This window comes from Pezoporus flaviventris, unplaced genomic scaffold (assembly GCF_033815535.1).
Source record: "Pezoporus flaviventris isolate CSIRO_AGI_PZ_B2104156 unplaced genomic scaffold, CSIRO_AGI_Pfla_v1 ptg000063l, whole genome shotgun sequence".
Lineage (NCBI taxonomy): Eukaryota > Metazoa > Chordata > Aves > Psittaciformes > Psittacidae > Pezoporus > Pezoporus flaviventris.
In genome coordinates this window covers 7,514,129-7,751,699 of record NW_026892611.1, presented here as the reverse complement: position 1 = coordinate 7,751,699, position 237,571 = coordinate 7,514,129, and the positions used below count along the sequence as shown (strand labels likewise).

Here is a 237,571-nt window from a genome sequence, read left to right as displayed (position 1 = left end):
CTTTCTCCCTCTTCTCTCCTCTGCTTTGTTCCACAAACTCCTTACCTGCCAGCCACCTGTCTTCACACTGCAAGCTCCTTGCCAGTGCCTTCCTGCACCAAGTCTGCCTGTGTTGGACGCTACCACACGGGCGGCAGGACCTTCTGTTTCCTCTTTACTGCAGGTGTTTCCCAGAGCCTGCTCCAATATGGCTTTCGCTATCTCTGTGTGTAACTGGTAAAGAGTCAGCCACAGCCCAACTGTCATACCCATATTTTCCTTACAGTTCTATATACACCTTATTCTGCTCTAAAGCACCTTGCATCTAGATGCACAGGAGCTCACCGATAACTGACATTACATATTTCTTGAAGCATTCACGTGAGCCTCTCCCTTCACAGTCTTCATTCTTTGCCCAAGATCCTATTTTTCAAATTAAGTCTCCTTGTTTTTACAGACTTTGTCTGTTTCAAAGTGAATAACCCCCTTCATTTCTTTAAAATCATTTAAAATCACAGCAAGATCTCTTTTTAAACAAGATAATAACCAAAGCTCTTAAGTCTTGCTTTATAACTCAGTGCTGAAAGGTGCAGTATTATTCTTATGTTCTCTGCTTTATCCCCTTAATCATATCCTTCTTAGGTAGAGTGAGAGTACTGAAAAGAGCACTCTGAACAAGAACTCACCAATGTTCCATATAATAACAGTAACACCTTTTGATATATGCTCTGCTCTTACCATAATGCAACCTAACATCCTGCTCAATTCCTGGGGTCTTTTTTCTACAGCTGTGTGTTAGGCTGAGAACTCAGGGAATTATTTAAAGAAAATATTCTCCAGATTTATCAGTTCCCCTTTCTGAACATTTTGCTCAGTTCATTCTAAGGGGAGCAATCACTTAAGTAAACCGCAGCACTGTTCAGTGGCACTGTCTAGCCCTTTAGCTGGCTCTCTATCTAATCTCTCTTGAATCTTCAAGATTCCTCCGTGGAAGCAATAGGAAGGCAGCTAAGGTGCTAAGTATGAAAGAATCATTGCAGGCATTAAAGGCTAAAGTCACTGCAAAGTAACTGGATCCAAGTACTTCTTGGCTATGCACACCTACACTAATGCTAGTTTAGGTGCTCACAGTATACTCTGTTGTCACCAATGGATACCCTATCATTAGGTATGGTATCCAAATGGCCTGGTATCCAAAATCTATCCCTCTTCCATGGCCTCTGGGAGGTTTTGTCAGGCAAGTCTAGTCTGAGCACCTTATTGAACTGGTTGCATGCAGGTTTCCCTCCTTGCTTCTATTTCTGATGACCCAAACTGGAACTACGAAATTGTACTTTGCAAATATCCACCTCCTTGCATAGAACACAGATCTCTCCTTCACCACAAGACATGCTCTTAATTTTCCCCCATTTTCTGTTCTGCTTAAGGGAGATCAGCATCTCTACAAATGCAAACCCAACCCCTAAATAATCCTCTGAGATTACAGGGGCTCACAACCCCTCATGCCACTGGGTCACAGGCAGGAAGGATACATGAACTGTCAGTCTACACCCAGAAAGAATCTGGTTGAACCCCCTGAATTACCAGAGCCACCAGGAAATCTCTCAGTGCCTCCCTTTACAACAGAGGGTTTAGTGCTTTGTTATATATATCATGGTTATTGTAAGGAGAATAGAAATGGAATAAAAATAATATGGTATAAACAGTAAAAATGGAAGAAGAAAAAATTAAAGCAGCAAGATCAGACATGATCTAAAGAGAGAGGTAAGTTGTTCTTTCTTGGCAGAAAACAAACAAGAAAGTCTGCAAGATAGCATGAAATGTTTAAACTGACTGTTGCCCCAAAAAAGAAGGAAAAGCTCTTGACCAGACTAAGCAGATTTTTGGTATTTTATGGAATGGTAGGACAAGACTATTGGCCTCACTGTGTGCCTCGAAAGAAGTGGCTCACAGGAAAACATTTTTTGGCTCAGTTCACATCTTGAGTATTTCACTCTGAGGTTGTTGTGGAAAGCCCAGTACAGTGGCCCAGTACAATGCCCCAGCTGCAGGGTAATGCTCCATTCTGCATTGAAAGCAGGTGGTAAGCTGCTGCCTTTCCACTGGAGCACAGTAGATCTGTCCTAGATTTTCTGTGATGATCTTTAAGTGATACTTGCCTTTTTTCAGCTGTTTCAAGAAAATGAGATAATTCTTTTCCGTGTTCTGAGCCTTCCCTGAACTGACTGACAATAGATTTCCAGAGCTACAGGTCGGGCAGATGGGGAGTCTGGCCAACTTACAGAGGAGGTGAGTGGACTTTGGAAAAGGCAGTGCTGCAATTCTGGAGCATCTGTGAGAACAACCATATGCCCCGGCACACTGCAGTTTGGGTTAGTGACCTCCTGAGGTGCAGTCTCTGGCTGGGAAGAGGACAGCAAACACTCCTGATAACCCAATGCATTCATTTCCTTAGTTTTGAAGCTGGGTTAGGTAAAGAACTGCATTAACTGAAACTCTCTACTGTGTTTATTCATTTTAAATGGCTTTGAGATACAGTTTCTTTGAAAGCCCCTATATAATCCATCTCCATTGTTCTGTATATATTTGCAGAAGATAACAGCTTCATTAAAATATGGTGTGCTATTAACAGCAGTAAATAGATAGCCTTAAACCTTAAAATGTAATGCAATTAAATAAGAAATATGATCCTAAGGAGGTTAAGCACAATCAACCACTGACATTTACATTTGATTTGAATTAAAAAACACACACACAGAGGGAAATAAAGGGCCTCCGTACATACTTGGATAACAGGAAATCCCCTGGATGTAAAAATAGGGAATTTAAGAATGGAGAATATAAAGGTCTAGTTCAAATTAAAGATTTTATGACTGAGGACTCCATTAAATCTTTGAACACTTTCAGTAAAGAGTCTGGAATGATTCCAGTCCAATTGTTTATGTTCTCACAAGTGACAGATTATACTTCAAAACTTCTATGGCAAAAGAAAGAAGGAATGGTTGCATTAATCCATCTCAATCTGGAGCTTGCTAATGAAATGAAAACTGTAACAGTCTGTGCTTAGGTGAAGCACAGTATTTTTATAACCCAGCTCAAGACAACATTACCAACCAAGCCAAAAGTAGAAGATTTAAGTTTCTACATTATTAAAGAACAATAAAATAACGACCCACTTAATACTACATGATCAACAATCTATACTAAATATGAACTCTTTTAGAGTACTCAGTCTACTCTGCTTTTTAGATTTCCAAGACATTCCTCATGGTGTTTAAAGTAGATAGGACAGCACACTGCTTCTACAGCTAGCCCTGCCTGCAGAAACACAAGGATCTTCACTCACAACAAGTCTGCAGTTGCAGGTCACATCCAGTCAAAGTGCCAATCTCACATACAGAATCATAGAAACAACTAGATTGGAAAAGACCTTTAAGATCATGAAGTCCAACCACTCCCCAGCACCACAAAGGCCACCACTAACCCATGGCACTGAAAGCCTTGTCACACACAGGGTGTGAACACTTCCAGGGACGGTGACTCTAGCACTGCCCTGGGCAGCCTGTTCCAATGTCTGACCACCCTCTGGGGAAAGAATTGTTCCTAAACCTCCCCTGGCACAGTTTGTGGACATTTCCTCTTGTCCTATCACTTGTTACTTGGAAGAAGAGACCAGCCTCCTCCTCACTACATCCTCCTTTCAGGTAGTTGTAGAGAGATGTGTTCAACAAAGTACTTGCCTAAGTGCCAGCCTGGGTTGTGGTCAGTTTTCCTTTGTTTCTAGGAGTCAAGAGACACCAACTGTGGATAGAACATTTTTTAAATGGAGAATCATTGTCAGACAAAAGCAAGGGCAGAAGCTGGTGCAAAGTGTCAACTAAAGTCCAATTTATTTAGGTGAAAGTGGTTCTCTTTTATATTACACATCCATTTCATGTTGAGCTTCTCTGAACTATTACTGAACTAACACTGTGTTATGATGGATAAGATGTAATGTCTCCAGAAGTTTTGTTTAAGGGTGTTGATTTTAAAAATGGCTACAGCCTTCTCTGACATCCTGTCCTGCAGACTCAGCCTGGAAAGCAAGAATTATTTCAGCTCCTTTTTTCCTACTGTCAACACATATTTGTAGCCATAAGATATTAAGGAGGCAAGTCAAGCATTGGAAGCTATGTACTACTTTTCCCAGGTTTCAAAGGGAATAGAGTCAAAATTATCAAGACTATAGATTTTTAAGTTGAAGGCATAGAGTTAAACGTTCATTACTGTATCCAGGTGCCTAAGCAAAGGAGCAAGGATTTAAGATCTTGTTCCAGACACCTCAAAACATACCAATTATGTTCTATACTAATTTATGGTATAAATCTGTTGTCTCTAATGGCATCCTGCCAAGAGGTAATTGAGCCTTAAATGAAAATGAATGTGAGACATCTGAAAAGACAGCTGATTTGGTCCAGGATGTGAGCAGAAACATAATGCCTGGAAGGACCACAGGGTTAGAGGAACTCCTGGGTTTGGCCATAAACTCCAAAGTAATACGTAAGTCAAATCAGAGGATGAAAATGAGAGAAAACAAAATCTTCCTGTCAGCAGGATCTCCTCTCCTATAGAACCACATGGCAGTCCCTCTAAAGACAGTACATGCTTTTTTGCCTGCCTCCTATGAAGTCATTGAGGGTCTGGCCTTGAGTGAATAAATAGATCAGAGAGTGTTAATAAATGCAGGCTCCTTGCAGCCCAAGAGGGGCAACAGGCACCACAGCTGCCAGTGAGAACCAAAACTTACTTTGAAATCCTATATTCAAAACAAAGAGCATACGGCTCTAATGCAAAAGGTTCCATGAGCCCTGTGACTCAGAAATAACAATTATCCTTTGATTGTCTCATTTCAGCACCCTCTAGTCTACCACCTATGAAACCATTTCACCGAATGTAAAGAAAGGTTTTTCACCCAGCCCAACAAGGCTGCCATGCTCTTTTCCAAATACAAAGAGTGCCCAGCACATCCCAGCACAGTATTTCTCATGTCTCTTTGTCTGCTCTCACAAACAGGTATTGAGAATATCATATTTAAGAGGTCTGACTAATGATTTAACTACCTACATGCCTTAATTCAATGTACACCTGCACAGCAGCCAAAAGAAGTGGTCCCATTCTTGACCCACTTAGCCATGTCCTCACTGGTCCTCATCACCTTCTTTCTGCCACACGAGGTTTTTGTGCAGTTTTGCAGTGAACAGGCTCAGAAAACTAATTTCAGTTTAATGTGTTCCATCTAAACAGGTCATTGGTAGGAAGCTAGATGGAGAGCTGAGGACATGAATGGAGGCAATACTACTCCTTTGAGTAGGTGGTGGTACAAGTTTATGTCATATATAAAAGACCATGCATCCACAGGATAAATTAAGAGTCCAGGCTCTGTTAACAGGCAGTGAAGGTTCTCCTAAATAGATGCTTCCAGGGGGTAATTCAAATACCTAAACCAGAAGCCTAAAATTAGACAGCAGGAGTATGGCAAGACCATAATGTCTCAGTGCTATAATTCCCACAAAGAGCTGAGGCTCTATTTACAAATGCAAATAGTCTTGGCTTTAGCAGAAATACTTTTGCTTAATGTCTTTTTCCATGGAAAAATTGAAACTTTTCCCCGTGAGGGGGAAAGAAGACCCTCTGAAGGGCTCTCCTGCTAACACAATAAACATCTGTGGGTTCTTTCCTCTCAAATGCTATTTTTTCTAGGGGGTACCTCTCTGATGAATTAACAGTCCCAGCAGATCATGGCAAACAATCCCACATACCACATCTTAAGAAATGGTACTTCTTGGAACAGATCAGATTGGTCTGCCTTAACACAGGCAAGTTAACACCACATTATCAAATGCACTGAGGTCACCAACCTCCATCAGATGATCTGTTTGATCCTTTTCAGAAACAAAAGGAAAAAAAAACCAACAAAAAAAAAAAACAAAAACAAGAAAAAAGCTTGGATTCCTGACAGAAATCTGAGTGCTCCAGGCTGAAAGCAGTAGGCTTGGCCACTCACAGCCCACCCACCTACAGATCAAGATGGACTGGAACAACCTCCTCCATGAGCCAGAAAAGGGAAGGGGGTTGTGAGGTGGGAGGAAGAGCCTCATATTTCATCTACCACTTTTAATAGAAAACAGAACGTGGTGGGGGTTGAAAGAAAAATGGCAAATCCCTAGAGATGTAAGTGTTGACCTTACAAGTCAGAACTGTCAATCACACCATGTCCCTTCCAACTCATGTTTGTTGAAGAGAAGAAAGAAGGCAATGGACTGGCACGTTTAGCCACTAGGTGTTACTGTTGCTCCACAGAATGTAATCAGAGCAACCACTTCTGAATAAGCAAAACATCTATAGAGACATCATCTGCAGATGTATCTTAAGATTTAAATCGTAGAAATTAAATCCTACTTTTGGGTTCCTGTAGTGTGATCAAAAATCAGAGCACTTTGCTGTGTTCTCTTGTGGATGGGGGTCATGGAGACAGACTGCTGCTCCTTGTGTTTTGTTTATACATCATTGCATAAATGGAGCAAGTCAAATTCATCCCCTGGGAACTTCCTCTGACTTTGATGGAGGGGGAATTGAGCCCCTTAAGGTGTCACTGAGTTCATGTCCGCTGGTCAGGAAAACACATTGGCTGCTGAGTTGTCTGCTTCCTCTGTGACTGCCCACAGCCTGCAATGACACTTAGAGGCATTTTAATTCATCTTAGATATGCTGTCTGCCAGGTGGCTTCCTGAGACAAGACATTTCACCTTTCTCTGCTTGTGTTTCTATACCACGGAAATAAAGATCCCCATCTCCTCTGGGAAGGACTTGGAGACCACAGATAAATCGAAGAGCTGTAGTCCTTGACAATCTGCTGGCATGAACCAAGCACAAGGTTTTGTGTGAGCTTTTCCTATTGATTCCAGCATAGGTTTTCTGAGAGAGGAAGACTGAACTGAATGTTTACCCCTCCCTAATAGCCACTTTTAAGGGAAACTCATGCTAAAGAGTGGCACTGCACCCATGTCAATGCACTGTAACGTCCTATTTCTGTTTGGTCTTTTTTCATAGCTTCACCAAAATTTTCTCCAGAGGACAGCTACATTTCATGTAAATCTTCATCATTTACTTGATCAATTAGGCTTTGAACCTCAGAGACATATCCCTTCCCTGAGCTTCTGAAGCAACAAGCTTTTAGTTTATTAATGTTTAGTAACAGGATTCAGTGCACAGAAAGAGGCATTTCTTCCTTTCAATTCTTGTATTCTATGCCTTGCCCCCAAATGAACCAGTGAAAATAAACAGAGGATGCCAGTCAGGTTTCTGCCTGTGCCCACTAGAAAGCTGTTTCTGCACACACACAATAAATGACATGCAAAGCACAACAAGCAGGCAGAGAAGTCACTCTCATGGTTAGGCTTTACCATGTGGTGCTACTTCTAACCAAGGCATTATTTTCACACACAAGTTGAGTGCTCTAGGGTATGCTTTCCCAAGTTTGGAAACATTGCCACAATATATAAAGTACCAGTGCTGAGCCACAAAAGCCTATGAAAGATTCTTTTTGTGTTGTTTTCATAGGAAAAAAATTATATGCCACATTAAAAGAAATATAATGAAAACTTAAACTGCTGTTCTCCAAAAGACTGAATGATTTGCAAGTGCTAAAGTATTATCTGAAAGGTGATTGGCACTACATTGTGCTGCTGCTTCCAGTAAAACCTGTGGGCCTCTAACTTGGAGGCAGAGTCTCTTATCTGTAATTCAGGCAACAACAATCACCTGCCTTGGTACAGCAACCAATGTGTCTCACAGGTTGAGTTCTCACAGATCTTTCTAGAGTGAAAAAGTTTTATTGAAGTATTACTGATAGCCTGCAATTGCTTTTGGCTTTTTAAGGAAGAAGGAGGATCTATCCATGGAGAATCATCTGGAGATGATCATTTGCGCTTGCTACCAACATATTATGGTGGAAAAACAGCGATCTAATAAATGCAAGACTTACAGACCATTACCAGTATTGTCTGGAAGTAGTTCACTTACTGCTGGAGTTTTCTCTCTGCTGCAGTCTAACAGAGGTTTAAATAAGTGAAACAAAATGGCCTTACTGATTTGTACATGTGTACTGTCAGCAAACAATACATCAGCAACTAATCTAATTTCACCCATATGCCTAAGGCAGATGCTGATAACATCAAATGTACTTGACTTAGATGCCTTTGAAAATGTCGCAATAAGTGGCTTGGAAGCTTAATTCCCACTTTTTAAAGTGACTTCGAACCCTAAATCACGTGGATAAATCCAAAAATTACAGCCTTAATTCAGCTGTGCTCTCCTTACTCTTCAGTGGCTAACATAAACACACAAACCCCCTATCTGACACCTCATCTAAAAATTAATCCTAATTGCTTTCTGGGCAGCTGCACAAACAGCCAGTTTTGCCCAGTTTCAGTTACCTCTTACTCTTTTTTTCCCCCCTCTTTCTGTACTGCTGCCCACAATAGGACCCTTTATAACACATTCCTCTTCATGTGCTAGTGGCACCTAATAACATTTGCCAGCAAGTAAGAGAGGCTATTCTAATTTCTTCTCTCTGGGTCACCTTTTGCATTTTTTCTTTGGAAGTTAGGTCTGAAATATAGAAAACATAGCTGCGGGAAGGATTAACTATGAGTTGCCCCTGTTCTGTGTGGATTTTGTCCTGAATCACATGCAGATCTTCACAGACAATACACATCCAGTCTGCTAAAGCAGAATCTAGGTGCAGCTCTTGTATTTTCATTGCCTTTGTCCCACCAACCTGAAAACAAAGGGTTTTCCTGCAGTTTAAACTACCCTCTGCATAAGGAGTGGTACAGTAAGTACGTCTACAGTGTCATAAAAACACTTTTTACCCCCTCAGCGAGAGCAGAGCAATTCTGGTTCACATTTATTAGTAGTCCTAGTAATAAATATTTACATTATGGTAGCGCCTTAGAGGCTCTATTTGAAAGCTTGCCTAAAACTGCTATTGTACCTGGGCACTAAACAGCTCTGAAGCAGCACATCTGTCTGCCAGATGGGTTGGTTTTTTTTTCTTAGAAGTTGTGATTTTAAAAAGCCTTTTGCTTCCCCTAACAAGCCTTAATAAGAAACTTCAAGAGCTTGCTTCATCGTCCATTCAAGGGGAATCTGCAGTTAAAATCGCAATGACACTTCAGGCAAGGACAGCGCTGCTCAAGCTGCGAGTGACACCACGAACACTGTGCGGTATTTAAGTGTTGCTTAGTACCTGTGGACGCAACTCGTGCTTTCCAGAGGGCAGAAAGGCCGAGGGCAACAGAGCGGACCTGCTCTCAGTCCCGCCCGGTGGACACAAAACCTGAGGGGTTCCCCTCAGGACACACTGGTCAGGGCTCAGCGCTTCACACCTCACCGCGGGCAGCCTGCGGGAGCCCACAGGGCCCCGGCGCGCCGCTGCCACACCGCCAGCTCCGTCAGGAGGGGCCCGGAGGCAAAGCCACCGCCGGGGTACCTGAGAGGCCGCATCCATCTCCCGCTACCGTCTGTGAGGGGACAAGCGGCGGCAGCGCGGGCGGAGCCCATGGGATCGGGCGAGCGGAGCGCCCCGAGCACTCACCCAGCCGGACGCCACCTCAGGGCGGCCGCGCGCGCACCGCCTCCCCGGGCACGTGATTGCGACAAAGCCAATCGCAACGCGCCGTCCCCCCCTGTTGCCTTCCCGCCTCCCGCGGCCGCGTTGCTAAGGCAACGCGAGGGTCGGAGGGGCCGCCGCCGCCGCCGCCATGCTGAAGGCCAAGGTGCTGCTGGTGGGGCCCCGCGAGGTGAGCGCCTTCAACCGGCCCCTCGACCGGACCCCTGAGGGTCGCTGTTCCTAGGCGGGGGCCGCTGAGGTGGCCACAGGGACTGAGGGGTCCCTGGAGGCGGGAGGAGGGCGGGGGGTAGGGCTGAATGCACTGGGGGCCGAGAATGGAGAGAGATCAGGGGGCTTGGGTAAAACACTGTGCGCTGCTCTTTGGTGTGGTCTTGGCACGTTAACTTCCCACGGGACCTTCACTTTCTGCCAGTCTGGAAAGTCGGTGTTGGCAAACTTCATTTCGGAGAACACAGAAGGGATCGGCAGCTACAGCCCGACGCAGGCTCTGAGGTGAGCGAAACCCAGAGCACGCTGACTGAGCCAGCCCCTCGGAAAGTCCTGCTCTCTGGCTGTGGTGCCGTGTGGTGTTGGTGATGTTGTATATCCACCCATTTCACAGGATCCTGGAGTACGAGACGCCAAACTTGAACACTAACACCAAGGGAGCTGGGTGTCGGTTTGAGTTGTGGGATTGCAGTGGTGATCAAAAGTAAGCCAGCATTGCTGTTACTTCCTCTAGGGTACTTTTAATAATTCTGTTTACACAAAATATTCATACTTAAGGCCTAAAGCAGATGATCTTTTTGAGATGAGGAATATTCCCAACTCTTTACCTGATTATATTTTATACAGCTTCCTGTTATAAAGCACCTGATACTAGGTGCCCTCTGCCCAACTGACTTGGTTTTGGATAAGGACCAAGTACAACATAAAGTCCATAGCTCCTAGAATGAAGTTAATAGGTACAGGAGACAGAGGCCCACTCTGTAACTGTCTTTATCTCCTTGAAGTTATGTGAGTGGACTTCAAACAATGTACCTGTGATGTAGGCTTTCATTTCCAAAAGATACAATTGAGAACTGGGCAGATCCACTTTTAGGGAAAAAAGTTTAAATAAGCATTTGACCAAATAGTGCACTGTCAGTAAATCACAGGACCGACAACTATAATAGGTAAATTAAAACATTTGGAATATGATCGATCACTCATGTTACAATAAAGTACTGAAATGTGTTCTTGAAGAGGGAAGAATAAAACTTGAGGAAGATTGAGTGCGTGTTTCTGTTATCATTCTCTTGTTTTTCAAGGTTTGAAACATGCTGGCCAGCTCTGATGAAGGACTCTCATGGGGTAATAATAATCTTCAACCCTGAGCTGCCCAGTCACCTGAAAGAAATTGAAATGTGGTACTCCTGTTTCGTGCAGCAGCAGTCACTGCTTGACAGTCAGTGTCTCCTAGTTGCACATCACAAGCCAGGCAGTGGGGGTGACACAGAAGATCTGTCCTTGGGTAAGAAGAGGAAAACTCAACCTGTAACTCTGTTTTTCATTGATCTATCTTTACAATTGTCCATACCCTTTTCATTTACATCTGCTGGACTGTTTTGCAAAACCAGAAATAAGGAATTTCAAAGGTCATCTAGAAGGTGAGCAATAAGCCTATTTCACAAAAGGGAAAGTAAAGACAAGAAAAGTTGAGTGACTGCTTTAAGGTCACACAGTGAGTATGCAGCTGACCCAGGAATTGGAACTCCTGCCATACTGTGCCATCACTAGGAGTTTGGTTTTGATGTTAAATTTTATCTTTTATTAACTGACACTCCTGGGGCCACGTGAGCCTGCATTTTATCCATCAAAAGAACAGGAGCCCTCTGAAATAAAAGGCTAATGATCTTCCTCTTAAAACTAGTAATAGGTACCTTATGTACTCCAAATGTATTTGTGGCTGTTCATACAAATGAGAACACATACTTCCTCTGGGCAATCTGTTCCAGTGTTAAATACTATTCCAGTATTAAATAATTACAAGTATTACTCAATTAATACATATTTAATATAACAATATTGTTCCATTATTTTGATATAATCAAAGAATGTCCTATCACTTTGTCATGGTTTACCTAAAACCAGGACACACTTCAGTAGTAAAACTGCAGTTCAATGTTAAATTGTTTGATTCTGCCTAACTGCATGTGAGACCAAACCCAGGACTTGAAGCTTTAATAATAATGTTTGAAGAATTTAACCTAGCAACAAGTTGTACTTGCTTATAGTGCTAAAAAGCTATGATGCATTTCTTCTTCATGTGTTGTGTGTTATCTGGGGTATCAAACATTGGATACTGCTGAAGCCCAATTGACTTCAGCATGAGCTGTCCCATGACCTTGACTGTATTTCTTTTATAAAAGGAATATATCTAATTGTTTTTTACTTACCTTCAAAGCTTACCCACTGAACAGGCTAAAACTGATACACTCCAACTTGGAAGAAGATCCTGAAGATGTTCGGATGGAATTTATGAAATACTTCAAAAGCATTATCACCTTGATAAATGAGAGCAGAGAGAGGGAAGAAATGTCAATTATCTCGTAACATTAAAAGAAATACTGAACAAGGAAGAAAAAGGATTATTTTGTCTTTGTAAGGTACACTAGCCTGGGAACAGGTCCTCACAAAGGGAATTTGCCAGCCTATAAACACTTCAACCCATACACAAGTGCTGACATCAGATGAACTGTTGTGCCAGAGATGACTGCACATCCAGGAGTCTGGGTAACTATCTGCACTTTGGTTTCATCTGGCAACAGGTACAGGAAGGTGTTGTTTAATATGTTAGTGTGGACCAAAAGATAAATGTATGGGTTATCTCTTCACTTCAGAATCCCTTTTTGTAGAGGTGCTAAGAGAACAAAACCTGACAGAACAGAAGATCGGTGGAGTTCTGTTGAAGCACCTGAGTAAAGTGCTCATGTTAGCTGTGTTCCTGGAGAAGGCATGCTTTTGAAAGTCAGTACAAACTGACTGGAATAGAGATCTGAGAAGTAGTCATGGTATGGAATCCACAGTTTTATGTTCCAAGTTCTCCTTATCTTTCTGTCTAGCATCTGCAGAGAGAACGTTGCATAGTTATTGCCTTGGGAAGGCAGAGTGGGTTTCAGTCTTTCTGAGGACTAGGTTTTTCTTCTATTCCAACAAAATGTGTGATTGGGGGCAATGTTTAGGTGTCTCTGGGAGGAAAAGAATTGCAATTTCAGTGTAGTGCAATGCTTTGACCTATGTCAGGAGCTCCAATAGAGAAAAAGTTCTACATTCTCAGAGAAGGAAAAGCTGTCCCTGTTGCACTGAAGTAAGTGGTTTCATAGCTAATTTACTTTCTGCTGTGTTTGGTTTGCACTCATCCCTGTTCTTGGTATGTTTTGCTGTAGAAGACATTTTTTCTTGTAACATGGTATCAAGGCAATAAAAACATTTAAAAAATGCTTAAGTTTTAGTAAGGAAAACAGGGCTAAATTTGTAGTACATTAATGAGCTCCAACAAGAGATATTTACCAAAACTTGTCACTGCTCTGGCTGGTGTTAGCTAAAATTGCCCAGAGAAGCTTCTTTTCATCATCTGCTGGCTCCTGTTCTGCCATTAAAGCTAAAAGCCCCTCTTGGTTCTGGGTGGTGGTACTGAAAGAGAGCATCAATGAGAGAAAGGACATCAGGAAAGAAAAAAGCAACATGAGCAGTAAGAGATGAAAAGAAAAGGTTGTAGGCAAATAGTGGGAGGTTGGCGTTTCAACATCTACATTTGATTTATATGACTAGAGAAAGTCAGGCTTTCTATGTTTGCAACCAGTGTTATAGGGTGGTCTACTGGAGGCAGTTATTGGAAAATTCACAGTCTTACTAGACAGCAAGTTTTTCACATGCTGCCTTAGATTATTTTTTCCTTGTTGCCAGCTGTGTGGTGCTGGAGCCAAGTTCTCAAAAATACTGCCTTAATAAATCCAGGTTTTCCCAACAGCAACACTGGGATATGCACTGGTAAAAACTGGTGTGAAACCCACCAACTATTTTGTTTGGAATGTAACCCCATGTTTGGGTGATTCCAGAGCTGAGAAGTCAGTGAACTCTTCTATTCACCACCCTCCTTCATAGAAAACATTAACCATGATCTTACTTTAAACTCAAAACCAGGATGTAAATTACAGGTATCTATATACTGCAATTCATTAGAGAAGAAAAAGTTAGACAGAAACAAAGACAGATCCCTGGAATTGCCTTTATATCATCCAGAAAGATCATAATATGTAATAAATGTTCAACATAATTCATAAAATCTGGCCAAGAGATCACTTTCTGTCACTGCTGAAGAACAGAGTAAATGCATAGACCCATGCAAAATTAATCCTTAGTGTTGGAGAAGATACAGAGAAAGTATTTATTCAGAAGTATCACTTATTAATGATTTATGAAACAGGTCAACAGTATCACCCAGTTAGAAGAGGGTGTTATTCAAGAATGCCAGAGAATATGCATTACATCTTTGTCTCTGCTTTCACAGCCCACCCATCCTGTGCTATCTTTAAGGCAGCAGAGCTTCAACCAACACCACGCCATGGCATTACTCAGACTGGGGGTGCACAGTCCCATTTGTTTGCTTGAAGCGATGTGGTTAGTATTTCATGTCTCTATTTCTGCTCGTGAGAGCAAAAGTTGCCCAGACAAGTGTAAAGGAGAACCTGAGGTAATCAGCCACAAGTTACCCAGAAGTCAGTTGTCAAGCCACAGGTTTAGCAGGAGTAGCAACAATTTAGGAGCAGAAGATAACAGCAAAAGCATTCTATTCTACTCATTCACACTGAGGACCTTACCACCATACTGGGACACTTGAAAGGCTTTTTGGATGACCTTTTCAAGGGAAGGCAGGGAACCAGTGAAGTCTGTCAGGTCCTCCAAACAAACAGGTTCTCCAGGTGTCCTCAGCCCCTTAGAGTGAACAGCTCATGTCCCCTTCTCATTCTGCCAGCAGCCATGTACCCCCAAAACCCTGCTTTGTATGTGCACAGGTTAAAAGTCTGTCTTTTTCCGTGGTCCCTTGTCCATACTGTGCACCAACTGTGCAGTGAGGAAACAACAAAGTTATTCAGGTGCAACATTATTTTGTCATTTGGCATTGAGTACTGATAATACTGACAGATACATCACTATATTTATGATGTACAGAATTTAATTTCCAAGTTTTATTGCTGTGTAGCTACAAAAAGGGTTACAGCTGTAGGTGAACTCACGTTCACATTCATCTCTCATGAAAGCACTTGGTCCAGCATTGCTTTGGACAGTTGACCTATCTAGACAAAGAGTCAGCATGGACGTTTGAGAGGGAGCAGTCAGAATCAGAACTCTGCAGGACTAGAAATGCAGACTTTAAAGACTTCAGGGTCATACAGAGAAAGTTATGGCTGTGGCCACCTTGCTGCCATAAATTTAAGACATTTAAGCTCTTCAATTATAAAATAGAGTTTGCTCAGGTTACCTCTTACAAGCTGCTTTCTGCACACACAGAACCTTATAAAGCAAGTAACTACTTGTGATGATGAAAACAGTTACAGGCACTGCAATCCAGATGTGTGGCTTCCAGGGTAAAAATCATACTTGTTTACAACCAAACTTTGGGAGTAGCAGCAAAGCTGAATGAAATACATTTGGACCTTACCAAAAAAATGCAGCTTTCCTTTCAAGTCATATATTTTGAAGGCCAGGCTTTTGGTCTTAGTTGCTCTCAGGAGTATTGTTCTAATGGACACAATAGACATAAGAAATCCTGTGTTCCTACTTCTATTATTGCACTGCCAAGTGGCTACAAGGAAGTCACGTAGGCCACCACATTTAAGAGTGCCCATCCGTGCTGTGTTTTTGCATGCTCAGTTTAAAATATGTAGGGTCCTGGTGTGCAGACACTTTAGGAAACAACTTCTAGAAGGTATCCAGGACCTCTTAAAATCAGATCTTAAACAACTTAACTTTTCAACAGGAGTATTTTGTTCTGGAGGTCACTTGTATTTGCTCTTACCACTTCTCCAGACAACTTCTCTGGTGGAATACTTCAGTGGTGGCAGCAAAGATTCCACAAAAGATCTACTTACCTTGTTGAGAAGCTGCCTTTCCTGAGATGCTAGAAACACTCCAACAGTAACTCACAGTGCTCTTCATGCATATGCAAACACTACTGCACCTGGGAATAAAGGACACCAAATGCTACTACTTCAAGCAATTCAGGGGGTTATTTAATGTGTAGGCAACAGGCCCATCGCCAGTTCAGGAGTGTATTTTATGTTATTTACTGAGGACAAGATTTCCCCTTGAGTGACTGAGGCTTACACAACTAGATCCTTCATAAAGGCACCTGCTTAGAATTTGCTGAGGATTCATCCTCAGAAAATCAATCAGTCCTCTTCTACTACTGTGCACTAGTATCTGGAAACCTCCTACCCCTCACTGTAATCACAATCTGATGGAACTGGCTTTGTGCAAATGGGGTGTAGGTTTGGTCACCACGCTCAGAAAGCTCCCCTGAATCATAAAAAGGCCACCCAAATGGCTGAAGAAGAAACCACTGTATGAGAACTGTTTGGTTTTTTCACTGTAGAACACAGGGAGAGAGGGCACGTGCCTGATTTCTGCAAATATGTCACAAAGGAAGAAAAGTGACTGTATTTACTTGGATGTAAGGTAACAGGAGCAATCAGTAGAGCAGGGATGCTGTTGCTAAAAGGCTGGAGCATTCTGACTAAATTACACAAACCTAAATACAAAGCACTCTCTTATCATCTCTTCCTTTTGCTTATTGAATTGTAGGAGGAAATAATTTGATCTAGAATACAAGGTGATCTTATCTTTTTTTTTTTTCCCCTGAAAGAGACAAAACCCAAAAGAACCCAAATATTTAGGCTCACATTCTATTTGTGTACAATTGAAACTTAAAGACACGTTCGGCATAATAATATATGTGAACAAACTAGTCGTTAGTAACTCTAGTCTGGAAATTGAAGAAGGTTTCTAACAGAGAGAGTGGGAAAAACCTGTTTTCAGAACGGTGCTTAATGAATAGTCTGTGATAGAGTATCACTGGACTTGATCCCTCTAGTCCTTGTCTTAGGAAAACAAGAGGCTTACTGCTTTTTTATTCATGCAGGTATTTTTTAGTTATGTAGCTGTTTTCTACAAATTATTTTCTACAAATTATTATTTGTATGTATTTGCAGAGGTGACAATGAACCAGAACATCAGCTCCAAACTTCCTTGAATGTGGATTGTGATTCATGCTCTCCAGCTGGAGATCATCTGGAGACATAGGTTGTAATTATACACAGGCAGAAGAAGTAAAGCAATTTTGTCAGCTCATAACAGAAAAGAGGTAACACAGATTTTCTCAGGTGAGGCTCACTTTAGAGAGTTCTGTCTGAGGATGGGCAGTGGTTTTGCTTACATAACCCTCAGACAGGAACAAAAACTTGCCATAAGTTTTGCTGAGTTCCATTGTCTCTTCCTCCCTTTGTAAAGAAATGAAAGCCTATTACTCTACTAGTTCCATGAAAACTATCTGAATCCTGGTAACATGTCTCTGAGAATTTGCTCAGAGGGAATAACAGACAAGGGTACACCCTCCATTGCTATGTTACTGTTCCATGAGTTCCAGACAAAAGCATTTATTGTGGTTTGGCAACAACCATCTACTCCTAAAACCCTGGGATTTTATTGTTCTTTACTTGTCAGAAGTTGATTTAGTACCTACAGGCATGGATTGCAGGGTTTGTCCTTTTAGGAAGGATCTTGAGGCCTTCTAGACTGCTGGGGTCACTTCTCACAGCCAGGAACACCACTTGGCAAGAGTCATACCAAAGCTCACTGTGAAGACCAGGCCCTTGAAGAAGCAAAAGCTCTGCCCTGCAATGAATATTCCAGGATCTTTATTCTGACCCAGGTTACATGGTAACACTCCAGAAACTGAGCAAACAACTGCCAGGCCCATAATAATAACTTTGAATCATTAAATAAAGATACATCTTAGGGAAAGTTATTGTTAAGGCCCCAAAATTGGGTTGCTGTGTTTGGAATTCTAATAATGGTGTAGGAGAGTTTGACTAGAATTCCTAATGATACAAAGATCTTGCAATCTTGCTTATCTGTAGCTAAGATAATAAGCCTGGGACCGAAACGAAGCTGAAGGAGGTCCTTCTTCTGCTCGGAATGGTGTATCTTTACTTTTATAGCAGATCATTAGAAGTCATATCTAATGAAAATTCCATCTGGTTCCCATTGAGCATACACTTGGCTTTTATTCTTTTTTATCACTAAGGTTGCAGGAAGCTTTGCAGCATACAGTGCTGACACCTGCACAATGTAATAGGACAAGCCAGCCTTCAATGAAGTTCCTTTGTCCAGAGAAGTTAAATATTGGGTATATCTGGATGCATTAACATGAAGCCGAACTTTTGGACCTTTAATTTCTTTCATATCCAGGATCTGGAGAGAGATGTATAAATATGGCAGTGGTGTAATAAATCTTAGGTCACACAGACCTGCGCAGGTCTGAGTCTGCAGACCACAAAGGCTATTTTACACAGTATTAGCAATAAAAGCTAAAACTTGCCTCTCCATGCTCTTCTCTCTTCTTCCTGTTAAGACACAGGGTCTATGACACAAAGCTGCAGTCCCTACAGACACTCCTACAGTTTTCTATAACATGAACGCACAGAAGCCAAACAGATAAACATGCAGTTTCCATTACTAAATAATTCATTTGCCAGTCCCAGGAAAAGCTGGTAGTGTTAGATAAACATGTTATGCTAAGTGCTTTTGAAGCCCAGTTTGCAACAGACTTAAGGATTTACCCAAGTGTAGATTTTCTGTCCTCTTAGAAGGGTATCCTCCCTTATTCTCTATACAGACCTGGCTACCTACAGTAATGAATTTTTTAGGATTTAATGACTTTGAGACTTTTTTCATTCTACAAGAGGTGGCTAAGAACAGTCAATGGCTTAAGAAGGGACACGTGAGATAAACAAGCTGACACATAGGTAGACAGTATATTCTTATAGCCAGGCTAACAATCAAATAACATGGCAAAGAGATCATTAACAGCACTTGTGTGGTGAGCAGGAATGTGTGTGTGCTTCTGTTCTGGTGATATGAGCATCTGCTGGGTGGCTGTGGATTGCTCTTTGTTGTATCATTTGTTAAAATTTAATATTAAAAAAACCCCAAAGTTAGGACATTCATTCCCAACCATCTGCAGTTCCTGTTAGACTCTTGGAGGCTCCATCTGATTTCCTTTTACTTTTACACCCAGACGCTACTGGCTGATTTCCATCATCCTGCCAGTTAACAAAGACTTGGAAAACTTTGGCATAAGTTCCAGGCTGCGTCTGGCTTCCTTTTGTCAGTCCTGAAAGGGGCCAGAAAACAGGAAAGATCCCTCCCAGTCTTGAATTGCCAGGCAGAGGGGAGATTCCTGGGTGATGGCTGCCTGCCACACACACCCTTGCAGACCCCTGGGACAGGGTGAGGCTCAGAGGAGGAAGGGAATCGGTGTGGAAGATGATGGGATTAGCCAGATTCCACTCCAGTTATCTTTGGCTGCTGGTATGTTTTCTTGAAGACCAGGATGAGCATTGTTCAGAGATCACTCGCATCTGAAGAGTCTGAAGCAGGCCTCTGCACCCAGCATCCAAGCATGGCTGGTTAGCACCAACATGGGGGTCACCGTAACACAGACACTGTTTCCAGCTGACATGGTCTCCTATAGGAAAAGCTCCACTGCAAGAACAACCACAGTCTTAAAATCTGGGTTTAAAATTTCCATTGCCATCTCTTGGGACCTTTCAGAGATCCAGCTCAGTTTAAAGGGCCATTATCAAACACAATGATGAAATCTGGCTACTTTGCAGTTGAAGATGTGTGAGTCCTGATCTCTAGCTCTTGCTCTGTTTCCACATGATTGTTCCTCTTTAACCGTAAACAGACGCCACCTCTTACCTGGCACAAGTGAAGCTGAATACATCAAATTGATGATCTACTTCGTACCTTCTTGTCTCATCTACTTTTTCTACCTCTTTAACTACTGCTCCACCTTCATGCTTTTCATTTTAAAATGAATTGTTCTTTTACATTAAACAAACTAAACTAACCTTGCAGAAGAATAAAAAAGACAGTGAGAGAGACTTCTAGAGTTGTCTTGTAGGACTGTTCTCAACAGGTATGCAGAAAATTGGATAGGTGCAACTTAAAGTGCAACTTAAAATGTATCAAAGAGGTTTGAAAGAACTGGTGGTGATTCTTTTAAAGCTTTATTCTTAAATCCTGCTGACATTTTGTAATAGCCATATAACCATTTCCTACTCCAGATAAAGCAAATGTTACCTTTCAATGTAAAAACTAAGTAGAGAGTTTGAAGGGCTAGTGTAGGGTTATTAATCACAGAGATGATAATAAGGTTACTCAGACGTGTTATAAAAGTAAAATGGTTAAAATCAAGATGGATTTGTATTCTTACTGAGACGGGTATGAAAGAAAAGTTAGCTTTGGTGAAGGTACAGAACTCTGACCCTGCACATGACACTCAAGGAAGCTTGCAATTTCCCAGGTCAGGCCCCATGAAACCCCTGTGAAACCACATGAAGTCTGACTGGATGTTACCAACACCTGAAAATCAACATAGAGGAAGGGGGAAAGACTACAGGCCTCTCACTTAGTACAAACAAGCTAAAATGGCTAGGATTTCCTCACATTTTTTCACTGTATCTTTAACTTTCATATAACCAGTTGAGACTGCTGCCAACCTTCCCACCACCCTTCTCACTTGACCAGTTCCTCAAATTATCTGTGATCCAAAGAACTTTGCTTATGTGACATATCATGAAAAATGCATGAAGAATTTGCTATAGACAGTGAAAGTATGAGGGAAATAAGTTAATGGAAGACTAACTCCTACCTGCTTTACTGGCCTCGGCACAGCAGATCACATGTACAGTCTCAGATTAGATACATGGTGTAGAAAAGAACTATGACCCCTCAGAGATGTTCCTAGAATAAAACCAAACATACATAAACTGACCATGGAAATCAGAAGGTTTCCTCCTACCAAGAGAAGGAAATTCTGGACCAAACACCCAAATAAAGTAGGAAAGTGGAAGGACAGGAGAGACAAGGAGGAAAGAGCGTATTGCTGAATAGCACAATCTCTTTATGAAAAAGATTGGGAATGTGGCTCACTGCAGAAGCAGAAGACTGTACTCAGCAACCTAAAGGTCATTTTCAATTCTAGGTTTCCTTTCTTCCTTTCCAAACCAGAACTGATGAGGAGTAATCCTAAAGGAAAAACAATCTGTTCTTTCTCTGCACTTGCCTGTGCAAACATATAAGTTAAAATGCATGTCACCTCTTTCCCATGATCCAGCAAGGACAAAAAAGGAAGAATGAAATCTCTTGTGTAGCCCATAGCAAGTATAAATTCATGAGGTTTTAATATGCAGTCAATGTAGCAAATCAATTCCCATATTTTATACAGCTTTACAAATAAAGCACATCTTCTAGGATTTATCACAAACCAGAACAGAATCAAGCAGGTAATACACAAGGACAAGATATTTTACAATTGATACTTACCTGTTGCTTTTGTAAGCAAATGAGAGTTGTGTTCATGTCTGTTTACATGAGTTGACCCCAAATCACTCTGGAACTGGTTCATAATTCCCACTCAAATTTGACATACTTGAGATAGTTAATTGTGAAAGTCAATAGACAAATAAAGAAGACACATTATTCATTTCTCATTAAAGAAACAGGCTAAAATGAACTCAATCTCCAACAAGCATCACAGAATCCATGGTGAAACACAATCCAAGATATAAATCCATAGGAAAAAAAGATTTCACTGTTTGCAGAACTACTTGTATTGAAGGAGATCAGAGAGAGATAACATCAGTATGACAGAATCTAATCACCACTCAACAAACATTTTGGAAACAAGTCAGCAACCACATCTGCTTCAACAGAACCAGAGCCTCATGTGACAGGAAGCTTATTAGAGACCCTGTCTCTCATTATTTTGCTTTTGCTTATAACTTCCCAGCATGAATATTCAATATTGCAAAACAAAGCAGTTTCCTTCACAGACTGTCCAGAATGGAGGAAGAAATTGTGCCAGACATTCCAGATTCTGAAGAAATTGGTGCCTGTGGAGCTATGGATTTCTACCAACGAAACATCTGGCACAAAATAACATGAAACATGCTTCTCTTTCCTCTTACCATTGGTGTGAGGCAAGAATAACTCCAGTGAAATTTGCTTGATGTATCAAGCCTAAAAACAAGACAAAAGAGAAGCAAATCAGTCCTTCAAATATTGCAAGACATCTTAAAGGAATATAACTCAAAATATCTCATTTCCTCAATAGCATAAGATGTTACATTGCGAGACATTTTTCTTGCTTACTGCATGTAAAACAGTTGCTTCACAATATTCTGAATGCAACTTAGGAATTCCCATTTGATGCTCCTTCATGGCTTTGGTCCCACCTCCAGGAATCAGAGCCTCTGCACAGGTAAATTCAGGTGATTTGCAACACCACTCATCTGAGAACCTGCCAAGGACCAGAGCCAAGTGTCCTCAGTCCCAAGAAGGGCAATGGGAGCTCTGTGTGCTTGGCCCTTCTTAGCTGAAATACTTCCTCAAGTGAAATGAATTAATCTCAAACACCTCTATATTAGGTGGTCCATGTGCATCAGACCTTTCTCCTCTGCTGTCTCAGTTACTGAAGAACACGTGAGCCTGCCCTTCCTCACTGTGCCCAGCAGTGATGTGTGTTTTGGAAGACTGGGGTTGTGGATCACTTAAGTATAAGCACTTCTATCCATTGTATGGCATCAGTCATACAACATGACAACAGTTCCCACTTCCCCTTCTCACGCTGCAACTCTGCAGGAGTTCTTCTTGCACATAAAGCAGGACTAGCATTGGGATCTGTCAGTGGTGAGCAGTGGGATACCATTCCCTTCCCCTGGCAGGGAGGTTTTGCATGGATGTATCCACATTAGGTCCCTACGGGGTGCAGAGACAGTTTACAGACAAAAACTCTCCAGCAGGGTTACACTCCGCAGACACAACAGACAATACCTTCCCTAGGTCTCTGGATAACCACTCTTTGCTCTTTCTCCATCACCTTGAGGACAGATAAAAAGCCTTTCAGGGAGATCTTAAGTCAGTGTTGCCATTCCAATCCCACAGATGCCAAAGTGATTTTTATACTCTTACTGCTAAACTAATTGCCAAGCCCCAACAAAGGGAGTTTAATGGGTTGCACCAGGCAATAAACCATCATCTACTGGCTCTAGAAACAAGGAAGGAAGAGAGGGAATGTAAAGCTGGAACAAAGCACAGACCCAGAGCAGGTCCAAATACTTGCAGAAACTGTTTAATCCAAAGATTTGATACCAGATGTTCTATTCAGACAACTTTAACAGAGCTCCACAGAACATTAAATGCTTCTCATGTTTTCAGTATTCAAACCGCTCTGTCTGGGCACTTCTGCCACAGGGTACAAACAAAACTCTGCTTAATATTAATCAAAGAAGTGGGTTCTGCTCCACAAGTTCAATACAAAAAAGAGTAAGAACACATGCTAAGTTGTTCCTGGGAATGCTGAAAACAACAGAGGAGCTGTCTTGGATTACCACATTTCTGAATTATGCCAGCCCAAAGTCTGACTTTAGGGAGGATATATTAGCGCTATGTTACTACACACATTGTGCTAAACTGGAGCACTCTGCATCTTTGATTAATAAATATCCTGTTGATAACGTACCAAACATCCCTGTTTTCTTGTTTACCTGGAGTTTCCACAGACTGCTGCACAACTACTGGTCCATGGAAAATTTTCATGTTTTTTCTTGGACATCTATTAGGGTGTCACTTCTTTGGAGATAATATTAATTTTTGTCTGTGCCCATTTTTAGCCTCATGGACTCCTTGTTCTCCTATTAGTTCCTTATCTCTAGCCCACCAAAACCTATAACCATACTTACTCAGAATTATGACTACTGCTTGCACACTTCTGTACAAGACCTTTTTCCAAATAATTTTCCCTCTTGAAGTCCAGGATTATCTGCATTTGTCAAACAATACAAGGCTGCTGAGACTGGGCAGTGGCAGCTGAAGCCACTGCTCCCTTAGTTTCTCAGCTACCAGTGTAACTTCTTAGCCTCTTTGTGCTGATTCCACTCTGCGAAGGGGAAGGATTACAGGACAAGGATTTGGCCTTATTTTCTCTCTCTGCTACAGGTCCTTCCCTTTAAGGATTTAATATGCATCCTTTTCTTCACCAGCTCCATCTACTGACACCTGCACTTCCTCCTGCTTTTGCCTTTTGCTCCCTCAGTCATCAGTAACTCCAACCCAGAAAACAGCTCTTCTTTAAAAGATGTGCTCTTCCAGGTTGTCACTTGGCTTCCTGAAAGTCTGAAAATTTTGCCAGCCTTCCCTTAGAATCTTCTTCTATAATTGACTGTAGTCTTTTTTTATGTAGGTCATCATGCATCCCACCAAGTGTAGCTTGACTATGAGACGTGCAGAGACGCTTTTGCCTCAATTGCATCGACTTTTTGTGTATTTACTCTGATTAGACACTGGATGGTGCTCTTTGTACTTCCATGCCAGCAAAAGCTCTTTCAAAGCAATCCCTCCTCTCATGAGAATTGCAAAAATTCCCCAGGGTCAGATACAGTTACATGCCTAAGCCTCTAACTCCTGTGGGAAGAGCATGTTTTGACTACAAAGAACGCAGCTGAAGCTGCAGTGGCAGCAGCTCAGCTAGGTAAGGACAAATGCCAAATCAAGTATCACTACCTATTACAAATCCACCAAGTAGCAGCTTTCACATTCCTCCTCAAATATTTTATTTGCTAACTGGCTCCTTATCAGTGTTCCCCATAGCAACAGGAGAGATGCAAGTGGAATAAAGTAGGATGAATGGCATTATATCTGCATGTAAATGTAATTCGGATTATGCATGGAGAAGATGATCTGAAGGAGGTTAACAACGTAATGTGAAACCTCCTGTGGCCTCAGAGAAGAAGGGATCTATAGTGCTGCATGAACAGTGAAAGAGTAAGGCAGGGAAGCATATCTCAGCAGCAAACATTTATGAGAGAATCAAACCGAGATTCCATAGAAAATGAGTTCATTTGATCTTTTTCACCTGTTAAGAAGCATTCATTTCACAACAGATGTTTGTCTTCAGCTGTTTTTCAAAGAAGGTCAGAAGCTTTTTGACACTTTTAAAGGTGTGATGAATAATCAAAGAAAATCTGCTTTATAGCAAAAAAGCTATAAGGAAATAAGAGATACATGCTCAATTTCCCCCCCACTATTGCTGACTTTTGTGTATCCTCAGGCTTGTAAATCCAAGATAATTTCTTCTCTTCCAGATCCACTAAAAGGCTCTTTTTCCACTGAAAAGTGTCATAGAAGTATAAAATATTTTGTGTGTCTCCATCTAAAGGATGCAGCTCTGGAAAAGGCACTCTAGTAAAATAAAGCAGCAAACAGAGAGACCACTTTAACACCTAAGAGAAATTGGGAAAAATAGGGAATAAAAGGATTCATAAGGATGGGATGATATTGAGGAAACAGCTGGAATAACTGGGGGTACTCACTGACTGAAGATGCAGGATTTAAACTTGTACTAACAAGTACCTGGCTTGGTCTGCCTCTGGGCACATAGGCACAAGCAGAGGCCTGGAAAAGGCTCTGGAATCACTGAAGAGTCCCACCTGAGGCCTCGAGCTATTCTTTTGGAGCTTCCAGCAATCCTACCTGGATGAAAGAGTTCAGAAGGGTGAGCTTGTTCAGCTGAAGGATTTGCAAAGATCTGGTGATCCTCTGAAATCCTCTGGAATCTCCTCAGTTGGTCCATGGTTTACACAAAGATTGCTGAGTCTTCTTGGGTATCATGTTCTTCTAAATATCGCCAGAGGCAGTTCTGAAACAGACATACTAAGAGTTAACAGAGGTTGGATTAATAAAACACCCCAAAATGCGCACTGCTGTTAAAGTCTTGACATGGAAGCCTTCTGATTACACCACTTAATATGACACACATGGGACAAGGAATTTCATAATACTTGCAATGCTCCATCCTTCTCTTGGCATTGCAATCATTAGAATTTATGAGATATCTGATCTGCTTGTGCCTAAGAGGAAGAAAATGGGATAAATGGCCCAAATCCTGCAGATCTGATATGGGTCATCTTATCGATGTTAATGAATTGCTCTTCTCAAGATTTGGAAGTTGAATGCATGAGATGCTACCGTTAACATGGTCTGTTCTTCTGAAGATTACTATTCCATGCAATACTTACATGCAAAACAGACCCAAAAAGCAGCTCCCCCATTGTTATTTTAGGTTTTTTTAAAAGAAAAATATTACCTCAGAGCAAAAACCAGGAGTTCTTTCTGGGTTCCACTACCTTCATTGTCTCTGCTGCTGGACCACGTTGGGCTTTGCTGGGCAATGTCTGATGAATGTGTGGGGACTGACATGGGCCCTGCTGATGCCTGCTCTCATCTATCATAAAATCCTGCTACAGTAACAGAGCTGGCAGGAGGGACTGTGCGTCCACACTTAGCTACTGCAATACAAAGTCCAGTATCTCTGCTTAAGTCACTGATGAAGGCAGTTTTGGACTAAGGCTAAACACTGCTCAGTCCGACACTCAATCTTAAGACAGTTTAAACCAGTATGGGAAGCTTTGCCAGCATATCTACTGAACCCCTTTTCTTCCTTCCCTGTGTGTCTGTAGACAACTTTGTTAATATGGGTATAGGGAGTCTAAATGGGTTATGGCATATTTTTAGATCTTGCAGTGAAGGGGTATGTAAGTACAAAGCAGTGTTGGTTTTGTGCCTCCCTGCAGTGACAATTCTAATGAAGCATTGCTGAGCAAGGTTACCCAAAGGACTATGCTCTTAATGTGTCCTTTGCTATGCACATTGAATAAGTTTCTGATTCCTTGCTTATTTTGCAGTAAGAAAAATTGTTTAGTTTCATGGTACATCACAATATTCAATGAGCTTGCCCCTTGGGAACCCAGAGGGCTTTCAAATCTTAATATAGACATCTTTCAAATGAGATCATTAATGCGCATATATCTGGATTTAGGGCCAATGCAAGCACTTTGTTTTTTGCCTGCCAGATTTTCATTTTTGGCTTCATTTGCTTCCCATATATTCAAAGAACTGGACCACATGGAATCCTTTAAACAATAGATGGGATAACATGATTTTTCAATAGCTCATGAAAAGGTTTTTAACCACATGAACTATTCCAGGGTTCGCTAAGAAGTTACCATTGCAAATAATGTAATTGTTCCAGACTGAATTCCTTGCATTCCAGAATAACTTTTGAAGCAAAGAGCATGACTGGTTTGGGATTTTTAACCAACCTCTTTATGGTAATACTTAGATGAATGTAAATTTTGTCCAAAAGGTTTGTATTAAAAGGAAAGGACCAAAACCTACAAACACTCATATCTGCAGAACTAATACTTAATTCTAATGCCCTATCAATCTCAACAAAAGGAAAATAAACTTCTAAACATTAGGGAAGTCTGAAGATTTTTTATTTTAAACAAATAAAAGAGTGAGGAAAACAGTAGACAAACTCTGGCAAACCTAGAAATATTTAAAGTGCAAGCAGTAAGTTCTGGTTTTCCTCTTCTCTTTTGCTAGAAGGACAAGTATTTGCCTTCTGAATGAACTCAAGACTTGCTATCATGAGCAGCTGAGTCCCTCTTTAAAGATAAATACAACTTCTGTTTCCCTGGGCTTCACCTGCACTCAATTTTGTCTGGACAGATGTTGACTCTCTACATTCAAACATTCCTGTTGCACTCATCTCAAGACAAAGTCATTTCATGGTTTGTTCAGGGAAGGAGTCTCTTACCAAAATCTTCACTGTGTAACACCTACAGGTAGAGTCATGTAGGATAGATGGTTATCGATAGTATGTGGGATAGTTGGTCTTGGAATTAGTTTTCCTACTTGCTCAGGCAGGGGATCCTCAGTTCTAGAGTTTTCTTCCTCTCTGAGTGCAGTGGAGTCTAGTCTAGCAATCCACAAAGCCTCTTCCCAAATCTGCCTTCTTACTCAGCTTTCTTGGATGAATTGAATTAAACAGTGGATGGTTTATGAGATGAACACCATGGGGAGCAGGGCCTGTAATTCACTGCATGCTCCTACCATACAGGGCACAATAGAACTGAACTTCTTTGTGGCCAGTAGGCCAGTAAAGCAGCGTAAATGGGAAACAGCACAATTCAGAGGGTCTTTTTGATCTCCATTTTGATTCTGTGTTACAGGCCAGCTTCTCATTTTCCACACATCAGCCTGTTTCTTCTGAATTCACACCAGATGTAGCCTTGGCCCTGCAAGTCCAGAACTTCAGTTTACCTTTTTAAAGACTCTGTTTTTTGTATAATCAGCTTCGCTGTTGTATAAAACAACGGTATCTTGTACCATTCAAAACTAAAGGAATTACTTCTGTATTTTATTAGTCTCACTTCCTACAAATACAAAGCTTTCATGATTATACTCTTCATCAGTCTATCAGAGGCCTTTGTCCTCTGATCATCCACACCAAGGGACTTGCTGGAGTGTGCAATGACTTCCCCCAAAGCTGTGTACTTTGTTGCAAGTTGTAGTTCAATGTATGTAATTGGGTCTTGTCCTGTTACGGAGTTGGGACACAGCCAGGGTAACTCTGGCCATGTCCCAAATAGGATCTGGGCCTAGGATCTGGGACTAGTTTCAGAGATAGTGACCGTGACCATTCTTTAAAGCCTAATGAAAAGAGATGCTTCAGTTGAGGTTAAAGTGCTCCAATTAAAGAAAAAGAAAAAAAACAAACAAAAGAAGAAAAAGAAAAACCACAGAAAGATTAAAAAACAGAAGTTTCACTTGGAACTTGAGCATACATGAACATCAAATCAATCACAAGACTGATCTATTAGGAAAACAGGTTTAATTAGCTCTTTTGCTACTTGTTTTACTTTCCTCAGGGAAAAAGAAAATACTTCTCTTCTAGATGTGTTGTGTAAATCACTTCACTACTCTCTTTGCAAACCAAACCACCACAGTCCCCCTCAATTTACTCCTGGTTTCCCCTGAGAGTACACACTCACTGCTTCTCACTGGATGTTACTGTCTAAACAAAAGCTGCAAACATTCTCCTTTCCAGTAAGGCTGTAAGATTACATTTGAGGCAGAGTGCAAGGTGCCAGCTACTCCTCCAGCTTGTGCTAGCACAGCACACGCTCCCCAGCAAGATGCATCTTCCATTACCTCGTGTCTGCAGTTTGTGGTACTGATGCTGAAAACAGCCATGTTCGACTTGCAAGCCAAAAGTATTTGATAAAAATGCATGGGATTCTAGAGGCTTTGTTATTCCTGGAGCAGCTTATTCCAGAAATAGTCTCTGCCCACCTGCAGCTCTCAGCTCTGATCCATGCCTCACTGATTCATTAATACTGTGCTTGTCCAACACTTACAGCAACAGAATTCAGGATTTTTGGTGTCTGCTGGTTCTGCCACTGCAACAGACCTGTTTCTATGAGTGCAAACCACTGTTAAAACCTCGCTTGCCTCTTCTAAGGCTTAGCTGAGTCATGTTGGAAAATCCTTTGAGACCAAGACTATGAGAACTACAAGTGATTAGAATTAAATGGGACATTTTGGGAGGCAAAGAGGAAATTACCCAGTTCTTCCAGGTTACAAGCCATTGTGACTAGATACTACATAAACCTTGGCCTCTTTCATGTTCAATTATTGTCTAGAAAAAGAAGTAAAGATTAAGTAAGAACCAAACCTACAAAGCTAGTACAGCTTTAGGCTGGAAAACAAGAAGGGGGGGAATACAAGCCCCGTAACAGTTTTTCTGTTCCTCAAACTACTGTATAAACCCCATTTAATATGTACCCCCAAGAGTTCTGATTAAGATTTTGAAACACTGCAATTCCAATAGTCAATATTTTGTCTATGGAAGTGATGCAAGAGATATGATATTTATCCCTTAATAAGCACTTGTAGGTACAACAGATATCAAGTTTGATATTATCTTACCTTCTGTTTGCAGCAGGGGTGATGCACGAGTCTGATCCAGGCCGAATCAAAACGTGTGGGAGTTTTGCCATGACATGAACAGGATGCAAACAGCTGCTGGTATGGGGAGGTTGGGGTACTCATACAAACACACACCAGGAGAGAGTTTGAAGCGCTCAGTTCCCTTCGTTAGGCCTAGATTTTCAACAGGATTCTCCCAATATCCACAAAAAGAAAGCCCGACACATCTCAAGTTGGGAACACTGAAGAGTTGTCTTCAGTTTAAGCCTGTACTTTACAACAGCAAAACCTGACAAGATTTACCTCAAAATAGGAAAAATGTAAAAGATTAGTTTTCGGAGGTTCTCCATTTCACGTTTGTATTTGGTTCAACTGAGCAAAAATGCAACATGAAACATAGAAACCCACACCTTGCCATACCATGTCTTTGATTGCAAGGCCTTAAAAACTGCAGGAACAAGTGAGATCCAGCTTAAAAATGACTTTTTGGGGATGCAAACCCTAAGGCCAGCTGTAACAGACCGGCCCATGACAAGACTTGGTATCAACTATTCACTCTTTCTATGGTTTTACATGCCCTCAACGGATGTAAATCTATTTATTGCTAAAAACATGGAGCTCAGACCCCATCTCCCAGTGCAGTGGAAGGATTAATGCCCTCCTCCATCAGTGCAGAAGAGATCCTGTGACCCGGCAAGCTCCATCCACCACCCCAGCCCCGGCCACGCCACCTTCACTATGCAGCACAGCACTGTTCTGGGGCCCTCACAGCCCCGGGGGTGTCCCGCTGCCGCTTGGCCAGGCCGAGGCGGGAGAACCGGCCGGGAGCAGGGGGCAGGCGGCGGCTCGACCGCGATCGAGCCTCAGGGTGGACTCGGGGCGACGGGAACCCCGCTGGGCGCCCTCAGCCGCGCCGGCTCCTCCATCGAGGCCGCCGCCGCCGCCCCGGCCCTGCCCGCCACGGGCGGAGGCCTCAGCCCCGGTCCCTCCGGAGCCGGCTCTGCCCCGCCTCTCGGCCACTGGGTGACAAAGCACCTCAGCAGGTGCCGGGCGGCGGCCGGACCGAGAGAAGCCACCGCGGCCGCAGCTCTCCCAGCTCCGGTGGCGGCAGCCGGTCCCGTGGTCTCACCGTGGGCGCCTGCGCGGCGCTCCTCCTCCTCCCGCCGGCGGCGGCCGCTGTCAGGATGAGGCGGAGGAGGAGGAGGTCTGGGCCGGCAGCTCTCGACTCTCGCCGGGGCCCCCTGGCGTAGCGGTTCCCGCTCCGACGCCGCGGCTGGAGGCGGAGGAGGCCGAGGCGGCGCCGCCCGCCCTCCGCAGCCATGGCCCAGCCCGGCCCGAGCCCTCCAACGGACGGTAAATGGGGATGCGGCCTCTCTTCGCGGAGCCGGGCGGTTGCGGCCTGCCCAGCCCTGGGCTCGCCTGCGGGTCCGCGCCGGCGGGGGGACGGGGGGCAGCGGCCTGGAGGAGGCGGCCTTGCGGGACCGCGAGGGTGGGTGGTGAGGGCAGCGAGGAGGTAGGATCGGCGGGGCAGGGTGCGTGGGGCACGGCCCGCGATGGGGAGGCCTGCGGGGCCCGGGGGGGAGCTGTGCCCGGCCGGAGGCGGGTGAGCTCCCATGGGGGGAGCTTGACCGGGAGAGGTGGGCCGGGAAGGCCTTGAGAGGGCGAAGGGGGCATCGCAAGGGGTTATTAGTTTGTAAATGTGTTTAATGTGGAGCAAGGGCGGCTCCCCAGCGCTGAGGAGGGAGGATAATGCTTCGGAGCATTATCGGGAGCGCTGCTGGCTCCTGCCGGGAAAGGGGCTCCCAGCCTGCGTGTGCGGTGGGATGAGGAAGGCCTCCCGCCCTGGGGAGGAGGGGGAAAGGGTGGTGATGCTTGTATCCAGGTAGACATTGATCGACTGGGTAGGACTGTGTCATTGATTTAGCCGCAGCAGGTGATGTTGGGCTGTATTCGATCTGTGCGTGCAGCAGAAAGGCTCTTCGGGAGGTTGAGGTCAGGACGCTTCGTGTGGACAGTTCATTCCTGTGCTGGAAAAGACAAAAGAAAATGACAGCTCTTCTCTCAAGATGGTATTTACCTGTGCAAGAGGCAGCTAAGCTTTCCCTGAAGGTTTTTGTTATGGAAAGGTTATTTATGTCTGATCTGGGAGGAGTTACAGACAAGAAAGTATTTTTTCCCCTTAGAATAGGTTTCAGAGCTGTGTGCACATCAGAAAAAGTGTAAGTAATGCTTGGCTGGACAGATGGGATTGAAGGGGCAGTGTTTAGTGTATGGGATATATGGGAGGGGGCAAGAGAGCAAGAAATGTTGGTTGAGGCTGGACAGGTTGTAGAAGTAGGACTAGAGAGATGTGCAGAATCCTGAAGGATAGGTGCTTACCCAGCCATGGGACTATGCCAGAGCTCTCCTTTTAGGGAGCAGCCGAGTTTCCCTGGGAAAGCACTATTAGAAAAGGGCAGTCATGGATTCGTAATTATGCATATCTAGGGAATTGTGTGGGCTTTTTCTTTTTTAGTGGAGTTGCACCAGAAAGTGCTTCTTAGGGATTTCACTAATTCAATCTACCTTTTTAAAGTGTTAAAGATGAAGGTGCTTAGCTTGTGGGGGTTTTCCCTACATTAAGGCCAATGATTGCACCCTTGTCCTTCTAGAGCACTAAAGGGAAGGTGAATTTGCTTGCTGTCATGCTTGTAAGATCAGTGTTGGTATGGGTTGCTCTTGTGTACTTTCTGATGAATAACCATTGTTTATTGTTCTTTAGCCTGTGCTTCTGAAAGCTACAGAGCAACTTCCAACATACTTTCTTCTTGGCTCTTGCAAACTTGTCTGACTGCAGGTGTGCAGCGGAGCTGTGCATTGTACAAATGTTCGCTGCCTCTTGACCAGGAAAGGTAGTTGTATGTTAGTAGTATATTTGAAGTTCCAAGTTGGGAAGATTTTATTTTGTTGATGATGTTCTTTAACATAAAAGAAGGCAAAAAGGTGCAAGTAAAATTTAGTAATTAGGTAGGTTGATGAAGTCTTTCTTGTAGGAGGTACCGATTGTTGTCTTTCTTATGCTTACTAGCTGTGGGAAGATGAGGATGCTGTAAATAAGACACATGGCAGAAGGGAACTGCCTGCACGTCGGATGGATTCTGAAAGTGGTTGCTGTGTTCTCACACTAAAGAATTGGAGCTCCTAAAATGGCTCCTCTCCCTCATCCTCCTTTGGTGGTAATAGGACCAGTTTGGGGAGGGGTTAATCCACTCAGATTACTATACTGTTGTTATCAAGTGTGTTGGTATTATTTTTAAATAACTTGCCAAAAGTGTGCCTTGAAACTTCTCCATTCTATTTTCATATAGAGAAAATATTGAAGAAAGGAATTCCTTAGTATTTTTAGTTGTCTGCACTGAATTTATTGCTTAAAGGAGTAGTATAACCTCTGATTTAAGATTATATGTGACGAAATAGAACTGGATTAGTATGTTCCCCTAAGGAAAAATAATGGCTTGTTATAACTACTTATATTGATTAGAAATGCCTTATGCATTCTTTATTTCTTCAAGACACATCAGCTATGATTTTCTTCTTGTTGCTGAAAGCAAGTATAAAAGAACTAGTATTTCTCTTGTAGTAATAACATATGGACCATCAGGAGAGGAATATCATACAGAATGTATATTCTATTCTAATGCCCATACTGAAATGAAAATGGGCCGAAGAAGAGGGGAAGGCATAGCACAAAATACAGGAAAAGAATGCAGTTCAGGTCCTACCCTACTTTTGTGCTTTGCCTTAGTGTGGATGTTAATAACCCTCTAATTCTTTTGTGTGTGGTAATAGAGTTTCCATACGATAGCAATCACAGAAAGGCTGAGTGCAGAGTCCTTTCACTGGTGTAGCTCTGTGCACTGTGCTGTGAACTCACAGCTAATGGTGTCAACCTGTGCTGCAAGTAGGTGTGTGCTGCTTATTGATCCTGGTCAAAGTGCTTTAATTCATGTGTGTTGTCTAGATTGTGTGAGTGGAACACAAATGCCTTATTTTTCCAAACATTTTTCTTTTTGAGGGTGGTGTGCTCTCAGCCTCCCTGGGTTTAATTCGGGTCTGGATGCTTGCCCGCTCTGAAAATAAGGTTACAAATAAAATATTTTGGCATCAGAATGCTCGGGCTTTAATATTATTCCCCATTTCATATCTGGAAAAAGCTTCAAGAAACTGCAGTTACATAAAACATTAATTCTTCAAGACTAAAATGAATTACAATAATATGCAAATTATTAAACTCTTCTTACTGCACTAGTAAACTTGAGCCATAGTACAGGCAGACTGGTAATTAGCATAACTGTTGGTATTATTCTGTACTAAAGGAAGCTGTTAATGGCACAGTCTATCAGATATCTTAATCAGAATTTGCCAGCAGAAAGCATTCATGCAGTATTGGAATAACTTGTTTCTACCCCTGTGCTTAGGCCAGTGAAAATGGTGTCTTTTTGTTGTGCTCGGAGATTCTGCCAGCTCTCAGGGGCAAGAGCGTTCATCTCTACATGGAAGGTTGGAGGAGGTTGGCATATTGATTTTAGTACCACTAGCAGTGCCATGAGCAGCGTTGTTTCCCTGTGGCAGTAGTATGGGATCCTGGCAAGAGCACAGACTGGCTGCTGCTGTGCTTCTTACATATTCCCACAGCTGAGCATTGCTAGTGGAGGGGTCTGGGACGTCGCATAGAAAATTAAGTAACAAAACTTAAACCTTAGATGCTTTTATGCTTCTAGTTATTTTCCTTGTCAGTATCACATTTAGATGAAATTGAAGTATCTGAAAATGTGACTACTCATCTCAAAAGCCGGGTGTGGTTGGCAGGGGACTGGTTTTGAGCACTGAAGTTCAGCTGTTGATGTAACTGTCAAATGTTAAACTCTCCTCTTGGGAGTAACTTCAGAATTGTTGGTACTTTCCAAGAGCCAAAAAATGTCTTTCCTCACTTTCATTTTGCTTTATCCTGGGTTTATTATTATTTAATATTACTAATATTATTAAATAAATATATTTTTCATAATAATACCCTACAAACATTCACAGGTTTGGGTTGTTTTTTTTTTAAGCGCTCTTTTTCTCTGTGTCAGTTCAATGCACTAATCTGGGATTTGGCTTCAAACGCAAAGCAGACACCTTGAATGTACATGTTTCCACTGTTAAGAATTTCTAAGGAAGTTCTGGTCCATTCAGCAGGTCTGTTTGCTCTGGAGTAGAAATATACCCATTGAGGGTGTCTGGTTTACTGCTGAAGCCAAGTCCCAAATCTCTCTCTTAATTTTGAAGGATACCCTGACCCTGTTCATTATAATTAGCTGTTGACTTGCCTGAAGGCACAACGAATCTATTTTAGCACATGGACTGACTCTCTTGTATTTCAAACACTGGAAAATAGAAATTCTTTGCCCATTTCTATTGCTGCTTGGCCACTTGATCATCCTCACAGAGAAGATAGCTTTAGCAACTGTTTTCTTCCCTTTCTGGCCTGCTGCCTCAAGATGCTTAGTTGCTTTCCCATAGCCCTTTGTGGGTGGAGCAGATTCCCACTGTGGAACTAGTTTCTGTGCACTTCCTTGAAAGTGACTGAAGAGGAATTTTGTTGTAAAACTTTGAAGAAGCTAAACCAAACAGTGTGTCTCAGTGTGGGAGCGGACCAAATCCCATAGGCTTCACCACGTGTGATGGCTGAATGGCAGGCTTCCTGGGTTGTCACTCCAGCACTTTATTAAAAATACCTTTCAGATGCGAAGTTTTCCATGTTACATTGGGGTATGTGATTATATTGGGTATTGTTAAAAAAATATGTAGTTGAAAAGCAAACCCAGGAGGTTATGGCTTTACTGTGATTGAAGTCTTCCAAGATAAGAACCGGGAACTCTGATAAGCAGCACTTACTAAGCAGACTCTGACAGTAAGGCTGGGGAGAAAAGAAAAGATAACCAGCTATAAATGCCATTGTGTGTGTGTGTGTGTGTATTTAAGAGGAGCATCCTTCACTCCAAAGGTCTAGTGCTTCTGAGTGGTTCATAGTCTTTACTCGCAGAATTGTTTCTAGTGACTGATTTAGTGGTGTTTGAATTAATGGTACTAGCCTCTGCAAGTTATTCTATAAATAGTGTAAGCATTGTGTAATTTTAGTCATGATATAGTCAGTTAAACATGATGATGAATTATCTCTGGAAAAATTGCAATCATTTGATATCTTCACATAAATTAACATAGGAGAAACAAGGGAGTAGCACACTTGTAGTTAATATTTCTGTCTTTCAGAAATAAGAGCATTGCTTTTTAGTTCTTCACTGAAATACACCTGGTGCTTGAGAAAACATCTGGGTTGTCCTGTTGCTTTATGGCAGTGCCAGTAGTACCTTAAGAATGCGGAACTGCAGCATGGCTGCTCGTGTAATGAGGAATTGCTATGTTTGATTGATTGATTTATTTCCATTCATGTCTGCTTCTGTCAACCACAACTGCTGTTGGCGTTCAGCTGACTTGTGGCGCTTCTTCTCTCCTTCCTGTTGCCATCCTATGCTTGTCTTCCCTGGCCCGACTCCTCCAAATACAACAAAGAGGGGAAAACAGAAGCTTTTGAATCACACTTCACATCTGTTTCCATCTCCCCTGGCAATTTCTGCTTCCACACAGTTAAGTGGAAGAAATGTGGTCTTACTTGACCTTTGGTCACAGATTTTTAACTCTCCAGTCAAACAACCAGTCATTTGACCTTGTCTTGGGCAACTCCTGCTCTTCAGCTAATCCTCCAGTTTCCTCAGTCCCAGCCATCATCTCCTTTAAACGTTGCTCTCCTTCTCACAGGCCTTTTGCAACCTCCAGTCCGTGGGTGATGGTGTACTTGGCCCTTGTTTTGGCTGCTCTCTGCTTGCTCTGCTTTGCAGTGAGCATACCTTTACTCTCCATTTACTCTATGCTTCCATTCTTCTGCAGAAAATTGCATGACCCTACAAACTTCCTCTGTGAAAAATGTCTTGCAAGCAGCATTGCTCCCTGGCTGTGTTGGATCTTGGTTTGTTCAATATCTTTCTTTCTTTAAGATCTTTCCATTTCTTTTACTAAGAAGGGAAGATCTTTTTGTGCTTTACTCTTGGTATAGAGCAAGAGCAAGTCAACTGCTTTTCAACCCTGCCTTACATGTGTTCAGGTTCTGAATGTTTTCTCAGAACAGGTTTTTTGCAAGCAGTGATCATTACTCACTCATCTATTTATCATATGGTTGGCTGACATCTAATTCTTTAATACCTTCCTTGGTATCTTTTAAAGCAAAGCAGTTAAGTGCCTCACAGATAGCAAAAATTAAGTGCTGGAAGTTAATTTCTGCCTCTTGAAAAGCTAGAAAAATGTCAAAGTTCTGTCTTTTGGATGTCAGAGCAGTTCTGAAAGGTGGTATCAGTAGAGAGCAGGGCAGGAAACACGCACTGTTGAGCTTTGCTGGGCTTGTTCTGTGAGCCCTGTCTGGTCTTGTGTGTCTGGCAGTGTTAAGAACTGAAAAATAAGATCTTAAAAACCAGCCTGATTTAGTTACTTTAGTAAGTGAAGAGCTGTGTCTTACTGTGATGAGTCACACCAAGAGCAGAGATTTCAATTCAGGTGTTTTTTTTTTTTTTTGTTGTTAATATTTATTTTCTAGTTATATTTTGTGGAAAATGCTTTTCAGTAAAACATTGGAGCAAAAATGCAATAACAGGTCCAAGTTATACATGGCAAAGAGAATCAGAACCAATAACTGAAAGATAACAAGCATTGACAGTGAGGTGCTCCGATGGGAATGGCCTGTAGGTAAGAGAAAAGGCTTAACTGAGGATCAAACCAAACCAACTTTGATTATAGCAGTGCTGCCCATGCCTTTAGGGAAGTGACCTGAATAGGCTATGTGGGTTATATTGCATCTTTTGTCAATACATGTTTTTAACTTACAGCTAATTGCTGCAGGATTTGAAATGCTTTTAAAATAGTAACAAAAGAGAGAAATCAGCAAAACCAAAGAAGAGCTCTCTTTCACCTTTTCTGTCTGAGTGTTTCTGTGTCGAACTGTTTACCCGCCACACCTATGCCTTGGTACAGTAACTTCTGGTATTTGCATGGGTGGTCACCATTGAAATACCAACAGAAATTATTTTTGTGTTCTATTTTCCTCTGTGCTCCGTCAGTGCTGTGCAAACTGATGAGACAAGCACCACGGTTGATTGCTTGGAAAAAAAATGTACGGTAACTTGCAAACAGTAACTTGGGTACAACCACAGAATATAAACCAATCCTTACATCTGTATTTTCAGTGTTATTGGCTTAATGTACATAGGGAGAAACACAGATGGGTGCTAGAAGTTATTGCTCAAGCAGTAATTATGTTAAACCATCCACTCTTAATTTTCATATCTGGTACCCTTTTTAAGAAAATGGCCTTTCCTAAGGCCTACTGAAATTCGTATTAGATTCCCATTGACTTCAGACACAGGAATTGGAGCATTCATCTTGCATTAACAGTAGTCTGTGCCAAAATCACTGTGATATAATTTAGCTGTGGTGTTCCTTGGTTTATTTTGGTGAAATATGAAGCATAAATTTGGCTCTATTAGTTCAAGCCATCTGACAATCTGGCATCTTTGTGACATCCACCACATATTTTAGATTTTCTTTTAAAGATTGGTTTCAAGTAAGGTTTTGTTAATTGACACTTCATGATGCCTGTTTATATCTTCATCTTTGTGCTCTATCTAGGGATGTGTGCTAAATTAATGAGAAAGCAATTAGCCAGCCTCGGGATTCTGTGCTTGACTGATGCTTCTAGCTGTGAACATATTATAGCTGTCTGTCAGGTCTTCAGCTTCTGTTTGAGTTTTAGATAAAACTGGAGATGAAAATACTAAATCTCTAAATGGTGTAGGAGCTCTTGATGCTACAAAGGTTATGTTCGTTTGAGGCACTGAGGGTTACGTTTAGCTGATGGTACAGCAGGAAGGGTTGTAATAGCACATTTTAGGTCTAATCTAACTGCATTGTTGTACTAGCATATTTGCTTTTAAGCAGAAGTAAATCAGAATCACAAAATCAAATGTAAGCCTAATCTTGTTCTGGAACACAAATGTTTTCGTATATATTTTTATCTACAGCTCTAGGTTTTGTACCAGTCCAAATCCATCTATACTGGAGTCACCCTTTCAAAAGCTGCATTTGTTCAAAACCCATGTGTGTACAAACACTGATGGGAAACTTGAGCTTTGGAATTTGCTTTCAGATACAGATTAAGTTTGTAAGCTTCCCCTGGAGAGCCTTGAATGGAAATCAGGATTTGAGGAAGGTCATTTATCACTTACAAATGACAGTCATCAAGTCTTAAAAACTAAATTCTGCTGCATGAGTACAGTGATCTGTTGCCACAAGAGAAAGTGCAGGACAGAAGGAAGGCCCGGCTATTTCTTTTGGCAAGCAGCATGCACTTAGGTTTAAACTGATTATCAAACTAGACCCATGGGCTGTGGTTTTATGTTGCAGCTGAGGCAGCCTAGAAGGTTGCTGCTGCTGAATGGAGTGATCCTGCTCTCTTCTTCCTGCTCCCACAATGGCATTCCCGTCATTTCTTCTGTGCCACCTCTGTGCATTGAACCCATTACTCAGCCAGTTCAACTCAGTCACCTGGGTGATAATTACTCACTGCTGGATTAATGAGTTTAATTTAGTGATAGACCTGATGAGCATAAAGGAAAGGGTGGAGACCTCATATTAGTAATATGAGTGTCCAAGGGTATCGTTCAGTCTCTGTTTATCACAGTTTAAATCAGTCTACATCCTCGCCATCATGTTTGTGCCAGTTCTGGATATTCTCAGCCAAGTGATAAGCCTGGGGACCTGTTTAGACTGAAAACTGGTTTGACTTACTCCCCTGCCATCCCCCAGCTTCTTGCTGTGTAACTTCTCTGATCCTGTCACTGTACAGCCTCAAAGGCAGCATGGTGGAGATAAAAGGCATGTGTGGTCAGGGTGAAGTGGGAGTGTTAAGTTACCTCTTCAGGTGACCATCAGTACTTAAGTTGATGTAAAATGTTCATACCTACAGGCTTAGTAAAGTCTTCATGTTCTATACTGCTTGTATCCCAGGCATATTTAATTAAATATTAATGCTGGAGGAGGATTTTCATCCTTTTAGCTGTTCAGAAATTCATTTGGTTGACTAGTGGTAGCAAAAAAACCCCTGTATATATAGAATGATGGCAGTGTTTTCTGGCAAGAAATAGATTATGGAGGCTTGGGGGAGTAGTATCCTGTTGTTCTCAGGGAAGCTATTAAATTTCTGTAGAAACCTTGCTCCAAATGACAGGAACCATATCCTGTTCCTTATCAAAGAAAGATGGTAATCATCATTTATTATCTGTCATCTGGCAAAATTATTTTCCAGGCCATTTAGTAAGATTTATATCCTTTAAGACGTTACTCTAAGCACTATGTTTTCAGGCCTGCAACCTGCTGTTCTGACAACTAACACCTGTAAATTACTCTGGAAGTAAGTCTTCACCTGTTACTTTTCTCAGCATCTTCTCTGCCTACCATTTTGAGTGGCCAAGAAGGGATAGGGAGCCACAGAGGAAAAGAAATCTGGAGTTAACTCCCTTTTGTAATGCCTGTTCACACTGATAACTCTCAGGTTATGCATGAATTACTGCTGTTTCTGAAGCTTTGCTGATACCTGTAGCGGTACAGTGGTGCTGTCTGGTAGCTGCACATGTGGAAGTGGGTTTGCATGCTATTATTGACTGTAGCAGCTTTTGAAAATGTCCCCAAAGATGCTGATTTCCTTGAAATGGAAGTCTCTTCATACCTGTAGTAATGGTAAACTACACAAGCTATTGCCTGTATAAATTTCACAGCAGTGATGACTTTTGGGGTTTTTCTGCATTATTTTCTTGGTCTAGCCATGTGCTTATGTCTCCAATTGCTCATTCATTTTTGTCACCTTCCTTTGAACTTTCAAGTGTGCTACCTCATCATAAATTTGTTCTTTCTGCTCAGAAACTGGGAAGCAGAGTATTCGGGATGGTCCAGTCTGGATGCTCCCAAAGCTACACCTCAGTTGTTGTCCCAGTGACAAATGTCAGGTGAGCATGAGATCTCAGACTAGGGGTCTGGGGGGAATTTTTGAGTTAATGGAATAGTTTTATTTTTGAAGAAGCAATTTAATATAGAAGAACAATGCAGCAGGGTTGGTTTGTTGTGCTTTCTTCCCTGAAAGCTGAGTCATACACTATTCACTTTTCCTCCCGAAAGAGGACCGCCTTTAATAAATCTGTAGGCGAAGGGATAAACGTAAGGAGTCAAAGGGAATTTTTTCCCCCTCCCATTTTCATTTGATACCCAAATGAATCAGCAAATAAATGATCTTGAAAGAAGATCAGTACTGAGTTTGTCTTGGCTTAGCAAATATTTACATTGTAAGAAAACATATTTGTGGTGTTCAGTGGCAGATTGTGAACGTGGCCTCCTATGTAGTGATGTGCGTGTCAGAATCTCTCCCTCAGTGGCTGTCAATCAGGAATGCTCCCTCATTTGATCAGAGGAGCAGATTTCTGATGGTTTTTTAAAACAGACAATATCCTCATTTTAAATTTTGTTTTTCTTGCAAGATACACTGAAACCCTCACTGTCAAGTGCAGTTGCTATGTGAAGCAGTTAAATCCTCTTCTGCGTTTTGAGGTTATATCATGCAAATGATGAGATGTGGTAGCATGGAAAACCTTGGCAGAAGCAGTTCTGTGTAAGTATGAAGACTCATTCATGTTTTCAGTGTTGCTTTGGTCAGGAGGTATTAAGTGACTTGACATTTTTGGGGGACTTGCTTTAAAATACTGTGGCATTGGAGTAGGTGGCTCTGCCTGAAGGAGGTGTTGCTACAAGCTGAAGGAGCCTCCTCTGTCTGCTTAACGCATCCATTGTGTTGGATGTTTAACATACCACTTAATGCGGTAGGACAGCCTGATGAAATAAAAGGAGTGGTGAAAGTGTGTGTGAAAGCTGACATGTTTGGTGCATTGTTTAAGCTTCTATGTATTAAATGCTCAAAAAGGTTTGCCAAAGGGATCAAGTCAGGCTGTGACTGCAGGGTATATAGATCTGTCCGGGCTTTGAGCTGATAGTGGTGTAATCACAGTAGCAATGACACTTAGTGCAAGCTGTTAAACCCCTGTAAAGAAATGTCGCCAGTACCTGGCTATATAACTTGCTGTGGGGGTTGACTCTGGCTGGACTCTGGGCGCCCACCAAAGCTGCTCTGTCATTCCCCTCCTCAGCTGGACAGGGAAGAGAAAATACAAGGAAAGGCTTGAGATGACAGGGAGAGATCACTCAACAGTTGCTGTTGTGGGCAAAGCAGACTCAGCTTGGGGAAATCGGTTTAATTTATTATCAATCAATCAAAGTAGTATAATGAGAAATGAAACCAAATCTTAAAACTCCTTCCCCCCCACCCCTCCCTTCTTCCTGGGCTCAGCTTCACTCCTGAATTCTCTGCCTCCTCCCTGCCAGTGGTGCAGGGGGACAGGGAATGTAGTGGTGTCAGTTCATCACACATTGTTGCTTCTTCCTCCTCAGGGGAGGAGGACTCATATTCTTGCCCTGCACCAGTTTAGGGTCCCTCCCATGGGAGACAGTTCTCCACCAACTTCTTCAACGTGAGTCCTTCCTATGGGCTGCAGTTCTTCATGAATTGCCCCAGCGTGGCCCCCCTTCCATGGGGTGTAGTCCTTCACGAACAGATGGCTCCAGTGTGAGACCCCTGTGGGTCACAGGTCCTGCCAGTAAACCTGTTCCAGCATGGGCTTCTCTCTTCATGGGGCCACAGGTCCTGACAGGAGCCTGCTCTGGTGCAGGATTCCCACAGGGTCACAGCCTCCTTTGGTCACCCCCCTGCTTTGGTGTGGGGCTCTCCCCAGGCTGCAAGTGGATATCTGCTCCACTGTGAGCTTCCATGGGCTGTGGGGGCCAGTTTCACCACCATGGTCTGCACCATGGGTTGCAGGAGAATCTCCTCTGCTCCCCTCACCTTAGTGACCTCTAGGTCTGCAGGACTGCTTCTCTGGCATATTCCCACTCCTCTCCAGCTGCAATTGAAGAGGTCTTTTTCTTAACTATGTTATCCCAGAGGTGTTACCAACATTGCTGATGGGTTTGACCTTGGCCAGTGGTGGGTGCGTCTTGGAGCTGGCTGCACTGGCTCTGTCAGAGGAAAGGTTTCCAGCAGCTTCTCTCAGAAGGCACCCCTTCAGCCACCTGCTATCAAAACCTTGCTAGGCAAACCCATTCCACCCCTAACCTCTCTCATTTACATATCTAAGAATTATCACTAAAATCCACATACAACACAGTCTTCACAAGCTTCACTCACATCAACAACAATGAAAAAGAATTCCCTATGCCAAAATCAAAAACATCATCGCATCACTGTATGAGAGTGATGAATTTACACGCAATGACACCCTTCATCCCTTCACCACAGTTACAAAATTCCCCATGACTTGGATACTTAACCTTCTGCTGAGTTTTGTGCAGCCATCCCTATGGTCTTGTTTGCTCAAGCAGTGCCTAGTTTGAGTAAATGTACACAGCTTGTAGAGTAAATAAACCCTTCATAAACCCCAGAAGTCATTGAGCTTCTTTCCTGCAGTCGTCTTTTAAAATTGATCCTCTTGTGAAGAGCGGTTATAAAAAATGAAATCTGTTAAAGCAAAGGGAATAAATGTGCCACTGAGAGAGCAGGGAGAATGCTGATGAGTGGGATGAGATTGGGAATTCAGTTCTCTCCATTTTGTGTCACTGGAGATGAATTCAAAATTCACCAGAGAGTAGCTTGCTGTGGATTTTTGAAATGCTCTGCTCTGTATTCAAGCTTACCAGTTCTGCCTGCCTGAGATTCGCTGATGGTAGCAGCAGGATGCAGCCAAAATGCTTCCTGTAGGATAACCATAGTGTTCGGGTGACTTTTCTGACACTGTGGTTCACTCACTGCTGCCCTGTTTAAGTTATCACTGAAATGATGACGCCCAAAATTAAAAGTGCTAACAAATAACATTTTCCTGAAATGTTATAAGGGGTTATTCTCCCCACCTGCATTCAGCAATGGAAGAAATGAAGTAAAAACTAATGATGCCAAAACCCCTCATGCATCAAGTTGAAACTTCCGTGGGGAAAACTGTGCGCACAAAACTGAGAGGGCTGATGGTAGTGCTAGTTAAATGGTGAAGGCAAGAACCAGCTGCTCTGTTAAGGGATGTAGGAAAAACCAGGCTTTAATGATGGAGGTAGGGCACTGTCCTTGGGAAGAAATGGTGCTTTTAGCAATGAAAGTAATTGCTGGAAGAAAATTCAAGCCCACTTCTGTCAACACAGACATATGCAATTAACTGCATTCCTGTGATACTTGATGTGAGTGAATGCTGTTCCACTGCAATCTAATATATATAATGTTTAACTAAGCATCAATGTAAAACTAGACTTAAGTTACCTGGGGCAGAATGACTAAATGGGTAGAAGAGGTGAGGAGCTTTACTCGTCACATGAAATGGGCTCATCAAAAGTGGGAAGAAGTCAGGAGTGGTTCCACTTTACTGAGTGCAAATGGAGTGTCAAGGGATGGAGAATTGGACCCCAGAACAGCAAGTGCCTGGGTTTGTGTCCAAGAAAGAAGAGGAGGGAGGCAGTAACAAAGCAAGGAAGTCCTTAACATGTGAACGCTGTGAAAAGGGAGAGAAAAAGCAGGAAGTGGAAAAAAAAAAAAAGAGGAAGCAGAAACAGCACGTTGGCTTTTTTCCCATGTAATGATGCTGTATAAACATACTTCGAGGAAGATATCAGTAAAAATGGTTGTACACCAAAGACCCAGGACAGCATGTTGTCTTACTAAGAAGCATTGAGTGACATTTTTGGTAACTGGTGTTTGACCTGAACCTGGAAATGCTCTCAGGTTTGTTTGCCTTCTGCATCAATGTAAAGCAGATGTAACTTTGGTGCTGATCTTGAGCAACACTTCACAGTGAACAGCAGCTGGTGGAAACGGCACCAAGATCTTCAGAGATGATGCCCCTGGGAAATGCAAGCAGCTCATGTCAAATGCCATGAAGATGGTCCTATAAACAGTGATGCAGGTTTGTACAGTATCATGGCAAACATTGCTTAGCAGTTATTGTGTATGGCTGTTCAACCGTGCAGGGGTAATTAAGCCATTTAAAGGACCCTTATTTTGTCTTCCCTTTATTCTTGTTCTCGTCTTGATTGTATTATAGAAGAGTATATTCCCATTTAGTCAAACACTTCAATTTCTTTAGATTTTAATTGTGGTGGCCTTTCTGTTTGTTTTTTTTCCTGAGATCCTTACTGTAGCATGTCATACAGTGTTTAACATAAAGGAAAATAGAGTAGGAATAGGCACTACTAGGGCTAAAAGTTACAGTGGAAAGGTGTGTTTCAGCCATTCAACTTGAATGAAAAATAAAATTACTTTCAAAGTTTGTGTATTGCAAACTTCCATTAATGTAATCATTATAACATGGTTAGATATTCATAACATGCAGTGCTCAGCTGAATATTTTTGATCCTGCAATTATTGATTCATTGGAATAAATAAAAAGATATTGTAACAGGTATGATGCAGCGAGGTTCAGTTCTGTATCGTAGGCGAGATCTGCATTTGTCAACAATACTAAGTTTTTACGTATATAGCATTAAATTTGCACTGGACTGTTTGCCTGTGGATGTTTAGTCAATAGAGAACACACTGTGGATATTAAATTGTTGGATGAATGCAATAATGTCTCTGAAAGCCAAAATGGGGAACTGCCTCAGAGTTACTTCTGCAGAACCACTCAGTGGTAACAGTGGCGAGCAGCAGCACGTCTTCCTCTGCAGAGCTGCTGGTTAGAGCCATTTCTTTTTCCTCTTCTGTAGCTTAAGTTACTTACCATCATTGCATGCAGTGAAGTACTCTGGAAGGAGAGGTGTGACAATCCAGAGGGATTTGTTGCCACCCTGAAAACAAGTGTCAAGTGAGAAGGCTGGTGTAATTCTGTGTCTTCAAATAAAACTAGGAAAGCGTATGCTGACCAGAAATGGATTTAACCATTTCTCCGTGTGAATAAAATACTTAATGCAAGTTTGGGAAAACCAAATAATTCTCTCCTTCCTTTTTTTCCCCCTTCAGTTTAGTCTGTCACTGCTGAATATCTCTGTGGAACAGTAAATTTTGTTCCTTGAAAATAAAGCAACTTCCATTTATGAGTCAGGAATTACTTCTGTTCAACGTATATATTAAAAGAACCATGATCTATTCGTTTGCTTCCGGGTGCCTGTCGCAAACGGGCTGTATCAGAGTGTATTTTAAGGATGTGGGAGCTTTTGGGGGGTTATTTATGTATTTATTAATCAAATCCTGTTTGAAGAAGACAAAGAAAAGCTTTTGCAGTCTAAACACACGTCCTGGTGGCAGACTCTTACATTAAAAATTTATATGCTAAGATAATTGTGGCTCCCGAATGATGTCATGGTAAATGAAAATGAGTACTCTTAGGAAATAGATATAAATATGCAGCCATATATGTTTATTTGTCCATACTTCTGTCTTGAGCAATCATGACAGGAAAAGAAGGAGGTAGGAAATGACAGAAGAATAACAGAAGTGAATGGTGGTTGTTGTTGTTATTAATGATAATAATTTCATTTTTGTCTCAAGGAAGTTTGTTGTATGTATAGGGTTTTTTTCCTGTTCTGTTTTTCAGATTTCAGCTATGTAGGACTGAACTCTTGATGTCATGTTTGACACTTTAAATATCAAGTAGAAAGCTTGGTATTAATTTTATAAGAGATTTAGTACTCAAAAATAGCCTTATTGATAATCAGCTTTGTCTGTCTTGCTTCTGGAATGGTCACTCTGTGTTTGTGTAACTGGAAGCTTTGTCATACATAAAATTTAATCCGTTTGGGAGCTGATCTGTGGAACAGCATTTCAGTAACTACTCGGTGACAAATGTGTGTTCCTTCCTGGGTTTTTGTTGAACTGAAACTTTGCTGTGTAGTGGGTTAAGAGAAAGTTGTCTCTTTTTCACTAGAGTTTCTCTTCGTGTAATCCTGTAGTTTCATGGTTCTCCCATCAGTTGATGACTCCACTCTGAATTAAGTTTCGCTGCCCTTCTTTTGGGTTCTTCTACCTGGTTAAGCCACAAAATAGCATACTCTACTTGGCTGTAATGTTAGTGTGAAACAGGGAGATGGTGATCCTGAAGTGTCTGCCAAAATCTGGGTTCCTTAGGAACAAATAAGTAATATTTGTGTCATCAGGAGCCTATTTGCCTTAATACATTGGGGGGGGGGGGGGGGGGAAGTGTTGTTTACAGCCAATAAATTGTTGGCCAAAGGGACTTCTTGTGTGCGTGTTTGTTTTTCAGTTTGGCACATCAGTTTTCATTTAACTTCTCAATGGTCAGGAGTTAAGGAATTTGGTCTGCTTTCAGGAGTTAAGAAAATGGGTCTTTAGGGGTTTTGTTTGTTTCTTGATGAGTTGGGGCTCTAATTACGGAATCAGGTCTTCTACTGCTTTTATGACTTCCAGCATGTTCTGTGCCTGTTTTGATCTCATGTGTGACACAAGATCCTCTTTCAGTCAGGTGTAGCTCCACCAGAACTGACCATCTGTCAGACTTTTGTTTACTATATACTTCACTGGTGTCATTAAACACTGATAGCTACATATCTGTGCGTGGAAATAGGTGCATAGGGACAGCGATCCTGGCAAGTTAATGAGTACTGTCACTGCAAAATGAATGGTTGGGATTGGGATTGATTTTAAATTGATAGCCTGTTGATGGTAAATAAAAAGTTTTCAGCTCTGTTACAGGCCTGGGGTGAGTTGGACCTAAAGGCTAATTGAAAAAAAGCTATGAATGAGTCCATTTCCTGCCATTGATTTCAGTACCTTTCCAGGCAGACTTTAATTGGTGGTGTGCAGACTACAGTTACCTGCATCTGGCAGCTTGGGTTCACACTTTCCTTTTGGAGTGTCTCCATACAAGTCACAGAAAGAAGAAAATGTTTTTGTGAGCTTAATCACACTCAACAGAAAGGAGGTAGTTGTCATGCTGTCTTAGAAAATAAACCTTATTTTGCTTTTACTTTCTATGCACATGAATTTCCAGGGGATGATGGGTTGCATAGATTACTGTCCTCCAGTTGGTGTGCCTTGGATCACTGCAGTGTGGATATGCTAAGGTCTGTCCTGAGCTATGTATGTAGCACAGGTGGTAAAACCACTTCAGACTTAGTACCTGAACAGAACACTGATGTTAATGCACAGTAGCAGTGGTGCCTGACCTGCAGGTGATACCTTAAATTGTTGGGGTTTTGAATGCCTGCTGCTGGTGCTGCAGAGCTCTGTTGTGGTGGAGGTTGATTATTTATTTATTGCTTTTTACACATAACTGCCAGGCTGCAGAGAGGGGGATAGTGTAAAAATGGAAATAGTTAGATTGCATTTCCCGCATGGTGACTCTGCCATTTCTTTCTGCTGGGGCAGGAGGGTTTGAAACAGTTGAGTCTGTTGTTTCCACAGCTTTAGCACACTTGAACTTTGTGCTTTTGTGGTGTCCTCTCGTCCTTCCGTCCTCTACAGAAGCAACTCTCACCTTGGGAAGAAATACAGCTTGTTTGCTTTGCGCAACAGCTCTGATGGGCGCAGTGGCACAGCTGCTGCTGTCTCTCTGTGGGAGATAGATGGAAAGAGAAACCAGTAAACAAGGAGGGCTTGAGTCTTCTTTGGGATGGGGGTTTGACTTCAGTTGGTTTGTTAACTGTCAGAATTAATGGTAGAGTTAAACTCCTCTTGGTATGGTCTTCAAGGCAGTGTTTGTAAGGTGAGTGGTGTCCACATTCCTCCATCCTGTGCTGCACCTGTCCTATGGAGACAGGCTAAGAGATTGGGCTTGTTCAGCCTGGAGAAGAGGAGGCTCGGGACAGACTTAATAACAGTCTTCCAATACCTAAAAGGGGCTACAGGAAACCTGGAGAGGGGCTTTGGACAAGGGCCTGTAGGGACAGGACAAGGGGAATGGCTTTAACCTGCCCGAGGGGAGACTGAGGTGAGCTCTTAGGCAGAAGCTCTTCCCTGTGAGGGTGCTGAGGCGCTGGCACAGGGTGCCCAGAGAAGCTGTGGCTGCCCCATCCCTGGCAGTGTTCAAGGCCAGGTTGGACACAGGGGCTTGGAGCAAGCTGCTCTAGTGGAAGGTGTCCCTGCCCGAGGCAGGGGTTGGAGCTGGATGAGCTTTAAGGTCCCTTCCAACACAAACCATTCTATGGTTCTATAAATGTGCATGTGGCTTCAGGCCTGCAGGCTGGCAGCTGCCTGGCTGGGCCTGCGCAGTTTAGCCCGCACCGCACCATACAGCTCACTCAGGCTGTAGTGCCTCTAATGGTTTCCTTTCAAGAGCTGAAACTGAGATCAAACCCACCTGCTCAGAGCCAAGCCTGGCTTTTCATTCCTCCGAGGTGTGAGGCACTGTGGCAGCAGGCTGAGGGGCCAGCCAGTGAGCTGCTCTTCCCTCCAGGCTGTGGAAGTGGCTTTGCTGGCATCATCCCCCATCACAAGTAGTGGGGAGTGGAGATATCAGCAAACCTTTTCCCTTTGCAAGACTTCAGCAGGAGATCAAAGGCAGCTCTCTAGCCTTGGGAAGCATTTTTGCTCTCTGGTCCTGGCTCCATGTGTGCTATTGCTTCCCTGGTTTTGATGTAGCCACCTTCCTAACTCACTTGAAGCTTTGCTCTCAGTGTGTCGTCTTTGCTGCAGGTTCCTTTATTTTATGGAGAATATTCCTCTGCAATTGGCTTTGCACTATCCAGGTAGGGTTGCTGGCAAGAAAAACTGATTTATTGATATTTAAGGTAATAAAAAATATATATACATTGGGATTTCAGTAGAAAAGCAACACTAAAATTTCTTTAGTCCTGGATCTACATATATCTTTTAGCTGACAGATATAACGCTGTATTTTGTAACACTGTATGCCCTCATAACCAGCAATTGGTACAACATACCTGTGCTTTTAAAAGGTGCTTTCGTTTGTGTCTGCTCTAAGTCACCAGGTACTAAAAATAAATATAACTCAGCCAATCCCAGTGGCATTGAACATCCACTGTTTTACCACTGTAAGCTCTAGACCTAATTCCAGCTGTTTGTAAGTAAATGTTTGATGCAGCCTTTGTACTATGTTGTCACTACTTGCTTTTGGCGAGAAGCGTGTTGGGTGTCATGTGTGAACACTTCTGATGGATCACTATTTTATGTATCTAGTCTGTGCTATACAGAGGCTGTAACTCAAAAGAAGAGATTCAGCTTTGCACAACAGATTTGGAACGTGTCCATAAAATGCTTTTGCAGAACAGATAGAGAATTGTGTAGAGGAGCAGCATTTGCTCAGTGCATTGCACCATGGAGATGGGTTTTGTTCTGGCTCATCTGTCTTTTGCTTCTGTTTCATGTTTGAATTTTGAATTCTGAGGTATGCAGTATAAAACTGATATCTAAACCAGATCTATACTTCTTGAGGTGCAAAGTAGTCAACATTGCACACAAAAATCAATATTACAGGGTCGGTGGTTGTGTGGGACCTCTATAGCACAATACAATGGTATTATATGTTTTCTTCAGTAATAACTGCATTGTAACAATCTTTAGGTGCTTTGTGGACTTCTTTCTCTTTTGTTGTACCACCAGATTTAAGGTGTTTAAAGGACTGTGACTGGTTGTCCTGAGGTATCGTGGGGGAACAGCTGAGTAAAGACGTTTTTAAAAGGATAAGCCCCAGACCTCAAGCTTGCAGAATGGGATGCCTGTTAGTGATGTACCTTATCTTCTGTTTCATTTCCAGTTGCTCTTCTACAACGGGTGGCTGAATTGGAAAAGGTCAATGCAGAATTTCTGCGCACAAAACAGCAGCTTGAACAAGAATTTAATCAAAAGAGAGCAAAATTTAAGGAGTTATACCTGGCTAAGGAGGGTAAGTTCTCAATTCTCTGAATTATTCTGAAGGTTATTAAACTTCACATACTTTCTGTATGAAGAATAATGTTTGTAAGGCCAACTACTACTTCCCATTTGCCTGTGCATGCCACACACTTTCTTTTTTTAAGGATAATTAGGATTTAAGGGGGGTTTCTACTAGGATATCCAGTGTGGTTAAATGGCATACGGTATTGTTTGATTTGCCAAAAATAGAAAACTAACAGTAATCTTTTACACAGCTATAATAAGAACATAAGAAACAAGCAGAGAGTGAAATTCAGTAGGTGGCTACTTAGCTTCCTAGAATGAATTTTTAGGATTCAGTTTGCCTGCATGGATAGGAATCAGCAGAGTAACTTGGTGTACACTGAAAAACACCACTGAATTTTAATACTCACTTCCTGAAGTCATGGTGTGCTCATTCTCTGTGAACAGCAGCTGATCTGGTAAGTGGAAAGAAGTGGTCTAGATGGTGTACTGTTTGTGCTTTGTGCCTAGCTTTTTAATGCAGTATTAATTTGTCTTCAGTTTCCATCTGAGGTAGAATATAAGCAGGCAAACATAAAAATTTTAATACCAGCCAAGGGCATCTATTTCAATAACACTCTTTAGAGGAAAATTTGAACCATATGAGTTCAAATATCTGATGCAGAATTGCAGAGCAGAGATAGCTGTTGTTCTGAGAGCCAAATTGATTTATTTCTAATCCTGATGATTTTCCTGTCTTTAACATATGAAAGCAGAGCCAAAAAAAAAATGCATTAAGACTGCAGCTGCTTGTATAAGCTTGTGAGAGCAGAAATACAACAGCCATAATGAAGATCAGACCATACAGAAAGCCTTTTTCTTTGCATTTCTAGCAGCTTGATAAAAGGAAATTTAAGCTACAAGACACTGCTGATGAGATCAGCAATAATTCTCCCTTTCCAGAACAGTAAAAACAAAAGAAAATAAAAATCAATTGTGATGGAAAAAACATCCAACTTTCACATGTACTTTCGCTCCGGTGAAAGGATACCAGAGGAGAAAGTACAAGCAATTACTTTTCTCTCCCCCTCCCAAGCTTTTTTCCCTTCCAGTTCTCAAGACCTTTTCCTAAATGTACATTGTGACTGTTGCAACCCATCCTTAATACTGTTTGAAAACTAAGTAATATGAATACTATATGATCCTGTTTTGTTTTGTTTTACATGAGAGTTAATGCCTTTTTGAGTACCCGATTAGCTCTGGGTTCCAGTCTGTCTCTCAAGAGGTAAGGTGTGAGGCATCAGGATTGATAAGCGTTCTGGTATTGAGGAAAAGCCATGGAGATAACTGGTGTCTGCTGTACACTGGCCAGATGTTTCTGCTAAAAGTGATTGCCATTGAAATAGGCGATGTGGGCATAAAACCATATTTTGTGTTAGTGCTTTTGGAGTCAGTTGTATAAAATACATCTTCTAGAGCTTTTTGCTTCAGATTAACTGAAAACTCAGGAAGATAATGTGAGGTTAGTTTAATTTCTATTTGTAGTTGCAACAGTTAGACAAGTAGTGGATGTTTCACTGAATGTATCCCTTTTTTAGTAGAAGCTCAGTTTTGGAAAAGCCATGATAAAGCGTATATTCTTCTGTGGGCTCCACGTAGTGGTCACAGAGTGTTTCTGTTCAAGAAATACGAAGTGTTCTATCCAAATTCAGGATCATTTTGGTGCCAAAAGTGAGGGAAGAACTGGTTTCCTGTCTGTTGTTCTTATATTTTCCAGATTAATTACCAGAGTGAGTTAAGTAATAATGAACTAATTAAAAGCACAGTTCACTTTCATCCAGTCTATTGATTTCGTGGGTTATATCTGCAGTGTCTGCTTTTTGGCTGCATCCATGAGAAGGTACTTGTTTAATGAAAGGCAAGGGCAAGTGACATCAAGAAATAGTGTTCCCTAAAGGTACCTGTTAATGTTTGTTTGGTTGTTATGGTTAGTTGCTTTAATATCAGTACTTCCTTCACCCCCTTGTTAGAGCGCTGTTCTTTGCCATAGCAGCTATGGATCCTCTTCAGATTGAATTTATTAATCAAGCTAAATGTAAATAAAGCTCATTGTAAATATTAGTCAAGCTAAATGCAAATAACACTTCTTTTCAGAGGACCTGAAAAGACAAAATGCAGTGCTGCAAGCAGCCCAAGATGATCTGGGACAACTGCGGACCCAGCTGATGGAGGCTCATGCTGAAATGGAGAACATCAAAGCTATCGCTACCGTGTCTGAGAATACAAAGCAGGAAGCTATCGATGAGGTGAAGAGACAGTGGCAAGAAGAAGTAGCTTCATTACAAGCTATTATGAAAGGTAAAAACCAGGGAAGCTGCTGCCATGAAGATCAAGCCCCTCTTCAGGAGGCGTTCAGTGCTATGTGCTGACTCTTGCACAGAACATGGATAGCTGCTTTTCATGGCTTGGCAAAACCTGGGTGCAGAAGTGATGGATGAAGCATAGTTCCTAAGTTTGTGAAAAAGAGCTTGTTGGTTCTTTTCTGTTAATATGAGGGTAGCATTTAGAAGGAATCATGGCAATGGGAACACCCACATATATGCAAAGCATTTTTGAGGGACTATGAGTGTGATGCTTCATCATTCCATGAAGATAAGTGTAATGAATGTAATTTGACAAGTCTGAAAACAGCTTTAGGCTGGCAGCATGATTCTCTTCTCTTGTTGTGTGTAAACACTGTTCTGCTGTCATACAGTTGTGTCCTTCCAGTACTATCACACAGACTTTTCCCCAGGCTAGTGACTGAACATGCTGCTCTGTATCAGTCATGGGTCTTTTTTTTTCCTTGATAGTTTTGAGCTATGCTTTGTTATGTTTGCATGTTGCACAGCTGTTGACGTTTCTGAGACAAACTGTGTGCAAGGAACAGAATGCAGGATGTAAACTGGGGACACTGTTGCCATAACTGGCTGCTCTTTAATGTTCACAAACAAGACCACAGTATCCTGAGCCTCCAACCTGTTGGCTGTAGGCAGTTTTTCTCATAACCTGATTGTGCTTTTCCCCAGAGAAGACAAACATTCATGTATATTGAGTACACAAGTTTCTGTTTATTTATGATCTACATAGGTACAGGCACCTAGATGAAGGTGCAGTTGTGCCAGCTGCTGTGTGTAAACAAAGACAGCTCCTTACCTGAAGGGATAGTATTAGGGAAATGAAAGCTGCATGAGATGTTCTAGTTTTTCTGCATTTTGGAGTAAGTAAGTAGGGGTTAGATTGCTTGGATGATGTGTTTGGAAGTACGAATGTGCTGGTAAATAGGATGTTAGAAATGTATGTTATTTTGAAATGAGGAGTTACACAGTTTTGGGGGCTTGTTGGTTTTCTGTTCTAGTGGTGGTACAAATCGAGATGCGATTCCTTTGGATCTTTTGCTTCTGTTAGTTGGGTTTTGGGGCAAGAATCAAAGGGAAGAGAGAGGAAGGGAGAGTTGTCCTGTTTTGATCAATTATGATAAATCATTGGCTGGTTGGAGGTAGAGTTCCTAAGGCTCTGTTTTTTTAACTTCCACTGAAAATAAGTTTTGAAACTGCTCTTTTATAGAGACTGTTCGTGACTATGAGCTCCAGTATCATCACAGGATGGAGCAGGAGCGAGCTCAGTGGAATCAGTATCGAGAAAATGTGGAACGGGAAATAGCAGAGTTAAGAAGGAGACTGTCTGAAGGTCAAGAGGAAGAAAACCTAGAAAATGAAATGAAAAAGGTACGTTGAAATCTAGGTTTTCAGTTTCAGTTTCAGTACAGACCTGTAGTGGTATGGATGAGTTCATTTCCACTGCCTGCTCATAGTTCGTCAGAAATATGCACAGCCTCATTCTGCCAACTTTCAGCTGTGTGTTCAAGAAAGTCACCATGACCTAATCCTGCATTTGAATCCATAAACATATTGTACATGATTCTGAGGATTGCATCTGAGAAGCTGGTTAAGGTTTGGCCTTGAGCTTGTAAAGGCAGGAGGCCTTGTAAAGCCTCTCATTGTAACGTCAGGTGAACTCAAGATTCTTCTGAATTGACTGTGAAATCATGGAATCTCTTTTACACTTGTGCATCTTTATTCTTTTTCTCAGATCATATAATCTTCTGAGGTTTTTAATGGGTGCTATATCTAAAATATCTTGTCTTTCTTTAAGGTGAGTCATGTTTGTGCAACACAATACTAGTAGCTTCCTAGGAAGTGCAGAACCTTGCTGTCACAAAACAGGCTCTGGATAATGAAAGATAATTGCCCTGCAGTTTGGAAACATTTTATTGTTGCTGTTGTTCAGAGATCTGTGACTTAGAAGAGTTCATGGAAGTAGATTGCTGTTAGTTTGGCAAAATGTTACAATGGAAGAAAAGAATTTTAAGGATCACACCTCTAGGAGAGTCTGAATAACACATTTTAATACAGGAAATGAGATGCTGTGGCATCTCTTGCATATGACAGTATCTTTATGTATCATTTTTCAACAAGATAGATAATATCATTCTATTAGAAGTTTGAGTGGAAACTTTAACCTCAATTTTGGAGTCTCGGTAATTACTTCACCGTCAAAAGCAGACCTAGTGACCAGCACTCATTTTGTTAGGAGATAGAGGCTATTCAAGGTGCTTAGCTCACTATCACACTGATGTTTAATTCACATCCTTACTCCCAGCCTTCCACACACCCCCCTTTTTGTGTTTTTAACGGACACATTTGCACTATGTTACAACCATGGTGTCAAACTTCAGCTGTGTTTACCAAGCACTAAAAGCTAGAGTAACTTCTGTCCTGGAATTTGATGCAGTTGTGCCTTTCCAGTTGGTTATGTTCAACAGTCTGATTCTGCTTTCAGAGACCTTTCTGACTGTTTCTCTGAACTGGTTGGTTCCAGCATGGATACATTTGTTGCTCTATATTCAGCATTGAACTGTGTGAAATCAGACTGGTGATGACATATTCTTTCAGTTATCATGAATAATGAGGAAAAAGCTTTTTTAACAGGCCTAAAAATGTTAGCCTGTCATTAGTTTATATGAGTCAGATATAGGTAGCATTAAATGAATAGAACAGATACAATAAATGAAATATAAAGCAACCTGAGAAGTTGAACTGCTCCCATCTGCTCTAAAAATGTGACTGCTGAGTTGCTGGCTGCGAGTGACAGGATATGTATGTACGTGTGACACTGTCACATGTCCCTGGTATTGAATTCACTGCATCATGTGATGTCCCTTGCTTTCCTCATGGATTTTATTTGCACTCCTTGGACAAGCAAACTAGCAGTGACAGAATGTAGCAGAAGTCAATGAAACATGAAGCAGTTTAATTTTGTTTAGTCTACAGAATTTTCTTTAAAGCTTTTCAGAGCCCAAGGTCTGGTAGCATGTGTATAATGGTATTGCAATATTGTTTTATTTTGCCTGTTAATTTTAGGTTTAGAAAAGTTGAGTGGTTAAAAATATTGTCTATTTTTCCTCCTGAAAGTCTTGCTCAGAATTGAGTTGTCAGTAAGCTTACCAGAAACTGAAAATCAAATGGGTAGCCTTTAAGATCTGCATTCTGTGAGGGTGGTGGGACACTGGCACAGATTGCCCAGAGAAGCTGTGGCTGCCCCATCCCTGGCAGTGTTCGAGGCCAGGTTGGACACAGGGGCTTGGAGCAAGCTGCTCTAGTGGAAGGTGTCCCTGCCCGTGGCAGGGGTTGGAACTGGATGAGCTTTAAGGTCCCTTCCAACCCAAACCAGTGTAGGGTTCTAGTTTAGATTTTAAACAAGACACGAACATTATCTTTTAGTGGCTGCCTTTGCTGATAGGTTAAGAAAGTGTCATTTTTTGATGCTTCAGCTTTGGGGTGCAATTCGCAGCCTTCCCTCCCCTGCAGTAGAAGAGAGAGAACAACTGAGCGCTCTGAACCTCCAACACATAAATCCACCCAAATTAGATTGCTTAAATTCCTCATGGCTTGAAGAATTTTACTGTGGTGAATATTTGAGTGTTCTGCTTGCTCTTGTGGAGTCTATGGGAGCTGTTACCTTCACTTGGAAAGATTTTAGTGCATCCATTTAGGAAATGGGGATGTCAGGATCGCCCATTGACACGAGTAATTCTGATTTTGAGCACTGAATGCGGTTTCTCATTTTAATTCTTGCTATATTTACCTGGCTGTTTCTCTTTTTTTCCCCTTATATCATTCTTCTCATTCTGCTGTCCAGCTTTGATATATTCAGAACTACTGTTTGAGAAAAATCATGGGTTTTTTGATCAATTGTGTATATATAGTATTGAAACAGTTAGTACAGTGACACCAAAACCTGATGCTACATCAGTAGTAATTTTAAGTTGAAGAATGGTCTTCTAAAGCAGAGCAAAGCTACACTATGCATTACTGTGCAGATCCTTTTTATCTTTGTAAGTAAATGAATGGCCAATAACTCATCCTGCAGTTCTGTGTTACTCTTTTATATCTGCTATGTGGTAGCACATTGCAGGACAATGAAGGCCTTTAATAACAAAAACGAACATATTTTGGAATGCCTGATCCATAAATTTTCTCCCAAGTATCAACAGTGATAGATTTACTAACGTTCTCTTTAAAAACGAATATTCATGACCTAATCCATACATGGATTTAAAATTTAGCTGCCTTCTGTGAATGGAGTAATACTGGCCTGTTGTCATAGAGATGACTGCTGAACTAAATAAATAGCAGTAAGACGAGTATTGAAAGTGGAAGTTCAGTCAGCTGTATTTGTTGGCATAGAGATTTTCTCCAAATGGCTCCCATAATGGAAACTGTTGTGGTGAAAACTATGATAATGTGTTATTCATAATTTATTGCCTTAACTTCAGGCCCAGGAAGATGCTGAGAAGCTGCGTTCAGTTGTGATGCCCATGGAGAAAGAGATTGCAGCGCTAAAGGAGAAATTGACAGGAGCTGAAGAAAAAATCAAAGAGTTAGAAGCATCAAAGGTGAGGTGGAGCTGCAGCTGTATCTGAATTTATATCTTGCATCATGCTGGTTTGATGTAGATAAGTCAAATTTTATAAGAGAGAAAAATATGGATTGTGAGAGTGTTCATGTGCAATACATCTTTTCTCCTGGACCTCAAATAACATATTTGGCTTAGATACGTTTTTCCATCTTCCTGTTTTGAGGGTTGTGTTATGTGTGTGTCATCTGTGCTAAGTTCAAATGCCATGGCTTCAGGTCTGCTAGTAATAAAAAAGAAAAAACTCTAGAAAAATAGCTGCTTTGCATCTCTCCAACAGCCTGGCCTTTAGGTTATTGTCAGGCTTGCAGCCACAGGAAGATTTGCATTTGGCAAAATTCTTGGGATCTGCTTCCATCCAGCATCTGCTATGTTTCGTTGTCTAACCCTGGGCTTAAAACTGAGGCAATATCACCAGGAATTTTGTATCTTAACCTCAGATTCATAGAGATACTGGTCATTGCTGCCAAGAAATCATGGTCAGTGATTTATTTAGCATTCCTGTGTTCTTCACGTACATCAGAACCCCTGTTGAATTTTCTCATCAGCTCTGAAGGGTAAATAATATCTACAGCACTGTAAGATAGTTGCATTTAATGGACTGTTTTATACAGAAATGAAGATGTCTGCTGTAACAAATACTTTAACTTGAAAGTCAGATATGCTGAAGTTGCAAAGTAACTTTACCATGGGGATGTTTTTGAGACACAGGAATAAATACCTTCCTTATAAATTCCTGAGATTTAGGAGTACAGTGTGAATTCATTTAACAGTCTAAAAATATTTTTGCTAGATTGACAGGCCATGCTTGAGTGTTTTCTTTCCTCCTAGATTCTTTGCTCTTTATAGGTCAGATTTTTTTCAGGTTGAAATGTGCCTAGGAATAACAGTTCTGCAAGTAGTTCTGCTTTTTCTCTTGATGCAAATAATACTTCCTTTTCATTGCGAGGATGAATGTGGGGAAGATGAGGAAATGTGAACTGTCTCTTGCTGGCTTGTTCTCAGAATGCTTTTTGGTTTTCTCCTTTTTTATCTTTTCTTCTTAAGAACAGTCTAGAACTTTCCTTCAAACTTTTCTGCTGAATTTGGTTATAAAAATCAAAGGTCATTCTTGTGGCAAGGCCTGAATAAAATTGATAGGGTTTCAGGACCAATTTATTTCAGAAATAAAATTGTGCTGGTGTCTCTGTCAGGCCTCTCAAATCTGACAGTATAGTAAAGTGTTAGTAAAACACAACCACACATCTCTTGGAAAAAAGTGGATAATCACTTCATACATGTTTCTAGTTTATTGGGAGGTTGGTTTTAAAGAAGTCTTGCTTTAGATGGTGATTCTTACCAAAGAAAATTACTTAGGCATTTAATTCTTACCTGTGGTCAATTTTTTATCGTTATTCCTTCTGTCTGAAGTTGCCAAAAGCCCTACTTCAGGTCGCCTTTTTAGCTTATTGGGAAAGAATTGCTGGTCTGTATGTAGCAAGGAGACATTTAAGCACAAACTTAGGAAGTTGTGTAAGTACTTTAATACATGGCAGTATAAAACTGCAAGATATTATTTACATGATGTATATTACTAGGTGGGTATGAGAATGATGTGCAGAATGAGCGGTGTGTTTGACTTTTCTGTTGGTTCATCTTCTGCCTGAGTCATGTCATTTTCTTTTTCAGTGTCAGGTATTTAGCTGGATTAATGAAACAATGTGTTTCTTTTCTCTCCTATCCCACATCCCCCTTCCTGTTCCTTCCTTCCCAAGGGCTGTTCCCTGGGGGTCAGATTTCTCCATTCCAAAGGCATTTAGTGGATAGAAGACTTGGTGTCCTAGGGGAGGAGAAGTTGTCTCCACCATCAGTGGCAAGTTAAAGCCGAAGGGTTGTCTTGAGTTCCGAGTTGGTGTCTGTGGCTTCTACACTTGCTGAGGAGGAAGATGAGCAGCAGCTCTGTGGAGCCAGTTAGGAATTGCCTGAAGGCTTTTGTTTCCTTTAAAATAAAAACTCTGATTGCTGACTCAGCAAACCATGAAACTGAGTAGTGCCAGAAAAGAAACCTTTCAACCCATTCCTTGCTCCAAGATGGGATCCATTTCTAAGAGCATCGTGTTTGACAGATGTTTATGTAACCCTCTCTTACAATCATTATATTTCTTCAGTATGTCATCATGTAATTGCTTTGCATTGACAGATTCTCCTGTCTTTTTGCAGCAGTCTTTCATGGGTTTGAAAACTGTTTTCTGTTTCTAATGAGTAATATATTCAGAAGTAAATTCAAGTACTGTTGGCACACATATATATTTGCACACTGGTGGTTGAATATTTGTGATTTCTAGAAATAAACTTGTCCTTCAGCACCTGCACATTACCCAAACAGGAGATGTAGAACTTCTAACAAAAAAGAAATGCCTGAGTGTGGTCATGCACTGAGATGGTAGATTTCCCTCTTTTTATCCAGGTTAAAGAACTGAACCATTATTTGGAAGCTGAGAAGTCATGTAGGACAGACTTGGAGATGTATGTGGCTGTTCTCAACACACAAAAATCAGTCCTGCAAGAAGATGCAGAGAAGTTGCGGAAAGAACTGCATGAAGGTATCTATCTAATAAGAATCTTTTGACTCTTTTACACTAAGGTTGCAAAACCCAACATAGCTATTAATTCTTTTTTGATTTCTTATTTGAATTGGATTTAAGGAAATTGTGGGGGGAGGAAGCAGTACTTTTAAATGTGAAAGCCCTTAAAATGTTTACAGAAGAGTTGAATGTGGAGTTCTTTTATGATGGAGAAAAACAACAGCCATTCACTCTCTTGAGGGATGCTATTGAATTTCTGCTTAGTTCTTAGAGTACTGCAAGTGTTTTTAGTGGTGTCCTTTATTTGTATAGTTATGAGCGTCATTTCCATAATGTGTTGATGTATCTCCCTAAGGTATGTCAGTTTGAATGCCTGGTGGTGGAATGGATGTGTCAGTGTACAACGCAGAATCGCTGTAGAGGAATGAAAACCAGAACCTTCTGGTGAAATAAATAGGGACATAGAAGACAGTGTTTTGAAACCAGCACTAGAAAAAAGTCAACTTAGAAGTCATGAATGAAGTTAAGGCGTTAGTCTCCTAATTGAGGAATCCTAAACTGTCAGTAGTCTGTCCCTACTCACAAGCCAAGTTTGGGAATTAAAATGTTCTATTTCATCCTGAATAGTTGTTGGGCAAAGCCTGACTGTTCTTGATTAGAACAATAATTACTTTTATTCATGAAAATGCTTCTCTTTGGAAAAGAGGGTAAAAATCTCAGTTTAGAATAACTCTCTGTTCTTGAATAGTCTGCCATCTCTTAGAGCAAGAGCGACAGCAGCACAACCAGTTGAAACACACATGGCAAAAAGCCAATGACCAGTTCTTGGAGTCTCAACGTTTGCTGATGAGGGACATGCAACGTATGGAAATTGTTCTGACCTCTGAGCAGCTCCGACAAGTAGAAGAACTGAAAAAAAAGGATCAGGTTACTTGCTGCTTTTGTCTTTTTTCTTGTTAATACTGTAGACTTAATGTGATAGAACAAGTATGGAAATCACGTATTGGAGACAAGTTATTAAATGTGTTACTAGCTCAGAAAATGATAGCTGACAGTTCTAATAGAAATTCTCCATTTGAGTGACAGCTGGTGGTTCTAACAGAAACTCTCCATTTGTGTGAATAATATTAATGTATATAGTAACTTTAAAAGTAATTTTGCCAATATCATTAAATGAAAATGTAAAAATATCCACAAGTTAATCTGGGAAGAAGAAAGAGTCATCTATGGCAAAGAACATTTGGACTAAGGATGTTAGGGTAGCAAGTTTCACTTCTTAGGTTTTTTCCGATACAGCACTTAGTTCTGGCATAAATCAAGGGCTTCATTGTAAATTAGCTTATGCATATGATTAGTGCTCTATACTGTGTCTTTTGATTCTTTTTTCATATGTTACATTCCACCTTTTCGCATTTTAACATTCAGGCTTGTATAATGACTGTTAATGGGGCCATTAGCGATGAAAACATGTTACTAGGTTCTATGCAGTAGCCAGTGTAACAGCTACTTTTGTTACTTATTTGGTAATCCTTATAGTAAGAATTTTGATCTAGGTAATATGTTCTCTGAATAAAATTACTGTAGAACATGAATTTGCCAGTAAACTTGACAAGTAAGTTTGGGTACCTTGTGAAATGAACAATAGATTTGTAACCAAAAGAACCCTTATGTGAGAAATACCAGGTTTTTAACCAAAATAGTCTTTCCTCAGTACTGCCTTTGTGGCTTAGTTTTATCATAGAAACTATAATGTCATGACTGCTACAGAAAAATTCTGTCTCATTTATATGTGTTCTGTATTGACCACTGATTTCTAGGAAGAAGATGATCAGCAAAGGCTTAGCAAGAGAAAGGAGCAGAAGCAAAAAGATTCAGATGATGAAACAAAAGCTTCATGTTCTCTCGCCCAGGAGGAAACACTCACCCAGCTCTCTAATGAAGAGGTAAAACAAGTGGATAGTCCAAAGTGACTTGGAACGCTCGTGCATTCCTCAGGGTGTTGATTACAAATACAAATGCCAAATTAATGCCCTTTATTCTCTGTAGCTTGTAATTCTTATTAAGCAATGAAAAATCTTTGCAGTTGCACCTGAATGGATAAATTTTAATAAAGAATGGAAGACAATACTTTATAATCCTGAGAGGTACTGTTAAAACCTGTAATTTACCTTCTGCATTCTGGATGTTAACTGCTGTTAAGTTCTCTTGGGATTTATACCCGTGTTCTAGCACATCTAAGTGTTCAGAATTAAACCAATTATATCTGAACAGTCAGCAAGTCTATTGTATCTGCTTTGCTGACCTACTTGTTGAATTCTGTGCTGACCTGGCACTGGTTAGACAAGTCAGATCACTGACTGGGGGGTTAGCCGCTTGCGTAGCATGTGCACACACCAGTATGATGTGTAAATCTGTATGTATTGAGATGTATCCAGCTGTGCCAGTTGAGGAGTTTGGCCACATCTGTTCAACAGCGAAAAATGAGCTTTTTTTATTTTTTTAGCCAAGCCAGTAGTTGGGGCTCTGCACCAAGCTGCTTGAGCTGTATTAGTAACCCATTCCAACAGCCAGAAAAAGGGATGCTGCTGCATGTCATGAGTTAGCAGCCATTTGGGTGTTGTAGAGTCATACACAGGGACAAGCTACAATTGTGTGTGATGTTTGCCTCAGTGAAACTTGGGAGGAAGCAAACCCTATGAGCACACAGGTTGGAACTTGGATGCAGTATCAAAATAGGCAGTTACTTATCCTTTTCCACTGCATTTTGCTTGCCTATCTAACAGGTTCCATTTTAGTTGTAAGTCAGAATAGGGACAAATTAATAAAATGGTCTTGTGCTATAGTCTTGCTTGGAGACAAGCCAGGAGACTTGAGAATTTGCAGTGTGAGCCAGTTTTTTGCCTTTTTTATTTCTTAATATAATATGTATTACTTATTATTTTATTTATTATTTTACTGTTGTATCCTAAAGGTGTTAATTTATTATTTAATATTATTTATTATCCTTTTTGAAGGGAAAAAAAGTTATATAGCTGTAGAGTCTGTCCTTTATTCCCATCAATTACTTATAACAGTTGAGAATGCAGAAGGATGTACGGAAGCCTGACAGTTAAGTGTGGCTGAGGTCTAGTTCTATGCTCTTATCGTACCATAAGGACACAACTTTCTATTGCAGATACAGTGTTGTATACTAACACTTCTGTCCAGCTATGCAAATGGGACATATTATGGCAAACAAAAGTTTTATCTTCTAATGTTTTCTTTAATCTCACTTCCTAGGATCCGCTATAGTTCCTTCATCACAACATTTATTTGATTCTAGGAATTACACATAATGGAAGTGGTTACATTTTGAGAAAGGATGTAGTTTCCAGAGTGGTTCGAATTTGTTTCTGGATTGGGATTTGTTGCTGTTTCTGATGGTTTTTAACTGTATGGAATGTGTTTTACAGGTGGTAGTGAATTATACTGTCAGTCATATCTTTCAACTTGTCATAATTTAATTTCTGAGCTCTTCTCTGTTGAACAGTTTGCAATAAACCAAATTATTCATTAACTGTATCACCAGTATGAAATTTTATGTAAGTCTGTATTCTTTTGGCTTTTTGTTATGAGCTTGAACTCATGTATATACATGTAAATATACATACTATGTCTAAAATTATTAAAACAGGCATTTACAACAGTCATAAACCCAGTAGCACATAATATTTAGTTCTAAGTTATAAACACCTATATGGAAGTACCAGCAGCCTGCTCATCTCTGCTGGGCCTATTTCAGAAATCACTGTTTTTCTCAAGAGGCTTGTTCTCACTGTTATTTTCTTTATATGTCTAATGGCAAAGTAGAAGTGCATAACATATTGGAAGGTATTTTGAAAGCAGTCTGATGCTTTTTAAATAAAGCATTACTGCTCTCTTTTCAGTGCTGCAAATACTAGAAATAGATCAAGAGACTTAATGTGCCTTGTGTACATCACAGCACAGTTAGTGTGGCTTTTGCTCTTGGCATTCCCCAGGATACCTTTCTGTTTAAGCCCAGGCTTTTCTTTTTCTTTTATGTACAAATAATCTTTTAAAGAAAAGTATTTATTTCTTTTACAATATTGTTTCAGACACTCCAAGTAGAAGAAAGAAATAGAAATATCCACTTGTCTGGATAGAACAGATTATAAGCGTATCATTCTCTGTTTATTTTTATGTTAAAGATTTTTGTTCTGTGAAAGAATTTTGAATTGCCTTGTGGCAGTGGAGTGTTTGCTTTCTGTTGTATAGATAGTAGGTCTAGAAGTGATATTGTAAGTATATCACTTCAGTGGAAGAAGGGCCTTGTTTCAGGTACTGGAAGATGTAAGGTGACCATGTCCTTGCCTGTCTGGCAGGAAGACAGATTCTTACGAAAGCACTCTGTTAACAGAAAACTCTGGCTTTTTGCTTGTTTCTTGTTTTCTAATTCAAGCTGCTGCATTTCAGTTCTCTATCCTTTTCTCTGCCATTGTAAGCTTAGGGATCAGATGTTCTTGGCAAAGCCAATTTAAAGTGGCCTTTACTGTGTCTGAGAATGAGCGTCCATCATTCCTCTTGTACCATGCTTCTAGAACGAAGTATATAATTTTTTCTTCCTTGTTTTTAATTCCAGGTGCAGGTAAATAGCACCCATGGCTCAGTCCATTCTTTGGATGCAGACTTGCTTCTTTCTTCTGGTGAATCTTTCAATAAATCAGATAATGATATGTTTAAAGATGGACTGCGGAGAGCACAGTCAACAGACAGTCTGGGGACATCTGGATCGTTACAGTCCAAAGCTTTAGGATACAACAACAAAGCAAAATCTGCTGGGAACCTGGATGAGTCGGATTTTGGACCACTTGTTGGAGCAGATTCAGTGTCTGAGAACTTTGATACAGCTTCCCTTGGATCTCTGCAAATGCCAAGTGGGTTTATGTTAACCAAAGATCAGGAAAAAGCAATCAAAGCAATGACACCAGAGCAAGAAGAGACTGCTTCACTGCTTTCCAGCGTTACACAAGGCGTAGAAAGTGCTTATGTATCTCCTAGTGGTTACCGCTTGGTTAGTGAGACGGAGTGGAATCTGCTGCAGAAGGAGGTGGGTACCCAGCACATGTGTCTGCTGTGACCACTGCCTGCACGTTGGGGACTGTCTGCTAGGTGCAAGCTCTTCCTCATTTGCTCTACATAGAGTCAGCTTTACTAAATACAGGCTCTTTTTGCCCTTAGGGGGGTCTGGCAGAGGTAGCTATTGATCACACAAATACGTGAGAGGATAAAAAAAAGATAGGAGAACTCAAAGAAAAGGAGAAAATGGGAAGCTGAGGAAAGGATGTTACAGTGCAATGGGGGATGACTAGGAAAGTGGAAAGATTAACAAAAGGAGAGAGCTGAGAGTGCTGTTCTGTATGCCAAGGAGTTTTACTGAGGATTGTGCTTGGAGTGCAGCTTAGAAATGAGCAGCCAAGATATGCATGACACACAAAGCAACCACAAAGAAAGCTTCAGAAAATTGTTGGGGACTTGCATCATCAAAAACCAATTTCTGAGACCAACAAGCAGCAGATTAAACTTAACACTGTGCCAGTTTCAGGATGGGTGACCAAGGAGATTGTTGATTCTGGGTGTTCTGCCTGTCAGTTTTTCAGCAGCTTTATATGATGCCAGTTCAAAGCTTGCATTTGATTTCCTGCTGAAAAGTATTGTGGGGCTCTTGTGGTTCTCGGAGCTGTGTTAAATCCTCTACTTTTGAGTATTTCCTTGCCCTCTTGAAATTTCAATGATGCTTTACTCCAACCCTTTCTTAGAATTCAGAAAAGAAATGCACTGCTTCCCATGTGTTTCTGGAGGCAGGAGCAGGGCAGGGTGTGTGAATGTCTCCATGTGGGTGGGACATGGAGCAGCAAATACAAATACAGTTCCAGCTCAAACCTGACTTGCAGCTGCAGCTTTGACAAAACTTCCATTTTCTCCCCGTGGCCAAAACCATTGCAGTTTCACACACACTGAATGATGAACTGTTGCACATCATGGCTTATTGCTTTTGTGCTAATAGAATCATAGAATAGTTAGGTTTGGAAAGGACCTTAAGGTCATCTAGTTCCAACCCCCTGCCATGGGACTCCTGCCAGGAAAGCTGATATCCTGCAGGTAATAAACGTTATCATTTATGTTTAGAACAACTGTCTTTTATCTGTAATATTTTGTGATCACACAGCACACCTGAGAGTATGTAGCACTCTGGCATTCCTTGAAGAACTTTATGGCAGGTGATAACTCTGTGTTCTCCAGGTGCAGAATGCAGGGAACAAGCTGGGTAGACGCTGTGATATGTGCTCCAATTATGAGAAGCAGTTGCAAGGTATCCAGATTCAGGAGGCTGAGACAAGAGACCAGGTGGGATTTCTCTTCCAGCTTTAGCAAGAACTTTGTAGTTATTTGAACTACTGAGGGTGCAACAATCTGCTGATTTATTCATTGGTTTTGATTCAATAACGTCAACATAGTTAAAATCTGGATAACTGCTAACATGTTATTGTCATAACCTGGTTTGCTGTTGGTATATGATCATGAACACCATGTGTATGTGTTTAAGGATTCACCACGGAGAACCTCTTTATTCGGTACTGTGAGACCATGCAGTAAAAGCACTGTTCTATAAAAAGTGTTGTGCTCATGCTGAAGTCAGTATCTTCCATAATTTATATTCTAAAATGCTTGTCATGCATTAAATTCAATATCTTTGGTAATGCAGGGACTGTTAACAGCAAAGGAAAAATTAGAGGACCTCATCCTAGAGACTTAAAATGACTGTGAAGTATTGGAGGATATTTGTTTCCTGACGTATACTGAGGAACATTTTTCAGATGGGTACAGAAGGCATGAGTCACATTCTGCTTTGAAATAAGTGATTGAAGCTGGTTCAGTGCAGTTTCATGTCCAGTGTTTGGTGTAATCAGGGATGTGTGGTGTTTCAGAAGAACAACAAAGGAACTTCTGCGTTGCATAGGGGTTTGAGGGGGTGTGATGGTGTAGGTTATATTGGTGTTTGGGAAATAAGTGCTCTCTAAAAGAATGGAAAACTATATGATTTTTTTGTATTAACACAGGTGAAAAAGCTGCAGGTGATGCTGAGGCAGGCCAATGACCAGCTGGAAAAGACAATGAAAGATAAACAGGAACTGGAGGATTACATGAAACAAAGTGCTGAAGACTCTTCTAACCAGGTACAGGCATTTTGTAATCAAGATGGTAGGAATCATGAAGTGGTATTCAAAAATACGTGCAAGAACTCATCTTCTGTTAGATGTGGATGGACTGCCTGTGGTAGAGGCAACAAAAGTGAGAGCTTCTAGGGTTAGTTATGCTGCACTTGAGTCTCCCACAGTTTCTAGGTAAGTCCGACATGTCTCTAATAGTATGATGTTACCCAATTTTCACCCTGAAATTTCAGCTCTAATCTTGAAATCCATTACAGAGGTGATAATTGGAATTTGAGTGGGTTTGAGTTCTGAAGTGAGTTCTGTGTGAAATCCCCCAGACATGCAAAAGTAGCCCTGTGTTCTTGGTCACTGTTCTTGTCAGTAGAAGAGTAGTACTATTTGTACCACTTGCTCTCATCAATACTTGGCACACAGTTAATGGTCTTGTGGTGAAGACACCCAGTTAATGAGCAGCTGAACAGGGAGTACCAGTAGTTGGTCCAAAGTATGCACTTAGACTTCTTTGAAATAATAGCCCATTTAGAAGATTTTTCAGTCTGAGCTGTGTACATAACTCCTGGAACAACAGAGCCAAATAAGATGTGTGGTAATCATAGCTTTAAGCAAAATGAATAGTCATCATCTTTGGCCTATTAATTAGGGAAATGCTGTATAGAAGACATTGTATTTACTTCACTTGAGCTGGAAGACTTTCTCTCTTCCATCCCACCCAGTATGTTTTTTCTTACTAAGGAAGCAGTCCTTAGCAAAGTCTCTCCCAGATGACAGGAACGTGTTTATACGTCCATTCTTTTGGACGTACCAGAGTGCTCTTAGTTAAGTAATTCTTCATGTTACTGTTAAGCCTGTGGTGCTGTAGAATAACTTAATTGTAAAGCTTTTGAAGATCTGTGCTTTCAGAGAAAGGTATGAAAAATTACCTTGAAGAAAATGCTGGACGCTGTGGTGGTAGCTCTGCAGACCCCATTGAGGGTCTCAGAACTGGCTTACATTAAAGTCTGGTTAGAATTAACTGTCTGTTTGTGGCTTAGAGTTTGGTAAAAGGAATATATTACTGGTATAGAAGGACAGTGTCTGTTCTTACCGACTTGAGCTGCATTAATGATTTCCTGCGTGAAGAGCTGACAAGATTAATGGATTAGTTTGAAATTCCCAATTACATATTAATAATGATAACAAGCAAGAGAACTTCACTGGTTATTTCTTCTTCAGAATCTGTTTCATGCTTTATATCTTTGTGTGGGTTTTCTTTTTTTTTAAGATCTCTTTGCTTATGGCTAAATGTCAGAAGTCAGAGAACCTCCTCAATGAGCTGCAGCAGGCATTTTCACAAGCGAAGAGAAGTGTCCAGGAGCAAATGGTAAGACAGCTTAAGCCCAGAGATCACTTGAACAGTGCTATTTGTCTAACCTTTGGAGCTCCATCTGTTTGTAAAAGACTTTGTCTTGCTGCCCAGCCAAGGTTGGCTAAAGAGAGCTGTGCATCTCAGTGTGGAAAGGTAACAGTCTCTGACAGCAAGTTCTGAACCTGTAGCGGTTTGCGGGTCAGTCTCACTTCTGTGTGTATGTGGATTGATTAATATGGAGATCACTAGTCAACTTCTTTTCCCCCTTATCCATTATGCACATTCCATGCCCATTTAATATCTTGCTTCACCTCAGATCTGAAGATGCAGTAGGTTTTTTCAGGACACTTTTATAGGATTCATCACAAAAACCATCACTATTGAATTTTTTCTTGAGTTGGAAATGAGTGCTCAGTGTTTTTACGGGTCAGACTTAAAATACCAGTCTTAACACCCAGGGAGAGATATGGGTGGGAACTTATTTAAGGACCTCATTTTCCAGGGCAGAACAAGTCTAACTTCTTTACAGCAGCTCATTCCCTTCTGTATTAGAATCATGTTTCTTCTTTTTTCCTCCTTTGCACAGCATTGTGGGGACTAAGAGCATTCCCATGAGTCCCAGTATTGCATTTCTGGGGTCTGGGGTGGTCTGTAGGACATCAGGACATTGCTTGCAGAAACATTCTGTTTGATGTTCTGCATCTGAAGCAATTATTCCTTTTGGAAAAGTTCAGTGGATTTTTTTTCATTTGTAATGCAAGCAGAACTATGTTCTCTTAATCCTTTTTCTTAACAAGGGATCAGTTGTTTTGATGTTTTCCTCCAAAGGCAGTGGGAGGCAGACACCTGCCATGGGAAGTTTCAGGATGAATGTTTAAGGTTAGAATAACCTGATGCTGCAGCTGAGCTGTTCAGTGATTTTAGTATACACCACTGACAGTTCCCACAACCACAAGTGATTTCCGCCCTACTCCTCTCCATGAGCACACCTAGCTCAGAAGGAAACTGGGAGGGTTGACCAGGCTGTGTTTATCACTTGCTTCCACCTGCCTGCCTGTACAGCTAATGTTGATCTTGCCTTTATTTCTAGTGCATAGGCCAAAAATATTGTTGTTCCACGCATTTTGTTTCCCTTCTTTCCAAAGAATATCCAATCAATTCACCAGACTTTTGAAAGCAATGATAGCAGATGGGGCATGAAGAGATCTGAGCATGACCCTAAGTGAGAATTTATGCTTTTCTTTGCATCAAAGGCTGTCCTGACACAGTCGAGGGAGCAGGTTGCAGAAGAGTTGGTGAGACTGCAGAAAGATAATGAAAGTCTTCAAGGAAAACATAGCTTGCATGTGTCCTTACAGCAAGCTGAAGATTTCATTCTACCAGAAGCGGCAGAGGTAAAACATTTTACAGTCATTAACAGAAATAATACCTGTGACTGGATCCTGCTGGAAGAATCTTCCTTATCAAAAAGCTGACTCAAATAGCACAATGAAAAGTAACCTGGATTTTAACCCTGTATGTCTGTGATGTGCAAACTGATCCCCCTGTGCCATGAGCATACTGCAGGGTGTGGATAGATAATAAATGAGTTAACTATGGCCTTATATCTGCTCTGTTGTCAGCAGAGTGTGTGTTTATTCCAGTTTAAGCTGCATTTTGCAACTTGGCACACAGGTGGTCAGACCCATGGCTCCGATGTAGATACTGATACAATAAATGAAGCTAAGTCAGTCACTGCAATATCTGTCCAGGCATTAGGACCAGTAATAATCCAGAGCCTTGAATAATGATAAGCCTTATCATACCGTTCATGGCCACTCCCTTAAACTCAAGTTTAGAAGACTGGTGGGGGTGAAGGCAGGGGGAGAGCATCATAAACCTGTTGGAGTTGCAGATCTTTACACATTCTTCATTTGGTAGGCCAAGCAAACAGTGATTTTGTTTTAACACGTTGCTGGATGCTCTCGTGTTGTGGGACAAACCTCAGGGTAGCATAACATGGTCTCTGGCTTGTATGGTGGTAAATACAGTACTGTGTGTAGCTGAAGATCATAACACAAATCTTTGCTAATCATTGATTCAGGAGCTCCGTGAGCTGATTTTAAAGTACCGTGAAGACATCATCAGTGTGCGGACAGCAGCAGATCACCTTGAGGAGAAGCTCAAGGCAGAGATTTTATTCTTAAAAGAACAGATTCAAGCTGAGCAGTATTTGAAAGAAAACATAGAAGAAACTCTGCAGCTGGAAATCGAGAATTGCAAAGAGGAAATAGGTCAGCAGGGGTAAAAGTCTCCACATAGGAATATTGGAAATCATTAAGATAAGTGAAGACTTGCTTTGGTGAGAAGCAGGCTTCCCTGAGTATTAAATACCACCCTTTTTTGACAGCAGATACATGAAAGCTGTACATCTGAAAACAAAAGTACAGTTCTTTGTTTACCTTTGATATAGCACATTCTTAATTCTCCCTTAAATGCTAGCAGAAGTATGTCCACTTTCCTGTGGTTTTCTTGCATTTAAGCTTTAACATTCTTGTTTTTCAGCTTCCATTTCCAGTTTAAAAGCTGAACTGGAAAGAATAAAAGTGGAAAAGGAGCAGGTAAGGAGCCCTTTCACAGAGGGATTTTTGTTGGGTTTTTTGTTACTTTGTGGGTGTTTCTTTTAAACAGAGAGGGTAGGATTCTTTTTTTCTGCTACTTCTGTCAGTGCCACTGTTGTTGTCTTTCACATCAACCTTTGCATACCAGAGAAAATGAATTTGTTTCCCATCTGCACCCTTGTAGCTTTTGTGCCTGTTTCAAAGGAAACACATGAGGTTGTGCCTGGAATGTTAAGGGACAAAACAGCTGAACTGATGCCCATGTAGGACTGGGACACATTCATTGTTCTGCTACTTAAGAGCTGTTGGTCTGTTTGTTAATCTGCAATTTCAATACTTTGTTAAATAATTCCTAACTCATATTAGGCTACCAAATAATAACCTGACTGTCAAGTTTGGCCATTGCTCTCCAACCCCAAAACCAAATAAATGGAGGAGAAGAGATGTGTTTTCTGTATCCTTTGGAGAGATTATTTAGGTGTATTTCTGAGTACCAGGAAGGACTGTGGGTCTGGGAAGGGGGGGTTTGTGAGAAATTAAAATGTTGGGAGGTTTAGTTAATACTTTCTTTATTATTATTATAATATAGTTGGAAAGTTCATCGCAGGAGAACATGCAGCAGCTGGAGAGCCTGAAGGAAGCAAAAACCACTCTAGAAGAACAGCTGAAGAAGGAGACAGCAGCAAAGGTAGCTGTGATGTCTGGCTGTGAGATGTATATGCATCTTTTGTGATGGTGAGGCTGTGGTCAGAGAATGTGTCACTATATAAGAATGAAGAAAGCAGCTTTTGAACGTTGCTAAGATTCTGGCACTGAAATAGTGTCCACAAGATGCAGTTTAAATCCTCATCCCAGGCACTTTGCACTTGGATTTGTAAGGTGGTGGATCTGAGTTGCTGCTAAGTTGAATCTCTTTGGGATTGGCTTCCCAAGTTAGGCTTCAGTAGCACTTCTGCATATAGAAAATATCCTGACAAAGCAAACCTGGGTTTGAAGCTTTGATGCTTTTGAATGAATGTCATTTTGTTGTTGCTGTAGGAAGGAGCCCTACTTTGGCAGCCAGTTACATTAATTGCGATCAGATTTCTTTCTATTGGTTTTGGTAGTGGGTTGTTTTTTACCCCATCCCAAAGAATTGTTTGACTAAAACTCAAGACAGCAAACTGGTTGTATGTTTATCAGCAGATTAGTGCCCTTCATCTCTGGTCATCTTTCATTAAAACTCTGTCATGGTTTAAGCCCAGCCAGTAACTCAGACCCATGCAGCTGCTCTCTCACTCACCGCCCCCTTCTTCCTCCCCCTGCTCCTGGAGGGATGGGGAGGAGAATTGAAAGAATGTAACTCCCACGGGTTGAGATAAGAACAGTCCAGTAACTAAGGTATAACACAAATCACTGCTGCTACCACCAATAACAATAATGATAAAGGAAATAACAAGGGAAGAGAACACAACCGCCCACCGACCGATACCCAGCCCGACCCGAGCAGCGATCTAGCCCTTCTGGGTAACTGCCCCCAGTTTCTATACTGGGCATGACGTGCTGGGGTATGGAATAACTCTTCAGCTAGTTTGGGTCAGGTGTCCTGTCTGCTTCCTCTCAACTTCTCCTTCTACCTGGCAGATCATGAGACTCAGAAAGTCTTTGATCAGAGTAAACCTTACTGAGCAACAACTAAACCAATTGGTGTTATCAGTGCTGTTCCCAGGCTGAAAGTCAGAACCACAGCACTGCACCAGCTACTAAGAAAGAGAAAAATGACTGCTACTGCTGAACCCAGGACAGACTCAGAAATCTGTTTTTTTACTTTGAGATCCTTGGACATAGTGCTGTTAAAAGACATGCAGCTTTTTCATGCTTTAACCAATCTAATGAGGATGTTTGATGGGTATTAGCCCCTGATTTTGCAGTTAGGAAAACAGGTGTAGAAAGAGCAAGCAGTTTCATTTCTTGCCAGGGCTCTGAGGATAACCACACTGCTTTGCTGTAGTATCATGCTTTAATCAGTTTATATGAGCTTCTCCTTTTTACTTCAGTTTAAAGACAACATAATCTTTTTCTCCTCAGGCAAACCTGGAACAGCTAGTATTTGAAGAGAAGAATAAAGCTCAGCGGTTGCAGACTGAATTAGATGTCAGTGAGCAAGTACAGAGAGATTTTGTAAAGCTTTCTCAGACGCTTCAGGTAAGGGAAGTGCAACCAATTTGTAAGGTGCTGCTTTTGTTTCTTTACTTCTCCACAGCTGTGTGAAACAAGAAGTAGCAGTTGTAAATTTTCTTACTTTAGTATTTATGAACTATTTTTAAAGGTATTGGTGTAATAAACTGATCAAGTATTCCTAGGACAATATTACTGTTAAAGCCTACTGGGGATTTTATTCTGATTACTTGATTCCAACCAATGCTCAGCATCAAAGATACACAATTACTGTACTAAAAGAAAGTGGAGAGAACCATGGGTGATGGTACCTTTAGATCTCAGCATTTCATTGTCCATCTCCTGATGTCTTCCAGGATGTCACTTTTCACAGTAAATCATTAAGGTACAAATATTTGAGGAAGAAGTGAGAAACTTGTGCTGTTTGATATGAATATATGTTATAGCTCTTTGTGTTGTATTTACTGATTTATTTGTGCTATCTAAAAGTCTATCCTTGCTGTTGTTGCTGTTCGCTATCCTTGTGTTTCCTCCAAAAAGTGGAGCCAGTGTTTGGTGGTGAGGTACCAAGAGGTGGCTGAAGGAAGGAATGAGCATCAAGGCTCATTCCAGTATGTCAGGCTGATTTCTCTGATAAGTGTGGAGAGCAGGAAGGAACCTGCAGTGTTGGTGTCTGTGGAGTGATTGACTGGCTCCTTGGGAGGCCAGGAGAGATGGGTCTCACCTTCAGGGTCTGTGAGCCCCCCTTACGTTGCCGCTTACCAGCATCCTTGTTCACAGCAGCAGTACTGAACTCCAGCACTGTCTGCTCTGAGTTCTTGGCCATTCTTCTAAGTGAAATTCAGCAGAAGTAAAAATACAACTTGTCTGAGTCAAGTATTCAGGTTTATTTGCAAAACTAAAGTAAGGAATATAGTGAGATTGCTTACTCAGCAGAGTTTAGCTGGACGGACACTAGGAACTGTCTTCTTTTGTTCTGGCTGTTTCTGGAGGAATAGGTAGGACAAAGGAGGCTATTGAGCTGTCCTGACCAGTGAAGCTCCTTCTTGTTTGTCATCACCCTCTCTTTTTTGTTGAGTACTGCTTGCACTGCATTACATAGTTCTTAACTAGGTTCACCACTGAAGTTGTGCGGTGCACTCTTCCAAACGTGCAGGCCTTCAGTGAGCTCAGCCCGTGTGCTGCAGCTCTGGGGTTTGTGCTCTCTGTCACCCCTCAGCAGTTATTACACACCAGCAGTGAGTGCTTTCAGTTTAAACCATGGTTTGTGCCATCACAAAATGTGCTGCAAGATCTGCTAACAGGAGAGATTACCATTGAATGAGGATTTTGATTTCTTGATAGCTCCACAGGGTTATTTCCTTCCTGTCCTCATCAGCAGAGCCTGGGTGAGTGTCACTTCTGTGAGATGTCCACTGGCCATATTAGGTGCCAGCAATGGAGAGGAGGGGCTGAACATCAGTTAACCACTACTTGGGAATTTACAGCTGAAAGCCCAGATCCTGATAGAAAGAATGTGAAAGTGTGAATGGAAAAAGTGAAATACTAAATAAGAAGTTGTGATCTCAGCATTCATTTCTACACAGTGCTGCTGGGCACTTTGTCAGCATGTAAGAAGGAGCTCAAGAGAGATTACCAGGAAAGCAAGTAGGAGTGAGTTTGGAAATAGGGTGTTTCCTCAAAGGGTGTTTTAGCTCTGACTTTGAGAGGCTTGAAGGCAGGTGTGAGGTAGCTCTGCACTTCCTTTATGTGCTCTTTGTGCAAGTTTATGTTGCTTTGCACATCTCCTCCTGTGTGCCTGGCCACTTTGGTTGGTGTCAGTGACTGATTCTTGGGCAAAACAGAGAGTGATGACAAAGGCCTGCTTGAGTCCCCCAGAAAGTGGCTTTTAATGGTAAAGCCAAAACTGCCTTCTGTCTTCCTTCCTCCTGTTCTTGGTTCTGCAGGAGGCTTGTGCTCCTTCATGCCTCGTGTTTCTCAGCTGATGATGCTTTGCTTTCAGTTCTGCCTATGTGGGTACCAGGGTTGCTAACACGGCGGTTGTTCAGCTCTGGCTCTGCAGCAGCCTGTTTCAGCAGCTCAGCCCTGTCTGTTGGTTCCCTGTAGGTGCAGCTGGAGCGGATCCGGCAGGCAGATTCCCTGGAGAGAATCCGTGCAATCCTGAACGACACAAAACTGACGGACATTAATCAGCTTCCTGAAACATGACACCCTGATGAGCGGGCTCCAAGGCTGCGTTTGGGGTTTTTAACTCATCTTTATAGCAACATTAATTATTATTTAACTCTAACCGAAAGAGCAGAAGACAACAGAGGGGAGCAATGACTTAAGTTTTGTTTCTAGAGGGGGAAAAAGGTTTTGTACTGGGCAGGAAGAGAGCACAAGGGTGACTTGCAGTGTAGGAAGGAGAACTTTCTAATGGAAACACTAATGCGTGTGGTGTTTCGCGTTCCACTGAGTGGGATCAGTCCTTACATTCTGAAAACCTTCTCCTCTTTCAGCCGACTCCGTAACCTAATGTAGAGTTTTGGAACATTTACCCCTTGTCTTTCCCTCTTTCCTTTCCCCCCACTACTGTGATCAAAGTAGCTGCTGGAAACCATATTGTCCCTCCAAAACATTGAAGAGCAAAGTGGTTGAAGTTTTTCTGTTTGACTAGTCGGTAACAGTATTCAGCTAGCGGAGAGAATGAGGTGTAGAGTATGCTGTATGAATATTTTATATTAAAATATGACTTTATTAGCAGGACACTGGATATTGATCTTATTTCATAACTCAGTACTATTCCCCCCCCCCCTTTTTTTTTTCCTTTTTAAACCATTGACCTTTGTGTTGAAGAACCTGAATGCTGCTGGGATGTGATGGACACGAGTGAGCTGTGTCTCCTAAACAGATCAATGCTAATCCAAAAAACAAATGATGACAAATGTACTGAGAATTTAGCTCCTTGACATTTTTTCTGTTGAATTCTGATACTTAAAAGAAAAGCACAAGAAATGCACTGTTTTGTAATCTCTTTTCACAACTGTAATTTAGAACGTGGAACTACAACTGGTTCTTTTTCCTCTCTTAAAGCTGAGCAGTACCTGTAATCGCTTTGCTATGTAACAAACAAAGCTAGTAGAGACCCTATGCATTGTCTGAGCTTTGGCATGGGGTCGCTGCAGGCTGGCTCTGCTCCCATGGGTGACACCAGATGTGAGGTTGGTGGCTTTCGCTGGGCAGCAGCAAGGTAAGGAGCTGAATGAGGCATCAGCCTGGCCTACCACCTCTCCTGGGTCAGCCTTGCATGCACTGAACGGTGACTGCACTCTCGGTCACAGAGCACAAGTGTGGAGGAGCTGCGTTACTCTGCTGGGTCAAGTTGGACAGGTACAGTGCATCTCTTACTTTAAAGTATGGCATTGCTCAGAGCTGACTGTCCCGTATTCTTATAACTGTGCATTTAAATTACAGCAAAGGCAAGAAGTTCTTGTGATCAAGCGGGTGGTAGGTTTGGATTTCTTGTTCTATAGATGCATGGTGGTGGCATGACCATTACTAACCTGACCATTCCTCCTCCCTTTCCTCCCCTTGTCACAGCAGGGCTGTGCCCACAGCTGGCAAGCAGCAGTTTCAGGTGTGACTACAGGTGTTGATAGTGCTGGTGGTGCTTAGGGAGTTCTTGAACTGGCCCCTACTTGCCACTCATTAAAGGAAAGGAGGCCAAAGGAGCAGGTTGGTGCTGTCCAACATTTGTATTGCAACTTTCCCCTTTTGCTTATTGTTCTTTCTTTACATGCTTGGCCATAGATCTGAAGGTGATGAAGAAAACGAGAAGTGACACAGAATGCCTCAGACTGTAATGTACATGACTGTATTTTAAGTGCTTAAATCCTATTTTTAGCAGTGTATATCTTGCTATTAACAGAACCAGTGTTTTTGCAGAGGAATGCCTTAAACCAGCCCAAAAGACACATACAAGCTCAATTGCTTGTCACTCATTGCAAGAATTAAAGCATTTTATTCACCCTGGCAACTAATTCCTTTCATAACCCTGACATCCAAGAGCTATTTTTCCTACCTTAGTAATGACAAGACTAATAGATGGCAAGGTTGTCATCTTCTTAAAATGACACTTAATGTCTGCATATGGCTCAGGTTCTTTATTAATTGGCTATTACCACGATTTCTTTACCCTTTCTCACTACTCGCGGAAAGGTGAGGTGACAGCAGCTGTGTCCTGATGCGTAGATCTGATACCAGATGTTTTGCATTCAGTTTTCTGATGGTTCCATTCTGTTGAGTAAACTTTGGAGAAAAATCCTCCAGGCCTTTATTAGGAGCTGCAGAAACAAAAGCTTTTTCTGTTCCCTTTCTTCCCAAAAACTAGCTCATAACCATTACTGGTACCTGTGCAGCAGTGTTTGTTTAAGGAAGCCTTAAGTGTTGTATAGCAAAACTATACCAAATCCTGTACAGCTCTTCAGCAAGCTGGATGCGAGGAGCTGCACCCGAAGACTTATGCAGAAAAAGAGGCTTTGGTTGGGTTTCTGGCCGTGCTCCTAGAGCAGGAGAGCAAGGGAAGTGGCTGGTCACAGTTTGTCATTTTGGGGAGACACAGTAACAAGTACAGTGGTTGCCCAGTGGTGTTCTGTATGTGTGTGTGTTGCTGTGCATGCTCCTGTGCTGGTCTCGGGGGCCAATGCTGGCCGGTTGGTCTGGTTAGAGGAGGCTGGAGGCAGTGGTAGGGCTGCAGTGCTGATAAGAGCAAGGACACTGGTAAACCAGGCACTGCATGAGTCTGTGAAGGAACTTCCTCTTGGTTTGGAGAGGAAGGGTGTACAAGAACTGTACGGTTGTTCCCTTTTACCCCCCATATTCCATCACACACCTGAACACCTTCCCTCCTGTTTAAGGCCTAGCTGTGACCGTGTTTCTGATTGGAAACCTGCCTGTTCACAGGGGCAGTAGGAGCCATGCTCACTGCAAAGCTGTCCTGCCCCAGAGGGGCTGTCCTTCCCCAGGAAAGAGAGCACAGCTTCAGAAGCAGCAACTCAAAGAGACTTAAAGGGGCCTTTAAAAACAAAATAGCATGTGCCAAACTTGCAAAGCGAAGTTAAAAGACTGTAAATTAAGTGTAGTGAAAGCTCGTGCTGTAGATACTCACTGGGTGGATTATGGTGTTACTGCTCATAAAACATCAGAACACAAATGCTTTTCCCTCCAGTTCTTGGTGTTCTGGAACATGATCTGAGTAGGGTGGTGGGTTCTCCACGGTTAGTAAGAGATTCTCAACAGGCACTGCTGACCAGGCAGGTCAGCCACGATACACAGGGCGAGTGGACTAGAAAACTGGATTCTGTTCTTGCAGACTGTAAAGGGATGAGATCAAGTTTTGAATGCATTCCTCTACTTGTATAGTCTTAATCTGTACAAAAACCCAAGTGTTCTTGCAGCATGCCTGGTACCCTCGTTACCCAGCAGGTACTAGCAGCCCCCTTCCTTCAGCTTTACTGGGGCACCTCTTGCTGTGCCACTTTTGTAGCAGTGCAGTACTACTTTTCAAAACTGAGCTTGACCATGTCACCTTTTCTAAGGGGTTGGGGTGAGGGGACAGCAATTATTTATTGTCCACTGACATTTGTCTACAGAAGATAAATAACTGACCTCTTAATGTCAATTAAGACTCTGGAGCCATCTTTTGCTAAAGGCAAACTGAGTGTTTGGAAGTTACTACTGCATTCCGGTGAGCCACACCATTGGTGTCCCGTGCAATCGTGGGTGTAGAGTTCTGCTGTCCTCAGGATTCGTGTGTAACCATTTGTTAACTGTATTGAAGGTGTGTCCTTTATGAAGAAAGTGTTCCAAATTAAAAAGAGCTGCTGAAGTGTGTGCGCTTCTCTCTGGTCTTTCTACTCTGCCTTCAGCCACAGAGCTCCCCTACCTCGGACCAAGGGGGGAGAAGTCTCCCAGAATAACCCCAGGGAGCAATTCCCACACTGTGGAGCTAGTTGTAAGTACTGCACCTTGGAACAGGCACAATGTAACGTGCCTCCTTCCCAGGAGAAAAGCAAAGAACACAGTATGTAAGGAATCTCATCAAAAGTATCTTATTTCACAGTCCAGCTTCACAAAACAATAAGTAAAAGGTGTATTGCTCAACGTACAAATGGTAAATATACAAGGGGAGATATCAGGGAACGTTAAAGCTCATCCAGTCTTTTGGTGCAGCTTCCTCAGCGAGGGCATGTCAGAAGTTCACATGGCTTCTGATGTCGTTGATCTGTTTGACCATTTCCCTTATGTGTTCTCCCCTTCAGGAAAAAGAAATCCAAGTCAGGAGGGTGCAAGTCATTTGCTCAGAACTTACCAGGAAGGGAAATACAGAGACTGGGAAGAGCTGCAAGTCATTTTGTTAATTATGGGCTGGACGGAGACTGCCGAAACATCCCTGGGCAAACAGCCAACTTAAAGCAGATTTAGTTTCATACTAGCACAAGATGGCCAGTGCTGCTGTCACACAGAGGCACAGCTTATACTTCAGCCCCTCTCACCAAGCTCCAGCTGGTGCATCAGTGATCCCCCTTCCTGCAGGACAGAGGTTAAACCATACCCCAGAAACTCGACTGGAATTGCTTTTGTAAGTGCCAGGGCTTGAATTCTACAGGAGGATCCAAGCTTTAACTTACTCTTCTTTCAGGACGGTTTGGATGCACTTGCTCTGGTAGGCACTGAGGCTAATGCTGGGTTTTCGGGGGCTGGAACCCCTCTCCATCTTTTTCTGCTGATATTCCTTTTTCATTTTAACCTGGAAGTTATGTACAAAAAGAACACCCCAGTCAGTGGTGGCATTGGCTGCCAAAGTGAAAGCTGCTTACAGTCACAAATTGGTGTAGCACAGCGTGTTTGGGTTAAAACCTGCTTGCTTTTGGACTTTACCTCCCCCAAAGAGGAGGATGTTACTGCTAGGACTATGGAGGGGGTGTGTAGGCTTTCTCAGGGTTTATACTGGGCTGCAGAAGGTCTCTCTGCGTGAATAACAAGGTCAGAAGTTATTTTAGTATGTTGCTGCTAATTTAATGTAAGCACAAAGCTGCTCCATTGGAAGGACCCTGTTCTACCAGCACTGTCCCAGGGTGTGAGTGAGGTGGGTCCAGTAACATATGCTCTCACCTGTCTGATGGCATTGCTCAGGTGCTGCAGCTGGTCATGTATTGTCTGCAGCTCTTTCCTCATGTCTTTTTCACTGTCTGACAGAACAGGAAGCTGAGAGTGGAAACTCCGAAGTACTTTCTTCATCCTTGGTGTACAAAGCAAGAAACGTCACTGAATGAACTTACTGCTAAGACACCACCAGCCTTGTGCTGCTGTTGCTCTTCTGAGTTTCAGGGGCTCAGGACTTGACTTTCCCCTTTCAGCTCCTCTCACATGGCATTTCTAAACCATGAGCTGGCTCAGCCTGGGCCTGAAGTTGTACTGAAAAATCACCACTGCGCCCCAGCAAAGAGAACTGCAGAAACCCTGGATTCTAACTGAGCACTTTCTGCCCACCCTGTTCTGTCAGACCCCTACTTAACAGCAAGCAATCGGTGATGAAACAGAGCAGAGCTTGCACTCACCTGTTCATAATATCTTCTTGCTTCTCTTTGGCTTCCTCGTACTTGTCAGCCAAGCGCTCGGCCATTTCCCGCAGGCTTTTCCTTTGTGCAAGTGAGAAACATCTATTTAGATTCACAGGAAAGGTGAGAGACAGGGCAGAGAGCCAGACATGCATTTACTTCTCACTCACTGCACACAGACCCCTGTATGAAGCACTTGCATTCCTGATGTCTGACTTGGTAAAGCAGACACATTAGCCTCACCTCTCCTCTCGACAGTAATTAATCTCTTCCAGTTGTTTCTTCTTCTGTCCCCACAGCAGCTTCACTCTTAAAATAAAAACATAAAATCAAATCACCTCCACCAGCAACCCAGTTCAGCTGGGGTTTATGCTACACAGACAATAGCACAGAAGTGATTATGAAGAACTAAAGACAATAAAGGATGGGCAGTGGTGGGAATAAACTCCTCCACTCTGCCCTAACTTTGTGACATAACTCTAATTTGAAGAAGCAGTCTTACCCGAGTACATTTTACTCATTTACAAGGGTTAGTGCAGCAGAGGTTTAGTGCTCAGTACTTAGTGCTGTTGTTTCACAAAGGCTGTGCAGCCCATAGTTATGAGGGGTTTGTATTACCTTTGCTGAATTTCCTCCTTTGCCAGGTCCTGTTTCAGTATGTATTCCTCTCTGAACACTTGGGTGGCTCTGCTAAGAAGCTGAAGGCATTCTTCAGGGGGAGGAGCAGCATCTTTATCAGCAGACCTGAATAATATAAGACATGGGCTTGCAATCTTACTCCAACCCGTCCCTTTGCAAGGATAAACAATTTGCAGTATTTATGGTGACAGCTCAGCAGGGCTGTTATGGAAGGCTACAGTTAAACCCCTTTGCTATACACACAGTATTCCTGAAAGCCTTCCCTGTTCAGGTCCCCTGGGAAAACATATTTGCTTACTTCAGAACCAAGGGATTGGCAGAACTGCGCTGCAGGATGCTTCGGATATGCTTCTCAAATGAATGCTGTGATGCAGCCAGGATACGGAGAGGGGAAACAGCAACTTCCTTGTCTTCCCTGGTACACAGCAGTGGAGGGGATGCAGGATGGACTGTACTTCTACCAGAGCATCAAATGGGAGAGTACAGGTTAAACCAGAAACATCCATACTGTGTCAAACAGTAGTTAAAGGAAGTCAGCCCTGTGGAATTAAGGTATTACAGCAGTAAGTCAGGAGTGTTCTAAGGACTATTCCAGGTGGTAAATCCAGGTCTATAGGAGGTCAGTGGCATCACACCCCCACTGCTTTCTGCTTGGCCACAGCTGAAACTAGCAATCATAAATACCCTTTTACTCAGGAAGAGAGCTCCATAACAAGGGGAGTGCCCCTTGAACAGGGGCATGACCTGCTTTCCAAAGCAGCCTGCTGCATCACTGCCCACCCGTGTTACTTCTGATAAATGGGGTCTAAAAGAGCGGATAGAAAAACCTATTTAAAAGCACTGCAGAAGTAGTTAAAAGAATAATGCAGGGTCTGTGAGAAGCTGACATTAACACCAGCTGAAGGTACCTGTCACACATTGAAGTGTTCTTAGCAGTAAACCCAAAACAGTGCCCTCCCCTCAGTACATTCACTTCATCATGCAAACCTACCACGTGAGTCTGGATTTTTCCCACCGCTCCCAAAGTGCAGTGGCTTTGGAAATGGCTACTAAAATCCCACTGCTTTAAGGCACTTTTAAGAGTCCATTTTTTTTCTCTTTACAGCAAACATCACCTTGGTGCTCATTCAGAATCTTTGGACTGGCTGTAAACAAGGTTTTGGTTCACAGATTCCTCATGATAACAATGAAGAAAAATCAACAATACCCTCAAGAACCTTTAGATGCAATTCTAGTCCTAATACTCACTAAAAGTGCTACAGGTTAATTATATCCCCTACAAACACCTTATCAGTAGCAAGTAACTACTATAATAACACTTAAGTGCTCAGCCAGGGAGTGTTCAGGAGGCAAACTGCCCTGTGTGTCATGGGAGATGCATATGGCTGGGGTGAAAATAATAGAGCAATGAAATAATATCCTCAGATCCTTTTCATGCAACAGCCACAGATTTCAAACCAATTCAGACCCACGTACAAGAGAGGCCTTGTAATACACTCATAGGTGTTTGTGATGCAGATCATTGTGGGTCCCAGGATGTCAGAAACAATCCAAAAGCCTCGAATAGGAGCAGGCTGCCTGCAGGGAAGAAAGCACAAAAATTATCCAGTCAAAAGAGTTTTGTTCCTGATGCACAAAGTGCTTAGTTGTGTTATTTGCGTTCTTTGGAGCTGACTGCAGTAATTTTAATGGAAAGAGTGCAGCAGAAGAGGGCAAATCATACATACTTTCCATAGCAACTCACTGGTTTGGAAGCAATAGAAAGAGTTTGATTTTTACCTGCACGGCAACGGTTTTGTACAAAGAATATGTTCAACAAAGCACTTCTGTTCTGCTCCCAACTCTTGTAAACTGTCTTTGTCTTCTTCATCTACAAAGAGATTTGTCAGAATGCTTCGGGTCTGCTTTGCACGGTAGGGGATTCTCAGTACTACCCCCATCTACCAACTTGCTGCTAGCAGAACACAGGTGTTCAGTAGCACTCTTCCCTCTGTGTGCCGTGGTCTCACCACTCACCTGAGCTAAGGAATTTGTGCAGTTTGTTGATCCATGTCAGCCCCACGCTATGGACACCAGCTTCGTGTGTGCAGTGGTAGCGAGAGGGACATTTTGGATCTGAAATTGAAACGGGAAATGTAAGAAAAGGCACTGAACTGAGAAAAACCCACCACTGGAACCTGCAGTGCTGAGCTGTGCATCAACTTAGTGTTCAGTCAGCACTAACATCTTACAAGTGCTAACTCATCCCCATCCAAAAACTGAGCTTGATGCTTCGGTCACGTTATTAGAGTTCTGCATAAAATATAATTACACCTGAAACACCTGATGAATTGTTTTGAACTATTCCTATCCCCCCACACCTCTACCTGTCCACTGGATTTTAAAGGGAAGATCAGTTAAAGCCAGCAGATGAGCATTCTGACAAGCTTCTTGTTTAGAAAGACCCAAACACTCTGTGCTACCCAACCTCCTGCCGCACATTTGTATCAGAGAGTCTAAGCAGCAGGCACCGATTCTTCCATCAGGATCACCATCCCCACAGCACTTGCTGACACACAGATGCAACAAATTCTACTTTATAATACACATTAAAAGAATACAGTAGTATGTGACCATCTGTAATCTGCCCTTCAGTGAACACTAAAGCACCTCCCAGGCTTGCTCCTTCTACAGCTTTACTGAAGACACCAAATTCTTATTTTAACACCCCTTTGTTTGACACAAATGATAATTTATAAGTACCTTGATCTTAAAAACATTAAATAAAGCCAGTAAAAGCCAATAACCTGAAAACCAGCCCTACCTTGGTGCAATTTGATTGGGCAAGAGAAGTCAGATTCTAAAGGCTCCTCTTCATCTCCTGATGCCAGTTTCAGTGCAAGTTCCAGCTCAACACATTCAAACACGTACAGGGAAGGAATAATATCAGATCTTGGGTCCCATGACTTTTCTGACTGTAAAGAGCAATGAGAATTCATTCTGTGCAACATCATTTAAACAGACATGCCAAGATAAACAACATCAACGGTCACACAGCACAGGCAAGAGTATTAACTGACAGAGAAGTAGTTCAAGTCCCTTTTATTTTTTCCCACTTAAAAAAAATCATCTCAGAAATAGAGTTTCTTCTTAGAAGATTCTCTTTAAAACAGTTCATAGTAAGTCTGATCAAAATCTGACCTACCATCAGGATACACAGATCTGACACTTAGAAGAAAAGCATCAGAGAATCCCAGGGACTGGCTGGAAGAGGAGGGAGACTCACTACCTCATGATAAAAGAATGCAGCTTTGGCATTTGGCATTCACTTGTGGGCATCCTGCCATCTTGGCAGCCAGGAAGTAAAGAAACAAAAATGTGTGTAGACAAAAAGAGCCCCAAGACCAGATACCGGATCATCATCCTCTTCTCCATCCAGTACCACACAGTGATAAAGCATTCCCGACTCGGTGGCAATCACCAGGATGTTTGGAACGCAGGGCAGGCAAAGGACAGCACAAGCATCGTAGCCATAGTTGTCTTCTGCTGCAGGGTGCATGGGCAGAGGGCCAAGCAGCTTGCCAAGATTCCCAGTGCTGGAATAAAGATGTGTTCACAAGATGAGGCGTGGAAGGAGAGCTCCCCATAGTTACCTGCGAGAGTTTGCTGCACAATAACTACAAGATAAGGAGGACCTAAAAATAATCCAAACCCCAAACAACCCGGTGGTTTTAGTTCTGATTTCTGTGAGCCAGCAGCAGCCCAGGCTTCTGCAGATTGAGCCTGAACAACAACTACTTGGTGGAGACGTCAGAGAAGAAACTGGAGGTCAGTAATGTTTTATGCTTTGAAAGCAACCAAGCTACGCTGCAAATAAATGAGAGATTTCATTACTAAAGGTGCATTACCTTTAACACCTAATTGGTTTCTTCCTTGTTAAAGCACTTTACAAGCAGCATTTTGCAGCACATCATTTCTCTTGGTAGAACTTTTGAAGAACTGAGCCCATTTCACTGCCTACAGACAGGATCTGCTCAGTGCTGCAGTATTTCTTGTGCAGAAGCAAACGGTGCTGCTTCAAACCAAAATACCCCACAGTTTAATATTCAGTTATACTAGATCCGACTTCAAGTTTTCCACCATCTTCTCAGTTTTCTGAAGTAACTTTTTTTTATATTGGGCTTATATTCCTGATTTACATTCTTACATGTCATCACGGAACATGCCTGCAAACCCTCTATGATCTTAAAATCTTTCTTTCCTAGGATGCCACTAAGCTAAGGATGCCTGCACTGTGAATTGGAGATCCTAAAATACCCTTAGCACCCTTAGACCTGCTGATCTTCTAACAGTCTGGTGTCTTCATTTTGGATTTCTGATGGCAAATAATGGACAGTGAATTCTCAGCAGTGGAAACTGCACGCTTAATATCTATATGAAAAAGGAGGACAAATATTCTTGGATTTCAGCCTATTAGCACTGACATAAAGAGATAAACCAGACTGCAATACAATAAACCTCGGCCCGGCATCCTTTACAGAGTCCCAGCCAAACCGAGAGATGGCTCTCCAGCCCTAACACTGTACAGACATAGAAGCACCCCTGATGATGAACATGATGAAACCTGATGAGGAACGTGATCCTACCTCTGCAGCAGGCTGATGTAGGTGAGGAACGTCTCTCCATTTTCATACAGAATGTAAAGTGGATAGGCCAGCACCTCGTCACTGCCTCGCTGTCCCAATGTGTTCTTTGGGACTGGCACCAGTGGGCCGAAGTCAAATGCCACCGCAGTCTCCCCCAGTGATGCTGTGTAGGCTCTCCTGGGCACAAGTGAGAACAAGACCTGAAGTTACCAACAATTCTAAGGACACAAGTGTTTAACTAGACCATGGGTACGTGCTGACAAATTACCACCAAACACCTGCCCATCAGTCCTTGGACATGTGCTGTTTTCAGCAGCAAAAGCATGTGAGTAACATCCTTCTCACAGTGCCTCATTTCTGCAACACACCCACCAGCCAGCCCCATTTCACAGGACAGAAGAGATGGGCATACTGGTATTTCCTGTGGCAGTCTGTGACTTGACTACTGAGACCCTCAAGTTCTTACTTTCTAAAGTAGGCCAAGAGGGGACTAAAAAAAAGGAGCTATTTTCTGCACTCCTCACTCAAAAAGCCCTTCATAGCCCCATCTGAAAGACAAGGTGTATTTTTCACACGACTACTCTGACAAACACTTGACTGCACGGTTTGTTACCGCTTTCAGGATGACAAAAAAAGGAAAAAGACAAAGCCAAGAAAAAGTGCAGTTGCTGCTGAAAATGTCCAGGAAAAAAAAACACATCACATCAGGTTTCCAGGCAGATTTATCACTTACTCATTAAAAACACAGCTGAGAACACAGAGCTTATTCTGTCAAAAGCATTTCAAAATACAAGCAGCCACACAAACCCTTTTTTGATGGTGAAAGTCTCCTCCTCAGTGTCTGAAAGAGCGATCACCTTGATGGGTGTGTGAGGTACCTTCAGGCTGTAAAACCTAGAGGAAAGAAATGCAGCAATGGTCATTCAGAGGGCAGTGTTACACAGTTGCTACCAGTCTAAAATCTATCCCATCCTACTTTTTATTGGTAATCCTGGTAGGAATGGCTGGACACAAATATCTAGCAAAGAATCAGACTGGCTATTGCAAAAAAAAACCAACCCTTTGATAATAAACTACAATCAGGTTTTACCGTATAGTGTTATCTGAAGTCAAGAGCACAATATGGGGCTCCAGTGTCTCGCAGGGATACCAGGCAGCATGCTTTAAAGTCAGAGATGTTGAGCTTGTGAAGAACCTTTCCGCAATAGGGACAGTGCTGAAATACACAGCAGAGATATGCACTGTTACAAAACACACACAAGTTACTTCGAAGGGGAAGGGGGGGCAAGAGGAGCTAGAAACCCAATTAAAAGGTTTCAAAGCCATTAGCTGTATTATTCTTAAAGCTGGAGTTACAGCTTTCACTTGGAGCCTGTGTTATTTCCATCTGGATGTATGGCTAAAAGACTCCAGAAAGAATAGAGAATACTACAGAGGAGCACTCAGCTCCTCAGCAACTGCACCCTATTAAGAAGGTAATTTATTTGGGTCACTTAACAATCAGCAAGTCCTTGAGGCAAGTTAACTTCATTTGTGATTGTCCCTACAACCCCAACACAACCAATGTCTTCCTTATCCACTGGTGCCCAAGGCAGGAGAGGCTGTAAGGGAACAGTGGCAGGACAAGGGTGTCGTTAACCACCTGAGGTCTCACCCACCTACAGTTCACCGTGGATTTCCCACCTTCAAACTCTGAATTCTTCCCCCAGCGTTTAGGCAGCTCCAGCACCATGAGCCCCTTCGTACCGATGAGCGCCACATGATGCTGCGTGGGGCTTAACAGCGTCTGATAAACCTCGAACAGGGGTGGGTTTATGCACATCAGGGTCTGAAAATACAAATACATCAGTTAAGCACAAGCCATCAAAAGCACTCACAGAAGCACGGCACATCTTTATCACAGTCATCCAGGTTGGATAAAACCTTTAAGCTCATGAAGTCCAACCCTTACCACAGCCCTGCCAAGGCCACCACTGACCCATGGCACTGAGGCCTCCTCTCCACGGGGTGTGAACACTTGCAGGGTCGGTGACTGCAGCCCTGCCCTGGGCAGCCTGTTCCAATGCCTGAGCACCCTCTGGGGCAGGAATTGTTCCTCAGCTCCATCTAAACCTGCCCTGGTGCAGCTTGAGGCCGTCTCCTCTTGTCCCCTCCCTTGTTCCTTGGGAGCAGAGCCCAGCCCCTCCTGGCTCCATCCTCCTGTCAGGCACTTGTAGGGACCTCTCTTCTCCAGACTGACCCCCCCCGGTCCCTCAGCCGTTCCCCATCACACTTGTGCTCCAGGCCCTGCACCAGCTCCGCTGCCCCTCTCTGGCCTTGCTCCAGCACCTCAATGTCTCTCTTGTGGTGAGGAGCCCAGAGCTGAACACAGGCTTCGAGGTGCGGCATCACCAGGGCTATATGGGGACGGTCACCGCCCGCTCCTGCTCTGGACAGTGATTTATACAACGGCCACACGGTCAAGAGCGGGGCAAAACCTGCCGAGCACACGGCCGGCGGGTTTCTGTGAGCAAAGACCCAGCGGCAGCGAGCCCGGCCCCGCTCAGCCCCGCTCCCCGTGACGGTCTCCTCCGGCCCTCACAACCCGCCCGCGGTCCCTCGGGCTCTCCCCACTTACCTGGTACCGGCTGAGCCCCGGGGCCTCGGGCCCGCCGAGGCGGCGCAGGCCGATGGTGTGGAGGGCGCTGTGCTCGCTGTCCCAGAGGAAGAGGTCGCCGTCGAGGCCGAAGAGGAGGTTGCGGATGATGGGCGGCCGGGCGGCGGCGCCGGGGGCTGCGGCCTCTCGCTCCCGGAGGCGGCTGAGCACCTCGTGCTGCGGCAGGGCCGTGCGCCACTGCTCCGCGGGGCCGCTCTCCGCCGCCATCGCCGCTCTCTCCGCGCCGGGACTACATTTCCCGGCGTGCCCAGCGGCACAGGCGCGCCGCGGCTCGCCCGGGCCATGGAGGCGCCGCCATGGCGGAGGCGAGCGCGGTACAAGGGCCGGGCCGCGCCGCCCTGGAAGGAGACCTACCGGCTAGTGAGTGGGGACGGGACGGGACGGGACCGGGCGGCCCCCTCCCTGCCTTCCTCCCTTCCCTGACGCGCCCCGTGTGTGTGTCGCTCCCAGCGCTGCATGGAGAGGCTGAGGAGCAGCCGGGCGAAGCTGCTGGAGCGGTACCGCCGGGCCGGGGAGAGCCCGAGCGGCCCGGCGCTGGTGCGGGAGGTGATGGAGCAGGAGTGGCGGGCGCTGCAGGCCCTCGGCGGGACGGAGGCGCTGCCGCAGGTCGGTGCCGGCTCCCTGCGGGGTGCGGGCGGGTCAGAGGCATCGCTGTGTGCATGGGGCTGCGGGTGTTCGGGGCTGGTTTGGGGTTCCCGCTCCACAGCTGTAACGTGGGGTGCGGTGCTGTGAGTGCCTTGGCTTCCTTCAGGAACTGCGCATCACGCAGGGGGTGGGCTCCCCATCGGTGGTTTTTAGAGCTGCTCTGTCGCTTCCCGCTGCCGGGAGCAGGAATAAACCATCGGTGTTTTGAAAAGCAGTGGAGGCTGTGTCCTGGCCGGCCCTGCACAGGTGGCTATCGGACAGGCTGCTTCCCGCAGCGCACGGTTTGGCAAATAGAGATTTACAGCCCAAAGAACGCACAGAGCGAATTGGGGTTGTGACGGCGCAGTCAGGCGTGGAGGTTGAGTGACAGAGTAGCCAGGACGGTTGGATCACTGGGATGTGTCTTTCCCAGATGCTGGAGGATCCCGATGAGCTGGCGGTGCTGGAGGAGATCCAGCAAGAACTGATCTTGCAAGGTAAAGTCACTACATGTTTTCTGACTCCTATCTGAGCTTTACTGCTCCCCTCTAGTAATCCAAACCAGCTGAGGCTGCACCGCTTGGTTCTTGGAGCCCACCTGCTATAGGGGAGGAGCCTTTGTGGCCTCTCTTAAGGCAGTGAATACCTTTTAGACAATTCAAATGGCATTGTAAGGTCTGTGAGAAGCTAGTAAGAGAGGAGAGCACAGAAACAGGGCTGAGGTGCTGGGGAGCTGTAGGAACCTGTATAAATCAATTCAGAATGTTTCTGAACTGCTGGTTGGAAAGTCACCAGAGATGGATTAAAGATTGAGCCATAGGGACAAAATGGGTTGATTTCATCACATAGAAACCTGATCCAAGGAAAGAAAAGTTCTTTGAAACCAGTGGCCACCCTAGCCCCTGCTTCTGCAGCAGCTCCACTTGTGCAGCTTTGCCTTGAGTTCATAGCAGGTGCCTGAGGGTGTTTTGTTGTGTTATTGCAGAGCAGCTGGTTATGGAAGAGTATGAGCAGAGCCTGCAGTTTGATGAGGAATGCCTCAACGCGATGCTGGATGGCTTGGATGCCAGTGACAAGATCATCTGCCCAGTGTGTAGAAAGTAAGAAAAGTCCTCAACACTGGAATGAGATTCTCTGCTCCCCTGCAGTAGTTTGGGCTTTACAAACAGATGAAAGCAATGGGCAAGGAGAGGCTGCTGCTAGTGTAAATTTCAAGTAAAAAACCCACACTGACCTCCTAAATCTAACAGGGTTTTTGCTAACATCTGCCTCTGTTCTGATGCTGCTCGTTGAATGCTCTTTCTAGGAATAACCTGACTGTGAGGAATCATGTGGTTTTCTGCCAGTGTGGGTTATACATCAGCACACAGGTGAGCTGCACTGTGACACGTCTGCTGCTGGGAAGAGGCATGTTTAAGCTATGGCCAGTTTAAGCCTTCTATTAACCCCCTTTTTCCTCAGGATATGACAGAAGGGAAGCTTAGGTCACTCCTAGAAAACACTGTAACAGAGCACAGCCACAGGTGCTTCCACAGCCCGGAGTTCACAGTCACCAGTGGGATGGAGGAAGAAGCTAGTCTCCTCATGAGCTGTGCGGTGAGTCAACTTCCTGGAAAGGATCTCTGCTTGGATCCCCTTCTCAATTACATGGGCAGAAACCACAAGTCCATTGACCCTTGGGGGGTTGTGCTGGAGTTCTTCCACAAACTTCCTTGGGAATGGTTTTAGTTTTGACCAGTTACTGTGAAAAGCAAAGCCAAAAGACACAACTTACCTTAACTGCTGGACTAGGGCATCTTCCAAGGACCTGTCCCATGTAGTGCCTTACCTGTCTCACGTGTTAGCCAATGGGTTCCTTGTCTTGTGTGGAACATCCATTCAGATAAGTGGTTCACAAGGGAAAGGTTTAAGGATTACTTCAGTTTAAGCCTCCTCAGAAGGTTCACCTGTACCTCCTGGAAAACACACCATCCCTTTGGCTCGGGCTGGAGCTCCTGTCTTTATAGCTTTGCTGCTGACTTAAAATCACCATGAGAATGGTGTTGGGAGCGGAGCATTTCAGACAAGTTTTGAACATTAATAATTCATTTTATACATTAGGATCCCCTTTCATCTTGCCTTTTGTTAAGGTCTGTGACTCCTGGACGATTCTCCTGTAAGTTCATTCAACTGCTGCTTTTGTACTGGAAGGACTTCAAGAGTAAAAATCGTCCCCAGAGCTGCTAGTATTTTCATGTACATACCTGTAGCTACTGTGTCAGATACCTGGAAAGGCAGCAGCGCTGCCCTGCCCTGCACTTTGAATGGCACAGGATACATTTTGCAATAAATATACTTTAGTTTATTTCAGACTTTGTGTCGTCTTTAACTCAGGGCTCACAGTGGAACTTCAGCTGCGGTTTCTGTTTAAACTTAATGTGACCTTCAGGTAACAACTGGCAATGGTCTGAGGAGACAGTGGGAGCTGCTGCCCCACTGCCTTCCACATCAGCACCCACAGCCTCTTGGTCCTTCTGCTGAAGCTGAAGTGCTCCAGCCTCCTGCAGCAACATTAATGTAATTGATTATAGCAGCACATTCCTTTTTAGAAACACTCCTTGAACGTGATGTTTAGGACCCTGAATTCTGTTTCCTGACATCCAGACAGCAAAGATCCCTAGAATGAGATTCATGTTCATAGTTAGCACTGCTTGGCCATTAGCACTCCTACAGACACAGCTCTGCCACACTGCATGGCTGGAGGTTCTTGAATAGCTCTCCCCAGAGAAAGTGCTGTATCAGCACACACAGAGCTCTGTGAGCAGCTGTACTAACACCAGCAGCAGTTTTGGGGCCACTCTCTGGGCAGCAAAGGCAGAGCAGGAAGAAGAGGAAGCACCATTTTTTTCAGTGATATGTTGAACCGATTTTATTCTTCACATTCATCCTTAATTGTACAAAACCCACCAAGCAGGGTGAGGCAATTCTGGACCGTTTATGTCAGAGAGAACTTGATCAGGGCTGCAACATAAATACAAATCCCTAAACACAAGTGAGAATCCTCCTTTTCCCAGCCTCCAAATTCAACATTACTTACTCTCCATGCCTGTTGTGAAGATATATTTGGGTATTGCTGGCTGGAGCAGTGCTGTGGAATACCCACACTCGAAGGCAAGTTTCCTAGTTTAACCTACTGACATTTCACAAAGCTTTTAAGGTCTTCAAGGAATTTGATGTACTCCTGGTGCTCCAGTGCAGTGCTGAGCTCTATTAACTCATCAGCAAACGTGTTGTCCACTCCTCGATCAGCCAGGAAATCCATTAAGTGATCATACAGAGCCTGGAAACAAGAACAGGAAACTCCTTAGCAGAGCCCACCTGGGTAGGAATTGCTCTTAAAAAATCCCATGGCAGCTGGCATTTATCCCAGGAAGATCAGGCCCACTTCCCACAGGAGACCAGGCAGCTCCCATCCCCTTTGGGGCAGGCCTGGCCTTGGGTGGAACACGTGCAGGGATGTGGCCATGAACAGGCCATCCAAATCCCGTGTGTAGACCCAAAGCCAACATGACAAATGAGCTGCACCCTGGAGATGAACCACTGACCCTACGAGTCAGCAGGTAGAGTCTGCCAAGATTACACACTCTGCTTGTCCCCTCTGTGTAGCACCGTGGCCTTGGGGGTGAATGGTCCTAAAAGCGTCTGTAAAGGGTGGTATCTGATGTAAATATGTGAAAGACAAAGTCTTTTACAATCATCAACTCCTTGTTTCTTTTTCTTTCTAATCCTACTTAACTGCTGCAGCTCCAGCACATTAATGCTTGTGGGTTCCCCCCTTGCTCCTCAGGAAAGCAGATTCATGCTGGCTGCTTAGTGCAGTAATAGTAAACAATACCTGTCCTGTGTTTCTTGGTCTGTTGTTGGTGGTGTGGGGCTTTTTTAAATAGACCAGTATTTGTGAGCAAGTGATTCATTTTGGACTTCTGCACTCTGAGAACATCCCAAATAATACACATCTGTAACTGATTTTCTGTCTCAAGTCAGAGAGGGGAAAACAAGCAGCGTGGGATGTTGTAGAGCACACTAACCCACTTTAACATGAGTGCTCCTCAAAGAGATACACACCAGGAGTAAAGTTTTAACCATACACAGCCTCCAACTATGATTTTAGCTTCTGAAAGCCTGGCACCGAGAACATAGGAACAGATGCCAGATTCTTGGGCACGTCAGTTTTTAGTGTCACACCTATAAAACCATACCTGGAAACCCCACAAAACAAAGGGGTGTGTGTGGCATCTGCTAAGCTTCGCTGTTAAACACACAGACCAAAATGTGTCTGAGCAAGTGTCAAAGCATCTCCGAAGTGTAATAGAGCTGCTGGGAAATCAATCTATGAAGCCTAGAGCAGAACAAGCTCCAACATGTGTGTCTGTCAGGAACGCCACCAGCGATGCAAGACTGCTGGGACCACCAAACAACCCTCAGTTTGCAGCAGAACCACATCATGAGGAGCTGGGGTAGAGTGGGGGACTCCCTGTCTCAGATATCCAGGACAGGCTTCATCCATAGCCCGGGAGCAAAAGGACAGCCGGGAGAGGCAAGTTCAAGCGCACTCCGCAGCCTGTGGCTGTTGGCAGCACTCACCCAGTCAAGGGAGTCCGTGTTGAGGGTGTAGTTGGTGTCCTTCCAGTCCGATTCTCCAGTGGGCTGAAAACTGACCTCCCGGATTGTGAAAATATCACTTTCTTCCTCTCCTTCATTTCCAATCTGAAACAGGGAATGAGACACAAGGTGTACAATTAGCTCTTATTACCCCCAGCTCATCCCAAAGCGAGGAATACTGCACTGCAGGACCAGCAGTAGAGCTGTGCTGCTCCCCTCTCAACGCACGCCTGTGAAGACAACCACAGACACCCAGGAGAACGCAGGGGATCACCTAAGAAGAGGTCAGGCCACCAGCTCAAGCTGCCAGCAACAAGCCTGTGTGTGATTCTAACCCGTCTCACACATCTGCCCACCCTTTATCCACTATGGCTGGCTGCATAAATGATCTGATATGGTTTACAAAGTAAACCACAAAGATCAGTGCAAGTCAAAGGCCCCGATTTTATCCTCTTCCCCCCTTTTTAATCCCTCCTTCTCTTTGTGACCCATCACAACAATAAGATTTGCAAGTTACTGACACACTGTATAAATATATCTTGGTTTGGCCATCCTTATTCACCCCTCTCAAGCTGCCATGCTCTTCAAGGTAAGCTGTGCCTCCCTTCTCTAATGTAATCAACAGGTTGACAAGCAGCCCAAACACCACGTTGTGATGCAAGTTAGGCAATGGAGAGTCTCCTCCCCAGAGAGTGGTTTCTGGCAAACACAAAGCTGGTTTTTGTGTTTAAAAAAGATACAAGGGGGGGGCTGCATTTTCTGCAGATCCAGAAAAGCAAGAGGCTGTCAAGAGCAGTTCGATTCAACAGAGCACAATGACACCACAGTCAAGCATGAAACGTGCAGCAAATCACAGCCCAGAGCTGGCTACAGGTGTGACACAACCAGTGTGATACCCACCTCGTCTTCAGGGTAATGGCAGTCAAGAACAAGGGTCTGTTTTGTATCATCTTTTATTACTTCCACAACAAAGTTTGGAGTTGATGTAAGATCAGGCTAAATAAGAGAACAGTTGCATCAGCACTGGAATCTGAACAGGAGCCAAAGCAGCAATCACAGTACAGCACAACACACAGCCCACCCTGCACACGTCGTTCCCACCCCTCAGCTGCTTCTGCAGTCTCTGACCTGCCCAGGACAACCCAAACTTCCCTCACAACCTCACCAACATCCCTTGCCTTGTTCAGCATCGGTGTCACTGCGGATGAAGCACCTGCCCAAGTTATATTGCTCCTTTACTGTTTTTACCAGTATTTTTACTAACAAGAGTTTTACTGAACAGGAGTGAGACACTTGTGACCAACAAAGCTCCGTAAGTGAAGTCGTGTGAATAGCTTTCTGTCTCCTTGATGCTGCCCGCCAGCACCAGGACTTGCACTAGCTAAGTGCAAACTGCACTATTTACTGTAAGGGGATCGCAAAGGCAAAAGATCCCAGACAGGTTTGGGTTGAAGGGACCTTAAAGCTCATCCAGCTCCAACCCCTGCCACAGGCAGGGACACCTTCCACTAGAGCAGCTTGCTCCAAGCCCCTGTGTCCAGCCTGGCCTTGAACACTGCCAGGGATGGGGCAGCCACAGCTTCTCTGGGCACCCTGTGCCAGCGCCTCAGCACCCTCACAGGGAAGGATTTCTTCCTAACCTCTCATCTCAGTCTCCCCTCGGGCAGGTTAAAGCCATTCCCCCTTGCTCCTTCCCTACATGCCCTTACAAAAAGCTCCTCTCCAACCTTCCTGTCAGCCCCTTTTGGTACTGGAAGGCTGCTCTAAGGTCTGAGTTCCTCTCATTTCCCCTTATAGAACCCTCTTGACCTGCTCTGCCTTTCTGCTGCCAGAGGACGATCACAACCAAGTGACAGATAACTCGGGAAAATCTTCATTTTGTGACTTAATGCTCCCAAATATCAATAGAATGGGGGGGGGAAGCTTTGGTGCTCAAGGCAAAGGTTCCACCTTCCCTCTGTGGACCCATCGCTGAAGTGCACATCAAGACCAAGTTACCTCCTGCTCATCCGCTTTCTGCCCTTCCTGTGGTTCGTCATCTGCTGAGGGTGGAATGCTGTTATTGATGTTGAATGTCACCGTTACCCTGCAGAAGAACCAGAAGCGGTGATTACTGAACACACTCAAAGGGCACCCATCAGAATCTCCTGTCTGAAGCTCCCGTTGCAGGGATGGTGTTCCTAGTGCTGAGTTCACACGCCGAGAGCACAGCCAGGTGCTGCAGTTTGCAGATGCTCAGCTGAATGCAGCTGCCTCTCACCCACTCTCACAACCGATTATCAAGTTTTACTGAACTGCTGCTTTTAACTGCAGGGAACTTTGTAAGGCACAGTAAAGAAGCAACTTTGTGTTAAACAAAAAGTGCCTTTGAGCCGAGGTGGTAGAACAAAGACCCTCTGCAACAGTCAGGACACAGTGATACAGACTCATCAAATGGTTTGGGTTGGAAGGGACCTTAAAGCTCACCCAGTTCCAACCCCTGCCATGGGCAGGGACACCTTCCACTAGAGCAGCTTGCTCCAAGCCCCTGTGTCCAACCTGGCCTTGAACACTGCCAGGGATGGGGCAGCCACAGCTTCTCTGGGCACCCTGTGCCAGCGCCTCAGCACCCTCACAGGGAAGAGCTTCTGCCTAAGAGCTCATCTCAGTCTCCCCTCTGGCAGGTTCAAGCCATTCCTCTTGTCCTGTCCCTACAGGCCCTTGTCCAAAGCCCCTCTCCCGGTTTCTTGTAGCCCCTTTAGGCACTGGAGCTGCTCTCAGGTCTCCCCTTCAGGAGCCTTCTCTTCTCCAGGCTGCCCCAGCCCAGCTCTCTCAGCCTGGCTCCAGAGCAGAGCTGCTCCAGCCCTCGCAGCACCTCCGTGGCCTCCTCTGGAGGGGAAGCGACACGAGCACAAGGGCAAATCTGGGCGCCGTCACCACTCCCCAGCCCTCACTCACTTCTCTCCGGGGACCTTCCGCACCAGCCTGGCCTCGGTGCCGTGCACCTCCAGCTCCCACCCGCCGGACACCTTGGGCAGAGCCTTGTGCTTCTGGATCTTCTTCTCCTCCTTGATCTCATCGGTCAGGAACTGCGCGAAGGCCTTGTCTCCTGCCGGGAAACGGCGGGACATGGGCCACGGCCACCACGTGCCGCGCACGGGATGGGGTCGCGCACGTGTCCCGTGTCCGTCCGTCCGTCCCCCCCTTCCCTTCCCTTCCCTTCCGTTCCCCGCTCACCCTCGGTGTGCAGCCCGCCGCACCCGCAGGACACGCCGCCCGCCCAGCCCCGCCGAGGCCGCAGCAGCGCCGTCCGCCCCCCGCCACCGCCCAGCTGCCACAGGGAGCGCGCCAGGGGCGGCGGGAGGAGGGCGCGGGGAGAGGCCGAGGAGAAGGAGGAGAAGGAGGAGGAGGAGAGGGGAAGGAGGCGGCGGGGCGCGGGGCGCAGCGCGGCGGCGGCGCGCAGGGCCCGGGTGAGCAGCATGGCGCGGTGCGGGCGGTGCGGAGCGGAGAGGCGGGGCGGGCAGAGGACACCGCCGGCCCCGGAACAGAACGGACCCGCTTCCGGCCACCCCGCAACCCGGCGGCGGGCAGGTCCCGGGTTCGAGTCCCGGCCCCGGCTACAGTCTGGAACGGAAACCCAGGAGGTTTAAGGGGGAGGCCGGGGCAGGGACGGCACCGGGAGCACCGGGACTGGGCCAGGGGTGAAGGCGCAAAGGATGCGGGAATATGAGGCTTCCCTGTTGGCTGCAGGATGAAACAGGAGAGTGGATGGCGGGAGCTTCACTGCTGTACATCAACGCTGTTAGTGTGAGCACCGAGCCCTCTGCAGCTTGCTTGGAAAAAGCAGGACTGACTTTTGTGTTCTTTCCTCCTTTGGCAATAAATATCTCAGAGGGAGGACTGACCAAGGCAAACTCTGCTGGCACCGTTTTCCCTTTGTCTATAAGCTGGCACTATTGCCCTCTATTGAGTAGAGCCACAAAATGCCCATTGCTGCTCACTGTAGCAAGAGGGCATCCATACCTCACCACACCCATATCCATCCCCCCATCACATCCACACAGCTTCCATGTAACAAAACATCACCCAGGCCATGGATTTGTGCCACCATGTCTCTATTTTGTGAAAAACTGCAAATCAGTTGTAAATAAAACCCCCTCCCCTCCCTTAACCCGACTGTTCATTAGACTGCCCAAACAAAATGGCCATTACATTTCATATACATATTACACATTTCATATTACATTTTCCCCTAGAGCTGCAAGGTCTGTAAACCCAAGAAATAGATGCAGTGCTTCAGTAATTCCCTGCAATTCAAGTGAGAACTGAAATCGCTGCACACTCTGGAAATCCCAACCCAAAAGGGCTCAGCTCACACATACAGAAGCAGCCAGTTTTGCCTGTGCCCACTCACCTCTGCTTTTTCCTTCTTCTTTTCAAACCAATAGAAAACAGCACTGCAAAGAGGCACAACACAGGGATGTGCATCCGTCTCCAGCACACACCTGCAGACATTCAGGATCACCCTGCCTAGGAACAGGCCACTACTGGCCTTTGTGTGGTCCCAAGATAGCAAACATGGTAAGAAGGCAGGAAGATGATTGATGAGGTAACAGACAGTAGCACCTCCCTTCGAGAAACAGTAAAAGAGGCATTTTTTCCCTGTATGTAGACATTTACAACTTGCTTCATTTATTTACTGCAGTAAAAGCTGCTGAGGACACAAGCACAATCATAAAGTATACCAGGAGTGCTCTTAGGGTTTTATTTCTTTATCTATAAGCCTATTAAAAACTGCAATCTGATACCAGCTCCCCTCCTGGGATACATTTATCCCATACCCTGTACACAGAGCACACTCCTCTTTTAGAGCTCACCTGTTAAAAGGATGATTGTTCTAAGCCACAGACTCTTGTGAGGTCTGTCTCTCACGAAGCACTTTTCCTCTAAGGTTTTGACCTAGGCAAAGCTCCACCGTTCCCATCCGTTCATTACAAACCCAAAACCAGTCCTAAAACCCCCAGACCTGCTGGTGCCAGACCCACAGCTCAGCTCTTGGCCACTTGGAGCTTCCTGCGGAAGTAGTCAGGCGCTGCCTCATAGAGCCAGTCCGCGTCCACCACGCACAGGTCCCGCATGTAGCACTTGTTGGTGTGGAGCAGCCCGTTGTACACCACGCAGGCTGGCTTGCAGTGGAAGAGCACAGAGGAGGGGTGGATGGCCACTGCCTGGTGGGAGTCCATGGTGCGGTAGGAGCCGTCCGGCTGCAGCTCCGCGGCGTTCATGAAGAGGCTGTGGGCCAGGCAGCGGCGGATGTTCCCGGTGTCCGAGCGGGAGGACTCGATCGGCATCGAGAGCTGTGCAACAGAGACAGACACACAAGTGTCTACACAGAGGCTCGTGGGGAAACACAGCCCTTTAGTGGGCTTCTGAGACCACGAATACTGTGTCAGAGATCCTGCCAGCGTGGGGAATAGCGGCAGCTCGGTCAGGTGTGGAGGTTTAGTGACAGAGCAGCCAGGACGGTTGGATCACTGGGATGTGTCTTTCCCAGATGCTGGAGGACCCCCATGAGCTGGCGGTGCTGGAGGAGATCCAGCAAGAACTGATCTTGCAAGGTAAAGTCACTACATGTTTTCTGACTCCTATCTGAGCTTTACTGTTCCCCTCTAGTAATCCAAACCAGCTGAGGCTGCACTCCTTGGTTTTTGGGCCCACCTGCTATAGGCCTCTGTAGCCTCACTAATTCATTGAAACCCTTTTTTACAGTTTAAGTGACATTTTCAGGTCTCTGAGAAGCTAGTAAGAGAGGAGAGCACAGAAACAGGTTAATAGGAAGCAAAAGATGAGCTGCAAAATAGATCAAGACTGTCCTTCCAGGAGTGGGTTTTAGACCAAGGAGCATTGGCAGCAGGACAGAGGTGCCAAATGGTGGCTCCCAAGTCACATGCAGACTGTGAGCACTTCAGCAGCAGCTCCCACACTGTGCCTGATGCTCTGTGACTGGCAGGAATGGTGTGATGTGAAAGCTGCTGCTAAATTGAAGGCCTGACTCTGAGAAGAAGCCAGTCAGCATGGGCTGCAGAGCCTGACATCACCCAGCAGTGCACAGAGCACAGTCACATCCACACTCCAGCAGCACAACTCCTTAGGGAAAAACTTCCTCCATCCATGAAACTTTCCCAGAGCTTCCCTTCCCTCTTTACCTCTCCTCAACCCACTGAGCCTCCCCCAGCTCTGAGATTTGGGGATGCAGCTGCACAGTCAGGAATTTTACCAGACTATGCATGGGAGACTGAAAACAAACCCACATTTTCCTACTCCTGGGACTCGATGCACAGCAAAATCAGTCTGGGGACAAACAGAGCAATACAGTGTGGCAACAAGTTACCTTCACACAGATGTCTCTGAGCTGAGCTCTGACGTCTGACACAAGCATCATGTTCCTGCTGTTGATGAAGTTCTCTCTGCACCATCCCTGCAGCAGAGACACCGGGAGTTAGAAGGGGCCATTTCCTCACCCTGAAAGCATGAATCCTCCAAACACACGACCTCTCTCGCAGAGGAAAAGTGCTAACCTATTTCCTGGCCACACTTCTACCTCTGTCTACTCCCCTCTGTCTACACAGTGCTAAAAACCAGCGCACTGTTGTTCTCTTCCCACTCAGAATTGCTCTGCAAGCCACTGAGTGCTGTGAAACAGCTCCTGCTATCCCACAGGTGGGGAAAAGTGATCACCTGAGAATGACAGATGCTGCAAGGAATGGGGCACAAGAGTCTACAGATCGACAAATCAAACTGAGAAGTCTATAGGGTAGGACAAACCAAAATCTGCTTGACAACACACTCAGTGTTTTTGCAATGAATCCTGCCAAGAGCACGTCTAGGTATTCATCAGCAAGTCTCAACACTCTCCCACTCCTTCCCATTTCCAGCTGGAACCAGGGGAGGAAGAGACATGGCTCTGCTTTAGAACTGGCCTCAAAAAGCTTTGATAACCAGCTTTTCTACAGCTTCTGGAGAAACCTTAGGCACTTGAACAGCTTTCTCTAGTTACCCACTTGTAAAGGATGCACACTGCATCAACCATGAAGGATGCAGATGCCACTCTGCTGTATGCCAAAAAAGCTCCTCACCACCATGAACCCAGCCAGCACTGGCATCCTCAGAGCATCCTACCTTGTTGCCATTGACATTCCTGAAGGCCCTGTAAATGCTGAGCAGGGTAAGATGATCCCCCTCACTGGAGATGAATTTTCTCCTGACAGACTGCACTTCATCCCGCCGAGCAGGGGGATTGTAGAGGACGCTGTCCACAGATAACAGTGACACGATGGTCAGGATCTCCTCTGTACAGTGGAACTTGGGGGACAGGAGGATGGTCTGCAAATCACAGAGCAAAACTCATTTCTGGTCAACCAGATCCACTTCAGACAGGCAGACCCTTCTGCTCACTGGCAGCCCAGGAACTTTATCAAGTATTGTTCAGGACAATGTCATAAACATTTGGGCCTAGAGGCAACTGTAAATCCTCCTATGGGCCCATCAAGCACCTTTAACTGCAACTGTTGTTCTCTTTCCTGGGACTGGCCATTTTATATACTGCACAAACACAGCGACTAAAATCACCTACAGCATCAGACGCTGCATGAAACTGCTGAACAGTGGTGCTACCAGCAAACCCAGAGATCACAAGGAAGTAAACCCTGTGTCTGCTTCCGAGGGGCCAGAGAAAGGAATTATCTTTAAAAAACCCTCCCTGAATTAAATGTCAAATGACAAGTAAAGCAGCACAGTTGCTGTAAATAAAGCTGTGCTTCATTCACATATGGCAAATATACCGGTACAGCTGCAGTCACTCCGGATTCCAGACCTTGCTTAAGAAGTTTGAAAGAGAAATGCCAATGGAATTGGGAAGAGTACATGAGATTTCTACAATTTTTACCTTAGAAAACTTTGGTTCCAGTGGAAAAGCTGCCATCTTCCTTCCCAGGGGGGTCAGGACAAGCTGATTGTCCTTTCGTTCCACAGCTCCCATCAGGACCAGCTGCTCAATCGCTGCTTGAATAGCCTCTGTCAAAAGAAGGACGTTCAGGCTGTGAGGCCTCCTAGCAGGGAAGTGAAGGACCAGTTGGTACCATCACTACTTGTTTTGCCTCCCCCTGGTCACAGGGACAAGGAGTTCCTATTTAGACAAATTAGTGCCCTTGTGGTTTATCCCCCTCCATCCAGAACAATCACCTTTTCCAATTTAAGTGGCAAAACTAAAGCCACCATCTCCAGCTTTGAGCAGAGGCTGAGTGAGATTCCCTGTGGCTTTCTTTGGCAGTCATAGCACACCTTTGTGGGTTTTATGACTCAAAGCTGCTCCCTACTGTTTGGAAGCTGGACTCTCCTGCTCTCTGCCATAATCATGGCTGCTCTGATGAGACTGAGTACCATCAATGAGCAGTAAATGAATCTGAGCCTTCGGGACCACCAGGATGCAGCTTCTCCTTCAGAGCTCTGACCTTTCACACTCCATCTTCTGCAGCTGGACTGCAGACACTCTTTGAAAGCAATTCCTCAGTGACTCATTCATCATTTTCTTCCACGGCTGCCATTGTACCCACTTACTTACCAGGAGATGGTTTGGACATGAAGTCAAAGGTGAGTACATTGGGAATTCTCAGGGCCAGGAGCTGAAGCATCACACTGGACAGGTTACACCTGCATAGGCACAAAAAAAACCCTGAGACTGCTCTTCCTTTATTACTATATTCTTCTTTTTCAGTTGCCTGTAAGCCGAGGTAGAGCCCTCAGACCTGTGCTGCAACTTGACAGAGACTAGTCTGGTGCTGGCTGGTGAAGCCTTACTTCCTAAACCAGGAAGGGTAAGAGGCAAGTCCAAGATCTGGAGGGAAAGTCAAGAGAGCTTTTGCCCATGTGTGTTTGGAGACTCAGACCCAACTGTCCCTGAGCAAATGCTTCCTAATTTTTCTGTTCAGTCTCTAAAGTTATTTTTTTCTTAAAAGCCATTCCATTAGACCCTAGATCCAGTTTTGCTGTTCAGTTCTTTAACAGTACATAAAGGAAGTGTGGTAAGAAGTGGGATGGTATCAGGGTTTCGTCCTCACCTCTGTATCTCGGGTACTGTCATCTGGTTCAACTTCTCAAAGTCATTCTCTGTATAGAGCCGGTAACAGATCCCACTGTCCTCTCGCCCTGCTCTCCCTGTGCGTTGCCAGGCCTGGGCCTTTGACACCCACTGGACTGCCAACACTTCCAGACCAGTTTCTGTGTATGGAAAAGCATCACTTCAGTCAATGTCTGTGTAAAGAACAGCTTTGAAACCAGGTCGGGTTAACAACAGAACATCCCAGGGTCTGCCATGCAAATACTGCTCGGATTTCACTTGGTGCAGCACAGTGAAGCAAAGCTAATTATCACACACTGTGTCCATGAAGAGGAGATTCGTATCTGACAGATTTTTACACCCACATGACTGGCACTCAAAAAACCAACCAAAACCCACCCTTAAACCCTGAGATATTAATTTAGACAGTGCAGAGGGCGTTTTAAATCGGCTCTCAGTGGGGCTCATTGCCTCAAATAACTGCTACAAAACTGAAAACAATCTCTGCACTGTTCCATAGGTTCTCTCACCGGGTCTGTACTTCTTTGCTTTGACCATGCCTGTGTCCACAACGTATTTTATTCCTGGAATGGTGATGGAGGTTTCTGCGATGTTGGTGGACAGGATCACTTTGCGACAGTCCTGGAAGGAAGAGCAAACTAAAGCCAGTCACAAGCCACCTTAGATGAGCTGCAACGAAGAAATGCTGCTACTTTGGCCAGCATGGGTCAAGCATACTTATCACTGCAGCGTGTTAAGACCACATACTATGCCAGCTCTTGTAAATTAAGATAACCTGTAGTTCCCATCAGTTCCAAAACCATGTGCTTACACTTGTGGTAAAATACACCATCCAGGACAGATGTTATCAGTATGGCTTTAAACCATTTTGGTTTCATTTCTGATACAAGAGCTGGATTCTTGCTGAACAGGTACAAAAGGGCCTGAGGTGGCACAATTTCTTTTTCTTAGAGCCCTGCAATATGCCTGGGTTTTTAGCTTTCTGTGGAGACAGTGTTCTCATGGGAAAATGGATAACTGGTACATAAACTCTGAATAATCCTGAAAGATACAGCAAGGCCATGAGAGGCCCAAGGAAGCTTAAGCAAGCAAGATAAGAAGAAGCTAGAATTCACTGAGGTAATGAGAACTGTGGACTGTTGGCAAGCTTTCGAGGTCAAGTTCCCACACCTGTGCTTAACCAATTATGTGCTAGTTGCAAAGGGTCTTCAGGACATGTATCCAATCATAATATGCCAAATCACTGTAAGTGCATGTAAGAAATAGTATTTAAGGGGTTAAGGCTTTGTAATAAACGGCCTTTGTCTGATCATATTGATCTCTGACTGAGTCCATATATTTTCTGCGGCAGCTTTCTTACTGTTTTGTCCAATAACCACTGTAGCTTTTTTGTAATATGGACATAAACTTCTCACGAAATAGGGCAAATTTCAATGCCTCTGCCCTTTTCACCCCCTAATTCCTCCTTCTTTTTATGATCCCAGATGACTTATCATATGCACCAGTTAATGCCATTCCAGCTGCACTGTCTTATATCATACTGGAACCATTCAGACTAATACCAGTGGACAGTGGAGACTGACTTAGGATCAGTACAGACTGCTTTAACCCTTTAAATCCCACATTTCTTCCAAACACTCCTGCAAACTCTTCCTGCTTACCCATCACATCTCCTCACCTTAGGGGCAGCCCGAAAGATGCGATGTTGTTGAGAGTAGGGCAGAGAAGCATAAAGAGGTATCACCATCATCTGTGGGCAGCCGTCAGGGAGATGCTTGGCAATGTCTCGGCAGGTTTTGGTCATTGCTTCGATTTCTTCCTGACCAGTCAGAAACACCAGGATGTCCTGAGAAGCGGGTGCTTCCTGGAGCCAGAGAAAGAAGCAAATTGAGAAGTGAAGATGATTTGGATAGGGAGGGAGAACTGAAATTGTAATGAGATCTTGTCATGAGATGTTGTCCTGAGAGCCAGTCAGCAAAGCAGGTAAGGAAGACGGAAAAGGCACACACGTGGTGCAAGGTGTGCAACAGCCTGAAGCTCCCAATGGATTCAACAGAGCGAGGAGTAAACCGCATTTTGCAGGGTTCAGTCTTAACAGGATGGAGGAAGTGCTTAAAGTCACATCTCTGTTTCATGAAGTAACTGTCCAGGATGTGCAAAGGAGAGAGCCAGCAAGCACCCTGGCAGCTTTGCATACAAACATTTAGTCACAAAATGCCTACAAACTGTTATCTGAACAGATTTCTACTTGCTCTGCAGTTATGTTTTGACAGTAAACAAGAATCATCTTCATGCTACTGTTAGTTTATACCTGGATTTCCCCCCGCAACCCAGTGCTTTTTACAGTTCACCAGTTCCAATCTTTCTTTTCACTTTTGGAATAACACTGGCATTTGTTAACCCCTCCCTTAAGCCAATCCAAATTCACTAACTCAGCATGATCCCCAACTACCTGCTTTTCCCAGAGGATACATCTCAGGAACATCTCCAATTTGGCAGCAGCAAGCTCACACCACCTTTTCTGCCCCAGCAGCTTGTGAGCCTCCCCAGTCAACAATCCATGGCCCCAAAGAGGCACAAACCTGATGAGACAGCCCTACCTGGTGGATTTGGAAGACTGTCACCAGTGCTGCTTGCAGGTAATCACTCTGAGGCTGTCTGGTGTAAAAGACCTGAATGGGATGCTGCCTGCCTTCTAAATAGAGAACAGGAGCTCCATTGAAGTACTCGGAGAACAGGTCAACATCCATCGTTGCTGACATGACAATCACCTTCAACAGGAGCATAAGATGGGTTAGCACTGCAATTTTGATCCAGTCAGGATTAGCCAAAGATCAGCTCCCAGAGACTGAGATATATGCTCAGAACAGCAAAAAGCATGCAGAGTTTGTGAGGGAAGAGTGATCTTTCCTTACTGAAGCCATCAGCTTTGGTATCACACAAGGGTAACAGGTTGGTATGATAAAATAAGCAAAAATGTGTTAAAATTCTTTCTGACACTTAAGAAAGAGAGCTGATACCCACAAAGCTATGCTGCAGAGCAGTCTATTGAACAAGCCTGTGCTAGGACCCCATCAGTCCCTTTTACGCCTTCCCCAACAAAACCAACAAGCTTTCACACACTTCATCACGTACTCACACAAATTCATTACACATCCACCCAACACACATGTGCAATCTCCTTCCCCATTGTGAGCAAGTCATACAGCTGTCATACAGGGGCTCTTAGGAAAAAGGGCACCATGGAGGTGACCAGACAGGCTGTTCAGATGTGTCATATCAGGCCCACACATCATATGCTGGCCACCCTTAAATACTGAGACTTAAAAGGACCTCTTGAAACACAAAGAGTCAAGGCTGACATTTCAAATGCTTTGGCAAATCCCAGGATTTGCCAAATCAAGCCCCAGGCCCTGCCACATACTTTTAGTGGCAGCTTGCCCAGCTGCCTTCGTTTCTTTTGTGCAGCTTTCACCACTCCAAAGAGCACATCGGTGTGGATCGTCCTCTCGTGTGCTTCATCCAGGATGACAACGCTGTACTGCCGCATCAGGGGGTCTCCAATCGCTTCCCGAAGCAGCATTCCATCTGTTAAAAACTTGATTCTGGTTTCATCAGATGTCAGGTCGTCGAAGCGGACACTGTAGCCAACCTACAGGAGCGAATGTTACAGACAGCATAGAGTTACTTGTGTTTCTCATTGGCATTGTACCACAAAGGAAGACTCCAAAGCACTCTGGTAGGACAGAGCCAACTGGAACTGCAAAGAGGCTCTGGAAAGTGTAACGGTGTGTTTGCAGTCTGAGAGCAGTTAATCTTGCAAGTCTCATAATCACCCAAAGGATGCTCCCAACACTGTATCCCAGTTGGCTTTTTCCCAACTAGAAGCTCATTGCAATTGCCCTGAGTTTCCTTTCCTTCCTCCCCTGCTAGAAACTAGGCCATGATCTCCAAAGATTTTAGATAGGGAAAGTCTTTCTCCTCCACTTTCCTCCCACAGATTCACAGGTCTGTATGGATTCAGCACTCTGCTCTCCTTGACAGTGACTTTCAGTACAGGGAGCACTGGAAAAGAGTGCAAAACTTCTTGTTTCATTCATTAACAAGTATTTTTTTCAACTTGAGGAACACAAGAGAATAACCAAGAAGTAAAATACCACAAATACAGAGTCAAGCACATTCACCCATGCCACAGCAGCATGTAAACACAGCCTTTTTTTCCCCATTCAGGCATATTATTAAATGAAGATAACCCCCGTGGCTGTTACTGTCTTTACCATTAAGCCCTGACACGGCCCCACTGTCACTGCAGCACTAAGCTAACTCCCTAAAGACACTGTGAAACAACCTACCAGGCCTCCCAGCTCTGTCTTCTTCTCATCTGAGACTCTGGTAGCTAAGGCTATCGCTGCTACTCGCCGAGGCTGGGTCACAGCGATGGTGCCTTGGCGGCCAATTCCTGCTTCGTAGAGATACTGAGGGATCTGGGTGGTCTTCCCCGAGCCCGTTTCTCCTGAGGAACACCAAGGGAGTAGTTTTTCTATTAAATCCTCTTCATAAACCTCAAGGCACAAACTGTCATAACCAGCCCACCCTCGGTAACAAAGCTGTTACCGCTTTACTACACTTCACTACGCTCCTGTGCGGCCTCCCACCGGCTGCTGCGCTCCCCGGGGCCGCCGGCTGAGGGGAGCCGCGCTCGCCGAGCCCCGGCCGGGCTTATGGCGCTGGGGTGACCCGCTGCCCCCCTCCCCAGCCCCGCCGGCTCCGGCACTCACCGATGACGACGGCGCTGTCGAGGCCGCGGATGTGGCCCAGCAGCCGGCCCCGCACGGGGAAGATGGGCAGGCTGCGGCGCTGCTGCTCGACGGGCGGCGGCCCGCGGGGCTGCCCGGCAGGGCGCGCCGGGACCATCGCTTTCGGCCGCTTGGCCGGCGGCCCCTCACCGGGCAGCCGCATCGCTCCAGCCGGCCCCGGCACAGCGCAAGTTCCGCTGCGACCGCGCACGGGTTTGGCGTCAGCGGGCGGGCACGGCGCGGCCTGCTGGGAGATGCAGTGCGGGACCCGCGGAGCCACGGCAGCGGCTGCCGCGGTGAAACCGCGTCCACAGAGCCCAAAGCCCAGAGCAGAGGTGCAGATGAGCTGCGTCTTAGAGAGGCGGGGTTGACACCTACGGCATCCCCGCTTACGAGCTGTTGGCACGAAGCTGTACCCGGCCCTTGCCGGGCTGCCCCTGGAATGCTGTGCTCAGTTCTGGTCCCCACTCTACAAAAAAGAGGAGGACGGGCTGGAGAGTCCAGAGAAGAGCCACAGAGATGATCCAAGGACTGGGCCAGCCATGCGAGGAATGGCTGAGAGAACTGGGTTTGTTCAGCCTACTAAAAAGAAGGCTCGGGGGAGACCTCATCACCATGTTCCAGTATTGAAAGTGGGTCTACAGAAAAGATGGAGACTCCCTTTTTACAAGGAGTCCCATGAAAAGATGAAGAGTGATGGGTGTAAGTTACTCCTGGGGAGATTCCAAATGGACACAAGAGGGAAATTTTCCACAGAGCAATCGGCCACTGGAATAACCTCCCCAGGAAAGTGCTGGATTCCCCAAGGTTGGCTACTGTCAAGATTCGGCTGGACAGGGTGCTGAGACATCTAGTCTAGGTCATGCTTTGAAAGAAAGGTTGGACCAGATGATCCCTGAGGGCTCTCCAACCTGGTATTCTATAATGCTATGAAGTAACCTCCAACATCAAGCAGCTGAGGATACACCCTCCAAAGAGGAGTCTGGTATTTAAAAAAGACTTGTGGGACATGCTGCCCAAGAGTGGTTTCAAGGGCAATTAAAGCCCAGGTGAGGCAGTAATCTGCCAGCAATAGTCCATTTTGTCCTGTGATACAAGTAAGAACACTTAAAAGTTCCTCCCAGATGCAGCTGTGTGGATGCTATGGCATTACTCTGTAAAGAGAAGAGTACTATCTTACTCTACCAGAGTGAAAGGCAGCGTGTAAGGGAAAGCAGCTTTGGCAGAGAGAGGACAAGTGATCTTACCAGCACATGATTTGAGCAGCCACTCTCAGGCAAGAGCACAACACTACTCCACAGTCAGGTTCTAGATTTACAGAAGGTTTTATCCCAGCAGCAGGGGTGTCTCTTCTCTCCATCCCCACTTCCTTACATCTCACCAGCTCTTAAACACTGAAGTAAAAAAAGGTTTTGATCCAACTCGTAAAGCAACACTGCCCAAAGCGGTTTTAGTACTCCTGGAGAGTAAGATTTAGTCTATTTTAGAAAAAAATAGAAATCTCCCTTAAGTTTTTATAACCCTTAACAGATAAAATGCAGATACAAACGGATTCACTGTTTTGTTTTTCAGAATCGAATACACTGCTTGCAGACAAAACATTGCCTCTTGAGATCCCAACACTTTCATCTCCTGAATTACAAACAAGTTAAAAACCTGTAGCTGATTTTTAACAGCAGCAACATCTGAGACTGAACAAGATGACCACCTGGATATCAAGGCTGAGCCCATCCTCCCACATATAGGAGGAAGATGCAATTTCAACAATCTCTCTTTTTATCTATTACAATATAAAGAGCTACAGCAGTAGAGTCCATAGCATCTTAGGAGTGACTGAACGGGTCAAGCTGAACCATGCTCCTAATTCCTTATGTAGCTCCTCATCTAGGTATTTATAATCAACATCACTTCAAGCTAAATCCTGTTCAGTGTCACTGACCTGTGCTGGACACTCAATCATCCCATAACAAACTTCAGACCACAAATTAAACACCTTGAGCAGACAATCCTGCTTCCTAGCAGTTCCAAGACACGCTTGTGGAAAAACCTTCCATTAATGCTGTTTCTTCAGGGACCTGCTTTTCCCTACTTCTGCTTTTAGCCAACTGCATCAAGACTACAGGATTTTACAAAGGATTAACCAAAAGGATCCACACAACATTTTATTCACCTCATCATCTGAGATATTTGAGCAGTTCTGACTCCAGACAAGTTTTCTTCCCTAGAGCTCCAAGCCATTTCATAACCATTTGGAGTGTGCATGCGTAGGGGGGTGGATTTTGTAGAACTACTTATTTAAACCAGTTAGACTCAAATCTGAACGCACACTCTTGGGGGGCAAAGCCATCAAAATGCAGTCTCAGCCTGGCACGCGTATCCACATAGAGTCACATTCCAGAAACCCAGCTGGCAAAGTGAAACGCCTGCATTATGCTGCATGTTGTATTTCTTACCATTCAAACATGACCGGAGACAATAGCACCTCAGACTAAAAAACCTTGTGCCACTGAAATAGAAACTTACACTTTCAACCATCTTCTAGTTTTATCCAAGAATAAAAAATGAGTTTAAACCCCAAAAAGTTGGGTTTGTCTCCTGTAAAGTTTTCCATATAGATTCCTGTATCAAATAACTTGGAAAAAAACCAAACCACTTTAGAAATCACTTCAAACAAGTACTCATGGCCTTGTTAACTGAAGCTGACAGGAAATGGTTTCCAGTTTTAGGTTTTTGGCTCCACTGGATTAGTATTTTCATTACCAGCACAATAAATTCCCTGACTGGGAAAGACAGGAAGTGGTAGTCTGGAAGTGTCTTGGATCAGACTGCATAAAGTGCTTGTATTCAAAACCATAGAGCTGTCAAAAAGTGTCCTTTCTGCGATGGGGAATGAAAAGTCCCCAGTATGGATCTTTGCTCAGGTCGGTCTCTCCCAGTTCTCACTGTGTTTTGGCACAGACACTTATTAGCCTCCAAGGCGCTGACCTTCTCCCCATGCAAATCCTCCTGGTCGTTCTTCTGGCAAAAGATTGTAATTAGGATCATCTTCTGGTGTATCAAATATTGCTTTGCTGGAGAACAGAACAGAGATTTCCCCCCTTTAGAATGTGTGTTTCACAATAAGACCAAGACCAAATTCTGCACTTGTAACATCATCCCCCCTCAGAAACAGGTTGCTGAAGCATGCATCATTTGTACCCAAGTCACACTTGCTCTCCAATTAGACGCCCCGGGAAGAAGGGCTGGAATTATGTGCCTGAATCAACCAAGACTGACAAGGTTCAGCTAAAAACTAATTTTCGGTGAAGAAATTTTTCCTTCTATCCGTGATTACAGCCCTCTCCACAAGAGGGAACTGAGCAGGAGTAGCACTCAGTACCATGAACACTGAAGTTTTCTGCCAAACTGTGAAATGAGAATGACTGACAGGACAAAAAACATTAGATCTATTACATTTAACACCTCAGTCACTGTTCATACACAGCAGGACTCAGACACGCATCTTTGGTGCCACCAACAGGCAAAGACTAACAAGTGTTATCGAAGAAATCAAAGGTTACCCTTCAGCCCTTGTCCTGAAGAACATAGTTCCCATTTCCACATCTGTAAGATCCTCCCCTCCCTTGTTTGACAACACGAGTTAAATGAAAAAGCCACTACAGGCACAGCACAGTTCTGCCTCAAGCTGCCTGATTTACCAGAAGCTGCTGTGACTGAATTATAAACAGTTTTCCACACAAGCACTTTTTCTACATCATTCACACGTCTTTAGCTTTACAACCAGTACTTACAGGACAGACGGCGTTCTCAGAAGCTTCCCACCACCAGGCTGATTGGGAAAGACATCCTCTAAGAAAAAATATATATGCCCAACAGCAATGCCTAGCATGCAAAGAGAAGTCAAATGGTGATTTTTCAACACTTCTCTTTTACAACTTCCAAATGATTCACTAGAATTTTTAGGAAAAAAAACAACCAAAGCCCACGTTGATTCTTTCACAGAAAATATAAGAGAGAGGATAAAGCACGCTGACATCACATGAAATGCTTAATTCACACTACAAAACATAAGGAAAACTGTTTGTCATTATTAATCATACTGATGTTATAGCTTTATTAGTTGATAAAAATAGTAATATAAGCTATTTTAGTTCAATAGTCTGCTGCCCAAAATCAGCTTACATAACTGGGCTAATTCCAAGTAATAAAAAGTTAAACCATGAGAAGCTTTTTCCATCCTTGTTAAAGCCCAACATATGCTGTGATGTTTAGAAATCAGAAAAGCCTGGTATATAGAACTGGTACTAAATAAAAGGCATTTAGCCCTTGGGTTTTTCCACATGTTGTTTCATGTAGAACACTGGCAGGAACAGATCCTTGTGATTCTTGCAATTGCTTACCCAGAAGATCCACAATGATGGAGTTCCCCAGCAGCAGTGAAAAGCCCATCAATACCCAGGGTAGAAATGGGGCTTGAAAGACGAGAAGACCAAAAAAGTTCATACGGACATAGGGATTCCTGCGGCTCCACACGTACACGAGCATTATTGTGAACGCCTGGCCCAAGAAAACCAAGTTTACAAACAGGCCAAAAAGCTGCAATGGGTAGTTAAAGAAAACCGTTCACCAGGTCATTGTTGGGAGGTCAAGCATGAGAAGTATTTCACAGCACAACTCATAATCCTGTGTTTTCCATACAACTGCTAACTCTGCTTTCCATATTCAAGTAAATCAAATCTACTGGAGATCAAATTCAACACCTACAGCAGGATTCAGTATACTTGCAGCAGGAATAATCTCTTTAATATAATTTAGCATGAAATCACTGAACCACCAGCACTGCTCTGAGATAAACTGAGCATCCTTTCATCCATAAGCTCATTTCCATGATCCTGTCAAGCAGTAAAGAGCCTGAAAGACCAGCTCTGTATTAACAGCACCAGCTGCCCAGCATTCAAAAGTACTTCAACAAATACTGTTATTCCTTGTCCTAGAAAGCATATTATCATCTAAGATTAAAGACGAAAGTAACATGGTTTCAGTTCTCATTCATGTATCTTTAGCTTTAACAAAGCAGCTTGGAATAAAAGGATACAGTCATTAAAAGTCCTCCAAAAAGGAACATAAACACAAAATCTGCCGTCCGACCTCGAAAAGAGCCTTCTTCAAGCATTCGGCAGTAACGGTATCTGAAGCCACAGCTCAGGAAAATCTGATTGCAAATGGGTTTGGAGAAAGACCCAAGTGGAAAAGGATTCAATTCTACCTGAGCTTAGATGTTTTTATCAATTTACTCCATCGACTGGCTCTTTCTGGATACCTCAGCAGAGAGGGTGACCCAGGAGAGGGAAAAAAGGCGACTTGGGATTTTCTCCTGTTATGTCAGGACCAACCTGAAAGATCAGGTTTGTACAGCAAAGTCTTAGCACCACACATACAAATGGCAAAATTCTTGACAACTTATGCAGGAGATCCTGTTGCTGCCCATTCCTGACATCAGTGAAGTCATCATTGCTGAAATCCCAGGAGCTTCATGGTGGAGCAGAACAGGACCTTTGCCTACATGCACACATAGCCACGTGCCTGTGCTCTGGAGTTGTGCTTTCTAAGGAATGCAAGAAAACTTCATGAAGGATACAAAAAGATCATGTTAAATAAAAAATTAAAGCCAACTGGTCCAAAGAATAAGTAGTTGGTGATTAACCTCCATACCTGGAAATAAGACAAATAGAAGGACTTTAAACACGACAGCTTATTTTTATCGCCTAAATAGAAAAGCAGGTAACAATGTAACTGAACTCTCCTTTACAGTCCATGAATCTAAGACTTATGCTAAGAAACAGTGATCTGCACTCTAGCTTCGTTAGCCAGACTGAAAACCCCCAGTCATTTGCCACACTCAATTCTGAGAGGCCAGGCACTCTCAAACTCAACAGCGTCCTTTAAAAACCCCACATACTTCAGAAAACACTTACTTGAAAGTGCTTAAATATTAGCTCAGGGTTGAAGTACAGCTGAAAGGGTGTGATTAGTTCTAATTGCTGGAAAAGAAGAGAACACATGATGGAACCAACACACCAGGTTATGCGCACTCAAGTAAGTAACCCCTTTCTTCTGTGCCAGAAGAGGCCAACAAGTCCCCTGCCAGCAGAACCGAGCCTCGATAACCCCCTCTCCCGTCGGTGTTATTTACTGGTGCTTTGCACCCTCCCAGCCCTCCGCACGGGCTGCCTGCAGCGAGTTCCCCCTTCAGAGCGCCCTGAAGGCCCGAGCCCTGGGTGGAGGTGCCTGAGGGAACCCCTGCTCCCCGGTGAGCCTCACCCCCACTCCCGCGCACCCTCCGCGCCCCGCCGGCTCTGAGGATGGCCCCGGGGGTGCGGACTCACCACGGCGGCGGTGGTAAGGACGCAGGCCGTGGTGTAGGCGCGCGTCACGGGCGGCACCTGCAGGTACTCCTGCCGGAAGGTCTGGTACGCCATCTTAGCTCTCCCCACCCCTCTTCCGCCGCGCCTCTGCGTCTGCACGCACAAGCTCAGCCAACCCCCGCCAGAGCCAATCGGCTCCGGCACCGCCCTTGCGCTCTTATTGGTCAACCCCTCGCTTTCCCCGCCCCCGCGAGCTGGAGCCCTTGGTGATTGGGCAGCGCGGCGCTCCTCGCGGTCACTGATTGGTTGCGGCGGGGCGGTCCTCCTGAGGAAGCTTGAACAAGGCGGGAAGCCGTGAGGGGAGCGGGCGGCGGCGGCGGGACCCGGCTTCCCTCGGCTCCGGGTTCAGCTCTTCCCGCGTGTGCCGGGGCCGGAGCTGGAGCTAGAGCTAGGCTCCTCTCGGCCTTCCCTCCGCCGCCATGTCGGTCAATCCCATGACCTACGAAGCGCAGTTCTTCGGCTTCACGCCGCAGACGTGCATGCTGCGGGTCTACACCGCGTTCCAGGATTACCTGTTCGACATGATGCTGCTGGTGGAGACCGTCATCCTGAAGAAGCTGGAGGGGCTTTCCGAGGGCAAGATCAGCCCCCTCCACATCCGGAAGGGCACCGAGAAGTTCCTCCTCTTCCTAAAGGAGAACTTCGATGAGCTCTTCGGTAAAATGGAAGAAATGCTTCTGCAGCTGGTGCTGAACATCCCCAAGAACGTGCTCCTTCCCGAGGACAAGGTCCACGAGCAGTATCCCTACAGCAAAGAGCAGTTCCAGGCGCTTCAGGATGAGATCCATCAGCTGCAGGAGCAGTACAGGGCGGAGGTGACCGCGGGGCAGGCGCTGCGGGCGGAGCTGGAGGAGCAGGAGGTTGTTGAGGCGGAGCTGGAGAAGATATTGCAGTGTTCTGTTGGGCTTGAGAATATCTGCAGGGAGCACTGGAACTGCAGCTTCAGGGAGAGCTTTACTTTCTTGACACCCAGCCTTAAGAAACTGCAAGGTACGCTGAAAGGTATCGAAGAGAAAAGCAAGAAACTAAAGAAGTACGATACTGAATCACGAGATGCTGAAAAAGCAGCTCGCTTAAAATGACAGGCGCTCATCTTTGCAGGAGCATCTCCCATAGTCCTGACCCCTCTAACCCTGCCAGGATCTAGACTGTTGAGCTATGCCTGTTTGTATCTATTTAGCACCAACCCAGGGAAGCAGGGGAAGAAAAAAGCCCTGGACAACCTGGCTCTGGAGACACCTTCCACCACCACAGTTGTGAGCATTAACTGTGAACACAACACAGCGTTCATTTAATTTTAGGATTAGTGAAGAAGAAAAGAATGAGTAAGACCTGCAGGAATGTGTGATTTTCCAGCTCCGGGAGCCAGTGCTTTAGTCAGTGAAGATGTGCCTTGCTAAGGCTATCGCTGCCTTTTAAAGGCCAAGAACTAGGAATTGTGTTGCTTTATATGTCTTGGTTTGGTTGGTTTAACTTTTGTTGTCCAGTGGCCTTTTTCTACTAAAAAAGTTAATTTCATTCATGTTTAATCATTCTCCTGTAGAAGCATTGTGAAGGTGGACTGTAAGGCTTGTGGTCACTGAAGCTGCTTAAGCTTGTTCCAGCTGCACTTGAAGTACATCACAGTCTGTGAGCATCTTCCCACTAGCCTCACCAGGTTTTGAGCCTCCTGAACTATCATGAGCTATCCATACTGATTTCTCCTTTACTAGATTAGATGTTTGAAACTTGTGAATAGTTTAGAAGCTACTGCAATAAAAAACACATATTAAAAGCATGAATACACTTTGCTGTTCTTTTTTTTTCCTGACTTCTGAAGGCTTTACACAGAATCAGCTTGGTAAGAACAGTATCTTTAAGTATATATTGCCTTCATGTGTGGTTGGGATCTGTGGGATTTGGTGGTCAGTCCTGAAATGCTCCCAGAGGAAATTGATTTCCGATGCTGAGCTCTGGATCTCTTTAGTGAATGTTTGTTGAGGTGGAGGCTTGGTTTCAGGGGTGGCAAAAATTGGGAATAGAACCAACAAAGGTCTCCACAAGAGAGCTACAAGGAAGAACTTGACAATGGGGGTGAAATGACCTATCCCTGCCTGTCCTCCAGGGCATGGCTCAGTGGAATTGCTTCCAAACCTCATCAGGTCACTGATAGCAGTCCTCAAAATGTTTGGTGTCTTCTATCAGAACTAAAGAGGAGAATTAGAGGTGTGAAAGGCAGTTGATTCCAGCTAAACAAATGCCATTTAGCTGAAATAAATGAGAGAGCAGCTCTGTGAAGAAAGCAGGACCTTTGCCAGGAGCCCTCTAGAAACATGGCTTGTCAAACTCAACTGCTATTAAAAGCCTGTAACCCAACTTCTCCTCTTCATTTTCGGTCCTAAACCCACTTTTAAGAGTCTAAGTCTTTAACTGTAGGGGGGTGGCTACATGTAGAAGGGTGTTGCTGAATATATTCCCTCCCAAAGAGTAATGACACATCTCACATCCCTGGTGTTTCTGTAGCAGGATATTGAGGAACAATTGCTTGGTGGGAGGGAATGACACTAGTTTTTTAAGTGCCTGCCCGTGAAATTCAGATAAGCATTAAAAGTACAGATCAAAAAGTACTTGTACGCATGTATTAAAGTAACATTTTCAGTTAAATGGTGAATGGACAGACGCAGAAGTTTCACCAGTGAGGTGGTGACGCTTACCTTGCCTGATGCCAACGTGATGGCATGAAACTGGGAACACAGCACAAAATCAGCCCCAGTGAAGGAAACATCCCCATCACTGATCCCGACGCGCAGATGCTGGCCAGAGGATGCAGGCAGCAGAGGGCACCAGGAGACCAGCCCAGCGCTTCCTTCGCAGAAACAGATGGATTATCCCCCCCCCCCCACCCCGCTGTAACTTTCCTGTGCACCAGGAATTATCCAGTGTCTCCTCAGAAAAGGATATCAGATATAAGGACGGCCTCCGAGCTTAGGCAGAAGTTCTTCCCTGTGAAGGTGGTGAGGCGCTGGCACAGGGTGTCCAGGGAAGCTGTGGCTGCCCCATAGTCCAGCAAGCACTCCAGCGGCAGAGCTGAGGTCTGAGGGGAACAAAGTCTCTGTTTCTTCCCAGGATAACACACATTCCTAGTCTGGGACATGCAGGAGCGCTGAGGATGTCCCAGCAGCTGGTTACACCATCAGGACGGGGAAAGGCTTCGAGTCCCTCTGTGGCCATTGGGACTATGATGTGGTCAGCAGTGGGAAAGGAACCAGCACCATGTCCCAGGGGTGGTGGTGCCCCCAAAAAGCCCTGCAAACGCCGGGGGCTTCAGTTCCCAATGCAAAGGGGAAACGAGAGTTGCAATGAAGATTGGCTTTGGCATCATTCACAGCCAATGGGAGCCCTGGGGGCCGGGCGGTGCAGCCCCCTCAATGTATTCACGGAATGAGGATGCAATTAGCAGCTGTTAATAAACCCACACCCGGCCAAGTGCCAGCCTGGGGCCGGGGAGGTGGGGGGTGTACCATATGCCTCCTCATTAAAAGCTTTAACTACAGACAGGAAACGCTGGTGGCAGCCACAGGCTTTAATTGCTTCACCTCTAGCTGTCGGTGAGTCAGCTCCCTCCCTCAGGTGTTTGGCCTGCTGGCCCCATCCCTTTCCCCATCCTCACCCTACAGCAGGCCTCAAGGGGCAGGGAGGGGATGCTCACGCAGCGACATCTCATTTGAATGATAAAAGAAGTCCCGTTATGCCAAGAAAAGTCCTTTCACAGGGATTTTGGCTGGCCCAGCCTAAACAAGAGCACCCCCCTTCCCAAAACAGCCCTAAGAAACCTCCCCTGCCATAAACCACAGAGACTGACAGGCAGGGAGACTGCGCCGCACCAGGGGCGATGCGACTTATCCCGCTTGGTGTGCACTCTCCCTTAATGTGTTTGCACATCACACACCGGATGGGAGATCTCCGAGTGCCTTGGTGGGATTTATGGAAAGCTGCCCTGGTGCTGCCTCCCCCCGTGCCCCAGCTCCAGCATTAAAATAAATGGGGCACAGAAAATGGGCTTTCAGGTCACATTAGTGGCAAAGCATTGATTTACTCAAGCGAAGAAACTCCGTCAGGGCTCGGTTGCTGATGCCTCCTGGCCCTGTTTGCTGGACCTCCCTGGAAACTGCTGTAGGAAAGATCGCAGTAAATGTTTGGCTAGAAAGGGATCACTTTCACATGTAAAATCTTTGTTCCCTCCCCATAATTAAATCATAGGAAAGAGGGAGTGCCACCAACCAGCCTCTGCCAGAGGGAAGCCCTTGGAGGCAGCTGTGCATGATGTGGAGCCACAAACAGGGCAAATCATGGTTCGGAAGCTGGTTTAGCTCTGCCTTGGCTGTAACTAAGGGCTCAGGCTTCTGCTTCAAACCCACCACCCAAAGCAAAGGTAGCAACTGGTTACCAGCCCCCAGACCTGCAGCGTGTAAGGACACACATCTAATACCAGGCCCGGCAGAAGCATCTGCCCATTGCTTGTGGGAAATCACTGTGGGAAGTTTAATTTCAGCCTGAAAAGGGAAAGAATAATAAACTCAGCCAATGAACTAGAGAAATAATAACAGGGCAGGATCGAGCCTTTGGCGCTGATACCCTCGCTGTGTGCCCTTACCCATGTGCCTGCTGCTGGGCTATTGTTACCTCTTGTCCCTACAGAATGGGAATTCTCCTGCTGCTCTGCCTCACTTATCCCTCCGGGGCTGTTATTATTCCTACTTACCCAACTCAGAATGTTATTCCATCCTGTCACCTTAATTTCTAATAATTAGTATTTGCTGTAATGCTGCTGCAGAAGTCAGCTCTTAATGAATATTATAATAAGCACTAAATTATCATTTACTGCTCACGAATTCCATGTTGAAACACAGCCCATTTAAAAGAAAATGAGGGGGAAGCAGCTTTCAAGCCATTTATGTGGCTGGGTCAAACCCCAGCTTGAGTGCCCAGCGCGATCCCAAAACAACCATAAACCCTGAAGGCATTTACTTGCCTGGGACATGCCACTGGCCAAGCCTTGGGGCTGGATGTGACCCACTGAGGTGGGAGCAGGATGCTGCATCCCCATGTTAGAGGGCTGGAACTGGATCATAGATGATCTTTAAGGACCCTTGCAACTCAAATCACTGTGTTAGGAACTGCACTTACACTCGAGTGTCATTTCTGTGGACTTTATTGCCATTTTCTGTTCAGGTCTAGAGTAGAAAAGCATGCAAAAAATAGCCTCTCTATTCATGGTACATATTTACAGTGTAACAGCCATGCGCCGTTACGGTACTGAGTGCATATACATCATGCTTGAATGACAGCAGAGTACATACAGCGTCATAGTTAACATCAAATGTAACAAGAGACTTAAATAGCAACAGAATAGGCCTGTAAGTCGGAAACAGCAGCAAACCTACGCACAGAGGATCTGAATTGTACCCTCCAAAGCTGCAGCTCTTGTTCTCAAATTCACACCAGGTTTTGGAACACTTTGCCTGACGGTTCGTGGTCACTGACGCAGGGCATGGGCTAGCAGGGACTCTGAGCATACATGGCTTTCCTTCGGGAAGGGAAGGGGAAAGGCAGCCACTGATTCCCAAGCTCGTTTCCTTCCCTCTTCCCATAGAAGGCTGCATTCAGAACAACAGGGTCATGGGAGAATCCAGGTTGGGAGAGACCTGATCAGAGCATGGTCTTCTGTAGGAGGCTCTGGGCCAGAAAGGAAATCCCTTCCACTGCTTTGCTCAGCAAACACCACTGTAAATGTGCCCTGGTGAATGGAGAACCTTGGCACCCAAACTAGGCTATACAAACACACAAACCCCACTCTATCTGCCTTCCAGTCTGCAGTATTCCTGCTCGACACCTGATGTGCTCATGCTCTCAGCAGCACTGCAGCACAGCCCTTCCCTCAGGAAGGTGTTTACATTTACTGATCCCCATCCCCTGGGGACAGAAAGGAGCCTCTCCTGCTATCCCCATCCACACCAAGGTGAGATCCCTGCCCAAAGCAAGGACCATCTGTTACTGTGGCTGAACAGTGCTGAGCAGACAGCAAACACTGAGAAGGACACCTGCAAAAAGCAACCAGCCATCTGCACAGGAGGTGCTGGTCCCAGAGGACACGAACAAGACACATCACTGATGCCACCATGACCAACACAGGCCAGGCCTGACTTATCCACACTCAAAATGATAAAGAAAACGTGTGGAACTTATCTTTCAGAAAGCTCTCTTTTGCTGGGCAGCTTCTTGTGTCTCAAGGCACTGAGAACATAGAACATCATCACAGCCCAAGCCACACTCACTCCTGCTGGGGATGTGGTTTCTCTTGTGGCCACAGGCTCCTACATGGATCAGGCTGGAGACACCGTGCTGCAGCCAAAGCTTCCAGGTCTTCCTCCTGCCCCCAGCAGCACAGACACTGGAAACCCCCAACCACAGCCCCCTACAAATACCCTCTCTGTCCTGCACCCCATGGACCTGCTCCTGCTCCAGGGCTAAACCACACGGCTACACCTCATCTGCCGTTTCTCATGGAGACATCACTGGGAAAACCACGGATCAAAGCTGAGCCCCTGCGCAGGGCTCAGTGTTAGAACACAGTGAGTGGTTTTCCAGGCATCCATTCACACGGTGCAATACATCAGTAATGAGCTGAAAACCTCATTTATTTGCAAATGTGACATTCACAGTGATGTATTCCTGCCCAAAGGGGAATACTGCAGTGAATGTCTTCAAGCCTGTGCCAGACAGGAGAGACTAAACCATGGTTTTCACTTAGCACTACCTCACAAACTGAAGGCTGAGAGCTATCGGTTGAGCAGGACAAACAAATCTACTGCCTGCAGACCAAAGAGATGTCTGATTTCCCCCAAAGAGAGATTCCCTTCAGGGTCTCTCAGTCCTTGCACCTAGAAAAGCCAACCAAAGCAGACCAGGGCTGCCTCTGCCATCACTCATCAGGGCAAAAGGACCTGTTCCCCAACACACAGACCCCAGCTAACACAGTTCAGAGCATCCCCGTGCTCCAGGAACAGGTAAGTGAGGATCTGGAAGAAAAAACACACACAAAAGCATCAGAGCATGCCTGCACTAGATCTTGCTTCTGGAGGAGCCCTGCCATGACAAACCCTATCTGCTCCTTCACAGAGGGAAGCAAGACAAGTATCTCACCATCCAGCTGAAGAGAACAACTTTCCTGAGCAGATAAACGGGCTGGCTCACCAGAGCCAAACAAATACCCTCTCTAGTCTCTTCCTTTCTTCAGAGCAGGAGCAGCGTTGCTCCAAGCTGCCCTAAACACACACATAAAGAAGCCAGGATTTCATTTTCCAGCCAAGCCAGAAGCAGAGCATATTCCTGCTGGAGTCCCACCCACCCTTGCAATAAATGTGTTTCTCTTGCTGCTTGTGCCATGTTTACATTTCATTTCATGCCAGTTCTCCGGCTGTCTGAGACATGATATGACTTGTGGAGACTGAAAAGAAAGATGCCCATGGCTGGCAGTTTAACAAGGTTTGACACAAGCTCAGCTCTACACCTCGGGTTATTTCTTGGGCCTCTGGACACAGCTCCAGGAGGATTTCTCTCAGCTGAAAAGGCAATCTTTTCACAGTAGACGTTTGGGATAATCATAAACCATATCCACCCCCTCAAAAAACTGAGGTGACACTTGAGCTGCCCCTAAAGGAACATGACATAGAGCTGATATGTAAAGGATCATTTGGTTGAGGCTGAGAAAAGCCTTGCCCCTCTGGCTCCCACCCTCTTGGGCATCATCAGGATAGCCCCAACAACTGACTGCATTAGCACATTATTCTTACCATATATTAAATATACAATAAGTAACCCTACATTTGCAGTCTCAGAGCTCTTTGGGCACAACCCAAGTATTGCTTAGACCTCAGAAGTCCCAGGGAGATAAGGATTACCAGTGCTTCCTTTTCTCCCTGGGGTAGGGTGACTTCCCAAGACATGTCCATGTCCAAGGTCACTCCTTCACGCAGGCTGAGAGCCCATTTTCCCACAAACTGGAGGACAGACACTTTGTTCCTGCTCTTTCCTCTGGGCTGCTCATCCCTGCCCCTGTGTGCAGCAGGATGTGACGGCATCCCAGCGCGTTGTCCCCAGCAGAGCAGTTTGTGTCCAGAGATCATCCCCTCCAAGGGCAGCGGTTCCTCCTGACCAGGCATAGAATCATCATGGAATTGTAAAACACCAGGTTGGAAGGGACCTCAAGGATCATCTGGTCCAACCTTTCCTGACAAAGCGTGTCCTAAGCCTAGATGTCCCAGCACCCTGTCCAGCCAAATCTTAACAGTGTCCAACGTTGAGGAATCTACCACTTCCCTGGGGAGATTATTCCAATGGCTGATTGCTGTCATTGTGAAAAGTCTTCCTCTTGTGCCCACCTGGAATCTCCCTTGTGCCCATCACCCCTCATCCTCTTCCATGGGACTCTTTGTAAAAAGGGAATCTCTGTCTTCTTTGCAGCCACCCTTTAAATACTGGAACCAGCCCCTCCTCCTGCGTTTGTGGAGCCCCCCTGTACTCTCAGACTTGCCAAGTCCCCATCTCCCTTTTCACTCCTTTTCAATGGGTGCTTAATCTTCATTACAAGGCAGCAGGATCCAAGCAGACCACAGGCCCTGGGGGATGCTGAGCACGCAGTTGGTGAGGGCAGATGCACCAATGCAGGCAGGAGTTACCATCCGGATGCAGAGCACGGGCCCACAGCAGTAACCTTTACACGATCTAATGCCTTTGCCTGCTTTAAAAATTAAAGGTCTCCTCAATAAAATACATCAGCTGCAACATTATTTCCCAATTTCCCAATATTTCCAGGCAAGATATGGCTGTTGACTGCTTCTGGCATCCCACCGGGGTGGCTGAAGACAAGCAGGCTGGGACAGGCAGCAGAAGGCATCAGCAGCAAAGCCCAGCTACAAAACCATTGGGAACCACCAAACCAGACTGCAGTAAACAGGATGGGAACGGCAGCTGCTGCCAACAGCCCTCATACATGTATCCCCTCACACGAAAAAGTTAGGGGACAAAGTCCCAAGCCCTCAGGATTAACCTAAAAAGAGGCAGTAAGATGATTATGTAGGAACCAAATTTACCAGTGTCCTTTATTTAAGTACTACAAAATAAGAATTCAGTCCCATTGGCTTCCCAGGGGCATGCACAGACCCCATAAAGCTCAAAGGAAAATACTGACATTATTTTGATGGATTGATGTCACTGGTTTTTACTCTCTGAGCGTGAGAGTAAAATCCCTGATGTATACACACAGTCTGTATAGCCAACAGCCACTGAAATAGCTGCATTTGCCCTTTGAAGGGGGATCTCTCACCTGGTGTCAAACTGTAGAGATGAAGCTTCTAATCCCAGGTTTAGAAGCAATCTATGGATAAAATAGCAGCATGTGCAGAAAAAGTACAGTCTTAAAATAAAATTAAAAAATAAAGCCTCAAAACCCAAAAGATCATGTTTTAATCTCATTTGTAGCTTTTCCTTAGCCTAAACCCCTTCCATCCTTGGGAGTTACCCCAGTTTGGGTCATTTATCCAGAAATTAAAGTTTTAAAGCATCAGGTACATGATTTTATAGAAGCCAAGAGACGAGTGAGGGGAAGATAATCACCCTTATATAAAATAAACCCAAACCTGCTACTTCTTTTCAGCTTTGAGCAGCATTCATGCGTGGACTGGGTGCAGCAGATGGAGTGCAGCCCTAGGTCTTTGGGAAGAGCACACTTGGTTAGCAGATGTCCTCAGTGGGGTTAAGCCTTCCTGCGTAAGAGCATACCCAATGCTCCAGATCCTTATGACATTCAAAGGCTGACTGCACATCAAAGAAAGGATCCTGTAGTTCTTCTGCTTTATGATGTTGCCCTGACCAAAGCCATTGATGCTGGCAGGATTCACCCTGTGCAAAACTGAGGGGTAAGACGAGAAGGGATAGAAGAGGAAGAAAGGCAGAGAGTGTGAGTGTTCACTCCAAAAGCAAGATCTCATCCTCATTTCCCTGATATCCATAGAAATCTTGCCATCACCTCCAACAAGAGCAGGACTGTGTCCTCATACACAGAAGTGCATTAAATAAAACCGTTGCCGGGTTTTAACCTGGCTTTGATGTAATTGTTTTTCCTGATGCTTGAAATAAAGAATGCAAAGAGCAAAGAGAACATCTCTGGGGAGATTGATGCCTAAGACAACGTTTGGTTTGCTGCGGTACAAATAAAACCACATTCATCAGCCAAGACACCCAACTACAAAGCCCACACATGAAGCACAAGTGGAGAGCAAGGCACACACGGAGGAGCACACGGACACCTGGCATGAGGAATGCAGCTGCCCATGAAGCCAAGCCAGTCCCCTGGAGCAGTGCTGCCCGAGGACTCGCTCTTCTTATTGCTGCTCGGTTCCTCCTTTCTGGTTTCCTGGGTTGGTCCATGTTTGCTTCTGGTTTTGTTTGCTTTGCAGGCCCCAGACTCAGTGATGAGGGCAGATGTGTGCTAGACAACACCACGATGGGTACAACAGCAGCAGCATGTGAGCGACCAGCCCATAACAGCCAGGCAGCTTCAGGATGTAGCTTCGTCTTCACACACGTTGGGCAGCTCCGGGTCCCTGCCTCCTTCTCTGCTCCCTTGTTTTCTACATGAATGCAAGGAAATAAAGAGATTATAGGCACAAAGCAATGTGAGAAATAAAGCAGGGGGTGTTTCTTCCCCAGCTCAACAGCATCAATATTGAGAGGAAACAGGAAATAATCAGCCTGTTGTGCTGATACCACATAACCGGCTCGATGCACTGCAGTACTGAGCAGCTTGTGCCTATGCAATTGTTCGGTGTCTGCACCCCAAAGACTGAGCTTTGCACTTCCCTGAATGCCCTTCTCCTGGCTGCAGCATCACAAGCAGGTACCTGACTCTTGGAGAAAGTCTTGCAGACCAGCTGCAATGTTTCCAGATTACCTAGCTTGCATCTGGGGAGATGTGGTTTGCTTTTCTTTCATCTGAGGTGTTCTTTCACAGGTCAGAGTGCTGGCTTCATACCATAACTGCTTCTCCAAAGCAAGAACAGTTTAATAATTGAAGTAAAAAATAACAATAGGAAATAAGGAGAGGAATAAACCCCAAACCAGACAAGTGATGCACAATACAATTGCTTACCGCTCACTGACCAATGCCCAGACCATCTCTGAGCAGCAATCAGTGACTCCCTCCCAACTCCGTTTTCTACACTGAGCTTGATGTTTTATGGTATGGAATATCCCTTTGGCTAGTTCAGGTCAGATGTTCTGTCTCTGCTCCCTCACAGCTTCTTGTGCCCCTTCTCACTGGCAGAGCATGAGACTGACAAGTTGCTTCACTCAGCAACTATTAAGGATGCAGCTAAGGATGCTAATGCACTGCATGCCAGGGCATCCTTGAGGAGTGACACCTCTACCCAGCCCAGCCATCCATAAGACAGCCCATGACTAAGATTTAACCAGAGAAAACTATCGCAGCTCAAGACTGAATGGAGAGCAGCTCATTTGGGTCAGCCCAGAGCTCTCCCAGTGGGGCATCAGAGGCAGAAGCACAGGGGAGCAGTGGAGCAGAGATGGCTCCAGCTCTCTTTCTTTTGCATAACCACTAGGTATTACGCCTGAGCCTGAATTCCAAAGCTTAGCCTTTCCCAAATTCTGTAGCTATTCACCCTGTGAACATGGGGCTGAACAGCAGTTCCTGCTAAAACCCAGCTGGCCTTCTTTCATCCCTCCCTCCCTCCCTAAAAAAAGGCTGAAATGCCAAAGAATCACAAACAATAGCAATAAAAAAAGCATACATAAACATCATTTTCACACACAGAGAACTACCACAGTAAAATTGCTCCTACAGGAAGAAGGGACGGAGCCGAATGTTCTCACTACCACACAAATCACACAGGCTGAGGAGAGGACATGGGTTTCTACAGCACCCAGGGGAAACATAAACACTGAATTACCTTAAAGATGGATGCAAATATGTGTTTAAGAGGAGCCTGTCCCTGAGAGCAAAACAGTGAGACAAAGAAAGTGATCATGAAGATGATGGCAGCAGGCAAAGGAGCTTGTCTTTCTGTATCTAACAAGCCTAGTGAGCAGATGAAATGCAGGATGGATCATCAGTCCTGTTCATTTGCAGCCTGAAGCACAGATAAAGATGGGCACTGGTAGCACTGGTACAAACCCACTCCAGCCCTTACTGGGGACTGACGTCTGGCTGTGCTTTCCTGGGCTGTGTGATTTAGCACCAGTGGATCACAAGGATACCTACCTGCACCGTGGGGCATGGCTCTTCCTGTGAGACATGCAGTTCTCATCTTGCAGTGAAAATTGTTATGGCTTTTGGTTGGGTTCGCCTCTGTTCTGACACATCTACATGGTACCTATCTGAAATCTTCCTGGGACTGGAGAGACAGACACCAAGCACTAGCAGAGACCAAGGGAGCATCTTCAGTGGACACATCTGGCAAATTTAAACCCAGTCTGCAGCCATTCCCTTGTCAAAGCTGATGCTGTAAACCTGGCTGCCCCGGGGGGATCTCTGCAGCCTAGTTCTGAGCAGCCCTGTGGCACTGAGCCCTGGGACTTTCTCAGCACAAAGCCCCCATGAGACCAGTACCTCTGGGCTGCTTTGGGAAAAACTGTTTCTGCTTGGACACCTGGGGCAGCCAGTTTTTTACCTCCCTCTCGCTCCTGCTTCCTCGTGCCTAAGCCTACACGGACAGAATGGCCCTAAGGGCAGTAATGACTCTTGCCTTCTTTTTGGTAAGGCTGGAAACAGGGTAGGCTTTCTCAGTCCAGCCTGATCCCCCATACAGGAGCTGACAACCACACTTCATCACTCGTAATAGCAGCCATAATGAGAAAGTAAATTGGGTCTGTCAAAACACGGCAATTAATTTGATAGGTAGTAGTTGCAATAAATGAGAGCAATAAAGTGTGGTAAAGCCAGGGCTGACTCAATTAGGAGAAATCTGAAGCAGAAGAAATGTAGCAAACACTGCTAAGAGAAACCCAGAACTTAGCTGGCAATGCTAGAGAGCTCTGGATAGGAGCACTCACACATGAGTTCTAGGTGTGTGGAGGTGCTGCTGTTGCAAAACAACTGCTGAATGGGAGCATCTTCATTTTAGTCCCTTCTACCTGGTGAATGTGTCTGCCATTTTAACAGCTGCCTTTTTCACTTTTCAGTGCTATTAAACAAAGTGATAAATAAGACTCGGGAAAGGATTTGCTTCTGCCAGATCTAAGGAGTGCTAAGAAAGCCCTCTCTCCTCCCAGTACTAATTTAAGAGCTATTTCAAATCACTAGGGTCTTAATGGTGTCCTCTAAAGGAACAAAGGCTGTGGCAAACATGAAAGGCCTCCTGCTATCTCAAAGACTTCTGCACAAAGCCTTTCCAAGAACAGAGCCCAGCATACTGTGTATAGGTAGTGCAGAGAGAAATTAAAAATAAGGATTCAACCACATGATTTAGCTTCCTCCTCTCCAAATCCCAAAGAGGGAGCTTAAAGGACAGATCCATTTTAAGAACCATCAGTTAGACATCAAATACCAGAAAGCAGACTCAGCTGTCAGAGGATTTCCTGCAAAACATATTCTCAGTATGGGCACAGATGTAAGATGCTCGAAGCAGCAGTGAGTGGGGCTCTGGCAATTTCACATGCAGCCTAATTAAATACAATGTGAAACTGGAGTTTTCTAATTGCCTTTCCTCTTTCCTTATATAGAACTGTAGAATCAACTGGGGTGGCAAAGACCTTTAAGATCATCCAGTCCAACCATGACTCCAGGAATATAGAAACACCACAAGTTATTTTCTACCTATAACTAGCAGGAGATGCAGTATTACAAAAGCTGATTTATCCCTTTCCAAAGACACTGCCAGTGGGGAGGAGAAGCTCTGTGGTGGAGAGCTTGGGAACCTGTGGCTTGTTTTTCTCTCAGCTCTTTGTGGGCAAGCACGCAGCAGCATGGCCAGAGGACAGTGACGGCTGTGGGCACTGCCCTTCTGGCAAGTCCCACTTTTGGGGTCCCCTCTCCATCTACAGGGATGGAAATGGCACCTGACATGCAGGAACTCCACAGGGACCTTATGCTACAACAGCACTGTCTGTTCCTGCTATGTTCTGGAAATTTATAGTCATCCAGACTCACTCAAAACTTAACTAACACAGCTCTATTCATAACATTTGCACTGATGTTCTATTTTATATGCCTATTAAAACTGGTTTTACTAGAGGAAAACCCACTGTGAATTAAGAACTGGATGGGTTTAGTGTCTAACTCTGTTTGTCCTGGTGGAAATAACACTGTAATCGAGAGATAACTCAGTGAACAATGAACATTCCCATTTAGACTTGGTTCACTTCAAATCAATGTAATTAGATTCAACAAATCTATTTAAATTTGAAGTAATTTTCATTAGATTCAACCAGTATAGCATTTTTCAAAGGCTGAAACAATAATCCACATTCCCTATAAAAAGCCTCCCTGCTGTGGTGTTTAATGTACAGCACTGTTTGTTGAAGAGATTCAGCCAATGTCTGGCTTTTAAACAGAAGAGTTTTGAGATGAGTCCTCAAAGCTTCAGTCATGCATGAATTAATTTAGGATAAAGTCAATTTTTACTGCCAAAAATTGGCACTGATGGCATGAGACTGAGAAATGAAAACGCAGGAGTTAGTGCAGTGGAGAACTGGTGCATTCAAAGACTGTCCATGTTCTTTTTGGACACTCCTAAGTGCTTACAATGCACGGTCACAGCTCCATCCCTGATCTGACATACCTTGTCAACCAAGGGCACTGGGCACAGCAGCACAACAGTGGAAATGATACACAGTTTTCAACCTGTACAAGAAGCCTGAATGCAAACACAGGGCTGGAATGAGTAGAGACAGGGAAAGATGCTGGGTTTGTATAAGCTGAAGAATTTGTCTATCAGCTTTGGAAAGGAGACAAGTAAAAGTGGAGGCTTACAGCTAATTCTGAAGACCTAAAAAGATGTCAAAAGGGATTAGACATTGATAATATGGTTAATCAGAAACTTCACAGGTACATGAGATCAAATAAACTTTACTTATTCTGAGCAGATAATAAAGCTCCCCGCTCCAAGCAGGAAACAGCCACAGCATCAAGTTTTCCCACCAGCTGTTTGGTTAGTGGCATGGGTTTTTAAGCATCTCAAATGAAGGTGGAAGGGAACAGGTCCATCATGGGAAGAGGCTCTGGGTACTAGAAAAGACCACCTTGAAATACCAATTCAGGCAGGGTTTGAAGAGAAGTCCTGCCTTACTCTGACTACATGACTACATTTGAAGAGAAATGTATGTTTACATTTTAGAGCAATGCAATGCAGTGAGCAGAAATGATAGTGAAGATAGGGGCAGAGAAGTGTCAAATTAGCAATAATTACTTAGGAAGGCAATGAGCCGAGGGAAATAAACGAGGACAAATCCCTTGCGCTAAGCTGGCAAAGGAGCTGTCACTGCCATGCTCTCCAGAGAGGTCCCCACAGCAGCACTTGTGTATGGATGTTTAAATGCTAAACTGGTGTCCAGTACTAACTGGTCATGGACTCAAAGGCAAAGACTTTACTCAAAGTCTCCAATATATACTTAGGCTCTAATGCATTGTCTCCAATACATACTTAGGCTCTAATGCATTGTCTCCAATACATACTTAGGCTCTAATGCATTATAATCCTTAATTGAACTGAGCCCTTAAATCCCAACACACTCATGAGAGAGAGAGAGACTCTTCTATTTGCATTGTCAAAGGTGCATTGAGACTCTTGGTACACCCTCACAAGAGTCTGCTAGGCATGGTACTGGGATTTTGAGTGGGAAAGGATCACTTTAGGATAACACAGCTTTGTTGTGAGCCACAGCTTTACAGATCCTGTGGGGTGGGAACATGAAAACAATTGTTCCTGGTCCAGCAGTAACTGAAGGATGGATGGCCCAGAATCCCAGCTCTGAAAGGGACCAGTAACAAAAATGAGGGAGAAAGAAGAAGAGCCAAGTAAAGGACAAGGAAAACCTTCCTCCACCCCTGTACATCCAGACTATTGTGCTTAAAAACTGTTGATGAATCAAATGGTCATTTATTTGTCTATTCCCTTTTTAATGCCAGCATAGCTATCTACATCCAACCTCCAAAATATCCCATTGCAATATGTTCCACTGTTTCATAACTGCCAGTGTGAAAAAAGTCTCTATGTTTTCTCAACCGAAAAAGCAATGTCAAAGTGTTCTCCACTGTCTGCCCATGTTTCTCTACAGTGTCTCTGCCCAGTCAAACCACGGACAAGCCACATCATCTCATTTTGAGTTTGTAAAACATGCAAACTGCTCATCTGGCACTTCTGTTGTTCATAAAAAAGGATGGAAGAATTAAACCTTCCAATCTATATTGAGAATAGACTGTAATTAAACTTATTTTAGTTCACCAAGCTCTAATCAATCTTTGATCACAGTGTATTACAAACTAACAAGTTAAAAATCACATCCAAGTTTAGCACCTCATGTGTGTTTAAGCCAAACCCATTTGACAGAGAACTGCATCCATAAACAGAGTATTTAGGCTCCTTTAATGCATTGGATTTGAATCCTAGAGGACTTGAGGTAGTTTTTAACCTTTAGAGTTTGGTTTAGCAGGGAGTTTTGTACTTAAATGCTACAGAAAACATCTGCAAACTGCTTTCTTCCTCCTCCCCAAACCCCTTTACTCTGTGTGTGCAGCAGTGCCAGGGCTGTGTATACGTACATCAGTAAGTTCCCTGGAGCAGACATGGACCTCTCTTCCCGCCTTGTCTGAACCTCAAATGGGTTTCCAAAGGAGCGTTTTCTTAGCATAGCCTTCACAAGGATCTTTGGGGAAGCAAAACAGAGCGGTGAGAACAGCAGGACTGAGTGATTCCTTGAAGCTAGAGCATGAGCTAAAGGAACCCACACAACAGCTATTTGACTTCCAGGCAGTGACAGTGCCGCTCCCTTAGGCAGTGAGCTCAGACCCCTGGACACACACGATTGCTGGCAAGAGGTGAAGCAGATGCTGCTGACCATTGCAGTCACTCATGGTAGTCCAAGCCCGTGAGAAGGAGGCACCAGAGCTCTCCTGGGCCATTCTCCAGGCAGGCAATACTGCTGCAGGGTGCTGCTAGCTCCTGCTATCCAGGGGAAAGGATGGTTTCCACTCCCCCAGCTGGCTGTTTGGGCAAGTTAATATCACACCACAAGAGCTGTGAAAACAGGCCCTTGTCATGCTCATCGCTTCTCTCCCCATGAGAAACCCCCCAAAGGTACCTGCATTGTAGTAACTGCCCTTAACAGATCTCCAGCTGGCCACACACAGACTGCCAAGAAAGCCCTCAACACTGGCTGGCAGGCAAGTGCCAGCTGTATACACTGTGGCAGATGTCCTCTCCCTGCTTCTCTGGCCAAGTCACCTCCAGGTTTGGAGCTTTCATTTTGAGGAGCTGAATGAGGTGTCTTGCAACCTCTAGATTAATGAAACAAAATACACTTGGGATGCTTCTAGTGTTCTGGGGTGGCTGATGCCAGGCACTTTGCGGGTGTAACCATACAGCTCCTATTAGAGCAGCCAGACAGATATAAATAGCACTGCTCACATAGTCAGGCCCTGCAGAACTCGGAGGCACAAAAAGCTCACACCAGGTTGAAAGGCCAAGCTTTTCATGCCAGGAGCACACGTGTACCCTCTCACACCTCTTTCATCACTTTAAAGCTTCAGCAAAGCACCATGTTCTTGACCCATGCAGAGAATGCAGTGGGGTATACCTACCACAGCTGGCAAACTCGGGATCGTCTTCACCGAGTTCTTCACCTCCTCCTCTGTCACCTCCACCACAGTACAGTGCTCCTCCTCCAGAGGCAGGGGCTCCTCACCACCCTTGGTTAGCCACGGATGCACCTGCATGGGGAGGAACAGAAAGAGCTGCAGGTCTCCCTTCTACAGCAGAATGCTGGGATGCTGGTCATGAGAGAGAAATGGGGGCACAGGACTTATTTACAGGGGTAAGCTGTCAGTATGGCTGCTTTCCACTTCCAGTGATGCGGTTCAACCAGCTCCCTTGGAAATTGCTGCAATATGTTCATGGGCCAGATTGCATTCCCTAACTCCCAGTATTGTTGCACCCACTGCCAGCATCTTGGAGGAACCCAGCACCTTCTCAATCAAGTTTGAAACACCCTGAACATCTGAGTTATCCAGAGCATTTTCATCTTCGTCTCTCAAGTGCACACACTTCACTTAGGGTTATGCGTGCTCACTGACTGGGAAAATCAAGATCAGATGTGCATCTGCACAAATAAGGATTTAGGTTTGGGTAAAAGGGACCTTCAAAGCTCATCTAGTCCAACACCCCTGCAATGAGCAGGGACATCTTCAACTAAATCAGGCTGCTCATATGCTTAAAATGGAGTACTTGGGTCTGAGTACTGAGGCCTCATGCTACTGCAACAGCCTCCTGCTTAAATAAATAGCAAACAACCCACCTTGCCACCTGGGCACCACGCAAACCTCTAGAGCACAAGGGGGAGAGCATCCTCAAACAGCATCTCCCAAGTAATGCTGATAGAAACAGACGTGCTGCCTTGAGGCTGCTGACCATGCAAGCACCAGAGGAGGAGCACTCTTCCAGCCCCTGTAACACAGGTCCAACACCGACAGCACAGGCTCTGCAGCTAGCAGTCCCCATGACAGTGTTGATTTTCCCAGGGATTCCCTGAGGATCAGGCAGCTTTTGAATAATTTCAATTTAAATAAGTAAACAAGAAAGCTTCTGTCAATATTCCCCAAGCAAGCAGCAGTGACAGAGCTGTTACATGCTGCAAAATGAGCACTCTCCCTTTCTGAGGCCATGTGCCAGAGAAAGCTCCCAAAACAAACTCAGGGAACAGCTCTGCCTCATTAGAAGGTACCAACGGAACAACAAAACCAGCTGAGCCAAAAGACTATAACAGCAATGTCCAAATTACCTTAATTTCAGGGACTGTTATCCTTGTTTCTGGATTTTTATCGAGCATGCGTAGAATCAGTTCCTTGAGCTCTTCACTTATCTGTGCTCTGAGTAAAGAAAACAGCAGTATACAGTTGACCATGGAATTCTAAATGCTCCATGCATGCACAGTCCTTACTGTGGTTATACTCTGTAGAGAATCTGCTCCACTCAGAAGATACTTTCTCTGCAAACCTGGCTTGAGAAAGGAAGGTCTCATTGGCTTGGTTCCTTCTCAGGCATCATGGTCACTGCTACAGGGTTGGGTTGTCCTGCTCTGCCCACTAACACAGCTGCACACTCTTAAAATGCAGGACAAGGGATCAAGTGAATGGATGAAAGGACATTTTTAAAAACAGTTATAGGGGAATTTCAGAGGATGGATTCTGGGACAACAAAACGTAACTGAGGGCAGGACTGGAGCTGAACTGTATGATACAAGAGGGCACTACTTGATTTGCCAAACCTCCATCACGAGCAAATGCGCTGGATGAAACATCACCCTTTGACATCCAGGTTTCAGCTAAGCAGGTTGTGTTAACTAAACTGCTTCCGTGAATGCTGATGGCAGCCAGTTCAGTAAGTGGGTATTTCCTACCTGTACAGCTCAGCCTTGGGGTAACAAAAGGAGGGAATGAACAGACTAAGAGAAATATATCTGATTTTTTAACACTATCTCTAAGATCTAAGTGGAGTGCCTGAGCATAGAAGCCATTCTATTCACACGGAGCCAGGGGTCCTGCAGTCTGTCCCCCTAGTTTGTCACTAATGGTGCAGGCAATGTCTTCAAAACACACTTGATCTGTATTATCAAAGTGCTACTGAAATAAAATGCCAGTGTATGACAGAATTGTATCAGGCAGTTGAGAGCCTGTACCACAAATGGCTTTTGAGATGATGGAATTTGGCAGCATGAAATGTCACTCCCCAGCAGGGTTGGATCTCAGATTGAAAACACTGATGAGGCTATGCCCACCTCCCCTGCACCCCACCAAGCAGAGGAGGGAATAAACTGTCATAAACCTAAACGAAGGCCATGTTACAGGAAGGGATATTTCAGTTAAACACAGCTGCTGTTTAATAACGTATGAATACTTTATGTGGACTTTGGTTATGAGACCTTCAACAACCAACCACAAGGAAACACTGCTTGTTCAGTGAGGAAGGGCAGAAAGTGCATTCAGTTTAAAGTCTGAACACTTTCAGAGTTGCATCAGGGGGCTGTAAGTCCACAGGCAGTATGGCCAAGACAAGGGGAATGGCAGGATGAGCCCTCAGAGACTTCCCATTTCCTCAGCTTCACTGCAGGTAACAATTTAAGTGGGAATGAGAAGAATGGTGCTGCTCCTGAGATGAGCTCCAGGCACAGAGAAACAGCTATGGGGAGTGACAGTGCATTAAGAAGGTTAGAATAAACAGGTTCCCACAGGAGAACCACACTGAGATGGTGTTTTTAAAACACTTAATGTCAGATCTGTGCCAAACCAGCAACAGTGTTATTTAAAATACAATTAGAATACATCATCAGCTAACATTTCTCTGTGTCAGACTTCTACACAACACAGGATTAATGCCATGAGGAAATGCCCTGTAAACAGGACCAAAGTGTCAAGTGGGTTATGGCCAGGTCTCTGGTTTCCCTTTTCTCCATGCTGTACCCGATGGCATTTTTCATCTAAAATGCCTGCACTATCTATGGAATACATCTGTGAAATTTCTCACAGTTGTAGTTCTGTAACAGCTCTCAGGAAAAGGCAAAGCATCACAGAGCTCAGCACCCAGTTAGGAGGGCTGCCAGCACCACAGATCATTTTACAGGGTGCCTGCAGGTCAGCTCTTCACCAGGAGAAACTACACTCACCAGTAGAGCTTCTGGCTCTCTTAATACATGCCTGGACAGAAACTTCTCCAGCTTGCTTTTTAGTTATACCAGTTTCATCAGGGTGTGAGCTAGTCCCATCTACTTTGTGTCATGCCAAGGACTTGCTGGCATGAATGCTAACTGCAGAGTGATAAATATTTACCCCAGCATCTCTAAGGAAAGGGAAGGGACAAATGACGCCAGTACAGTCAGCTCCATCTCTATCCTAAAGGTTGTCAGGAAACAGGCAATGAGTTTCCATGGACTGTCTGCAGACAGGAATGTATCTTTTGTAGCCATGGTGAAATAAATTGAAACCAAAATATTCCCAAGTGTAGCGAGATGCTAATTCTGTGGGAGGCCAAGGTGGATCCACTCCAGTGAATTCCAGCTTTATGTGTGTGTGTGTTGCTGCCTTTATCTAACAAATAGATGTAGTTTAGAGAGAGCTGTCAACACCCAGTAACTCTCTGCTCCCCCACAACCCAACCAGGGGTGCAGCTTTTTTTTAGGCTGGGAAAGCAAGTCACTGAGAAATCCAAATAAAATCACAGCCCAATTATCACTGATGGAACTGTCTGAATGAAGAAAACGTTCTTAGCACAACCCAGTTAGCCCATTAAATGTTAATAACTTACTGCAGAGACAGATGGGAGCAGTCACTTGTAAGCTGACTGCTAACCCAAATACATGATGGCTGGGAGGATGGGAAGGTTGCCAGGGCCCAAGCAAGCACAGAGAACGCTGCCAAGAAAACATAAACCACTTCTGCTGCTGCAGTGCTGTCAAGACCAAGTCCTGCCCTGCCCATAGAGCAACCAGTGGGAACACAGCAATGTGGCATGAGCAGCCTTCGTGTTCTAACAGCCCAAAGACTGGTTTGCTGTAAAACCCCACCAACAGCACAAGGTTCTTGCCAGAGTTGCTCCATATCCATGACTGGGGCCTGTGTTTGCCATCTAACAAGCAGCCTGACCTTGTGGCCACAGGACGATGGGTCCCTTTCAACTCCAGATATTCTATGATACTCAATAAGTGCAACTGGACAAAGCAACTAACTGGAATAGAACTGCATTTATTAAACCTCACCTGACAAATCAGTCCTTTTTGTCCATGAAAAGTTTAGTCACGGCTTAAAGATGACAGCTGTGGATTTCCCTCCATCGTGTTTCAGAGGAATTTTCTCAATATATAACTATTCATCATGCATTGATACTTTTGTAGGGCTGATACGGAGATTACACTTTCTCATATCTGCTGTCAGCTATCAATAAAATGGATTCTAATAAGTCTGTAAGGATTTGGTCTGAAAGGTGGCACTCTGTGTACCAGTTCCTTACAGACTCTCAGTGATGGGGTTCAGAGGAGGAGGAAGGGATAAAACACCGGCTGCACATAAACTCCAGGCTGCTACCTCTTTGTTCATCTCTTTCTAAGGTCCTTGTAGGACAGACCGAGCACCCATTGCTTTCTGCAGACTCAGAAGGAAGCCTGGGACTGCCAAGGCAGAGCCCCAGCCCTTCACTGGAGGGGTCTAAAGATTCAGTGAGAATCTCACAAAACATGCACGTGATAGATGCTGGGTACATGCACACATGAATGGGCTCCCTGACAACATCCCTCCCTTCCTCTCCAATATGAGATGTGCCTTTCATTAGAGTTTTAATTTCCTCATGCTTGTTTTAAATCAAGTCATTTTATCTCTACATTTTTATTAAAGGAGCAATAGGGTCAGAAATTCTTTGCCTGACTACTGGGCTGATTTTGGAAGGAAAGGAAGAATCCAGCTTTGGCTGCTTCATCTGATAGCAATCAGGAGAAATAAATTAATCACGAGCAGAAAGTCATGTGAGGCCTGAAGATGGAGGAAATGCATGAAGGGAAAAGGCATGGTAGCAGGGACTGAGCATATATTGAGTGTAATCACCTCCCGCCAGGCTCCTCTGACAAGACCACAAACACTCATCGCTCGGCACCTCGATGCTGAATTTCCCACTGCTCAAATGGCATGGGAGTGGCCTTGGCATGTCCCTCTGCAATGCTGAGTGCACTTCTGTGGGTTAGAGGATGTGCTGTGCCTGTGCTGCCAGCCAGCCCACATAGCACAGCCCAACAGTCCCCACCATGCAGCTCTGACTATGGCCAACAAGGGTTTCCTTCACTGACCAAAGCAGGGTGGGAGCAGCCTCTTAATAGCAAATGAGTAAATTAATCTGTTTGGGGTCTCTTTCTAGCCCTAGTCTGCCAGCACACAGGAAAACTCATGTTCCTGGAGGATACTGGAGGAGACTGAAGAGTGGGGATGCACCGAGCTGTGGTTGTGTACCTCAGGACAAGCATCCTTCTGTTGGACACTTTCCCCAGCTCCAAATCCAAAGCATGTGTTTACTTAGACTGAGATAAAGATCTATAACCACACTGCTTTTGAAAATGAACACACGGAATCACTTGGTGGTTACCACATGGGGAGAAACACAAAACCTCAACCAAACCATGCATCCAGGGTCAAGTAGCCAGAGCAGAACTTACTAGACCCATGCTGAAATCCCTTCACTTCCAAAGGTTTTAAGAGCCATTTCCTTTACTCCCTGTCCACAGAACATGAACACATGAGCTGCAGACGCAGCTGTAGTGCCTCAACAACATCATCAGCACAAAAACCATGAGAAGGACCCAGAAGAAAGCAAAGCACTTCAGCTCCCCTTGTCTGTCCCCCTGTGGTGACCTACCAAGATTAATGCTGCACAGTGAATAACACTGAGAACTGAACTGTTATTTTACAGTAGCTGAGTAAAGTTCACTTACTCTTCTGGGAACTCCACAGGCTTGTTCTTGATCCTATTATGAAGACCCAGAATATATTCATCTATAAAAGGGCACTGTAAAACAAACAGAAGATTTTCCAGTTGTCAGAGAGCCTGGCATTGCTTAGGTGTTGTCACTCACATACACAAGTATAGTCTCTGTTCTCTCTTGATTCTACACAGAGATGGAGATAAATCAAATCTCCCCACAACAATAAATTGGGTTGTTCCTTATTAAAGAATAAATACAGAAGAACAGCAGAGGGATCTAGGGAATACATAAGTGGATTGGGATACCCCCCTCCATTCAGCCTATCAGGTGACTGTGAACTACACGTTTTCCTTTTCTCTGCTCCACTTCTACCTGCAAAATGGAGATACCAGCCCAAATGAGACACCATTATAGACACAGGTCAAAGAATACTTTCCATCCTGACTTAGCTCTGCAATATCACACCAGGAATGGAGATAGCTCTGTGTCTGTCATCTCCCCTGCCACTTCCTACCCCTGAGCTGGATGCCTTACACCTGTGTGGTGGGATCTGCAGAGGTCAGTGCTTGGACAGGAGGTTCAGGTCACATACCTGCACACACAGACCCCACATACTTGATGTACTGCTTGCCCTGGGAGAGGATGGGAGGGACAAGGGGCTTTTTGTGACAGGACAGGGCAAAGCCATGACAGGACATGGAGTTTGCAGAAGGCAGCTCTGAAGAGTTGGCTCTGCCAAAGAAGACTCTATCTGGCCCACCTCAGCTCTGGCAGACAGAGCTTTCTGTAATCTGGTTTGCTGAAATGCTGAAGTAGCCTGGGACCAAACCTACACCTCCCTCCATGCCCTGTCTGGCTTGTTTCTAAATACAGGCAGCATGGATTAATCCTTCAACAAACTGTTCTTGGTGCTGCCAATGCCTCTCTAGAGCTGTAGCATGAACAATGGCTCTGAACACAGGGATCAACTCTAGAAACCATCCTTTCCACAGGTCACGTTAGCTTCTTCTCATCTGCAGGGTGATGGGGGAAAACAGGAGCTTGCAGAAGACAGGTCTTTGTTTCTAATATTTTCCTTTATTTGGAAAGGAATGAGTCAAAAGCCAGGCAGAGAGACTGCCATGCAGAGCTCCAGCAGCTGAAAGCCAGCTTACCTTCCCGTAAACAAAGCAGTAGAGGGTAATTCCCATGGCCCATACGTCAAGTGCCTGAAAGAAAGCATGTGCAGGCAGTAAATGAGATGCAATCCAGATTATCTGAACGAGCTGGATTTTCCCACTGATTCAGAGAGCATTATTTGTATGCATTGAACATTTTCTGTTGTACTGTGCAGACTCTGCCTGAATCTGGGCTCCTAAAGGCATCTGTAGCATGCCTGAGGAATGAGGACTGTGCTGGGACAGACATTGCCTCTCTTGTCTTTGCTGTGGAGCGCAGTAACCAGCAAGCAGCTACTTCTTCTTACAGATGACACCATGAAAGGCTGAACCTCAAAAGTCTTCCAGGTGAAAAAAAACACATTAGACCATATCCCTATGTCTGCATTACAAGCCTCAGCAGTGCCTCTCACTTTCAGGAGATCAAGATACGACCTTGTTGTGCAGCAGCCCCCTGTGCCTCTTGATTATTTTGGAAAGGAATCAAGTTTCCTTCTTTCCCTTTGGGCAAGGAAAAGACTCTTAACATGGCTCCTGTCTGAGCAGGGATGCACAGTAAAGTGTCTGCCTGCTGCCCAGAACAACCAGTGTGACTTCTGCATGGACTGAACACAGAATTAGAGCTCAATTTTACTTAAGAATAACCCTAATTTGCACCACAATCCCTGAGTGAGCAACACACAAAGGTTGCAGGTGTGGTGCTGCCCTTTGTGCCGTGCTTGGGGGTCCCATGAGACATCCAGCTGTGAGCAAAGACCTACCTTTCCACTGAAACTTTTGCCAGTGTCTGAAATGGCCTCTGGTGCCATGAAGGCTGGTGTCCCTGCCGTGCTGGAAAGCTGGGCATCATTCCCTTCAAATTGATTGCTGACTCCAAAATCGGCGATTTTGACATGCCCATCATCTCCCAAGAGCAAGTTGGAAGGCTTGATGTCCCGGTGAATGATCTTCTGGTAGTGCACTGAAACAAAACACAGGAGCATGGTCTGTCACAGCAGCCAATATACCCAGGGGAAGGAAACCTGTCCAGAAGGGCACCTGACTCAAAGCTACTGCTGTGTATGTAATCTAATGTAGTAGCAGTTCCATTTCCTATAGCCAGTCCTTTCTGGTGCCTCACTGGGACGTACACCAGAGTACAACACTCAAATACATCTCTCACCAGTAATCAGGCAAAGAAGAGACATGAACCCAGAAACACCCCAGCCAGGGGGACCACGCTTTGCTGTTGGAGAAGGAACCACTCAAACTCTGTAGATTTGTTTGGCCTTATCGTTTCAGCTGGTGGGTTGAGCAACTTGCTGTATGAAGCAGGGAGTGGCAGGGAAGTGGTTGACTCCTCAGGAACTTGGAGAACAAGTTTAAAGATCAAACCCAATTTTCAGAACCCAAAATGACCCCAAAAGACTCTACCGAACAGGAGATGAAATGCACCAAGCCTTTACTGCCCTTCGCAGGGGAACAGGACCCCTCGGCCTCCCTCTGCCACTGGCCACAACCACCGTTTTCACATTTCCTTCTTGCAAACAGAGCATGGGGGTTTTTTATGCCTCCACATGAGCCCTTATCTCCTAGGAAACATGTAATTGGGTGGAGGAAATGCTGGTCTAACCCTTTCCTGCTTTACAAACCTGGTCCACACATTGCCATGAAGGCAGCCTGCTCTACAGAGCATCCCCATTTATGGTTTAGGATGAAGAAAGAACAAGCTTCAAGTAACTGTTCTGCTCTTTTCAAGCCAGCTTTCCAGCAGGCTGTGTCTGGGGAGGGGAAGTCCCACTCGGAGGTATGTTTTTCTGGAAGGACCTCTTGTTAGTTTGAAGCACAGCTGGGGGATGCTCTCCTTGGCACATTAAAGAGCCGATGCGGAGACCCAGCAGACTAAAACCCGCTGGGGAGCACTGGTGCTCACATCCTCTTTCAGACATGCAGCAATTAACTGCGTGGCCACGTTGAGATGTGAGCCAGTTAATGTCATAACAGCCTGGCAAGGCAGTGAGGATAAACATGGCAAACCCTGCAACAACAGTCATTATGAGGAGACATCTGCTCCGCAGCGAAGCTGGTTGCAAGCTGACATTTCGTTATGATAATATAGGGAGAGGAAAAAACAAGTGAGGGGGAGCAAAGTTTTCCTTCTGGAGATGATGAGCTGCCTTTCAGGCAGGTGTCTGCCTGATACCACAAGGATAAGATTCCCAGCGCCTCTAAAACAAACAATAAATACAGGGCACAAATACACACGTACATCCCTGGAGCTAAGTGTGGAAACTGAGGGAGTTAAACTAGGCAAACAGGTACTCTAGGCTTCTTATTATTTCTTCTATACAGGAAAGTAAAAATCCCAGACCAAACCCATAAACCAATTCCCATATCAAATAACTATTTATTTTGTAGAACCCATTCTCTGCCTTTGTGCAATCTAATAAAAGCAGAGGGAAAATGCAGGCAGTTTGCCAGCTGCTCTGTGTTTGTTCAGTGCCCAGCTCAGCCTGGTACCCAGCAGATCTGGGCACTGCTGGCTGTTAGGCACAGAAGCAATATCAAATGTTGAACAAATAAGAAACACATCCTTCACAAAAAGGAAAGCTATCAAACACTAGGGTCAATGAACGTGTGTGCTCCCCAGTCTAGAACACCCATGTGCTTGATGTCAGTGTCAGGGACAGTCTGACCACTACTGCACAGTGCCTGAAGGGCAGAAGAGCACAGCTTGTGCTCTCAGGAGTGAGCCTGACACATCCCAGGGCTTTGCAGTGCAATGTCAGCCAGGTGCTTCTGCAAACCTGGCACAGTTTAAATCATATACCAGGATGGGAAAGAGATGGGTGCAGAGGGAAGTGGGTGGCTAGGTCAGGAGCAGCAGTGTCCAACCAGGCACCATGCTGCTGTTTGTGTGACAGTAATGAAAGTCTTGTGCCAGCTGGCTCCAAAGACTTCTGCTATCTCCAAATCCTCTGCCTCCTAATCCAGCTGCCTTGTACACAGCCATGAAGGGAGAAGGATGTGGGACAGGAATTGTGCACTGAGCACCAGCTGGTGTAAGTGAACAAGGCTCCATCACAGCTGCAACAATTGTAAGAGCAACTGCTCATGTTTGCCAAGAGATGATTTGGAGTGGAGCTGCAAACCTGATGAAGGCAACCTGAAATCTCTTTTCTGCTCTGAAACAACACAGTTCTTACAGTCCCAGTGTGTCAGCTGCTGTGGGCATCCTCCCCAGCACAGCTATCCAAAGCAGGCTTCAAAACACACAGTCTTATCCTCTCCTGCCCTGTGCCTTGCCACTGGTACAGCTCAGTACAATACAGGGCTGCAGAAAGAAGAGTAAAAGATGCCCTCCAAATCATTCCCAAGCAACAGAAAAACCTGGCTTGTTTAAGAGCTGCAGAAAGGCAGCAGGACTGCTCATCCGGAGGACAGAAACACACCTAAGCTCAGAAAAACTTCCCAACCCACCAACTCCTGCTGCAAGGGCAGATCTCCTGCAGGTAACACATTGCAGGGAGAAGGGCAGGAAGCAACTAATTCAGCAGGGCTGGCCAAAGGCTGACAGGCAGAGCAGTGGGATGTGCCTGCAGTGACACAAGCATCACTGCCACATGCTGCAGAAGGAGCTGGGGACAGAGCTGTCTTGCAGGAAAGGTACTGGTTAAACCAGTGTGATCTCCAGCACAACATGCAGAGGGAAAGATGGTGTTATCCCTGCAGAACTCCAGAGGGAGAGCTAAGCATCTCAGAAATAAAAGCCTAATGATACCCTCCAGACTGCTGATGACTGTACAGAAGGGACAGGACCCACAGAGCCACCCAAGGAGAGCAGGACGGCCACAGTCAGTTAAACACAATCACCAGCACAAATTAACCCTCTAATGTCAACAGCCTGAAGCATCTGGGAGCAAGTTTATTCCCTCTGCAGATGTTAAGAGCAGCAGGTAGGCAAGGGACGTTCGTTAGGATTGCTATTCAACGTCACTGCAAGCCAGGACCAGAGGTCCCAGAAACAAAACACTCTCTGTCCTTATGATTAAGGACCCACTGTGATGCCGCTGCTAGCAAACAGGAGCAGGGCTGTGTCAGGCACAGAAAGGACAGCACTTCCAACACCTGAATAAAAACCACAAATGTGCTTTAAGGAAGCATAACCAAAATAGCTCTCTGTAACAGCTAAACTTGCTCCATCAGGGTTTGGGGATTATTCTTTTAAACTAACCCATGACCTCCTCGGGAAGGACCATCCCATCCATGCCTCCCTTCCAGGCCCCACCTACCACACACAAGGGGGACATCAACAGCTGAAACGCACTCATTCCCATGCAAATGTACTTGTCTGCATCCCTCCCAAAGTCAAAAATCCTGGAAAGGATCCTGCTCCTAAAGCAGAGGCCAGCAGCTCACAGGAACAGCCTCCCTGGGCTCCAAGATGCTCTGTGCTTTCTGTGCTGACAGGCCCAATTCGAAGAACAGATCAATACCTCTTCATAATGAAAATGAAACAGTGTTAAGATATCACAGAGCCCTTAGGAGAAAGCCTGATTCTGCAGCACTCTTAAATTCGGTTTTATTAGATCCATCCTTCACCTCAGTGGAAAGGTGACAGAAGTTCAGGGCTATTTGCATCTGAATAACAATTCCATGGATTTCTAGAGCATCAGCTAGGCAAAGATCCCAAAGCACATTAGAAAGACTTGTTCGCTAACCTCAGAGCCACCCCATGAATAAGGCAGGCAGGACAGGGGAGAGCCCACGTAGGACACTGCCATCAAAGCCTGCGTTAGAAAGCCTGACCAGGCACATCTCAGGGTGATGTTTCACCCAGCGGGGCTCAGAAACAAGGGAAATCACACCTAAAAGTTTAGACTGTCTCCTGACTTCAGGCACGGAGTGCAAACACCTAAGAAAAGCTGGCTTGAAGGCTAATGCTATGTGGTGGAGAGATACAACCTCAGAGGATTCGGAGCAGTCAGGCTGTGAGCAGCAGTTGGGAAAGGACTATCTCTTCCTCTCACTTACAGACATTGCATTACAATAGCAGGTATGCTACACCTACTGCCTGTAGCAGCTGGGATGAACCCATGCTTGGCTGTTCAAATTTGAGAGCGTATGAAATAACTGCCCAAAATAAAAGGTCTCTGAAAATCTGGCTTTTCAGGACTTTGTTTCTCCATTATGATGTATTTTAAGTCAGTTGGTATTAACAGCATGAATACAATAGTCTGGGGTTTTAAGTACAAACCAAAGTAACCCAGAGTTCCTCAGAGCAATGAGGATGTGGGGTGTGCCATGCGGGGGCTGCCCTCTGCTCCTGCTTTCACACCTTCCCAAGAGGAGCAGAAAGAAAAGCACCCACAGGGCTCCATGAAGAGCTGGTCCTTATGGCAGTCCCAGTATGGACTCTGAAAGCCTCTTCAGCAGCACACCTGGATTACTCACATCTTCTCAACAGTTTCAGGCAGTCTGTACCCACTTCTCCCATTGCTTCATCAGCACCACAAACATGGTTCCTCATGCTTGGCCCTTGGACAAGACGACAGCGTGTCTTTAATGTCAAGTGGCTGTCACAGCTGCCTCGTGGCACTCTGCCATCCAGATGCCTCCAAGCTTCCAAACAATCTGGGTGCTGACTATCCAGCGAACGAGCCCCTGGTCTGTATTTCCAGGCCACAAAACATGCCCATTGAGGACATTGCTTTGGCACATGCTGAGCATCATCTCTGAAAAGCCAGCGGGTGATTTGGGAATGGTACTAAAAGAAAGCAATGGCTCCTACCTGCGAGTGCAGCACACAGCCCTGTCTGGCCTCTCTGCGTGTCTCCTGTTGCTCTGCCTCTCTGCTCCATCACTGCTTGTTAGCACAGCTCCATTGAACACATCATTTCTTGCTGTTCAGTCCCTTGGCTTTTGCTGCAATGTGCAACTCGCTTCACAAATGCTTCCCCCATTTCTAGATCCCACAGGTCATTCAGAGACTAAATAGGCTTTCCTTTTTATTCAGAAGCAAACATCTGGGAACTGTCTGCCTAGACTGACAACCAGAGAAGACCAAGAAGAAGAGGTAGAAGTGTTAGCAACAGAGAGATTGTCCCTCAGTCCTTTTAGAAGAGGTGCTTTTCACTGCATTCCCTTCTGGAAACCTTAGACCTCCAACAGGCTAATACCAACTTGCTAAAAGCTCATGTAAAAATTATCCATATAAAACTTTGCAATGCACTGACACATCCTATTATTTACTGAGTCTGAAGCCGAATTATAGTTGATTAGAAACAGAATCCCATTCCCATTCAAGGGCAAAAGCAATCCATATGGTGCTACTGCAGAGTCTGCTTAGTATTACTCTCACATCAGCCCTGTAGCAAAGAAATGATCTAACACCCTCCCAAGAAAACTGCTGCACCACCATCCAGAGCTTAAGACAGAATTCTGCTCTCTGAAGCAAGCCTCTGTACTTGCCTGCAGTGTTCCACTGAGAAAGAGACAGAGGATGTGGCTGTAGTGGGCTATGCAAGGAGAACACCTTCCCTCTCATGTTCAGCTCATTGCATGAGCCTTGTGCAGCTGGGGTGAGGATCCCAGCTCTCTTCACCATTCTGCCACTCTCGTCCTCCATCCATCGAAGCTTTGCCACTTGAAAAGGGGGATCCCAACACCCAGCACTGCCCAGCACTTTGGAAGAGTTCAGTTTCCATTTGTGCTCCATCTTCAGCACCTGCTGACCATTGTACTCTCAGCAAATGAGACAGGGATAGGATACAGCCAGTAGGAAGCAATAGGGAAGGTGAAGAAGAGGTAGAGCCTTGCTAAAGGCTTCTACACCTGTCCTCCAGCCTATACGAGCACATCACAATATCACCAGTCACAGGGGACAAGCTTCCTGCCATGGCTACACACATGCCAATGTTGTTTGAGGGATCAGTGGGAAAGCTGGAAGCAGGGTATGTGCAGCACGTCCTGCCAGAACAGCCACTCTGTGCCATGGGCTGCTTCTAACCCTGAGCACCGCCACTTACATAACTGCATCAAACAACATCACAAATCAAACAGCTTGATCTTTCTTAAGAGGCTCTAGCACATCTCTCTGATCTGCTCCACCGGCTCATTACTCTCACTCTTACACAAAGCCCTCATGGACCAGTATCAGCAATGCTTGTGGTTATGTGAAAGGGTTTTTGGTTGTTTTAATCATCTAAACAGAGCTTGTCTGCACATGATAAAACACAAGCCAGCCCCTCTTCTCCTGCTGCTGTCATTTAGAACACCCAGCACCTTCCAGCTATAGCTGCAGTCAAGAGTCCTCACCTCTACATGCTCCATTCTGAGGAACTCTTAACTTGTGCAGGCAAGAGGCAGGGGCACAGGAGGAGCAGTTCCCTATTTCCCACATGGGAACAGAGGCACAGACTCATGTCCCAGCTTGCTGGGAATCACAGCAGAGCATGTAGCAGCTCCATCACAGACTCATGTCCCAGCTCTGCTGGTCCACACCAACACGAGGTCTGAGGAATTTGCCTGTGTCAACAGCCAAACCAGACCAAACCCATTTATGCCACTGATGTTTCAGTGCACTCACACTGGGTTAGGTTGCAGTAGATATTTTCAGAAGAGACAAGCCTGTGTCGACTCAGCTATTGATTTATTAGCTTAAATTTCCTTTTAAGACAATGGAAATTATACTCACATCCTGATGGTCAAGTAGATTAAGTCTCATCTCAGAAAAGCCAGCTCTGCTTGCATATTAGGCACTTAGGGCTCCAGAGCATCACAAGGATTCATACAGGTGCCCTGCATAGAGCTGCTGTTGGAAAAGTAACTTCCCGACGGCTTTACCTGTGTGTCATGACTTTCCCTTCAATCCAGTAGCTCAGATGAGACAAGCATTCCCCTGCAGAGGGGACCAGAATTGCCACCCTTAGTTTCCTTAGATACAGTCACAGGAGGGAAACTGTGCATTTTCTGCAGAGAATACAGGAAATAATGTTTTTCCTTCCTTTCAGTCACACTGACAGCAACTGTTAGAGCCTCTTGTGAGCTGAATCCAACACTGAGCTGGCAGCTGAACAGCATCAGGGGCAGTCGCTATGCTTTATCTCCACTGTGCAAGTGAGCAGGGTTTTCCCCTGGGTCAAGCTTGTATGCATGCTCTGCGCTAAGTACCTGTTCCTGGCTAGTGTCACGGCCAGGTTACCTGCCCAGACACACTGTCCATTTGCTTTCCTATTCTTTCCTTAGACTCTTACTGAAAGAAGCTACTTGTGTCCCAGTCCTAAAACCAAACTGGGATGGATACCTGCCTGGCATATCCCTCAAGTCTTCTGAATAGAACTCTCACTCACAACCTCTCCTGTGGCTCCCACATACATCTGCCACTGGAGAAGAGTTTAAAGTTTCTACTCCTTGTGTTGAACCAAACATTTGCTCCCAACAAGAAAACATTTCTGTCCAGAAGACAGCAGCCTGACACTGGAAGAAAACCCTCTCATTACATGCTTCACCTGGTACTGGTTTCCACTGTTCATCTGCCAAAGCAAACTGGCATGACACCAAGTTCTCCTTCAGTGAAACCCATTTACTGTCCAGTTATTAAATGTAAGTCACCACCAGTTAGTCCAGGATATGTGAAGTAAACCAGCAGAATATCTTTGTCCAGCAAACCTTTAGGCTTTGTTGTGGGGCGGGTATGTCAGCTCCTGCAAGCTTTCTCTAACGGATGGTCAAAGGGGTGGAAGGCCACTTGGCGCAGACTAGAACAGCCTTGAAAAGCCACCCATGAAGATGTGACAGAGGTTTATAACCCAGGGGTGGCACAGAGATGGTGTGATTGTTCCCAAGACACTGAACCCTGCAGGATCAGACTCAGCCCTGAATTCACCTTCCAGCTTTCAGGGTTGACTCCTGACACAGCTGCTAACTCCCTCAGTGACTATTCACTAGCCAGCACACCTATTTCTGCTGAGTATCATTGGGAAAGCAATGTTTGCCTTACTACAAGGGAGACTGAAGCTTAAATAACCCCAGATAAGCACTACTAGAGGGAAGTTACAAGCGGAAAGGGAGGTAATTGCACATATACCCAATTCACAGAGATGCTTAAGCACATGCTTTAGTTAACGATACAAATAATCCAGCAAGACTTTGCCATCCAAAGAACTGAAGTACATTCTGAAATTACCACTCCAGTAGCGCTTACAACACGCAGACAACAGCCTGTCTCCCCAGCACACGAGGGGGTGTGTGCAATGCTGTCAGTAAGGGGGCGGGTGGGAGGTGTGTGTGCTTACAAGCAGGAGCAAAAGCACTCTGTTTTGTAGGGCCCATTTCACCAGGATAGGAGTTAAGGTTTGCATGTGCTTAAGTAACTCCTGACATAGTCCACACAACAGAGCCCAGGTCTAAGACAGGAATACAAGAACCAGAACATGTGAACCAGTTAAATTATGGCACTTCAGCTCGAAGTATTTCTCAGCAGTTTGGGGGCCAGAGGAGGGGATTCTCTACCATGGGTGGATCTCCCTGGCTCTCACACTGAACCTGCCTGTTTCTTCGTTGCTTAATGAATGAGGCTGGGACCGTGCCATTGCCTGGATGGGGGAGCTCTGTCCCTGCCTCCCACCATGCCCAAGCCAGTCATCCCAACCACCATGGGATATTTCTGCTCTCATGACCACTGCCTCCCTCCAAACACTGCTGCCCAGAGCCAGCCCTCTCACAGGCCTCCACCCCAGGCAAGCATCACCAATAACCAGTGGAGCCTAGTCCCCATGGACACACTGTGGCCAGGGACCGTGTGCCACCACTGGTAATTTAAAAGGTGAGCCCATGTCTCCCACCATGCAGCCCCTTATCCACTCATCCCAGCCCATCTGCACTCAGGGCAACACACAGCCCTGGATTAATACTTTGCAGGCTCCGACAGGAGTTTGCAACTTGTAATTCAATAAAGCCCAAGCAGCAATGATGCATTTGCTGCTGTGATGACTGCAGGCTTCAAGCAGCTGCATGGTTATTGAGCCTCCCAAATTACATAACAATTATGTATGCTTACATCAAAATTACCTTGCAATCTTTGCATTGCCTGGCAACATTTCTCCTTCAGTGTGCACGAACTGGTGTGCTTTTCCTCTTAATCACATAGTAATTGCCATGCATTTAGCCAGAACACCATTTTTAACTTCCATTTGCTAATAAAATAAATGGTTACTCAATAGCCCAAAATAAAGCATCCTATTGTTCCTGTTGCTTGGGCATCCTATAATTTATTACCCACTTTCACTCCGTCTGCCTAGGACTACCCACACTTTACTTTTATTTAATACTATCTTCAAAACTCCAAGTCTCCTCTGAGCAGGGATGTAGTGCCAGCAGCATCCAGCACAGCAGAGCTTGGCTCTCCCAGCTCAGGCAAGCAGGTTCTCCTGCAATATGAATGCTAATGAGAATATAAAAAGCTGCAGTCTTCACCCTTCCAACTCTACTGGAAAAAGTCTTGAGTTTCCCATTCATATACACATTCCCACCAGCTTCCTGACTGATTTTGGCAGCACCTGGAAGCTTCTGGACTGTCCCAGGCTTGCAAACATTGATTTTATTTCCACCCACTTGTTTTAGACGAAACCAGAGGTGGTGTTTGTATTGCAGTGTGGAGATGGACCTGGGCACTGCAAACCACCCTCCTCTGCCTCAGCAAGGTCTATAATACTCAGAGACTTTTCTTTGCAGGTGTCTGAAACCAGGTGAGCCTTCAAAAGCCTTAAAGAAGTGAGGGGCTTGCCCTGGCTCGGAGGAGCAAAAGGTTGCAGGGGCCACTGGAAACCCATGAAATGAGGCAGAAGTGGCTCAAAGCTCTACTGCAGTATGAAATGTCACTTTGGAGTTTGATGCTGCTACATGCTGGCTTTTTGAAAGCACACTAAAAACAATTCCCTCTGGTTTATTAAAGGAGCAGGTTCTTATTTCCTAAGGTTGAAACAGCTGGAAAGGGTAATTCCTTCTGGTTCAAACTGGTGACCTCATTATTTTGTTTGCTGCCCCTTAGTTCTTGTGGTTTTAGATACAGAGAAGATTCATCCCCTGTTCATCACCTCCCTGACAGTTAGGATTTTATCAGCCTTTGTCATATTACACTTTCCCATAATAATTTTAAAATCTTAAGAGCTTTAGTCTTTGTACATGAGATGTTCCAGCACCATCCTGATCACCCTTCTTAGGCCCTTCTCAGTTCTAGAGAGCCATTTCTAAGACAGGTTGAGCTGACTTGCACAAAATACTCAAGGTACTCCTTGCCTGTACCTAAGAGTCTTCCAGATCCAAATCACTGTATAATGACATTTTTTGTTTTCTTCTCTATTTCATACCCAATAATTTCCCAAACCTTGTTAGCTTTGCTGAATGGCACTAAGTAATGGGCTGGCATTCTCAAGAGAGCCATCTAGAATGAAGCCTGAGTGAGAATACCTAATTTAGAGCCCATCCCCATGCACATATCTTTAGTGGTGTTTCTCCCCCTCATGCATTACCCTGCAGTCAGCAACTGAGAAAAATGAATTTTTATCATTCCATCACTTGCTATTGTGGCATCTTCCTCCCAGACTTCACAGTCAGCTCTAACAATGACCATTCTGTATAATTAGATGTCATCACCAACCTCTCTTATTGTACTCTACCCTTTTACTGGTCACTCAGGAATACATTGAACAACCCAGGCCACAATATGGATTCCTGTTTAACTGCACTAGTGGCTTTTCTTCATTGTGAAAGCTGTATTCCTACTTTCCTGACTGTTTAGTCATTAATCCACAAAAGGCCATTCATCCAAAGAGACTTATGAGGTTCTTTATGGGCTACTGTTAACGGATATAATCAAAAGCTATTTGGCAGTCAAAACACAATTAAGTAACAGGATCATCTTATCTACATGTTTGTTTTCTCCTCTGGAAAACTAACAGATCTGTAAGGCATGAATTGCTTCTGCAAAATCTGTATTGTCTCTTCCTCCTTATATTCAGCCCTCTAACCATGGTCAATTCTTTAGTGCATCAGTGTGCAAAAGCAGCAGTCAATGATGAGATCACAAACTCTACAAAAGGGCTGTCTACAAGGAGGACAGCAGAATCAAACAGGCACAGAGACAAATGCAGCTCACCAGCAGTTTCACAATGCTCCCAGCTGGTACAGAAGCAGTAGCTGCAGACCAGCCAGCTCATGGGTATCTCTCGCACATGAGACCACTGCATGGGTCCTGGCAGCACCCTGTGCATGAACTGCTCCAGTGCAAGTAGCTCAGGTGAAGGTATAGGCAGGGCCCTAAGATGAGTGAGCAGCAGGGGATCCAGGTTGGGCCTTATTTACTTTGTTCCAGCTGTATCTAACTGGCTCAGTCCATGTCACTACAAACACCCATTTTCTGGCTCTGCTATTACCTTCAAAGACACTCTCCAGAAGGAGATAAACAGAAGAAAAAAGGAAGCAGATATTTACCTAATGTCCTTTCCAAGGAAAGCCAGCTCCCCACATCTGTGATACTGCCTGGGTAAATCTGAGCTCAGAGGGCCACCACCAACTGCAAACCCCATCACATGCAATTAGAGGAGACCTCTCTTGCTCAGCTGAGTCGAAAGGCTTCTCCCCAGCTGAGCAGGAGGCTCTGCAAAGCTGCTGTCAGTGCTGGTGGTACTCACAGTACTCGATGCCCAAGACGATATCTCGGAAGTAGAGCCGAGCCTGCTCCTCACTGAAGGGGTTGTCACTTGGTACCTCCATGACAGGCCTGTTAGGAAGAGGGAAAGCAACTAAGTACTTTGCAGAATGGCACTAACATTCCTTACTGGAGGAGTTGCACATTCTCCATCACCACATCTCCACCACTGAGGGCCACAGTCCCAACAGATTCTGGGTGCTGTGTCATGGGATGGAGGCATGACCATCCCTTCTGGACATGGTGACACCAAGGTTAGTGAGCTCAGCTAGAGGTGGCAGGTGGCTTTTCACAATCCCTGAAGCCAGTGTGAGCCACAGCGCCCTTGTCAACATCAGGATTAACTGCTGCTGGCTGCACAAAATAATGCAAATACTATTCACTCAGGGTACTAGTGGGAAAAGCAGAGTGAAAGAACAAAACTGGATCTGGCCTTAGGTTTCTTGCCAAAGCTACTCATGGCTGTGAGCACCAGCACCACAGGGAGGTACCAGGCAGCAGTGGGGAAGGAGAGCCCGTTCCTATGTACTGGATGTCTTGTCTGCTGGGGCTCAGTCCTGAAGCAACACCAGCATGCAGCTAGCCTAAACCAAGGCAGAATCCAGAAGCAAACTCCTGGCTCAAAGGTTAAGTGGGAATGTTTCTAGTGCATTGTGCTAAACTGCTTTGAAAACCTATTTAGCTGTTCAGGGATCAGCCATTCAGCCCTGAACAGCCAAGGTTACCTGGTCAGCTTCTCCTCTCCCTTCCTTTGTATGCTTCCTTTGTATGCTTTCCACTGCTGAGAGATGCACAGTATCCTCTAAAAGCCCCTCCTCTGCCTGTGCCTGAGGGCAGAGGCTGTAAGAGCTAGTCAGCATCTTCTGTTCCCCAGAGGAAGAATGGCAGGAGCTAAGGGTGGTTAGTCCCACTTGTGCTCAGCAGCTTGACCTTGCATTTGGACATATGCCCACTGACTTGAGCTGGATTTAAGCGAGTGCTTCTGAGACACTGTCCTTGCAACCAAACCCTGGTGAAGAGCCCATCTCTGATCCAGGGAGAGAACCAGGCTCTGCGGCTCTTCCCCTTAGCACCCAGCAGCAAATCCTCCCTGCAGCATTGCTCCCTCCTCCCCTGCTGCCCATTTGATTGATGACCATCTCCCATTTGCATTTTCCTGCCACTGCCTTCTCTCCCTCTTTCCGCACATTTTCCTGCTGCTGAAAGCAGGGAGAAATAATGTGAGTGGCAGGACTGGCAGAGCCACTAATGGAGTCTAATTGCCTTCTGCTAGAGGCAGACAGGCCACACTGCACGTTCCTTGGCCACAGCTGATTACAGGAGCTTCCCCTTGGCCCCCTCTCCTACAGGGTAGACATCAGCCTTGTCACCAGGGAGACTGGGGAGCCTCTCACCAGCAACCTGCTGGAGCTGGCAGCCTGCAAGAGGCTCGCTTATGGGAGCAGAGGGAAAATTAAGCCTTTTGGGAATCTCCCCCATCCTGGCAGAGCTCCCCTGAGCTCTCTGTGACTTTGCAGAGCTGCAGAATCAGTGCAGGAGCAGCAAAAAGCAGTGAGAGACTCCCATCACCTTATCACTTCTTCTGCAATGGAAAAACAAAACAGCCTCCCACACCACCTTAGTGGTAGGGGCAAAGTAAGGCAATGGGTGGCAGTAAGTGTTGATGCAACCTTAGACCACTTGTGCCAGAGGAAGCCACGATGTGGCTGTTACCCAGCAGAGTATTGCCATTAAAACCTTTTCTTCCAGGCACCTGATGGGGAATTGGCTTCCAATTTGTTTTCCAGACCAAAGCCTGACACGAGGAGATGCCCTCCAGCCCATCGCTATTCACCACATCGTTCCATGCTGTAACAGAGCAAAACAGCTGGATTTTGCCTCCTCTGCGCTGGCCTGCAGAGAGCAGTTTGCCACTGCACATATTAAACCTCCATTTCACCTAGGAAGCTAATGATGAACACCAAAACTCTCGACAGAAGGAATCCCAGGAGGGCTACTTACCCTTTCCTCAGGAGATCAAACACTGCAAGAAAAGGAAATCAAACCATGAATGAATCAGAAGAGGAGACTGGGCTTGTTTTCTCACCACCTACAAAAACACATCCATTCCCATACCTGCAAAATCAATTTCTCTCCAATTCACTTCTCTTCCCTCACCCATGTCAATGAAAATATTCATCTCTCCAGCAAACACAAACATCTCCCACCCCTGCCGGCTCCACGCAGGGAGGCAGTGGGTGCTAATTTATCAGCCACATCTCTGCTGCTCCCAGTGCTTCTGTGAGTCCTGGCTCCTTCAGTACCTCCAGGGAGGCTGTTTGGTGTGATATTTCTGCTAAATTGCTGATGCTCAAGGAGCTGCTGTAAGAACATGTTGCTCTATTTCTGCTGTGTCAGTCAGCAGCACAGCTACATGGCTGTCAGAAGCAAACACTCCCTGGCAGGAGGAACTGGAGGGGATTTGTTGGTGTGAGCTGAGGTTTGTAGAGCACATCAGTTTTTGTGTCTGATGAGCGGGTCAGTGGCAATGTGGTTTTCTGACCCCATCTCCTGCAAACAGGCTCAGGATCTGCTTTACCTAGTAGGAGAGCTCTTTCCTCAGGAATTACTAAGGGGGTTCTTTGCATCTCCCAAGCAATCCAGTCAGACTGCCTTCCCCAGAGCACCAGGCAGCCCTGCTTACACCTGCAGTGCTGGACCAGCTGAAGGTCCAACCACAACAAGGCAGCCTGCGTTGGCTCATCTTGCTCTCCAGGCTGAAGAAGCTGCAGCTTGTGGCAGCATTTCAATATTCAACCATCCTCTGGCATTTCAGGTTGCCCAGTTCCTCCTGGCACCCTCCATCCGCTGCTTTCTTCCCAAAGAGCATGCAGCAGAGTGCTCACAGCAGTACTTCATGCCAGCAGTAACCAGCAAAGAGCAATCTCCACTTTCTCTAGCGTAGCTCTGTAGCGGGAGGCATTTTTGGAAGGAGGAAGGTGCAGTTCTCATTGGCTGGGTCAGCAGGAGGATGGAGGAAGCCCACTTGCAGAAGGCTCAGTCCTCAGCAGTGCTGAGCACCCGCAACTTCTCCTTGCTGCTGACAGAGCTGCAGAGGCATTGACTTCGCATTGCTTTGACTGAACCACTCATGGGATCCCAGGCAGAGCAAATGGGAGCAAAGAAGTGATGGGGCATGGACAAGAGAGACACAACCACTACCCCCTGCCCAGGGACCAGTGCAACCTCCCCAGGAGCCCCAGTGGGACCAAGAGATTTCCCACTTGTCCAGCTGCTATTGCTGCCAGTTCTGAAATCTTGCTCCACAACAGGTTGGGGTTTGAGGTTGGTTGGTTTGGTTTTTTTTTTTTGTTTTCTTCTTTGCTGCAGCTGTTTTGAATTCCTCATGCATTTATTTTCATTCAACAAAGCTTGCTACCTCATTTCTCCCCTTCTCTCATCCCTAGGAGTTCAGGCCTTTAAACAAGAGCCTCAGCTGCCCTCCCCATCACACAAGCATCAGCCTTGGCTGCTGCTTTGAGATGCTCCCGCAGTGCCACTGGGGTTCCAGCCGGAAGGGAAAAGTGGCCTTTCAAAGGCAAATAGCTTCATTTGCGAGGCAGAGCCCCCTTTCACAGGCAGCTTCAAAAGCATCCCATAACTATTTCATGAGAAGCAACCTTTGAGCCTGTCTCATGAGGAAACATTACAGGGAAGCAGAGACAGAAGAGGGTCAGCCATTCCCCTCCTCTGGGCCATCTCATAGGGATGAGGAACCATCCCACACCCTTCCTTTTTCTCCCAGCTCTAGGACTGGAACTGACGTAGTCTGACATAGCCTCTGTCACATCTTCCTTTGTGTCCCCATGTCAAAGGGAGGTGCACAGCTGTACAAAGACACAAAGCTGCCTTACTCTACTGCAAGAGGCCCTTCCATCCCACTTGCCTTTAGAGGCATTTAACCTTTCAGAAAGGATAAGTCTGCTGAAGTTGGTACAAGTTTCCTCTCAGTACTGACCCCAAGCCCTGCTACCTCCATCACTATGTCTAAGCCCAGACAGTTCTGGTAGCATACAACACATACCCATGTACAAGTTGTCCTCTGCAGGATCATCAAGGACCTGTAATGGATAACAGAGAGATAAGGGGAAAGGGGGAAAAGAAAAACTGCAGAAAGAATAAAAAGGAACATTTTCCTGCTCCCTGTACCCTGTGCTGAGCTGCAAAGCACTGAGAATGCCTCAGGCTGGTGTTGAGATACTCCTGCAGAAAGAAGGGCTTTGAAGGACACATTTTCCTGCCTCCATAAAAATCTGGGCTTCTGCCTGTATTTGGAGAAACAGCCTCCCAGTAAAGGCACTGTGTAACTTGACCTCAGCCACTAACAAAAATGACACCAAAGCCTTGCACTTGTGCACCATCCCACGCTGGGCTACACACAAGTCTCACAGGTCAAAGCTTGCTGGTACTTCCACAAGCACAGCTAGCTGCCTTCTCCTGGGCACCAGTCCAAAGGCCAAGGTAAGTCTGTCAGTTTGACATATGTGATTGGGATGATCTTGCTTGGTATCACCAGCCTACATTTCTGAATAACTATTTTAAACCAATTTTGGCTCAAGTAGGAGCAGCTGAAGAAGGAAGAAAAGAAACAGACTTGTTTCTGTGTAGGGTGGAGGAGCAGCTCACCTCTATCAGCTTAACAATGTTGACATGGTCCAGTTTCTTTAAGATGGCTATTTCCTGATAAACTCTCTCCAGTGGTGCCATGGGTTTTGGCTGTTCTCCAGAGGATGCTTTCGACCCTCTGGGAGGTGGCCGACCTGAAAGTGGGATAACGTGGTGAAGAGCAGCTCACTTCTCAGCAGCACCTGGCATGCAGGAGTAAAGAGCCACTGCCCCCTCTGTGCAGATACCTCCAGCTATTCTGGAAGATCTCATCACCTTGTTAGCATCCCAAAGCATTACAGTCTCCAACTGGAACTGAGATTTAAAAGCCCCATTCAGACCAGATTCCCAGCATGGTCTCTTTGCCACGTCCCACAGACCAGCCACTGAAGCCAGGTGCTATCTGAGAGGGTAGAAGAGCCCCTGGGGAGGAGGGGGTCTATCCTGCCCAACTGCCAGTGCTTAATTAGGCTTCATAGATGGTGAATGGAAGAGTCAGCACTTCAAAGAGACTCGATATCAAAGCCAGGAACCTAATTACTGGTACACTGAATTTCCCTGTGGTTGTGCCTCACCTTCACTACCCACTGCATTTTAAATGGCTCCCAACTACTTGGGCAGCTTTCAAACTAGGCCAAGCTCTGCAGTCCTTGCAGATAAGGTTTCTACAGAGGTTTTCCTGGCTCAGGACAACAGGCAGACCTCTAAATGCGAGATACCCACGTGGAAATCCATACTGCTTCAAGAGCTTCTTTTTGGAGAGGACTTTCATGGCCTGAAGGAAGAAGGAAAAGCAGTGTTAAAACTGAACAAGAGCCAAAGCACTCATGGCTGTGACACAGGAATCTGCTGGGCATCAGGGACTGGCTCAGGTCTGTTCTTCAACCTAGAGGTCTCCTGGTTAGTGGTGGCCACAACAGACTCACACATGCTGACCCAGGCTTTCCTAAAGGCACTGCTAACCATTGGTTTCATTCATCTTTTTCCCCTGAAAAAGAAATTGTTTGGGCTCCTTTGTCCAATTTAAAATAAATCAAGATTTCTGCATTTGGGGCAGAAGCTTGAGGGAAGAGGTGGCTTCCTTGAGCTGACCTTTATGTCCCTGCTGGTTTGGATGATGCTATGGCCATGCTGCACGTCAGAGCCACTTCAAGGCTGCTCCACCTCAGTTTTGCTTTGCCCAAGGGTCTAGGAAGCAAAAGAGCTGGAGACTTATGGCCATACAGTGAACACCCTTGCAACCTACTGCACAGACCTGGAACAGGACAAGCACACAGCCCTTCCACCAGTTCTGTGCTGCCTGGGGACACCTTTGCTATTCCCAGGCACTATTCTTTAGCCCCATAAACCTCTTCCATGCTGCCAGAACACGTGCAGTGTGATCCAGCATCATTCCCAAGGCTGTGAACGGGATATTTTGTGGGCATCCATCCCTGCACCATCAGAAACAGAGCATCCAGCTCTGTACAGGAGCACAGTGAAAGCACAGGGAAGGAAGTGGGTTTTTGCCAATGGCTTCCCTCCATTCTCATACCTGATTGACGCTGGCACTGCTGTGAAGCCAGGAAGGCAGCTGAGCTGTGGGAGAGGGTCACGGTAATCTCTTCTGCCATCCACACTGGCATTAGCATAGTGGCAAAAGGCAATGTGAATTTAATAAGCAGTTTCTGTGCCTCCATCTGCTCTCTGCATTAATAACCTTTTTGAGGGCCACTCCAACAGCCCCGAGTGGTCCAGCAGATAAATATTTCATGAGAAACCAGCTTATGGTACAATTTGCTTAGGAAAACAGCCTGTGCTCCCGGGAGCTGTGATGGTCACTCCCCCCCTCCTCCAGGATTGGTACTTACTCCTATTCATTAAGCATCCAAATGTATAATTCACACTGGAGTGATCCCTGCAAAATATAATCAGGCAAGGAGGGTGCAGGACACAAAGGCCAAGGAATTCTGCATTAATACCATGGAGGCAGGCTCCCTGCACACTACCTTCTTTCAACATGTACACCAGGAGCAGGCCACTGAACCCACTTCAGCAAACTCCTTCCCAAGCTGTTTTTCCTGGCAGCGATGCCACTGCATACTCCAGGATTCCCACCTCCCATCAGTGCTCCATCTGCAGCCAGGTTCATGGCTCCCTGGAAGGATTGTTGGGTTTGGTCCTGATCCACTGAAATCCTCTGGATTTGCACCGATGTAATTGAGAAGAGACACTGTAGTTCTCAGTCCTGCCTGACAGCTCCTGAGCCAACTGTTGGAAACAACAGTGTTGAGAGACAGACTCAGAGTGCTTATCTTGTACTTAGCACAGTGCTGGGGCCAATACACACAGCCAAATGATTCATGGTCTGCTGAAAGACGATGCAAGATGTGTGCAGCCACCTCCAAGGACAGCCAGGACCAAGCCTGGAGGACTTTCTGTGCTCCCCACTTTTATCCCTCCATAATGAAAATCTGTGGGAAAACCAAAGGAATTGGTGCACCTATTCCTGTTCCAACCATCACCAGCCTGGGAGGAGAATCAGAATCACAGAATGGTTTGGGTTGGAAAGGACCTTAAGCTTATCCAGTTCCAACCCCCTGTCATGGGTAGGGACACCTCACACTAGCCCCTATTGCCCAAGGCTCTGTCCAGCCTTGCTCTCCTTGCTCCTACCCCACCTTGAGTCCTACCTGCCTTCTAGAAAGGAGCTTTAGGAAAAGAAGAAATAGAGGATGCAATTTGCTGCTTGCAGCTCCCAAGTTGCATCAATGCTTGGAGGCAGGCTCTGGGGAAAGGTTGGAGGGAACAGGAAGGTACAGAGAGGACCAATAGCTCTTAGGGACAGAAATGGAGGGAACGAGCTACTGATGTCACCCAAACTCCTCAAAGGATGCTACGAGGGAGAGATGAGTGAGGATTATTGTCTCATGAGTGAGCTGACTGCAAACCACATGTACTGCTGTGGAAGAAACACCAGGATGTGGTTATACCAACCTCAAAGCACCAGTATCTGCTGCTACACAAGCATGGCCAGATCAGAAGAGAGGAGCTGTCCCATGGGGGATGAAGTGCAAACTTCATCACGCAACAGCCAGAGCCACTTGATTATCACAAGAGCAGAGAGGAGAGCACACAGTGGAGAAGCCCCACTTTAAAGTACAAGCTGGCAGGACAAAGCTTCCTCACTGAACTGTGGCTGTGCATGATGGGAGCAGCACAGGGATGCTTCAGCAAACATCTCCTCCTGGGCTCACATGGATGAGAGAGCCAAAGATAGTTGTACTCACAGGCAGAGCTAATTACCCAGGTAATGCCTTCCTTATAAAGAACCAGCTCAGAGCCAAGCTGAGGGATCTTCCCTTTGCACTGGCAAACACTGCTTCAGCTTCCTCGGGCAAAAGAGAGAGCCTGGAGGAGATTTCCTCCACACATGCCCTTGTACCCACCTTCCTTCCAACTGTTCACACATGGATGGGGTCTGGATATACCCTCTTGAGAGGCAGCAGGAATCATGTGCTTTTCTTTGTTGTGTGGTTATTATTTAAGCTTACTGCTCTCCTCCTAGCACCACAGGGAAGCTGCCTGGGGGAAAGGTGATCCCAGGTTTATGGAAAAGGGGGATGCCTGGGTTACAGCAGCTTTTGCCACAGCGAGACCTCGATCTGCTGGTAACAACAGCAAAATAGCCATTAGTTGCAGGAGGGAAGGGTGATAAAATGGATTGAGCCAATGGAACTTACCAGCTGTCCTTTGCTCTGTTCTCACAGCACTTAAGATGTCACTTTATCTGCTAACAGAGAGACCTGCATTGCAAGGGCAGAGACCTATGCACAGTCCCTACCTGCAGCCCCCAGGGTAGTGAGATGTTGCTAAAAGGTTCCTACAAACCACCTAAATCCTCTGCTAGTGCATGACAGCACCCTGCAGAAATGGTGTGCAGACCAGAGAACATTTCCAGCCCTTCCTTGCCTGTCCTGACAGCAACATCCCTCAGATAAAGTGGCTAAGAAGGAAGCTCTGGCAGGAGAGAAGAGCGCTATGCAGCTGACAGTGGCTCAGTAGCTGTTACATGAGCAAGAGGATGAGAGCCCTGCCTTCCCTTCCCACCTGGATGGTGACCAAAGTGGATTCTCCAGGGGCTAGAAAGTTCTGGGCTTGCTGCTGGCCACCTTCTCCTCTGCAGCAGCACTTTGCTCAGCTGTTTCTTTTCACAAACTTGCAAGGTACTTCTCCCCATCGTTGAGAGCTGGTAGAAAGCAGCCCTCCATGCAAAGGTTGTCAGGTACAAACAGAGGCAGAGAGCACAACCACATAAATCTTGTTTCTTAGGAAACCAGATTAAAAAAGAAGAAAAAGGAAAAGAGAAGCCCACTGACAACATACAATGCTATTGCTTTTGTCCAGAAGTAGCATAACAAATGTACATCATAACCACTTTTCTTTGCAAGCTGATTTAGAGATTGAAACTAGGAAGCAGACATGGCCTGAGGCATCACAGAATCAAATTCCATCAGCACAATGACTCCAAACTCGATCACCATCTGGACACATTTGCCTTTGCTTTTTATTTACTGCTTTTCCACAGAGCTTGGCTTTTCTTTTTTCCCCGTGGTCACTGTCGAAGCATCTCCTGCAAACTGAGACACTGAAACCTTTCCAGCTGTAAAGGCTTCCTTGGCAGAGCCCCACAAATGCTGGTGTAACACCTTCACAAGCCCCAGCAGCAGCAGTAGGAACTGAGTGCAGTGGCAGGGCCCACTGCATCCCAACAGGGTGTCCTCCTAGGAGACAGCACTGAGTCACACACTTCATGTTGGAAGTTCCATTTCCTCGGCCTAATACATTCCCTGCATCCACTGATGTAAGTCAGCACGCTTTCACAGCCCTCCACAGCGCTGCAGTCCTTCACAGGGATGAAGGATAAAGCTCTTGGAAGCACTCTCTGATCTTTACAAAGTAAATACAGCCCAATCTACACTTTCCCCAAATGTGATCAGCTTTTCTTTTTCCTTAAGAGTTTTTCCTAATTCTAGGCCAGCTCCATAACGCATTCAAGCAACAGAAATCTTCCCTTTTGCTTTGACAGGAGCTAGGTCCACTTCCTGGTACCTATAAACTGCCTTTTCTATGAGAGCCAGCAAAGGGCCTCAGCCTCAGCAAGAACCAGGAGGCACGCTCTGAATGATACTTCAAAATAGAAATCTTCTGCTTTCTTTGAGGTTTTTTTATCACAGCACGCTAAAGAAAATAAAGCAGGCAGCAACACTCTGGCCTCGTGCTAAAACACTGCAAATGTGAATTGATCAGGGACTGCTCAGTAAAGACCAAGGGCTGATTTCCTCCACTATCTGTTATTGCTTTTCAGCACTGAGACAAAACCAACCCTTCAGAGCTGAATTTGGGGAAAACACACAGAAGAGGCCCTCCCCAGCTACCAGAGTTGCAATTTCTTCTACTAACAGGCATTAGGTATCACCCTGGGGTGTCGGGGTGCATTGCTGCAGCACAGTCTCAGACAGGAGTGATACGGACATGGAAGTCATCTCAGCACTGAGAGAGCCAGTTATGCAGTTGGCTGCTATTTCTCTGAAGCTCTGTCTGCCAGCTCCTGGGCTGCCTTAATGTCTTGGAAAAGCAGAGGTGTCTCCACCATGGCTTGCCCTCTGGGAAAACATCCACACAGCCACCTGGAAGGATACGGGGTGACAGCCTGTCTGCATGTGACTGTGGCTAGGGAAGGGGGAAAGCTCCTGCTACCCCAGCTGAAGGGTAAGAAGTGCATGAAACACAGACTTCAGCATCACAGCCCTTCAGCAGCAGTGCAGCCACCTGCCCTCTCCTTTCCCATATCCACTGCAATGGAACACAGGCAGACACTGCAGATGAGCTCTCGCTCTGGTCCCACTTCTCCATCTGCTGTAGCACCCACACACCTCCCAGGATCACATTCACAGCCCCAGCATCCCAGCTGAGACCTGGTTCAGACCCTGCCTCAAACACCCCCAAAAGGAGAATCAGGGTGAACCAAAGAAGGTTTGGGATCTGCACATCCTGTCCCTCTTCAGGTAGTGAGGCTGAAACAGTGCCCATGCAGGCATGGGAGCTCCTCTGGTGCTGCAGTAGCTTTAAAGTGTTTGCTTAGATTAGAAAAAGAAATGCAGATTAAGTGAGGATTAACTAACACACACCAGGCTAACCTGGACACAGACTTTCACTTTTGACTTTGAGTCAACCTGCTAAATCCATGTCCACGGTGTTACAAAACATGGACAAGAACACAACAGGCAATGCTAACCCAAACCCAGCTCTCTCCTGCCAAGTTGTGACAATCACCCTGCCTGCAGCACAGCATCAGGATTCCCAGAACAAAAGGGCAGCCCCAAAAGTAAAGATCACAACTTTCAAAGCAATGTTTTCAGCTGGAAATAACTGCGATGGGAGGTGTTCCCGCTCTGTGCTGCTGGACCTGGCACTGCCTAAGCTGGTGGGGCAGGTGGATCAGGGAAGCCACCACTGCCAACCAGCAGAAGTGTCCCACTGCAGGGTGTGGGAGGGAGGACTCGCAGGGCAGCAGAGAAAGGGATCCACTGGAAACAGCAACTACTCTGGTGGGGTGGGTGAGTCAGCTTGGAAAGGAAAGGAGATGGAAAGAATTGTGGTTCCTTTGCTTGGGCACCTTGTCCAGATTTTTGTCTCATCTCTTCCATCCTTCATTTCAAGACATTTCTCCCTCATTTTCATGCCTGCTGGAAGAGCTCACAAACACTAACAGACATACAAGTCCCACCCAACCCCTCCAACCTGGTAAATCGCTTGTAAAACCAAGAGTAAGGGATGAAAAGCTAGCTGGGGACTAGCAGGGAATGAGCACACTTTATATCTGCATAGCATATTCTTGCTCCCAGCAGCTCTGTGCACTGGGACAGGGAGAAAGCAGCACACAAGTGTCTGCCTGGGTGCTCTGATGGGCCCATTTTCACCCACGGGAGGCCACTCCACGGCAGCAGTGAAAGCAGGACCCCCTCTCACCAGGCACAGTACGGAGCTGAGCCAGGCAGGGTTGCATGGAGGGCAGCAGGGTTTGGGTTCAACAGCCCCGCAACCACCCAGCTCTGCTCAGCAGGTACCTGCCCTGCATCTACCAGAACCTGCTGGAAGCCGTTTCCACAAGCCTTCAGGCACAGCCACACACACAAGGCAGTTCAGCTTTCACCAGCTGTCCAGCTCCTGCCCTCAGCCTGATCAAACCACGCCACAGGGCAAGCCCAGGGACAGGAGCACATCTGCAGATGGATTTTATGGGAATCCCAGCTGGGACAGTCAGGATTCACCTGCCTCTGAAAGAGGAGGACCAGAGAAGGAGCCTCCAGCATGAGCAGCCTTTCTGAATCTGAAACCCTTCAACTCTGGCTTCAGCTCAGCAAAGGCTTTAAAAGCCAAGGTTTGCCTTCTGCCCAGCACCCTGCACCTCACCACGTGACAAGTAAGGTCCTGTCTGGTGTACAGGGAGGCATCCCACATGGGGGAAAGCTGCAGGGGAGCCAGGCACTGCCCACCTGGGCCATGCTGTTCAGCATCTTAGAAACACCCCCATTTCCTTACATATCTTGCCTGCTGATTCCAGGCCAATCTTCCCATGCACAGCAGGTACTGAATACCACCACCCACATGCCTCTAATTTCAGGTGACCTGCTTCATAGCTAGAAAATGTCAGGACAAATCAGGAGCCTGCCTCCAAGATTCCTGCCTCTTGCATAAGGCAGCCCACCCCACCTCCCTCCCATTTGGCACTGCACACAAGCAGCAGCTCCATACCCAGTGGGAGCTGGTTCAATCCCTTGCACGCTACCCAAACCAGAAATGCAGATGTTAAAGGAGCAAGGCAGAGGGGATTCTAGCTCTCAGGGGGGCAAAGAAGGATGAGGAGCAGGGGAGAGACACACTTACGTAGTATTTGTCATCGTTCTCATTGTAAGCCAGCTTCACAACCCCGTAGGAACCCTAAAAATAAAACACACGTTGCACAGTCAGTTCATCAGCTTCACCTTGTCTCCTCGCTGCTCAAGGCTGGTACACCGTGGCTGTAGACAGGGACCAAAAAGCCCACCTTCAAGGTCCCAGACTATGCCTACCCCTAAGCAAAATCTACAGGTGATGAGAACCCACAGCAAGGTTGTATGCTTTGGCAGCTCTGTTGGAGCCCTGGGGCATTTGAGGATTAACAATGTCTGAAGGAGTTGAGTGATAGCCCATCCTGCCCTGTGCCAAAGCCAATGTGTCTGTCTTACCTCAAACGTGGGTGGGGAGCAGAGAGAATCATTGCCAAGCAGATATGTTTTGTGCAAGTCTGGAAATTCTGCATGACTCCCTTTCCTGTACTTGTGCACAAGACCACTGTCAGCACAAAACCTCTGTATCTCTTGAGAGCAAATGGAGTTCAGTGAGGAGCAGCCGCCTGCTTCACACCAACTGCATGTTGACCAGGCAGATGAAGACCTGGATTGCTGCTGTAACCACAGCTCCAGTGACAGCTTGGAGCCAGACTCCATCCAAATCACTATGGTTTTTTTTCAGTTCTATGTCAACACTATACATTTTATGCAAGCAAGACATGACAGCATGGCTAGGTACCATCCCTGACAGATACCTGGAATGGTTTGGGTTGGAAGGAACCTTAAAGCTCATCCAGCTCCAACCCCTGCCATGGGCAGGGACACCTTCCACTAGAGCAGCTTGCTCCAAGCCCCTGTGTCCAACCTGGCCTTGAACACTGCCAGGGATGGGGCAGCCACAGCTTCTCTGGGCACCTGTGGCAGTGTCTCAGCACCCTCACAGGGAAGAGCTTCTTCCTAATCTGAATCTCCCCTCTTTCAGGTGTCTACTGAATAAATGAGTGGAATTAACACTATAGCCTTCAAAACATATCTCTTGACCTCACTAAGAGCTGGAATGTAGCTCCTGTTCTCAGAGGAGACCAACAAGCCATGCAGATGATCCAGAAGAACAGCAGGCCCAGTAGACTCTCTACCAACCTCAGGGTGCCTGTCTGCTCACTGTGACTCAAAGGGAAGGAGGAGGTAGGGCAAATCCACCACAGAAAAGGCCTCATGCTCTCCTTAAGTCATACTTAAGCCAACAACAAAAGCCATAAGCTGTGTGTGAGTTTCAGATAACATCGACTGATCTGCTGTACCACCAGCAGTGGTATCTCCATCCTTACCCGCTGATGCCAGCAGCCAAACGCACAGCCTACTGCACAGATGGTAAGGTGCCTCCTCCCATGGCCTGGGGCCTTCTGCTTTGGAGAGGAGTTTGTGCTAATGAAACTCCTGGTGAAGGTCCCTACAGCTCAGGCTGCAGTCCCCTCTGACTGCAAACATAAGCTTCCAGACAGCACCATCGCTCATGGCCCCATCTGCAATGGTGGCAGACATCCAAACATGCAGGTGTCTGAGCTGCTCACCAGCCTAGACCTCTAAATAACTTTGGAGTTATTAGAATCAGTCTGCAGCTTTTAAATGCGGTCTAGAATTAAACTAGTTCATTGATGGACATAAAAACTTAAACTCATCCTGGGGGTGACCAAACACCTGCCCTGATCTTTGTTTGGTTTTCTTTCTTTGATGGGTTGTATTAATGCGTCAGAAGCTGTTAGTGTGACATTTGGCAAGCAAACCCCCTGGAAGGGAGCCAGCTGAACAACCTGCACAGGGAAGGAAGGTAAATTTAGCTTTCAGAGGAAGTAGCTCCACTTTGACCTTGAACAAAACTTGCTCAAACTAATAAGGCATAAACCAAAGAAAACACTCCCAAACCAAACACAGGGTTTGGCCTTGGCCAGTAAGATCCCTTAGCCTGGCACAGTCTTTCCACTCGTGTGTACATGCAGGTTGCTTGTGACAAACATCAGCTCCGGGAACTTACCTTGCCTATTTCACTCTGCAGCTTGTACTGGTTTAACTGCACACAGTCCTGCAGATCAAAAGAACATAATTAAAGTGCTGGTAAAAGGAAACGACTGAGTTTGAATCACTATCAAGTAGAGGCAGAGTGCTGAATAATGAAAGACTAAATCTCATTTAAACGGGTATGCGTTACACTAGAAACACTTTTTATTTTACTGTGCTCAATACCAAGCAGGAAAACACCTGTCCCCAGCTCCACGGAGCTCTCGCAGCTCCCAGGGACTCACTCCAGCCCCAGGGTCACAGCATCAGCCTGGCAAAGACAGGGACCCTCTGTGGGCTGTGTGCAAGGGCTGTGCCTGCACCCAGGGGAGCCCTCATCTGGACCATGGGCTGGTCTTGGAGGAGAGCACATGGATCCAAGCTCCTCCGCTGTACCACACAAACAGTAAAGGATTCCTTTAAAGGGGATGTGGTAACATACATGACCCCTAAGCAGGTCTGATCCTTGCGTGCAAGCTACCCAGCACTGAAACCCCAAGGGGTGGGAAGGTGGTGGATGCTGCAAGCTGTGACAGGGCTGTAATGGTGGGGTGCTAAGTTACTCAGTGACCAGGAGCATCACAGGGAGTGATGGTGGCCCCAGGCATCCACCACTGGAAAGCAAGGTGGAACAGAAAAGCCAGGCACTTACCTGGTATTAAATCCACCCTTCCTTAGCATTGTACTACCTAAAGGAAAACACTTCCACAGAGCAGCAAAAGCTCCACAGCTCTGTTTCACTGGGAGCTGACACTTCCACCCTCATTAGTTACAAGCAGAAACCCCCAGATGCCACAGAAGCCCTGGGGGGCTCCAGACCGTGAGTGCAGTGTGGGCAGAGCACTCTGCCTGCACCCAGCTCTGCCTGCACCAGGCTCTGCCTGCACTGCCTGGCTGCTGGGGAGCACCTAGGGACCTGCCCGCCTTGGCCACCACAATGGGGACCATGGGGAGAGCTCACACCTCGCTGCAGTGCAGAGCTGCTGGCAAAGAGTCAGAGCACTCTTATGGGGATCTCTGCCATTGTCTGGACTTCACACACAGCACTTACCTGCACTGCAGGGGCAGGGAGAGCCCCAAGCTCGGTGGGGTGAGAGAAGGGCCCCTCTGAGATGGTGTGTGCTCAGCTTTAGATGGGACATGCTTCCCCACACACAGCACACACTACTTGTCCCTGAGACTGCCAAGCACTAAAAAGGCTGGAAATCCACTTCCAGCCCCTGCACCAGGAACAAAGCTGATATAAAATACACAGACAGGTAGATTAGCCTCCCCATAAACCTCAAAATAGCCCTGCAGTCTGCAGAAGTAGTGCCAGGACAGAAAAGCTGGGCCAGACGCCTTCAGCAAGATCAAGGGGTGTTACAGCCTTGGCCCCATGCAGAATCCCCATCCTCTGCCTCTCAGGATGCAATAGAACATGGACATGGTAGATGGTATCTTTTACTTTCCCTACCATCACGAACAGAAGACACTCTTAACACAAGCAATCATCACAGCGAAGGAGAACACAGGAATGGTGAAGTGATGACTTTTTAAGCTTGCAAGCACTGGCTTGTCAGGAATACAAGGAATTATTTCAATCTTAATCTTGTTCTCAGTAAGGAAAGCTTTTTCTACTGCTCTGACAGGGAAGAGGAGCCAATTGTGAGTAATGAGCCTGTAGAAGTGTATTAACTCTGCTGCTAGCAAAGCACATGTCATTCCAAAGGCAAAACCCAATACATCTGAACTAAGAGCAACAAGACAGGTGAGAACAAGACCCAGCAAAAGCAAAGATGCAAAATACACGGCCAGTGCAAAACTGCAGGGATGAGGAAATGCTCACCAGAATGGCAGGAAAAGCCAACACCCTCTGAGAAAGCCTCCAACCACCTCAGTACCTCCTGCTCCTGCAATGACCAGGTCCTGTTACCAAGCCTCCTCCCCTAAGTCAGGGTTACTTCCATAAGTAAATACAGCCTTTTCCATGTAGCTATGGACAATTTGGTCTGCACTCAGTACTGCTTCAAGCCAAGGTGACATCTCTAAAGCACCAAGTCTGCTGCTGCTTCTTGCCAACACACTGTGAAGCCCCCCAGAAAGAGGAGAGCCCTTTGTGAAGGACACGGTCCATCCAGTGGGCAAACCCTCTTCCAAAGCTTTTAGTGCAACCGAGGAGGGACTATTCCTTGTCCCTGTGTCCAAGGCACCAATTCCTTTGACTCTGATCATCACCTTCCCACCACCCCTCATTCATCACCACTCTCATCCTTCACCAGACTGATCACCTGAAATATCTCTCTAGTTCTTCACTGTTGCTAAATAGAGCTTGTGAGCAATGCCAGGACACCCTTTCACCATCATCTGAGCTTTTCCCATGCTTCAGCACTTGAGCTGAATGTAGCAAAATCAAAACAGATTATAGGTGTCTTCTGCCTTTATTTCCTTGGAGAAAGCCCATAATTCAGAGCTCAAGTGACTGCTGCCACGTGTTGCTGCAGACTGGCAGGGTGATTACGATGTTATTTGGTTCTCCTGCAGGAAGTGGGATAATTGTACTGCTCCTTTATCAGAGTAAAACACTTATCTCTGGGCCAAGTGTTTCTTAAAGATAACAGTGTACAGTCCTCTTGATTTCATCACGCCAATGTATTTGCAACTGCTGCTAAATAAGAACAGAGCAAGAACTTGAATGAGATCCTTTAATGAACAGCTGTCAGCAAATCAGATTGCTGTGTCTGTCCAAGTGAGCAAGAATTATTCCACCTTAAAAAGAACCTGCCCATTTGTTCACATCTCCAAGGTATTACTCAAGAGAGGGAGGGGAGAATCAATGCCACAGAAAACAAAAACTGATTAAAAATCACAAAGCACAGTGAATGAGCTCAAACTGAAACGGGAAGTTCAGGTTAGATATAAGGACGAAGTTCTTTACTGAGGAGGCGCTGGCACAGGGTGCCCAGAGAAGCTGTGGCTGCCCCATCCCTGGCAGTGCTCGAGGCCAGATTGGACAGAGCCTTGGGTGACGTGGTCTAGTGTGAGGCATCCCTGCCCATAGCAGGGGGATTGGAACTGGATGATCTTAAGATCCTTTCCAACCCAAACCATTCTATTATTCTATGAAGCCCAGAGTCCAGGCCCAATTCCATAAATCCATTGCCACCACCACTGGGTGACAGAAACCCTGAGAAATTGGGAATTGAGCTTTGCTGTCCAGGATGAATGCAGGGATGAGGAGGAAAGAGCGAGAGCTTGTTTCCAGACTAAGCAGACTGCCCACATTCTTATATAACGGATGCATTAAAAGAAGGCAAACCCAGGAATCTGAAAAGAAGGCAGTTTTCAGCCTTTCAGAGATACACTTTAAAGAGGAACATGGGAAAGAAAATTGGGAACTAGCACCAATTTAAACTCATCCTGCCTGGAAGGGGAAGTGAAAGGAGTTCTAAAGAGAAACAAAACTAAAAGCCAGACAAGGGGTAATACAGGGGCAGCAATGAACACAATAACAAGTTATTCAGGGGAAGAGCAGGACACACAGAAAGCCCAGAGCTCATGGAGGTAAAAGAAATAAACAACATCCAAACCCAAGGGCTGAACCTGAAGCCCAGCACCATGAGTAGCTGCTGGCAGGAGCACTGGCACAAGGCAAAGCACTCCTCACACCAAAGCTGGAAGTATTCTCACATTGGCAGAGTGGTCAGAAGAATGAAAGGGGGCTGGGACCAGTGGGATGAAGGCAGCTCCTTTCCAGCTCCTCTGCAGCTGCAGCTTTGGGCTTTCTCCTTCCCTCAAACCTTGATCTTCTACAAGTTGGCAATGTAATTTTAAATAAAGGTTAATTAATACAAGGAAAAGAAGTTAGCAATGCCTGGGGGAGACTCTTCTTTGAAGAAGTGTTTTCCAAGTCTGTATGATCTTTTCAAAAGAGCTGCAGTTTGAGCACCACAGAAGAGGAGTTTGGGAGACTCGTGGAAGGGGAAGCTCTCCAGTCCATGCTGTGTAGGAGCTTGGTCCCCACCACTGCCCTGGTCCCACCTGGGTTCACCTTTGTTCACTCCTAACAAAACCAGGCAGCTCCCAGAGACTGGAGGAGCATGAGACCTGGATCAGCCTGGTGCTGAAAGATGTAGGAAGCCAAGGAAAGAAAGGACAAAGCAACCTGTTTTCCGTGCCACTGGGATAAGCCATGGACCTCAAGCTTTGGAAAATTCCCTTTGTCAGCTCATCCTCCTCCCTGCACAGCTGGGCCAGCAGCAGCTGCATCAAGGAGGGAGAATGCACTGGCCTGACTCATCTTCCCCAATTCTCCTAAAGCACAGAGGGCCCCAGCTGATGGCTGGGAGCTGGAATGACCTCCTGCTGATCCCAGAGGGTGGAGAGACCATGCAGGCGCCAGGGCTGGAAAAAACAGGGATGCCAGGGACTGGGTGGATGCTGGGAGAGAAAGGGAATGTGTGAAAGAAAAGACAACGCAGCCAGAAGAGACTGGAGAAGAGAAAGTAAAAAGCACTTAAGAGTGCTGGGAGGTATGGGGAGAAAGCCTGGAAAAAGACATCTTTTATTCTTCTTCTATCCACCCTCCAATAAGACTTCTTGGCTACCTATAAAGGTTGGTTTGGGATGGCAGAATAAAACCCCCCACAGCACTGCACTGTCAAATGCCACTTTCCGACAAGCAGCACCTCTACCCTTTCACAGATACAAGCCCTGCCATTTTACAGGGGGCAAGTTCTGTCAAACATGGTGACAAGGTGCCCATCAGGCTGTACAAACATGGTCCCAAGAGCCTTGCCCTGGAACCTACGAGCACTGGAGCATCATCCGTGCGGCAAAGCAGAAGCTGCTTTCAGCAGCCCCAGGGAAATCCTCTTGCCACACTGCCAGCACCAAGGAGCAGCTGAGAATGTCACATCAACAGAGGCAATGTGGGCCAGCAACCCAAATACTGGGACCTGTGCCTCAGCTCTACAGTTATGCACCCTTAATAGCATTAGCTTAATCACTTCTGTGCCACAGCTAAAGTAAAGCCATTCCCTTGTTAGAGCAAAACACTGATGGGCAGCAAAGGCAGCAGAAATCCCACCAGCCTCTGGAGTGCTCCAACCAGAAGGGGCAGCACTGAAAGGACCTTCCAAGGCCATAGTCCATGAATAATCCAAGAAAGCAGGGAATGAGCAGGAGACTTTTTAAACTACAGATCAGTTTTGACAGAGATAGGGCAGATCAGGTTAAGCGCACAGCAGTGCTGTGAGGAGAGCAGAACACATTACTTCTCTTGCAGAGTTAACACCACAGATCCAGACTTGGCAGCAGCAGCTGCAAGACACCAGCGCTGCCAACTGCGTCCCAGGCCATTGGGAACTGCCTCTATGCAAGACAACAAGCCCTGGCTCTGCTGCAGCCCTGCCAGCCCAGGAGCCATCATCTTCCTAAATGACAAACCCAAGCAGCCCCACTCAGAAGGCAGGGACAGGACATCCCGATGCACTGCCCACTCGCCACTGGGTGAATCCTCCTGCCGCATCACAGCCTCAGCTTCAGCTCTTGGGTCCTCTCACCCCTGAATGTAAGTTTTCCTCCCAATCTGTGAACAAATATCAAGGTAGCATTAAAAAGCTGAGCAGAGTCCCTCTGACACATGGTGCTTCCATAATTTAGCAGAGAACAACGGAAAATTCACCTCTGCTGTATCCTCATAGCACATCTCTCCATTATTCCTCCAGATTAGTCGAGGACACAGAGCTGCTGACAGCAAGCTGACACTGCTGCTATGACTGGAGAGAAAAAGCAGATTCCAGCCTAGATGGCTATCAGCACAGCACAGGAAACATTGATATGCACTGTGCCATCCATCTCTGCTCCTGATAGACAGTGCCTGCACCTGTGCCACTGATAAAGCCCAAATGCTCATCAATTTCATTTTCATTCTTGCACCCTGTGACTCACTTGGGCAGCAATGGATGAACTGCCACTTGAAAGGCACTGACTGATGGTGCTGGATACTCAATGCAAGGAGAAAGGAGCAGGTGAGAGAGCCATGGACTTGAGTACAAATGTGCAGCTTGCCTAGAAGATGTGTCAGAGTCATTTGCAGGGAAACCAGGGGCAATGCCATGATCAGTGAGCTGGATCTCGTCAGTGACCCACCAACCTCCCTGCTCATTGAGGGCCTGCACATCAAAAACATCAACAGAAAACGCAGCAGCAGCTGCTGCTCGTACACTGGGACTGTACCTCTCATCGCAGGTTTATTGTATAACCACAACTGAGGGCCAAAAGCCTCAACATGGAGTCCCCCATAACTCCTAGAAGCCCAGCCTGTACCTCCTGCTTTGGCAGTCTTTCCTACCCACATGCACAGCTTTGCTAATTGCTTAGAGCAAATGTACTGAGCAAATGCACACCACAGCTGAAGATCTGCTCTCCGTTTCTCTGTGGTCCCTGCTGTATAGCTCAGATTTGGACTGTCAGTGCCTCTCACAGCCATGAAGACAAAGACCATGCAACATAGCCTCTTAGGTAGGTCAGCCATGGGATGCTGGAGCTGGGCTGTGCGCAGACTGCACGCTCACCTTGCTGTCACACACCTAACACTTATTTTTCCTTATGCTGTGGTCAGTTTCAAACTTTCTCCTATAAGTAAGTATGCATCTTCCTAGTCCTCTTGTTATTCCTTACAGGATACAGGTACTGCCCCTATAAGCTGGGAAGATGAAGCACAGCTCCTGAGAGCACTGCTGCAAGGGCAAGCTCCCACCTCCAAACCTGCACAGCTCTCACCTGGGCTCCCTTTCCCCTCCTACCCCAGTGATTCTCCATTAATATGAATGACGGTTTCCAAGGAGCAGGGCTTTGTTAAGCATCTGGGCTGCACTGGAGCAGGGCTCTTAATAGTTATATCAGAGTGACCATTAAAAACACAGTACAGTGTAAAGAATTGCTGCAAGAGCAGGGAAGTGGAAGGCTCCACATCTGCACTTCAAACTAAGCATTTCCCACACAGTAGGCAACAACCATTGCTCCCCAGGATGCAGATGCTGTGGAAGAGGACAGGGTATTTTGGCTTTGCTTGCAGATGGGAATGTGCTAGTCACACTCGACTGCACTTCCTTTGAAACAGATTTCAGAAAAGCCACACTGCTGGCACAAAGTACTGCAGGATGGGAGAGCTGGCACACAAGTCACGTCCGCTTCCAAAACTGGCTCCTCTCCTCCCTGTCTCACTTATTAAAGCATATGGCTGCTGTCAGAGAAGCTGAAATCTCTGCAGTGCACCTTCTGTGGATATCCTCTTATCCTGGGGGGGTGGCACAGCCCATCTCACAGCTAATGTGACATGCAAAACTTCCCAGAGGACAATGACCAGTTTGCTTGTGCGCAGCACCCACCCTCTCAGATGTCCAAAGGGCAAACACTCACTTTCCAGGAGGAAAACAATAAACCACACAGATATTGAGCTCTAGGTCACTTGGCAAAAGTCTAAACTTCAGAGATATGGGCCCTTATGACCACAGTGGGATTTAGGCATCTCATCTGGGAGCACCACAGTGCCCAAGAACAACACATTGGCACAGTGGCACCAGCATAGCCACGTTCAGTAACATCTTCTTCCATCAGCTGGGTGAGGAAGAGTCAGAGCGTAGCAGCTCTTGAGCCCCTGGCTGCTGTGTTTGTCCCACTCCAGTGCCTGGACACAGCAGGAGAAGTGAATTCATGGATGAGCATTGCTGTACTTTCAGTTCTAAAAGAAAAGGATTGAAAATACCCATGAAAAGGGCCTGTCCCTCACCACAACAAGGCTCATGGTCACAAGATAAACCAGAGTCTTCTGCAGCACAGAGCAGGAGATGCAGCCCTCCCTGCAGGGTAAGGCCAGCAGGTCCATGCCACCGTTGGTTCCTCTCTTTTATGGCAGCTCCAAGTGAGACTGCAGAGCTGTGGCACTCAGAGATCCCCCTCCCCTTCCTCTGCCCTGCCCTATTCCCCAAGAGCAGAAACACAAGACAAATATGCCTGGGAATCAAATTCAGTCTGGAGAAAAACATCAAGGCATAGAAAACTTGGTTTTCCTCCACAAATAGCAGATAAAAATCTCAGGAAAGGGCACAGCCTGGACTTGGGGGAAAATTCAGGCGTAAATCCATGTTTTCTTCCCCAAACCCACTGCCAGTGCTGCCGAGATGACGCTCCCTCTCCAGTACTCCAGACAGCCCACTCCCTACTTACAGACTTTCCCCAGAGAGTAGCGCTGTACAAAACATCGTGGCTTCAAGAAGCACCCATTTTACAGCACGTCCATCACGCCTGGCTGTCAAAGGAAGCCCTGCCCCTTCCTCATGGGCATTGCTGAAGGCTCAGCGGCTCCAGCACCACACTGAGCAGCATGGTTTAAACAGCCCCCTCCCTCTGCTCCCCATCCTCTCCATGACATACAGCACAGGGAATTACAACCAGCAGATGCTTCCAACAAGACACTTGACCACTAACAGTGTGTTACACTTCAGGGACAAGTCTGAGCCCAGGTCTGGTAGCAAAGAGCTGCCACAAGATGGACAGCAGGAACAGCCACAGCCACCCTGAGAGTCTCCTCTGAAGGAGAGGAGGGTCACAGTCCTTGGTTACCACTGCTGTTACAAAAGCTTTAAAGACAAAGGGAAATCCTGACAGGAGTAGGAAGAATCAGTGCATTTAAGCTCTTTATAAAATTAAATCATGCCTTCAATAATGGCAAAACACAGTAGGAGATACATAATCTCCAGAAGCTTAAATCCATAAAATACCACCAGCAAAGCTGCTGTGACTCATAAACTCCCAAAGGGCACATACAGAAAGAACAGGAAAGCAAAGCAATCTGGGGGCAGCCCTTTCTCTGAACAGCGTAAGAGGCTTTCTGTGTGCCACTGCTGCCACTGCAGGGGTCCTGGCCCCTCAACAGAACTATCCCAGGCAGGGGAGGGCTGAAGGACCAGCACAGGTCTGGAGGATGGATGCAAAGGCCATTCCAAGCTAACACACTCCCTGGTCGCAGGGATTTTTTTTTCCTCTTAGAAGAAACACTGCTTTCAGATCTACTCCTCCAAAAGACTGAAGACACCATTACCAGTTAAGACAGACTTGCCTTGCCTTGACACCACAAGTACAGGAGAGAATGTGCCTACCTCAGAATCTGATATGGAGACCCGATTGGACTCTATTGTTGGTCTCCTCATTATACGTGGTGATGGCCCTGTGGCATAAGGACCATAACCTGGTGTGTTGCTAGAAGCCAAATAACTTCCTGATGATCTTTCCTGAAGAGACAACTTCCTACTTGATAATACAGGTCTAGTGAGAGGTCTCTTGGGAACATTCCTCCAGTGAGCATCTTCTGACCGTGGGGAAGGCGGAAATTCATTCATTCTCGTGTCACTGTTGACTCCATTTCTTTGGCTGTCTTTTAGGTTATCAGAAAAGACTGTGTCATTCTCTTCAGTGCTGCCTTCACCATTTTGGTCACTTCTGTCTGGACCAACAGCCACATCTATAGCTGCTACCTGCTCTGCCAGTTCAGTTTGTGTGTCTTTACAGCACATGTCTATACCTCCATCCATGGCATTCGCTGAAGAATCCCCCATGCCTGTGTCCAGCTCGTATGGTCTCAGATGGCACTGCAGAGAGCTGTGATGCTCACAGACAGCATCTGGCCTGAAGGAACCTCTCCATGAAATACCTAAAAGGAATAAATACAAACAGAGTGAATAATTGTATTCACTCAGCACAAGCACAACCAAGACATTCATCTCTGGCTTCTTCCAATGTAAAAGAAAGGGAAGGCAAAACACTGGCAGGTTGTAAACAAGTTGCAAACACTCAGAAGGAAAGGCAAACCTAAGCATCAGGCTAGGGTTTATGAAAGCCATAAACAGGAGATTTTATTTGATGTGCAACAAGTGACACAGCTGAAGTGAACTTCTTCTGCAGCTAGACCAACAGTCAACCAGAGCTTACAACAGTGGGAGAAGTGAACAAGCTGAGGAGAAGGGGTCAAACTTTTGACTTCTCAAATTACCTATTTATAGGGTACGAGAGCTTCTGGTATGTATCCAAACCTGACACACAGAACTCCACAGCCCTTTAGGGCTCCACAGTAGTCCCTCTGGTGCCCTGCAGGGCTCTAAAGAGTGTCACAGAATGCCCTGGAAAGCCAAGCCATGGCTGGTGACTTCCACGTTCTGTTACTTGCAATGGAGTCAACAGCAAAGGCAGTCTGGTACTAGGGCCCCCCACAGTGAGCAAACACACGTTAACCTTGCTGTCCACCATGTATAAAAGCTATATTGAGTTGCAGATCAACAATACTTAATGGTTACCAGCATGTGGGAATCAGTTTTTCCTTTGGAAAAGTCCTACAGAGCACAGAAACACAGTACAAAGCTAAAACTGCCGAATAAAACCTCATTTTCCTGGATGCTGATTTCAGACTCAATTCAAAACAGATTTCAGTCTCCCCAGCACAGTCCAGAGCAGGAAATGATGCTCTGCAGCATATGGCTGTCATCCCTTAATCACCTCTGAAGATGCAGTGCTGTAGGATGCATCCCATGGGGATAGCGGAGGAGAACTTAGTTTTAGTCCATCAGTCTGCACTGCATCCAGTGCCTTTCATTGCAGGTTTAACACTGAAATAGTGCAACCTTTGGTCCTCCACACTCAAAGCAGGTTGTGCACCAGGTGGCACTTGCATTGTCCTGTTTTCACACTGGCTACATGTAATTTACATGAGGAAGGAGAAGCTCAGCAAGTTCAAAAAGCCCCATCCAGCATCAACCTGGGGACACAGGAGGAGCTCCGAGCAAAGATTGATCCAGGATGGAAGCTGCCCAGTGATGCTCAGTTAAACACACCACAGCTGCACTCTGCTGCAAGGAGAGACCTCCCAAACCCCTGCAGAAGTGAAGCAGCCAAGCTCAAGCAATCTTTTATATCCATAAGGAAACTAGAGAAAGCTCTGGAGGCTTCACCCTGGGTCGTGCACCAGTTATAGGGGACACATGCTGGGCACTCAGTGTCACAGAAGGGAAACATCCAGATCTAACACATTCCTCCCCTCAGCCTGCTGTTCACTCCTTCCCATCCTTCTCCACCCAGGTATAACCTTGCCCCCTTCTGCCTTTTCTGAAACAAGCTGACAGAAGCGTCGCTCACTCAAACCAGTAATGAAATGGTGAGATTCGCTTTGAAAGCTTCTGTTAAAACTATATTTAAACTCTTCAATCCTGAAGCACAAATCCCTTTCAGAGCCAGGATGCAGGCGCTGGGGTGTGGCAGCAAGGGAAGGGGTGCAGGGTTTGGTCCAGCACATACTGCGTGTGGTCCCACAAACCCACAGGCAAGACCTCTTTGCTCTCCCAGGCCCCATACCAGCCTTCAAGCCAGAAACCCAGCTGTAGCCCTGAGCTGGCTCAGCAGTGATCCTGTCCTTGCAAATGGCTTTGCAGGAAGCCTGCAGAGGACTTGATGTCTGCAAAATGCTCGTGTGAGGCTTGCACTTGGAAAGCTTCTGAGCTGACCTAGGACCATCAGGTCAGGGCAACTCCAAGACTGTGGCCACTCTGCTGTCTCTGAGGAGGCTTTCCTTGTGCTCCAGAGCCTGTGGAGCAGCACATTCCTCAGCCAGACACCCATGAGGAATCCTCACGGGATGCCTTTGTGCTTGGCTCTGGGTGAAGGTTGGCACATTTCACCATTTAATGCAGATTGCACAAGGGACTGGAGGAAACCTTTGATTCCACCCTGTGCTTCTGGGTACAGAGAAACAAACTCCAGGCCTTTCCTTGCTGCAGCTTTAGCTTCTGGACAGTCCCAGCTCACCTCACTCCTAGGGAGCATCAAGCAGAAAATCAACCTGCAACTGAAATCTGCAGCTCCTCCACCTTCTTCCCTCCTGCCTGCAGGAGCAAGGGGACGGAAGCATCTCCCACGTTGCTGCAGGGCTGGCTATGAAAGCCCATAGATCACCCACCTGGATTGAGCACTCGGGCATCTCACACTGCTGAGGCAACAGGAATAAAAGCCAGAAGCGCTGGGAACAGTGGCCAGGTCCTGGCAAACAGCAATGTTCTTGCTAGTGCAGCTCTTCCCTGCCCAAATGAGGCACCCCAGGGTGTCACCCCCTCAGAAGCAGCAGCACACTTGTACAGCTCTAACATACAGCTCAGGCTGCAAAACAAAACTCCAGCTAAACGACAACTTAAACTTAAGGTAACCCCCCCATAAATCAGTTCATCTGATCAAAACAGACCCAAACAGCATCACAACAAATAATACAAAGCTGCTAAAAGTATGCTAAAATAGACTTAAAAGCACATAATTGTTCATCTGGAGAGCTGGGCTCTATTTCAGGTTCTGCTATTCTGAAGGATTCCTTTTCACTGACAAACCCTCCAGAAGCGTATTGGAAAGCAATAGCTCCTGAATAAACAGATCAGTTACACACAGACCAGCTTTACTGTGCATAAAACTCAGGACAAAAGGCAATTATTTACTTCTGCAAGGCAAAATCAATGGGGGATTTGCAGTTAGTGATGCTGTCACACACTGACCGTGCTGTGATGGGAAACCCCATCGGAATGGAGACACCATCACCACCTTCCACAAGCTCCTGTGCAGCTTTGGGCTCGATGCTCTTCACATGGTCACCAGCCTGATCCCCCCCACACTAAACATCGCTGTAGCTCAGAGGATTAAGCTGCAGACACGAACCAAAGCTGAAAACAAGCTTATATGAGCAAAATTAATTTACTGACACATCTCTTCTTTGCCATTTTCCCCTGTAGCTGTTCCTGTGCTGCAGACAGACTAAAACTTCCACGCTGTTTTTCACAATGCACTTATCAAATGGCTGCACATTTCCCAGCCAGGCACATGGAACAAAAAAACGTTTTGAAAGGAACAGGACTGTGGAGAAGATCTGTCAGTGCTGTACGTGGGAGTGGGGGATGAGCACATGCAAGTGATTGTGCTGCTCAATAAAGTATTTCAAAGCGTTGTTTGAACAATAAAATATCATAAATCTCATTTATTGCTTGGTCCATCCATTTGGCTAACTAGAAATGTTGCTATGAGAAAGGACAGGGAGGTTCAAAGGTGCTGGGCCTCAGCAGATCCAGCTTCAGTTCCTGATTTTGCTACAGACCATCCAGAAAAGTGACTTTACTGCTTGGTCTGTCACAGTTCCCAGGTTAAAAGGAGCGATGCTGCCCTCAGCCCACTTTGTCCTGCTTTCCTTTCTGGTTCTGAGAATACAACTGCCCTGTGCTGAGGCGCCAAGTGTCTCTGCAGTAAAATAAGTCACAGTGAGTGATGACTACAATGCATATTCGCATGGAAAGTGTTCAGGCAGCAGTTTTGCTGCTGTTCAGAGCTGGAGACCTCTTAGATGCCTGTGGATGGCATCCTCCATGCCAGCACGCAGAACAGCAGAGATGTCACACAAACTTGGGATGAAGGCCACATCCACTAGACTCCCCTTGACCACGCAAGACCCACAGGCACTCTCACAAAGAGAAGTACCAAAGATCACGGAAGACTTCAGTCTGCTGCTTTAGTGTACAGTAGCAAAGGCAGGAGTCCAGTCAGGTCATCTAACTGCTGTAGCTAGCCATGCACCAGGACAGGCTGCTTGCAGAGGGAATGTCATCTCCATCACCAGCATCCTTCAGCTCAGGTCAGACCCTCACCAGGAACTCAGTCCTGCACTGGGGGAGAGCTGACCTGCACACCCAGCTCTATCTTCTATCATCCAGAGCTTGTTGTTGTGTTTCCTTCAGATGCTGCCCCACAGCACACAGCCACGATGAAGAATCTGCTCTGACTGCTGTCAACCAGCACCAGAAACTCCCTTTAAGGAGAGAAGCAGCAAGTCCTGGGCTGAGCTGCCAAGCCCTGAACAGCTCCTCGAATGACATTTCAGAAATATTAGGTCAGCAAGTCCCTTCCAGAGCCTGAGCTGTCTCCCCACACCAAACAGCACAGCCTGGGACTATTTCCACCCCAGAGTCTCTCCTGTGCTCCCTGTTCTGCTGTGGGGTCTGCAGGACTTCCCCATGCACTCAGCATTAGTCCACTACCCTGACATGAGGGAGGTAATTCCAGCTCCCACCCTGATCCCATCAACTTCTTATACATGGGGAGGCACTTGCCTGAAGTCCGGCCAGCTTCTTCCAACACCTTTGTCTGGAGAAGCTTTAGGAGGACTTGTTCCCACAGCCATGCACTGGAGGAACATCTGAGCTGCCCCCAGCCCCACAGCACAATACGGGGCTCTTCAGATCTAAGGAGCCAGCCACTTACTGGCTGTCACTGCTGCAGTGTGAGAGCAGCCAGAGGGTTCAGCTTTTCTGCAGCAACTCAATTCAGAGCACGCTGACCTTCATCTCAGCTCTGCTACTTCAGGGCACACCAAGCAGGGCACCTGAAGATGGGATTGCCTCCAGCCAACCTCCACTCACAATGCTGCTGCCTCAGAGAAGCACAAGAGCTTCTTGGCATCTGGGAAAACCACTTTCAGCCATCCACTGGCCAAAAGACAGCCCAAACCAAGCAGCAAAGAACAAGTTGCAGCTCTGTGAAGCCAAAAAGAAAGCAAATCCCTGCAGCCCTTGCAGAGATAATCAAGACAGATGTACACCAGCCCAGCCATTTGGGTTGTGCTCTTGCTGGGAAGAGGGTAGTCACTGCTCCTACTGATTCCTGACTGGAAACAGGAGACATCAACCCAATACAAGTAATAAATAAGAATATACTGCTTGTGCTTTCTGCGGTACACACCATGCGCTCGCTTTATCCTCTGGCTCACCAGGCTCTTGTTTCAGAGCACAGACGGTTGTGTCTTGCTGAGGAATCACTCAATCCTGCTGTAACTAACATGGTCCTTCGCTTTCTTCTCTCCACAGTTGCTGGCAGTGAGCCTGGCTGCTGTGCCACAGCTGAAAATGAGATCATAAAAGCCAGACGCTTGGATTGTTTCTCTGAAGCTCCTAGCACAGCTCTGAAAGCAAGCAGGAATGACAAAGAACAGCGGGGTTTGTAATTCAAGCACTGGGTGAGAAATCTGAAAAGCAGGTTCAGGCCCCAGCTCCTGCCAGATTTCCTGAATAACAAACATCTCCAGACCGTGCTCTGCAAAACACACCAGTTCTACCTCCTCCTCCTCCTTAGTCCTTGCCAAGGCTCAGGGTTTTCAACAGCGATTTCAGAGCTAGTTCAGCCCCTGAGCTACAGACAAGAGACCCCAAGGTGCCCTCACGCCGTATTTGTCCTGCTCTCCCTCTCTTTCCACAAGGAAAGACTCCAGATGAAGACAGGATCTGAGGATTGGGTCCAATGCAGGATTGATGCTTTCACATCCCTGGGTGTCAGGTGCGGATGCACATGTGAGACAGCAGTGCTGGAAGAATGATTGGACTTGATGGTCTTCAAGGTCTTTTCCAACCTGGCTGATTCTGTGCTCCTCATGTGAAAAACTGAACCCTCCTTCACACCATGAAGACTAAGTAACCAATTTGAAGTGCATTTAACAGCATGTTTTAAGTATAGTTTGAAAGTAGCCATGATACTGAACTAAAATCTCCAATCTATAGCCTGAGAGACAACCATCACCTTGTGCACAGAGTACTGAGCTCGGGAAGTTTTACCACACTGTATTTCATCCCTCCATGCTCTAATTACATGATGAAAGAAATCTGTATAATCAGCTGCAATTGCACTAATTGCATCTATAAGCAATAATCAGCCCAAAATTACTCTGAAGAAAAAGTTTCTACTTAAGGAAATGCCTGTAACAAGAAAACATTGAGGAGTGCCAAATCTATCCAAGCAAGAGCAATATTAACATTAAACACTCCAGCTAACGCTGGGGGAGCAGGAGCTCTGCCAGAACCCTCCTCCCTAGGTGCAGCTATGACAGCATATTTCAACCATGGCTTCAATGGGGACAGCACCATCGAATTAAGGAGGAGTTGTGCTCCTTTGTATTCACACCTTGGCTGCAAACTGCTTTTGTACAACAGGTTTGGCTGCCTGTTTTACAGCAGATAGAGGTTTGGTGAGACTTGTGGGGATCAGACACTGATGCTGGACTGTATTTGCTTCTGCTTTAATCTTTTAAAGCTGTTTATCAGTGTGTGAGTAATGGAAGTGCTTTTATTTTGCAAATTATGGCTGGGAAAGCATGGAGAACGGGCAATGAGAGGCACTCGGCTCACACAGCCTAAAGGCTTTGCTTGTAGTGATGCCACGCCACGTGCTTTGAGTCACCATCTCTGCAACATCCCACAAAGCCAGCACATCCCAACACCCAACTCCACACGGCCACACTGTCCCTGCAGACAACTTGGGCTCAGATTTTAACAAATCACATTTGTCCCTGTGACAAGGGACACAAATGCCTTGAGGAAGGACCCCAGCCTCTGTGCCAGCCTGACATCAGCTCCTAACACCACAGCAAGGAAGGATGGGAGGATGGAGGAGGTCGGGGTAGGTAGAGAACACGTAGCCCAGTCACGCTGCATGGATGGATGTCCTGGAACGTTCCTAGCCATACCACATGGTTTGCCTTACCTCCAAGAGATTCTAGGGAATGCAACAGGAAAGGATTTGGCTTGTAATATGCACACAGAGCCTGAACAACAGTTGAATCACTTGGTTTGAGGTCAGAGAAGAGCAAAAACTCAGGAGACCCCCATTTCCAAAGCTGCTCCTGTGTGCTCTCATCTGGCACTCAGCTGATGCTGGCTCAGACCTCAGAGTCTGCCTACCCCAGCCACCTCTTCAGTACCCATCCAGAGTGCAGGAAACATTGCACATGCAGCTTGCACCATGCACAGTGAAAGCTGAACCCCATCATCTGATGGAAAAGCATCCTTCTGACCAACTGTAATGCTCTTACAGCTTGCGGTTCCATAGGCGGGCATGGACAACGTCAGCTCACGGAGAGGTTTCTTGTAGGGTCAGTGCAGAATCTGTGCAGCAGAGAGAGCAGACTTCAGGGGCTGAACCTGAGCAGGGAGGAGGAGAAGGAGGAGGAAGAGGTGGAAGAAGTGTCATGGTTGCTGTCACTTGCTGAGCTGAGAGGCAGCATGATTCCCAGGAGAGGGGGCAGCACAGCTTGCTGGAGGTGGCACTGAAACAGCTAGCGAGGGGGTGCCTCTGAAAACAACTGAGAAATGTCAGATTATGTGAAGCTTGGAAGGCTTAGATGATCTGTAAAATATTAACAAGCAAGGCAATAGCCAGACCCCATTAATTCATGAGCAAAACAATTCCCTGAGAATGAGGGAGTCTTTAATATTTAGGGTCTTCATTGCAATAATGACTTTTCAAATGTCTGTACCACAGCAAGGTAAATGGCAGCTTAAAGAGAAAAAGCTTGTTCTATGGGAAACTCATCTCAGGTGAGCCATCTTCTGCTGCAATCTGTAATAATACCTCAAAATTGCCACAGAAAACGATAGAGTGATGAACAAACCCAAAATGAAGAAATCAAGAGGACCTGAAGAGCACTAGCAGTCTGCAAGGGCGATGTCTAACCCTCCACAATGGTCAAATCTGCTCTGATTTCATGGGAGTGGAATTGAGCACTCAAATCAAACCTGTCTCTAAACCACAGCAATTGCTGCAGTGCCTTTGGGTGATTAGGCTGCAGAGTAGGACACATCTGATACAAACGGGGCCAGGGCATGAGCAAGCAGCCCATAGAAAGTGTGCTTGCACATGTTCAGTCAGAGAACAGAAGCCACAAGGACCATATAGCTGAGCCCACCTTTTGCAGACCACAAGGAGCAGCCTGTCTGCTCCCTTTGCAAGGCGGCTTTGCCCAAGAATGGCAGCCTCCATTCAGCTGCCTGATATGCAGGAAATGTTATTTTGTTATCCTTTTAAAAGGAGTTTTCTGTGTTTTCAGTTTGTGTCCATTGCCTCTTGTCCATTCACTGGGCACCGAGACAAATCTGCCCCCATCTGCCTTACTGTCTCCCCCCATCAGGCATTTATATACATGGAGACAACCTCCTGCATTCTTCCTCCAGGCCCTTGCCCTACTGCTGCCAACATCCATCACACGTGCAGGAGCCTCACACTGCTGAGGGCTCCTCCTCTGCCCATCTGGGCTCAAAACCTGCAGAGAGGAGAAGCAGAGAGGAAAACACACCAACCTCCCCCTGGCAGGACCAGCTTACACGAGTCTTGTAACAAACCAGGTCAAGCAGCAGAGCTTTCAGCACTCTGCATCAAACCTATGCAGGCTGCAAGCAAACAGCAGGCTCTGCCAACTGTGAATGCTGCCAGCTCAATGCAGGGCCTGTTTTCCTCTGATTTTTGGGCTATATTCTGCAGCAAGGTCCCGCAAGCCTGAGCAGTGTCCTGCTTCCTCAGCACAGCCCACAGTACACACTAGTAAATTAAGTAAATTAAGAAGGAAGGAAGGAGCAAGCTGAAGTGGTGCAACCAGGCTGCTGCTTCAGCAGCCCACAGCACCGCTGGCACGAGCAGCACACTGCCAGGCCATTTCCTCCTCCCCAGTTGATTTATTTCATAGTTCTCAGTCTCCTGCCCTGCATCCATTAGCACCTTCCATAGCAACTGTCATGGCTAGCTCTGCTTTCGAGGTGCTCACGGATGCTCAGATTTCCTATTGCTGCACAATATCGAGGAATTCCATGACAGAGAAGCAAATCACTACAGAACAGTGCTGGTACAGTTTAGGAGCAGCAAAGTGGGATCGGGGAAAGCACACTTCTAGATCATCAACACAGCAAAGTGAGTCAGCATCAGATACCTTTGCCAGCTTCAGATCTCACTGCACTGAAGTTAGTGTTGTTTATAAAGTACCCACAACAAACAGAACAAGCCATCAGGCAGAACAAGTTCACATTTATACATGTCAGTCTTAGAGGTTTAACTTCCTCCCAGACAAGTAAAAAGCTTTTCAGCTGCCCTTGAGAGATCCAGAGGTATTTCAGGGGATATATTGGAGTTCCTTAGCCCTGTAAGCTGGCTGCAGGGAAGTTTTTCCAGCATTTCCAGCTGTTCCAGGATTGCCAATGTCTAGCGCAGAACACAGCAGGCTTTGTTCCCAGCACTGCAAATAAGGGAAGATATTTCTAGTCTAGGTGATCTCTACAGAGAGTTTTAACCAGGGAAATGATCCCAGCACCCACCTCTAAGTGTCCATGGGCTGAAGGTCTTCATCAGCTCTGCCAATCTGTATGCCCCAAGGCAAAAGGCAAAGCACAGAACAACTACACAGGGCAAGACAAAAAGCACTGAACTCTGGAGGAAAAAACAAATGGTCTTTCAATTCAGAGCTCAAAGTATTTCCTGTATTTCCACCTGAATAACTCCCACCTTCTGACAACCCTCACATCTTTAGAGCCCCCAGGACTGGAAACCACGTCCTCCATTAACCTGCACAGAATCAAAGGCAGCAGCAGAGAGGCTCTGTACAAAGGGAACAGGCTCCAGGGGATGAGCAACAGATCCCACAGGAGTGAGAACCAGGTAAACCACCCCTGTGATTACCCTTGTCCACTATTACACATTACCCTTGTCCGCTATTACACATAACCCACACTGCTTGGCAATGTAAAGGGTAGCAAGCTTCCCAATTCCTTTGAAGCCTTAAGCTTTAGCTCTTTAAGCCAACATGCACTTTGAAAGCCCCAAGGTCAATGACTGGAGATTATCCAGGGAGTCACCAGGCAAAGGCTGTTGGGGAAAAAGCTGTTCATTTTGAGTCACTGCAACCCTGTTCCAGATATTTAGGCTGATGATAATCTCAGTGTTTGTCAGAAAAGACCAATGAAAGTTTCCAGGTGCAGCTTTACTTGGAAAAACAAGTGTGAAAATGCCACCCTGGGTCCCCCTAGTTGCACCCCAGTGATTTTGGCTGTGCACAGTGAGCCTGGGGCTGAGTGGGAGCAGTGGTTGGGGTGGCCTGGGACACCAAACCAGCCGCTCTGCTCTCTGTGGCTCGATAAGTACTGCACATTGTACCCGACCAGGCAGAGCCTTTTTGAAGCATTAGGAATAATGCAAACCCATCTGACAGCTCTACTTCTGCAGAGCCACGACAGCAGCAGCAAAGGGCACATTCCTGGTCCAGTCAGCAAGTGCAGGAGCAGCAAATCTGCTGCCAAGGAGATGTCCCTTGCTAAGGGAAGTACAGGTTTTGACAGCAACACAGAATGCAGTCTCACTTTGTATGCACCAGGGAGGCTGAGCTACAGGAGGAGCTGCCCCAGCTGCACACACAGGCACAGAAGAGACACAGCCAATGTCGATGGCAGCACGCACAGGGATACCTCTTTGCAGAGTCAAAGCCTCCTTCCCAGTCACTGCCTAGGGCTGTGGCACCCTTCTCCAGCACACACCAGGTAAAGCCATAGAACAATGCCTTGAAAACCCAAGAGCAGTCAGAAAGCATCAAACTCCAGATGATTTTTAGGCTCCTCTCTGCCCTGCAGATGATGCTGCTTCCAAATAAAACCTGAATTTGGCAGTTTGCTGCCAAAAAATTCAAGGCAGTGGAAAGGTAAATACAGTCCAAGAGGAAAGGGGGGGTGGGAAGAGGGACATATGATTATACATTTTAATAACAAGCAAAGGCATGCAGAAAGATGAGCACCGCTCATGCAGCCTGGCCTGCCCCATGGGAAGCAGGTGAATGCAGAGGAGGAAATCTGAAGCCAGCTGACTTGGGCACTGGTAGCAAGACCTGCTCCCATCAGCCATCCCATGTCCTGTGAGACATCTCTGTGGTCCAGGTCAGGGTATCACTGACAAGTCAGTGACACTGCTCTGGCTACTCAGATATCCTTCGCTGGTTGCCAAGGAAAAAGAAATCAAAGAACAGAACTGGGAACAACATGAAGAAATAAGCAAAGCCTGTGTTTAAAAGCCTTGCTGGCTCCCAGCCAGCACAGCACCTTCCAGGATGCATCTCAGAACAATAGTCTCTATGCAGCCACAGTTTCCCAACACACTGCTGATGTGATGGAGATGTCAGCTCTACTCCAGCAAAACACTTAAGCACATACTTGAACATTAACTATGGTTTCAGGACATCAGAAGTGGCAACACTCACGTGCCAAAGTGTGAACAACACGGAAAATCTCAGCCTCAGAAACGTGCAAATGCTCATGAGTGTCTGGATGAATGTATTTCACGTGTCTAAATGAAAGAGCTGCCCAGTTCCACTGGAGCTGTCCCAGGGCTCCTTTCCCAGGAAGGGAGGAGGACAACAGCATTTTCTTCCACATTGCGTTTACAGCTCTTTCTTAGGCTAGCAGGACTCATCACAAGGAAGCATTGGAAGTAATTCCCGTTGCATCCGTCCTCTTAGATGGAGCCCACCCCATCCAGCTTGCTTCCTTCTACCTGCTCAAGCCACAGCGGCACAAAGAGCCACCTTGAGCTCTGCATCCTACCACAAGGAGAGAGCACTGCACTGCCCCCAGGGCAGTCGCACATCCCATGGAGGCAGGGCTGGGCTCAGTCCAGATGAGTTTGCAGCTACCTGCATACAAGACACGGGGAGTGAGGACACAGTCCAGCCGTAGGGGGGCAGAGAGACCTCACCCAGTTACACAGATCAGCTATGCTCAGATTGAGTCTTCCAAAATCACAGATCCCACCATAGGCTGATGATGATCCAGCACTTGGACACAGCTCCTGCCCAGATCCAGAAACACCAAACGTCATCAACCAAACACCGAGCAGAAGTACAAATAAACCCACAGAGGTAACCCACCTGAATGCAGCTTTATCTGCAGCTTCATCTGCATTCTCTGCACGGAACTAACCTCACCTGAGAGGTTTTTTTGTGCAGTAACAACAAACCTCTAACATCTGCCTTTACTGTTATTATTATAACAACATTATTACCATGTGTTAGTATAGTACCTTTGCCTTCGAGGTTTAGCAACGGGCTTGTAAATTAGTTACATTTTAAAACAGAACATAAAGGAACTTCTGCAATTAAAAGAGGCAAAACAAACTGGAAAACGTTTTGTGGAAGGGATAAATTCCTCTTGCCTCGAAATCTCTGAAAGGGACTGCTGGTAAAATCATCCTGCTTGTGACCCAGGGGCTCTAGCATAGACAATTAGAGAGACTTTCAAACCTACAAGCCTGAGAATTATTCTCCAGTACCTGACAAAGGACCCACATAAGTAAACTATTTTTGGCTTTCCTTTCACCAGTTCTGTTTAACAATAAACCCCTATTCTTCAGCTTCCTGGGTTTGAAATAGTGGCCTAATACATTTCAATGGGAAATTCTCATTTACATAGTATCTGTCACCTGCTGTGACCAAATCATGTTTTACAGGTGGTCCCTATTCTCTAAAGGCTGAAAGAACATTTACAGAGAGGAGTTAGGAAGAGACACTGGCTCAGGGTCACAAAGACACAATGCTCAGCAAGAGAATCCCACATTTCTAATTCCCAATCTCTGGCTACTTCATCCTTTGTACTCCTCCTGTAACTGAACACGCTGTTGTAAGAGTAGATCTAACACCACTACATCATCATTCCCGACACAAAACAAACCATCTACACTAGAGTCATGCTCACAGAGCTGTTATTGACAGTCAGTGCAGCCCCATTTTCAACATCTGAAGCACTGATAAGAGTTTAAACACATACAGCTGAGCAAAGCCTAAGCCAGCAGCAGTGCCCCATGTTGCTCCCTGTATGGCTTTGTCTCTCTTTGGTTGCCACCCAGCGATGTAGGTCAGGTAAAAAGCAGAAACCAATACTGGGAACCTGGTTAGGTCAGGAATAGCCTATATTGTATTAGATTAGAAGAGATTAGAATGAAAGAGATTAAACAGGAAAAAAAGCCAAAGTTTATTTGCTATCTAAAGCTTACAGTGGATTACAAAGCAGTTTTGCACTGTTCCTCCAGGTTCTCAGATATGCAATTCAGTTGTTTAAACATGTGCACATTTGTGAATGTTAAGGTTTAAGTCAACTTCTTCAGTATTTTGGTAATGGAAAAATATCATTACATGTAAATAACAAGTTGAGAACAGCCCAGTTTTATTGGCACAGCAATTCTGAGAGCGTTCCAGCGGCCAGTTTTGATGTAAGGATGCTTTTACATGCTGTTGGTGGCACAGGAATTTGACAATAGGCTCAGACTTGCAGCTACCCACAGTGTGGACTCACTAGAGTAACCTGAGAGCAAAGCTTGAGAAGTCTGCCTCGAAGCATGAGATCACTCTGCTTGACCAGGAAACAGCAAAATTAAAGTCTCAGTGCTGTAGAATTCAGACTAAGCTCCTGGGATGCAGGACAGAGCCATTTCCTTTCCTGTCAGATAAACCATCCCATCACGTTCTTGCCAAAGGCCTTGATCTGACTCCATTATCTCCCTTCCCCGTCTTCGGTAACGAGGATTCGGGAACAAGACTGTCATCTCCTGGGTCAATCACAAGGGACCGATGATGCAACAGCACAACATCAAGCGTCTAGGCGGGATTCTGAATCTTCGTGAGCGAAGTCAGGACTTCCTCATAGGAGAAGGCAAACTCCAACCTTCAAAGCCGGGCTGATGGAGCTCATCTGGCCTTGTATGGTCTTCCCTCAAAGAGAAGAACACTCTTACAAAACCTATGACCTGGGGACTTTGCTGTCACCGTCCTAGCTAGCCAGGCTGTGGCAGTTAAACCTCAGGTGTAAAGGGGCCAGTTCTGCCCAAGCTGGAAGGGCTCACTCTCACTTGTCTGTATGGACAGGCGAGGGTCGAAACGGTAGGTGTCAAGGTGCATGGGAAGCTGCAGATCCAACCTTGCACGCGGGCGGACCAGCGCGTGGGTAGCTCGAGATCGCTCAGGAGATGACAGTCCTGGTCGGGCACTTCCTGATTGCCTAAGCACCCTTTTTCCCAACCAGATTTGCATTTCCCACATGCCCTTGGTCATCGTGCTTGTAGTAAGCGTGGTTAAAGCCCTTCCCAAATCTTCACTCGCGAAGCCAAGCCATCAATCAATCTCCCTTCCCACAATCATTCTTTTTTTAGATACTTTTTAAAAACATTGTCAAAGGGGGAGGTAGAAATTTTAAGCTCATCTCTACCCATGCTGTTCTGGAAGCACCCAAAAACAGAAGCACTTAGTCTAAAAGTGACTAAGACGTGAGTCATCTGATGAGTAAGCACATTGGCTCTAGAAGTCTCATTCAATCCATGACCATATCTAAATCATTTCATTACCTAAATCACTTGTCCATTTGATGTTAATACAGCAACAGCCCCAGGTCAGGAAGAGGTCCTGTATCCAGCATCAGCGTAATTGGTAGGGCAGACAGAGCACCATCAGGAAACCCTGTGCTGAAACAACAGAGGAAAAGCATGTGGCAAGTTTGCATTTCAAGTGCTCTGAAAGCCACCTCCAACCTCAGCTGACACTTGGGGTAAGCTGCTGGCACCAGCCACTCGTGCAGCGCAAGTGCAAACACAAACCCTGCTCCTGGCAGCAGGGACGCAGAGCAGGCAGGTGCCAGGACTGCAGCCAAACTCTTTCAACATCCTTCTGTTACTCTTGCGAAAGCTCTTATCTGAAGCTGCAAAAGCATTAAGTTAAGCCACTTATGGTACTTAAATATCTCTCCATTCTGGAGGAATATGAGCACCCCGCAAAACAAATGTGCTCATCTTCACAAACATCCTGTGGGATACATTCATGGGCAGGGAAAGAGAGCACTGGGGACTAGATGCAATTCCTGTAAATACTTCTTAAACCCCAGCAGATACCTTGATGCCTTTGAAATGCTAGGTGAAGATCTAACAGCAGGTCTATGATAGATAACTCTCTGCCCTCTTCCTAACATCCAGGTGAGGACATCAGCCAGCAGGTCTGGGCTGTCCTCCAAAGGCCCTCAACGCTGCTGTGCTCCCTCAGGGCAGCCACAGGCAAAGCAACATTAACACCCCCAGCAAACAGCCTGGTGTGTCCCCCCCCCAGCAACAATTAGTCTGTTTAGTCTGGTTTACAGTCCAGAGCACGGTCTGCTGTGAGGCTGCTGTCTTCTCCATCTCAATCAGTGCAGCACAAAAACCACACTCATAAGTGGAATAACTTCACAGAATTGATTTAAATCGTTCTGCATGATGATACCACTGGCGTCGCACTATGACCAGTGTCTTGGCACTGCATTTCCACAGTTTTTAGGCTTTCTGGACCTTTCACGAGACCCGTAGGAGAATGCAGACAGGGTTTTCACTGCACTTGCCTGTGAGCATCTACTTTTACATAAGCAGACATAAAAGAATAGAGATTTCTCACCAGGGAGTGAATCTGCAGTTTGCCTGTGCTGGATTAGAGGTGTTAAGCCTTGCCAACACTCACCTGCTCTCCTCTACGGAGCTGAGGCTGCTCTGCCTTCATTATTCACTTTGGCACAGAGGAAAACTTTGCACCAGATCCAGTGACCACCAACTCAACCACTCACAAACTGAGGTCAGATAACTCCATAAAGACAGTCAGTCTTGGCACCACAGCTGCTGTCCTGGAGTATGGCAGTCATCTTCCCCAGCTAAAATGTCACACTATGTCTGCCCATGCCTCCTGGCCACCTTTCTACACTCCCCTTCCCTTCCTGAACCTCAGCTTCACCGCTGAAATACCCTACTAACATGGAAAATGACCCATCTCTGGCAGCAGGAGGGAAGAGAGCTCAGACAACAGGCTGGGCCTGAGGATGGAGAGGCTTACACCCAAAGAGGCAGCCCAGAAAAACCTGGATATTAAAACGCCGTAACAAATACCACAAAGCAGAAGCTGCCAGCATTGATGAGGAAGGATGAAAAGGCTGGAAATCTCCACAGAGGCTCACAACAGCTGCCTCCAGGCACAGGTACAAGATTAGCAAAGGATAAGTCAATTTTCAGCATCATTACAGCAAACACCACTAAAGCTGCAGGTGGATCAACACACACCCCAAAGGGTTCCCATGGAGGATCTCAGGACCAGCAACTCAGCTGTGAGCAGAGCTCGGCTGCTGTGGATGGCACAGGCACTTATACACACCTTCACAGACATGTGCACACACAGAGCCCACATCCCACCAGCACATCACCATCTACTGTTCTCCCTGCCGATCGTATGGGATGCATGAACAAAGCCTCCAGGAGGGAGGAAAACCCAACAGTCATCAAGAAGAGTGCACAGCAGCTCCACCACAAATCCACTTCATGCTGATGCAGACACGTCCGCTCTCCCAGACTAAATGCATTCTTCAGAAAAAAGGGTAATTACCAGCTCTACTGCTACGGTTGTAACGTCATGAGATCTGTCTGTTCCCTGCTGGGACAACTGCTCTGTGTGCCTGTCTCTGTCCAAGCCACTCTCCCAAGCATGGATGAGGCAGGAAGACTTCAACAGGGGCCTCTAGCTCTCCTGGCCATCACACAAGGCACTCACTGGCTGCTGGAGGATTACAGACCAGCACACTGCTGCAGCACTTTGAACTTATACCTCTAGCACTGGAGTGAAGTGAACCCAGAGACTGATCCTCTCAGCAGACAAATAGCTGTACCTTGGGCAAGGAAAGAAGCAGGCAGAAAGGAGCTTACTGTTATCCTTAATCCTTTTCTCTGGGAGTCCGCTGCAGAGGTGTAAGGTCAGTCTCACCCCTGGAAATACTCCCTCAGCAATCTGTATCCACCCTGTAAGCAGGGCAGGTCTGCCCCCGAGGTAACCAGCAGCACACCAGTGCAGCTCTCTTTCCTGGCAGTTGAATTCAAAGGGGACTGTGGGGAGCAAAGAAGCAGTAGGAAAATACCCAGAATAAAACACTGCATAAAGACCTGGTTTCAGCTTGAGGGTTTTACCCTGCTCCAACTGGAAGTCACTGGTGAGACTTCATTCACCCTCTGCTCTGTGACAGCACAAATCCCAGAGACATTACACACTCACATGGATTTCTCACCCCTGGGGAGGCTCCTTCCTGCCATAAACACATTAGTGAAGTCAGTGACAACAAAGCTCCCCAAGGATGGAGCTGTGTGCAGTTACCACACGCTGTCCCACCACCAGCTCTGCTCCATGGAGGACTGCCAACTGTGGTCAAGGCAACTTCATCACCATTCTGTTTTTAAACAACCAGAGCATTGACTTGTATAAACAGTTGATGCTTGTTTAGGAAGCTTCATTTTTACAAGCATTCATACATGAAAAGCAATCACTGAGTGCATTCGAGAAGAGGTGAAATCAAGAGAGGAAGAAGCTTCTGCTATAAACAGTGGAACCTTTCCCCGAGTGCACGTTGTGTAGCCTGCTTCCTTCAGCTCTATATGTGTTTTGTGCCATGCAGCCTTTAAATCTGTTCCCTCCAACATCAGTATCTTCACTTTAAACATCTCATTTCCCCAGACTGCTGCTGTGATTTTCAGAAAGTCAGAGCCAGACAGAGCATTTGCGGCTTGCCCAGGGGAGACACTAGTCTGACTGGCTAAAAATGTGTTCTTTCCCCTGCTTCCCCAGCCTGCTGTCCTCCCCTTGCTGTATCTTGACCTTTACACAGTAAGCTTTTGAGTCAGGGTTTGTCACCGACTCTGTCTTTGCACACCACTATCCCCATAGGATGAACCATAAACAACAGAAATGCAAAATCCTACTTGTACAGGGGCTGGTCCTAAACTCATCGGAAAGATGTCTCTCTCTTCAATGGCATGTGGAACAGAGCCATAACACCAGCATGAGCAGAAAGGAGCTATTTGCAAAGCTAACTGTTTGGGGAGCACAATCAGGCGAGAACATGATCTTCCAGCAGAATGCCTTCTCACTTTCCAACAGACCCCAGAAAGTGTGTGCATACATCTATGTATGTCTCTATCAAGCAGTTTTGGCACAGGAAGCATTCTGATGCCATGGTGACGGGTGCTCTTGCAAACCCTTCACATAATAGAGATAAGCCTGAAGCCAGTTAGGAAAGCAACACTGCTGTGCTGACATGATCCACTGCTACTCTGAAAGGGACATAGATTTAACTCTCTGAAAAAGATGAAAACAAAACCTCAGATCCATTGTTCAACAGATTAATCAGACTCTTGGAAAGCTCATCAGGGATTGGGTTCAATCTCTGCTGTTGTTCGTAGCATAAGCCCTGTACAGCAGTAACAAAAGGCTCACTTAAGCCCCCAGGCTCTCAGTTTACTTTGCAATGAGACTCTGCTTGGGCTCACAGCACTTAACATACACAGGAGGACAGGGACAAGAGGAAGAATTTGGCTGAAATTTATACTTTAGCAAAATGAAACTCTTAACGGTCCTTTTCATAAGGGTAGGACTAGCAGTCCCTCTCTCCTGAGGAAGGCCAGTATGGGAGAGAGAGGAGCCCTGGTGCCAGAATTGCTGCCCCTGACCCAGCATGGTCTGGGCACGATGGTGTGCAGGGACCCACACTGCTGCAGACAAGGCACCAAACCCACATACAAGAGCAGTCCTTTGCCAGGGAGATGACACCCACAGCAAGAGAGGAGAGCTTGGGATGATGCAAGGTATGTAAAAATGTATGTGTTGACAGGAGCGAGCCTGGAGCTGATGAGGTCTGTCAGCTCAGGGCTAGGCAGTGCTGGGCTGTGCCAAGCGCATCAGCAACAAGCCACAGATGGACTTAGAGCAGGAAGGCTCCTGCTCACCAGTGCAAAGGTACAGCCAAGGAAAACAAAGCACAACCCCAAAGTGTGGGGTTCTGGGGATTGAATGGGGCTCCTCGTGTGCTGCCAGCTCCCATGAGAGGCTGCAGGGACGTGCTATGGAAAAGGGGTTAGTGGCATCCAAAGACAGACGCCTCCACAGGGGTGCCAACAGGTAAATGGAGTGTGAGAATGTCAGCCTGCTAAGGAACAGCATCCTGCACCCTCGTGGGGTGTCAGTCACCTGCTCCCCAAAACCCCCAAATTAGAATGAAATACGGCGCTGCCACCTCTGCACCAAACATTATTCATTCCCTAAAAAGTATTTCCCTGCATCTCTGTTATGACTCTGCCGTTCCTCTCCAGGCCCCCTCACTCCTTTCCTGCAGAGGAGGCATTTGACGAAAGGAACTTTTCTGACTGCAGCATTCGGCAAACTTGTAGATCCCTGCAGGGATGGGCAGTGCTGGGGGAAAGGGGCCACCTCTGCTTACACCAGCAGTAGCAAGGGGAAAGGGATTCTACCCATTGCAACTGAGCACTGCACCTACTTTGCTGAAGGCAGAGGGAGGACGTGGAGCCAGCAGGCTGCTGCACAGTATGCCCAGCAAGCCCATGGATTCAGAACCAGGTGCACAGCTGGAACAGGTAAGACAAACAACTACTCTGCACTTCTCTATTCAAGTTCAGAGGAGGAATCACAGCTGTAGAAGTGGGGAGCCCAAGTCTTTGCTGACAGCGCAATGCCTGGGAGTCAAGTTTTACTCCCAACTGTCATCACATATAGATACGGACAGACTGACCCCAATTTGCTGCTTCTCCACAAAATGGGCCAGCAACTCCTCATCCTGGTGCTGGGTCCTGTCTGCTTGCAGATGTCTCTCACTTTCAGCGATGCTTTCACCTAGTGCCACACTGTCATCTTCCACTGCTCAAACTCCCTACTTCCATAAATCAGCTGTGGTACTCATCTCCTGCAATGCTGAACTGGGACAAATGCCAGCATATACATTGCTGGAGCACAGCTTGGTGAAGTGTATACAGAGACATAACATCAACCAAAAGGTTTCAAGTGGTGATTAATCAGCTACAAGAATAAATAATACATATACTTTCAAGGGTTTGCTCATTTCCTGGATGTCTCCCATATCTAACCAGCAAAGCACACTTTGAACAGTAACACTTGTATCTTTTCCCTTCCAAGCTAACTCTGTGCTATTTACTTAAAATAAATTCAGAAAGAAAATTCAGTTGGAGAAAGGTTGAAAGGCGACTGGATTTTGGAAGTGTGCTGAGCACGCGAGCCTGCTCTGAACAACAAATACTTCATACAGATGTTAAATCTTTTCTCAATCTTACATTACTTTATAGACATATTTTATACAACTGGTTGAGCCCGTTTGGGTGGCCAGGCTGCTGGTCAACAGCCTTCATCAGCAACCATCACATGGGATGCTCGCTGGTCCGGGCAGAACTTGGGTGTGCAGCCTCATGGAAACCAGCATCAAGATAAAAGCCTGGCCTGAAACATGCAGCCCAAAGTGCCCCTCACTGAAGTCCAAGTGCTTTGCTTTGACTGTAGATGGAATTTCTAGTTCAGGTTTTCAAAACCAAGTGTTGTGTTAAAAATAAATAGCAAAGAAATCAGCAGATCACCCCTAGAAAAGAAAGTGGAGTTGTCAAAACAGAAGGAACGCTCTCCAGAGCCTTCAGCCTCAGCATTTGCTAAAGAGGGGCTGGAAAAGGTCAGTGTCATCTGGCTCTTAGCAAGGCTTAAATGAGCTTCAGCCCTTCAGGCGGGGGCTGGCCAGTCTGATAGGGGTTCAGTTACAATACTGAGCCCTGGTGCCCTGTAAGACACCCCAGCACAGGCAGTGGGTGCTCACCGCTGCTGCCCTCCCAGGGAAACTCATTGGGTAACACCACACTCACACTGGACTCTGTGCCACATCAAGTCTCCTCTCTACCACAGCACTGGGATGCTCAGCCGTAATCACTCATTGACCAGGGCTGAATGGGCTTTTACACTAGACATTTAGAAGGAAGATGCAAAAAAACCTACCTTAATATTACAGCTGGTACCTAATCCCTTAAACTCTCCTGGAGAGGTGCTTTTCATTTCCAAAGAAAAGTGAGTTAATGTTCTTGCCAGCACTGTTAATCAGAGCAGCAAAGCCTCTTTTCATCATGCAGGGCCCAGGTGACTGTTTCCAAGGGATTAGCTGTTACTGCATTTAGTTCAGTAAAGGGTTTATCTCAGCCACGTTCACCAAGGCCGACTGTAGAGACATTTGCCGGCCGAATTCCTGCGGGCTAACACCTTGGGTTCAGATATGAAATGTCTCCAGCACAAGAAGCAGGGCAAGAGACAGCTCTTTTTGAGGGATACAGCTACTGCCAGCAGGCTGGGCTCTCCCAGTGAGAGAAGGGTGAGGGAGCTGGGGGCAGGAGAGGGAAGATTTCCAAGCCTCCAACCCCAGGCAGGTACCAAGTCTGCTAATGGTCACAGCAGCTGCCACCAGGGATGTCTGGTTGCCAAACTCATGAAACACATATTCCAGAGAGCCTCTGGAAATGGCATGGGGTGAAGCCACTGGAGTTTTGCCACCAGCTTTAATCTGCAGCTCAGTCTCTCCTAAACACTGTGAGTCAGGAGCAGCACTAAAGCGTGCGCTGTTACCTGCAGCACTGATGGAGGATTTCGATCCCTAACTCATTGCCTGCTCCATCCTCTTGAGCATCGGCTCAGGTTTTCATTAGTGCCAAGGACAAACACTGAGGATCTGGGACTGCTTCTTAAACTCTTCAACAGAGCAGGGGGAATTTCCTGTTTTCCCTCTTGCTCACTGAGAAAGCAGGCTGGGTTGGGGCTGGAAAGACTTATAAAGCCCAGGGTGCCCAAGGATAAGAAATTCCACTCCAGTGCTGCCTTCCCTGCTCCCCCCAACCTTGCAGGGGGCTCTGCTGGCATCTCACACTGGCTGGCTGAGTGCTCACTGCCTGCATTGCGCCAACACAGCTGCCTGCAGCCCCAGAGAGCTTTCATAGCAGCAGGGTCAAGTGGCTGAATGAAGTTTCATAAAAGAGGGCTGGAAGGAGAATGCCTGAAGATACTGGTGAGTGGGACATCACGGGGCATTCAGAATAACCACAAAGGCTGTTTTCACAAATTCAGGGGTGGGGGGATTGAAGAGAAGTGAGACTGAAGACAAAACAATTTCATAGTGTTTGGCATGCTCTAAAATTAGTGCTGTAATGGATCTCATCAGCCAGCATTTATTTCCATTCTAAAGACAAGAATTCAAATAAGCAAGCTGCAAGCACTTGCTTTGCTCAGGAGCCAACCTCTAAGACAGGCAGCAATGGGAGCCCAGTGGTTCCATTCCTGCTGTCTCTTGCCTGGGGCTTTCATAAATGACAGCTCAAGCTGGAGACTGTTTCACTTGACCACATTACAGAGCCTCTGGAGCAGGCAGGGTCAGGCTGTCCACGGTGGAGCTGATCTGGAACTTTCCTGCATTCATACAAGTGTACAAGACAACTGAGGGAGTCCCAGAATTATTCTGCCTGGACAGGACCTGAAACTGCAGGATACACACCATGCTTTGAGAAATGCCTACTGTTAATCATCCGGATGGATCTCACTCCTGCTGCCCCCAAGGAACAAGCCCTGCTCACCCAGCTCATGCCTGGGCCAGCTCTCGCCCCCCTGGGCTCAAATCCACTCAAGCCCCAAAACCATCCATATGGGCCATCATATCCCAGGAAGATGTGCTGGAAACATCAGCATCCCACTTGCTGACACCCTGAGGACCTCACCCACAATGTTCTGACGCAAGCAAAGACTACATGGTTTTTAGTTGAAAAAGCAAGCACTACAGGTTTTATATTGCAGCTCTCATAGAATCATAGAATACTTTGGGTTGGAAAGAACCTTTAAAGATCATCTAGTCCTACCCCCTGCAGTGACCAGGGACATCTTCCATTGGATCAGCTTGCTCAGAGGGCCATTCAACCTGATCTTGAATGTTTCCAGGAATGGAGCACTTACCACCTCTGTGAGCAACTTCTTCCAGTGTTTCACCACCTTCATAGTTATGCTCCTTCTCTTTCAAGCATGCATGCACCAGGTAAAGGAACCTAACACACCAGGAGGGACACACAGCACTGCCTGCATAGCTCTGGAAAGGCCACCAAGATGAGCAATTGGAGCACTGATATGATGCTCCTGTTGCTCTTTCAGAGCTTCAGAACTAATCTCTGATGGGAGAGAACTGGCAGCATCACTCAGCTATGAGGTGTCAGGAATATTTCAGGCAGGCAGATATTCCCATGCAGAAACAAGTCACCTCCTCACTCCCCCAGCTGCCTCCCTTTGCATTATTGCTAACATGGCTGTGACTCACTAGAGTTGGGTTTATATTAAACTCCTGAAACAGATTGTTTGGCTGTTATGTAAATCCAGTAAATGTTAAAATACTAGAATAAATCAGTCAAGCAGTTAGTGCAGGCAGCTCTCCAGAGACAGCCAAGAGTGTATTTTTACTTTATAAAAGGGAGAGGTGGCCAGAGATGAGGGGGAAAAAATAGTAATTAAAAAGAAATCAATCACAGCAGGCTTTGAGCAGGGTGAGCCCTGTGCTTGTGGCTGCAGGAACCCCATCAGTGCTGCTACCAGTACTCTGCCCTGCTACATACAGGCAAATCACCCAACTGCCACTCTGCAGAGGTGAAGCAGTGCAGCATCACACCATGCCGCTCAGGGGCGGTCACTCTGATAGTAGTGATGCCAAGGACTTTAGCCATACCATGCTTTAATATAAAACAAGCCCCAAACAAGGCATGAGGGTGCTACTTTCCATCCTTCTACTGGCAGGGAGGTCCCAGCTCTAGGAGCTGCCCCTCTCCCGTGGAGCAGAGGACATTTGCCACCCAGTCTTCTGCTCCCAGGGACATGAGCAAGCAGGCACAGGAACAGATTGTAGAATTTGCAAACACAAGTGTTTTGAGCAGAAACCTGACTCCCGGATTTGAAACAGCCTCCAGGCCAAAGGATTAGTCAGAAAAATTATCTGGCAAATAATCTGCAACAATAAGCAAACCCAGAGCATAGCACCATCTGCTCACCAACACCTCCTAAGATAGAAAGCAGGAGCCTTCAAAGTGAAGTCTTCACTTTGCATCTAATTGTTAACCACTGAGCCATCAGACTCCAAATGCTCTTTTACCAAGCTTAGCAACAAAAAAGGAAGCAGGTAGAAATTAACCCCCCAGATCTCAGTTGTAAAACGTGTTAGTTGAGCTGCCACTAGAATGGGCCACATGGCTCAAGCAAAGAACCCACTCAGCTGTGTCCTTAGGTACGTGAGCCCCTCCAGGATTGGGACACCACTGGGCACATCTGGAGAGGCACATCTGGGCAGGGAACAGTGACCCGCCTGGGCTGTGTGCTGGCAGAGCACAAGTTCCATTTATAACTCCCCCAGAGATGAGACTGTAGAGCAACACAGCACTGAAATGAAGCAGAAGAGTTCTCTGAGTTCTGTTTAATTATAGTCTGGGAAAGTCTCTGCTTTTGTTAAACACTGCCTCAATAGAACAGAGCTGAGTAAGTCACCAGTGGTAAAAAACATAATCTTTAGCTACAAGGTGTTATTATTATAGGCTTAATATCAAAATGGCTTATAACATTAGACTGGAGCAAATGCTCCCAGCCTTGGCAAGACTTGGGGTCTATGTTACACACCTACAGAAACACTTGAGGTTCATGTGGGAGTCTCCTGTCTGGAGAAGAAAGGCATTGATTTGCACCAGGTTTCAATGGCACAGCAAAGCTGGTTAGAGAGATTATAAAATGTGCATGTTGTAACGAGCACCAGCAGGGACAGAAGCCAGCAAAGCAGCAAGGCCAGTGAAATCAGTGGCAGGAATTGATCTCACTAACTGGGGCCAGCAGCATTGCACATAGGTGGCTGCAGAAACTCCAGGCACAAATCACACAAGCGTAGGACATCAGTGAAAAGCTCTGCAGGTTTCTGAATACTGAGGGCACCTGGACCAGCACCGTATGAACTTATGCCATGGTTAACCTCAGGCTACTGCTTCCTCACTTTCCCCTTCTGCAAAACAGAGGTGATCACATATAAACACTTAGGTAAAAGGATTTGGAGCAGGGTGTTAAGCAGTATTACTGCTACTGAGTCTGCTCTTAGGGAATCCAACCTGCAGCAAGCAGCCACTGATACGAGGCATGGCTGCCACATGCAGCCACCCCCAGGCTGACTGCCATCTCAAACCCCCAAACCACTACAAGTAACACTTGTACCAGTCAGACTTGGGAGAAACCTCAGCATTTAAGGCTCTTTTTGAGCATTCACTGAAGAAGAATCTCTCCCTTCTCAAGTTGAAAAACAAATCCTCCCTCTGTCTTCTATTTGCTAATTAAATGTGTTCATTGTATTCAGATCTCATTTTTTGTGCATAATGTTTTGACCATCTGTTTGATTAAAAAAGAACCCAAGCACCCAGCTTCATTAAGCCAGTTAGATGCATTGGTTAATATTCTGAAGTACTTCACCATTATCCTCCCCAGTTATTAAATCTCCTCTGAGGATCTTTTTCCAGCTGGTTCTGGTATGAGCAGAATTGCTGACTGAAGCCCTTGACCTTTCCCTCTCCATAACATCTTCTCCCTCTACCCAACCATCCATTCCTGTGAAAAAAATCACACCAAATCTTAACCACTGCAAAACACTTGAGTCCAGAAGGAAAAACGCTCCAGAAGCTGATAGGTGGCAGGGTAGCAGATAGGACTGACAGAGAGAGATGCTCTGCGCGTATCTAGCTTGTCTTCCTTTCAGAAGGAAACCAGGTTGAATAATTTATGTACTTTTTACAGCAAGCTCTGATTTACCTCTGATTTACCTGGTTCAAGTCCCACCTCCTGGCCCCAGCTGCCACCAAGTCCTCCCATCTTCAGAAGGAACTGCAAGAAGCAACGATGAAACTCTGTGCTCACGTTCATTATGGCCTCATGACTGCTTTTCCTTCCTGAACCAGCACCAAGTTTGAGACATAGGTCAACAACTTCTAGAAGACAAGCCAGCAGATCATGTCTAGGAAAAACCACATGAGTCAGGCCACATATCCACCTTGTCCTCATCTGTCCCCAAGAGGGGCCAGCAGTGGGTGATTGGAGGGGTACAAGTGCAGGAATGAAGAGTTTAAAAACAGTAATGGTATTGAGGAAGAATTCAGAGTTGCCTCCCAGCTTCAAGCAGTCACTTGGTGAGCCCTGAGCAACTCTGAAGCTGTCTACCACCACTTTGAGGCTACTTACATTTTCAATTGCCACAGCACTGCAGGGAACTGAGCTCTGCAATGTGACAGCACTGCACAGAAAGCACTATCTGAGCCATACCTGCCAGCCACACTGGGAGATTGGGGCATCCCCACCACCCATTTCACACGGTGTCAGAGAGAATAAGTCACAGAAACACACATTCATTGCCCCATGGCAGACCCCAGCACAGGAGCTGCAGGAAGCCAATGCTTCTGTGCAGAGCAAGAAGGAAGGGCAAGGGGAGCAACCGCTGTCTTCAACTTGCTTCTGCAATCCCATCCCAACCAGGATTACCGAAAGAAAACAGCCACTGGTATAAAAGGTGGCTACACTTGTGAGAAATCACTTAGCAGTAATTTAACTGAAGGAAGAAGAAATGAAGAGTTAAATGCAGCTGTGATTTGACATGGGCTGACCTGGGGCCTGAGGAGAACCTTAACAACAGCTCCTTGAGGCCAGGCTGTTCTCCTTGGTTCACACTGTAATTACCTTCCCCTTTCTGACATCCAGGCAGAAAGCTGAGACCAGCACTTGAAAATCTGGCCAGGTTCTTGTAACTTTTCAATAGCCTGGCAACACCACCAGTTAATACAGATCTCACTGCCCGCTGTGCTTAATGCTGTAAGGCACACTGAAAGGCAAGCTTTGGCTCCAAGAGCTTATAATCAAAGCAGGAATTAGAGAGCTTCAGAAGTGTCAGGGTTGAAGCTGGCTGGTAGCTAAACACCACTCAGCCCCTTGCTCACTCCCCCCAGCAGTGCCATAGGGGAGAGAATGGAGGGGAGGAGGGGAGTTAAAATCCTTAGGTTGAGATAAAGACAGTTATCAACATTATTCTCATCCTAAATCCAAACCACAGCATTGCACCAGCTATTAGGAAGAAAATTAATTCTATCCCAACCGAAGCCAGGACATAAATGATCCCCAAAGGCCAGGGCATTTAACTGGGTGCTAAACTCACTCCCTGGAAAGTCTAACCCCAACCAGCACCCGCACAAACAAGCCTGTTATGTCTGTTTAGGGAGAACCCTACCAAGTGACACAGGGCATCTGAGGTGTGATTTCTCAAAATGCTCATACAATATAACAGCATGTGTGACATACTGACCCCTCAGTAGATGGGTCACAACCCCAGACTTAAAAAGAGATGCCACTGCCTCCTTAATGCTTCCTTTCATTTGCCTTCCATGTTTGGAGCTTTCCAAAGTTAAGGTTTCAACTGTTTCTCTATGATGCTACGGTATTTCTGTATGTCATTTATAAATGACATGGTGAAAGGCACCCAGTTACAGGCCTCCAGCAGGTTTTAAAGGCACCTAAATACCATGCCCTGGCTGTACATGGAGCTCTTAATTTGGACCCCGGAGCAGGATACAGAGAGCTCTGAAAAGCTGCAGGCAAGGTGAGCTAATAAGCTCCCCAATGCTTCTTCATGGGTGCAAAGCTTTGGTGAAATCTTAATCCAGCTACACTGAAGAGCCAACAACTCTGCAGCCCCTCAGAGAGGGGAGGAATGCAGGATCAGGCCTCCTTCCTGACAAGCTCTGCCTCCCTGAATCCACAGCCTTCCCCTGGGGAGACAGTCAAAGAAAAGGGAGAGCACAGAGGGCTGGGTATGAGGTCCTGGGAAACACAAACCAAGCTGTTCTTCTGCATCTCCACAAGTAGCCTTAAGGAGAAATTCAAATTGCACAGGTCTAATTCAGCCTGTTCTTGAAGTGCCACCAAGGAGTAGGAGAGCTCTGCTGCATGTGCCATGAGCCATGCAAAAATCAAGGGACTAACAGGGCTGGAAAACTAACTCCTACATTAGTCAAACTCAACAGCAGTGCTGGCTGTCGGCCAGGGGTTACTCCAGATAGGCTGTGTCCTGCAACTTGGTCTTTGGCTGCTTTACACACTGCTTTCCTCACTCATGTCCACAGCAGGGACAATGATCTTGTCCCTCTGCTGAAGGGGCCACAGGTCCCAACAGGAAGAACGCAAGGCTGAGGATTTCTAAAGGGACAAATGCACTTCCCTAAATTCCCTTTATTCAGGCTGAATCCACCTCCTGCCACTGACTCCAATCATCTTCCCAGTACATCAGTTCTGGTGTTCAGGTCAGTACCCATGGGAGTAGGAAGCATTTCACCCATTTGGGAAGAAAGCAACAGCCTCACAGGGAAAGTTGTCCCCCAATAACCCAAACAGTGCAAACAAGGTCATGGCTGGTCCCACCTCCCTGCCACCCGATGAACAGCGTGACCCAGGCAACCTGTGCCAAAGCTGATAACAACATAAGCCCCACGGCATTATGTGAAGTATGAATTACATTTCCCAGTGAATTACACCTCCCAGTGAAACCACCAGGCCCCCAAACCCGAAAATTCCCTTCAGTGTTTTGTCTTCTGGGAATTGGCCAATGCATCAGCCAGGGGACAGAAGGATGCTACTGCCTGGGAGAGACCTGCAGCAGTACACGCTGTACTGTAATGCAGAAGGGACACCTACCCTTCAATTTGCTCCCCTCTCTCTCAAGCTTCCTTTTTGTTTCTCTTAAGATGATGTCTGGACACATTACAGCAGAAATTTTATTCTTAATTTGTCCCTTGGGTGTTTTGCTGACCCTACCAAGAACTATATTTAAATGTGCAATTTCCTGGCTGGGCTCATTTGCAGTCCCTTCCCCCCTGGCTGCCTCTGCGAGGCTGGCCCAGAATCCAATTACCCACTACCACCCTTTAAATCAAAGGGATTAAAAAACTCCAACAAGAAAAAATAAAATTAAGGATTTTAATTACATCGTTCTTATTATCTGTCTAAAGACTTACAATTCCCATGCTCTCTGGGAGGTGGGCTTGAAAGGCTAGAAAATTACAAGCTTCCAAGAAGACAAAATTGTAGCCAGAAAAGTTTGAGAGAGACTGCCCACCCAAATGTATGCTTTAATACACTGCAGGCCAGACACAGGACCAGGGGAAGGAGTTGATGCTCCCCAGCATCTGTGTGAGAGATGTGGCAAGCCCAAGTGGATTTGCCATTTGCCTTAGAGCAGGCCAATCACAAGTGCCTCAGCCTGGACACCACAGTTCCCAACTGCCAGCACTGCTCAGCCTGGGAGGTACCAAAGCTGCAGAAAGGTTCAGAGCAGGTGAAGGACTTTGCTGCAGCTGGAAATCGTGCTTCTCCATGCCTGCAACGAGGAGTGGCTGGGATGACTTTGCTTCAAGGTATTAACTGTCCAGGTACAAGCAAGCTGCCTTCAGCTGGTGGCAGGAGCTCGGTCCATCCTGAGCAGTGCAGTCACCTGAGTTTCACTCAGCCTCCTGCCCCTCAGGAGTCACATCCGCCACCAAATGAGGGGACTGCAGAAATCCCACAGATGAACAAGTAAGCTCTTTTATGAGAGAGTGTTAGCCAGCTCTGCCTCCTGGGGAGTGCAGCAGGAAGACACTTTGTATGAGTCACAGCCTTCTTGCCAAGAAAGTAGAACAAGGACTGCAGAGGCACCAAGTTACCTGCAGGTCATGACAGTGGAACAGACAGCTTCAGAGAGGCTCAAATCAGCACACTTGCACGGTGGGAGAGGGATTCTCTACAGGAGTGAGCACTGCCAAGAGCACAATGATGAAGTATCTTTCTTCACTGACTCCCCAGTCCCGTACCCTTCTTTTAGAAGGGAACAGACACACATGGACAGAGCTCTCATGCTTTTGCAGAAAGCCATCATTAGGAAGAGCAAATTCCCCAGGACATGAACAACTCTGAACCACGTTCCTCTTCTCCTGCATGCAGTTACATAAACAACTTCCAAAGACACTCTGCAGAGCTCCCCAACATGCTAGAAAACAGTTTGATGGTGAAGTGTCAGCACATTTCTAGGTTAATAAAAATTGAGGCACAGAAGAGAGAAAGAAGGAGGCTGTCTTAGACAAAGAGACTGGAATGGATTTCACAGCAGGAGAATGTTTCAGGCCAAGGAAATATTTATTCACACCTAAAGAGCATGGAATATTAAACACTCTGGAAGGTTTTCTTTCCTCCACAAGATTTTAGTGGAATGAGACTCGCAGCACTGCAGTAACTACAACACACCCTCAATGAATCCAGGTGGTTTTATTCAGCTTACTGCAAAGCTTCAAACATCCCTTGGCATTGCAGCCATGCCACTAGCAGGAGGCTGGTGAACCTACTGCAAGCAGCAAGAAAGGGCAAGCAGCCTCATCACGGAAAGCAGCAAGGGTGAGGGACACCTCTGGGAATAGAGAGGGCTTCCCAGGGAAGCTGAGCAGGAACGGAACCAAAAGCAGCCCAGCAACACATTACTCTGGAGTCAAATCAGACACATCACTTTAACAAACAGCTCTTCAGCCTCACATCCCCAGCACATCTGCAGCTCTTTCACTCAGACCTGGAGACTTACTCTCCATTGCTGTGGCATTTCAGACACAGTTATCACCTGTGTCTGATGCTCTACAGAGAGAGCACTTATCCCTGCTGTGAAGTTTATGCTCTTAACACAAGAAACAAGGAGCCAAGCAGACAGCTGTTGGGACAAGCATAGGGAAAGCTGTACTGGTTTTGCTCATTCATTCATTCCTTTGGTGGCTGGGAGGACATGCCACAGAAGAACCAATTCTCACAAGTGGGGCATAACCTTAGATTGCCTTTTTGCATCTGTGATAATCACTCTGGATGGCAGACAGAGAGCAGTGGCTTTTGCATGGAGCAGAGCCACTTTTTGGCTCCTTGGAAACAGCAAACCCTGAAAAAAATAACAAAAAAAAGCCAGCTCTGTCCTGCAGCCTGACTTAAATCAATCTATCTGGTAGGAAGCAACTGGACTCCCAGGAATTGCTGTGACTAAACCATGCCTTTTTAGTCTGGCTTCAAGGCCAATTACAAGCACATCAATACTGTATGAGAAAGCAAAATGCAGAAGCCTCAGAGTACAGAAACATGCTCAAAGAGGTGCCTGATCTCTCTAACATGGAAGTGCACAGTAGTAACGCAGCCTGATTTGCCAGTTGAGAGCACTTAAGTTCATGACCATCACTACAAGACATAATGCCTATGTCACACCCTCAAATGGACTAGACTGACCTGACAGCACTGTAGAAGCTCCAAGCCCTCTCAAGTTTGCATAAAACCCTTCTGCCTCTTTCCTCAGATGTTCACACTCCCCCAGCCTTTCCTCTGCCAGTGCTGTGCACATAAGAAGCTGAGCCAGAGGACCTTGTTCTCACCATTCCAAAAAATCATACTCTGCACAAGCAGTAATGTCATGCCCCAGCCCAGAGGCAGAGGCACACTTTTCTGTTCCCTCTGTTGGTCTGACAAAGCTGCACTGAGACATCTTCCACATGTCCAGGCCCATTTCTCAGCCTGGCGATGAGGTGATGACACAGCAAGACAAAAAAACCCCTCATCTCGGGGTCAGTTTTGCACTGCCTCACAGAGCTGGGAACCTCAGATATTATTAACCTTTGTCAGTCAAGCTACAGAAAGGTCAATCTGGACTTCAGCATCAAAACATCTCATCAGTAAGAGGTCAATGGGTGAATCTTCTGTCCTCATACTGCCACTTGAGGCAGGCACATCATTAGCACAGACAGACTGAGGCCTTGGTTCAGGCACAAACAATATACAGAAGAGCACTACCCAGACCGCATTAACAAGAGCAGGCATTAGTGCCAAAGTTAAAGCTTCACTTGTCCAAGTGGTTGGGTCATGCATGTGTACTGTAATAACTTTTGTTACAGGAACACTGCACCAGGTCCTGCTGACTTTCAAGTATCTTGATTTCTTTGGCACAGGGCTACTGCCTTCTGTATCATCAGTATCCAAACCAAGTTCTCTCTTCTTCCCTCCCAGTTTTTCCATACTGGTCTGTAACCATTCATAAAAGAGAGGGAGGACAGCTTTGAAGAAATAGAATACACTTTTCTGAGGCAGCACTCGCACTCAACTCCCTTGAGGGGACAATCCATTCTTTTTCTTTCATGCTACTGTCAATCACTTTTCACATGTTGCAGTAAGGAAGCTTCCTTCCCTGTGATTCATCCCCAGATTGCATCCATCCCCGGCTCCTAATAAGGAGGCAGCTCACATATCTTCCAGCTTCTTTTCCATGAACAGATAAGGCCCCATGTGCTGTATGAGGGGAGGAGAGGGTCAGGTAGCAGACACCCAGCATGAAGCAACAGCTACAGATCTTCTTCTAGCAGGGGTCCCTTCGAACATCCCAATTTCTCTCTGAGAACACACATCAGAGGAGCAGATCAGACTAAGACCACCAGCTGTGTCCAGCACATGAGGAGGTCTGGAGGCAGAACAGCTCCAGCAATGCCAGCATGCTGCCATACCATAGTGAGGAAGCACAAAGGCAGGAGCTAGTTGAGAGTAACTTGACAGAGCTGATGCAACAGCATGGGAGCTGGTAATGAGAGCCAGCCTCAGGGAGGTGTGCATGCCACAGTACTCTGCAAAGCTGTGCTGGCACATTTTCTTTCCTCCTGTTACCCGAGTCCTTCAGCTTTATCTACTCTAGATGTGACAGCCTGCAACTGCAGGCTTCATGAGGCTGTGTTCATGATACTTGCATATAAAAAAAAAATCCTGTCCTCACCAGCAATTTTGTTGTTTTAGGACTCATTTCTATAGAACAGAAACCTGAACTACTGCCTAGAGTAGGAGAGTGGAAGAAAAGACAGACCCCCATGATAAAGTCTCTCATGACTACAAGGGATCAACAGCAAAACAGTCTTTGAGTTATTATGTATAACATGCAAAAGTAGGGCAAAACCAAGACAAACTATGGGGTGGCTGGTCCAAGCTTTGCTGCACTCAAGAGCGCAAGATAAAACTGTGAGTAAGCTCTGCAACAGAAGGACAACTGAGGAACACAAGCCACCAGATGGACTGCATCTGACTGCAGAGCACTGCCCCAGCACAGTACCAAACTGTCAAATGTAGGCTCTACAGTCCAGGTCACTGGAGTATGATGATCTCACACCTTGGTACGACTGATTTACACCTTCACCACAGTCACAAAAACACTAACACATCCTCAGAAAGTGTTATTCAGCCTGGGCTTCCACAGCACTTCTTTATTCCCTCTTCTTTTCCCACCCAGCTGAGCCCCTCACATCTGCTTCTAGTTTAACACTCAAGCTAAGCACTCAGTGTTTGGGTCTATCTGTGAACTGGAGCTCTAGGTTACCAAGGAAATCTGTAGCCAGAGGAAACAACTGAATGAGTCTTCTTTGCATTAATTTCATGTCCTACATACCAAGTCATCCTTTTCCCTTGAAAGCTTTGTTGTGGCTCTGTAGGACTTGCTTCTGCATATCATGCTTAGAGTTCAACAGCCATACCAGAAGTCCATGTAAAGTGAAAATACCAGGGAAGACTTTTTTCCTCTGAAGAAAATGTTCTCTGCACAGCTGTGCAAAGCCAGGAGTCTTGCCCTGAACATCTTCCCCACTGGAACAGGGACCTAACATCCATCCAAAATGTGTCATTAATACCTCGTCCTCAGAATGTTACACAATTATGGAGCCACTTGGCTGAGAAAAACAATCAGCACACCCCAGAAACCTTCACAGGATATTGCAGAGGAACTGCAGGTCTCAGGGAGCTGCTCTCTTCCTCCCACCTTGGCACACAGCTCTCTGCTCCTGATGGCTTAATACAGACCCTCTGCTCCACCTCTACTCTGCAGCAAGGACTCTAAATAGGCTCTGCTGTCAGCTGAAAAGGCTGGGAGTCTTCCTCACTTCACTGGTGTGAGTGAGTGGAAACTACTGGAAAGAGGGAATTGCAGAAGGTAGCAAAAAAAAGTGAGGCAATGAATTTGGCTCCACTGATCTCAGGGGAGCAGTTGCCTCTCAGTTCCAGCATCGGCAGAAAGGAAGGCTGGACTTCCATGGCTTTCCTGCTTGTTCAAGACATACACAGGCTGTTGTGCAGAGCATAACATGGGAATAAGAAAAAGGGAAAGGATGTCTATGTCTCAAAGACATATATTCAAGTGCTGTTCCAGCAGACAGTGGCACATCACAACCTTGCTGTTTACACTCACACTAGAATAATTAGAGCAGTCACTGTTAACTAGCTAACAACTTCACTATACACTTTGAACAATACTGAAGAATTAATCACAACATTTCACAGCCTTCCCTGAACACACCAATCTGCAGAAACACTGAAACCACCCCAGAGACAAAGCAGCTATATTAATCCCACACGGCTTCTGGCAGAAAGAACTACAAAGATTTCAGAGGTACTCACCCTAAAATAATGCCTGCTCAGGGAAGCAACCCAAAAGAAACAAGTCCTCAACAAACCACACCTTTATCCACAAGGCATGACTCAGCTCATGCACTGGATGCCATCAGAAATAAAATACAAGGGTTCATATTCAGCCAGGTTCACTCCCTAAACCAGCAGGTTTCTGGGCTAAGAAGCCCACAGCTGGTATGGGACAGCCTTCCCTTTCAGCCACAAGCCTCTACCCACTGTGTCCTCAGAAAGTTTTGACCTCTCAGAACTTCTCCATCCAGGGACCCCAGCACGTGAAAGCAATAAAGAAAAATTCTCCAATGTCATGCACTTCACACATATTTATGCTTCTCCCTTTGTCCATATCACTTCAGCCAAAAACAAAACTGAAAACAGCAACGGAACAGGAAAATGTTTCTAAAGACTTAACCCAGTAGGAAAAGTGACTAACAAATCCAGACTGCAAATTCCTAAACAAGTTAGAATGCAAGTTATGCAGTGCTTGACCCTGTCATTAATGATGAACTCTATAAAATTACTGTATTTGCATAGGGTACAGGGAAAAAATAGACTGAAAAGCAACACAGTAGCTGGAAACTAGGAAAATAGGAAAGGTTGTGTCAGATTTCCAGATGGATTTTTTGATAGCCCTGATATTTCATTCTGGAAAACAATGCTACAGTTGGTAATTGATAGCAACTCTTGAAGAAAGGCATAAGCCTCCCCTAGGAACCCACAGAGACCTCAGTGCTTCACCACATCTCTGGTTTTATTGCTTTTTCCCTGTGCCTGTCCCCAGGTACTACCTCTCACCCAGACCAACACCAGGAGCTCCCATCCTCAGGACGGGCAGCTCCTGAGGCATATGACAACTGCTGGTGCAGGGCTGCCACTTCTGCCCGGAGCCTGAGCAGCTCCATTTCTTGACACTTCTGTCACATCCCGATCTGGTGCAGATGTTCCTAACTGAGCATGTTTTCCTGTGGTTAAAGACTCTGTCCTTCCTGTTGGGAACTGCATAAGCCTGAGAAACATATCAGTTTCAAAGGAAACCGACATGTATACTTACATGTTCAGAAACATGCAGGTATACTTACACCTCACCTACCACCACAAGTCAGCAACCACCCTCCCACTCACCCATGAAAAGTCACTGCACCTTCTTCCACCTGTATCTTTCAGATTAGTGTCCTACCCAATCTATGAATTATCAGCATTTCTCCTCTCTAGATTTCAGACATTTTTCTCCAACCACAGCTTAACTGATACCTTAATTAAAACATGCCTGATTACCTGACATTATTTGATATCATTCATTTATCTGCTGTACCCAATGCTTTGTCTATCACAGACATCTCTACCTGACCTTCAGATCTGCCACCACGATTGCAGTATGTCAGCAATTGCTTCTGTACACTTCAATCATCACCACTGCTTTTACAAAGAGCCACCCACATTCATTTCTTCAACCACATATTTTCTGCTGATGGGTCACCGCCCTGCATGTTGGATGCTTGCTTCCCAAAGCAAGTGACATCCTATGCCAAAAAATAAAGGACTGAAGAACAGAGAAGAAACCATTAAGGGAATGACATAAGAGGAAGGATTTTGATAAGGGGTACTGTAGAGGTAGTTTTCCCCAGATGTGTCCAAGGTCCTACCTTTCAAGGTACAAGCCAACAACATTTTATCTCATACAGACTTTATATTTGGCTTCACACTGACAGCCCAGTTCTCACTTTCATCCAAAAGACAAAGGGGTAACTTGCCTCTTCACTGGTTCTCAGCAAAGGAACAGTCTCAGCTTCCTGTCTTCTCCAACGGCCAAACTTCAGCAGCAATGCAGGGCTGAGCAGCAGCAAACATCTGGCAGAGGCTGTGCAGGAAGAAATCCCCCACCCCAAGTTAGAGATGGGTAGAAACTCGCACAAAAGCAAAGCCTGCCTCATCTCACACCCAGTGTTTGTCAGTGCCTTTTGCTGCTGAACAGACCCAGCCACCTGCACTTTAGGGCAGCAATAGGTATGCTCTCTCCAGGCATCTTCAAAGCAGAGTAATTGCACATATTGATTTCAGATGTTATCAGACAAACTGCTCCTACAACTCCAGCACAGAAAATCCTCACACTGAGCTCCTCACTAACACACACACACTTTCTCTTCCACTTCTTTGGCACACTCTGATTTGCATCAGATCTATCCTCTCTGCCCCTCAGGCAGGCAGATGCAGCCTCTGGAGACACGAGCTACCCTGCTAATAGCCTGCAGAAGCCATGAAGCACCCTCAGCCTTTTCCTGAACCCTCTTACTAAAGAGGTTTCTCCTCCCCCTGCTCCCAGGTAGCAGTGACTCTAGAAAGGCTCTCCTAAGGTCAGGACTGACATGTAACAGAAGACTTGGCTTTCAGACAGGACTCCTCTGTCTGCAGAGGCTGGCACAAACGACTGGGTTCATACACCCTTCAGTAACTGCAGGGAACTAAAACCAGCAAGAAGAGATGCTGTACTCTGGCAAGCAGATCCTTGGCTGAAGTACAGTGACACATAGCACAGTGCCACCTCTTCAAACCCAGCCAAGGTCTAAACCACACAAGCACTTGTGGTGACTGCTACCTAAACAGAGCTTCTTCCTCCATCAAACAGAACACTGCTGCACTGTCCTTCTACATACCTCCTCTGCTGTAGGCTGACGGGATTCCCACTGTAGCCACCACACAAGAGCCCATAAGGGAAATGCCACAGTCTCTCCCTAGCAAAAGAAAACTGAGCCTTGAAAGTCTGGTTAGTACAAGGACAATTAATTGTATCAGGCAAGACATCTAGCGCTTAACAAACACCCTAATTTGGATTTGAAAGCCAGAGCAGAAGTAAAGAACCAGCAGGCTGTGTGCAGTGGTGGGGGCACCTTGATGCTCTCTGGGGCAAGGTCTCCTTGCGGCTCAGTGCCAGAAGCAGCTGGATGAGCAGCTCTGCCCACTCTCTCTGGGCTATGAACTGTCCTGGGAGCATATGCACACACATGTCCCACTTCAAGCATTCCAGCTTCAACCCCCAAGACATGCCAAAAGCAAGAAGAAATAGCTCGAGACAGCTCCAGATTGAAGGTTTTCACACCCGTGAACACAGTACACAGTAGCCCAGTACCTACTGTGTCTTAAAGCCCAGCCTTCACACCGTATCAAACAATAACATACCTGAACTCCTCGCCAGAATGGTAAGAGGCTGGTGCTTGGTGCTTATGCTCCTGGTTGCTAAGATCTGCCCTTCTCAGGTACAAGCTGAAGAAGCAAGCCCAGGAAAGCATTTATTGCTACGTCTGGAGATTAATCCTAGTCACACCACACACCCCAGCCTGAGCACAGGGTGCAGCACAGCAAGCCAAGCCTTGTGCAGGGACATGCTGGAGCACGGCCCCAGCATGGTTTTTCTCTCCAAGCAACTGAGATAATAGCTCCCTGCTTGCCTTATCCAGTTTCAAAAGCAACACTTCAAAGCCATCCCATGTCAAACACCAGAACAAATTGAAGCTGCCAGAGATGCCTCACAGGGAGGAAATTAACACACAATGGGAAGTGGCACTGTTAACCTCAACCACAGACTACTGCAAATAGAAAGGCAAGGTTCCCATTAAACAAAACCTATCCCATTAAGTTACAACTACAACAGACTGTCAATTTCAGCTCCACCGGAGCCGCTGAAGAAAGCTGTATCCCTGCAGGATCAGCAGTTTTCCTCGCTCACTGCACACAGGCCATTGAGAGCTGCGCTTTATTTACCTCAGAGCAAGGTAAGCATAGGGAGGAAGACAAATCCTCTTCGCTCCAGCCTGGCGTGTGCTCTAAGACCGTGCGAGGGCAGCTCAGACCGAAGCACTGACCCCGAGACAACCCAAGCCCTGAGGAGCTCACAGTGGTCCCCAAGGGCAGCAATGCCTGGGAGGCTGTGACAAACCCGCACGGAGCTCACCACACCTCGCACCTCCTCTGCCCCCCTCAAGAAAACGGAGCGGTGCGGCGAGTAAACTGCTCGAAATCACGGGATTTTCTTTAAGGATTTGGGTTTTCCCATTTATTTTGGGCTCGGTAAAAGCAACCCCTCCGGAGCTGCGGCTGCCCGGCGCCGCCCGGGGGATGAGGCAGCACCGGCCTGAGGGAACCCCCGCACACCGCCTCCGATAACAGCAGCTCGCACCGCACCGCACCGCACCGCGCCCTGCCCCACCGCACCGCTGCCCGCGGAGCAAACCCGGCTGTTCTCCCCCCCCGCCCTGCACCCGCCACGCTGCACCTGCTCCAGGCCGGGGAGCGGCCGCCGAGGTCCCGGACGGCAGCGGGGCGGGAGCGCGGCCCCTCACGCTGAGGTGACCGGAGCCCACCCGCTCACCTGCGCCGCTGCTCCCCGGCCGCGCGCGCTGCCCGCCATTGGCCGCGCACGGGCCCCGAGCGCCCCCGCCCGCGGGCCGTAAGGAACCGCCCGCCCGCCCGCTCCCATTGGCTGGCGCCGGCCGCACCTCCCGCCGGCCGCTGCCCGTGAGGGTGAGGCGGTGCTGGGGCTGCCGCCGTGCCCTGACCAGACGCGCGTTTTGGGGTAAAACAGCCCTTTTTCGGGGCTGTGTGGTGCCCACTTGAAGCACTGGGGGGGCTGGGGGCAGGTTCCTGGGTTCAGACACTGGGATTTTTGCCGGCATCAGCAGGCTCCGCTGGGCCTGGGGCAGTGGTGCCAGGCAGAAGGATGGGGTGAGACGGAGCCGGTGTGGGCACGCCGGTGGCTGCTCCCTGGGTCACCGGTGGCTGGGCTGTGGGTGGTTCTCCTGGTGCCAGAGCAGCGTGTTCTCCTCTGGCACTGAGGGGGCGGCGGTGGGAGCGCACCTCACACATCCTGGGCGGGGTGGAATTGCTCTCGGGGGTGCTGGCATGGGACAGTGTCCCCCCATCCAGGCTCTAACAGTCAACCCTGACCCTTATGTACAAGCATGCTGTGAAGCCTGAAGGCAGTGGGCAGAAACACTGTGTCGTGGTTTGAGGCTGGACCCAGAACACACTGCACACCAGCTAATTCCACTGCCACCGCTCAAGGAATTCCTACAAGCAGATGTCCTCCTATGTTTTATGACTCATGCCTTGGCTTTATATTTCCCTCCCAGTCTCTTTTACCTACTTGGCTCGCAGCTGACTGCCTCCGGGTTGAGGGGTTCCCATTGCAGCCCTGCGCCCAGCTGCGAAGTGTGTTTCCTGTGGGATTCATTGAGGATGTTGGTTTTGTGATAAGTGACTCTCGCTCAGGCTCGCTGGGCTCCGCTGTGACAAGCAGGGTCCCCACCAGGGGATCTTGGCTTTAGCCAGAGAGCAAGAGTTGGATTAAATCAACATCCTGACTCAACCCACTGCAGACTGCTGCTCCTTCCCGCTGGGACAACAAGCAGATAAAAATTGCCTTTCAGTAGGTCTCAAATAATCCTCTGCTTTAGAAACAAATGTATTTCTTACCACGGGTTTCATACCTCAAAGCAACTCAACAGCTTGTGTGCAGCGTGTGGTTTACTACCAACTTTGTTTCCCATCCCAAAAAACGTGACCCAGATTGCCACTGTGTTCAGAGAAGCATCAAAATGTGGTTAAGATGATACGCTAATCATTAGGGAACTGGGGTTGTTTAGCTGGAGGAAAGGAAGCTGAGGGGAGACCTTATTGTTCTGTACAACTACCTGAGAGGAGGTTGTAGTGAGATAGAAGTCAGTCTCTTCTCCAAGTAACAAGTGATAGGACAAGAGAAATGGCCTCAAGCTGCACCAGGGGAGGTTTAGACTGGATATTAGGAAAATGTCTTCACCAAAAGAGTTGTCAAGCACCAGAAGAGGCTGCCCAGAGAAGTACAGTGCTGGGTTAACAGTTGGAGCCAATGATCTTCAGGGTCTTCTCCAGCTTAACAATTCTGTGGTTGTAACAGGACAGCAGAGTGCTTATGACCTCAAGTTAGAACCATGGAATAGTTAGGGTTGGAAAGGACCTTAAGATCATCTAGTTCCAACCCCCCTGCCATAGGCTTCCAAAGATATTGCCTTCTTCCAGCATCTCAGGATATTAGCTAATGATCACTGATTAGATATTTTCTCAAGACAGTCACCAGCCTGAGCTTCTGGGCTGTCTGTTGGCCATGGTGGACCCTGGATATATCCATGAGGTAAAGTAAAGCCTCCTCAAGCCCTGAGCAGTAAAAGCCCCAGTGATCTCCTTGGATGCTCAGGTAGAAGAGCCTAAGGACTCAGGAAGTGTCTGCGTCTATGGAGAGATTGCTCCTATGGCTCTAGGGCATGAGAGTTGCTTGGAAAGACCATAACATACATAACATAAAATACTAATGTATTTCACATGGGCTTGCAATTCAATCAAGCAGAGCCTTGTTCATACATGTTCAACTTAGCATCTCTTGAGCAATGAGTAAAACTCCTCTCTTCTTGCTGTAACTACTGCTGAGAAGTATTTTCAAAGGTTCCAAAGTCATTTGGACTGATTCACATTTGGCTTTGAGTTGCCTAGAGGATGCTGACTGTTAGGAAAGTGCTGAGGATTGTCCCCTAAGGACCTGTCTTCTTTAGCATTAGGCAGTTTAAATCACCAGTGACGTCTAGAGTGCAGTTTTAGCACCGGCATCAGGGTTTGAGACTATCGCCTCTGGCAGAGACTGCTAGCACTTGACCTAGTGGAATAACCTGGTTAGCTACTCCCAGTCAGAACCTGCTGTTTTTTCCAGAGAACAACAATGACAACAACAAAGCATGTGCCTCAGTTTCGTTTTTCATAGTACACAGATGATTACACTACAGAGCAGCAATAACCAGTGCAAAAAGAGCCCCAAATGTCTCTGATGCTTAGACCATGGTGGCTATAACATTAAAAGAAGACTTTGGTATTTCTGTTCAATAATGGTCAGATGTAGTTGTTTGGAACCTGTTACTTCCCATGTGTTTTCTGGGTGCAGGGACCCAGAAAACCTGTCCTTGAGTTACAGTCATGAGGGGGAGACCTGACATTTCCCCAGGCATTTCACAAGTATGTTTAGGTAAAAAAAGAGCTGAACCCATCATTTCTTCTAAGAACAGCTTGGGCTGAATCTCTTTCTGGTGCCACGAATCTGAGCAGGATCCATGCCTGGTACCAGTGGGCAGAGCTCTGTTAACTGGAACGATCTTGATTCACCCCCGCTAAAAAGCCCATCATTTGACTGCAGCGTTGTTATATTCAGAATCCATTGGGACACTGTTGGCTTTTACACTTTCTAAAATAAGGCAATAAAGCAATTAGAAATAGATCTTCACCAAAGAAATCAAAAGAAAATAGTGTGGCGTAATTAATGCAGAGCTGGCAGCAGTGAAAATGAGCTGTAACAACCGTACTGTCACCGGGAGTATGAGTGCTGACTGAACTGCAGGTGTCTAGTGCTCTACTGACAGAGAGGGTCCTTTTGCCACCCAGCACAATCTAGCCCGAGAATGCACATATTTGGGACAGAAGGAAATAAAAGCATCCTTTAGTGCTGTGAGGACATAAATGTTCGTGTCAGTGTTTCACTGCATGTCAGCCAGAGGATTTATCTGACTGAAAACACGCTTTCTCACATCAAAAGAGAAAGGGAATTAGTGCATCCAGAAAGGCAGGTGCTTTTTTAGGGAAAAATCCAATAATGTCCTAAGTGGAGGACTGGAAATAAAAGGGACTTTGCTGTTCCAGAGAAAGAATGAGTGGGCTTAGAGATAGTAAAGATAGCACAGTGTTCTTCATTTTTAATTTGCATTGTTATAGTGTCTGGAAGCCCCAGGTGGAAATCAGAGCCCCATTGTGATGGGAATTGTGCACAAACATAATGATTAAATGTTGCCAGCTCTGCAGAGGTTGAAATGTAATTCCTCATCCCTGCATCATCACTAACCAGCATAATTGCTGCCAAGTAAGTTTTTCTGCAATTGCTCTTCTGGAATATCTGTGCCATTTGGTTTCTGTCAGAGTAACCATGCCTGAGGGATGAAAACCTGGTAACTTTCACAGATAACAATATCTCCTCAGAGGCAGAACCTGCTCACCACGTTTGCATGCATGTTCAGCAATTATTTGCTTGTACCTTGGTTTTCCTTTCTGTGAAATGGGAACAGTCACACTGCACTCATGGCTCACTCTCTTCATCTAACACCCATGACTGACACAAGAGTCCTCTGTTAGACCCTGACAACACCACATACAAGGGCTTTTTGGTGATGTTTGTAATGATAAGGAGATTGATTAGCTGGAGATTATATATTCTAATGATTAGCTGGAGAATATATATTCTTTCTTGCATGTTTTCTGTCTGAAAGGACCGGAGGCATGTTTGATTTACTTAAGGTTCCCTTTCAAGTAGTATTTTTCTATTAGCTAAATAACTGTGTTAAAACCAAAATGCAATTAAACAAGGAGTTTAAAGAAATAAACACTAAATCAACCCAAGCCTCAATCGCCACAGGGTAAATAGGAAGCAATGCAGCAAATTGTCATTGAAGGAGTCTTCACTTGATAGCTAAATCCCTTTGGGTTTCTGTGACACTTTAGCTCACTGCTCAGGAGTCACAGAGCAGCAGAGTACATTGGATGCTCTATTACAGCTTTAAATATAGTCATTTTCTGACCAGAACAGATGCCAAGCCCAGGAAATTCTTCCCTGACCCTAAAAGCAAGATCAGGGCAAAGAAAGAGGACAGCAGGATGGTCCTGCTGGTCACCCACACCTCCTGCTGGGATTTGCACTGAAAGACCTCCATGCAACAAGCTCAGCAGCAGCACAGGTGCATGCATGGTGCAGCCTTTCTCAGGGCAAATCATAAACTTGCCATGAATCCCATTTATCAGTGTTTTAGATGTTGTGTGCTATCCTGCATTCAGTAATTCGGCTTGAATTTCAGCAAACTGAAACAGGACATCAATGCCAGCAAAGGCTCCCCCGTGGGGCTGATCAGACCAGCCCTTCCTCCCTGCTCTCCCACCCCTGTGCCCCAGCTCCAGCCCCTCTGCCAAAAGGAGGGACAGAAACTGTTGCCATGGCCCTTCCCTGCCTTTTCATGCCACAGAAGGGACCACTGTATGTTAAAACCAGACCCTTGCTTGGTTTTCCTCCAGACCAGACAGCTATGGGTCTGAATGGTCCCCACCTGAAAGCCATGGGCTCTAGGACCCTGGCTTAGATGAGGAGCTGGTTTTGGTGAAAGAATGGGAATTACAGTGTCTCCTTCTGCTGGTTGCAGAAATGAAAAGCAAAGGAAAGGACCCCCACAGATGGTGCATTACAAAAAAAACAAACAACAAAACACCAACAAACAAGGACATGAAAATAAACCCTCCCACGGTTTTTAAGGCAATTTTGGGACTTCTAGGGATTCCAACTCAGAGGTTTTGAATAGGAACTACAGGGGATCATTTACAAGTAGCATTTTTCTTAATTTCCTATTCTGCCTTTTAATACTTCCTAGGAAAGAGTAGGGGCTTTTCATTACAAGCAGCTTGAAAGATTAAGCAGGCAGAAACAACCGCCTGCTCTACCTGCAGCCTTGCACTGGTTAAGCTCTGACTTAACTGGAGACTGACCCAGTTTAAGTGGATGTGAAAGGTTACCTGAACACTCTTGCTTCTCTTCGTCTAATCTTTAGCAGCTGAGTTTTCCCCAGGCTTGCATGTGTGAAATGGTCTTCCAGTCCCCTCTGCTGGTTGCAGCTTGTTGGAGAGCTGCACCATGACATTTGGCAGTGACTGTGAAGTGCTTCATCTCCGTGAGTGCTGCAGGAGAGCAGGGATGCCACCAGCCTCTGCCCTCGGTGCCCATTAAGACGGCACGGACTCCCCCAGAGACCAGGGAGCTTATCCTCACCTTAATCAATGCATCCTTAATGTAAGCACCTGGCACCTCTTTTACACATCATGAGAAAGGGTGAAACAGCTAAATGGATAATTTAAAAGAAACCCCTGCCTGTGGAAGCTGAGGCATTCTTCTGAGAGCAAATGATCCCCCTGGGGAGTGTATGGCTTGAAATTCTTGTTGAGCTTATGACCAGACGTCATCTGGAACTGCCTGGGGCTTGTGCCATTGTGGCCCTACAAGCCCAGCATGGTGCATCCATCCCACAGGCTCGTGCTCTCCACCACAGCCAGCGGCGTTAGAGCCACCGGCAGAGCAATCTCTATGCCTTCTTCGCAGCTGGGATCCAGTTTTGAAGTGACCAAGGCAAAATTTCCTCCAGGGGAAGCAAAACAACATTCCGAGAGAGACTTTGTGGAAAGCCTATGCTGATGCATCCTAGAGAACTGAACAGAGCCAGCAGCACAGGACAGGGTCTGCTCATAGCAATGTGGGGCTTGGGTCCAACTGCACACGCTGAGTGGTGCAAACCTTCCAGCAGAGAGGGGAAGCTGTGTTCCGGGGTGCAGAGACCTGGTTTGTGAGGCTAAGGCCAAGCAGGTCAGTTCTGGCCAGCTAACACTGACCAATGTGGGCAGCAAGAGATAGAGCTGGCTCAGGGGAGCAGCTCTCGATGGCCGGCAGCACGCCAGTGCTCCCTGCCAGCCAGCCTGTCTGAGGAGGAAACCCAAGTGACAACACTGATAACAACCTCTGCTCGTGGCCAGAGGCCCAGGGGCCCTGCAGGGGAGGACAGAGCCCAGGGGAGCCTGCACAGAAAGCCTCATGCTCCAGCCCAACTGATAGGATTGCTTTGCATGCACGACCCCCCCAGCATGCCACAAAGCACTGAGTACCCCACACCCAGGGCAAGCATGGGCATTCAAAGGGATGTAGTAAAAAAACTAAAGGTTTATTTTCTTTAATAAAATACATCCTTACAAAATAACCGAGTTTTCTCCCATGCTGAGGGACTGGGAATGATTCTTGCCTGCTCTCCTTCCTTCCCCTTCTCAATTTGGAGCTGTCCAAGAGTGCTGCTGGGGAAGGAGAGAGGCAGTGATGCTCTCCCAGGGGCTTCGGGTGCAGGATGCCCTGGCACGGCCCCAGCACACGAGGCAGGGTGCAGCAGGGCTGTTGGAGGGCCCTGAGGGTCCTTTAGCTTAACCCACCCTGAGCATCGCAGTGCGTCCCACCAGAGGCAGGGTGCTGGGCCGGCCGGACCCTGCCCTAGCTGCAGGGTGCCATGTTCACTTGAGCTGGTGTCAGATGCTGCTCCTGCTGGTCTTGGAGCTGATGCAGGGTGGTGACAGGGGATGATGACCATGTTTTAGGAGAGGAGAAGGAAGAAGAAGGTGCAGGTCTGTCAGTCAATGTGGATTCTGCCAAGAGAGAAAGGTGTACAGTGGTTCCTGGTGTCTTGCTCCCCACTGCCCCTTTTCAAGCGATGCTGCCGTTGCAGATGTGATGTCAATCCCACATCCTGCACAGTGCTGCCCTGTGCTCTTTCCTGCTCTGGGAAGAGCTGCTGACCCCAGGGCAGACACTGCAGCTCACAGCTCACATCTCCTCCATGCCTTCCCCGGAGCTCTCCTGCCTTCCCAGGGGCCTTGGGATAGCCCTGAGACCCATATGCTGTATGCTAGCAGGGCTGGGGAAACACCACTCACCTCTCACTGTGCGTTGTCCAGCTCCTTTTCCTTCTTATGTGACTTTGACTGGGGGTTAAATGAGAGAAAACAGTGATTCCTTTACAGACCCACCCCTTTCTAATGCCAGGAAAATTGTCGAATAGCAGCTTCTAACCCTCAGTGTATAAGCATGCTTCCAGATGAATTTGAGGGGAGCTGTTTTCATGCCTGAAAGGCTGCAAAGCCTCCCTCAGTCATGAAGGTGTTCTGAACAAGCAGAAGAGGGGACATTTTCCAGCTTACTAAAGCACTGGCCTCCCCTTGCTTCCCTTACAGCAATGCAAGTGTTACCAGATATTGGAATATCTGCGCCTAAAGGGAGGGAATAAAGCTGTTATCAGTGAGTCACACACAGGAGATGTCTCCTTTTGGAGAGGATGTTCAGGGATCCCAGTCTCTGACAGTCCCATGGGCTTGGGATTCCCCCTAGGTCAGGAAGGCACCGGGTTGCTCCTCAGTATGAATGTTGTGTCATGCACATATCCCCACTCACACACCCACAAAAGCCTCTGTAGGGCTGTTACTTACAGGCTCCTGTTCTGCGTATTTGAATTTCTTCTGCTTGTAATAGTCCCGTCCTTGGAGAAAATGCAGCAGGAGCAGGTCACAGAGGACAGAGGCCTTAAATCAAAGAGCAGTTAGGGTTGGAGCTGCCCTCCCAGATCACTTATGCCACCTTGTACTTCCAGTGTGTCCCAGTTTGCCCCACAAATGAGGGCCCCTTCTGCTTCACAGGCAAGGAGAATAATTTGAAAGGCTTGGAAATATCTGCACTTACCACTCCAAAAATACCAATTCCAGAGCCAATGGTGGTCATGGTCGGGATGATGTCAAATTTGCCTGCCTGAATAAAACCAGAGGAAATAGGTGATATGTGACAGTCAGCCCAGGGGAAAAGGTAATAAAAGGGGTCCAGAGCTGTAGGTGGGCTTCAGCTGAAGTGCCTTTGCAACAGCCCAAACCATAACCACAGCACAGAAAGAGGAACTGGCTAAGAGCTGGGTTTAAGTTCATAGGCCAAACAGAAAAATCTGGTAAGTTGGGTTTAGGCTGACAGAAGTTGAAATTACTTTGCTTCCTATATTATTTATCTATTTATTTATACATTTATACGTATAGATATGTACATACACACAGAGACACACATACACATCCCTTTTAAATATTCCCAGTGGAAAACAACAAGGAAAGCTTTTTCTCAAGGAAGAAAAAGACAAAACAGAAAAAGGCAAATATTCAGCTTTTGGAAATATCAGGAAGTTTTTGACTTTCCATAGTTTCCCCCAACCCATTATGGTGTTTTCTGGAACCAAACCAGCTGATAGAGGCGACCTGTAAAATGGGCTTCCTCTCTATGTTCCCTTCCCTGGTACTTCGCCACGGCTGCTGTGATCAGGCCAGCATTCAAATACACCACTCACGCTGGTTCTCCTGGCCCCACGAGACCCCAGGGCTGTGTTACAGAGCTGGTACCTTCCTGAGGATGTGGTACAGGCATCCCAGAGATCCAGGGATGACCCCAGGGCCTGGCCGTCCTTACCTTGCCGTTCACCAGGATGTCGAACCGGATCCCAAACACCTTGTAGAGTGTCCTCTTGTCCACCCCATTTTCCTTGTAGTATTTGGCATACCTGCCCAATTGAATGGTGAGCATTAGTGGCCTGCCAGGGTGTCTAACAGCCCCCTGCAACCCAACAGCATCGGGGCCTCCAGAGCAGGACAAAGACCTGGGGATGTGCTGCCACAGACCTGCTCCTGACCCTCTCCTTAACCCCTAAAGGAGCTGGGCTGTTGGCACTTCTCCCTTTGTGCCTCAGTTTCCCTGCCTTCAAGTTGGAGTTCAAGCTTCTGCTTGTGCTGATACCCACTGACCCCAGGTGCTATGTGACAGCAGATATTAGTTCAGAACAAGTGGCAGCTCCACACAAAGCAGCAGTTAGGTCAGCAGCTCATAACTGAGGCTGAATGGTTTGAAGCGTGGGGATATGCAAGATGACCCTGCACCATCTCCAGTCTTTCAAGGGGCTTCTCTAGAGCTCAGCTGAGCAGGAGAGTCTGCAAGGGGGAGGAGAGTCACAGAGAAGGCAGTGGGGTAATTTGGAGGCCAAGGGATGGGTTATCACTTTTTTCATGCCATTCTAAAAGGAGCACTGCTGTCTGGCACTGCAAAGGTTGTGTTTGGAAGAACAGTACCTGATCTTCCACCCTCCCTTGAGTGCTCTGGCATCCTCAAAGATGTCACTTCGGAATTCTGCCTGGAGGGTTAACAGGGGTCTCCTTACCTGAAGTTGAAGCCTGGTGAAACGTTACTGTCATCATTGTAAAGGCCATGGAACTGGTAAATGGGTTTGCAGTGCCGGACGGGCCAGTCAAGGTCACAGTTCCAGTCTATGGTGATGCCCACCACTCCACCCTGCAGCCAAGAGGGGAGTTACTACGTTGCCCCTCCTTGGATCTGGCCCACATGGAGAAATGCTTTCCCTCTTCACATGTGGCCTTTCTTGATGCTATGAGGTGCCCTGGCTCTCCATGGGAACGTGGACCCCACCACTGCCTCAGCCCTTCTGGCCAGCCTTGGCTTTGTGCCTTATTCATCACTCTATGTGGAGGCACTTGCTTCTTTGTTAAATGCTCGATATGCAACTAAATTCATGCCCTCTTGCTCCTGATCTGCACCCTGTCCCTGGGGAAAGGCAGCAGTTTGCAGTGTGCAATGACCACTGATGTTCGACCATGGTTTCCAAGCTCGGTTGGATGGAATTTTGCCATGCAGCTCTAGTCATTGCACAAATTAAACCAAACTCGACCCTGGATTTACTGCCAGCAAGTCAAATCCTGTCAATCTTACAGGGGAGTTTCCAAGAAAGGCTTAAATATTAGACCATGTCCAAGGAGATTCATAGTCTTTAAGAGCTATTTCTGGCACTGCCTTATGGGTCCTTGAGGTCTTGAGCTGTCTCAACAGCTTGGGGACGTTTCTGCCGCCAGTGTCCCCTTTCCCATGTCAGCAAGAAGTATCACTTGAAATTGAAGCACCTTAACAGCCAGGAAGGTAAAATTCTGACCCGATTCCTTCACTATGTATCCCAGGTCAAACACGGGGCACAAGGAATCAGTGACTTTGTGGTAGGTGCATTTCTTCAGGTACTGTTTGGTAACGCTCTCAACCAAGTTGCGCCTGGGAATGAAAAGAGAATGAATCTGAATAACCCAGTAATTTGGGTGGGAAAGGATCTCTGAGGTCCTTGGTCCAACCTATAGCTACTATTGCAACCAACCTAAAGCCAGGTAATGTCAAGTTCAGGACCTCCTCACCAGCATGCTCATGAGACCCTTTCCCTCCAGCCCTGCCTGGTTTCTTCCGCCCCATCAAGTAATTCATTTCCCCCTCCTATGGAGGAAGTGTTTCTGCACTATGTTCCTATGGAGGAACATTCCTGCAGATGTTCTCCACCTCTGCTTTGAGTTTGCTGCTTTGCCTGCTGCCCAAACCCAGCACATCTGCCTTTCTTCATCTCTTCTAGCAACCCCCTCTCTTATTCCTCAGCTTTGCAAACCCTCCCATGGCCTCCAGCATCTCTCCCAGCTGCCTCTCCCATTCACATATCAGCTCATCCATGGGCTCTGCCAGGCAATGCTCCAAGCACCAACAATTTTCAGCTGGGACAGCTCAGGGATAGTATACCCTGCAGCTTTTACGCTGAGCTGGATTTTGCTCTCTCCTCCAGAAAGGGTGAACAGGAAAGGACAATGCCTTGCCTTCCACCCCGTTCTGCTCTTTTGCTTAAAAATAGCTTTCCTGTGATGCTTCCCTGACCCAGATGGTTTTGTAAGACTTGTGCCTTGCTCAACCCCATCCCATCATTTATGCTCAGTGCTTAATTAGCAGCAGTGACCAAAGGCAGGAAGTTTTCCCTGTGACCCCAATCAGCTCCAGCTCAGCCCCTGCAGCAGCAGCCAGCCCGGCTGCCCTCACCTCCCAGGACCTCCTGTCCCACCCCAGGTCCCCTCTCCCGCCTGCTCTCATCCTGGTTGCCACCTCTCCTTGCTGCTGGTGGGGATCCCCTCTCCCCGACACCTCTTGGGGTGCAGTGTGAGGTCGGCTCAAGGCTTTGCCAAACATTATGGTCGCCAGGACATTTAACCTTGGCTACAACACAAGGATGTGATCAGCTTAGAAGGAGGAATCCACTGTCTCCAGCACAAACAGCTCCCGTTAATTTGTTCCAAATGAGATCTCTGACTGGTGTCATCACAAATTCTCTTACATGCGTGCCTTTAGCTGGAAGGGGCCAACCCTTCCAGGCATTAACCCATTGCAGAAGCAGGTGGAAACTGTGATGTTAAGAGGGACCTCTGCTCATTTCTGGGCACCAAGCTTGTCTGGCTGCTCATATCCCACTGTGTCATGCAGTATTTTATTGTTATCTTCAGGGAGAAAAGGGGAAAATCAAAATGAAGGCTCAGAGAAACTGTATTTTCATGTGCATCATGCAAGGGTAACTCAGGAGACATTGACTCCAGAAACCTTTCCTGTAACCACAGCTACCAACTGATCTGGGACAGATAGAGTAGTCCTGGGCTCACTGGTGAGGGACAGCATCCTCTATGCCAAAACATCCTGATATACCCATGGTTTCCCCTGAGGGAACCGGGCAGAAGCAATCCCCTAAACCTCTCCTTACCTGGACACCTTGAACCTGGGGAAGGTGATGCTGTTCTTGATGAACAAAGTGAACTTCTCTGCTTCTGACAACAGGGCAGGGCTGAAAAACACAAATGTTGACCTGCGTCTATCACTCAGCCCTCTGGCCTGTAGGGAAAGCCCCATTTGGTGGGGATTCATCCAAACTGGAATGAGCAGGACCCAGAAAAACTGGTGATCTCCTTCATCCCTTCCCTTTCTAAGTGAAAGATCCCAACAAGGTTCAGGAAAGCCCCAAAGAAGGATGGAAGTGGAGACAACCCCATCTTGCTCTGCCCTACACTGAGCGCTGCTGGTGCAGCTCAGGTGGGACCGGGGTTCAAAATGGGGCAACAACATCATTCCTTACCTGGGAACATGGTCATCGACTTCAACAGGGCACCAGCCAAAGATCTCGCAGGTCTTCACAGAGATGTTGAAATGCACACACTTGCCTGTCATGAGCCCTGTGGGGAAGGAAGCTGCTCACACCCAGGACACTGGGAAATCCCAGCCTCACACCGGGATGGGTGGGAGTTGGTCAGAGCTTCAGCCCTGCCATGGACATCCAAGGCACAAAATACCCACCACTTTGGTGCCTATTTATTTATGAAAAGGGTAATGAATTGTGGCCTCTCAGCTAGGGCAGGGGCTTCTCTTGCACTGCTGCACAAGGGAGCAACTGGGAGGTTTTCTTGCTAAAATACACCTCAGGCAATGCCATGGGGTACCAGTTTGGGGGAAATGGCTTAGTCTGGATTAACCTTCTGCTGGCAGAGCTTTTTGCAGCTCAGATGTCTTTCAGAAGAGGAATTATAGAATGGTTTGGGTTGGAAAGGACCTTAAAATCATCCAGTTCCAAACCCCTGCCATGGGCAGGGACACCTCACCCTAGACCATGTTGCCCAAGGCTCTGTCCAACCTGGCCTTGAACACTGCGAGGGATGGAGCATTTATCACTTCTTTGGACAACCTGTGCCAGTGCCTCACTACCTTCACAGGGAAGAACTTCTGCCTTATCTCCAACCTGAACTTCCCCTGTTTCAGTTTGAACCCATCACCCCTTGTCCCATCACTACAGTCCCTAATGAAGAGTCCCTCTCCAACATCCTTGAAGGCCCCTTCAGACACTGGAAGCTGCTCTGAGGTCTCCACACTGCTTCTCTTCTCCAGGCTGAACAGCCCCAACATTCTCAGCCTGGCTCTATATGGGAGCTGCTCTTCCCAAACCCCATTAGCTGATGGTCCCAAACCTGTACCCTTGGCACACCCCAGCCTTGCCGGTGCCAGGCTCGGTGGCCTCGTGCCATACCTTGTCCCTGGCGGCTGTATTTGCCTTTGGTGCAGTCGCTGTCCCTTGCGCAGAGCCCAGCGTCCGGCAGCTGTTTGGAGAAAGCAGCCACCCCTCAGCATCACACCTCTGGTTTTGGCCCCTTGGTCCCTCCTGCCTCTCCAGGCAGTGTTTTCCTTGTAGGAAATGCTGCTCTGCTGCAGCCGGAGCCTCATCCATACACCACTTCCCAACCAGGGATGAGCAGGAGAAAGGGGGGATTTCTTTTTTAAACTCCAGGCAGATGCTCTTGTTTGAGCCTCGAGTCTGCTCTGCTTGATCATCATAAAGGGAAGAAAACTTAAAGGGATGCTTCCTGGTTTTCAGCAGAATAAAAGCTTTCATGAAACAGGAAGGGTACTATGGAGCCAGGCTCAGGCTTTTACTAAACCTCGCAATGCCAGAACTGCTTCCCCAGTGCCATCACCACAACCCCCCCACATTGCAGAAGCTGAGGCCACTGAAGGGAGCTATGAGGTTTACCTCTGGGCAGGTTCCTTGTTTCTGTCCAGGGGTGACAATGAAGTTGGTCATCACCACGAATGAGTTGTCCCCCTGTGGAGACACAGCCAAGGAGCTCTCAGCCAGCACAATGGCGGGTCCCAAGGACCAAATGCCCCCAGGGGTGGTATGTGGCCAGAGGTTTGTGGCAGGAGCAGCCAGCTTTCCACCACAGGGATGCCATCTCATGGTTAGCCCAATGGAAAGCCTACACCCAGGAGCCCCTCTGCACTCCAGCACATAAAGAAAAGCAGCTGTGGGGACAAAAGCAAGCCCCCCATAGCCTCCCATCATCCTTACCTGGGGTGGGAAGACATAATCCACTACATCCCAGATGTGAGGGCCCATGACACTTTCGTTGGTCAGCGTCAGGCCTTTCAGCTTCACTGAGACTGAGCTGACAATGCTGTCCTGAGACTGGTAGCCCTTCTCGTAGAGGAAAACCCACCTGGACAGGGAAAGGTGGTGGGATGAGCATGGCCACTGGTGCTTGACCACAGGAGCCCCAAGTCCCAGCACATCACTGTGGATTGGAGCTTCTTCTACCAAGTCTCACCAATTATTTGCCCAATTCCCTCCAGCTGGATGAGTGACGTGATGCTGAGCTCTCCCACCCTTTGCCCGAGGCGTGCAGTAGCTGCAGGACCTGACTTCCACCCACAGTGGGATGGTTTATTCTGAGGACTGGGACACGTTTGTGGTTGAGGGCATGTGAAGGCTGGTGGAGCAGTGTGGCCATCAGCTATTTGGGATTAAAGCCTGTGGTGGGTTTGCAGGTTGCTGGGCTCAACAACCCGGACCCTTCTGATCCATTTCATAGGCACTCTCCAAAAATCAGTGCTCCAGGGCCAAGGCAGGGGTAAGTCAGGAAATGGCTCACATCTAGGGCTACCATTCCCCATACAACAAAGGGAATCATGGAGTGCAAGAGGGCTGCAGGAGCAGGGTTGGGGACGCTGCTGTGGCCAGCACAGGGCTCTCCCTGCGTTTCCCAACCCATCACGAAGCCATTAGGGCAGGCTCCTGACACTATTTAACCTGTGACATAAACAAGCTGCTGCTGGATTAACTCTGACTCAGGGACACTATAAACATGGGCAAGCAACCATTCCGGGGAGCGCTCCCAGCACTAAAAAAGGAGCGATCTGGTTTTTGTCCCATCACCACGGGCACCGGTCCCACTGCCCATGGGACAGCCCATGGTGCCAGCCCCCTGTTCTCAGGCTCTCGAGCAATGGGGATGGAGGAAAATAACCCCAGGTGATGCCCAGAAGTCTGCCCTATGGGTGCTGGACGTTATGGGGGCCTCCTAGTGATGGCGGGTTTTGGCTTGCAACCCCATTGGCATCCCAAGACAGGAGGCAAAGAGACCTCAGGGATTGCATCTGCCCCAGTACCTGGGAATGGGAGCAGAAATTCAGCACTGCTGCCACCCCAGCTGGGACCCGCAGCTCCAATGTCCTCCTCTGCCAAGGCAGTGTCATACTGGGTTATACTGGTTACACTGGGCAACTTCCCTGATGCCGTGGGGGCTGTGAGCTGGGCAGCACCATGGTGGAGTGGTTCCCTAAATCTGCCTCCTCTCCTCTGCCATTGCCACCTCATCCTGCCCTGGCAGAGGTGGGCACACAGAGCTGGGCACCGCACTGCAGCACAGCTTCCCCATTGCAGGGCAGGATGTGGTACCCCACCCCCTCCCAGCTGTGGTTACAGCAAACAAAGTGTCATTTCCCCATCATGCTGTAAATGCCACATCCAGCCCTGCCCAGACAGTAGAAGTCCCCTGGTGTCACCCCCTCCTGTGGCAGTGACCAAGCTCTCTTCCTTCACTGGCCCCATCCTGTGGCTCAGCCCACAGCCTCCTCGCGTGTGAGGTTTTCATGCAACCAAAGCCAGAGAGTGACATCCAGCCCAGCAGCGATACCACCTTATCTCAGCCTGTCAGCAGAAACAAGAGCTGCTCCCCAAGGATAACACCAGGTTTCAGCAGGATCAGCCCCATGTCCCCCCTCTGCACTGATGGCACTGCCACCCATCCCTCCAAGCACAGCCATCGGCATGCATCCCTACCAGCATCCCCTACGAAGGGGGACCAGAGCTGGGGGAAGTGTGAATAAATCAGTATCTGCTGCCAAACCTGCTTGCCAAGATAAAATCTCCAGCATGGTGGCTCAGTGCAGGCAGGGAACCAGAGCAGGGCTTTGAGCAGTGAGAGGATGCCAATGGCTGGTGGGGCTTTGGGCAGCCGCATACACAGACAGCTCCTTGCTAGCGGAGCCAGACTCCCCCCCCCAAATTACAGCAGCTTTATGCCAACCTCCTCCCCTCTGCCCCTGGCTGTCACCCTCAGGCTGGTTCCCTTTCTCCTCTCTCCTGTCTCCCTTCAGTTGGGTTGCTTAAGCTGCATTTCCTTGGGAAGATGCGCTTTGAGTAACGGTCTCTGCTGGTTCCCCACCCGCAGGAGCATCCCCCCTGGCCAGGTTTGCTGGACTTAGGAGAGCCAGTCCTGCTCCCGGTAACACCAGTCTGGGCCAGTGCAAAACCCTTTACAGTGGAACATCCTTGAGATCTTGGTTTGGCAGCAGTTCAGGATGAGGGTTATCCTTGTGAGTCAAAGCACTGGTGAACAGGGTCGGAGTGACACAAGTCCTGCAGTGGGAAGATTTCCCCCTTTCCAGGGGATCTGTACTAAAAGCAGGAATGGGCACCACTACTCCCTATAGCTACCTACTTGCACTGAGCCCTGGGAGCTGCTGCCTCTCCTCCGGACTGACTAGGCAGCCTCCACCCTTAAAACACTCAGTTTGACCAGTTCATAGCCTCCTGCTGTGGGGCCCTTCCTGATGGAAGGGTACCGAGCCCACAGCAGCTGTGGAGGCACAGCAAAGGCTGTTATTAACCGCAGCACAGTGCATTGCCCAACACTGAGGGAACAAGGACCGAAGTGCCGCGGCAGGAGCAGCAGCCCCAGGGCACCCAAGGATACACATCCACATCCCCACGGGGCTCTGACCCCGCTTCCTCCGCTCTGCCTGTTTTAAGCAGCTGCTCTTGCACCGTGACTGCTCTCGGAGCTGCCTCCCGCAAGCAAAACCAGCCCATGCATGTGGAGCAAGGCTCCATCCCGGCCCCAGCCGCTGTACTGGCCCTGCCTCCCCGGCCGGGCGGTGGACAGGGAGATTTATGGTGCTGTCTGCAGCCGCTTGGGTCTCACAAATCACTGCGCTGGCCCCAGCGGCCTCTCACTTCACAGAGATGAAAATATAAATAACAACAGATTCTCAGGCCACTGTCCAGCAGCTCGAGCTGCGTTTGGATGTGCCTCAGCGAGGAGACGGGGCCCCGGAGCGCGGAGCAAGGCTGGGAACGGACTGAACCTCCAGCCTGCACACACAGCAGCTCCTGGAGAGTATGTGAGGACCAAGCATCCATCTGGAAGACCCACAGTGGGACACTGGGCTGCGCAGGAGTGGCTGCGTCCAGAGGGATGTGTTGCCATCAGCAATAACTCCCCCTGCATTGGGTTAGAGGGGATGGAGGAGCCTCTTTGCTGCTCTTGAACCCGGTAGCAAAGCATTAACTTGGGGGAAAGCAGGCACGGGGGAGCCTTACCCGATGATGTACGCCAGGACGATGAGCTGGATCAGCCGGAAGGTCAGTCCCACCTTCTTGTTCCTCACCAGCACCATCCGGGGGGTGTCATACTCAAAGAGGAAGGAGGACACCTTCTCCATGCACTTCTGCCCCATGGTTGTGCCAGGGCTGTGCTGCAGCCTCGTGCCAGCCCCGCTGTTCACAGTGCCGTGGGGCAGGCCGTGCCTGCGGCCACTGGAGCGACTCCTGCGCTTGCAGACAGGAGGGAGAAGGCAGCGGGTAAAACGCTATCTGTGGTGCTCTGTGCACATCTGGGCTGTCGGGTTTCCTCCTCTGCGCAGGGATGGGGTTTCCTCTTCCTATAAGCTCTGGGCTGGGTGCCCTACATGGCCTGGGGGTGGGACAGGGTGCGGGAGGGTGCAGGGCAACCACATGCCACAGGGACAGAGCTATCCGACCATGGGGGATGCACCCTCATCCGGGCAGGGTCCATCCCTGGGGATGGAGGGGCTACAGGCAGGGCTCGAGGCAAGCAGGGACCACAAGGCAACCATGGGATGGTGGAGATGAAGGAGGTCCTGGGAGAGGGTATCATCTTTCCTGCCCCGGCAGCCACCTCAGGCTGTGGGTCTCCTGTTTATGTCCCTAACCCATGTCCTCCTCCGTCCCCCAAGGGCTGCCCCAGTAAAAGGGTTGGGAAAGGGGAGGGAGGGGGCACAGAAGCCCCAGCCCAGCAACGCGGAGCCAAAGCCCCTTCCCGCAGTGGGGCTCCCTGGCTGGGGCTTGGCTGGATCCCAGGGGCTGGGCTGGGCACGTTTGGAAGCATTTTCAGTATTCCCAGCATTTCCTGAGCCTTGAGCAGGGCCGGGTCACAGCGAGAGATGCTCAGCAGGGTGGTGCAGGCACTGCTTCAAGGGGATAGCACTGAGAAAGGAGCTGGATTTCTGTGTGCCAGACTGAAATCTGGGGGGCAACATCATTGCAGTGGGAAGCTTTGCGGGTAGCCTCACAGGGGTGCGCTCTTTGCTGGGGAGCACTGGGCTGAGGAGGGCTGTTTCTGGAGGAAACAGAAAGTTTTGCCCCAAAAGCCCGGAGCCCAGAAGCTTCAGCACTCCCCAGAAGGACAAGAATCCATCCCATGAGTCCCAGTTCATCTGCTGCTTCCCGTGACTTTGAAGGATGCACTGGTGTCTGCAGCCATCGAGTCTGACACAAGGTCCCTCTCTGCAGGGGGAAATGTTATTGGAAATATGGAAAAGTTTAACCTGCTGGGATAAATGTCCCTTCTGGAATATTTAACATCATCACCTCCCGTGTTCAATTGCCCATCACTGAGCATCATATTGACCTTTCAACTCAGTATTTTACGGACTTGACAACCACAAAATGAATGGAACAAATCAATTATCTTTGTTGGGCAATAGGGAAAATAGGGGGAAAAACTGATGAACCATCTTTTGGGTGTACCATGAAGCTTGGGAATCAAAATCAGATGATCCCACTTTGCAAGTGACATGACATCCCAATGCCCCAGGCCTCAGCAACGTGGAAAGCTGTCAAATGGGGAGCCAAAGGCAAATATGAAATGCTGATGCTAATCATATAAGATTGAAGGCTGATACTGCTATTGAGCAGAGCAGACAAACCTTATAAGCTTAGATATCTGTCAGGAGAGAAGCAAATAACTTACTGTATGAAACGAGGCCTTTTAGGGAAGGCTGCTCACCCTTGCCAAAGCCATGGGGATAATGAAAATAGGACAGCTAAATTTAACAGCAAAATGACTTGTAAAAGAGTCACTTCTAACCTTCACTCTGGTACTTGGAGTCAATAAAATGGTTATAGCATGGATTTAGCTAAAATACTTTCCATTGGGAGATAATATGCATCTCCCATTATAGTACCTCTTGGAGCCACGTTGCAGCTGGTGAGCGGGGCTGGACCCCACGGGTGTGTCTGTGGTGATGTGGGGAGCAGGAGACCCCAGCACAGGAGCACCCATGGGGCCTAGGTCTTCTCTTGGCTGCTATTAGCACCTGACACGGGCACTCTCTTGGCCATGGCACCCAAATGTTGAGAAAAAACCATAGTGGCTTCACATGCTACCACGCTACCACACAGCAGCAGTAACAGCATGCTAACCATGTGGTTACTGTGGGGAAGTGCTCTGCTTGGGCTCTGTGACATTACCTGCCAGGAGATGCTGAGTTCATGGGGTGTGATGCTGCTGCAGCTCAGGCACTGGGCTGTCCTGATGCCAGCTCTTTCTGTTTGCAATCACCTGTGGTGTTAATAAATATATTGTTGTAACACGTAAATGAAAAATAGAATTAGTGGAAAAAGATGCTTCTATCAGCATTTTTATACTGTGTCTGGTGCAACCCCCTGCACAGCAACTGTGACCCTGGGGCTGCTGGGGTCCTGCAGATACAAGCTTGTAGGATGCTGTCGATACACCCACAGTCATTTCCTCTGAACAACTTTGCATCTCTTGGTCACTTTCAAGCCCCCTGGGGGTGCGCTCAGTGCCAACACTGAGGATGCTGCTGGAGGAGCAGCAGCAGCAGCTTGAGATCAGCTGCAGCATGTCCTGGGCACAGAGAGCGCTGAGCTGGGCTGGACCCGAGCAGCATGCAAATGTGGGACCAAACAGGGTGGGAGTGGGACAACATGGGGGCACAGAGGGCAAAACCAGGCAGAGATAAGGGAATCAGCCCATCTTGCTCTGCTGCCTATGGGAAAGTGGAAGCAGCAACAGCAAATGAGGCCCTAAAGCCTCTGTGTTAGTGCCCAGGGTTGCAAAGCCCCAGGACCTGTTTGCCCAAATGCTCTCCTGAGTCAGCTGGCACTGCCTGGTCCCCAGCACCGGGTTGGCCTCATCCGGCATCTCCTTCAGCTCCAGCTGGGTCAGACCCAAGGGCATCAAGGGCTGGTGACCCACCGAGGGATCCTTGGCAGCGCTACGCAGGGCTAGCGCAGGGCTCCATCCATGGCTGCAAATGCAGCTCCTCCCCCTGCCCCTTCAACAAACTCAACCTCTGCTTGGGGCTGTCAAGAGAAAAATGCAAAAAATGGCGTTTTTAAATGAGGCATTTGGAAATGCGAGGGCATCCTTGCTGGGACCCAGAGCCAGAGGATGGAGGAGCACAAAGAGGGTGGTCTGAAAGCATCTGCCTGGGGCTTGAGCCCTCCCGCACCCAGGAAAGTGAAGCTGTGGTAGGTATAAATGCTCCCAGGTCTTTCCAAGCCCTCAGAGATGGCTCCAAAACCTCCTTGGGGGAGGGGGAAATCACAACTATAATAGACGAAGCTCATTACACAACCCAGACTCATGCTTGGCAGCGTCCAACACCGAGCTCTGAATTTCAGCACAAAAACGTGCAGCACGCTGCAAAGCTGCGGATGGGAGGAACACCACGGTGGCAAGGAGACTTGAAATATGAGGACGGGTGTGAAGGGGACCTGCTGTGGTTGAGGTTGCCAAAAAGAGCCCCTGAAAGTTAAGTGGCTCTTTGGCCACCACAGCCCCCGTGAGCCAAAGGAGATGCTCACGCTGCCCCGCTGGCGATGGGAAGGGGAGTGTGGAAAAACATTGGCAGATGAGAGCAAGCAAGGTCCTACAAAACAGCATGTTCAGTTTTCTTTCCAATTTTAACTTGTCCTTGACCTCTCTTCGCTCCTTCCCAGCAGCGCTGGCTCCGCTCTGTGCCCGGCCCGCGCTGCGACAGCCCGGCGCAGGCAGATGTTTTTGGTGGTACTCACCCCACAGCAGCAGCATTTCCATCCCTTGTTGCTGCAGCAACACGTCACCCTGGAAATACCTCGGCTGTGGTTCAGCCAACGCCAAAGCAAACACATAAACCTGCGATGCTGGGGCTGCCCATCGCATCTGCTGGGAGCACGGCAGGCACATCCTGCGGGGCAGCTGAACAGTGCCATGGGGTACAGGGAGCACTGGGGTGGGGTTTTGGGGGTAACATCCGTTTTCTGAATGCATGGCCCCAGTGGTGATGGTGCCCAGTGGTCCAGGGAGCAATGAACCATCAGATGGGGAATGTGGAGGGGTTTTACCTTCACTGCTACGTGCTGAGACAGCGCTGCATCCTCAGGAGCGGCCGGTAGAGGATCACCACTGCCATGGCTGTGGTAAGCATCATGCACCAGCACTGGAGCCCAGCTCAAGAAGAGGCCAAGCAATGGCCTTTTACCAATATTCACACTTGCCTGTGTATCCCACATCCCTTTCTGTAACCCCCTTTGGGTTACAAAGGTTTTGGGCTACCCTATGCAGCCCCTTTCTCCTGCTTGTACCATTGGGAAGGGGCACATAGGGCTACCTCCTAGCAAAAGCACACCATGAGCATATGTTACCATGAACCCAGATTTGCTCCAAAACACAACCTGCTGTTGCATCAGGATTTTCCACTCAAAACGTGACCATGGGCAGAGCTCTGGGCGATGTGGAGATGGAAACACACAGCCTGGAGGCCCAGTGCCACCCCCAGAGGAGGCCAAGTTATTTAATTATTACTTATTTCATAATTATTTCTTATGGAGGTCATTGCAGGGCTTATTTAAACCTCTCTCA

At 46.4% G+C, this 237,571-nt stretch overlaps 10 protein-coding genes and 1 long non-coding RNA gene across 18 annotated transcripts; 4 read left to right on the top strand and 7 right to left on the bottom strand.

The window, feature by feature from the left end:
• The first annotated feature begins 9,701 nt into the window (after nucleotides 1-9,701).
• IFT22 (intraflagellar transport 22) lies at nucleotides 9,702-142,994 on the top strand. 3 transcript variants are annotated; one of them, XR_009746423.1, is made up of 6 exons: nucleotides 9,702-9,821; nucleotides 10,065-10,144; nucleotides 10,254-10,343; nucleotides 10,942-11,144; nucleotides 12,078-12,963; nucleotides 142,982-142,994. XR_009746423.1 is itself a non-coding variant. In XM_061470410.1 (5 exons), the coding sequence occupies exons 1-5, from the start codon at nucleotides 9,783-9,785 to the stop codon at nucleotides 12,224-12,226; spliced, it is 561 nt and encodes a 186-aa protein (XP_061326394.1). In that variant the 5' UTR covers nucleotides 9,702-9,782; the 3' UTR covers nucleotides 12,227-13,114. The 3 variants fall into 3 exon arrangements, 2 of the variants coding, with proteins under 2 accessions (XP_061326394.1, XP_061326395.1); XM_061470410.1 differs by lacking the exon at nucleotides 142,982-142,994 and having other exon boundaries at nucleotides 12,078-13,114; XM_061470411.1 differs by lacking the exons at nucleotides 10,254-10,343; nucleotides 142,982-142,994 and having other exon boundaries at nucleotides 12,078-13,114.
• LOC133278018 (uncharacterized) lies at nucleotides 21,511-31,006 on the bottom strand. 2 transcript variants are annotated; one of them, XR_009746425.1, is made up of 5 exons: nucleotides 30,924-31,006; nucleotides 29,795-29,890; nucleotides 25,493-25,658; nucleotides 24,876-24,987; nucleotides 21,511-21,982 (listed from the first exon to the last, which is right to left on the bottom strand). It is a non-coding gene; the product is annotated as an uncharacterized LOC133278018 (long non-coding RNA). The 2 variants fall into 2 exon arrangements; XR_009746424.1 differs by having other exon boundaries at nucleotides 24,876-24,984.
• Nucleotides 30,758-76,485, top strand: RABEP1 (rabaptin, RAB GTPase binding effector protein 1). The gene is made up of 18 exons (XM_061470392.1): nucleotides 30,758-31,147; nucleotides 50,722-50,850; nucleotides 52,977-53,180; nucleotides 54,429-54,589; nucleotides 57,700-57,819; nucleotides 60,286-60,421; nucleotides 61,152-61,330; nucleotides 62,221-62,346; nucleotides 65,043-65,510; nucleotides 66,704-66,808; nucleotides 67,522-67,638; nucleotides 68,897-68,995; nucleotides 70,234-70,374; nucleotides 71,064-71,253; nucleotides 71,525-71,580; nucleotides 72,170-72,268; nucleotides 73,648-73,764; nucleotides 75,844-76,485. The coding sequence occupies exons 1-18, from the start codon at nucleotides 31,114-31,116 to the stop codon at nucleotides 75,943-75,945; spliced, it is 2,583 nt and encodes an 860-aa protein (XP_061326376.1). The 5' UTR covers nucleotides 30,758-31,113; the 3' UTR covers nucleotides 75,946-76,485.
• On the bottom strand, nucleotides 79,807-89,465 carry NUP88 (nucleoporin 88). The gene is made up of 17 exons (XM_061470393.1): nucleotides 89,220-89,465; nucleotides 88,261-88,430; nucleotides 87,693-87,818; nucleotides 87,410-87,496; nucleotides 86,603-86,779; nucleotides 85,369-85,552; nucleotides 84,781-84,931; nucleotides 83,994-84,092; nucleotides 83,757-83,847; nucleotides 83,454-83,555; nucleotides 82,276-82,434; nucleotides 81,957-82,082; nucleotides 81,582-81,647; nucleotides 81,339-81,419; nucleotides 80,893-81,019; nucleotides 80,409-80,527; nucleotides 79,807-80,033 (listed from the first exon to the last, which is right to left on the bottom strand). Exons 1-17 carry the CDS (start codon nucleotides 89,463-89,465, stop codon nucleotides 79,970-79,972), a joined length of 2,175 nt encoding a protein of 724 aa, XP_061326377.1. The 3' UTR covers nucleotides 79,807-79,969.
• On the top strand, nucleotides 89,489-92,226 carry RPAIN (RPA interacting protein). The gene is made up of 7 exons (XM_061470412.1): nucleotides 89,489-89,618; nucleotides 89,709-89,864; nucleotides 90,316-90,379; nucleotides 90,868-90,982; nucleotides 91,189-91,252; nucleotides 91,344-91,478; nucleotides 92,012-92,226. The coding sequence occupies exons 1-7, from the start codon at nucleotides 89,541-89,543 to the stop codon at nucleotides 92,039-92,041; spliced, it is 642 nt and encodes a 213-aa protein (XP_061326396.1). The 5' UTR covers nucleotides 89,489-89,540; the 3' UTR covers nucleotides 92,042-92,226.
• C1QBP (complement C1q binding protein) lies at nucleotides 92,776-97,998 on the bottom strand. Its single transcript, XM_061470408.1, has 6 exons — nucleotides 97,740-97,998; nucleotides 97,461-97,611; nucleotides 96,522-96,609; nucleotides 95,424-95,519; nucleotides 94,506-94,628; nucleotides 92,776-93,201 (listed from the first exon to the last, which is right to left on the bottom strand). Exons 1-6 carry the CDS (start codon nucleotides 97,981-97,983, stop codon nucleotides 93,052-93,054), a joined length of 852 nt encoding a protein of 283 aa, XP_061326392.1. The 5' UTR covers nucleotides 97,984-97,998; the 3' UTR covers nucleotides 92,776-93,051.
• DHX33 (DEAH-box helicase 33) lies at nucleotides 99,351-108,613 on the bottom strand. Its single transcript, XM_061470394.1, has 12 exons — nucleotides 108,417-108,613; nucleotides 107,991-108,151; nucleotides 107,063-107,290; nucleotides 106,239-106,409; nucleotides 105,317-105,502; nucleotides 104,148-104,259; nucleotides 103,619-103,778; nucleotides 103,123-103,211; nucleotides 102,448-102,575; nucleotides 101,682-101,885; nucleotides 100,894-100,980; nucleotides 99,351-99,859 (listed from the first exon to the last, which is right to left on the bottom strand). The coding sequence occupies exons 1-12, from the start codon at nucleotides 108,595-108,597 to the stop codon at nucleotides 99,551-99,553; spliced, it is 2,016 nt and encodes a 671-aa protein (XP_061326378.1). The 5' UTR covers nucleotides 108,598-108,613; the 3' UTR covers nucleotides 99,351-99,550.
• DERL2 (derlin 2) lies at nucleotides 109,726-114,938 on the bottom strand. Of its 2 annotated transcripts, XM_061470385.1 has the most exons (8): nucleotides 114,821-114,938; nucleotides 114,410-114,475; nucleotides 114,073-114,146; nucleotides 113,530-113,623; nucleotides 112,835-113,030; nucleotides 112,226-112,316; nucleotides 111,420-111,505; nucleotides 109,726-109,893 (listed from the first exon to the last, which is right to left on the bottom strand). In XM_061470385.1, exons 1-8 carry the CDS (start codon nucleotides 114,911-114,913, stop codon nucleotides 109,805-109,807), a joined length of 789 nt encoding a protein of 262 aa, XP_061326369.1. In that variant the 5' UTR covers nucleotides 114,914-114,938; the 3' UTR covers nucleotides 109,726-109,804. The 2 variants fall into 2 exon arrangements, with proteins under 2 accessions (XP_061326369.1, XP_061326368.1); XM_061470384.1 differs by lacking the exon at nucleotides 109,726-109,893 and having other exon boundaries at nucleotides 110,586-111,505.
• MIS12 (MIS12 kinetochore complex component) lies at nucleotides 115,261-116,059 on the top strand. The gene has a single exon (XM_061469851.1). It carries the CDS (start codon nucleotides 115,279-115,281, stop codon nucleotides 115,939-115,941), a length of 663 nt encoding a protein of 220 aa, XP_061325835.1. The 5' UTR covers nucleotides 115,261-115,278; the 3' UTR covers nucleotides 115,942-116,059.
• CAMKK1 (calcium/calmodulin dependent protein kinase kinase 1) lies at nucleotides 120,035-215,652 on the bottom strand. Of its 3 annotated transcripts, none has more exons than XM_061470396.1 (16): nucleotides 215,556-215,652; nucleotides 176,145-176,695; nucleotides 166,979-167,026; nucleotides 165,002-165,055; nucleotides 157,796-157,847; nucleotides 157,094-157,227; nucleotides 156,492-156,528; nucleotides 154,430-154,451; nucleotides 152,412-152,500; nucleotides 140,502-140,701; nucleotides 139,738-139,791; nucleotides 138,593-138,666; nucleotides 133,907-133,994; nucleotides 132,711-132,839; nucleotides 131,673-131,776; nucleotides 120,035-125,529 (listed from the first exon to the last, which is right to left on the bottom strand). In XM_061470396.1, the coding sequence occupies exons 2-16, from the start codon at nucleotides 176,598-176,600 to the stop codon at nucleotides 125,457-125,459; spliced, it is 1,614 nt and encodes a 537-aa protein (XP_061326380.1). In that variant the 5' UTR covers nucleotides 176,601-176,695; nucleotides 215,556-215,652; the 3' UTR covers nucleotides 120,035-125,456. The 3 variants fall into 3 exon arrangements, with proteins under 3 accessions (XP_061326380.1, XP_061326379.1, XP_061326381.1); XM_061470395.1 differs by lacking the exon at nucleotides 215,556-215,652 and adding an exon at nucleotides 214,463-214,731; XM_061470397.1 differs by lacking the exon at nucleotides 215,556-215,652 and adding an exon at nucleotides 178,988-179,094.
• A 6,423-nt stretch (nucleotides 215,653-222,075) lies between these two features.
• Nucleotides 222,076-233,344, bottom strand: P2RX1 (purinergic receptor P2X 1). Of its 2 annotated transcripts, none has more exons than XM_061470381.1 (13): nucleotides 233,002-233,343; nucleotides 229,690-229,837; nucleotides 229,372-229,443; nucleotides 228,871-228,940; nucleotides 227,929-228,025; nucleotides 227,560-227,640; nucleotides 225,911-226,052; nucleotides 225,157-225,287; nucleotides 224,415-224,505; nucleotides 223,653-223,718; nucleotides 223,403-223,495; nucleotides 222,854-222,901; nucleotides 222,076-222,565 (listed from the first exon to the last, which is right to left on the bottom strand). In XM_061470381.1, exons 1-12 carry the CDS (start codon nucleotides 233,136-233,138, stop codon nucleotides 222,857-222,859), a joined length of 1,173 nt encoding a protein of 390 aa, XP_061326365.1. In that variant the 5' UTR covers nucleotides 233,139-233,343; the 3' UTR covers nucleotides 222,076-222,565; nucleotides 222,854-222,856. The 2 variants fall into 2 exon arrangements, with proteins under 2 accessions (XP_061326365.1, XP_061326367.1); XM_061470383.1 differs by lacking the exon at nucleotides 222,076-222,565 and adding an exon at nucleotides 222,655-222,698 and having other exon boundaries at nucleotides 233,002-233,344.
• Nucleotides 233,345-237,571: the final 4,227 nt, after the last annotated feature.

What these genes read in the sequence shown, in the direction of transcription:
- IFT22 (XM_061470410.1), top strand. Translation starts at nt 9,783, where the DNA reads ATGCTGAAGGCCAAGGTGCTGCTGGTGGGGCCCCGCGAG. An exon ending in GATTGCAGTGGTGATCAAAA is followed by an intron (nt 10,344 to 10,941) that starts GTAAGCCAGCAT and finishes TTGTTTTTCAAG; the next exon opens with GTTTGAAACATGCTGGCCAG. An exon ending in CACAGAAGATCTGTCCTTGG is followed by an intron (nt 11,145 to 12,077) that starts GTAAGAAGAGGA and finishes TTACCTTCAAAG; the next exon opens with CTTACCCACTGAACAGGCTA.
- RABEP1 (XM_061470392.1), top strand. Translation starts at nt 31,114, where the DNA reads ATGGCCCAGCCCGGCCCGAGCCCTCCAACGGACG. An exon ending in TAGAAAATGAAATGAAAAAG is followed by an intron (nt 54,590 to 57,699) that starts GTACGTTGAAAT and finishes CCTTAACTTCAG; the next exon opens with GCCCAGGAAGATGCTGAGAA. An exon ending in GAATTGCAAAGAGGAAATAG is followed by an intron (nt 71,254 to 71,524) that starts GTCAGCAGGGGT and finishes CTTGTTTTTCAG; the next exon opens with CTTCCATTTCCAGTTTAAAA.
- NUP88 (XM_061470393.1), bottom strand. Translation starts at nt 89,465, where the DNA reads ATGGCGGCGGAGAGCGGCCCCGCGGAGCAGTGGCGCACGGCCCTGCCG. An exon ending in GCCAATCCCTTGGTTCTGAA is followed by an intron (nt 82,083 to 82,275) that starts GTAAGCAAATAT and finishes TATATTATTCAG; the next exon opens with GTCTGCTGATAAAGATGCTG. An exon ending in TGAGCAATGCCATCAGACAG is followed by an intron (nt 80,528 to 80,892) that starts GTGAGAGCATAT and finishes CATAACTTCCAG; the next exon opens with GTTAAAATGAAAAAGGAATA.
- RPAIN (XM_061470412.1), top strand. Translation starts at nt 89,541, where the DNA reads ATGGAGGCGCCGCCATGGCGGAGGCGAGCGCGGTACAAGGGCCGGGCC. An exon ending in GGAAGGAGACCTACCGGCTA is followed by an intron (nt 89,619 to 89,708) that starts GTGAGTGGGGAC and finishes TGTCGCTCCCAG; the next exon opens with CGCTGCATGGAGAGGCTGAG. An exon ending in GGTTATACATCAGCACACAG is followed by an intron (nt 91,253 to 91,343) that starts GTGAGCTGCACT and finishes CTTTTTCCTCAG; the next exon opens with GATATGACAGAAGGGAAGCT.
- C1QBP (XM_061470408.1), bottom strand. Translation starts at nt 97,983, where the DNA reads ATGCTGCTCACCCGGGCCCTGCGCGCCGCCGCCGCGCTGCGCCCCGCG. An exon ending in CGGAAGGTCCCCGGAGAGAA is followed by an intron (nt 96,610 to 97,460) that starts GTGAGTGAGGGC and finishes GTTCTTCTGCAG; the next exon opens with GGTAACGGTGACATTCAACA. An exon ending in GCCATTACCCTGAAGACGAG is followed by an intron (nt 94,629 to 95,423) that starts GTGGGTATCACA and finishes TCCCTGTTTCAG; the next exon opens with ATTGGAAATGAAGGAGAGGA.
- DHX33 (XM_061470394.1), bottom strand. Translation starts at nt 108,597, where the DNA reads ATGCGGCTGCCCGGTGAGGGGCCGCCGGCCAAGCGGCCGAAAGCGATG. An exon ending in CAGTCTTCCAAATCCACCAG is followed by an intron (nt 105,503 to 106,238) that starts GTAGGGCTGTCT and finishes CTCTGGCTCCAG; the next exon opens with GAAGCACCCGCTTCTCAGGA. An exon ending in CATGTCCAAACCATCTCCTG is followed by an intron (nt 102,576 to 103,122) that starts GTAAGTAAGTGG and finishes TTCTTTTGACAG; the next exon opens with AGGCTATTCAAGCAGCGATT.
- DERL2 (XM_061470385.1), bottom strand. Translation starts at nt 114,913, where the DNA reads ATGGCGTACCAGACCTTCCGGCAGGAGTACCTGCAGGTGCCGCCCGTG. An exon ending in TCCTTACCACCGCCGCCGTG is followed by an intron (nt 114,476 to 114,820) that starts GTGAGTCCGCAC and finishes CTTCTTTTCCAG; the next exon opens with CAATTAGAACTAATCACACC. An exon ending in CATCATTGTGGATCTTCTGG is followed by an intron (nt 112,317 to 112,834) that starts GTAAGCAATTGC and finishes TTTGCATGCTAG; the next exon opens with GCATTGCTGTTGGGCATATA.
- MIS12 (XM_061469851.1), top strand. Translation starts at nt 115,279, where the DNA reads ATGTCGGTCAATCCCATGACCTACGAAGCGCAGTTCTTCGGCTTCACG.
- CAMKK1 (XM_061470396.1), bottom strand. Translation starts at nt 176,600, where the DNA reads ATGGGGGATTCTTCAGCGAATGCCATGGATGGAGGTATAGACATGTGC. An exon ending in TCTCCATATCAGATTCTGAG is followed by an intron (nt 167,027 to 176,144) that starts GTAGGCACATTC and finishes TTTGATCTGCAG; the next exon opens with GACTGTGTGCAGTTAAACCA. An exon ending in TAACAGTCCCTGAAATTAAG is followed by an intron (nt 132,840 to 133,906) that starts GTAATTTGGACA and finishes CTCCCCATGCAG; the next exon opens with GTGCATCCGTGGCTAACCAA.
- P2RX1 (XM_061470383.1), bottom strand. Translation starts at nt 233,138, where the DNA reads ATGGGGCAGAAGTGCATGGAGAAGGTGTCCTCCTTCCTCTTTGAGTAT. An exon ending in CCCAGGTTCAAGGTGTCCAG is followed by an intron (nt 226,053 to 227,559) that starts GTAAGGAGAGGT and finishes TTTCATTCCCAG; the next exon opens with GCGCAACTTGGTTGAGAGCG. An exon ending in GAATTGGTATTTTTGGAGTG is followed by an intron (nt 223,496 to 223,652) that starts GTAAGTGCAGAT and finishes CTTTGATTTAAG; the next exon opens with GCCTCTGTCCTCTGTGACCT.